Source organism: Abramis brama (genome assembly GCF_963993115.1).
Source record: "Abramis brama genome assembly, chromosome: 21".
In the NCBI taxonomy this organism is placed as follows: Eukaryota; Metazoa; Chordata; class Actinopteri; order Cypriniformes; family Leuciscidae; genus Abramis; species Abramis brama.
The window spans coordinates 10165288-10409080 of NC_139983.1; the positions used below are offsets into that span (position 1 = coordinate 10165288).

The 243793-nt window shown below is 37.7% G+C and overlaps 9 protein-coding genes across 25 annotated transcripts; 3 read left to right on the forward strand and 6 right to left on the reverse strand.

Annotated features, from left to right (window-relative positions):
- Positions 1–2327: 2327 nt before the first annotated feature.
- Positions 2328–9086, reverse strand: LOC311071755 (serine/threonine-protein kinase pim-2-like; the record flags this gene model as incomplete). The annotated part of the gene is made up of 7 exons (XM_084096295.1): positions 2328–2335; positions 4455–4634; positions 4735–5116; positions 6970–7020; positions 7131–7225; positions 8480–8716; positions 9062–9086. 7 exons carry the CDS (start codon positions 9084–9086, stop codon positions 2328–2330), a joined length of 978 nt encoding a protein of 325 aa, XP_083952421.1.
- Positions 9087–20969: 11883 nt separating this feature from the next.
- Positions 20970–36489, forward strand: tulp4b (TUB like protein 4b). 2 transcript variants are annotated; one of them, XM_084097601.1, is made up of 15 exons: positions 20970–21110; positions 22200–22469; positions 23436–23564; positions 24582–24743; positions 24884–25064; positions 26238–26345; positions 26745–26911; positions 27735–27959; positions 28042–28276; positions 29738–29900; positions 30109–30250; positions 31891–31984; positions 32090–32233; positions 32547–36037; positions 36234–36489. In XM_084097601.1, the coding sequence occupies exons 1-15, from the start codon at positions 21090–21092 to the stop codon at positions 36348–36350; spliced, it is 5649 nt and encodes a 1882-aa protein (XP_083953727.1). In that variant the 5' UTR covers positions 20970–21089; the 3' UTR covers positions 36351–36489. The 2 variants fall into 2 exon arrangements, with proteins under 2 accessions (XP_083953727.1, XP_083953728.1); XM_084097602.1 differs by lacking the exon at positions 36234–36489 and having other exon boundaries at positions 32527–32654.
- A 2383-nt stretch (positions 36490–38872) lies between these two features.
- On the forward strand, positions 38873–44891 carry slc18b1 (solute carrier family 18 member B1). Its single transcript, XM_084097644.1, has 14 exons — positions 38873–38979; positions 39111–39250; positions 39399–39494; positions 39576–39649; positions 39830–39977; positions 40247–40403; positions 40585–40721; positions 40949–41050; positions 41329–41420; positions 41903–41998; positions 43358–43432; positions 43523–43616; positions 43764–43810; positions 43973–44891. The coding sequence occupies exons 1-14, from the start codon at positions 38955–38957 to the stop codon at positions 44064–44066; spliced, it is 1377 nt and encodes a 458-aa protein (XP_083953770.1). The 5' UTR covers positions 38873–38954; the 3' UTR covers positions 44067–44891.
- Positions 44553–59780, reverse strand: ahi1 (Abelson helper integration site 1). Its single transcript, XM_084097616.1, has 27 exons — positions 59669–59780; positions 59113–59162; positions 58899–59023; positions 58239–58780; positions 57865–57980; positions 57344–57518; positions 56715–56907; positions 56532–56627; positions 56199–56384; positions 55954–56106; positions 55222–55354; positions 53439–53562; positions 53096–53325; positions 52902–53008; positions 52291–52409; positions 51825–51955; positions 50278–50418; positions 49475–49665; positions 49330–49372; positions 48594–48625; positions 48164–48278; positions 47907–47965; positions 47221–47283; positions 46961–47123; positions 46787–46875; positions 46610–46689; positions 44553–45257 (listed from the first exon to the last, which is right to left on the reverse strand). Exons 2-27 carry the CDS (start codon positions 59120–59122, stop codon positions 45095–45097), a joined length of 3579 nt encoding a protein of 1192 aa, XP_083953742.1. The 5' UTR covers positions 59123–59162; positions 59669–59780; the 3' UTR covers positions 44553–45094.
- Positions 59781–63434: 3654 nt separating this feature from the next.
- On the reverse strand, positions 63435–65267 carry lft2 (lefty2; the record flags this gene model as incomplete). Its single annotated transcript, XM_084097649.1, has 4 exons — positions 63435–63762; positions 63866–64117; positions 64221–64464; positions 65003–65267. 4 exons carry the CDS (start codon positions 65265–65267, stop codon positions 63435–63437), a joined length of 1089 nt encoding a protein of 362 aa, XP_083953775.1.
- A 4747-nt stretch (positions 65268–70014) lies between these two features.
- Positions 70015–149484, forward strand: cdc42bpaa (CDC42 binding protein kinase alpha (DMPK-like) a). Of its 11 annotated transcripts, none has more exons than XM_084097603.1 (39): positions 70015–70846; positions 86376–86467; positions 91373–91456; positions 91564–91659; positions 93035–93183; positions 110312–110405; positions 113524–113565; positions 114712–114912; positions 115572–115823; positions 115954–116033; positions 116930–117090; positions 117181–117303; positions 117551–117684; positions 119643–119885; positions 119963–120073; positions 121881–122131; positions 122416–122521; positions 126414–126538; positions 128039–128144; positions 128332–128480; positions 128962–129053; positions 129157–129233; positions 129537–129575; positions 130187–130309; positions 130633–130710; positions 130826–130931; positions 131012–131148; positions 132058–132197; positions 132281–132362; positions 132506–132725; positions 134468–134530; positions 134664–135260; positions 135921–136018; positions 136173–136257; positions 136658–136781; positions 138382–138499; positions 140139–140256; positions 142493–142653; positions 146232–149484. In XM_084097603.1, exons 1-39 carry the CDS (start codon positions 70669–70671, stop codon positions 146361–146363), a joined length of 5367 nt encoding a protein of 1788 aa, XP_083953729.1. In that variant the 5' UTR covers positions 70015–70668; the 3' UTR covers positions 146364–149484. The 11 variants fall into 11 exon arrangements, with proteins under 11 accessions (XP_083953729.1, XP_083953733.1, XP_083953732.1 ...); XM_084097607.1 differs by having other exon boundaries at positions 130636–130710; XM_084097606.1 differs by having other exon boundaries at positions 121884–122131.
- fzd3b (frizzled class receptor 3b) lies at positions 149476–180562 on the reverse strand. Of its 2 annotated transcripts, XM_084097633.1 has the most exons (7): positions 180270–180562; positions 178004–178543; positions 159609–159805; positions 157462–158479; positions 153304–153452; positions 151941–152165; positions 149476–150804 (listed from the first exon to the last, which is right to left on the reverse strand). In XM_084097633.1, the coding sequence occupies exons 2-7, from the start codon at positions 178304–178306 to the stop codon at positions 150588–150590; spliced, it is 2109 nt and encodes a 702-aa protein (XP_083953759.1). In that variant the 5' UTR covers positions 178307–178543; positions 180270–180562; the 3' UTR covers positions 149476–150587. The 2 variants fall into 2 exon arrangements, with proteins under 2 accessions (XP_083953759.1, XP_083953760.1); XM_084097634.1 differs by lacking the exons at positions 178004–178543; positions 180270–180562 and adding an exon at positions 166662–166738.
- Positions 180563–181617: 1055 nt separating this feature from the next.
- Positions 181618–189724, reverse strand: krtcap3 (keratinocyte associated protein 3). The gene is made up of 6 exons (XM_084097306.1): positions 189613–189724; positions 188802–188986; positions 186731–186790; positions 185782–185970; positions 184288–184422; positions 181618–183149 (listed from the first exon to the last, which is right to left on the reverse strand). The coding sequence occupies exons 1-6, from the start codon at positions 189623–189625 to the stop codon at positions 183054–183056; spliced, it is 678 nt and encodes a 225-aa protein (XP_083953432.1). The 5' UTR covers positions 189626–189724; the 3' UTR covers positions 181618–183053.
- A 1549-nt stretch (positions 189725–191273) lies between these two features.
- On the reverse strand, positions 191274–243195 carry ctbp2a (C-terminal binding protein 2a). 5 transcript variants are annotated; one of them, XM_084096973.1, is made up of 10 exons: positions 242999–243195; positions 229056–229208; positions 203885–204039; positions 201851–201995; positions 200480–200686; positions 199510–199724; positions 199261–199391; positions 198167–198294; positions 197670–197784; positions 191274–192830 (listed from the first exon to the last, which is right to left on the reverse strand). In XM_084096973.1, the coding sequence occupies exons 2-10, from the start codon at positions 229111–229113 to the stop codon at positions 192650–192652; spliced, it is 1335 nt and encodes a 444-aa protein (XP_083953099.1). In that variant the 5' UTR covers positions 229114–229208; positions 242999–243195; the 3' UTR covers positions 191274–192649. The 5 variants fall into 5 exon arrangements, with proteins under 5 accessions (XP_083953099.1, XP_083953095.1, XP_083953096.1 ...); XM_084096972.1 differs by lacking the exons at positions 229056–229208; positions 242999–243195 and adding exons at positions 196054–196124; positions 219042–221652 and having other exon boundaries at positions 192697–192830; XM_084096971.1 differs by lacking the exons at positions 229056–229208; positions 242999–243195 and adding exons at positions 196054–196127; positions 219042–221652 and having other exon boundaries at positions 192697–192830.
- Positions 243196–243793: the final 598 nt, after the last annotated feature.

Consider the following 243793-nt stretch of genomic DNA (forward strand, 5'->3'; position numbering starts at 1 on the left):
ATTCGGACCGGCTAACTCTCACGTGATCCTGAGACCCCGGCCTGGATATGTGCCCAAGGTTCCCACCACACCCTTTCGCCAGGTGGTGAACCTGCAAGCGCTGCCCTTGGAGGAGGCAGACCCAGCCTTGGCACTGCTCTGTCCAGTACGCGCCCTCCGTGCTTACGTTGACAGAACGCAGTGTTTCAGGACCTCAGTCCAGCTCTTTGTCTGTCATGGTGGGAAGCTGAAGGGAAAGGCTCTCTCCAAGCAAAGGTTGTCTCACTGGATAGTGGACGCCATTGCTTTGGCTTACCAGCAGCAAGGTCGACCATGCCCCCTTGGTGTGACGGCCCACTCCACTCGGAGTGTGGCATCCTCTTGGGCTCTAGCGCATGGCACCTCGCTAACAGACATCTGCAGAGCTGCAGGCTGGGCGACACCTAACACATTCGTGAGATTCTACAATCTCCGAGTGGAGCCAGTTTCTTCTCATGTACTCGCTTCAACTAGCCGGTGCTAGATTATGCTCAGGTGTCTTCGCTTGCTCGCCATTCCTCTCCACGGACGGGATACGTGCGATATTTTCCTCAGGTGAGCCTAATAAGCCCTGAGTCTCCTCCAGCACTGACGACGTCAACGCCAGAGTTATGCCACCGGCAGCTTTCGCGCTTGGCTAGGTGCCTCCATGTGCATGGTTCCCCCTCTGGGAGACCCCCACATGTGTATTTCCACTGTAAGCCTCTCTGAGCATGTGTCTTTCCCTCGGCAAGCCACCTTGCCACCCCTGGGGTTGAAATATTCCACCTGCAGCTGGACACCCCAGTGATTCTCCATATGCAGCCCCCCGGGGTCATATGTGTATTCCAAGTCCCCCCCTTCGGGCTGGGCATAATTGCATATTTCCACTGAGATATGCTTCCCAGTGTACCTTGGTATTCCTGTGTTAAGTAGGACTCCTTCGTCCGTGCTAGTCTCACGACAGGGAGCTCAGACTTACGCAGGGCACTGGAAGACAGTCGAGAGGTGGCGTGATTACACTGGGAACCCCATTCGTCGTCATCCGACGTAACTCGGGGTGACTACGAAAGGGAACGTCTCGGTTACGTATGTAACCCTCGTTCCCTGAGTAGGGAACGGAGACGTTACGTCTCCCTGCCACTTCCGCTGTACCGCTGGAACGCCTGAGTTCAGTCTCGGCTCCTCAGCGAAGAAACATATCTGCATGTTGCTCGCGCACTTCCTTATATACCACCTGCGTGGGGCGGAGATACGCTATGCAAATTCCGCAGACCCATGGCATTTCATTGCCATTGGCTCGTTTTATATACTCGAAGGTGAGAGGCTTTCTAAGCGAAACCCCATTCGTCGTCATCCGACGTAACGTCTCCGTTCCCTACTCAGGGAACGAGGGTTACATACGTAACCGAGACGTTACATACGTAACCGAGACGTTCTGCTTCGCCCTCGTCCTGTGAGCCTGACCTGTGGACACAGAAACAGAAAACTCAGCAGACAGAGATGTTAAAGATCCGGGAAGATCCTGGCTCTGTGTCTGGGTCGGGTGCAGATCCTGATCACGGTCATCAAAACTGGGTCTTGAAACCTCCACCACCGTCTGAGAGAAAGCAGCTCTCCTGGATCTGGAGCGGTCTGAGGATGAAAAATTTCACACAGTGAATAACAATAGCTTTAAAAGCATGTTAGTGGGCAGTAGCATAAATTATTTGTCAAGCAGATAACAGATTCTTAAACATGAGAATGAGGATAAATGTTGAAATGAATGATCCACACTACAAAATGGAAATGCAGAATGTTTCTGCTTATTGTTGACAATACACAATCACATATTCCAAACAGATTATATTAGCATTAAAGATTGGTTTCAGCAACTTGTTTCTTTCTTGAATTAATCAATGTTTTTGACACTAATCAGTTCATTTAGTGCATTTTACCTGAGACCCTAATTGCCTCCACACTCAGATGGGATATCGAATCGAAGGTCTTGTCTGCCTTAGAAGGGGTAACACCTCCGCCCGATTGCCCACCGAATCGTTTGTTTGTGCCAGAGGAGTATCCAGCATCTGTTCCTTTCCTTAATAAAGCATTTTACTTGCATTTGCATCCAGCCTCGTGATTGTCACAGTCTTGAGCTCAGAGCTCTCAGCAAGTATGTTATTTCCTATCCAATACAAAGATGATATGAACAAGTCAACTCATGAATGATTTTTTAGAGCTAGAACAAAACTGAATTCTGCTTGGTTCACTGATTCTGTTATTTTCCTGTTTACTACAGTGAAGCCGCTTTAAAACAATCTGTATAGTATCAAGCGCTATATAAATGAAGGTCACTTGACTATAACAAGAACATTACAATGAACACAAATTTAAAAATCTCACTACAAATAATCCAGAATTTAAGACAACAGATAATATCCTACTCTGCCTGTTACACTTCCTCACACCTGAAACTGATCGAGTGAATCTCCTGAACTTCTCCAATCTACACTAGACCATGGATCCATGGTTCTTCATTAATCCATGGATCTTGTAATATCTGATCTAACGTTGGGCGTTTAGTTGGATCCCGGGCTAGACACTGGCTAATCAGATCCCTGCATCCTGTACACATTTTAATAAGGAGAGAGCTGGTTAGGCATGACCATGTGACCTGGCATTTTTGAAAACAGCATCTAAAACATGATTAATATACTGTAAAATTATCCTTATCGTTAGTTTAAAAGTGAAGTATGTCGTTTCTGCGACACTAGTGGCAGCGAGTGGAATAAATGACAAAATAAAGCATATTTTCAAAAATATATATATTTTTTACATATATTACATATTTTCTTGCAAAGGCCCTTTCTTCCGTGCATCCCGTCTTCCCCGATTTAAACATCGCAAGCGCAGCTCTTACTGGTTCATGTGAAGGCATGTTTCAGGTCCAACATATTAGTAATCATTTCAGCTGCGTTGCGTTTGTTTTTATGAAAATGTGCCTTGTTTTTATGAAAATGTCACAATGCTCTGTTCACTTTGACGTGTTCATGAGCTGTTTAATCTTTGAAGGTAAATGCAGTGAATTTTGGCTTTCACTTCTGTAACTAAAGCTGCATTTCTTTTCCCATGGCTCTCGCGCCAAACTCTCGCTATACACTGAGCTATATACTGTATAAAACATCTTACATACTAGGGTTGTTCCGATTCCGATACTAGTATCGGAAATGCCGCCGATACCAATAAAAATTCTGGCATCGGTATCGGCGAGTACATCTACCCATGTACCGATCCGATACCATTTTATTAAACAATACCTAGCTATGCATGCTAGCTTTGCTTAACGCTGCAAATCGGAGACCAATTCTTCTTCGCTGCTCTAAACAGTGGTTGCTTGTGGAAACACAGGAAGTTGTGCTGTTGCCACAAGCAACCACTGTTTAGAGCAGCGAAGAAGAAATGAAAACGCAAATTTTCAGATGCAGGCGCGCAGCAAGCGCATAATGTAAGAGACGCTGGCGCCCAACATCAAATGGCAAACGTAATGAAAACGGAACAAAACTGCGCTACTCGTTATTTTGTGCTTCACGGACCATTAAACAGTTTGGAACAATGCAGCGCGAGCCGATCTTGATCAAGCTACACTGTTACTACACAGCGCTAAGAGATCCAGTAAAGAAAGCATTTGAATTCGCCACTGAAGTAATAACATCGCTGCGAGATCTAGTGAGAAACATTCACATTTCTCTGTTATTAACGGATCAAACTGCGCTGACGTGGAAACCAGGAACATTGTGCTTTCAAGTAACGTTACGTTGGTTTTATTTTGACATTATGAATACAATTGCTGCCCTCAAATGTTAATCTGAAATAAAATAAACCTTTGTTTATAACTACTACAATATTACATTTTTTTTTTATAAGGAGCTGTTTTTGTTTTATATGTCAATTATAGCTCCATCATTGCTCAAAGTAAAAAATTATCATACTTTATGATGTTAGTTTTAATAAAAAATCAATAAATAAAAAATGTAAATCAAGGAAATTTCTCTGGCATTTCTTTTTTTTTTGCTGTATTGAAAACGTACCGAACCGTGACACCAGTGTATGGTATCGAACCAAACCGTGAATTTTGTGGACTGTTACACCCCATTATTCATATATAATTTTTTAGATTCCTAGATTTATTTGTTGCACTTTTTTATACAGTTATATTGTAAAACTAAAATACCTTTTATAAAATAATTCTATCAATTCATACAGGGCTAGTATGAATTGCAGCTGTATAGATATACACCCAGGTATCGGATTAGTACTCGGTATCGGCCGATACCCTGAGTCCAGGTATCGGAATCGGTATCGGGAAGGAAAAAAGGGTATCGGAACATCTCTATTACATACTTCACCTTTAACTCTTTCTGTACATAGCCTTTGCTTTATGTGTGTGTTTATCAATGTTATCAATATTATTCACTCACCTTTGGATAAATATGGGTTCTGAAATTTAACTTTGGCTTGTGTGACTTCCGTTACATTGTAAAAAGGAGTGCTTCCGTTCACCATCTCGTACAGCAACACTCCTAGAGACCAGACATTTGCTGGGACGGCGTGGAATCGAGGCTCTATAAAGGTTTCAGGTGGGCGGTAATCCATAAGTCCTGGAAGAAAGACATTTGCACATTGTTGAGCTTTTTTTTTAAAGCATCAAATAATTAGTAAGTCACTACAATCGGGTTTCCACACTCCCAGAATGCTCACCAATGTATATTTTGCTGTCGTAGCCATCGCTACTAAAAAGCTGACCGCAGCCAAAGTCTATCAGCTTGATATGTATCGGGCATTTCTTCAACAGGATATTCTGCGGATGAATGTCATTATGAAAAACACCATTATGGATGCATTGTTGCACTCCCAGCACAGCCTGTCTCATGATGACCTGTGCTGCTGCTTCAGACAAATATTCAACACGAATGATGAAGTCCAGCAAGTTCTCGCAGCGTTCGGGATACTCCATAACCAGAGTGAAATCTCTAGGATCTTCAAACCACTCGTATAGTCGTATGATGAAGGGGCTTATGGGTTCTCGCCTCATCATCATCATCAGCGCCACTTCTGTAACGAGAGGTTCGGGATTCCCAGGCTAGAGAGAAGTAGCAGATGGAAGGTTAGCTCGGTAAAAATCTGAAGAAAACATATCATTTTGAAATGTACTTTTCTTTGATCTTTTTAGATGCTGAACGTACTGTATTACTGCCTGATGAACGTTACTGTGAACCCGTTCATTCTGGTGTCTGTGAACACCATGCTCTCTCAGTTTAACTTCGTTCAATAGAGTGCCAGATTTCTATAGAGCCTTCCAGGCAAAAACCCGGCTAAAACACACCGTAAACCGGCCTTAAAGGGTTAGTTCACCCAAAAATGAAAATTCTGTCAGTAATTACTCACCTTTATGTTGTTTCAACCCCGTAAGACTTTCGTTCATCTTCAGAACACAAATTAAGATATTTTTGATTAAATCTGAGAGCTGGATCACTTCTCCAAAGGCTTCTATGGGATTGAAACTTGCAAACCCAGAAAGTTAGTAAAGACATCGCGAAAATAGTCCAAGTGACTACAGTGGCTCAACCATAAGTTTATCAAGTGACGAGAATAATTGTGCGCAAAAAACAACAACAAAAATAACAACTTTATTCAAGTATTAATTTTCGTCTGTGTGGGCCTGAATGAATTCACGTAGTGTAACAGCGCAGGGCATCTGTGTTGTTCGTCACATGCATCACACACATGACCAGCATCGGCCAATAGTGAGCCTACGTGTGATGTACAACTCAGATGCGCTGCACTGTTACACTACGTGAATTCATCCAGGCCCACACAGACGGAAATTAATACTTGAATAAAGTCTTTATTTATGTTGGGGTTTTTTTGCGCGCAAGAAGTATTCTCGTCGCTTGATAAGCTTGTGGTTGAGCCACTGTAGTCATGTGGAATATTTTAACTTTTCTGGGCTGGCAAGTTTCGATCCTATAGAAGCCTATGGATGAGTGAGCCAGCTCTCAGATTTCATCAAAAATATCTTAATTTATGTTCCGAAGATGAACGAAAGTCTTACGGGGTTGGAACAACATGAGGGTGAGTGATTACTGACAGAATTTTAATTTTTGGGTGAACTAACCCTTTAATATGTAGTGGAAAAAACACCCAATCTGGCAACACCAGCAACCAGTGTCTACTGACTCTCTTGTTCGATCTCGTTCATCAAAATGAACAAATCTTTTTTCGAGTCATTTCATTTATTTAATGGGCTTTAAATGTTATACTATTAACTGGCAAATTCCCAGAACACATCCACCTACGCAATCTTGATCATATTCTGAATTAAGAAATCATTATAATGCAGTCAAAAATCGTTTACAGGGAACATAAATAATTACTTTACCTTCTGAGTCTTTCGTTCATTTGTCACGTGACAAACGCAATGAACGACTCATCACTTTTACGTTACAAGTCAAAACGAAAAGCAGCAAGGATGCGTCGTATGATCATTTAAACAAGTTTTATGACAAGGTCGGTGAGGATGGGAAAAATCTGACGCATAGCTTCAGTGTTAAAACTGATAAAATAATTGTCTGTGGTTCTATATGGGCTGTGGCAATCATTTTGAAAAATTATATCTCGCAGCAACATGGAAAAAAAGAACTATGAACTAGTTCATTTTTGGAACTGTGAACTAGTTCATAACATTTTAAATTTGAACACCCAATCTGGCAACACCAGCAACCAGTGTCTACTGACTCTCTTGTTCGATCTCGTTCATCAAAATGAACTAGTTCATTTAATATGAACTAGTTCAGTTCATATTAAAATTTGCGAACTGAACTTTGAACTAGTTCATGTAGAAAGTGAACTTTCCCAACACTGCCTACAGGTGTATTAGCTACAGTAATCTGCACTTAAACAACTCAATACACATTCAGATTTTGGCCAACTTACAATATTAAGATAACGATCTTTGTCTGTCTTGTGCATCCGCTTTATTGCAACCTGCAAAACAAAAAAAACGAGTTACAATAACAGTAACAGTATTCAAGCGCCTGTCCTTGCACTAAGTATCAAACCATCTGTACATTGTTCTATAATTAAGTAAGATTGACCTTTTTGCCATCAAATCTGCGTGTTCCCAGGTACACCCTGCCAAATCCACCGGATCCAATCATCTTTCCCACTTTATAGAAAGACTCAAAGGACTCTAAAAAACAAATATGAGAATTATTAGCTTGCTAGATCCATTGTTTGTTTGTTTGTTTTTAAATATCAGTGCTGGTCGAGAAAATAATAGTATAATAGGGGAAATAATTTTAATATTCTCTAAAAACAAGCCTTACTTTGAGTGGAAAACAAGATAATACTGTTTAAAATAATAAAATAATAAGAAATAATGATTTGAAAAGAATTGAAAAGAAAAAACAATTGAAAACAACTATTAGACACATCTCTGATGTCAAATTAAATTCTGTTAAATTCTTATCTGTAATGATACAAATCTAAAGTAATGGGATTTTTCACACTATCCCACTGACTTCTGCTTAATGCCTGCATAAATGTCCCAACATCTTATTTCACAATATTAATATTAATAGTCATTTTATTTCACAATTATCACGATTACGAGGGCGGAGCCTGGTGATTTCGTGTCAACGATAAAGTTATTTTTCTTATTTTATCTGATCTTTTATTAAAAAGAAAACATACATTTCCAGGCTTCATTTGGCCAACTCTGGCACATGTGGCTCAGTTCTGGTAATGGCAAAGATCATATGGGCCATATCTTAAAATATATTTATATTATATTAAGCATTAACTTTTATAAAATGCATAGCAATGTCTTATTTATGACATAACCGACCCTGTAATGCTCGGCACGACAGCCATTTTGACGATTTTGCGTGTATTTGACAATTCAAGAGAAATAAGTGGTGAAATTGAATTATTTTCTGGAACGTATGCTGTCTGAGAAGCGGCTTTCTGTCCGTGTTTCTGATGTGTGTCAGACAGCGCTAGTGCCATCAAGTTCATGCCTTATTGAGAGCGTTTCGCTAACCATTAACCATTAAATTAAGAAAACTTTGTTTCTAAATGTTCCCTAAACATTCAAAACGTCCAGTTTTTTCAACGTTTCAAAAATGTTTTTTCTTGGTTAAAGGAACATTATAATTTTGCATTATGGGAACGTTACTTTTTAACATGCTCGGTATGTTCTGAAAATTTTAGATGAACGTCCAATTAAAACATTTCTAAAAAAAAACAGGTTTCACTTTATTTTGATGGTCCCTATTAAGAGTCTACTAATGCTCTAATGAGAGTTATTTGACATGTAGTTGCAAAGTTACTTATAGTCGGCAGAATGTTCAAAAGGGACCATCAAAATAAAGTGTTACCGTTACTTTAGTTGGTTCAACTTAGAAACTAAGCCATTACTTCTTTATTAAAAGCCTATTCTGACCTCTGCAAGATGAAGTGGACGGACGTCCACAATCTGGGTTCTGCTTTACCCTCGTCCCGTGAGCCTGACCTGTGGACACAGAAACAGAAAACTCAGAAGACAGACATGTTAAAGATCCGGGAAGATCCTGGCTCTGTGTCTGTGTCAGGTGCAGATCCTGATCACGGTCATCAGAACTGGGTCTCGAAACCTCCACCACCGTCTGAGAGAAAGCAGCTCTCCTGGATCTGGAGCAATCTGAGGATGGAAAATTTCACACATTAAATAACAATAGCTTTAAAAGCATGTTAGTGGGCAGTAGCATAAATTATTTGTCAAGCAGATAACAGATTCTTAAACATGAGAATGAGGATAAATGTTGAAATGAATGATCCACACAACAGAATGGAAATGCAGAATGTTTCTGCTTATTGTTGACAATACACAATCACATATTCCAAACAGGAATGGCCTTAAATGAGAAATCTTTCAAGGATTATTTTGCATAGATGTTACATTTCAATCAAACACAAGTGCAATCTTTTTGTGTCCAGAGGCAAATGAGCAATTTATATATTAGCATTAAAGATTGGTTTCAGCAACTTGTTTCTTTCTTGAATTTATCCATGTTTTTGGCACTAATCAGTTCAATTGAATTTCAATTGTTCACTCATAAAGACAGTCACTTGTCGCCACCTACTGGCTTAATGATACAAGTTGCGCAAACACAGACAAGCAGAGTGATACAAACAGTGAAAAGTCTGATACTGCTGAAATATTCCAACACATTCAAGGACCATACAAATATATATATAGATACTGTATATATACATACACATGTGTATATATATATATATATAGATATAAAATTATACATTTTAAAAATATATATTTATACTAAAGAATTTTGCTTATAGTTTCTGTAATTAGCAAAGAACATCTGTGTAATATAGGGATACATTGTAATAATGTTAATCAAGCTAACTAAATCACACGACTGCGAAGCAGTTCACACTCACAATAAAAATATAAGATAATTGAAAACAAAGACAAGTTCATTATACAAAGGAAATAATATTACAGATCTAGACAAATTGAGTTGCTTATAGTTAAGAGAATCTCATGAACGATTATTTAGGCTAGATGTATTTTTCACATTTTTGGTCACAAAATTGTCATTTTTATGACATGAGTCAGTTTTGATGACTTTTCAATATTAATAAAATGTTAGAATATTAATAATGAAAAATAAGAAGGGCTACGGCAAAATCGGCTGACGCCGTGTCTGGGGGGGGGTTATGGTGTGGGGTTGTTTTGGACAATAAGTGTCAAACAATGAAGATAAATCTTTCTCATGCTATTTGTATATTATTAAGAGATTTTTTTCAGAATTTTTGTTATGTCACACCATAAGACACATTTACAGTACAGTTTAGTAAAAATGTAACAAAAAGAAAAACAGAAAGAATTCTCAACCATTAGACTTCACTACATAAATATATGGGTTTTTAAAATGGTGTTTAACAAAACAAACAAACAAAAGATTTAAATGCATATTAATCCAACAGGAGTAGAGAAGGAAAAATGAAGACTAACACCAGAAACATCAGGCTGAAATGGCCATGAATCAGGGTGGTAATAACTGGAGACTCACCATCTGTCGACTCGGACTCGACCGCATTTGTGCCGGCTAGCGGCTCTACGCTGGATTTGTATGGATGAACCTGTGATTCTTGCTCAGCCCCAAGACGAAACTCTCTGGTTTTGAAGAAACGTTTCGTAGCCTTGCATGATCTAATGAACACGTTCTTCCTTTTTGTCTTTTTTTCTGCAAACAACAAATATTGATTAGAAACATCTGTTTTATTAGCACAGATTACAGCTCAATGATTCACTAGTTCATGTTCCAAGAACACTAGAGATATGGGCTCGTTGCAAATGGCCGCCATGTTGGATTTCTGATCTAGCGAGTTTGTGCAGACGCCAGTGCAGAGAGCCAGAGAAACCAGAGAATGATCTTTAATAGTTGTTTATAGATTATGATACGTCACTTAAAATAATACTAAGATCTATATTACTATTCCATGAGTAAATGACATTTAAATGCACGCATGTTTAAATCAGGTGAATGAAATCCACTTTCATTAACAGGGTATCTGCACATTTTTTAAAGTCAAATTTAAGACTTTTTAAGACCTTTTTAAGACCCGAAGAAATCAAAATTAATACCATGCATTAGGGGGTGAGCAATATTGACAAAATATGTCTCGATCGATATTTTCAAAGTTTTGTTGGTAATAATTAGATATTTTACTGATTGTGTTTTTGTGCTTGGTGCCATGGCTGGTTTAGGCCTGTTGTTGACAGCTGACTGACGAAGATATTCATATTTTTCATACTCTATGCAGTGTTCAGTTCACAGCAGTGACAGAAATTAAAATGTTTTATTAAGGGGTAATATTTGCCATTTTAAATTGATTTCCAGGGGCATTTTCACCTATTTATTGACATTTGTAGATGTATGCATCACCTTTTATGTCAAATTCTAACATTCAAATTAAATTCTATTAGAATAATTACACAATACCAGTGTTACCAGTCAAATTAAATCATTAAATCAAAATCCATCTTTGCAGTGCAGAGGTGACAAAGTAGCGGCATCAGATCTGGCATTAATATATTTACACTGTATTTACAATTGCATAAATAAAGCTATGAGATTGTTAAATATGAACTGATTTCTAATTTTAACATTCTAATTAAAAAGTACTCTAAATATTAAACTAAAGCTGCCAGTAGGTGGCGGCAAGTCACTGTTTTAATCATAGATAATATCATATAATAAAGGCCTTTATTATATGATATCTATGGTTTTAATAAATGAGTTGAGGGAGTCATTCATTCAACCGATTCGTTCAAACGGCTGATTCATTCGGGAAGCAAGTGATTGTTCATTGAATCATTAAATTGATTCGTTCAAAACGCGGATTCCAGTCAAAAACTCATCGCTGTCTGTTGCATTGAGACTCTGCTATAGCTTCATTTTGAAATTCTCGTCAGCGAAATAAAGGGAAAACAAACAATAACAATATTGTTTATAAAATGTAACTCACAATGGTAATTTATTGTTAATTTAACAGTTATATAAATAAATAATCACATTTGCAATTGTGCACGGGAAAACGGAAGTCTTGCTGATGTGATATTGTAGGTCTATGAATATGATAACAACATAATGTATAAATATGAGACAAAAACTCATTTGGGAACATAGCCTACCTATAACTGCACACATCACGCAGTGAAAGCACGAGAGACAAAAGTGATGTCAGCTCACAGTGCCGCTCGTACATTGTTAAAACAATGATTACAATATCATAATAGACAATACACATCGCAAACCACTACACACATAAAGACTGAACTTAGAACTGAACTGACATTTACCAACTCGCTTCTTCTCTCCTCCTGTTTTGCGCGTGTAGGAGACGGACGTAATGCTGCCTCGAAATGCGCGAATGACGTGAAATGTCACGTGAACAAGCAAATCCACAAAGAAAGAATAATAAATAAAAAAAGTACGCTAATTAGATGGTTCTAATTTAGAAAACATTTAGATATGTTTAAGTCAAATTGCCATCGAAAATTTAAGACCTTTCATAGGTAAAAATACGACTTTTTAAGACTTTTAAAGGCCTTAAATTTTAAAAATCTAATTTAAGACTTTTAAAGACTTTTTAATGTGATATTTCATATGATTAGCTGAAAGTTCAAAAGGTAATGATTTTATCATTTTAGACTATATTTTTGCTTGCCTTGTGTTTTAACATGTCATTGACTGTTAATGACTTATCAGTTACTATGAGACAAAATAGTTTAGATTAGTGGAGATAGCTGGACAAAACAGGCCTAAACTATTTAAATGTACAGTAAGTAGTCAGTAAATTCCAACAGGACAAACTGGCAAGTGACAGTAGTGTTACTAGCCATAGGTAAAATCTACCTGTATTTGGATAGTAGGTTAGTCCTAATGTCCAGCCCTGATTGTGTTTGGGTATTTCCAAAGTATTTACTTTTTAGTAAAACATTACAAAGACTATCAAGAATTACTGCAGTTTACGATTCATGTTAGTAGTTAGATGGGCGATTATATTTTCCCTATTGATGCTTTTAAAACTTTAAAGTTAATAACTTTGTAATTACTCCACGTAAATCCATGCAGGAAAAAAAATGTTAGAAAGCATTTATATGAATATACTGGAGAATATACTGGACTTACCTCTTGTTTGCTGTTACCGATCTCACTGTTACCGATCTCAGTCCACTGATGATAGTAGTGTTGTTTACGCTTGTCACTCACATGATGCACTTGATCCGGTCCGGCCATCTGATTGGTGGGTTGAGGAAGCAGCCTGCTCAACAGAGCTCAGTGATTGGTTGATTGAGCTGCTCAACTTGCTCAACGGCGCTCAATGATTGGTCAATAATTGGTCAGTATAGGGACTTAGAGGAGAGTGCGCCTGCTTTTGCTTCATCTTCACTACGAAGATAATTCACTTCACCAACGCTTTTTCCTTTAAAATTAGATTTATTTTCTTACATTCATTTTCTTACATTTTGCATTCTGTCTGGCTTTTGTCTGCTATTAGTGCGGCTGCTGCGGTAAAGGAAAAGCACAGCTCAGCCTCGTCATTCTTCCTTTCTCCTCCAGGAGGCGATCGAGTTTCTTTCTTTCTCTCTCTCAGCAACACTAAGCGCTACACTTTCTTATGTTACCGCTCCTCTCCTCAACTTCAACTAGACCAGAGCTTCATAAACTCTTTGTTTGTCAGCCGAACCCCTTATGGGCCTTTCACACAGGACGCGGTATGCGCGGCGCTTGCCGCTGGGTTCAGCGTTGCCCTTCAGATACAACGCGAAAAAACTGTTTACACACATTGTCTACCTACAAGTTACCTGACTGTTAAAACACAACTATTTTTAATGTAAATCTGTTTGTCTATGAGACGATCGTTCATACCATACGATGTCTTAATATAATTTACTTTCATCCATTTTGATTTCCGTGCTTGTGTGGATCCCCCGATTCTATTGGCCGCGCTGGGAATCGTCACAGAGCGCAGCGGCAAAAGTTGAACTATTTTGAACTTTGACCGCGGCGTGCGCGTGAGCACGCCAATGATGCGCACCGCTGCGCTTGCGCTTTGGTCGACGCAGCAACAAAACGTCCTTGCGCGGCGCAAGCCATTGAGATGAATGGGTTTTATAGCGCAGCGCCGCGCATACCGCGTCCTGTGTGAAAGGCCCGTAAATGATTTACACGAAGCAGGCCTACTTGCGCTTTAAGTTCATATTTATACTTCTTACTATATTATAACTCAAATCAGTTTTTCTGAATTGCTAAAACACTAAACCCAATTCACTGAACCAAATTCTCAATAGCCTAAACCAATTTGTCAAATAAATCACTCTTTCTATAAAACATTAAACAAGCATGTAGTTAAAACACTGTTTCACATTTCGCACTGTGATGCACATGTTTCAAAGCGCTAAACACAGGCAGGCAAAAGTTAAACTACAACACAGTTGGTGATTACACATGTCTCAAAATTGTTTACACTTATTTAATGATGTGATCAAACTAACTGTAATAAATTTTATCTAAAATATACATAAAACAGTTCAGAGCCAAAATTGACTCAGAATGTTGCACTGAATGTTGATACTAACAATGGATTACAGTTTTTCTCAATTGTTTACACACAAATACTGGTACTTGAGACACTACAACATGTAACTCATTCACCAACCCCCTGAACCAATTCTGCTAAACTACAAGCACAATTCCTGCTTTAACGCTCAAATTGCAGTTCTAAAACACACTTTTTTCAAAACACTACACACAATTTTCTGCATTTGGCACAATTTTCATGCATAAAATCTCTTGCTTTCACAAGGAACACACTGCCATTCAATTATGCACACTGACTCATCACATGGGCAAACACCTGTCACTGCAGTTTTACAATTAGCAATCAGAGCTTTAGCATAAAAGGGCAACAGGTGAGCTCTTCAATGGAGCAATGGATGCCAACATTGGATTTTTTTTTTTTATTTTTTTTTACTGTATACAGTCAATTCTTCTGTTGTTTTGTATGTATAGATAGGTTTCCGATGACGTCACATTTCTCCCGCAACTCCTTACGGCGCCATCTTGTGTGTCAAGTGGGTCAAGCGTTTGTGTTACGGAGCATGATAATACCCTGAATCGGCATTATTCTGAACATAACAATCATACGATTATTCTCCGTTTGGCTTGAGTTAATGTTCAGTGCTGCTCTTGTGAACATTTAGAGGTTTTGTGCCCTGGAGATGTGACACTTTATCTAATCATTTCCAAGATGGGCTAGCTAAATGCGCTAGCTAGCTATAATCGGCTGTCAAATCGCTGTACCCAGGCGGCTACTATCGACACAGCCCTTGAGAGGTGTTGGCTGGGCAGAAGCACACTCTGACGATTGTCCACCTTCATCACTTTCTCTGTGGCCACATCAGCTGGTCGAGCACATCGCTCCGTGCCTCTGCTCTCCATCTCTCTCCTAAGTTACACTAAATTAGCTCGGAGCGTTGTGTTGTTGTTGTTGTTGTTGTTTTACCCAGGTGGTGTTGTCTTGACACTGAGTCTAAATGTACCATATAATAAGGGCTGTGCAGATATCAGCCGCCTGGCTACAGCGATGTGAACCGTCAATGCAGGGCTCCAGACTAACATTTCCACGAGGGAGAGAGAGCAAGACAGCGCTTAGTTTGGAGACGGTGAAGTCTTGTTTACATGTTCGCCTGGCTCCGAAGAGAGAGAGAGAGAGAGAGTGCGCGCGCGCGCGACCGGCTCTCTCTATCTGCTCGTTCTTTCAGTTAAACATGCACCCAGTTCATCTACATTACTCACCGATCAAATAAGACTTTGGCGGGACAAAAATTCACTTTGGCGGGCGCTAAAACAAGTTCAATGCAGGAGAATTCATGCGTGAATTTAACTGAGTAGTGTATGACCATGCACTCGCACAAATGCGACCACATAAAATTTTAACTCGGACATTCTAACAAAATAATTGTATGCTTCCAGAGACTTTCTTCTTCTTAATTTGTCATCGTTATCTCAACACAAAAGAGTCAAAAATACTTTATATTAACTGGCTTTCTATTAATGCAGCACAGTGAATGAGCCGTGTCTCCCAGTGGCTTACTGACAGCTTTGACACACAACATGGCGGCGCGCCGCAGAGGATAATGGGTAATTCGAGAAACGGAAACCCATCTATACCACTATATGTGCAGCTTTGTGTTGGTTGGGGATGTACACATGTGTACATTGTTTTTGTGGAAAAAATAAAATATATTTGTTACCGTGTATTTGTGTGTTCTGAGTATAAAAACAATACTCTCAAATACACTTATGTATGTACTGTCTGTAGTGAAGGGGATGGATTGGAATCCACTGCTGCTTCAATGTATATGTAATGAGTGATTATAATCAAGGTATTACAGTTTTTTTGGATTGCTTACACACTAAAATTAAAAGGAGGAGGAAGAGGAAGACAAGGAGGTGCTCAAAGAGGACCGAATCTGACAAATGAGATCCGCGCAACACTGGTTGACCACGTTGTCAACCACGGCCTGACGCTGAGGGAGGCTGGACTGCGAGTACAGCCAAATCTAAGCCGATACACAGTGGCAAGTGTGATAAGAACTTTTCGACTGGAAAATAGGTATTGTAAAAATATCATCATATCAAAAACATCTGCACGGTTTCAGTAACTGCTTACAGTACTGTATTCTATGCACTATCAGCACTTCTGTTACCTTTTTCTGTGAAATTACTGTACTATTGTAAACTGTTTTTTTTTTTTTTTTTTTTCTACATAGGATTGAGGGTCAGGAACGACAAGAGGGAAGGCCTCCTATGTTCACGGACATAACTGCCAGATTCAAACTGTGCGTTCGCGCGTTGTTTGGCGCTGAGCCAGAGACGGACGCGCTCAGCGCTGTCATATATCACAACTATGCAGTGTTTTCAACCTCACAATGTTTGTTTTAGGTTTCAGACATTTAAATACGCATAAGCACTAGTAAAACAATACATTTGGAGTTTATAAAATACACACCGATGTCTGTGGAAGCAGCAATAACAATCTATTCAAATATAATTTGCCGACGTGGGTTATATATCAGACAAACACAGTGGAAGTAACGTTAACTATAAAGTTTACTCTATTCTTCTCACAGTTCACCGGCCACTTTCTTGCATGTATTTCGGGAGAAACTGATGACTCACAGGATTCTCTGAACTGCGGCGCAAAGAAACAGCCATTTCAAGATTAAGTTAGATTAAATCAAGATTATTTATAAAGGTTTTTAAATGACAACACACTCACATACACATTTTTGAGAATCGGAATATCAGATAGTTGATGACATGGTAAGCAAGTTTGTGAATATTTTGAATAAAAAGTGAAAAGGAAATAAAAGCAATACATCTGTCAACAGTGTTATTGTGGCTGCGGTGTGTCACGTGACAAATATGATGACGCGTCGCCATGGAAATATTAAGGGGGAACGTTCTAAAATAACAGTCGCCTTGAAAAAACACATGGGGAGTCAGAATATTAAAATTAAGCGTGAAAGGGTTAATATATGCATAATAAATGACGCTGGCTTATCTTTTTTACTAAGCAAGTTATCAGTGTGTATTGTTCATTGATGGTATAAAGTTAAGCCCCCTTAACAATTTCACATGCCCCCTCAGCCGGGCCTGGGTTGTAGGGATTTATGCATGTTATTGCAAAAAATAAAACCTTTAAGTACACAGTCTTGTATTTGTAGGACACTTGTCTCGTAGAATGAGCTGGTTAGTTTGGTTCAACGCTTGGTGTTTTGAACGAATCGTTAAAGTGAACATATTATTCCCTTCACTGACTGAAGTCGCTCCCTTTGAAGTAGCCTACTGCGTTAGGGCCCTTAAGACTGACTGTAGTAGGAGTCAATAGCCTTTGACTGTGGGCAGTGAAGGAGAATTTCCTTGGTTGGGCAACTAAACCGATTCGCCTCTTTCACTGAACGAATTCTGTGTTTTGACATCAGTAGCCTACATTTCATTCGTGAACCAACTGAACATTATCTCATTTAGGCAGTTGTTGTGTTTTTACGTCTTGATGAAAGTCATGTCCAGAATTGGAGAATATTGATGGAGAAAGTCTATAGATCTGTTTACAGTTTTTTACGATTGTTTACACACTAAAATAAAAATGTCCACACAATTTGCAAAATTCTACTCCAATGAGCAAAATACCTCCACAGATTTGCACAACATTACACACAATGTCTGCTTCACCCTTTTTGCAAAACTTTACACACAGTGATTTGTAAAACTCTACACACATTTTCACACCTTAGACACAGATAAGGATTGTGAGGTTGCTTCCTTGTCATTACAAAGCCCCGGATTGCCAATGACCACACTAATGAACGAATTGGATAATCACATCCACCAGGAGTGGAAGCACACATGTGCTAATTTGAAAACGCAGCACTCAGGTGTGCTATAAAAGGCAGCAGGTGAGTTCACCTGTCTTCAACAATGATGGAAGGAGCTAGAAGAAGAAGAAGAAGAAGAAGAGTGAGAATGAGAATGAGAGGGGGAGCTCAAAGAGGAGATGAAGGAGGTAGAGGAAGAGGAGAAGGAGGTAGAGGAGGAGGCCCAGGTAGAGGAAGAGGAAAAGGAGATAGAGGAAGAGGCCTAGGTAGAGGAAGAGGAGAAGGAGAAGGAGATAACATCACCCTTTGCGCTGCTATTACACAAAATGGGGTCCTCCACCACCATGCAAATCTGGGACCCTATAATGCAAATCTAATACTTGCATTTCTTGACAGATTGCACGAGATTGTCACAGCATTAAACCAAGTGGACCAGATGTGGTACATTGTCGTTTGGGACAATGTCTCATTCCATCGGGCTGCTCTGGTCCAGAATTGGTTCCATGAGCACCCTGAATTTGAAGTCTTATACCTTCCCCCATACTCCCCCTTCCTGAATCCAATAGAAGAGTTTTTTTCAGCATGGCGGTGGAAGGTATACGACCTGCGGCCCTATGACCGTTTGCCCCTCATTCAGGCCATGGAGCAGGCCTGTGATCATATCGAAGCAGCTTCTGTGCAGGGGTGGATTCGTCACACAAGTTTTTCTTCAGAGTCAAAGTGTATGTACTTCATGCAGTAATTTTTATTTGCCTACAGATTTTATTTGTTTCATTGATTTCATTGTTGGTTGATTACTGTAACTGATGGTAAGAAATACTGTAAGTATTGAAATAAATACTTGAAATATTCAGTCTGCAGCATCAGTGTTGTGCAGTGCTTGGTAAGTTTATAGTAGGCCTATGTGTGTACATTCTCCCTATATCTCAAACTAATCATGAAGAATGTTGTGGGTTTGTCACTATTTTTATTTATTTTTTCATCTAAATTATCCCTTACATAACAATGTCTGGCCAAAAATCTAGCACATGCTATTTCCTAAAATTATTTTTTTTACAAATGTGTTTTTTATTTATCACAGCAGTGTGAAACTGGCTGCAATTGTCTGATCATTGAGGACTGTGTTGGTTAAATGAAAACTAATAGCATTTTCACAAATATGTGTATATGTTTTGACTGAAGTGTGTATGTTTTGACTGAAGTGTGTAATTTTGCAAACAATCTAGGAATTATGCAAACTGAGTGTGGTGTTTGGATAATTGTGATTATATTTTGAAAAAAAGAACCCGGTTTTCAAAATTGCGTGTAAACAATTGAAAAAAAACTGTAATGTAATTTGTGGGTAAATCGCGTGTTTTGGTCGTGAAAAAGGTCGGTGTTTTGACGAGTCGTTTGAGTGTTTGATTCAATGACTCCTTTAAAACACTTGTCTGTCTGTTGCCACCTTTTGGCATAAAACGAACAAAAAAACTGAACAAACCGTGGTGCACAGTATCCATAGAAACTTTATTAAAAAGTTTTTTAAAATAGGTTTTATAGAAAATGCGTGAGAAAACAGTAAATTGAGCAAAATAACTTGAAAAGAGATCGCATAATCACTGAAAGGAAAGACAGTCTTTGAAATCCGTGCTTTATTTTCTTAGTGAAGCTTAATATTATTCGCAAATTCCTGAATCTTAATACGTATGACAAAATAAGAATGAAGATTGGTGATTTATATCAGTCTGGTTTGCTCGTGCACCGCATTTGTTGTAAACTATCTGGATGGGGTTGTGGGCCATGTGATCAAAGCACCATTCCGTCAGAGCGCGGGTTGCCTTCGCACGCCGAAAAATCCCTCATTCAAGGGTTCTTTTGCGCCAATGCACTGCGTCTCACTGCATGAATTTAATGTGCTTTGGGGTAAAATCCAGCATGAGCATCTGGCAAGCATTTAGACGCATTGAGAGCGAGTTGGTAGAGGTGAGTTTGCTGGTAGAAATGAATGCAGAATTCTTATTTTATTACTCGAATGAATTGTTTTCTTTTTGGTTCTCATTGTTCACATTTGATTTATTTGGAATGTCACAATAATAGTCAATGTTGTTTCCTTGATCGTTGTGTAATTATATCACGAGTGTAGGTGGCAATTGGTTTATTTTAAACTGCATCCAGCTTAATTACCTGCCACAATTCTTATTTAATCAGATGTGGGAAACTGAGCCAGTTATGATCTGGAAGCCCTAAATGGTTATCTTCATATTGATTTTATAGCAATTAACATTGAGATTATGTTGTAAACGAAATTTCATATATCTTTATCAGCCTGGGAGAAACGCATTCTATAAATGAATATTTCTATTTGAAATGAGAATAAATGCAGTTATGAAGTCTTAGGCTGGGTGTCATTAGAATTCAGCCATCATCACATCCCTGTTGCCATGACGCCTGCGAGCTGCCTCATTCTTAGTTGTGCATGATTTTTCTGTATGTTTTTTGCGCGTTTGCTCGTTTTTTATGTACTGATGCTTCGATGCATAATTTCTGAAGCGTTATTCTTAGTATAAACCTGAATTGCAGGGGCTTTAAACATCCCGTGACGTAATGAGGGACCAATGTCAACTCAAGTGTGGGTGCAGACAGAGAAATGAAATGTCTTTAAATGATTCTGCATGCAGCGCTTGTCTCATAGGTGGCTTGTTCTTGCTCTTCAATCTGCAAATGCTATAATCTGTTTCTGTGTTAGTGTCATATGCTTTATTCTTTCTCAATACATGTGTGTGTGTGTGTGTGTGTGTGTGTGTGTGTGTGTGTGTGTTTTCTCTTTGCATAGAAATCCTGGAATACCAAAGGCTGAAAACTGGTTTTGTATAATGAAGATAAACTGCAGTAGGCCTTGATTTGATTTAGATCAAATTTACATCCCTTTATTGAACAGAAATAGAATGACTTGGATTCCTCATGATGTGCATTAGTCACAGACTATAATGGCCTGATTTCAGACACACTCTTTCTTAAGACACATCTGCAGTTAAGCATTCTCAGGTTGTACTGCACTTTTTTTTTGAATAAGCAAGCAAAATGGAGCACTCCTTCAAATACGGAATTCGGACTAATAATGTCCAGGGACTATGAAGAGGTGAGTATTTCCAGAAAAATAAGATTTTCATGCATTCCATGATAATATTTCATGTATAATGTTCTTTAATACAGTTGTAGTTTATTTTAGACACTTAATGTCAAATACAGTAGTCCGTTGTTACATTTTCAAGTCACATTCCACCTGAAACTATTGTACAACAACATTTTTCTAATTATTTTATACTTATTATGCATGTTTAGGCTTATTGTATTAATTGAGAAATTACAAGGAAAGTTTGTACCTTTAAAAACATTAATTAATTGTAATAATCCAGTGAAATTGTTTTATGCACAAGGAGTCTGACAGCAGCCGGTATGATCTGATCTCACCATCATTGAGTCCGTCTGTGATTACATGAAAAAACTGAGACAGACTAAATCCAGAAGAACTGCGACAATGTCTCCAAGACACTTGAAGAAAGCTGCCTTCAAAGCTACAGTACTGTGAAAGGTTTTAGACACTTGTGTAAAAATGCTCTAAAGTGAGGATGCTTTCAAAAATGATATCTATAAATAGATTTTATTGATTAATTAACTTCTATTAACTAAATCAAACCAATATTTGGTTTGACCATCCTTTGCGTTTAAAACAGCTTTCATCCAGGTACACTTGCAGATAGTCTTTCAAGTAGTTTTGCAGGAAGGTTTCTACAGGCGTCTTGGAGACGTTGTCGCAGACCTTCTGGATTTAGTCTGTCTCAGTTTTTCCTGTTTCTTCATGTAATCACAGACGGACTCAGTGATTATGAGATCAGATCATACCGACTGTTATCAGACTCCTTGTGCATACAAAAATCTCACTGGATTATTACAATTAATGGCAAAAGGAACATTTAGAAATGTAAACTGATATTTTCTACTGACACATTATAGCAAAAGATGTAAATAACTGGCTTAAAACTATTTTTGGGTGAAAAAAATACTGATGTGCCGAAAATTAAATAATCTTGTCTTGCCTAACAACTCATCTATGAATGCACGTTTTTTAATGTAGTTTAGTATTAGCAACCATAAAAAATGACATTGCAGATTATACAAGTGTTTTAAATAATGTAAATATTAACTGCCTCTCCCTCTACACATGTAGCCTGTTCAGTCTGTAGGGATGTTGGCTGCGGTGGAACATGGTCCGGTCCTCTGCAGTGACTCCAACATCCTCTGCCTCTCATGGAAAGGGCGAGTTCCCAAGAGTGAGAAGGAGAAGCCGGTGTGCAGGAGACGCTACTATGAGGAGGGCTGGCTGGCCACTGGGAACGCCAGGGGTGTTGTGGGCGTCACATTCACGTCCAGTCACTGTAGAAGGGACAGAAATACCCCACAAAGAATCAACTTCAATTTACGGGGTCATAACAGTGAGGTGGGAGTTCCCCTCTTCTTCAGATTTTTGTTTTTCCAACAACTGCTCTCTTTTGGTTTAAATGTTTGAATTGCGAGCTTTAAAGGTGTAATAAGTAATGTTTTATACTTTAAACCTAAGCAAATAAAGAAAAAAATTATCATAAATCTATATTTCATTAACTGAAATAATGTTAATATATATATATATATTATATATACTGTATATATAAAATCTGTTTTTACCCTTGACAACCACCTTAAAAGCCACATGATGAGTCAAAGTTCATCACAAGTAGCTTTTCCACAAGCTGAGGTAAATACTAATGTGTAGAAAGTGCACACAGTGTCATGCACACAAATACAAAACACTATCATGTTAACACTAAAATAATGCAATAAATATTAATTTAACAACATAAGATGTAAAAAACTAAGAAGAAAACTTATAACAAGAAAAAACATCAATGTGTGCTGTCACACAGATAATTCTGGGAATGTCAATTTATGTTTCTTTTTTTACTGTAAATTATAAGACGACTTGTTCTTTTTCACTTCCAAAAACTGTACACTTTACAGTATTTTACTGAAAAGTCCCATTAGATGTATTGTAGCTTTTCACTGCATAGAGTAAGGTAACCTACCGTTAACCAATTAATAGGTAGCTTTTTAGTCTTTTACCTTCAAAATTACAATAATTTACAGTGTATGTTTTAATAAATCTGTTTAAAATGATGTACACTCATATTAGATCCAGTAAAACCAGTGGACTAGAAACAGATTTTTTATTCTATGTAAACTGAGCTCACTTGACCATCCGAATACTACTTAATTTATCTCATTATCTCCTTACCTACCATGCACGTTTATTCAGAAAGAATTATTTTCATAAATCAAAAAAGGCTAGTTTTGAATTTTCCATCCTATGCAAGAGTATCATGCACTCTTTCTCCTAGAATTTCATTCCCATGGTGCTGTTCTTGTACAGGTTGTCCTTGTTAGGTGGAATGAACCGTTTCAGAAGCTTGCAACATGTGACATGGAGGGAGGGATATTTGTGTGGATCCAGTATGAAGGAAGATGGTCTGTAGAGCTGGTGAATGACAGAGGTGCTCAGGTATGTATATTTACTGCTTATTTTTCATCTGAGTGCATATTATGTATTTTTTATGATACATCAAGATTGATTAACTTACTAATATGTTTTGATTAAAAATGCATGATTATACATACACAAAAAGGCCAACTAAGTAAGACCTAAGATGTAAATAAATCGACAAAAAAATCGAGTTATTTAGTAAATGCATAAATATATGTTGGGCCCTATTTTAACTATCTAAGCGCATGGTCTAAAGCGCATGGCACAAGTGCACTTAGGGCGTGTCCGAAACCACTTTAGCTGGTTTAACAATGGGAGAAATGGTCTAAAAGGGTTGTCCCTATTCTCTTAATGAGTAATGGGTGTGTTTTGGGCGTAAAGTGCAATAAACCAGTCAGAGTCTCATCTCCCATTCCCTTTAAAAGCCAGCTGCGCTCGTGCCATGGTAGATTTGCTATTTACATGGCGGAATTTGCAAGCGGAAAAACGGAACGCTTCTCTAGGAAGGAAACGGATCTGCTCGTGCGCGAGGTTAACCATGGGACAAAGTGTACACGCGTGCTGTGGACCCGCCTATAGGCGCACATTACTAACGCGATCTTTAAATAACAAAAAAAATATTGCGCCATTGACTTTAGACCAGGTTTCAGTTGGTCAATGGCAAAGTCTATTTCAGTTGCCTCAAAATAGCAACACGCCAACAATGCGCCAGAACACACCTTGTTTTCAGACCAGAACACCCATGGGCGCACAAATGGGCACAAATGCATTTGCTATTTAAACAACGTGGCACAAGACGTGAAAATGATAACTGCGTCGGGCTGAAACTAGCAAAAAACACTTGAGCTGCGCCTGGCGCCGCATTGCACCGGGTGTAAGATAGGGCCCATTATGTTTCAAAATGGATGATTATATTTTGTATCTTTTATTGAAACTCCTGCTAATTAAAAATGCTAATTATTTAGCAATAAGAAGAAAAGAAATAGCTATTATTCTAACATGAACTGCTTAATGAACAAGTGGTTTGTTGTCTAGGTGAGTGACTTCACCTGGTCACATGATGGTACACAGGCCTTAATCGCCTACAGGGATGGTTTTGTCCTGGTGGGATCAGTCAGTGGTCAGAGACACTGGTCATCTGAGATCAATTTGGAGAGCCAGATCACATGTGGAATCTGGACACCTGATGACCAGCAGGTAACTTTTTGGTTTGGCATCATCGGATTGAAGGAAACGGTCTGAAAGGCATTTGTTGTCAACACATGACCTGGACCGATTCCCTTGGACTGATGCCCGATTTCCCTAATTTGGTGTTTGCATTCGTTTATTCTCCCTAGGTGCTTTTTGGAACAGCAGACGGGCAAGTCATAGTGATGGACTGCCACGGCCGTATGCTTGCCCATGTTCTGCTGCATGAGTCAGATGGCATAGTCAGCATGTCTTGGAACTGCCCGAACTTCCTGGTGGAGGACAGCACTGAAAGTGATACAGACTCTGATGACTCTACTCCAGCTCAAGGTACATTATACTCTTAAAAGGATAGTTCACCCAAAAATGAATATTCTGTCATTATTTACTCACCCTCATGTCGTTCCAAACCCCCTAAGACCTTCGTTGATCTTCGCAACACAAATTAAGATATTTTTGATGAAATCTGAGAGCTTTCTGATCCCTCTATAGACATCAACGTCATTGCAACTTTCAAGGCCCAGAAAGGTAGTAAAGACATCGTTAAAATTGTCCATGTGACTACAGTGGTTCAAATGTAATGTTATGAAGCGACGAGAACTATTTTTGTGCGCAAAAACAAAACAAAACAAAAATAACGACTTTATTCAACAATTTTTTCTCTTCTGTGTCAGATCTCCTACGCTATTCACGTAGTGTAAACAGTGCGTGCTTCCTGGTTCTACGCCAGAATGCCGCCTCACTATTGGCCGACGCTGGTCACGTGAGCACCACAACACATGCGTGTGATGCTGACGCAGGAGCTAGCAAATAATGAGCCGGCGTTAGCTGCACTGTTTAGTCTACGTCAACGGCGTAGGAGAATGACGTGGAAGAGAAGAGATTTGTTGAAAAAAGTCATTATTTGTTTGGGGGGGTGTTGCGCACAAAACATATTCTCGTCGCTTCATAACATTACATTTGAACCAGTTAGTCACATGGACTATTTCGACGATGTCTTTACTACCTTTCTTGGCCTTGAAAGTTGCAATGATGTTGCTGTCTACAGGGATCAGAAATCTCTCCGATTTCATAAAAAATATCTTAATTTGTGTTCTGAAGATGAACGAAGGTCTTACGGGATTGGACCGAAAAACCCTTTAAAGAAAGCTTATTCCATGGTTCTAAGATGGTAAAGCTTATTTCATGGTATCAAAAACCATTTTTCACTGTATAGGGTTCTTGAGTTTCTTGGAGATTACAAACTCTTTGAGATTACATTATAGGTTTTAAAGACATGTGTATTGCATACATCATCCATTAATGGAAGACCCTTCTTGGGTTTTTCCAAGCACCAGTACATAGACTGTTTTCTAAATGGCCACAAATTAAAAAAAAAAAACTACTTCAAACCTTTTAAAGATATAGAAAATTGTATATATGTTTAAGGATGATTGCAAGGCAGTAATGTGTATTTGACTTTTTTTCAATGTTATTAACTGTGCAACTATGTTTCCTTTCAAGTGCAAAATCTCAAACCACTGCTGACGGTCAGCTTCATATCAGGAGACATTAGTCTAATGAACAACTATGATGACCTTTCACCTAACATCATACGCTCAGGACTGAAAGGTAAAACCCTGCTGTTCTTGCAATAAATGAATTGCTAAGTACGTGTTTTATTACTGCCACTGGTTTATAATTAACAGAATAAGTTATTTTCAACATCTATGGCATGCTGTTGATTACCTAGACAATATTGTCTATTAACTTTTACAGTAAATTCACCTATAATGGAGGTTTAGCAGCAGGCTGGACATATATTAAATGCTTGCAATAATAAAAATGCGTAAATCGTCATTTTAAAGTATGGATACTTCTCTTGATTGAGGAACTTCTGTTTAGTGTAATTCAGTAAAAATAACCCAAAATGGTCCGTTCAACCATTTAATGACACATCATAAATGTTGATTCATTATGACAGAGCTATTTAACATGTTGTAATCTGACTGGACAGAATTTTTTTTTCAGATGTGGAGGTACAGTGGTGCTCTCAGGGAGACCTGCTGGCAGTGGCCGGGATGGAGAGACACGGTCTACCCGCTGACTCAGCTTGTGCCTCCTTAATGAGGAACGCCCTTGTCAAGTTTTACAATGTCCAAGGGGAACATATATACACTTTAGAGACTCCAGCCCAAGTGAGCTGTGACCAGTCATCAGACCAATCATCATTAATCAATCTGAACATATAATACACACAATATTTTTTAAAACTGTTTTTTAAAGAGGTCTCTTATGCTCACCAAGGCTGTATTTATGTGATCAAATATACAGTAAAAACAGTAATATTGTGAAATATTTCTATTTCTATTTTAATATTTAAAATGTAATTTATTCCCGTGATGGCAAAGCTGAATTTTCAGCATCATTACTCCAGTCTTCAGTGTCACATGATTCTTCAGAAATCATTCTAATAATCAAGTATTGTTGGTATTAAATTAACAAATTTTCTTATTATTATCAATGTTGAAAACTTATTTTTTTCTGAAATAAAAATATTTTGTTATACTATAAATGTCTTTAATGTCAGTCTTGTTTACCCCAAACTTTTGAAGGTAGTTCATCAAGGTTTTCACAAAAATATTAAGCAGCAAAACTGTTTTCAACATTGATATAAAACAAAATGTTTATTGAGCAGAATGATTTCTGAAGGATCATGTGACACTGAAGACTAAAGTAATGATGCTGAAAATTCAGCTTTACAATCACAGGAATAAATGATAACAATTATATTTTAAAAATTAAATGTTTTAATTAAACATACATATTTACTATATGTATAAACCTTTTTTATGTGTAAACTGTATGAATAAACAGTATGGCAATGCATGCATATACTGTAGACAATTGGTTATCAGCTGCTTTTGCTTCAAGTATATATAACACAATTTTTAATCTCATATTGATGTTTGCATTAATTATACATAAACTATGTATAATCTAAATATCTTTTGGTTTTAGAGGCCTATCACCACTATTTGCTGGGGTCACAGAGACTCACGGCTGTTTCTGGCCTGTGGACCAGCCCTGTATGTAGTGCGTGTGGAGCACCGTGTGGCCAGCCTGCAGCTTCTCTGTCAGCAGGGCATTGCCAGTGCTCTTAAAGAGGAGAGAGATGTGGGAAAACTCAACATGCCTTCACTCCTCTGTTCCTACGTTACCACGGCATTCATTCCAACGATCAAGGTACCGAAGCAGCAAGTGAAGTATTCACAGTTTGATGTATGCTAATATATGGATTAATGCATAATCTTTTTCATATCACAAGCCCCCAATCCCTGATCCGAACAACATTAGAGATTTTGTGAGCTATCCCACAGCAGGGAATGAACGGCTGCACTGCACTATGAAACGTTCAGAGGAGAACCCAGAGGCTGGAGGCCCCTGTTACACCCTCTATCTGGAACACCTGGGAGGCCTGGTGCCTATTCTCAAGGGCCGTCGCATTAGCAAACTGCGACCAGAGTTTGTCATTATGGACCCAAAAATGGATGGTAAAGCAGGTACTTATGCGCTATTGCCCATGAATCTTTAAAATGCTCATATTATGCTTATTTACAAGTTTATAATTTTATTTTTGGGGTCTGCTAGAATACATTTTCATGATTTAAAGTTAAAAAAATACATTCTATCTGTCCTAAATAGCATTCGAAATTAGAATTAGTGTGTCCCGAATCGTAGTATGTTGAAATAAGTATTCCAAAGATACCCAGATGGTCTAAGTGCAGATCCGTGCTCGCTCTAATTGCTAATATTGCCCACAAACCATTGAGCGTTGGACTAGAATTGAATTAGAACTACAAACACAAATAAAAAGTGTTAAAAACTACAAACATGGCGGGTGTGCAAGTCCTGCGTTTAAGTAGAGAGGTTTAGATATCTAACCTGATGAAAATATATTTATTCAATGTTATATCCACATAATGTTACATCTGCAACAGTATTGTGAATGTTTATAAAGATACATTTGATAATTTAGTAACTTTTAAATGCATCATTATGCAAACACACAAGGACAGTTCTCAACATGAAAGACCAACGACTGGCAGATCAACGTGCTACTACTCTCCGAAACGGTAGGAAATGAAATATTAAATTGAATGTTGGAGGATTTTAACTGTGACACGATGATTGACAGGGCAGTTTAAACGCTGACAGTATGCATATTACTAAACGGCAAAGCGATCCATTAAAGACACAGTTATGATGAAGTAGTATGTCCCAAAGTTTGTCTACTCTTCTGTTACACACACAAAAGTATGTACTTTTTCTTCATAAAAACATTAATCATTTTAAGGGCATAGTAGAAGTAGGCAAATTGGGACGCAGCATCTCTGTTTTAATGTCTGTCTCTTTAAAGCTCACCTTTCCGAAAAAGCACAGTGTCCTCTTGATTGGTCAGCTGACCCATTCTGCTTAGTGTGTGTTGGAAACATAACCCCCCTCACCATAATCGGGTTTCAGCTCCCCAGGCTTCATGAGCAGTTGTAAACAGTATCATATCTGTAGTAACTATGGCGTCAATATTTGAAGTCCATACAATGTTATTGTTTTTTTTGCCCTCGTCGCGAGAAAAAGAAAGTGGCTTCTGGTTATAGTGAAATCACTTACCCAGCTGTTCTTTGAGGGTAGGTCAAAGCAATCAGTAGGCGTGCATTATGCACGTGTAACATGGTGACGTAGCTAAATCGCAAAACTAATAGCAGGACTACATACAAGGTGTTTCAGGCAGGTTTTTTCTGTTGGAGAGATTAACTCCTTTGGCATGTACTTTGTGCATTGTACCTTTTTAGATTGTTTACATGCACAAACAGCTATACAAATTAAAGGAAAGGTAAAATAAAAAAGCCTAATAGGTGACCTTTAAACCCACATACTTGTTAAGCATAATGCTTAAATGCATTTTTTTTTTTTTTTTCTTGACAGCTGATTTCACACATCTTTAATTTAATTTTGTCTTTCAGATGAGGTCTGTGTAAATGGCATGATCTCCTATATGACTGACAGCTGTAACTGCTCAGATTCAAGCGATATTGAGTTGAGCGATGAGTGGGTTGGACGAAAGTCGCCAAAACTTTCCAGAGGAAACAGGTCTCCTAAGCTTCCTAGGTACTCTAAACATATAAGGTACTGTTGAATATAAAATTCACACAATATTACAGGGTGCCTGAAACTTAACAGAAATGTTTGTTCCATCACAACCTTTACAAAACGCATTACAGCACATTTCTGTCAAATATTTACTAAACAAATCAACAACTTTTGACTTGATAATAAATAAAAGAAAACATTTAATTTAATTGTCTTTTTTTTTCATATTTGTTTTTATGTCTAGAATTAATATGGAATCAAGAAAGTCTCCCAAACTTGCCCAAACATCTCAAGAAATGTCTAGGTCTCCTAGATTACCAAAGAAGCCTCCAGTTCGATCTCCGAGTCTTTCTCGAAGGGAATTTTCAGTTGATGGCTTTAGTGAGGTACTTAACATCTTATTTGCAAGTTCATTTTGCCAATTATTTTATATTAATCTACTTGCCTAGAATTAGCCAAGTTTCCATCCACTTTTTTGTTATCAACAAAGTGAAAATGCATTAAGTTTTTTTGCGAAATTTGCTGTCTCCAGCCTGTTTACATCCAATTGGCCTTTTATGATAAAATGGTGTGCGTAATGACGTCATCCCTAAAAAAAGCGTGTTGTCGCATAAGTTTTATTGTATTGCAAAAAAATCTGCCCCTGAGTCGTTTAGGTACATCATTTTGAGTATATCACAAATTATATTGTATCTTTCGCATCCCAATTTTTTGTAAAATGCAGAGAGTAATGAGACAATTGGAATTCGCCAGTTTACTGCTTACTATTTTCACGAATAATAAGCCTAAATTAGGAAATATTAGGAAGTGAGACTGCTGGTCTGACAGGACTGCATGTAACAGCCTTTATGTGACGAACCCCATGGGTTTGGAACTTTGGACACAGGACAGCATTTGTCCTGTAGCCTATGCAAAATTTTAGGGTCCATAAAAAGGGTTGGCAGTACAATGTTCGGTCATATCTTTAACGTAAGCCTTGAACATGCAGTCAGCCGCTGTTTGACATGGTGCATATTCAGATCATTCAAACTGGTTTCAGAGTTCAGAGTTCAGCTAATTTTTTTCAGAGACAGATGCAGCTTTTATTTGTGTAGACCTATATTTAACTTTTTTAAATGGTCTATTTGTTTAAAGCTGCAGTCTGTAACTTTTTTTGGGTTAAAAATGATCCAAAATAATTTTCTGAGCAAGTACATAACCAGCCAGTGTTCAAAACTTTCTGCTTAGCCTTTACTCGATTCAAAACGGTAAGCTTGTATTCATGTTTTTAATTCAAAACGGACGCAGAGACAGCTTTTTTTCTGCTGGACAGGTAAGACATAAGCGATCATTAGATTTAATCAGCGCAATTTACTGCAATGCTTTTTTTTCCTTAGTTGGTCAGAACAAAAGTGGATGTTACTTACTTGTTCAGATGACATTTTCTGGTTGAAAATTCTTATGTTGGTCCAAAAAGTAGAATCTGTGATTGCGATTGCCAGTATCCACACCGGCGCGGCGAATGACAGCCGCACATTCTCGTAAAGTTGATAATTCCGCGAATAATTGCAATTGCAGATTTCAAACAGAGATGGCGACAAAGAGGAAAAACTACGGACTGCAGTTTTAACTGATGTCTTAATAATTCTAAAATTTGTTTAGAGCTTTTTGGATTCAACCCACTTTATTTTCCTAATTTGTTTGAGATAAAATTATATTACATATTAATAAATTGTATTTATGAAATTGTTTTATTAAATTATCGATAACTGGCATTTCCATGAGCTATATTGGTAAATGTTTTGATGCGCTTAACCTTTTTTCACAAACAAAACCTTTGGATGGAAACCTAGCTATTGATAGGAAAAGTGTTTGTATTTCTTGCCAGTGTGTACTGGACACTGCTATGCATTTGCAACATATTCTGCACCATGACCTCAGCAGACAGCTTATTTTCTTTAATCTCATGCTTTGCTGAAAAGAAATTACAGTAAACCGACTTTGACCTTGAATATTTTCTATAACTATCACTCAATTTGCTTTGTAGCATAATTACTTAGCTCAGGTCACCTCTAACATCTGGGGAACAAAGTTTAAGATTGTGGGCCTAGCTTCCTTTTTGCCAGCTAACTTAGGAGCAGGTATGTCAGGTTTTGTATACAAATCAACACTTTCACATAATTATTTTAAAGAATAATCCTAATGTTTTTTAAATATGTTTTGACTAATGATGCATAATGTCACAGTTATTTATAAAACTAGTTTGCTGCACCTGCAACCTCGTCAGATGACCATCTATTTGCCTGAGGTGCGTAAAATTTCCTTGGACTTCATGAGTCTCCCAGTCTTCAATCCCAATGTGTTCAGTGAAGATGAAGATGATTTACCTGGTAAGAATCAGTGGAATTTTGTCAGTACATTTTGTCTCTGTATAGCAGGGATAGGCAACTTCGGTCCTGGAGGGCCGCTGTCCTGCAGAGTTTAGCTTCAGCCCTGATAAAAACTCACCTGCCTGTATCTATCTAGTAATCCTGAAGACATTGATTGCCTTGTTCAGGTGTGTTTAATTAGGGTTGGAGCTAAACTCTGCAGGACAGTGGCCCTCCAGGACCAGAGTTGCCTATCCCTGCTGTATAGCTTGACTTAGACAAGAAGTAAATAAAATGTAGAAATTTATCGCAAGATGTTCTTGCTTATTTCTAGTGATGGGACCTTCTGGAGTGTCAGCCGACAATCCTCCTTGCACAGTTAATATTCCCATTGCTCCAATTCACAGCCCTGCGCAAGCCATGTCACCTACACAGAGTATAGGCCTTGTCCAATCTCTCCTAGCCAATCAGAATATTCAGCTTGATGTCCTCACCAATCCCACAGCTACTGCAGCAGCGGCAGCTGCAGCCGCAGCAGCAACAGCAGCAGCAGCTAATGCAACTGTGTCAGAGCACAGTCAGGACACCGTGACCGCACAGTACACTGTGCCGACCAGGTACTCTAACCCTGGACAGGTGATATTCAGTGGACTGGAAATGAGTAATATCCTGAGTGGAACTCTTCCTCCTCCTCCAAATCATCTGCCACAACAACCCCACCAACAACGTCAGCAACAACAGCAACAACAAGACCATCAACAATCAAAGCATCAACAGCAATTACAACCACAGCAGCATCATCTGAAATTGCAACATCAGTCACAACAGCTGCATCAACAGTCGCTGCAGCAGCAACACATGCAGAATCAGCAGCAATTGCAAACACAGCAGCATCAACAACAACTTCAACAACAGCAGCATCAGCAACAGCTGCAACAGCAGCATCAGCAACATCTGCAACAGCAGCATCAACAACAGCATCAACAACAGCTGCAACAACAACTGCAACAGCAACATCAACAACTACAACAGCAGCATCAACAGCAGTTGCAACAACATCAGCAGCAATTGCATCAGCAACAAATACAACAACAGCAACTACAACAGCAGCAGCAACAAATTCAGCAGCAAGTGCAGCAGCATCAACAACAAATTCATCAACAGCATCAACAACAAATTCATCAACAGCATCAACAACAATTCCAACAGCAGCAGCACCAGTTGCAGCTGCAGCATGAGCAAATGCAGCAGCAGCAACAACAGATGCAACAACAGCAGCAGCAAATTCGACAGCAAATTCTGGAGATGAGGCAGCAGCAGCAACAGCTTCAACAGCAACATCAACAAATACAGCTGCAGCATCAACAAATGCAAAGACAGCATCAGCAAATGCAACAGCAACTCAAAATGCAAATGACCATCCAGCCTCCACCTTCAGGGTATGCTACTCTGTCCCTCCATCAGTTACAGCTGATGCCGCCAATTCCTCATCCAGACCATCCACCAGATAGAGCAGAACAAGTGCTTCCTCTGAAAATTCCCTCACGACCACAGTCATTCATTGAAACTGACACTCTTGAGATCCAGATGCGCAAGGTAAACCCTCCACCACCTTACCCAGGTACAGTGGTATCTGCTGCAGTTGCCACACCCACTACAGCGCCTCCAGGTCTTCTTGTTAGCAATGAGAATGGCACTACGCTGACAACAGATCCATGTTTAACTAAGGACGAATTCTCTCTTCATCCGATTGGGCTTCAGTATCCAACTCCATTAGGCTATGAAAGAATCACCACGTTTGACAGCAGCGGAAATGTCGAAGAGGTGTGTCGCCCAAGGAGGCGCCTGTTAAGGAACCAAAATTCCTATGGGATTCAAGGAATGGGCAGCTCCGCCACATTGAAAGTAACTTCGTCTGAGAACAAGAAAGTCCAGTTGCCGTACAGCTCAGCAACTCTGAGTCGCCTCTCCGTGCCTAGATATTCTATACCAAGCGGAGACCCACCACCATATCCAGACACATCCAACCAAATGAACACAATCAGAAGTCCTACACAGAGGATTGACAGCAGTTTGGTTCATACCACTTTGCGTAGAGATCGAAGGGAACTGACCCTGAAGGTTTCTCAAATGGTGGACACAGTGAGGACTCTACCAACAAAATCCAAAATGAACGGTTCCCTTACGCTCTCCTATCAGCCAAGGATACCCACGGCTTTGTATACGTGCACTCAGTGTAGCAGTAATAGCAGCAGCACTAGTGTAAGTGTCACCGGTGGTGGCACCAACAGCAGTGGAATTGCTGGAGGAACTGTGGTGAGGCAAGACTTCCCACCTGGCAAAGGGACCCAACACAGCACTATAATTGTGCACTCCAAAAGTTCATCGCCATTAGCCTCCCAGTCCTCCTATAACCTCCTCAGTCCCATTGACCACAGTAGAGACAGAACTGTCTATGTGAACTCTGCCTTTACGGAAGACGAGACACTAAGTCAGCATTGCCATCTTGAAAAATCAGTACGTCATTTAACACTAGGGGATGTCAATTTAACAGTCAAACGACCTCCACCTTATCAATGGGACTCTCCTGCAGCAGAACAACTCTGGATACCTCAAGAGCAAAATTTATTGCCTGGACCTCCAGGACCACCTCATAAGCCACCACCATTTATACTTAGCCAACCACAGCACTTAGACATGACCCGGCTACCTTTTGTCCTTTCAACAAAGCCTTCCCCCAGTCCCAATTCTATGACCCTCCCTTCAGCCTATCAGTTATCCCTTTCACCCTTCCCAACAATGGTAGGGCATGGTGGACCTCAACTACAGACTTTGCAGAGTCCTGCACAACCATGTGGCCCCAATGACATGGTTACATCTACCACTTTCAGCCAACCAGACCCAACATTAGTCCTACCCCCAGGTTATCCCGCTAATTTGACCAATCTAGGTTGTTGCACTCTGCCACCCATGTACCCAGGGACTAGCTCCTGCAACAACCTTCAGCTGCATCCAATGAGCTTGCATCCTTGGAGCACATATAGCACTTGCCCTCCCATGCCAGACCATTCCGCCACACTGCCCAGTAAGACCCATCAGGCCCTGGAGAAGCCTGTTCTCTCTCCGCCTCCACCACCTCCACCTCCCCCACCACCTCCTCCTCCACCTCCTCTCCCTCCCCCTCCGCCACCCGTTGAACACCTGAACCATCAGAGCACCTCCGAGGTGGTCGCAGAATCTGGGGATAGCTTTCAAGATCAGTCCTCTCTCAATGAGAGTCCACAAGGAGCAGAGAGGTTCAGCAAAAAGGGCCGTAAGAGGCTTGACAGTAGGGCAGAAGAGGCCAATATGTCCGGAGTCTCTGAAGGGAAATCCAAAAAAGAAAGTCGCACTCTCTCTGACTTCAATTCCCTGATCTCCAGCCCAAGACTTGGCAGCAGGGAAAAGAAGAAGCCTAAAGGACAGAAAGAGCCATTGAACAAGGCCAAGAAACTGAGTAGGACCTCAAATGAGTTCCAGGACAGCTCAGAGAGTGAGCCTGAGCTCTTCATTAGTGGTGACGAGTTGATGAACCAAAGCCAGAGCAGCAAGAAAGGATGGAAGAGCAAACGCAATCAGCGTATGGCAAATGAACTTGAGGAAATCAAGTGCCGCAAGGCTAACGAGAGAGAGGATCGTAGTCTTGGCAGCCAAGGCTTTGTTTATGTCATGGCCAACAAGCAGCCATTGTGGAACGAAGCCACCCAGGTTTACCAGCTTGACTTTGGAGGACGGGTTACACAGGAGTCAGCCAAAAACTTTCAGATTGAGCTTGATGGACGCCAGGTAAGCAATTTTATTTATTTATTTATGGATGGGAAACCAGTTTTAAAACAGTATTTTTGCTATTCTGTTTCGTGACACTTGGGGTAAAGAAATTACACACTTCACCTTTAAAAAACAAGCTCCATACATAATATCTTTTGAGTAACAAACATCTACCCTGCATTTAACCCGTAATTGTTCTTTTACACTGTTACAGGTAATGCAGTTTGGCAGAATCGATGGCAATGCATACATCCTGGATTTTCAGTATCCATTCTCAGCGGTACAGGCATTTGCTGTGGCCTTGGCCAATGTCACTCAGAGACTTAAATAGAAAACCTCTCCAGCAATCTTGTCCATGAGAACAGATGGACTTAAAAAGAGATTATTGTTGACTGCAGATTGTGAGAAATGTTACATTCTCTGCTGCCATGATGTCTGTGCAGTGCCGGTTAGTAACCGAGAGATCTGGTCACTCTCAGGCAGAACGTACACAAGACGTACACAGGTGGTCTGACAATAGATTTAGTGCTTTAAGGTACCTTTTTGTTATCAGAGGTACAAGCTGATTTAAGATTCCACCTGACTCCAAAGGTGGTACACATCTGAATTTTTTTTTAAGTATTCATGTATTGATGGAATATTATTTAATTCATTAATTCAATTTTATTGATTTTTTTTCCATGTATTTCATTAGTATATAATGGTGTGATTTAAATGTAAAGGTTATTTACTAAAATCTAAGATGGATGTTAGATTATGGGCTTTCTTTCTTTTATCCCTGATGTCCCCACCTCCTTTTTTTTATTCCTGAGATTTATTTGTGCCAAATTGATTTCCTATGTATACTCCTTGTAAAGTGATGGATTTGAACTATTGTTTACCACAAACTCAGTGTCAAGTAACTCAAGTAAAAACTGTTTGAATATTCATCCCATGACTCACTTCCATGAAGTGAAAACAGAGAATATATTCCAGTTATAATCATATTTTCCAAGTTGTGCCATAATGAATGCATTTTTATGGTTTAAAAATATCAATTTAACTTTGTTCTTCACAAAATGTCTTAGTTATATTGCATTATTTGCACACTGTGGGTTTGCAGTAATCTCAGTAATGTCCTTTTTGAACAAATCTTTGCTTTTAAATGTTAACTGTAAGTAACAGAAATCAAAGTTTGAACATTTTTTAAATTAGTTTCAAATATATTATATTATACTGTCATTATCATGTAAGTGACATGACAGAAAAGTGCTGTAGTTAGATATACTTAAAAAAATTACTTATATTGTTCATGACACTTTAGCACGAACTATATAGTATGCATTAATTTAGCCAAAAATGTCTTATATCAAAATATAAAACAAATTTAACACACTGTATATTATGCAATGAATGGAATCTAAATTGAAAGCTGAAATGTAGTTTTTGCATCCCTAAGTTACATAGTCAAACCCTATTGCTTAATTTGGTTTATGTGAAGGGACATCTTTTTATTGTATTTAGTATAATTGGTTTAATATTTATTTTTCTGTATTCATATTTAATATTCTGCATCATATTTAATATTTCTTACAGCAAATCAGCTAATTGATTTTTTTTCTGTTGTTGCTTAGTTTCTGATGTTTTCCAGTAATTTCATCAGTTTTAATCACATTTTTTTGTTGTAAGCCAAACAGTGGTTCAGAGTGGGGTAGTGTTGATATGGTTGACGTTTTAAGCACTTCTTGATTATTCTTGATGTTGTATGCTTTGATGATTTGCAGTTGCAGTTATTTCTGGCCACTTTGTACTGGGAGATTCAGGCTCAGTTTAAATAATGTGGAATGTGAGGCTTTAACTGTGCTTTATTGCTAAATTATTCTAATGTAATGTAATTCAAGGATGTCTTGAAAAAGCATTAGAATGTGTGTGCAGAGTAGGCTTTAAGTCACTAAATAAAATCAAACTAGTTTGATGAAAATTGTGTGGATTATTTATATTGTGAAATTATTGTCTCATTATGAACATATTTGTATTAACACTTTTAATAAGAATTATGATGCATGTTGCTGGACTTGTGCATATATAATTTACATCTGCTTCAGCTTTGATTAGCTGCCAACCAAATCAAAGTCAACACAGTCAGGTTTGGAACACAGTGTAAATGACTATTTTTTTTTTAGTTCAAAATGATAAAATTGAGATTATCCCTGATCTCCACTATAACAAACATGCAAGATTAATCAAACATAGCCTGAATTGAAATGAGTGAACTCATCAGATGAGAGTATGCGCCTTTATGCAAAGGATTTTACTGCACAGACCTCTAGATGGCGCAATGGCATTATGTTCGCAATGTGCTTAGTTTGATTCATATTGGCGAATCGGTTCCTGTCAATGATGAACCAGTTCAGCAACCGACTCACTTATTGTCCTCATTATGTGGGATTTTATTTTGTATTTATTTTTTTGCAGAAAAACTATTTAAATGATTTAATTCATCTTATTGCGTTTTTTGTTGTTGTTCAAACATTGTTTCTTTTTTATTGTTATTGATGCTACAAAGATGAGTCGACGAAAAACGTCAAATTGGGTATAGGATAATTCACCATAAAAATAAGATATTATCATTAAAACATTTCCTTTCTCGAGTGAACCCGGGACTCTAAAAGGATTTATAATGTTCCTTAACGAAAAATAATGTCAATAATTCCCCATTTTGTTACTCACCTCACAGTTCAGGCTGAGTGTTCCGCACTTGGCGAATCGGTTAGACCAAATCATTGAAAAGAATCAGTTCAAAATAATGATTCTTTTGAGAATCGGACATCACAACCGCCGTAAAATAGTAAGAAGAAGAATCGATTCGGACATCATTGGGAAATCACTGTTGAGTTTCCCAGCTGACAATTTGAAAAAAACGGAAGTAGAGTTACAAGATCTCAGAGACTTGACGATGGATATCGATGAAGCAGACAGAGGTATTTGCAGTTAATACATTTATTTGATTACTTGTGTTTGGGTGATCAACATTTAGCAACTTTTGGACCTTTAATGAATTTGCGCACTTGAGCAGTTTACTGATCAATGAATGCATGTACACTTTATATAGGTGATTCTTCACCACCACCACCAGAGACTCCGGCCACTAAAATGTCCAGAAAACAGATATTAACACTTATTGCAATGGCCTCCATAAACTTCTGTTCAATGATCTGCTATTCCATTCTAGGACCATTTTTCCCAAATGAGGTACATTGATTGTATTTTATATAACATGACTTGTATAATACACTATAACATGAAATTGTTTTATGTACTCTGCTCAGGGCATTTAAAGTTTTTAAAGCATAGGCTTCTGCTTCAGTATAATATAATGTTTTCATGATTCGTTTTCTAGGCAAAGAAGAAAGGTGTCAGTCAAGCTATGATTGGTTTAATATTCGGAATCTATGCATTATGCACTTTGGTGGGCTCTTTGATAATTGGTAAATATGTAAGTTAATATTCATTTCAGAAGATAATTTTCAACTGTTTAGATTACACATTATATCAGTGCATTTGACCTCTGTTTCAGATTGTCCAGATAGGAGCTAAGTTTATGATTGTGGCAGGGTTGTTCATATCGAGCGTATGTACTGTACTTTTCGGGTGAGTATATCTGTGTTTTGTGTCTTTTAGTCCAGGTCTATTAGCTTTTATGCCATCTATATAAGTGTTTCCACATTTTCTTTTTAGTAGATAAACATATTTAAAATACACAGTCCTTGTATTCATAGCATAGGTGTGTATCCATTTTTGTGTTTGCGAATAATATCATTTATTCTGCAGGTTTCTTGACCAAGTGTCTGATGGTACAGTTTTCATTGTGCTCTGTTTTATCACACGGAGCATGAATGCAATCGGCTTTTCTGCTGCTGTTACATCGTCTTTTGCGGTTTCAGCAAAAGTTTTCCCCGACAACATAGCAACTGTTTTGGTGAGCTGTGGTCAGTGCATGTTTTTCAGTGCAGTAATAGTGTTTTGGAGTAAACTGACAAAGGATGCACTATTGCTCATGTCACAAAGACATGCTGTTTCTCAAGAGAATCATCATTAGATTCTGTTATTCCGTCTGTCTGGTTGTTTAGTTTCTCACGGTCAGGGTATACACAGTGATGGAACCATTCTTATGGTTTTAATAGATGTATTAAAATGTGTCTTTACAGTGAAGCAGAAGGTGAAATCATTAATGTCTTGTTTTCACAGGGCTTCATGGAGATTTTTACAGGGCTTGGCCTGATATTGGGGCCTCCGTTGGGTGGTTGGCTGTATCAGTCATTCGGATATGAAATCCCATTTGTTTTCACGGGATGTCTTCTGCTTGCAACAGTACCCCTCAACATGTGGATTTTACCGAGCTTTGGTTAGTGCGGATTTCATACTGGTTAAATATCACATGATTTTAATAATTTAATTTAAAGTCTATTCCATTTATCATACTCCTACTTTTGTCACAAGGATGTGATTGCCATGTGACTGATTTTGTTATTGTTTACCCTCCAGCCATAGAGATAGACATGTCTGTTTATCTCATTCTTATATAGATGCTGTTCCTTCCCAGAATTCCTTCCTCAGATTGTGTACCAGAATAAAGATCCTTCTCATTTGCTTTGTGGTGTTCACAATGAGCTCAGGAATTGGCTTCCTGGATGCAACACTGTCCATATTTGCCATTGAAAAGGTTAATCTTTAGAAAGTACATTGATATCTGTCTATCTATTGATCTATCTATTATATTTTATGCATTAACAAATAGATTACATGTTTTTTAATGTAAAGTCGCCATAGTTTCAATCAGGGAAAATGTTTAAAACTCTTCATTTAAAAAAAAATGTTGTAAAAATGTTAATGTTAAAAGTTCTCCTGTAATAATACAAAAACATCTTTTTGAATGTTTTGTGTGAACAGCTTAATCTCAGCGCTGGTTCAGTGGGGCTGCTCATGATTGGACTTTCACTGCCGTATGGGGCGGCATCACCCATCTTTGGTGTGATCAGTGATAAATATCCTGTAAGTCAACATTTACAACAATTCTAAAATATGATTACAGTGATGACTGGATTTTCTCAAAAGAAAAAAGATTTGTTTGAAATTTCTTATATGACATTTGACGATTTACCTACCTTCCTACTTATTTGCTAATGTATTTAAATTAATTTTGTTTTTGAAGATATTTAGTATTTAATTTGTTTTGGTTTGTAATTGATTTTTAGGTAAATATAAGCATACATCAAATTTTATTCATTAAGAAATAATTTCATCTGGCTGTAAAATTATGCTCTGTGCAGTCAATTAGGAAGTGGATGATGGTGATTGGAGGAATGGCCACAGCGGTGAGCTTCTGTTTCCTTGGCCCACTTCCTGTTTTTCATATTAGGAGGTAAAACATTACTTTCACATTTTTTGAATGTTAATTTCTCAGCTTTTGCTTTATAGCATGTTAACTGTCTGTGTCCAGGTAGCAGGACACTTGGTGCGCTTTTTTATTGCCTTTTTTCCTTATCAAATATTTTAGTAAACACTCAAAATCCATCCTTTGAAAACTGTTTTGAAATTGGACACTGACACGGGACTTTAAAACCTTTTAGTATGCTCTATTTTTGGTTAGATAAATGGCTTTGATTTTGTGCAATTTTAGTTTAGCCTAAATTGTTTTGTAAAATATATAATTTGTATGAAATACAAAAAGTTTAGTTCAGGACATACTGCTTTTCTGTAAACTCAATCTTCTATAACTTTTTTACACCCATTTTTGAACTGCTTTCACTTCTGCAATAATCTGCTGAGTGTCTTCTTTAAAAAGAAACCAACTGTTATTGCACTGATCCATTACTAATAATTTAAATGTTTTTGTTTGTTCAGTCAGCTCTGGCTTACCGTCCTCATGCTGGTCGTGGTGGGCTTTTCTCTGTGTATGACCTGTATCCCCACCTTCGCTGAGATGATCGCTTGTGCACAGTGAGACTTTAATTCACCCAGTTATGTCAGACTAGATTCCTGGAATGGTTTGAATAAGTACAGTTAACCCTGAAACTAGTGCTGGCCAGTATGACCAAAAATCTCTATCACGGTATTTTTAAAGATTCTTGTTTCACACAAGGTGGCTGGCTGCTGGCTGGCTGCCGTATAAGCCATAAACCCTGCATTCCATAATCGAATGGGACACATGCCAAAATGAAAAAATCCAATTACACTTCAAATAATTTTTTTCCAAAGATGGTTTCTGTCATTTTAGATCATTCTTATCATGCAGACGTATGTTCAAGTGTTCTTTCTTCCAATATGTCTGGTTTTAGTTAGTTATTTGATGCTATAAAAACAGGGTGTAAATAACCGCAGAACTCATGGTATTATGGGCAGCAACATTGACCTTATAAAACCTGGCAAACGTGCACAGACATGTCCAGGTAGCAGCAGTGCAGATGTCAGGGCAATGGTTTCCCTGCTGCCTTTTAAGCCAGTGTGATCGTCTCTACTATCCAGTTAGCCAACCTCTGCTTCGACGCAGAAGCACCCTTCTCACCAAATGCTGGAAAAATTTATATTCCAAACCTGCTGAAAATGGCTTAGGAGCTCACTGACACAGCTTGTGAGGACGATATCTCGCTGCTGTATAAAGCAAGAATTTTTGGATGAATAAAACAAAAGAAGAGCTGTACAATGAATCAAATTTCAATATGGACTTGTGTCTGTGAATATTAAACATTAAAGAGACTGCTATTGAAATCTTAAGTCTGCATGTTCTGCGTCTGTGAATGAACATCTCAGTTCTGTTTCTTTCCTACTGACCGCCAGAGGCAGTGTAACACTAGTGGTTTATTGCAGAGCCAGCTAGATAGTTCAAGAGAATATACCAACAAAGTCATGTAGTGACATATGCTGAGCCACGGGGGTTATAAGGGGCTTTCACTTTCTTGCCTGGTTGAGATAGGCAAGTATTTTGTTAAGTAATATTGGCGCTGTCAAGTGCAGCTTACAAGAGTAAGTTCCATTTGTGATTGGATTACTTGTGGAAATCATAGGGCTCTACATGTTATTTTTTCAATATTAAAGAGAGTTAGTTGTGTGGATTTATTGTTGTTATAACCATTAGAAAGAAGGATATGCAGTTAATAGAAGTCTCCTCTCAATACACTCCACTTAGCGATCTTTGTGGCCATTGTTCGTTAGGCGCTGACATAGAGGTATTTGAAAAATGCATATCGTACACGAAATTGAAACCGGTATACTTCCCAGCACTACCTGAAACTAAACAAAATGCTACAATACAAACCTGTAATATACTCTGTTTTGATGCACACATTCCTGTTGTTGCAGTGAATATGGCTTTGAGGAGAGCTTGAGTACACTGGGATTGGTGTCAGGGTTGTTCTCTGCAGTGTGGTCTGCTGGGTATGTATTGAATTCAAGTTTACGTGTGTTACTCAAGTGTAGTTTTTATATTTCCGTCATTAAACCTGAATGATCATTTTCATGTTGAAGCATGTTCTTTGGGCCGACCTTCGGAGGATACATCACACAAACACTGAACTTCGAATGGAGCGCAGGAGTTCAAGGCGCACTTGCCTTTCTCGCTGTAAGAACAAAATATATGCAAATAAATGCGTAACAGACCATTTTTAAAATAGACCTATCTTTTCTTATCTGAAAAGTTTATCAGTTATGTATGCATTTTTATACATATTAATTTATTAGCTAATATGTGTACCCTAACTTTCTTTAGGCCTTCCTACAGTTAATATATTTCACAATAGAACGCATACAAAACAAGTAAGTATATTTTTAATTAACTTTATTCAGCAAATATTGTTAAAATATATATTTTTAATTCATTATTCATTCTTTAAAATATTCACATAACTTTTCCAGCTGGTAAAATGTGGTATACTCTGAAAACACTGATTATGCATAATCATATTTTATTTATTTCAGGTCACAAAAGGCCAAAAAGGTTGAAATGTCATCTCAAGGAGAAAAATCCCCTCTTCTCCCTAAGACAGATCATCTCAGGGTTGACATCACCTGAAATAAGCTGCTAAAATATTTTAAATGGGAGAACAAACTTAAATCATATTGCTGCTAAATACAGGTGATGTGGAATATGAGAGAATGGTGACAAATGAAGAACGCAGAGAAGGTCAATACATGTATTATTTTGAGATTGACGCACCATCCCACATCAATTGAAACTTTAAACAGGAGATCTGTGAACATTTACAAAGTAAATGTTAAAAGTCCTGTAAGAAGATTGACTTAAAAGAGGTATGTATTAAAGTTTAATGAATAATTGTAACGAGGTGATGTTTACACCAGACAGAGTTGAGACCAGTACAATGGATCATTTCTGAGATCTTGGTTTCATAAATCTTTTGGACGTAATGCAAGAATGTGGGATTTGTATGTTTATGTTACCCGTCTAACCGTAGTTTGCGTCTGTTCCCCATTTCAACTGTTTTTACAGATTTACATATTATTGCCATATTCCTGATGGAAACAACTTCAACACGTACAATTTTACAAAATACATTTTTATTACAGTATTTTTCATAGGAATGAGATCCTTGTGCTCTTTGAGCTGTAGTATAAATATAGATCCATCCAACACTGCAGAAGTTTACCCTTTTACTTCACAATTGCCTGGTGTATTGTAAAATCTTGCATTAATGTGTCATATAGAAGTGCATAAATATATTTAGTCAACTGTATTCATTAACTCTGGTGCTAAATAAATGGCATAGTTAATTTTGTGATGTGTGAAAAATACATTTATTTGAAAAAGATCATTATGATTATTATATTTGTTATTGTTACATTCAAGATTAATTTAAATAAAATGTTACGTTATGGCATGAACAATAAAATAAAAACTGAGTATTTACATAAACACAATACAAAACAATCCTGTAACTACATATAACAGTATCAAATTTACAAAATGTATATTTTAAAATAAGGCCAACTACAAAAGATAGATCCAAATAAACTCTTTTGGGAACACGTTGTTGTGTTCCTTCATAACAGAGGTAAGTCTTAGAAATCAGATCAGAGGTCACGTCAGTTCATTTCTTCAGCTTCAAATGCACCGTTGGCCTGGCCTAGTCTGGGGAGGGGTCTCCTTCTAGATGATGCGGAAGACGTTTCATGACCCGAGGACAGGACCTGAGGAGGAACAGAGGGAACCTCACTCCGCTTCACCTTTTTCTTCTTCTTTTTTGTTCTATAAAGAAAATGAGTGACGAAAATAAGATCAATATGCACATGCTATTGCCAATCGCAAAAAAAAAAAATTACGATTTTAAAAGTGTTTCATGCTGTTTGAGCATGAAAAAGGTCTGCAATGTTACAAAGCACAAAGTCACTCCAAAGGGAGTTATTCTCTATATCAGTTTCTGAACTCCCTGAAACGCTTCGGTTGGTAGTCTTGAATTTTCTTCCGGGAACGAGCACATCACAATCAATGTTGGGGGTAACGCAAGTTACATAATCAGATTACTTTTAGTAAAAAGTTCATAATTACTCAAGTAACTAGTAAAGTAACGCATTTACAACAAAATATCTGAGTAACTTTTTCAAATAAGAAATGCCAGTTACATTGTTTTCCCATTTATTGACTGACACCTGTCCTGTCCCCATGTTGAGAGAAATCAGGAGTAAGTGTAGAGGCGTTATATGCGCTTTTGAAACATGATGGTTATTGTAGTTCTAGACTACAGTAAATGTGAGCATGCATTTACTTGATTCAGTATTCCTCAAATAAATAAAAATAGTGAAATGCAAACTCTGAATATTACGCAAACCTGCAATAATTAAATATGTTGAGCACAAATATACTTTATGTATTTAATTTCACTTTATGAACCATTGTCTTTGTTACTGACCTTTGATGATCCAATTCAACCATACTAATAAGTAAAAATGACTTTAAACATTTACATTTAATCATTTAGCAGATGCTTTTATCCAAAGCAACTTACAAATGATATGTATTTGATACAAATACATTTGTTTCTTTTTTTTTTATCGCTGAAGTATGACTGTTGAACTTTCTTTTTCTGCCATCCAGAATAGTATCACAGCTGAAAGGTTTGTTTCATTTCATTCATTTTTCATTTACTTTATTTATAAAGCACAATTTAAACAACATGATGTTGACCAATGTGCTGTACAGTCACACAAAAAATTGTTTGAGCTGCGCCCTCTACTGTACAGCCATGAATTTGCATTTCCTTCAGACTAAAGCATATTCATTTCACTTTTGGCGTGAAAGGACCTTTTGCCAAAAATAGAACTTTTTGTTAAATAAAAATTTTTGTTATTAAAAACAAGCAAGCCCAGCCCAGGTGAGAAAAAGTAACGCAAAAGTAACGTAACACATTACTTACCATAAAAAGTAACTAACACAATTAGTTACTTTTTTAGGGAGTAATGCAATATTGTAACAGATTACTTTTAAAAGTAACTTTGCCCAAAGCAGCGATAACCCCCCTTAGGGTAAACCAAACAGAACCAACATGAATGTCAAAATCAAGACTTTGTAAAAGGGAATAATAGGTCCCCTTTAATTCATACATGGTTGAGGATGCTTCAGGGTCAGTATCCAGCTCTGAGATGATCTTCAGTTCTCCAGAGGCACTGATGGCTGCAGACAGCTGCAGGAGGAACATCAGGGACAAAGTATATCATAATTATAGATTTTAATTTTTTTCATCTGTTTGATGGGAGGGATTAATGATAATTTGTCATTACCTTGACTGGTGTTGCACGCTCAACTCCATGTTGATCTAACAGTGATGGTTGTGCATTTAAAGCTCTTGAAAGCTCCTCATCAAAATTCCCTATGGGAGATACATTTGGATTGGATTTAGACAAGATAATAATCGTACATGTGCTTTTGGTTATCAAACCCCCCCATTCGCGTACCTTCATCAGCCACATAGGATGCTGGGAAATATCCCTCTTGCCCACTGACCAGTCGCCCAAACCACCAGCTGTCGTTGTCTTTGTACAGCACATGGATCACGTCACCGCGGCGTATCGACAGCTCATCCGATCGATTGGCTCTGTACTCATACAATGACACAACCTAGAGACGATTTCATTCAAGAGATCATAAACAAACAAATTAGCAAAGTAACTCTACATATATAGTGATATAAATAATAAAACTAATTAAAGTTTACCGTCTGATAGATTTGCCCAAAGTCTGCCTCTTCTTGTTGAGAGAATTCATAATCCAGTAAACTCTGTGGACATTAACACAATCTTCATTTAATAGAGTAGGTTCTTCCATAGTTCATAAGCAAAATTGGATTATTCTTAAGTGCTATCACTTATATTATATCACTAATATCAAAAAACAAATATATATTCACTACCTTTCAAAGGTTTGGGGATGTTTTATGTTTCTGAAAGAAAGTCTATTATGCTAGCCAAAACTAAATTAATTTGAGAGTCTTAAATAACTGTTTTCTATGTGAATATATATATATATATATAAATGTATTCCTGTGATGGCAAAGCTGAATTTTTAGCATCATTACTCCAGTCTTCAGTGTCACATGATCCTTCAGAAATCATTCTAATATGATGATTTGCTGCACAAGAAACATTTCTTATTATCATTATCAATGTTGAAAACAGTTGTGCTGCTTAATATTTTTTGTGGAAACTTCTAAATTTTTTCAGGATTCTTTGATAAATAGAAAGTTCAAAAGAACAGCATTTATTTGAAATAGAAATATTTTGTAACATTACAAATGTCTTTACTGTAACTTCTGATCAATTTAATGCATCTTTCCTGAATCAAAGTATTCATTTCTTTAAAACTTGTGGTAGTGTAATACAAAAACTGATCACAGTGTCTTACTTTTTGTTGTTTGAGGGATGGAGTTCTTCTAATGGGCTGCCCAGCAGGACTGTAACCACCTGTGAAAGGAGAGGAATACTTAAAAGCCTAAAAACCTCATGACATGTCATTGAATGGGGTTTTTAAGTACCTTAGAAACAAACTAAAATGTTTTCTAAATACTCAAATTTGTATTCTTCTCTACAGTGTGTTGTGCTCTTCAAGAAGATGCATGTTTAAGTTATCCTATATATAATATGATAATGTAGAGAACGTACTGTTGTGTGAGCTGAGTGTTGCCTGTGGAATGAGTTGAGCGCCGAGAGACGTGGACATCTGTAGTTTGGAGTGAGGGGACAGTAGAGATGGAGGAGGAAGATATGAGGTCAGGCCCTGAAACAAACAACAAAAACAAGAGCCTATTATTGAGGATTAGTGTCACAGGGCTCAGGATGGTGCATGTTGTATGGTATGGTGTCAATTTTTATTAGTAAAATTTTCATTGTCAATAACATTGCAAATATTTTGTAATCATTGTATAATGAGTTCAAAAGCTCCAAAAGAAAAACATGCCCTCTGCAATAAATGTGCTTTGGCTCATGTTACTACAGCCAAAACTAGTACTGTTTATGTCTTAAAATGTAACTCTAAAAGCTATATTGCTAGTATAACTTTTATAGCCAAGTGCAAAAAATATCAAATATTTACCTCTAGGCTTCTTCCCAGGTGAGACATGCCACCTTTAAAAAAAATAAAAATAACATATTGTGTTAATTTACAACAGAATTCATTCCACATGGATTAAAAAAAAATGCAGCTCATTTTCAGACCCTTCAGACCCTGTGACCTTTGAGTACAGCCTGGTCACTGATTGGTCACTGATCAACCAATCACAATGAAAATATGAGCCATAACTTTATCTCATGAGACCGGCATGGCTACATTTTATTTGCTAATTTATGTTCATGGTAGCTTCATCAACTTGCACCTATTATAATCTTGATCATATCAAGGGACAATATTCCAAGTTAAGTTGTAGAACTTTAGAGTTTAATGTCTATCTCAATGTACAGCAACACACACAATCATATATTTATCAAAACCAGCAAGTACACACAAACACCCACAGACATATACACACATACTCAGATTCAACCAACAACAAGAATCTAACAAGTTTTTTTAAACTAACTTCTTACCATTCTTATTGCACTGCTCATTGTTACAGTGTGTGTTATTTTCAAAATTTGCAATGCTAGTTCACATACTGTGTTTAAAACTCTAGTTCATAAGTACTGTATGGTTAAAACATGATGAATTGTCTGTTGCTTCAGTCCTGGTGTCCATTGTAGTGGACATGAAAAAATCTAATAGAAAGAGTTGGCACAAATCTTGTTTCTTAGACTCATTTATACATTTATACATTATCATAAATATCACTTGCCTTGTTCATACATATCCACACCAGGGGAACTACGATGGGGCTCCTGCAAGAAAATGGAAGAAAAGTATTACTGACTGATTATTGACTAAATTATAATGCTTATAATAATCAATTATTTATTAAATATAATCAATGACATTTTTACCAGTACAGAGTCTAGTTTCTGTTTGACCCGCTGCATCTTTAGGGACACACGAGCTGTGCTGGCGAATCGGTCCATGCCGGTGGTAGAGGTGTTCTGAAAGGTCGTGACCTCTGATGAATTCCTGCCCATCTTACTGTCCAGATTCTCTGAACGACTCACCCCTCTCAAACTCTCCACCTCCATCTGAGCCACTGCGTATGAGCACAAAACACTCATCTTTACACAGTAAATGATAATGTGACTTTTGTGCTTCTAAACACAAGCCATCTTTTTGGCATTTTGGGATATCGCATTTAAAACACTGGATGGAAATGTCAAAACGCACATAAATTCTGAAAATGTGTATAAAAACGTGTGAGCTCAATTGAGGCGGATACATTTTTTATATGATAACAAAACATGAGCATAAACTACGATGGAAACACATTTACCAAAAAACGTCCTCGATGCGCATCAAAAAAGTCATGTGACTGCGCAATGGGATCTCATTGCACAACATGTGAAATGTTGCTTTGGTCATTCTGAAATGCCTTAAGCCAAAGTCTGTTATCAAACCGGTTCGATATAATTATCTCTTAAACATCAGCGTTTCCAAACAGCAGGCATCCGCCTCCGAACGCAAGATAACATGACCACGTTTATTGCGTTTTGTCCACGCGCTCTGAAGTGCAAGTCATTTATGATGTATACAAAAAAAAGACCCAAAGATTTTGAAAAAAGAAGTTAAATTCGCAACTTTGGATGGAAACATAGCTAGTGATGTATCTGAATCAGTGGTTTTCTGAGTTATTTGGAGGACTCACCCTTCTGGTCATACAGATAGAGATGGATGAGCTGGTTTTGGCCAAAGGAGCAGAAGGCCACCATGTTCTCATGAGGGTGGAAAGCAACAGCTCGAATTGCAGATGAATAACACAGCTCAGAGTAAACGGCGACCTGGTCACCTGAGCAAGAGAAATTCAAATTCAAACTTCACTTGGATTTTTTTTTTTGTATTCAAACTAATGTCACATGAACAAACACGAAAACAGGTCTCATCGCATCTACTTGTCGGCAAATGTTAAGAGCAGTATGAACTGACGGCGATATCTATGGACTTTCCAGGTAATCAGCTAACCTAGTGTAACCCCAACGGTTCTACTCGCACCACTCCGAGCGGGATTGAAACGTGTCCGGACGGGAGGCGGGTACGCTAACAAAGACTTGACTTAAGATTGCAGCCTCTAGCGTCCATCGCTAGTGCACCTCTTGAGGCCAGGGGAGTGAGGTTTACTCGCACAGCTCTTAGTAGAGCTGCGTTTAAGTTATTTTTTAATGTCTTTCCCTTGTTAACTTCCCTCCATCTCGTTCACTCTGATATACATCCCTGCTTATATTGCACACTTGCCCATTACTGGCGGAACCCTTGCAATGGGTTTAAATGGAACGCCTAAGCCCTTGATCACTTGGAATCCGCTATGGAGCTGATGTATTATTTACAGATTTATGAATTTTATGCACCATTCTATAGGCCTGCTTGGGCTGTTGGGAGAAAATTTGGAGGTTTACTCACACAGCTCTTACTAGCTGGCCATCGTTACACTAGCTAGGTAATTTTATTGTCAGCGTTTTATTCAATTTTGAAATCTGAATGTTAGAGAGAAGAAGAAAAATAAAAAAAACTTTTAGATATCAATCTGCATATGCATTGGACATTGGTTATGCTCATCTTTGGTAGCTCCTTTAAAGGCATCTAGAGTAAAACAGTTCTATATGAAACAAAGCACATACACAAGACCTTAAAGGGATATTTCACCGCTGGAAAGATGAATGTGTATTTAAATTGGGACATTTATGTAGTAGAAATGTGAAATTATTTTAGAAGTTGGTGCCTTCTAGACTCAGAAAATGTATTTTTGGCTCATGTGGATGAAAGACAACAACTCCCAGAATGCACTTGCTTCGCTGCCCTACGAGGCCACTCCCAAGCCACGCCTACCGGTTAGCAGTATCGGGCAGTATCGGAAGAAATGATACAACTAGGCTACTAGTTGACTCGAAACTGAAAAGACGCCGTTTTATCGTGAGATCCCCCTATGGGCGGGTTGAAAACATGCGGAACGAGCTCCTTCTGGCTGTAGTCTCTCGCCTCTGGCCAAAAAAGCCTCCGATGACGCTAAATGACGATTTTTGCGTCATCTGAGGTTTTTTTCCAGACACACAATACAGAAATCTCTCGTCTCAGGGGGACATGACGGAGGGAAGCACGGTCATTCGAAAATACTACCGGGTTTCTACTGATGTGACCTGTTTTACAGAATACAGAAGTTTGTTGCACATGATCCATATTGCCTCAAAACAATCTCCAAACCTGTTTCAGAGTTCCACACATACGCCAATCCATCTTCACTGCCGGAAAAGATGAAGCTTCCACAGGGAGTGAACGTGCTGTTGATTCTCTCCCTGTAGTTGGTGGCACCTATGTATTTCTTCACTCCGAAACTGTAACAGGTCAAACAATTGTTTGTTTCAATATATTTGCACTTTGTTTCTTTTATTACTTTCTGTCATGCTGGTACCATCAACATCATGAACTATTAGCATGTGCACTGACTTGGCTTTTTTTAAAGTCACATTTAAAGTCAACATGAAATTAAAATTGACCCCGTTTACTCTTAATACACATACATAGTCTTACTCTGTGCAATGCATCTGTGCACGTTATCAATTCTGAATTAAAAATTATTTAAATTAAATAGATTTTTTACAGAATTTAATAATATTACATTATATTATTAAATAAATATTCAAATATTAATAAACAGATAGATACTTACATTCTCAAATCCATGACCCTTAAAACACTGTCTTTGGCATGAATTAAAAGTCGTCTTCCATTTGGATGCACCTCTAACGAGTTGATGGATATTCCATTCAGATCTGCCTCTTTAATTTCCTGTAGAGAAATATTGAATTGGCATTCCCTTAAGGCTGGACAATAAACTACTCGACATTTGCCCAATTTAGAGTCTGAAGGAGTCTATGCTAGTAGTCGAAATTTACAGCCATTCTGCAGATATTTGGCATTTAGAGTTGCCAGATTTCACAGAAAATGGAATAGTCTATGATGGGCACACACTCTGATTTTTTCTTAACTTCAGATTATAAATCTGCCCATTAGAGGGTATCAAACATGTATGATATTTTGAGATGATTTTAGAACATATAATGTTTAACTTGTCATGTGTCAGTTTGTTGAGTTCGGAACGACTTGAAAGACTCTGTGAGTGTATGATTCCCAGTTTTTCTCCATCACCATTTACAAAGTCGAAAAAGCGCATCAGTTTTTAACAGTCCTATAGTGTATTTCAGCCTTTAGTAGTTCAAATCATGATTTCAAATTGGGATTTATATAGCTCTTCCAGGTAGTATTTCAGAACTCTGTTACCCTCTCAATGCTCCATTGACTGGTCAATGCACGGCGAGACCCAGGCACAACCTTCGTTCCCCACACAATAATGAGGCCGGAATTGTCTGCAGAAAACATTCTGCTACCTGTGAGAAGACCAACACATCACTAACATCTCAAATCCCAGCTTTAATGTCACATCCAGTGAGTTATGACGATAATTTCCTCTGTACCTTCTGGGTCAAAACACAGTGAATTGATGAAAGTCTTGTGTCCGTCAAACTCTTGCAGAAGTTGCCCATTCACGTCTTGTATGTCCACGTTCCACACCCGCAGCACCCCATCGTAACCCCCCGTCACCACCAAACTCTGGGCTTGCGGGTGGAACTGGGCGCAGTACACGAATGAAGGGTGAGGAAGAGTTTTATGTGCAAGACTCTGCAGTCGTTCAACATTCCACATTCTGAAAGACGAAAAACATACCATTTTGGTCCACACTTTCACTCATTTGCGGCAAAATTATGGGATGCTTAATATTATAGGATAACGCCGTATATGCAAAAAAGCTATATTTACCTTACTGTTCCATCAGAGGATGCAGTTAATAAATCTTTATCATCTCTGGACCAGCAGAGATCATACACCACACTCAGATGGCCATTAAAGGATGCCAGAACTTTCCCAGATGGAATATCATATACTAAAAATAAGACACAGAGATTAATTGTTAAATATTCAAATGTTAAATGATTATTTGAGGTATAACATAAGCATTTTTACGTTTTTTTTTTTTTTTAACATTACATTAAAATGTATATGAATGTGAAAGGGAAATTTGGGTTTTATTGTATACAAAAAAGCCATAGAAAAACAAAAAGCTCAATGGAAATAAAGCATACATCAACGACAATGCAAACACTTTCAATGGCTTCAAAGTCAGGAGACTGAGGAGGCCACTTTAAGATTTCAAAATGCTGAGCATGAACACTTTCATTGTGTGCAACTTTGCATGTGTTGCTTGGCTACATTGTGTTCAGCAGATATTGTGCCAGCAACTTTGCAGATCCTTCCAACACCTGCTGCAGACATGCGTCCCCAATACCATTACGTTTCCCTTTCCGTGCTTAATGGTGTCTCGCATGCATTTGATATTAAAACACGCCAATCGTCTCCTATGAACATACCTGACACCATCCAATGCTAAGTTGTTAAATTTTTACATGTCGGATTGCAGAACACGGCTCCAATCTTCCACACTTTAGTCCTTGTTCTTCAGCAAATGCAAGGTGTTTTTTGCAGTAGATAAAACTAATAAATGGTTTCTTTACTGGTACACAACCTCTCAATACAGCCTCTTATAGCCGCTGTCTTACAGTTCAAGGTGATATTGGAGGTTGGAGGCCTCATCCAGGTCTTTAGAAGCTGTTTTGAGGTTATAATTCTGTGGACATTGTGACCATTCATATCCAGCACACGAGCAATATCCAAAAGCGATTGACCAGATTTAGCCATTTCAACAGTATCCTCATTGGTTACAGAGGACAGCTTCTTCCATCTGGCCGTTTTCACTAAAACCCACAGAATAATATCTAATAATATAGCTAATACTTGCCACATAGTGATTTATTGAATTATAGGATGGGAATAATGAGTGCAAGATTGGTATGACCACTTGACCAAAAATTACATCTACACAATTAATTCTGTTTCATTGTGTCATGACAAATAATACAATTGAAACGTGGAACGTGCACTCTTTTTAAGCTACAGGCACAACTTTACAACATGCCTATAAAATATTTTTTGTTTAAATTTAATAAAGAAGCCAATTTTCCCAAGTCGGACATCACTTTTAACCTCTACTGTATATGCATGCATATATTTCTTGATTTTTCACCAAGCTTTTTGCCTTCACTAATTTATTTTTAATGGTAATGAACTATTTGGTGTGACACACATTTTTCAAATAGCCCATGTAGTCTCTAAATTAATATGAGATCAAAACTGAATTAATGTATAAATTAATCATGTCACAATTTCAACTTCACAAAACTATTTTATGTCAACTAACTACCCAAATTAGTGTAGAAAATAGTTTTTTTGTGAGAAAATGTAAGCAAAAATAAAAAAGACAGTACAGACAAAAGACAACATTTAATAACGAATGATCGTTGCAACGGAAGTGAATCAATCAAAACTAGAGCTGCTATAAAGCCAAAACAATCTCTGTTACTTTATTTTCCTATCATCAATGTAAAGCCGCTTTGGAACAATCTACATTGTTAAAAGCGCTATATAAATGAAGATGACTTGACTTGACTTGACAACATGTAAAGAAACTGAGTTACAAATTACTTACTAATGATAGGAAATGAATCTCTATCTGCACATGCAGCTGCTAGTGCACGTCCATCATGGGAGAAACGCAGAGTAAAACAGCCCATCTGACCTCCACGAAAGGACTGCATTGGCTTATTCGGGATGCGACACACCTGTTTAAACAACCAATAAGAAAAATAGACAAATTAAACGAATTACTGTCCGTGTTCGAAACCGCCCCCTATACAGTCTGAAACCATAGTGGACGTTATCGAATTGCCTCATTCAATCCAACAATGCACCGCAATAACAAGTGTACAACCATTGTATGCTCAACAGCTAGAGAATACCCATAATGCACTGCGGGGGTCGTGCCAAATTAATTCCTGTGTCTCAACAGAAGATGGCGTCCACAGCTGAATCATTCATCCATCCATTTTCAATCGACGTCCAATGTGGCTACAGCGTAATATCATAAAGGTATTCATTAATTTTTTTATTGTTTGAGGTTTATACATAGTTTCCATGACAGAGTTCAAGATAAATCTTTTCATTACTACTGGAAATACCATTAAATAGCATGCACAAACTATGCAAAAGCTACAGCCCTTATAGCGCACTCAGTGTTCGAATTCACTCACTCATTTTCATTCACTCCTTCAAGTGGACTATATAAGTGGGTTGATGTAGGGAATAGTGAATGTATAGGAGGTGATTTCAAACACAGCTACTGACTCCCAACATTAACGTCAATAAAGCAAATATCTAAAACCTGTCCAGGCATGCGGCTCCACTTCATGGTTTGTGATTTGCTCTCCAGTATTTGGGTGCTGGTTTTATTGGTCATCTCAGTATTGAGCTCACTGTAGGAGGTGCTGCCTCGCTCCTGCTGTAGAGCCATCATGGAGCGGATACTGGGGTCCACCTGCGCAACAAATCCAAACCAGAACAAACTTCATTGACCACCAATTTTTTGTATTTTCACTGTGTTTTTAAATTTAAAAAAAGTGAACCTACATGTTCTGGTGGTTTGAGGCCTTTCACTGTGACATAGAGGGTGGATGCGTATTTGTTCCTTGGGAACTTTGACCACCACTGAAACACTTCAACTGTTTGTGGCAGTTTCTTTGCCCGTGGAGGAGGGCAGTAAAGCTGTAGACGCAGTTTGGTGTCAACGTTCAAAACACCATTGGTTCCTACAAGCTTGGGGAAATAATTGAAGAGCTTGATTTCAGTGGAATGAAGGATACAGTTACATAAAATAAACAAAACAGATGGAGCTAACAAACCAAAATAACCAAACAAATACACCAAAGGTAATGGAGACTACAGTAAAATCAAAGCTGGTACCTTCAAAAAAGCCCACGCAATCTTCCGGAATCCCCGCTCATGATGGTCAACAGAGACGTTTGTTCGTGCTTCCTCCATACTGATGAAATCCAGAATCTGTAACATCATATAAAGTATTTTATTAATTCCTTTCTTTGCTCAGAAGATGACAATATACTTTTAAACTTATTCAAGGACACAAACCTCAAAAAACAGTATCACATGCGGACTCTCATCATCGTCTTGTAGGAAATATCCGAAGCGCTCATTGAAGATGATCTGTTCCTCCCACTCTGGAACTGTTATTTTGTGTTTCTTGAAGTCAAAGGGTTGAGTTATGATGGGTAGGATGTGCTCAATGCTTTCTTGCTCATAGAAGGATGAAACATGGCGATGGCTGTGAATTGAATAAATCACTGGGAATAAATTTGACTACATTTGGTATAAAGACTATGACTGCATCTGATATCGGATACTTCTACTATACAGTATGCAAAAACAGTACACCAACAGAGTAGTATGCCCGAATACATAGTATTCAAAAAACAGTAGGCAAAATCTACCCGGATGACCTACTACTTCCACCAAGATTCTGAATTGGCTCCACTGATGCCATAGGTGACATGACAGTGATAAAATGGCGGATGTAGTACGTCAGATATTCCTTCATACTATATAGAACATACTTTTTTAATGGTTACAAAGTAGGTTTCAAACCACATGTAGCACCTACTATACAGTATGTGATTTTGGATACAGCAAATTAGCATATTCATCCAAATGGCTTCTAGCAGGTTTTGGTTTTAGGCAATAAACATAAGTAAAATCCAAACCTGTCCTCCTTCTTGACATACTGTCCATTGACTTCATCAACCACGTGAACTTTGACCATGGGGTGAGACACCATCAGGTCTGTCTTCAGCTTGTCTGTCCTGTGGATATAAACTCCCAATACTAGACTGTCATCAAAGGCTTGTTTCTCTTCTGCCTGTTCCTCCTCAACAATCACTGCAACCAGAAATTAATAACCACAATCAACCCCACATATCACACATGTAAATAACAATGAAATTAACACAATATACACACATTTTTAAGAGTTACTGGGTTTCCATGGTGGTGACAAGCAAAATAATACATGGATATTGCAGCCGTATTAGACCGTGAATTCAGAAAAATTGTGGAAACTGTCACTTAAAGTAAATGACAGAATTTTCATTTTTTTATATTTTTTTCATGTTTTGGGTGAACTATCCATTTAAATTGAAGAGAGTAGATACTCTATGCAATATGATGTGTTTGAACAAAAAAAGTTAGTTGGTTCAATAGTGATGACAATGAGACAGCATATCACCTTCTTTTTGTTTCTTTTTCTTCTTCACTTTGGGTTTGACTGTGTCCTCCTTGAATTCCTCCACAGCATCATCTAGGATGTTTTCTGTCTGGTTTTCCACGGACACTTCAGTCTGACTACAGACAAAAAGGCAAACCAAATTAAGAAAAAAAAAATGGCATTATGCATATTACCTTAGAATTTTTTGGGGAAAAAAAAACATTTTACTATAAGAGGCATCTCACACTATGCTTAACCCCTGGTTAAGGCCACGTTAAAGCTGAAGTATTTTTATTTCTCCAGCTCTTGCATCTCCAAACAGAAATTGCAAAAAGAATAAATAATCTGGAACATAATTCTTCCAAGAATAGCTGGCAATAACTGTGATCTTTTACCTTCTATCACCATCATGTTTGCTTGATTTCACTTTCTTCTTTTTCTTCTCAAGCTCATTGTTTAGCACCTGGCTCTCCGTAAACTTCTCGACAGCTTTCTTCCGTGCCGTCTTTTTCCCAGAAGTCTCTTCCTCCTGTGAGATCTGATGTTGGTACGCCTGTAGATAATCATCTTCCGTCTCTGTCTCTTCTTTCTGTCGACTGACATCATTTCCACTTTTATCCTTCCCTTTCCTAAACTTCCTAGTATGTTTTCCGTTGATTTCTGAATCAGTCCTCCTGTCGTTGTTGTCTTCATCTTGAACAGGGGGTGGTGGTAGTTGTGGTAGCCTCCTTTTGCTTTTCTTTTTCCCGCTGGTCAGCGCAGGCTCCTCATCACTTACAGCATTGTTTATGTTGGTCTTTTCAGATGTCTCTCTCTCTCTTCGCCTGTTTTTGGTGTATCTAGGGCTGCCCTGAGCTGGATCATATGTGTTATGGAGGATAGCTTCATCATCTTCAGTGTCTTTACTCAAATCAAGGTTCTTCCTCAAGGTCTGAAGCTGCAAGAAAACAGAATGAAGTTCAAATAACAGATAATGGGGTAACCTACACAGTGAATTATCTTCTATCAATGACATTTTTCTTGATTAAATAAAGATTACTTTCACTATTACTAACCACAATAACTTCCTGGGACTGGTCATCGATCTGTTTGGCTTTCTTTTTCTCAGAGGGAGGGTTTGTGTATCTCTTTAACACCTCGTCAAAGCGAGCTTTCGTCTTTGCTCTCACATCACTTTGACCTGTCAAACAGAGATTTACAGACAAATCTGCATGTAAGAGCATCTATGATAATCAGTGACAGAGAAAATATTTTTAGATCTTTATTCACCTGCGGGCATTCTGATGAACTATAGACAACTTCATTATGGAACAACAATCCTGAAACATAAAATAGCATACATTACAATGGAATCAAAGAAAAACTGGTGTTTCAACCTTTACCGTTAGTCTTTATTCGCTTATGTAGGTACAATCACCAATAAAAGGTTTAACTTAGTTTAATTACTCTTAATAGAACTAACGTTACTGTTAAGCAGATTATGTAATATTTAACTTGACCGACAACACAGAACACCTCTTAATTCCCGCTATCATGAGCTACATAAACGACTACATTGCTGTTTTAAAAGCAAATAAAACAACTCTGATTTTATCTGATTTTAATCCGATTCTAAAAATAACATAAATGCCTAACTTAAATGAGTATGTTTGTATAAGTGATTGTTGATGTGGTAGCTTGGCTTACATCTCACGCGCTAGCTGAAAACAATGCACACAAATCACTGCTAGCGCACCACAGGATATTCTCGCGAGAAAATTCAGCGACTCTATTTCATTTTACATGTGCTACTGTTAAGTGTAGGGTGTCTGTGAAATAAACGCACATCATATGCCGTAAATGTAGCGACGCAGTCATGTCTACTGTAGAGGATCCATGAATGATTTCAGTGAGCAGCCATTGCTGGCTCGACCGTTTCCAACAGCAACAACAACAACAAGATTAGCCCCGCCTCCCTGGGTTACTGTTGCCACGTCAATCAAGACCCAACATGCGAGGATAACACGACACGAATCAGTAATTTATTACAGTTTTTCTGAATTGCTAAAACACTAAACCCCATTCTCTGAATCAAATTCTCAATAGCCTAAACAAATTTGTCGTATAAATCACTATTTCTGTAAAACATTGAACAAGTTCAGGCTCTTTTTGCAAAACTCTAACACATTCTCACTCACTAAAACACATTTCGCACTGTGATGCACTTATGTTTCAAAATGCTAAACACATGCAGGCAAAAGTTAAACACAACTACAACACAGTTCTCATCGTTTACACACAATGACTCAAAAGTTCACACTTATTTCTAATGATGTGATCAGACCAACTGTAGCCTACATAATACAAGTCAGTTCAGACTGCCAAAACTGACTCAAAATGTTGCACTGAATGTTGAAACCAATAATGTATGGAAACAATATAAGAGGGTGAGGAGGAAGAGTACATATAAGAGGTGGTGGACAAGGAGGAAGAGGAGGAGGACGAGGAAGAGCAAGTGTGGAGAATGCTGTCAAGGCTGGATCTGGCTTTAGGGTTTTTCCCTTTGCCGCAGAGATGACATTGTCTGAGATGTGGACAAAATCCTCAGTCCGGACCAACATGAAGACATGATGCTGAAGCAGAATAAAATCTCTCTCACTGACCTTGATTTTGCAGTTGCGCAACTCTTCTGAGTGTACTTAACTGCAACATGCTTTTCATTTAGACTTTTTTACTGTTACCTTTTTGGCTTTTGCAGTTGGATTCACAGTATGCAAGTGGTGAATATACAGACATTCAATAGGCCTACTATACAATATTCAGAACAATACTATACTTGCAGTGCATACAGTATACAATTTATTCATCTTACTACTGTACGTTGTCATTACTATACTTTTTTACGTAATTGCAAAATTTGTTTACTTTGGTACAATATACTTTTTTTCTGTAACTGCATGCTTTGGATTCTGTGTTCTCCATTTTTTGATGTAGTGTCTAACAAATGATCTGTAGTGTTTATAATATTGACTCGCTGTGTGTATGATCTGAATAATGCGTTAAGAGCTCGCTCAAGTACTGTGGAGCTAAACCATTAGTGCTTTGTAAGTAATCAGCAATATTTAAAAATGTATATGATGTTTAATAGGAAGCAAATGCAGTGTTTGCTTGCAGAACAGGGCTAATATGGTCATACTTCCTGGTTCTGGTAAGAACTCGAGCTGCTGCGTTTTGGACCAGCTGTAGTTTGTTTATTAAGCGTGCAGGGCAACCACCCAGTAGAGCATTACAATAATCTAGCCTTGATGTCATGAACACATGAACTAAATGTTCCGTATTTGTCCTTGAGAGTAATGACGTAATTTAGATATATTTTTAAGATGGAAGAATGCAGTTTTACAGATACTAGAAACGTGAATTTCTAATGAAAGATTATCAAAGAGCACACCCAGGTTCCTAGCCGACGACGAAGGTTTGACAGAGCAGCCATCAAGTGTTAGACAGTATTCTAGGTTATTACGTGAGGAAGATTTTGTCCAATAATTAGAATCTCTGTTTTTTCAGAGTTACTGTAAGTAGGAAATTACTAGTCATCCCGTTTTTATATCAGCTATGCATTCCGTTAATTTTGTGAATTGGTGCGTTTCATCAGGGCTTGAAGAGATATAGAGCTGAGTATCATCAGCATAACAGTGAAAACTAATGCCATGCTTCCTAATGATATCTCCCAAGGGTAGCATCACATACATAGGCACACACAGTTAATAGTTCCTGCATGTGCACCGCAATAAATTAGAAATTAGGTTTGTTGATGGACATACACTTGTTAATGCTGATGGTGAGAAATTACAGTTGCAACATCTCATAATGTTCCTCAAACTGATTAGCGTATCACTGAGAACTAGTTCTTCCAATGTTTCATCATCGGACTTGCACTCAGATTGATATGGTAAAATCAACGTCATCGTTACAGTCTTTACAGTGTGTACAATCGCTGAGGACTATAAAGCGAAGCCTCCGGTGCTGCTGAAGTTCAGTTGTGGTAATGGGCATTTAGAATTCCAACAAGTGCAGTAACCGGTAGACCAATTACAACAGACTGGGCCATTACTTCTTTTATTTTCTCTTTTTTTCTCTTTCTCTTTCTTTTTGTCATGATCACCTTCTGCTTGTCAGTTTGATCAGATTGGAGAGTTTAAACCAATCACATGCTTTTCCTGCTTTGGCATGTCTTTTTTTATTTGCATGCTTACGTGTTTTTAAAATACAATAATAATCTGTATATATGTATGCAGTGTTGGGGTAACGCATTACAAGTTACTTTTTCAATTTTTTTTTTAACTGCGCCCTCTACTGTACAGGTGCGAATTTGCATTTCTTTCAGCTTGAGGCTTATTCATGTTACTTTTGAAGGGCCTTTACATTTGCCAAAAATATAGGCTAACATTTTTTTTTTTGTCATTAAAAAACAAACAAGGAAGCCCAGCCTGGGTGAGAAAAGGTAACGCAAAAGTAATGTAACACATTATTTTTCATAAAATGTAACTAAGTAATGCACTTAGTTACTTTTTTAGAGAATTAAAAAAAAAATACTTCTTGTTTTAATGAAATCTCCTTGATTAAATAATGTGAAGTCATTCAAATTGGTAAATACTTTTTTTATCATCATGTAAAGTCAGGACCACATCAAAGATGATTGAAAAATTAGCATACAGTTTGGATTTGCGGTATATGATTCTGTTCTGGGCGAGAACTCCCTGTGCATCCGTGCAGCTTAGCATGGATAAGAGCAGGGAGAGCAGCAATAACCCCCCTTAGGGGAAACAGAACAGAACCAACATAAATAGCATTAAAGTTCTTAATAATAAATTAATGTAACAACATAATTAAAGAAACATGAGTCTGATTCGAAAAGAAATATCCTGACTGTGGATGAGAGGAGGAGCTGTCATGTGATCTGCTTGTCTTGAAAGCAACATTAATATATTTTATCCTTAAATTGTGTATTTTTTCCTGTTGCTTCCAAATCCTGAAAGCCATTTTAATATAAAGTTAAGAATGACCAATTGTATTTGCATTGTATTTTCTCACAAAAAATGTTTTTATTTACCTATACATTTGTTAAAAATCTTTTAAAAATGTTGTCATAAATACTGTCGTTGATTAAAAAGTAGGCTATAGGCCTAGTGTTTATTTACAGTAAATCATACATATGTATTTATATGTATATGTATATCTCATATGAAATGGTCAAAATCATTTATGTTAAGAACATTCTAGTGAATCTCTGATTAGAGGAAATGTTGTTACTATAAAATCTAATGGCAGGTGAAGTTGTGGCACTATAAATGTATAGCCCTATACTAATTCGAATCATGAAAAAAAGAGATGAAAACATGACTGATGGATATAAATTTACTTATTTAATTTTTTTAAGAAAACACATCACTCAACAGGCCATTTCTGATGCATCACATAAACTAATCATTCATAAATAATTTTATTTTCAAGTGCTCAGTGGGGATTGACAGCATGTGGATCTCAGTTCAGGAACTGAGACATTGAAATCGAAACACCATCACCTCTCATCTGAGAGCAAACCACAGACCGTCTCAGACCGGGGGGATTTTGTCCATGGAGCAGCCGCACTTCTCAACAATCATGTTTGGGAATTCTGCCACCTCGATTTCAGTGTAATCTCCTTTTTTGACCAGGTACATCATGGGCAGCGGCGCGCTCTCCATCACCGCACAGGTCCTCTGCCCGTATCCATAGTAACCGCGCTTGGGTTGCTTGCATCCTCCGGCGCATCTGAACGCCTGGTACCCGGCCGGCTCAATGATCCAGTACTGAGTCCAGGTCAGCTCTCGGAAGTTGATGAAGTGCTCCTCCCGGCAACATTTGCTGCTGTTTGGGCTGGAGTTACAGTTACCCTGGGATCTGTTGACATGGAAATGAATGATTTTAGCTCATGATAAACAGGTATGAAGTTCAATGCAAGTCATGCAATCTAAGTAAGCTCCAGTTTAATAACAGTACTCACCCGTATTCATCCAGGTTTAAGGTGTAGAACACAAGTTCAGGTGCACCCGTATCCTTCTCCAGGGTGTTCTCCTTCGGGTCCTGTGTGGAGAAGCGCACTCTTTTGGCCATCTCAGCCGCGTAGCTCCCAGGTCTCTCTCCCTCAGTCCACACCTCCAGATGCAGACGAGTCTTCTTCTGGGATTTAGACCAGTAATGAATGGCCTGAGTCACGTCAAAGCTCCTCCAGCCGGTCTCGTGTATAGGAACCAGTCTATTAAAAAAGCATAGACTAATGAGTTTCCATTCAGGCATTACAAAATGAAAGGTTGTGATTATTTATGTTATATTTTATTATATTCGGACATGTGACATACCTTGAGTCTATGAGTGATGTCCTGTTGGATCCGTCTCCCAGTACTTCCACCCAGTAGATGCTCACTCTGGCGTTGTTAATGGGTCTGTGGTTCCTCCGCTCGGGTTTTGCTGGATTCTGTGCCGCGGTTTGGAAAAGTTTCAGCTCGGCCATAGTGACCTCTGTGTTTTCTTGCAGCCTGGCCTCCATGTCAAACACGAGACGCTGACGGGTTGTGTCCGAGTACTTGATTTCTCCTGTGATATCTGTGGATAACAGAGGATACGTTAGATCACTGTTTATGAGAGATGCGCTGTAAAATGTTTATCTTTATGTTTCAGCAACTTTTTCCCATTCATTTCATTTGGTATGATCATTTATATTTGATATTTTCTTGATCAGTAAGTAAATTGAGAGTAGTCAAAAATAAATATCAAGGCATAAAGTATTAAGAATAATTTCAGTCGTAAGCAATAAAGTTAATCAGTTAATGCAATAGTTAATATAAACTCAATTAATACTTTAAAATCATTTATTCATTTTGGTTATTGTTAATTTTGACATAGTAATACATTTTTATCTCTAAAAGTTGTATACATTAATGCTGCGACAATAATATATTCATATTAACATTAATCAAGATCAGTTAATCCTGCTGTAAATAAGTTGTAAATGTAATTAGTGCATGGTCCAGTTATTTGTGGCATTTATTATGGTTTGTTATTTGTTCATGATACCGTACAAATACAGTAAAAATTTTAAAACGTTTTAGCAGCTCAATTTCATTTGTCAGATGTGACCCACCTGCACTCCCATGGATGCCTCTCAGAATGCCCGCCAGGCTTGGCACAGATCTCCTCTTACGCTTGTTATGAAGTTTCAGCATGGACAGATATTTGTTCTTGATGTGAGCCGGGACGACTAGGTTCTCCAAATCTCTCTTCTGAATCCTGGGAAGTTCCGTTAGTCCAAGTTTTTGGAGCATGGCCTGCTTCATATCCTCATGGTGGAATCCCTGAGTGAATGAAATCACTGCGGCACAAGTGAACAGCTGGATGAGCAAAGCCATGCTTGATCTAGTGATGCCAGTGTCGTTCTCCTGATTGACTGACTGACTGAGTCTCTCAGGGTTTATATACAGTTGATCCCCCCCCCACACCCCCCCCCCCCCCCCCCCACCCTGTCTGGCTTTTCGCACCTCCACAAAGGGGAGGCAACCTAAAAAAGACACCCTTCAAAGCCATGTCCCATTTAGACCACCTATTGTTGCTCATGACTTGTTTTTTTCAAATTCATCCTAAGTATGTTTAGGACATTATATATTTTTATATAAGTATTAATATATATATTTTTTATGTATTATATATTTAGTATATACTGTATCCATGTATTTGCATTATATTTATGTAGAATATCTAGAATAAATCACTTTTTACATTATTTATGATTGTTTTTAAGCAACAATTAATGTTTTTGTGAAGAACATTTTTCATCCTAAGTATGTTCAGTGCATTATATATATATATATATTTTTTTTGTATTCATAATTTTTTTTACAAAAATACACTTTTTATTTAATTATTATTTAGCATTGTATGTATATACATATATATATATATGATATATTTTTATGCATACATACTTTTTTAAATCAGTGACTTCATGTATTTATATGTACGTATACATTTATTTATCAGTTTAACCTATTTCAAAGCATTTTTACAATATGATTTCTTTTTTTATTACATTCATTTATTATTTCTTAAGCGTAATGAATGTGTTTTTGTGAAGAAAATGTAGCATTTATTTATTTATAATGCAACTAATACAACTTTTAAAATTGTGTCAATGTATTTAGTGCATGGCAATGCGTTCATTTCCATTCTTTCTGCCTGCATTTCAGTTCATTCCCTTCTCCTTTCCAGCTTTATCCATCTTTGGTAAAAGCAGCAGTGTATTTGGCAGGGCAGAGGCGAGAGGGAAGTGTATTGAGAAATGCCCACCCCTGCTGTCCATTATTCCCCAAACACAGGCAGTAAATCCAGGAGTGAGCTGAGGGGATGTGGATTGGAGGGAGTTTTCTCAAGGGGGTGATTATCCTGTTACTATTGCAGGACTGATCAGACCTCTTCTGTCCTGCCAACAGAAGGACTAAACTTACCCCAGTCTGTGTATTGTGTATTGGGCCCGCAGGTTGTCCTGGGATGTCAGACAATGACGGCACAGGAACGGCTGATGACGGATCACGTCACGTCAGACAGCTAAGCAAATTTACTTGCTACACAGCCATGTTTTCATGGTAATCGTGTTATTATCTGACGCTGTTTGTCAGGATGGGCAAGACAAGTACAATCCAATGTTTACAATCAACATGGCTATTATTATTCCAAATGAAGTCAATAGCACTACAGATAAGGCACATTTTCTCTAACATACATTTAAAGGGCTAAAATGAATACAGAACTGTTAAAATATATATATTTTATTCATTTTTGTGCATAGTATAAAAGTGCTGCATCCTGCATGGCAACTGAAAACTCCAGTTGACAGGTTGTAGTTTGAGATGATAAGGCACAATAATATAAAGGTATAATAATTTAAAAAGTAATAATCTGTAGAGCTCAGAAAGACTTGGGAAATGCTAAATTAATGTGTTTACACAAATGCATCTCTGTCAAATCTTTCACCTGCAAGTCATTAAAAAACTGTCCTCATTGATTAAAGAGAGAAGCAAATGAATAAAGACTAAAGGACTGAAGTTTTGTATTCATGTAGATAAATACTAATGTAATTTAATGCCATTCATTCAGAAAAATGTTCTTGTGAATTTGAAATGTTTTGAATGTCAAAAACTATTTTAAGAAAATAAAGGGTTTTTTTATTTCTGAAAAAACTTAATTTTCCCCAGTAGTTTGAGTAAATTTCATAACGTAGTTATGTATTAAATATTATTAAATGATATTTTAAAATACTTTGTTTCAGTGTACATTTTCAGTGGTAAACTCCAAACCTTCTGTCCCTGTAAGATATTTTATGAGACGTTGACAATGTTTTGAATACACAGCACATAACAAAAGATCTTAGACCTGAAACTTTCAATGACTCATTAAGCGAAACTATTATTTATACCTATATAGACGGTTGTTTTGGAGGGTGGGGTGTTACAACTGACTTTCTTTGATTTCTCCATGCTGCAAATTCTAGCACATCAATTAATTAGATGATCTAGACTGAAAGTGGTATTTCTCATTTTCTAATTGCATATGAAAAGGGATCAGAAGGATTAAACCAACAATAACACTGTCCTGTATTTTACCCCTTTTAATCAAGAGCCCCAATAAACACAAAAGGTGTTAATGATGATCATTATAGACCCTGTTCATAGAAACCAGCCCAGCTACACAGCTCAGATGTCCTTCATGTTTACTGCTATGATGGAGGGCTTTATTTGATCCACTATCAAGACTAATAGAAATGAAATTAAGCTATTCAGACAGACTAACTGTTAATAAACAGTCTGGTTCTGCTTTATTTGATTGAGAATGCCAAACCAGACGAGTTTATTCTTAATCACAGTTTGCCTACATTTCATAAATGATGTTCATTCTTTCACATCAAAACTGTAACCTTTTATTTCCACGCCATTAGAAAAGTAGTAGATTGATAATTGAAATGACCTGTAGGTGACGCTGCTTTACCGTGTTTTTGCGTGGTGGAACTATCGCCAAACTGTCTGGAGAATCGCAGTGGTTTGTTCCAGTCGCCAGAGGGAGCTCTGGCATTCGCAGACTTTGCAGACAGATCAAAATATAGCTAATAAATACTCCACATTTGCACACATTTGCACACATTGCATTGCGCCGGCGGTGAACCTTCAGCGTAGACTAGGCTACAGTGTAAACATATTTATGTCAATTTGCCACAGTAAAATAAATGTTATTCTGAGTCGTAATAACATGATCTGAGTCATCATTATACCGTTTTTAATTGCTTTGGCACAATTTTTTTTTACATTTTCCAAAACTCTTAGTAGCCTACTAATATCACAACAGATCGTCAAAAGTCTAACATTTCAGCATGTTTTCAATTGTGTTAGTACAATACACAAAATCACAAAGTATCAGTGTTTCATCTGTAAAAATGTTTCATTCACAGTAACTGCCTTTATAATGCTATTTCTGTCAAACTTTTGATATCTCTTTTCGTTCAGTTTAATAATTTTTTTCTATTATTTAATCCAGCTGATCTTGATCATTTGGTACATCTATAGATTTCTATAGATACAGATTCTATATAGTTTCTACTTTGTTTGCAATTTATGCGGATAACCAAATGTAATGAATTATTTTTACATTATAAGCGATTTAGATTATAACCACTATGTTCAGTGTGTGTGTGTGTGTGTGTGTGTATGTGTGACAGAGAGATTTGAAATTTGTGAACATATAACAGGATAAAGTACAAGGGAGAGGAATGACAGTGTCAGTGACTGTGTAACATCAGATTGATCAGAGATGCATCAGAAGAAGGGAGACAGACAGATGGCATCAAATACAGCATTTTACATTAGAGCATGATATTGTAAACAGATTACCGGTAGAGACCGCCACATTACTGTAACTCACCCTTCATCTGTAAAGGTCAACTATAGATTAATAGATAATTATAGCTATATATAGCTATAGATAATTTCTTATGGTACAGTGAGAGCATTTATTGCCAGCAAACTTAGTTTTAGAGCAGAACATCATGGCTGTTTCATACTGTGACGTCATTCTGTTTATTTAACTTGTCACAATGATTTCTGTCATTTCCTCAACTTCAACTTTAACTTTATTTTCTTCATTAGTAATTAAATTCAACGTGTTTGAAAAGTGCAATGAGCTTATCATCCATGCCAGCAATTAAAGTTTTTAATTTTAGTGGAATGTAGGCTATTTTGTTATATAGGCTATACACTTGGAAGTTCACAGTAAGAAAAAACTTCTCAGTATTTTCCATTTATAAGCATTTTAAAATTTTACATAAATGTACTATTTAATATTTTACCAAAAGAATGCTCTTACCTTTGACTGAGACACCTTATTAAAGTTTCTAGACATATAGGTTACAAAAAATAAATAAAAGATGGATAGATAGATAGATAGATAGATAGATAGATAGATAGATAGATAGATAGATAGATAGATAGATAGATAGATAGATAGATAGATAGATAGATTTCTCTCAGTGATATATAAACAGATGTATTGCACAATTATGGATTATTACAGCTAATATAAATAACACTAAGCTTAATATAAATTAGAAGAGTAAAGTAGCCTAATTCAACTAAACAACTAAACTACAGCAAATCGTCCCTATAAGCATATCTGATACCATCCAAGTTATCATGAAAAATGAAAGTGTGAACACGTGACCCCAACCCCTCCACCCCCCCTCCCTAAATTCTCTGCTTAAGCAAAACAGCTGTTATATGTGTATTTATGTATTATATGTAAACTTGTGTCTTTGTGTTTGTATACGCACCTGTGTTTATTTATGTATGTAAGTAAGTGTATTTATTTGTATTTATTTATTTTGTTTTTCTTTAGAGTGTCTATATATTCTGTATGTGTGTTCATCTAGGTATGTAGCTACATGTGTCCTTGTATGTGTACTGTTTATCTTTGTATGTTTATTTGTATTTGTGTGTCTGAATGTGATTGTGTGTGTGTGTGTCTGAATGTGATTGTGTGTGTGTGTGTGTGTGTGTGAGAGAGAGAGAGAGAGAGAGAGAGAGAGAGAGAGAGAGAGTCGCCATGTTTCTCCTCATCATTCCTGAAACACACTCAGCGTCGGCGGGCAGATGAGAGAGAATCACCCCGTCACCCCGCATCCACACAGCCACCTTCCTCCTCCTCATCTTCACCCCATCTTCACCACCACCATCACCACCATCATCATCTGACGGACTGATTTCATCCCGCTGGCAGGACTTACTTTTTCAGGAATTATTCATGGGAAAAGGAATGAGGAAAACTAAGTGACACTCAATCGGTGCCTTTGGAGAACTTCGCTAAACTCACTTTTTGCGGATATAAACACATTTTATCCATATTTTCCACACACGTAATGCCTGAACATAACATTTGGGGGGCGTGTCATGTTATTTCTGTTGGTTTTGAGGAGAATTCTCTTCGAGGACGAGCTAAAATCGGCTAGCCTGCTAGCCGAACGTCTTTATTAGCCGGATCATTAGCATCAGTTATTTTAACCCGTTAAAGTTGAACAAACTGGGAATTTTTTTAAGTTTATTTACTTGACATGGTTTGACACTAGTTTTTGTTATTATTAATACACGATTTTTTGTATTTATATTAGAAAAAAACAGTTAAGATACATTGTGTTGTGAGAATGTTGTTAGCTGGTTAGCTTGAGTAGCTACAGTAAAGGCACTTAAATATCTGTAAATTAAACAATTTTGAACCATGTCTGGAGAAGTGCGTTTGAAAAAGCTGGAGAAACTGATCCTGGATGGTCCTGTCCAGTCTAATGGACAGTGTTTTAGTGTGGAAACTCTTCTGGATGTTCTCATCTGCATTTATGATGAGTGCATCAACTCCCCACTCAGAAGAGAGAAGAACATTGCTGAGTTTTTGGAATGGGGTGAGTATGGTGCTTTTGAAGACATGTATGCTTCTTAAAATCAATGCATTTCATGTTCAAGCTATCTTAAACCAATGCATTTCATGTTTAACCCATATTAAATCAATGCATTTCATGTTCAATTCAACTTAAACCCATGCATTTTATGTTTAAAGCATCTTAAGTCATTGTATTTATTGATTAAATCATCTTATTGTAGCACCAAAGTTCACTAGATGTTTGGATTTTAGAGTCATCATAAATATGGACTGAAGTTTATGCAACAAATGTCTTTAAGCCACATTTGGCAGCACTGAATCATAGATGTGTGTGTGTGTGTACAGCCCTGGAAAAGTCAAGTAGCAACATGCTGTTAAATTCTGAGCCATCATACCAGCATGCTGAGCAGTATATCATAGGGAATGGATTGAAATTAATCTCAGAAAGGGAGTATAAGTTATTAGACTTTGATTAAACGGTTTCTATTTAAAAGAATGTGTGCTATTAAAAGTCTTAAAGGGCTAGTTGAAAAGTTATGAAAGAAACCTACTTTTGCTTGTGGCAAAGTGTTCTGACACTGAAGGATGTGCTATTCACTGTCATAGTGATTGATCAAACTGGTTCCCTATAGGAAAGACTACAGCTGGTCCTTGGATTGTGCATGAATAAGGTATAGAAAAAGTCCCCTGGGTCATATATGGTGTCATTCTCTTTTCGACTAACACATGAAATCTGCCTCTTTTGTGTTATACAAAGTATTTCTCCAAGCATGGAATATGACATGGGCTTTTGTGGTGGTGAAGTTGTAAATACATTAACTGAATTCCAGTAGACATTGCTGGGGAGTATTAAGTGGCCAGTCATGTCACTGAAATGCAGCTGAACATATAGTGTGATGGGAAAAGCAGTGTATTGTTTGAGTATGTTTAATCAGGCGCCTCCTGACCCAGCTTAACTAATGAATATGACTTTAAACTTGTTACATGTTTAAGTTGAGCAGGAAATGACTGGAGCGCTACATCACATTCCACCGCGAATGAACATAGTGTGCCGTTTGTTTGTTTGTTTTGTGGCGTGACTTGCAGCTACCCTGAATGACCTGAATGGTAAACATTCCTTCCATGGAAACAGAAGGCATGATGCACGCAGGATAGACCGAACGAGTGTGGCAGAGAATAATAAACACACACACTGTAACGCAATAATATTACGTGATCGATCTTATTGGTAGGGAACAGAAAACAATTGTGAATCTATTCTATGCACTTGTAGACCTCTTAAGCAGAGCGTATGCTATATTTTAGGCTAATGTTTTGGAAAAAGACACTTGATTTCATTTTGATTCATTTCTTGTCAACGTCTTGCAGATTTATTGATGCTTAGAGACTTTCCAATTTTTTTTGTATGTGCTACTTGGCTTGGCTAGTGCAGTGTTGCTGGAATTTGCTCTTCGGGTCATTTATTTGTACTCTAGTTTTAAAACTTTAGTTCAGCATTGTAAAAACTCTCTCCTTTGCATTAGGCTAAAATGATCCTTAAGCCACAGGTTGGTTAGAGGCGATGCCAGGACAAGTTGAACTCGTGCCCAGATCATCAGCCAGATTTGAGTTATCTCTTGTGTTATATTCCTGTGAAGACTGCATGCTTCAGATGGGATGCTTTCATTTTTATCTGACAGTTTTAGAGATGGTAAATGTAACATCCATCATAACTGATGTCATGGTTTGATTTATAAAGTCTGGAGGAGAAATACATTAAGTCATTCATGTTGAAATGCTGTTGTTGGGGTTGTGTGGTTTATTCTAGTAACTCAAAGTTTGTAGATTCAAATCCTATAAGCTGTAGGCTACCTATGAGCAAAATTGTAATTTCAGGTTTTATATATGAAGAGTTCAGATGCAAAAGCCTCTAAGTGCCATCTGAAATTTTCTTCTAGAATGATCATTTTTTATCAAGCTTGTATATTTAAGTTCAATAATTTCACTTAAATGGCAATGCAAATTACCTATTAATTGTCATTTAAGTGAAATTACTGAACTTAAATATACAAGCTTTATAAAAATGGTAATTCTAGAAGAAAATTTCACATGGCACTTAGAGGCTTTTGCATCTGAACTCTTCATATATATATATAAAATAAGTCTAGTTTTTCTATGTATATTTTGCATAGTAAAATAAAATCTGTAGCTGTGCTGCTGTAGTTTGCTTCTTTCGCCAAATAATTTTGTCAGACATAACCAAGTTCAGTATTTTGTTCTTCCCTCATAATTTAAAAAAAATAATAATTTATTGAAGCTTTTTGACATTTGCAGGGTTTAAACATTGTTGACACATCCGAGCTAATACAAATTGCCCAGGTGGCCATTCATTTGAATTCTCTACAAAATAAACATTAACATACATTATTACCTTCCCTCATATTTAAAATATTTAAAATACTATATAGTATTTTCCTCATATTTTCATGGTTTGTCGAAATTGTAGTGTCATTAAAAACAAGTATCCCTCCAGACATCAGTTTTGGCCACTACTGTATAAAATATTTTCTTACTTGAAGTGAAATCCAGCATCAGATTATATTGTGTAATGTCTAATACACTGTTAAAGCTGCCGTCGGCAACATTTTTTTGATCATATTCAGTGAAATCGACACTATAATCCGACAGAACAACATAAGGTGGTTTTAGAAAAAAACCCGAGCTTCTAACTCCACCTGGAGCGTGTTATTTGTTTTGCAAAAATCCACCGCTCCCAGATCATCGGGTCCAATCAGCGCAGGGGGGTGTGAGATCTGACTGTCAATCACAGGTCATGCACACGCACGCCACAGATCCCCTCTCCCTCGCGCTGACGTGCACGTTACAATATCACATGCACACGCCTGAAGTTCGCCTGAAGATTGTACGAAGCGTGATGGCGGAGAGAAAATCTACTAACAAGCTTCCAATTCCTCGGTTATTGCTATCTATGGATAGATTAGCCAGGGCAGCCTACCTCCGAGTCCATGGTGTTGATCGATGCTGAAGAGACGCGCGCGTTCACAGAAAATCAGGTGCACACGCACTGACGAACACGACCTCTATGGGAGGGTGCTCGTTGGTAGTGGGGGAGGGGCATGAGAGTTGTAAACATTCAAAATTTTGGCTAAGACGACCCAATCTGCCAGACTTGCCGACTGCAGCTTTAAATTAGAAAAAGTAGGCTTAATTGATTAGGGATGCACGATATATCGGTATCAGCCGATATGTTGATTTTTTATGTTGATAACATCGTTATCGTATCGATTAGGGCTGTCACTTTACGTTCGAAAATCGATTGGACAATCGATCGGACCAACCAACACAAGTTTCGAAAACGAAAATTGGGAATCGATTTTAATGGTCTTTTCTCGGAGCCGCAGCGAACGCGCGTCACACAGCAACTGCAGGCTCTGACAAACACACATAACAGCAAATTATACTTCTGCATAATGTGTCTATTTTTACTACAAAACTGTGAATTCTGCCGGTATTCAGACAGACTCATGCATACAGATACAGATTCGGGCTACGCGTCTACAATCGCCTAGGTAGGCGAAATTTGTTTGACATTTCTAATCGTAAACACAGCCATGTTGAATCCTGCAGTAATGTTTGTCATTTATGTTATGGCAATCCACTCAGCTTATTGTTTTTCGAGAATGTTGCACTCCTGTTTTGTCATTGTGCACGAAACTTCACGCCAATAAATCATCAGAAATATTGCTGACTTGTGCGCGTCTCAAGCGCCCTCTTTACGTTCGTCCTAATGCCTGTTAGTTGTCTGTGGATTTGCCTATATTTGGCGTTTAAAATGGAAACGTCTTTAGACATGGAAAATCGATTTTACAATCGTTTCAGTGAACAATTATGTCTCAAAAAACGAACAGGATTGTGACGGCCCTAATATCGATATATTAAAGCTGATAAATAATGGATTATTTCTTTCAGCTGAGACACTTCAGATGCTCACTGTTAATCATGATTAAGGGTGTCACGATTTCGATTTTAAATCGAAATCGATCGAAATTAATGCTCAATCTCGATTATCGAATCAAAAAATGGAATCGTTGATGCTGCCACGCCCCATATGTCACGTCACCTCGGCTTGCCTGTAATAGGTAAAACTCCTTTTCTTGAAAATATTGAAGCCTTTATTTTAAAACGCATTGCAGCTGCACAGCGAGAGCATCATAGCTCGTCTGAGCGAGCTGATTGTCTGTGCTGCGGCAACTGCACGAACCTATGGCGAGTTGGCGGTTCAATGAGAGCGCTTGGCGCCCTGCTAACCTCGAGCGCGCCAATTTGGACGCGGCTGAAGTGTATAAATTCAGAGAAAACTCGCCAAAGGACTTTAGGTTTAAATCGACTGAAGCGAAGTACCAGATATAAGCGAAATAGCACGGCAAGGCTTATCTCTAAGGGAACCGAGGTTCTGCACGTTCTCTCGTACTGCGTTGCAAACGCTGTGGGAACCCAATTTAAAACGCCGTGCTATTCGCCTGTGACTGCTCTGAGGAGTCCAGGGAGCCCCGGGACTATAATAGGTAATAGGTTATATTGTTTAAGTTTCCAATTGACTGAAGATATAAGTTATTGTTACATTATGTTGTGAATAAACGTTTTAAATTTGACAATGTAGTGTGTGGTACATTGCAAACAAAGGTCAGATATTATTATATTGCATAAAAGTCTAAAAATGGCATAGCTTGTGCTTTCAATTTTTTTTTTTAATCGAGAATCGAATCGAACCGTGACTTTAGAATCGAAAATGTAATCGAATTGAGGATTTGGAGAATCGTGACACCCTTAATCATGATGGTTTTAAATCACTTGAAATATGATTGAAATCACTTCAAAAAGGAAAATACGGTTAAGTGCGACGTGCAGTCATATGGGCTACATACATTTTTTATAAAAACATTATAACTGTGTGCTTTGGGACATGTCTTTTAATGGTGAGACTTTTGTTTTTGTAATCAGGCTCTCAAAAATGTTATATTTATCGGTTATCGCCTTTTAAATATGAAGAATTGTCGGTTATCAGTATAGGCCAAAATGTTCATATCGGTGCATCCCTAGCATTGATATTGTATGCTTCCAATATCTGCCCTTATCAGGTGATTAATTTTTAAAAAAACTGCTAATACTTTAGGCATATTCATATGGTCATTGAGTCTGTTTACATGCACAACCTTGCTAAAGCAAAATCTGATCAGTGGATCTAGATTTGCTTGCTTTCCAGCACGTGTTCTGCGCATGACTTTGACATTATGACATCAAAACACCTTTTTTTGCATTTTCTGTTCATTGATCTGCATGTTAACCCTCAAAACAGCCAATTTTTGACAGTTAAAAGCATTTCTTTATACTTTTAAATGCATTATTTGACTAGTAAATTAGTGTGTCAATTTCATGCTCTTTCTGCTTTCTGTGCTGATCTGAAAGAGGCCTGAAGACTTGAAGGCAAATGTAGGAATGTGTAAGTCACAGATGCCGTTCAGGCCCAACTGTTTGAAAGAAAAGGCTGACTCGGTGGACGGTGACTAACAACTACCCTCTGGTATTTGAAGAAGTCCCCCTGTATAGTGAGTTCCCCCGGACAGCTGGTTTAAATTGACAACCCAGGCAGTTTTATGTGACTATCCTGTCACAACCCCAACATCATCTGCTTTTCCAGTGTTCTAGCTTTCATATCATCTACGTTTATTTATGCAGGTTGGGTTCGCTGTCAGGTATAACCGGTCTCATATTTTGGGATTAGGTTTGTATTAACTTTGGGAGGTTTCTCGTATTCAAAGGTTGAATCCTCCTCGTCACAAGCAAGCTTTTCCTTTATATTTCGTCCTTATTTGTATTTTTAATATGGCAAGTCAACACTTGTTTAGTCACCGTGATTTGCAAGACCAGTATGCCTTTTAAGGATGCATAATCTTGTTGCCTGTTCTGAACGGATTGGGTTTAGGACCAGACTTGTTCCTCCATTGTTATTGGCTTTCTTACAGATGAAAACAAGGGCCAAAGCATAAACACTATCAGTTTTTTTTTTAACGGTTATAAAATCCATTTAAGGTTAATAACATGGCTAATCTTCAGAATAACAGACTATCTTATCCTTGCAGATCATGTTGTTTTTATCATTTTTGACATAATGTAATATGTTTGTGTATTTGAGATTTTTTAACATAAATAGATTAACACCCTTAAAGGGTTAGTTCACCTAAAAACTCTGTCATGAATTATTCATCCTCGTGTCTTTCCAAACCTGTAAGACTTTTGTTCATCTTCAGAACACAAATGAAGATCTTTTTAAGGAAATCTGAGCAATTTCTGTCCTTCCATTCACAGCTATGCAACTAGCACTTTGACACTTCAAAAAGTTCATAAAGAGATCGTAAAACTAATCCGTATGAATCAAGCGGTTTAGTTCAAAATTTTCTGAAGAGACACGAACACTTTATAGGATGAACAGATTGAATTTAGGCTTTTATTCACATATAAACATTGATCAACGAACATAAACAGAAGCTCAACCGATCCTGCGTAACACGAGAACACGTGCTTGAGCTTCCATTTACCATCACTGATGTGTGAGTTGATGAATTTTTATATGTGAAAAGCCTAAATTCAATCTGTTCATCATATAAAGCGATCAAATCTCTTTAGAAAATTTGGACTACTAAACCGATCAATTCATATGGATTAGTTTTACAATCTCTTTATGAACTTTTTAAGCGTCAAAGTGGTAGTTGCGTAGCTGTCAATGGAAAGACAGAAAGCTCTCACATTTCATCAAAAAGATATTAATTTGTGTATTGATGATGAACGAAAGTCCCACGGCTTTGGAACGACATGAGGGCGAGTAAATGATGACAGAGTTTTCGTTTTTGTGTGAACTAAGTCTTATGATTTTAAGGTTGTGTGTGTTACACATTATATCACCATTTACAGGTTCTCTTTATTTGAAATTGGTCTGAAATTAATCGGTTAAGTTTTTTTCCGTTTTAGTGTATGAAATAATAACCCTGTGACATTATTAAACGAAAGCTGACAATTTATTTTGCGCCCAGTGTTTATATTATGCTGACATTTCACAGTGAAAATGCTCTTGATGTTGGATTTGAACACGGCACGGCGTGTGAGTCTTTCTGCAGTCTGGCTTTAAGCGCTTCTTTCCCTCTATGGAAAGCGTGTTTTAATGATCCTGCCAGTGTCTTTGCCTTTATATGGTCTCCTAATGCGGGTATTGCAGGAGATAGATAGTGTGGTTCATTTGATTTGCAGCTCTGTGTCCCCTTGCTCTGGAGACTGTGACAGTGATGTACACAATGAGCTTTCTGCATTCAGATCTTTAATGAACACCGACCTGAGTGTGCTGCAGTTGTTTTGGACACTTTGGAAACAGTGTAGGATCTTCTAAGGAAGGCTTGACCTTTAAACTGTCCTTCATGAATAGACTTTATACACTTTCCCTGGTTTATGTATCAGAGAGCATGATGGCAGTTCCAGGTGGTCTGTTTTCCATCTGTTTCTAATGCCCTGTAAAAGGATGCCTGACACTCTGGTAACATTTGATATTCACAGCATTGTTTATGTGGAATCTCGCTCATATCCCACAAAGCTATGTGTGTAGATTTCATATCAACAAATCAGTCGCCTGACATTTTGGCTAATGGAACTCGCCCTTTGCAGCTTGAAATGTTTGGCCTTGTTTGCCAGAGGTGTGTTCACTGTGTGAAGCAAGAAGTGATATATCCCATATCTTCCATGCTTAGTAGTTGTGTGTTTATAGATCAATATAAAACTTGATATTCAGTTGGGGTGTGACGAGATCTTGCAATATTAAAACGTGACACTATTTCTTGTCGAGGTGATCTGAAAAGCTGTCTCGCTATATCAGCATGACAGAGCTGAGTTTGTGGCAAAACCATTTACTGTTCTTGTATTATATTGTTCAGTCTTTTACTGCATATGATAATTAAATAATAAATGCGCTGTTATCATGTACTCAGCAGCTCTGTAAAACAAACTCCATCTCTGCATATGCTGTCAGTTTCGGTTGCTTATAACGCTCATCTTTGAACGTATCGTGTGCCATTTCACTAGATTTGTAACGCAACTCATTTATAAACCTACTCTAACGCAGGAGAATACATCAATACATTTTTAAATATGCAAATTGTTGTTCATGGCGATTTCTAAATAAAAGTTTAAACCCTCGCTCTGAGTTTGCACGTTTTGATGTCCACATGTTCTATTTCTATCATAAAGAAGTGGCCAAATATTAAAGATTAATGGCGCGTTTCCACCGAGCGGTACGGTACGGTACGGTACGGGTCGGTACCCTTTTATTTGCGTTTCCACTGCCAAAAGTTGAGAATGGTACCAAAAAGCCGAACCGTACCGTACCACTTTTTGGGTACCCTTCCGTTGGGGTACCTAGCACAGTGGTACGGTACTAAAAGGTGGAGCTAGACTCACTGCAGGACGTTGATTGGTTGACAGAGAATCGTCACTTGCGCGTGCTACGAGGGGAATGACAACATAAGAAGCGCCATTTTTTTATATACAGTTTAATATAATATACTGTTACTGTGTCACGAAATGTAATTTTAAGAGTTTTTCAGGCGAGAATGTAGTTGTTTAAAGCTCTAATCTGTGGTTTATTTATAAAGATGATTTGTTTTTCCCCGGTTGTGAGATCCATGCGATCAGCGGGCGCTCGGCGCTCATGTTTCCCGGCTGGATGAGCCTTTCCTCGGCTAAGTTAGTTCTTCTGACGTTCGCCGATGACTCCGACGGTAGTGGTTAAACATGAGATATAATTCGTCTTGTGCAGACCTAACGGGCGATCTTTGGTCTCGTGAATATATAATTCATTCCCTGTCAATCGTTTTGACTGAGGGCTAAGTTTAGTTTCATATTATAGGCTATTTGTATTTAACTTTACTGTTGTAATGTTAGACTAGCGCAGCATTTGGACATTTGACTGAATTGTTTGCTTTATTTCTTATTGTATAGCTTCTTGTACCTTTTACTTAAACTTTTATATTGGCTATTATTTATAAAACTGAAATTTTACAAAAATAAATATGGTTTCTTGTCATTTTCTTATTACAAGATTATCACTGATGTTTATTGCAACATTTGTACAAATGCATATATTGCCTGTAATGTGTAATTTTTTTTATTATTTAAACGAAAAGAGGTAACGTTAGGGTTGTGTTTTAAATCGTTTTGTTATAAATAGAATAACGTATAACGTGCAGTGAATAATCAATATGCGTTGCGCATGAACCACATTTGTGTCCCTATAATGTTTAATTTATTTAAATGAAAACTAAAAGAGGCAGAGTAGTGTTTTATAACATATTTCGTTTTATTGTTGCTTAAATTTGTACATACAGAGTAACAGAGATAACCGGAGTAGCAGAGCGAGCTGAGTGACGCTTTTAAGAACGCGCTGTACCATGTGCATGTAGGAGTGAGTCGCACATGGCAAGTACAAACTTTGCGTACTTAATATTGAGAAAAGCCTAATGTCGGCGCTTGTCTTCTTGTGACAAACATGTCGAGGAGCAAGAACAAGATCTGCTGTATGTCATCCATTGTAGTTTACTATGTTCTTCTTCGCGCGAAAATTACGTCGATCGAAACACCACGCCTATCAAGTAAGGGTACTGTTGGCAGTGGAAACGCTAGCCAGATCATGGTTAACAGACCCGAACCGTACCGTACTGTACCGTACCGTACTGTACTGCTCAGTGGAAACGAGCCATAAGTGGACATTTGAATTTAATGCTGTTTGGCCAATATTAAAGGGGTGGTATAATGCCCTTTTCACAAACTGTAAAATAAGTCTCTGATGTCCCCAGAGTGTGTATGTGAAGTTTTAGCTCAAAATACCCCACAGATATTTTTTTATTGTTAAAAACTTAAAATTGTCACTTTTTAAGGGTGAGCAAAAATGCACCGTTTTTGTGTCTGTCCCTTTAAATGCAAATGAGCAGCTGCTCCCAGCACGGGGGGCGGAGCTACAACAGCTTGTGTCCTGAAAATCAAAAACTTTTTTGTTTGTTTAAATTTATGTAGCTGATGTGGAGTTAACTATCTTCTAATCATTCATTAGCATAATTATTCTGTCTTGATAATCTATAAATCGTGTTCCGGGGGCGGGGTTTATGTAAGTTTTAGGGTTAGTGATGTCACTAACCCGGGAGGAATGTGGTGGTGTTATAGTCCTTAAAAAGCAATTTCTTCAAAAGAAAATGTCTCCCTTTACTTTGAACTTTGAGCATTGTGACTTGGCAGATGTTGTTTATGCTCAAACAGCAACATTACACACTAACTAAAGATAAAAAAGTGAAATCATAATCAACCACCCCTTTAAACAAGGATTTGATCATGATGTAAAGCAGGGGTTCCCAATTCCAGTCCTCGCACCTCCCCGCTCTGCACAGTTTGTATGTCTCTGTTATCTAACACACCTGGTTCAGATTATCAGCTCGTTAGAAGAGAGCGCCATTAACTCGGGTGCGTCCCGATTGACAGGGTCCCTACGCAGCGTTCACTGCTCCCTACTCCCTGAGCACGAGATATCTGTTGATGTTCACTTCACTTAGCAAAATGCGTTCAAACGCAACAGAGGAAAGTCAAATCACGCATATTAGATAAATATAATATATATAATATAATAATTAAATAGAATATAAATTATTTTATTTGTATAGTATCCATGTACCGTACATATTAATTATATATACATTTCACTTAATCTAATCTGTCAAATTCAAAAGCCCTAAACTGAAGGATAAATGCATATTGGTATGTTTAATAAGAAAATAAACATATTTTGATAACATGTCTTTTTTATCTTATTTAACCCATAAATATGATAGTGAACTTGTAACTGTCACTTTACACCCACGAACAGCCGTGTACAAACTAACCAGCAACCTTCCGGTCTCTCTCTTGAAACCAACATCTATCATAAAGTCACTTTTCCATTTTCGTCGCTGTTCTAATAATATTTATTTTCGCCATTACCACATACAAGCCACGTAAGCTGATTAATTCTGAGTAGTTTCAATCTCTTGGTTACCACTGAATCGTAAGTGGTTTGCCATTGATTGCATTCATGACACTGGCGAGCAGCAGTGAACACGCACTTTTGCCGGTACAACTTGTTGTTATTCTAAACTTTTCATTAACGTAGGAAGGTCAACAAAGGAAATTTGTTGCTTTTTATGTAGAAAGCTGATCTCTAGTGACATGACTAATCTTTTATCGACCATTTATTGCTAAAGGGTGCGAAACCTGGCCAGGTGTGGCTTGCAAACCACCGCTGAGTTACAACAACAAACAATGAGGAACTAGACATTTTGATTGTCACTTGTTTTCTTTTTCTATTAGGATTTACTCTGTAGTCCCAGTGAAATATCATTGATCCAAATCCATATTAAACTTAAAACACATTCTGAATGGCTGTTTTTTGCCGTACTGTCGAGCTTTTTCACTTTAATTGTCACTAGTAAATTGTTGCATTGCAATTAGGATGTGATGTTAAATGACTTGCTCAAATGCATGATGGTGATAATTCATTGATCAGCCCTTGTGAGGTTAAACCAACAACCAACCCAGATTTTTAACCACTATAGGCCACACCAGCCATAAACTGTTGCTTCTGTCATTTTTGCTGTACAATAGTTATGTCTTTAGAATCTCTTGCTGTTTGTCAGTACATGAATTATACACTCTTGTGAAAGGTATGACAGTAAATACACATCCTAGTCAGGTGATTTCAACAGGGATGTGGAATCTGGATTTGCGTGTTCGACGAGAGGTCAGATTTACCATATATTCTTATCTTATTGTTGTTTCCATAGAAGTGAGCCCAGCACCATTAGTGAATCATTTACATTTACATTTACATTTAGTCATTTAGCAGACGCTTTTATCCAAAGCGACTTACAAACTAGGACTAGATTAAGCGAGTCATCATGAAGAGGCAAAAACAAAAACAACGCAAGAAGTGCTCAAGATACGAAGTTCAGGCATTATTCAGAGTAGCATAAGCCCGATAAGTGAGGTTTTAGAGGGAAAGGGGAGTTTTTTTTTTTTTTTTTTTTGGTTAAGTGCTCACGGAAGAGATGGGTTTTCAGCTGTCTTTTGAAGGTTGTCAGGGATTCTGCATTCCGGATGAGGGTGGGGAGAGCGTTCCACCAGCATGGAACTGTGAATGAGAATGTTCTGGAAAGTGATTTTGTGGCTCTCTGTGATGGAACCACGAGACGTCGCTCGTTGACCGATCGTAGGCTTCTGGTAGGGATGTAGGCTCGTAGTAGTGAGTGAAAGTAGGAGGGAGCTGAGCCTGTGATAGATCTGTAAGAAAGCGTCAATGCTTTGAACTTGATGCGAGCAGCGAGTGGTAGCCAGTGCAGAGAGATGAACAGAGGAGTGACGTGGGCCCTCTTGGGCTCGTTGAAGACAAGACGAGCTGCAGCGTTCTGAATCATCTGTAGAGGTTTGGTTGCACATGATGGAAGTCCAGCCAGAAGAGCATTGCAGTAGTCAAGCCTAGAGATGACCAGGGCCTGGACGAGAAGTTGTGTTGCATGCTCAGTTAGGAAAGGCCTGATCTTCCTGAAATTGTACAGTGCAAACCTGCATGATCGAGCTGTCTTTGAAATGTGATCTGTGAAGGTCAGCTGGTCATCAAACGTTACTCCAAGATTTCTGACCGACCTTGATGGGGTGATTGATGATGAATCTAGCTGGATAGTGAAGTCGTGCTGTAGAGACGGATTGGCAGGGAGGACGAGAAGCTCAGTCTTTGCCAGGTTGAGCTGCAGGTGATGTTCCTTCATCCATGCCGAGATGTCCGCCAGACAGCTTGAGACCCGTGCAGCCACTGTGGGATCATCTGGTTGAAATGAGAGGAAGAGCTGTGTGTCATCAGCATAGCAGTGGTAGGAGAAACCGTGTGCTTGTATGATGTGTCCCAGTGATGTGGTGTAGATGGACATTTCTCATGGAAGCAAATCACTTTTATTGAAAGTTACTTGACCTGCTTCTCTAACACCCATAGAATAAAAAAAGGTGCTTTAGGATAAAACTTATAAATGTGAATAACCACTGTTATGATTGGATAACCTCTTAAAGGGTTAGTTCACCCAAAAATGAAAACACTGATCAGTGCATATTAACAGAAGCTCACGTGTGAAAACAAATCTCATTGGTTCTTGCGGAAGCTCAAACGTAATGAGAATGCGTATATGAGAATGAACTTCATTGGTTCTTGCTTAATGTATATGTATATCAGTTCGCTAGATGGCCATCTGCCAAAACATTGAAAACAATTATATCATTAAAAATGTAACATTCTCATTTTCCAATGGGCGTCGGAACCATCGTATGTGGGTGGGACAAGACCCACCCACTTTTAAGACCAATAATATTGGACCCACTAACTTTTACCATCTCTTATTCACCGGTTACATCACTTGCCCACCCCGAGTTGGCGCTAATTCTAAAGTGAAAGTAAAATGCGGATGGCCGCACAGGCATTCATAACGGCGCGTGACCACTGGCGAGCAGCAGAGCGTTTCTATGGAAGCTTAACTTCCATAGGAATTAATTGAAAACGCTCGCTCTGCTCCGCACCGTTATGAATGGCAGTGCGCATTTTACTTTCGCTTTCTGGTCAGAAACCTTGATATTTAAACTTTTTTTTTTTCTAACCACTGTCTGACTCTGCCATGATAAAACCATGAAGAAGGCATATTTGATGTAGCCTATTTAATCTAATTTAGAATTTTGTTGCTGTTTTTGAATGCTTAGTTTATTTTGTTTAAAACATCCAGTAGCCTATAATTCGTTTGGCATTTTTTGCACAATAAAATCTGTTTAAATCAACTTTGTTTACATAAATGGTCTGGGTGTACTGTTTATATGGTATTGTGTGGTTATTTTAAATGTGAACAAGCAATATTTTTTTCCATTTTAGGGTGAACTGTTCCTTTATAAAGCCAAGCGTGCTAATACCAGAACTCTTTCAGTATCTTGGAGCCTGCTTTGGTTTCAGCTCTCTACATCAGTTTTTTTACTATGCAGGGTTAACTGAATAGCACAAGGCTCATTATCTGTATAAGAGACTGGACTTAATGCAGTCCAAGTGAAAAGATATCTGTCTTTGTGTCTGATCTCTAGTGATGGCAGTCTTGAGCTCAATGTGACTTTCATTTGCCAGTACAGAGTTCATTCATAAGCAGCGCTCAGCATTGCAGCTGTATGGGTTGTGCCGGGAGAGGCAACGATAGACAGTGGGAGTTGCGTCAGGCCTCAAAGAGCTTGTATGGAGGGAGCGTTCCATCACAGGTCTTCAATAGAAACTAGTTGCCATTCCCCTGTTTATCATACAATGATTTATAGTTTACCTGTCACAGATTGAGAACATTTATGGACTCAAATAAATGTCTACATTTTCATTGTGAGTGGTGTTTTTCCATTCAAAACTTGCTGCCACAATGCAAAGATGTTCTGGGTGGTTGCTAGGGTATTCTGGGATGTTCTGGATGATTGCTAGGTGATCGCTTACTGGTCCAAGTCAAAAAAGTGCACCCTAAATCTTTATGAAATTGTAGTCATGAATAGACTGGTTTGTGTTTAGAAAAACAATGAAATTATGATGAACCAGTGTTTATTTAACACATTTTAAAAGCTCATAATAATTGGGCTTAAATGTATCAAAAAGTGTTAATTGCCATTGGCCAATTGAGATTGTGATAACATGCTGCCTTGAGTGCATCCTCTTCACAGCTTTTAATAGAAACCCTTTGCACATCCTCTCAAACATAGTAAATCATATTTTGTGTGCTCCATAAAATGATACAAACGTGATAATTGATTCTCATTGCAGAAGGATGCAGCCTTGAAAACAGAAACAATTGTCTATAATGGTTGTCATTGTGCAATGGCCCAATACTTTTTGATGATGTGGCATTGTACACAATTATTATTTGCCACAAATGAGTCACAATAAAAGGGTTAATGGCAATTTGTGCCATTCATGATAGAAAACAAACACACTTGTATGCGAAGCTTTCTGCGTAAGTTCTAATTGGGTGTTTATTGTGTCAGGGTAAATTAAAATATATTATTGCAAAATAATCAGGGTCTCTGAACGGGTTTTTGTTGTTGTTGTTTTGATTATGACCAGATGATTATGCTATTCTGCTACTTGCCAAATAAATAAGTAAGTGGACATGAAATATTGATTGAGTTATGTGACCAGTTAGTGGCCAGTTTTTTTTGTTCAGTCCCTGCAAGAAAGACTTTACTGTGGTACACCATCAATCCGTCCTTCACACCTGCTCAGAGATGCCTCTGAACTTTTGACTTGTGTGAATGTGCTGTAACTGAAGCTGCTAGAAATCCCTTCGAGAAGATCGGGTCCTTATGGCACATCATAGTGAAGTGATGGATTTGAACGTCTTCAACAATAACTCCATGCTGTCGTCTCTCTCTCTCCACAGCCAAACCGTTCACCTCTAAAGTGAAACAGATGCGATTGCACAAGGAGGACTTCGAGATACTGAAGGTCATTGGTCGAGGAGCTTTCGGTGAGGTAAGCATCCGTCTTGTGTTGAGACTGCATTTGAATCCCCATACTATCCATAGTATATAGCAGTGGCTCTCAAGTGATGGTTTGTAACCCCAACAATTTTCTGATACGGTTGTTTTTATTTTTGTGCAATAAACAATTTTGGTATTATGTTGGTTTTAGTAGCATGTCAAACATTTGCTGGATCCGTGCATGCTAAATAAACCTAATTGTTAAATAATAATAATTTTGAAAGTAAATTGAACGAAATTAAAACAAACATGCTTGTGGTCTGTAGTCTGAAAGTCACAGACAAATGACTTACAAGCTGGATCTTGTACTGAATCAAGTCAAAAAGTGTTAAAGCTATGAAACCGTAAACTGTTTGTGAGCAGTTAGTGAATTAACATCTAACTAAAATAACAGTCACAAAAGAGCTAATGTTTTTTATTTAAATAATGTTATTAAAACAGTATGTAGTTTAGAACTTTCCAGTACTTTCACCAGTGAACTACATACTCTACAGAATGTCGAAGTGTGTGAATTGGGATGCAGCCACTCAGACATTTAAGCACCAGAGAAGTGGTTATGACCCTTGTTGGCGACATGGTTGTCTCTTGGGCCAAGAATTTTTTCATGACCCAAAGAAATGCCAAGATATTTTACGTGTCATAAACTAAGCAAAGTAGGCCTACAGTTTGCAAGCCCATGAAAAAGTGAAAGTGTTTCACTTAAACAGTTTAGCAGCCAAGCTATTTTCACTCTTGCATATTTTATGCTTGGAGTTCCGTTCAGGGACCATGACACCGTCACCATCTGCAGAATGAGAGCACACTGAGCAGATGCTGATGGGTGTCATGCTCTCTGAACGGAGGTCTTTGTAGTTGTCAAAGGGTCGTCTCTGTGTTAAGGTTGACCTGTCACCCCGACCGCCCTGTGCCGCCCGGATCCTGGTTTCTTAGACGCTGACAGGAGCGCACCGCTAAACTCTCTCATAACATCGCTGGCTCTTCTCTGATCAATTTGATGATTGACATTCATTTATTCATTGTGTGTATCGATTTTAGATTGATCAGTTTCGTAGCTGTGACACTGGTGTGCATGCACTTCTATCTAGTTTAAAGTTTAAAAGGTCAAATTTTATTTCAAAAGTTTTGTTTTTTATTGAATTTTCATGATGTGTTTAGAATCATTGTACTTTTTTCTGTTGATTCGCAGCCTGAACAAAACAAAGCATGCCTGCCATCCAGTAATCACAAAAAGCATTGTGCTTTGTTAATTTTAATATGAAGCAAAGTCTCAACTTCAAAATTCTGTCGATTTTATTACGAAATTCAAACAGTGTCGTCTTGGCGCTCTTTAATACGGCGTGACAGATCGCTAACACCTCAGTTCAAGCAGCATCATAGTTCAAGCGCATGTGAACCGATCATCTCATCTCCTCTTTTCTACTAGTTACAGCACAAAATAAACATGGTTGTTGAACAGTGAACACCAGAAGGTTTGTTGAAAGAGACTTATGGAAATTAATCCCGCCTCATGTAATCGCTTAATGTAAGACGTCAATAAAACAGCTTGTAGTCTAAACAATGTCACTTAAAGGGGTGGTATAATGCCCTTTTCACAAGATGTAAAATAAGTCTCTGATGTCCCCAGAGTGTGAATGTGAAGTTTTAGCTCAAAATACCCCACAGATATTTTTATATAGCATGTTAAATTTGTAAATGTTTGAGGGTGAGCAAAAACGCACCGTTTTGTGTCTGTTCCTTTAAAAGCAAATGAGCTGCTGCTCCCGGCACAGGGGGCGGAGCTTCAACAGCTTGCACTCACACAGACATGCACTGAAAATTTCTAAAACTTTTAGCCTTTTATGTTCAAACCGGATTCAGACAGTGATGGAGAGACTCGAGAAGTGACAACATGTAGAATGCAACAGGACGTTTCTGAATGGTTAGCTGATGAATTTATGTAGCTTATGTGTATCTTCTAGTCATTGATTAGCATATTCTGTCTTGATAATCTATAAATCGTGTTCCAGGGGTGGGTTTATGTAAATTTTAGGGTTGGTGATGCCCCTAACCCGGGAGAAATGTCGTGTAGTCCATACTATCCGTTTGTTGTAGTCCTGTAGTCAAATATCTCCCTTTGCTTTGAACTTTTGAGCATTGTAACTTTGCAGATGTTGTTTATTCTCAAACAGCAACATTACACACTAACTAAAGTTAAAAAAGTAAAATCATAATCAACCACCCCTTTAACATTAATCTCAAGAAAGCTTTTCAGTGTCCATAAACTCATTTGTTAGCTAGAAAAAAAAACTAGAGAAGAGCATTTTGCTAAATTTATGCACATTATTACATATTTTTACTTAACCTGTTAGTGATGTCTTTAATGTATTTTTGAATAAATCTGTCATGAAAACAAATTATTACAGTTTATATTTCAACAAACCATATTAAATAGTTTATATAAAACTGCATAATGTGCAATATAAATGTTTGTACAGCTCAGTTTTAGACAATTGAGTGTTGATTATTAAATAAGTTTGATTAATTCAGTTTTCGGCCTGAATTTTTGGTTTCGGCACAGAATTATTTTTTCGGTGCATCCCTACTATAAAGGAAAGTTGGTTAATGGTTAATTTGTACCACTTCAGCAGTGTTATTTTGTAGAGGACCAAAATAAGTTAAAGATGCCAAAAGCTCAATGATCTGTGTAAAGAACTAATGTACTAGCTGTTGTTATTTCCCCTGGTTTTCATTGCCTTTTTCATTTGAATTGCTCGCTCTTGTCCACCCGCACATATCTCGTGCTGTTGACCAAATTATGACAGAAGATACATTTTTGGAGTAATAATTAGATTTCCATAACTATATTTCAAAGGCTGCATTGTGGGAGTTAGGCCCATGTAAGGCTGTGTGTTTTGAGGGCACAATGCCAGGCAGCGCTCTGAACGCTGTTTGAAAAGTAACTTTCCAGTCTTTCGATCAGATATTTGCCTGATGATTTAGCTGATAGTCGTTAGCTTTTCTTAGCAATCGTAATCTAAATTTTAGGGTTCGTGCTTTTGGGATTTAGTTTATTTTAAATCCCCATCAGATGTGTGGAAGAGTGAAGAGCGTGATTTCTGTCTGGAATAATGTTCGGATCCTGGCTCGGGTTGGAATGTGTAGACCTCTCAATGCGTGCTTGTTTTGGCTTATTTAATCGCAGGGAGTGAATCACACCGTTGTTTCACTTGGACACCTTGAGTTCAAGACAAATACATGTCCATTCCACTTCCTTTTCCCATGATGCTCACACTTAAATGTGTGGACCAAACTTAATTTATTGGTCCATTATGTGCTGTTTAGGGGTGTGTGTTTGGACTAATGCTCCCTATAATTTGTTTTTTCTGCCAAGAAAAAACTAATATTGCTATTATTTTATAAAATATTAATATTAACTATAATTTTATATTATAAAATTTGATAATGCCATCGGTTATGGCATCTTTTTTTTTTTAAAGAAGGCCAGTATCACCGATACCAATGTCTCTATGAATTTTTTTTTTTTTCAGTGTTAGTCATTATAGCCATTCAGCATTTCCAGTATAATTAAAAGCTATACATTTTATTATGCTTTAATAAATACAACAACTTCTAATTTAAGTGACCTTGAAACAATCTTCCCATAAACCCATTATAATAAATGTTAAATTTACCTATGCCCTTCAATATATCAGGGCTCAATGTATCAATATATCAATCGGCCCCATCAGACCTGTTCAGATTTTTACTTGCCCTGTGAAAATGCACAAAAAGTTATTGTTTTCATAGTTTTTGACCTTGTGACCAACCATGCAACCTTGTAAACAGTGCTTTTAAGATTTTCAGGTTGGTCTAACAGGTAGGATATGTACAGAAATTGAATATAATAATCAAACACTACACAGTCTTCCCTGCTTAAATCAGAAATTGAAGATTATTGATTAATCCTTATTAAAAGCTACAAAAGTTATTCAGTCAAGAGCAGTGAGTGAGTCTTTTTCTTTGTTAACATTAATGACAAACAGCAGCAGGTTTATAGGCTGTTGTCATTTTAAGACCTGCCGCAGATCTGACGCGCAATTACGCATCCCGTTTTCTTACAACTCTTTACATTCATTTAAGACTGCTTACGAGGATACTCGACAAACAGACATTTTGCCATATTTTTTTGTGCTTTTGTCCGTTCAGTGTGTGTCACACAGACAGGAGATTCACAGATGCGTGCCAGTGCTGCACTGAGTTTGTTTCTTACCGCACTTGAATGGTTTAAAAGCACTTGCATGAATAAGAGTGATCATACAGTATAATGTAACGCTAGCCAAAGAATGACAGAAAAAAATGGATGTTGCATTAATTGGTAATTATATATGATATTAATACCAATAATAAGAAATTTTATAATTTGACATTATATGCGTGTATGTGTGTGTGTTACCACATAAAAAAGTGGCTTGGGTCAGATTTCAAAGTCATATTTCGCAGTTCAACTTCTGAGTTGCTATTTGAGTTATTAAAATTGGATTTGGGCTGTCAGTGAAATTGTCACTGACTTGAGATCGAATTGCTGTCAGCTGATTGTCTTTACTTGTCGAGTCCTGAGTGTGCTTCTTTGTGAAGAATGCTTTCTTCTCTCAGAATGAGTTATATCATGATTTCATGGCAGCGTGTGTATATGTATGTGTACACTACACCCGTAGTAACCCGACCTGCCCTGTAATTCAAGGTTTACACTCTGCTGTCACAAATAACCAACCACTTCCATGTGTGATCTGGTAATCTAGATGGAACAAAAGCAACACAAAGCGCTTATCATCTTATCAGGACCTCTAGAAATCCCCTCTTGCTTTCTTAATGGAGGAGCCATGTGTCAGATCTCTGTGTGCTCTCCGCTGTGTTACAGGTAGCAGTTGTAAAGGTGAAAAGTTCAGACAAGGTGTTTGCCATGAAGATCCTCAACAAGTGGGAGATGCTAAAAAGAGCAGAGGTACACAATTAAATCTTTCTAGTGCAAAATCAATTCATTTAGTTTGGAAAATTACATCGTTTGAGATCAACTAAATGCTAACCAATGTTTGTCTTTTTTTTCCCCAGACAGCGTGTTTCCGGGAGGAACGGGACGTGCTGGTGAATGGGGACAGTCAGTGGATCACCACACTGCACTACACCTTTCAGGATGACAACTTCCTGGTAGGCTTCTGCTCTCTGAGTGCTCCTGACTCCACATTAACAGGAGCTTTGATTAGATCAGACTTGATTAGTCAATCCCAGTAGTCCCTGAACAGTCTTGGTCTGTTTCGTGAGGATGCTGGGCAGGAGAGAACCACACCTCTGGCCGGTTCCCATGTGGGGGATTACTACGAGAATCCCAGTCAGCCAAGTGTGGTGGTCATGTGGTTTTTCTCATTAAGTAAACCGCTTATTCTAGAGGTCTGAGTGGTTACTGTTGTCATGCAGGTTGTCTTCTCGACCACCAAACCATAATACTACTACAGTAAACCTCAATGTATCCTAAATTTGTCACATCCATCCAGTCTATCTCTCTGTTGTTCTGTCTATCATTCTAATTCTATCGTTCTCTCTATTGTTCTATTTATCAATCTATCAGTCTATCTATCGTTCCATCCATCCATCTATCATCCATCTGTCTATCGTTCTATCTATAATTCCATCTATTAATCTTTTTATCTATCTGTTGTTCTGATTATCTGTCATTCCATCCATCCATCCATCCATCCATCCATCCATCCATCCATCGTTCTATCATTCTATAATTATATCTATAGTTCTATCTATTTATCTATCTGTTGTTCTATCTATCATTCTATTTATCTATCTTTCATTCCATCTATCGGTCCATCCATCCATCCATCCTTCAGTCTATCATTCTATCATTATATCTATTGTTCTATCTATCTATCAATTTATTTATTTATCTGTTTGTCGTTTTATCATTCTATTTACCTCCATCTTTCTATCTTTCTATCTCAGAAAGGTTTCTGTCTATCATTCTATCATTTATATCTAACATTTTATCTATCAATCTATTTATCTATATGTCGTTCCAACCGTCAATCCATCCATCCATCCTTCTGTCTATCATTCTATTATTATAGTATCTGTCTGTCTGTCTATCTGTCTATCTGTCTATCTATCTATCTGTCTGTCTATCTATCTATCTATCTATCTATCTATCTATCTATCTATCTGTCTATCTTTCTATCGATAAATCGTTCTATCTATCTATCTATCTATCTATCTATCTATCTATCTATCTATCTATCTTTCTATCGATAAATCGTTCTATCTATCTATCTATCTATCTATCTATCTATCTGTCTATCTTTCTATCGATAAATCTTTCTATCTATCTATCTATATATCTATATATCTGTCTATCTATCTATCTATCGTTCTATCGTTCTATCTATCGTTCTATCTATCTATCGATATCTATCATTCTGTGTATCTATTGTTTTATCTTCTATCAATCTGCACATTTCTACTGTATCTGGTGTATGTCTGCTTTCATGCCATTTAGTTCTGACGTGTCTGTCTTCTGCAGTACCTGGTGATGGATTACTACGTGGGTGGTGACCTCTTGACTCTTCTCAGCAAGTTTGAGGACCGTTTACCAGAGGACATGGCCCGATTCTACCTGGCGGAGATGGTTCTGGCGATCGATTCTGTGCATCAGCTGCACTATGTTCACAGGTGAGGCCATTTTGCTCACAGATTTGGCCTGGTTTTGCTTGTCTTTCTCTCTTTTTTGGTTTCTACTGCACGACACTGACATTTGGAACAAATTGCATGAAAATAATTTGTGTGTGCTGGTCTATGGGAATGTGAATTCTTATGGGAACACAGGAAGTGACCAAATTGTTCTGATTCCAGCAATCACAGAGGACATTTTAGTACTGCCTTTGGCTGCCCAGTTGCTATTGCGATGTATGCTGCGGGGCACTGTTCCAGGGATTACGCTCGGAGGCGCCCAGCCTCTCAGATGTGGCTCCAGTGGAATTGATTTATTCTGGTCTTACTAATTGCAGGCTGCTGCTACGGAGCGGAGCAGAGCAGAGGTCCGTGCGTACAGTTTGCGCTCTGGTAACTCAAATAAGGACTGTAATTACAGGTTTAGCCACCCCGGCCGTGAGAGATTTGTTTTGGACGATTTAAAAAGGGTGCGATGCTGTGGGCAACTCCCTTCCAAAAAAAGGAAAATAGATGAAGTTGCATTTTTACCCATGTTTAAGTGCATCGTCCAATTTTGGACAGATTTACTCGAGCTTGAAATGAATGGTTACATAACCGCTTCCATAGTATAACCCAAAGCTTAACTTTAGGTGCTGGCGAAGGGGCGGGGCTTCCATTGTTGTCATTTATGCGGGAACGCAATGCAGGAAGTTGCCTATTGGTGTGCCAGGCTGTGAATTTCCTGTTAGTCTGTCCCCCGTGCTGGAGGCTTTTCAGTTCACTAAGTCTGTTATGTATTGTTTGAGTTTCTTCGCTTACAGTGTTTTTAATTTCTTAGGTGCTTGTTATTCACTATTAGAGTATAAAGTGTATGTTTGTCCCTGCAGCAGTGTGCCTATGTTGATGCGCTACATCTTCCTGCTGTCCAGTTAAAGCTGTTTGCGTTTGAGTGGTAGTCAGAGCTCACACCATATGTTCAGTGATAAACTGTGACATGTTTTGGCCAAGACAGCTGTTCTTCTTACCTTACATCTCTCTTATGTGAATGCATGCGCATGGCTGCGCTGGCGTTTTCGTTGCATGAATAGGAAGAATTCCAGTGTTTCGGTTCTGTGTTTGGAGTGGTGTTGTTAAATATATTATCAACTGAAACGAAGTCTTAAAGTCCCCCTGTGGTGAAAATCACGTTTTTAATGTTGATTATATGTCTATGTGGTGTTTTTAATATGCTTTAAGACAAATCATGTGCAAATTCATAAGTCAACACCATTGCTGAGTATTTTCTCTTTAAAACGGCTGGCTTTAGCATATCATTAACGATGACCGCTCTGAAGCAGTGGAGTCTCAAGAGAAGCCAGGTTATCCTGGTATATTTTTCTGTTGATATGAAAAATCCGATACTCATAGTAATATATACATCATATATAAAATTTACCTGCTATATTGCTAAGTTATGATGATGAACTATATGCCTTTCTCCACTGACGTTCTGAGTTGTTCAAAGCGTTTCTAAGAGTACTGGACTGGTTTTTAGATGGCAGCTGTGAGCCTCTGAGATGGCGAATGGGAACATGGCTTGTGTAACATTACAACACATCATTAGCTGTTTGATAATGTTGTCAAGCAGAAGGCTAATCATATTAATTACCGTTATGTGTCCGACATTGTAAAGAGCGATACCTTTGTGCAGCATTACCTCAGTAACTTGACCAAAGTCTGCATAAAAATGAAATTGACCTCGTTTCTGGTCTTATTGTGTCATCTTTGCACATTTTTCCAAATACAAAATAACGCTTTTTCATAGCAGGTTTTTTATTTTTTTATAATAACTGGTTTGTCTCTGAAAGGATTTTCCTTTTCGACCAAGCGCCATGAATCCCTTTTACTTTTACCTTAAAATGTGTTGAGGAAATCAACAATGCTGATTTCCTCTGAAGTCCATTTAAAATGGTTTCACGCACTAATAGAATAATAATTAGGGCTGTCACGATTCCTCAATTTAATTTAAGTACTAAAAAAACCAGCAAAATACTGAAAGTGGCTTGTACCATGAACCGCATTATTAGACTGTTTTTAAAATCATAATATAGCATAGTGCTATTTTGAAATCACAAAGGCTGCGATTCAGTTAAATATTCAGTAAATATATGCACTGGGATTGATCATGCTGTAAAGTTTAACAATAACAACAATCAAATGGCTGTTGGTGCCTTGTGCATGTATTTTTTTATAATGCGCAATATACCTAAGTTGATTATGTTTATATTATGTATATTACATTATGTATTTTAACAGTGTTGTTCAATAAAACCATATGATTACTTGCTTTTGATACTACAATCTATATTCTTATCTATTATTCTTATTATATTTATGTAGGTCTATTTTAAGTAATTTCATTGGTTATTGTTCACTACTTAGGTCTATTTTTATAAAAAAAAAAAAAGATTACTCAATTAATCGTCAAAATAATCAACCGATTACTCGATTACCAAAATAATTGTTAGTGACAGCCCTAATAATAATTTCCTTTTTTATGATAATATTTTTCTAATTTTCTTTCTGATGATTTTTGCTGTTTGTGTTCCATAAATTGTCCATGTGGAGCATTATAAATGTCAGAGTATTTTTTTTATTTCAGAAGAAAAAGGAAAATGCTGTTTTCTAATACATTTTGATCTTTGATTAGATGCCCAGGTGGTGTTAGACTCTTTTACCTTTCCAATTAATAGCTGTTTATTTGAAACAAACAAAAAGTGAAAGTGTCTCCGTCCTGTTTCTTAATGAGGACAGCTGTGAATAGTTGCATGTTCGGGTCCAGTCGAGTGGACTCCATATGTGTAAGCGGAGCACAGCGTGGAGCTTGTGACCGCTGCACCGACCTGTTCACCAGAGGTCAGCAGTTCACCTCCCGCATTACTCTCATTCCACATGCAGACAGGTATGTGACTCGCCCAGGACCATCCCTCTGAACACCACCAGACCAGCAGCAACAATCTCCTGAATGCAGGCTATTTTCAGCGCCGCCCCTCAGCGTCTGGCTATGAGCGAGTCTGGCCAGCATTTAAAAGACATCTAACACTCGTATTCCTAGAAGAACCCAGTGGCGTGTCTGGGATTTTGACACCTCATTGTCACTTCTGAGGCTCTGACAGCCACACACCACTGCCATCTGCAGTCTGTCTCGGCTCCGGTCATATGAGCTGTCACTTTAAATGCTTGAGCTTGTTACAGCAGGATGGATTCTGATTGGCTCTGGTTGGATCTGATCGTTCATCAGCTGGATAAAAGTATATCGTTTCTCTGCGCCGTTATCATTATAGCTGTGGTGTGAACTCTGCTATTCTTTAATATTGAGAACGATTACTAGAACTTTATCTTTATCGTTATCTTTATCTTCCTTGGTGTGAACGGGCTTTACACATTTAGAAAAATACTAATAAAATATCGTGTTTGTGTCACATTTCTTTAGAAGGAATGAGTATTTCTATTAATTTTTCACGAAAGTATGCAATCTGAAGAAGTTTGAGCTATCTCTCCCGTCTCACTCACTATACTGTTATCCTTTCAGCCAGAGCAACAGAGGGATCTCACGGACAGAAGACAGGAGTTATATGAGTTTTATGAGTTAACGTCATCATTTATGACATATCCGGAAGCATTAGCCTGGTATCAACAAAGGTACAGGGAAGAGACAAATGAAACATGACACCAAATAAATACATGATTATAAGTTCTTCAAGCAGTCTCTGGTATTTTCCATAATAATATGAGTATTTATTATCGCAATGGTTAGCATAAGTAGCCTTTAGCATTGCATATAAATATATTTCTTCCTCATACAGTAATCGGACTCCCCATTGTATCGCAAAGCAAGTTATTTAAAACACTCGCTGGTGAGCTGAAAGTGAGTTTTGAGCTGAAAATTGTTTTAAATGTCTAGCTGGTAGCCTGATATAAAAACAAAGGAAATGACAGAAAGCTGCGCGTCTTAGACAGCATTCGAATAATTAAATGAATTCTATTTAACGTCTCCTTGCGCTTGAAAGGACAAATTCACACAAATGTATCTCAAAATGGCGAGTTTCCTAGTAAACATAGTCGGTTATGGCTTAAGTGAACGTAAACGGTAGAGAAAGACCATGCACTTTAGCATTAGTCTTACAGTGACAGCAGCCTAATAATCCTGCCGAGAATTGTTACATTTCACTGGTATCCTTTGGTGTCATCCCCCTTTTATTACAATACAAAGATACATAGGTCAAAAATAACACTAACTCTTTTAGCTGTACCCCGAGTGATCCGAGATGATACCTTGATAGATAAATGATTTTGAGACATATGCTTCCTTTAAGTTTGGGTTTATGAAACAGAAAACCCAAAGTGCTGGTTGAAACTTTGCTTAGCAAACCGTTATCTTTGTGTCTCTGCAACGTCTGTCAGCACAGCGTGTTTTCTCACTCGAGCATGTGGATATTATTGTTTTTCTCAACATGAACGTGAAACAATATAAACACGATAACCATATGCTGACTCGAGTGCATATGTACGTTCTGTACGATAACTGCGCAGTCTGCTTTATTAGCGTTTTTTTCCCCGTTCGCGCTGCTTGAGCTTATGCTTTTGTTCTTTACGTTTTTTTGTTTACACATATTGTTTGTTTTCAACTAAAAGAAAACCTTAAGATATAAGTAATAGTATAGTATAATAATAGTAGTATAAGATATAGTAAGCTTGTTGTGTATATTGCCTAATCGTAAGCTTGTTCAGAAATGGTGACAAAAACGTAAAAAAAAAAAAACGTCTTTCTCATTAAACATCATTTAAATAAACGAATATTTGAATATTCATTTTTTATAAGCCCGAATATTCGAATACAATATTTTTGAAAAATGCCCATCCCTAATCGATACCCAGCCCTAATATCAACCACAATTTCGAACATTTCCTTTTTAAAATTTAGAAATGTTTTCACACAATTGGATTAAATGTGCAAAATAACCATATTTCTGAGATGAAAAATTGGCACAACTCGCTAAATTAAACATGCGACATAGTGAGGTCATGTGACAAAATGTAGCATACTAAGTAGCATACTGCATACTATTTAAAAAAGTAGTGATTATACCATACTGCACAGTATACAGTATGCTAATGTTCCATTCTGAACATAACCAAAGTGTGTAGTGAGATCCTGTTGGTGCTTGATTCAGGGTGTGGTGTGGCACAGCTGCACAGCCTCTTGGGATCGCAAGGATCGTCCATCTTTGCCTGGAATCTCAGGAGCTTCCAGAGGAATGAACACCACTGCAGCTTCAGAGCGAGATCTCAACCCCAGATCCTCGACCACATCGCTGATCACCATCTGCAGAATCCTGGAGGCCGCAGAAGAAAGCCCCCTCGCATTCCTGCGGTCTCTTTTAGCAGGAAGCCGACACTGAAGTCAGCAGTAAACTACTCTGTGACCTTTGTATGGCAGTTCACAGCTTCCTGTTCTTACAGTGCAACTGTAAGGTTCGAGTTTATAAAGTACAGTAACTGTCCAGCTGGAGGAAGCCATTAGTAACAGTAGGTTATTGTGGTTTAAGTATGTTTTGTCTTCTCTTGTAAGATTCTTCTCAGGGCTGTTTTGGATGGGGAATTAACCTCTCCATCACAGCTCTGCTCCAAGCTATTGTGTAATCTGGGTTAATATTGATTCAGGTGTGCATGTTTTCTGCTCGAATGAGTTGCTGGCAGAGAAAATCCAGCCTGGAGCTAATTCGGATCATGAGGTCGGCCTCTGTCGCATTGACAAACACACTCCTCAGTTATTCTGGAGCTCCTGAGATCTTCACTCTAGTGGTTTAGCGAGGTCTGTTTGTGATAATCTGGTTATTGACCCTCCTCTGGACTGTGTGCAGATATTGATCTGAATTCCTGAATGTCCACCCCTTTTCCCTTTCTCTCGGGATGATAACCTGATGGGTCGGATAGATACGGCCCTCTCCTGACCGCAGGTCCTTGGTGTCTCTTACAGTCAGTTGCCAATAGCTGTCATCAGATGATTGGAACCGCCTTAGTCAGCGTCCTTACAGATAACATTCAATTGTTTTTCTCTGTTGTTCTATTTTCTTTTTACCGAGAATTAAACAAGCTATAATGAATCTGTAGATTTGTCTAAGACTGTAAATCTGGAAATTGGGATCTTCTTTTTTGGGGAGGTAAAAATTGTGATGCCTTGAAACTAAACTACATTTTTCAGAAGTGTGATTAAAGTTAAGCTTTTCAATTTAAACATTATTAATTTATATTAATATTATTATATATTTAAAATTAATATTATGAATATTATAAAAAAATGTTTTTGCATGTTTCACATGAACAATCAATAATTAGGTGCAATCATTATGCAAGTGTTTCCAGAAGTCCCTGTGCATCCTCTCATTTTGTTTACAAAATTTTTGTTTTGTTATATATATATATATATATATATATATATATATATATATATATATATATATATATATATATATATATATATATATATATATATGCAATGCAAAGAAACAGTTATATATTAGCTTATATTAACAGTAATATTAGCTTATCCAACTTAACTTGTCATGAAATAAATAAATAAATAACTTTTAGGACAGATCATAAAACAAAGTCCTTAGAACTATTTTATATTTAAAAAATCTGTAAATGTATAGGTAAAATTTGACATGACAAAATTTTGAAATGTATAGGTGACTGATTTAAAAAGTTAGTGATAAAATGACCAACAAAGTAACACATTACATGGAAAAAGTGGCAGGTCTATTATTTTGCATTTACACTCGAAGACTTAGGGCCCTTTCACACCTGAAAGTCCGCACCAAGGTCCGAACCAAAGTTCATGTTTTGATACATTGTATACATTTGGTTAGTTTTGGTTTGGTTTCACATTGCAATTATGCGAGCGCACTAAAGAACTTTTCATGACGTACTTGCGTCCTGTCGTCAACATCTACATGGATGCATATTGACATTGATTGGTTTGTAAACGGACGTGCGTCTGACGTCAGCGTGTTGTCAATTCGACGGGTAACTTTGACAAGAATGAATGAACAGACGCATATTATCGTTGCCACTATACTGTTATTATTACGGCATTACTCCCTCCAGCACCAACTATACTCGACGCTAGTTCAAATTCGCCAAATGAACGTACTCGTTGTGCGAACATTTTATCATCGCCGGCAGGACGCAGGACAAATGTGTGTGTGTGCGCGCGCGCGAATCAGCTGGAAGAAACTCTGTGGGCAGGACTGACAGATCTGCACATAAATATTCTTCTTCAGTTGTTTATGCTACGCGGGAACCACCGGAACTTCCTGTAAATGGTCCGAAAGTCCGAACCATACAGAAAATGCTTTCACACTAGAAACGAACCAAACCTTTGAACAGTTTGATCCGGACCGAGACCACCTCTTTTCGTCGGACCAAATTTCGTCTGTTTGGTTCGGACCGTGGTCCGGGGGAGGTTTCACACCTGTAATTTTGATTCGGACCAAACTGAAAAGTCCGAAAGTCCGGACCAAACAAGGTAGGTGTGAAAGGGCCCTTAAAGGGATACTTCACCGATTAGCATTAGGCTTTGTATCAGTAGAAACCCGGAAGTATTTTCGAATGACCGCGCTTCCCTCCCTCATGTCCCCCTGAGACGAGAGATTTCTTTATTGTGTGTCTGGAAAAAACCTCAGATGACGCAAAAATTATCATTTAGTGTCATCAGAGGCGAGAGACTACAGCCAGAAGTAGGAGCTCGTTCCGCATGTTTTCAACCCGCCCATAGGGGGATCTCACGATAAAACGGCGTCTTTTCAGTTTCGAGTCAACTAGTAGCCTAGTTGTATCATTTCTTCCGACACTGCCCTCTGTAACCGGTAGGCGTGGCTTGGGAGTGGCCTTGTAGGGCAGCGAAGCAAGTGCATTCTGGGAGTTGTTGTCTTTCATCCACATGATCGAAAAATACATTTTCTGGCTTTTCTCAGTCTAGAAGGCACCAACTTCTAAAATAATTTCACATTTCTACTACATAAATGTCCAAATTTAAATACACATTCATCTTTCCAGCGGTGAAATATCCATTTAACTCACAGATCATTTGACACAGTATCAGATTGTTTTGTTCCGTCCATTTACGGTTATCATTGTCAATCGGATTTAATCGCACATTTAAATACGGATGTCAATCCAGAAACTTTGCAATGTGTAGTTGGCAGGATGGAAAATATAGCAGAATATACAGAAAGCGGGCAAAGATCGCTGCCATTATAATCGCTGACGCTGTCATTTACAATGCGAGGTACACGAAGCTACACTCTTCTGAAAACTCTGGTAATAATCAATGAAGCTGCCTACGCTGTGCAATGAAGCTCTTATTGACATCGGGTTTATACTTTGTGGGTTATAATGAAAGGATTTGCGATTAGAGCTTGTAGAACTCGTGATTGGCGATTGGTTTCAAAGCTCAACACTGTGAAAACATGTTGCAAATAGAAACATTTGACGATCTTCAAAGCGATTTAAAAGTACTGGTACTGCAGTACGGCAGGTATCGTCACGTTAAATGATCAAACACATCTTTGATGGGACAAAGATTCATTTTGGCGGCCACCAAAATATCTTAAATGCAGGTCACGAAAATATATTATTCTAATTTTGTGTTTATCCAGAGATTGATGTAGTTAGAAACCTGTAGCACAGCTCCTCTAGTGAATATATCCTTTTGTTCTGAGATTTTAAGTCATTTTAGATGCATTTAAGAAAAACAGCACCTGTTGAGGAAGTTGAGGCCTGTTGTAAACCACTAAACAGGACGCGGTGTAAACCCTGAAGGAAGTGGTACACCACTGCTAGTTGTTCTGCTCCTCATAGGAAGTGATGCCTCATTTCCAGGAAATGAGACACCGTTCTTTGTGAAAGGCTCAGTGTGACTGCGATGAGGCTGTCTAACAGCACGACCGGACAGCTGACCATTGGAGACGTTAGTGGTCAGTAAGCCATGCCACTTCTCTCTCTCTGTCTGTCTGATGTCAGGGCAGATGGTGTCCATAGATCAACATGCTCTTTTAAAGCAGGATTACCTCCCTTCCTCTGATCACTTGTCCTCTCTTTCTATTGGTGTGTGTGTTGAGGCCTTGATGCACAACACTGACATCTTTGACTCTTTATTTGTTGATATGTAGCTAATTGGTTTATGTGAAGTGTCTGGGAAATGTGTGCTTTGTCTGGAATGCTCTTAACAAAGGGCGGGGTTACGCTAGCTGGATTTAAACCAATTAGACACCAGAAAGTACAATCTGATTATGGGCTAATTCACACTGAGCATGAATATTGAGCGTTTCATTTTTTTTTTTTTTTTTTTTCACTGACCAGTTAACAACAAGCTTTGTTCATATGTCCAGACCTGCATTTTTTTTTTTTAAAGCTCATAATGCCAAAAGTTTTTTGAACTGCAGGAAGCAGTCTTTCCCGTGTTTCTTTGTGGAAAGAGAAAATCAGGAAGAGAAAATAGCTGCTAGTAGAGTAAACATGGTCATCACTGTAAGTGGTCTATTTGCGGAAGGGCTGGGAGGGTTGTTTGCTGTTTTGACCACCCCCTTCCACTCGCGAGACTGACAAATAACAAATAGTTGCAAGAGAGAGGAATGCTGGGTCATGCTAAAGGCCATTGGTGTTTACTGTTTACGCATTTATAGGGAAAATTGCAGGGTTTTAAGTACAGCTCATGACTTTGGACCGCCTAGCCATGGGAAAGCGTTTCAGTTCATTGAGCACTCTCTGTTTCTGGCAATGCAATTTCAACAGTGCTTTATTGGCATGACAAAAAGTTCGGGAAAGTCTAGGCAATCAAAAAAATCTTCTGAAGAGATGACTTTATATGATAAAGCTTTTATTTGTTTTTATAATGGGGTAATTTTGTTGCAGTAGCTAACACACAGCATTGATTTCAAATAGTAAATTGAATTTAAAGACAATATTGATTGATATTGATAAATATTGATATTTTTGACAACACTAAGCTTGCCTTTGCAGACATCACTAATAGCAGTGCAGATCAAACTAAGGTCATGTGTCCAACAAAGCCTTTTTAGCCAGCCGAAAACACACCAGGAGCCCTTTTGAAAATGCCTTGCTTCGGGCTCTTGAGAGCACATGAGCGACGTAGCATAATTGTCCCGCCCCTCCTCCACTGTGATTGGACAGCTGGGTAAAAAGCGACAGTGATGAGCTTTGAAAATTAAATTTTACCCAAAAAAGGTCCGGAAAAAACGCCAAGCGCTCAGTGTGAAATAGACGCTCAGTGTCTCGTCACGCTGCTGCCTTTTTTAAATACACGACACTACCATTGAAAATATTTGGAAAAAAATATGCTGGCCTTAGGAAAAAACACTTTGGTGGACACAGCCAATCCTCTAGCACCATGTTAATATTAGGAATGTGTGGAATTCTGTCTCTCTCAGTATCTTGGCAGTACCAATCTCTTTTTCTGTAAACATAGCTCGTCTGATAAGAGTTTCCAGTGGTGAGGTTGGCATCAGCTTGCCTTTATTAGGACATTTTTATTTTTTCATCCAATTTCTATCAAACCCGATTAGGTGGCAAAAAGCACTCAGTTCAGTCCTCACGTGCTCTGAGCAGTGGCTTCATGTGCGTGCGTCTCTCAGACATCGCTCAGAAACCATCTCACAGCGCCCGCATATAGTGAAATGAGTTGTCTTTCGCTGCTTATTGCGCTTCAACGGTTTAAAATCACTTGTTTTTAAACAGCAATGCTTAAAAATGCATGCAAATGGTAAGTTTTTGTGATGGCGCAGCACAGCAACGTCACTTGAGCGTAACCGCGGTAGAGACAATAGTCCAAAAAAACTACCAGTTGACGAATTTCCACCAGTTAATTGTGTCTACCAGTATATCGCCCACCCCTAGTTTATTATTGGTTATTTTATTTGTTTCATGTTCTCACCAGGCAATATAATAAACACACAAAACCACGTTTATCCTTGTTGCAAGTAAACCCATATTTATACAGTGCTATAGTTTTCGTTTTGTTAGTGGTTTTCTAAGGATATTTTTTTTTTGTCTAGAATCTTTTGCAACATTATAAATGTCTAGACTGTCAGTTTCGGTCAGTTGAATGCATCCTTGCAGAATAGATCTGAACTACATCCGAACGATAGTTAAGTTTGTGTTCTGTGCGTGTATGTCGTATGTTAGTGATTATGGCAGAATAAACCCTTATAGGACGATCAGGACACTGATGTGAAATGGTTAATTTTGAAATAGTTACTGGTTGAATGTACATGTATCCTGCATGTATGACTTCTGAATCAGTAAATAAATGGTCATTATTCATAAGTTATTAAGAAATAATTGATTGCAGAATCCGAAACATGTCCTACAGAGAGCGACTAATAAGTGTGTTGGAATGCTCTGTGGGTCAGAGCGGTTTTTGGGCTGGCTGAGAAAGAAAGAGAGAGAAGTTATTTTTAACAACACGGCTCTGTTTCTCAGTGCCCACTGATCCTTTACTGTCTCTATCACTCACACACACACAGTCTTCCACCACCTGCCCATCTACTGACCAGCTGCTGCCCCTCCTGTCTCTCTCTCTCTCTCTGTGTATGTGTGTGTGTTAAAGAGACCCCGAGGACATGAAACGTCACACAATAAGGTCATTTATACCTAATTTTTAAAATCTCAATACATATCTAATCGGCACCCAAGAATCGTAATAGTATTGTATCATGAGATAAGTGTATCGTCCCAACCCTAATGGGAGGTGAATACAGTCTACAGGGACACATCTCTCTCTTTCTCGATTGTTTTCCTCAAACTCATCTTAATAATGTCCTCTGGGTCTTTGTTGACCACATACATCAGCAACAATTTTGACAGACACTGATAGCTTGTTCAATGGTTGATATATTATTTATTATATTTAAGACACTCTTTACCGCTCCTCAAATACATAAAACATTAGCCTTTCATATGAATTTGCATTTGTAGTCTCGCCGCAGCTGTGGTGACGTGCGTCGACTCGACAGAGCAGGAAACCAGCGCTAATCGCATTTTAATGTCCTCCTGCTTCCCAGCGTTGTGTTTCTGTCAGGGCCTGTGTGTAGCATCCTTCATGTGAGAGGAAGATAAGTTTTTCTTTCAACACTTTGACTGGCTGAGGGGATGATGTTAGCTCCGGTGTTGTCAGGACTGGGGTTTAGTTCACCTACTGGCAGGAGGGACGTCGACCTTGATCCTTAACCCGTCGAATGGATGATTATGTCATGTTGTTAGATGTATCTCACTGGGTTATATTCTTATATTTGACCTGCGAACTCATTAAAAATCAGAAAAAAACTAAATTGTGTCTGAATATTAGTTATTAGACCAGTGTTATTTTAGTATTGTTTACGTACTATTATAGTATTTATTATTATTTTTAATTCGCTTTTAAGATTTCTCATATTTCTATTTAATATTTCTATTTATTTCCATTTCAAATTTAGTGTTCGTAATTTTACTACTTAAACTTATTTTAGTTAGTTGCCAAGGCATCATTTTAATTTTTTTTTCTAAGTTTAAGTTTTTCATCTCGTATTTATATTTTATTTTATTTTATTTTATTTTATTTTATTTTATTTCCACTTTAATTTCAGGAATAATTTTTAGTTTAATAAAAGTTTTACAGGCCTCGACAAAAAGGACTGCCTGATGGCCCCAGCGGGGCGTGAAAGACACCAGGCCAGTTCACATCTTCACAGAAGTTGATCATTTGTGCATTTTTTAGCCTTGCCAATTTAAATATTCAAGTTTGGTATCCAGAGCACCGCGTCTCACATCGCGCGAATACTCTTTCACAACTTCCTGAGCTTGCACGTTTATATATTCACACACAATTGTCAAATTGCCTGTCGAGTATCATCGTAAACGTAGTTGGTTAAACATTAAACGTTAACATGAGATGCATGTGTGACAGTATATTGGGTCCGTGCAACTCTTAAAGTGACAGCAGCCTAATTATCCTGTTGCTGTCTGTTTTTATGTTAATCAAACAAAAGAAAAATCATACACTGCTCTTGACTGAATAAATGTAATCTATATTTTTACAGTAAAGAAGACAATGCAGTGATATTTTACATTTGATTACTATTTCTGTACCCTGCCTGAAAAGTTAGACCTACATGAAAAACCTGAAAATAACTGTTTATTTAAATGTTTGTTCTATTGTATTTATTTGTGCTATTGCTCGTTATTTGATTATTTGTTATTATTTTATTATTGTCATACCCTTATTTATTAAGGTTACATGGATCAAAAACAACTAAAACAATAATTAGGTCCATTTTATGTTCTTTATTAATTTCTTTCATTTTTTTTTGTGGTGGGGCCAGTGAAAATTTTGGCAGGGCAAGTTTCTTGTCTGCTTTTCCCGTTCTCAAACACTGTAGTTGGTTTGTGTTGTGTACATGTCGAGAAGACGGTTTTCTGCACTGCAAATCAAATTCTTTCATAGGATGAGGTTGTGAAGAGTCAGTGGTTAAAATAACCTCAGCAACACAACAGCAGTTTAACCTTTTGACGACTGCTTCTCAAATCACAGTGAGGTCAACGTGTTTTATATTTGTCTAAAGAAGAAACTAAGGTCTTTTAAGTCAGTTCTCCTTTTAAAGGAACATTCCACCGTTTTTTGAAATAGGGCTTATTCACCTTCTTTCCTACATTTAGATAGGTGGGCAAATGCATTTTTGTCTCAGTGCATGCATTGTTTTAGTTTGACAGGGTCGGCGCTAGCTTAGCTTAGCTTAATGAATGGAATCCTTTGTTGCCAGCTAGCATGTCCTGAGTAAAAGTGATAAAAAAACCCCCCCCACCTAATTACTTCTTGAGGCCTGCGTATTCACAACGAGTACAAATAGCGATGCAGATTAACACTATAGGCGATTTCCTAGGCAGATATTGACTTGGGACTTCATATTAGGGGGAAGCACAGGCGAAGCACTGCTACATAGGCGCAGAGATATCACGCAACACATGAAATGTGAATATGTAGTATAATATGTAAATGTGAATACAGGTATAATATGGGTGGATCTATACATGCGTCATGTTTAAAATAATCACTTAACTCTGTGGACAGCTGTCCATTTGGTCCATTCGGCGTGGGGCATTTTTTCCAGTTCACTTTATCACACCAGGGAAAAAAATCGAGTACTGCAGGATGGATCAACGCCTTTCGAAATGAGAAGTTGAGAAGTCACCCTCTTCGTCTCTTACAAAATTAGCCATGTTCATCGCCATTCATGTACTGTAGGAAAAATTGCCAGCTACTATTCACGCTGGTATGTTGACGGAAGTCGTGGGATTTCATGTGTTGCATGATATCTCTGCGCCCAAGTAGCAGTGCTTCGCCTGTGCTTCCCCTTAATATAGTCCCAAGTCAATATCTGCCTAGGAAATCGCCTAGTGTTAATCTGCATCGCTATTTGTACTTGTTGTGAATACGCAGGCCACAAGAAGTAATTAGGTGGGGGTTTTTTATTTATTTTTTTATCACTTTTACTCAGGACATGCTAGCTGGCAACAAAGGATTCCATTCATTAAGCTAAGCTAAGCTAGCGCCGACCCTGTCAAACTAAAACAATGCATGCACTGAGACAAAAATGCATTTGCCCACCTATCTAAATGTAGGAAAGAAGGTGAATAAGCCCTATTTCAAAAAACAGTGGAGTGTTCCTTTAAGAAAAGTGGTATTACACAAGCTTTGATTTGAAGGCGTGCATGAGTGTTTAAGATATGAAATGTTGATTGTTAGAAGGGAAACTGTATTTTTTGAGTGTCATCACCGTTTTCCTCTGATCCCAGAACAGACTCCAGGAGATCCTGATCTCGAGCACCAGCTGAGTCATGTTAATCGGTTGTATTGGTTTGCATGTGAACCGTTCCGCCTGTTCTCCTGAGGCTGCCTCCCTTCACAGTAGCTCTGCCTCTGTGGAAACATGGAGGGAAAGCAGCCGGAGAGGGGCGGAACAAATAAACACGGCCTCTAATGAGGCAATCCAAACCAGTGTCGTGCCCGTACCTACACACGGGCCAAATCCACACAGGTCCTCATCTGGGACAAAAGTGAAGTTTCCGCTGCCGTATAAAGGATAAAATCAGTGATCCGATTCACACGGCTTGTAGGGACTCTTTAATGTGCCCAGAGAAGTGTTCCCTGTGAGGAAGTCTCCATGACTGTCCAGGCTTCCCGTGCTGATTTTTTTTGGAAGAGTCCCCAGTTATGACTATAAATTGTAGTAGACCACGAAAGTACTCTTTGTTTTCATTCCTTAGCTCTCAAATGGAGTCGCAGCAGGAGTGTTTTGAAGGGGACATTCCATGAAAAACTTGTTTTTTTTATGTGAAATCCTCTATAGTTCACAACCCCGGTCTGCACTGAACATTTATTGAAACTAAACTGCAAAAATGAGTCATTCAGATATTGTCATGGCTATGATGTCACAACCATGAGCACAATAAGGCAATAGTTCACCAAAAAAAAAAATCCCAAACCCATATGACTCACTTTCTTCTGAATTTTTCATGCTGCTTTTTACATACAATAAAAGCATGATCAGGACTTCATTGACTTTAAACAAAGTCTTTGAGCGAGGAAGCATTTGATATTTAGCTCTCAAATCTCTTTTGCATGCAAAAAGATCATAATGTACTGTTTACAGTCTCTAATGCTCAGCGAGGTTCTATTTATTTGATAAAAAATACAGTAAAACAGTAATATTGTAGTGTAAAAGTGTTAATTTAATTTCTTTACTGACCCCAAACTTTTGAATGGTAATGAAGGCCATTTGCATATCATTATAACAGCCTAAAGATGTTGTAGGTAATTTCAAAATGTCTAAAAGATGGGGGATTAGGGCGAAACATTTACTAATATTATAGCCTTGTCTTAACCAGGCATGAGTTTTTGTTGTAACCAGTAAGCAGACCGCCACAAGCGACAGGAGGTTTTGTTGATTGCTTGGTTTCTATTTCAGTAGCAGTTTATATTCAGTTTGCACGACTCATTTCTTAAATTTCAGGAATATAAAAATGCTGCAAAAATTGTAGAATATGATATACCTCAGTATCAAGTTTCCATCAGCTCTTAGCACAACTGTGTTTTCATTATAAATCTCAATAGGGCTTTTTACTACGGTTATTTAAAAAAACAACGACTGCCCATTGAACATTGTTACAGGATTCAGGGCCGTTTGGGTGAGATATTGAAGGAAACTCACCTCACGAGTGTTGTAGTAATTCATGTCTATACAAGGCACATGCTAACATTCACTCCGTCTTTATTACTGCTCCACGTCAACCCTCCTGGATCAAATTTACGAGGGGCGAACAAGAGCGTGAGCGTGAAGAAGAATAAGAACAGTGTGTGTTTCGCTCTCGCCTCGAGCGTGTTCTCTCACACATAGGTTCATATAAGCTGTAATGGAGACATGAACTTGCGACACTTTGATGCCTGTTTGTTTATGCTTCTAGTGCCGGTTGCCCCATGGGCAGGTCACAGACGGGGCAGAGAACACCTCTCGTACCCTATTAAGACTAATCCTGCCCTGCAAATGACAGGTTCAAATCTCTGACCTCTGTTTGTTTTGACTTCCTCTCATAAGAGCTTGTGTTATGTGGAGTGGATGGAGGCTTTCTGTGTCACAGAGCCGTTTCCTCTGTGGCTCTCTCAGGAATAGAGGTGATTTACGGGGCGGACACAAGTCCCCACTGTGAAGCCCACTGTAGAATTACTGCTCCGTCTCATTAAGAAACTCTCTAAAGTCCTCGATGGCTCTAAGCCGTAGCATGCCTCAAAAATATTTTTGCTTCATGTAAACCAAATACAATAATAACAGCAATATTTACATTTACGTTAATGTATTTTTGCATGCACTCGTATCCGAAACGACTTGCTGTGCATTCAAAGAGTAAATGTGGTTAGTGTGTGTGTTTCCTGGGATTTGAATCCACAACCATGGCAGAACATGGCTCAGAGCAAATTCTTTCACATCAACATATAACATCTCAAATCTTTTATTGATTTTGTGTTAATGTGTCATTTCTGTTTTCTCTCTGACAGAGACATCAAGCCAGATAACATTCTCATGGATGTGAATGGACACATTCGGCTTGCAGATTTCGGCTCCTGTCTTAAACTCAGGGAGGATGGAACGGTATGTATGTTAGCTGTTTGAATATCAGTGGACATGCAGACATAAGAGCACACCAGAATATTAATCCTCATATTTCACAGGAGGAGGAAGTCATTAGGTTTGCTGTTTAGAGCTGATAATGCGTTTTAGTGTTTTTAGGGTTTTAATCTACACTGTAATGAGTCAGACAGATCCTACAACTTGAAAGCCTCACAACAGGAATGTGTAAATGCAGATGTTGGCAAAAACAAGACATATTTGTTTTAATGCAAAGCTTTATTTAAGCTCTCATCAGTGTTTCTCTAGCTCAAGTAATGGCGTTGATTCCAAGAAAACATCCTAATAAAATGTCACTTACATCATATGCCTCATGGGACTTAAAAAGTCTCCCGAGGCATTGCGAATTACATGATCTATTACTGAAGAGATATATTTTTAAAATCACTAGGGAGGAAGTGAACGAGAAAATACTTTTCGAATCAAGTCTGTCTTATGCAGTGACATTGAGGATTTTTTTTTAAGTGTGATGTAAGTGTGTAGCTATTTTTTGGGATCAGTTTCGGGTTGGTTTTCCCATATTATATTTTACTTCCTATCCTAACAATGTTTTGCCTCAGTTACACTACTGTTTAAAAGTTTGGGGTTAAAAAAGTTAAAAAAGAAATTACTAATTTTAGTCAGCAAGAATGCATTAAATTCATCCAAAAAAAAATCTATTTAAAATAAATTATGTTCTTTCTATTATATTCAAGAATCCTGAAAAAAAACACAAAAATTAAGTAGCATAACTGTTTTGAACATTGATAACAATAATAAATGTTTCTTGACCATCAAATCAGCATATTAGAATTATTTCTGAAGGATCATGTGACACTGAAGACTGGAGTAATTCAACTTTGCCATTACAGGAATCAATTACATTTGAAAATATATTAAAATAGAAAACAAGTTATTTTAAATTGTAATAATATTTCCACAATATTTATGTTTTACTGTATTTTGGATCAAATAAATACAGCCTCGGTGAGCAAGAGAGATTCATTTGTTTTAGTTTTTTTAATCTCACGACGACCCCAAACTTTTGAATGGTAGTGTATCGGCATTTAAGGTCCTTAAAAATAAAGTCAGTTTCAGTATATGTATATTATTACTACACAGCTGAAGGCTGGAATACACTACACGATTTTAAAAATCCGAACAGATGAAAAAAATAAAAAATAAAGTAGGCATTGTTCACTTGCCTACTTTGTCAATGGTTACAGAGAAAAACTGGGCATTATACACTTGCCACCTGAGGGTCATACACTACCAGACTTTTAAATCATTCCGAACACAACAAACTCAAAAAGAAACACGTGGCTCATTGCTAAAAGACTCGTGGCAGATGAAACAAACATGGATGTGCTGGGATGACTGCAGTAATATTTGTAGAGACTCTATGCGCTAAGTCGTCTAAGAAAAAACGAGCCAAGCGCATTTGAATGCAGTTTTGCGTGGGTAGACACAGCCAGTATGGACACTATAGATTATAATGGAAGTTAGAGGTGATTGGCGCAATCAGTTGTTTTATCTGTGTGAATCAGATAAAGAAATCAGAATCAGGACCATTTATGTTTCAGTAGCGATGCATCATACCCTCCTGAGACCCAGAAAAAATTTTTTTTTTGAATTTAGTTTTTTTTCATGTCATCACATTGTTTAGAGCGTAAGAAACAAATGGTAAAAAACATTTTTGAAAAATAATATTTTATTCATATGTTATGCTATGTCCTCTGTAGTGGACACCAGGACTCAGTTGTTTAAAAAAATAAAATGACATGAAATTATATGTATAGGCAAAAACAATGGGATTTTTTTTTCAATCACCAATAAATTTTGGGGTTTCAGGATTTTTTTTTAACCAAAATTTGTGTAAAGATGATTCTCAACTATGTTATGAAAGATAACGGAATGAATTGATACGCCATTTTATGTGGGTAAAATGGCCATAAATTAATATTCCCATTCAATGCAATGTATCTATACACTGTATCTCATTTGCACATTAATGTGTTCTTGGAGCAACATTTAATGAAAAAAGAAGTGTAATAATTGGAGTAATAATTGGCAACATTTTCATAATAATATCTAATATTTCATAGGAATATTGATGTATAATTTATTTCCATATTCTCTTGTTGTGTCTCCCAAAATGCCTGATAAACATGATTTAAGTCCTGGTGTCCTCTACAGTGGACACGTATGAAATCAACACTCTGTTCTGTAACAGAAAGTCATTTTTTGATTTGAAACCCCATAACATTTTCCTGAGATGTTGGTTTATGAAATACAATTTGAAAAGTAGTCTGATTTAAATTATAATTACAATATATTATCATATTTCCTACATTTGATCACTAAATTAATGTCAGACATTTTTAAAGACCAAGGAGAAGTTGTTTTCATGGTGAAACCTCCAAATATTTGGTGTCTCTGAAAAGTCCTGAATGTGCTCTTTACAGGACACCCAGGTTGTGACATGTGACATGTATGATGTCAGAGAAATTCACTAAAATATAATGTCCACTACAGTGGACAAAAGTCTATTCCTGGGTCCCAGGAGGATATATTACAATATGTTTTCTAAAATGGGCTCAAAATATCAAACATGTTTCTATATCCTCCGCCAGGATGGAATCATATTCTGATGCTAAAAATCAGAGTCTGCGTCCATCACACACTGTGAGATTTTCTGTGAAATCTGTCAACTCCGACTGGCGAAAAGACTTTCGGCAACTATTGTTGACTCCTCTAAAAAATCTGAGCAAAAGTTTTAGTGTATTCCAGCCTCAAAGAAAATGCTACAAAAAGAGTTTTATGTCATCTGACACATGCTCTTTCATCTAGTTTTCTGATGAGAAGGGCTTGGACAATAAATTGAGAGTTGTGCTTAACAAAAAAAACAATTCTGCTGAAGAAATTGGGCTCCAGCTCAATCATGTAAGCACACTGTTTTAATATAAAATAATGGGAGACCCAGAGGACACCCTCAGTTTGAAAGGCAGTTTCTGATCAGAGTTGTATTTCAGAGTTGTCTTTGAAGAAGGGGTGAGTATTTCACATGATCTGATATGTGCTGCTGTTTTCTGGCACGTCGCAGACAGCTCGGCTGGATATCCCCCCGACTTCTGACAAGAGCAGCGTGAGTGTGGTCTCTGCGTGTTCGCACGTGTGTGCCTAACTCTCTTCACATGTCCGTGTGTTTTCAAGTGTGTGTCACTGCCAGCGAGAGCAGCTAATTTACTGCCTCACTTCCACAAATTCTTCCAGCTGCACACATCTGCCACAGGCTGCATTACAGGCGGTTTCCGGCTGCTCAGCCCACTTAAACCCAGGCCAGGAAGCTCCAATCATCCCCCTTGTTCATTAATGATATCTCTATCTCTTTTTTTCTCTCTCAATGTGGTTTGTGCTCTAAGAGGTCTTTGTGTATCTGAATACTTGAGCGACATGTTCCCCTAGGCCACGCCCACCTCTGCTGGCTGCAACCAATGAAATGGCTTGAGTTATTCATTTGCATTTTACAGTGATGAGTGTTGTGCCAATAAAGACGCATTTTCAGGGATCAGTTTGCCTTTCAGCCTTGTTCACTGACAGGATGTGTTGTGATGTGATCTGCTCAGACAGACACTGAACCCCTCTCTGTTTCTGTTCTCAACATGCCAGGTCCTGAATTTTCCTGCTGTCGTAATAACAAGCACCACAGTAAATAGATGAATCTCATGATACCTGTCAAAAAGACTGGCTATACTTAACGACAAAGAAAAAATGAAAAAGGAAAGCCATGGTCTTGACAGGTTTTGTGAGAGATTCATGCAAATAATTTTATTCATGCAAAATCATTGCATTGTTTAAAAAAAAAAAAAAAAACTCTTTACCAGCCCTGCAGGTAGAGACCTGACATTGTGTCCTGAATTGACACCAGGATGCATTTCATATAATATAAAGTGTCTTTTTGATCCAAAAAATGTTAAAGTTTAGAAACCTCTAGACAGACTATTAAAAGGTAGCTAGACCCTTGACTAAATAGCAGTAAATGACTAGTACAGTTTAGTACAGACATGACTAAAACAACAAAGCAGAAAATTCTGTACGGCTGTCAACCAGTTCCCTGTAAACTCGACTTTGTTTCCAAAGCAGAATCGATATATGCTGCAAGTGTAAATTAAACCAGTCCAATTAAGCTTACTAAATTGAGAATATGTGTTCCAGTTTTGAGTGCAATATGCAGCCTTTTCTCCTGTTGATCTCTCCAGCATGCTCTTAAACTCGTTTTCTGTCATCACAGGTGCAGTCCTCTGTGGCTGTGGGCACTCCAGACTACATTTCTCCTGAGATCCTGCAAGCTATGGAGGACGGGAAAGGGAAATATGGCCCCGAATGTGACTGGTGGTCACTGGGCGTCTGCATGTACGAGATGCTGTACGGGGAAACTCCTTTCTATGCAGAGTCCCTGGTGGAAACGTATGGCAAGATTATGAACCACAAGGTATAGACTCATAGCAATGTTATTTTAAAACAATAATCCATGAAAGGCCATGCACTGCAATGATTTTACAATGCTTAATGCTTTTTAGGCATAACACAAAGCTTTTAAGAACACATTCAAAGAGGATCTATAAAGATTTTTTACATTTCCAGCTTTCTTTAGTGTGTAATGTTGCTGTTTGAGCATGAAAAAAGGTCTGCAAAGTTACAAAGCACAAAGTTACTCCAAAGGGAGTTATTCTCAATATCAGGAAGCATTGTTTCTGAACTCCCTGAATCACTTCCATTGTAGTCTTGAGTTTTCTTCCGGGAACAAACACATCACTATATTCCTCATTTAAATAATTCCCGCCCCAAGGTATACACAAAAAAAAGGGACGAGGCTTGGTGGAGTTGTGTTACTAGTGTGTTGAAACTTGCAGTTATGATAAAGGGCGTGATGTTTCTGAAACACGCTGGAAGCGGTTGACCAATCATCAAACATTCAAGCATGAAAACTTATTCTTGTAGACCCCAAAAACAAAATCAAGACTGTAAAAGGGCATAATAGGTCCTCTTTAACACTGTAATGCAGAACACTTTTATAAAAGCAACAGCAATTGTGTCTCCAATATTGTGTCTTTATTAAGTGGTTTTCTGTTCATACCCTGTTTCCCGCAGGAGCGGTTCCAGTTCCCTGCCCATGTGACGGAAGTCTCGGAAAATGCCAAAGACCTGATCCGCAGACTCATCTGCTGCAGAGAGCACAGGCTGGGTCAGAACGGCATTGTGGACTTCAAACAGCACCCCTTCTTTTCCGGCATTGACTGGCAGAACATCCGCAACTGTGACGCCCCCTACATCCCTGAAGTCAGCAGCCCATCTGACACATCAAACTTTGACGTGGATGACGACTGCCTCAAGAATACAGCAGTATATTGCACTTTTGTTTTTGACCTACCTTAATGAAAATCACACATTGTTGGGTTTGAACCCACAACCTTTGGGTTACCAACCCAGATCTTTTAGAGATGCTACAGCTTATGATCTCTGCTCTGTTTAGGAGACAATGCCACCTCCTTCCCACACCGCCTTCTCAGGACACCATCTCCCATTTGTGGGTTTCACCTACACCAGCAACTGGTAAGATATCACTGTAAAACTCATCTGAGCTGATCATGCTGGAGATGCAGGTTCAAATCCGTCCTGTTTAAAACAAAAATCAGCCCTAAAATTGATAACATCTTGACTCGTATAAGTCTCTAGTGCAGGCGTTCTCAACTCTGGCCCTCGAGGTCTACTTTCCTACACAGTTTAACTCAGACCATGATCAAACTCATGCTGCCTAGAGGTCTGCACAGGCTTTAAACTTAAGCCCGAACCCGGCCTGTACCCGAAATCATTTGACCCGACCCGAAAACAAAGTTTGCGCAGTTGCACAACTATTTACACAAATACATCCTTCTCAGTACGAGTTATGAAGGAAGAGAACAGCATCGACAGTTGATGGTTTCAGCGCCGTCCTCTGATTGCGGTGTTGTGACTGAAATAGCGCGCGTGGGAGAACATGCGCTAAACAGTTTTGTAAAATGGTATATGATCAAATAAAAATGATTTATATACTATTTGGGTCACAACACCGCAATCAGAGGACAACGGTGCTGAAACTGCACACGTAGGCTACTTGCTACTCGCGGGCTCATATAATTACGATCACAACACATCAAGCAGCCAAGCACACAGCACGCAAACTATAGATATGTATAGCCTATATAGTTTTTCTAAGTTACAAACCCGAACCCGACCTGAACCCGAGGCTACTCATTAAACATTAACCCGAACCCGACCCGGGTCGGGTAGCAGATCTCTAATGCTGCCTATATCTTTCTAGTAACCCTGAAGACCTCGATTAGCTTGTTCAGTTGTGTTTGATTAGGGTTGTATCTAACCTCTGCAGGAAAGTGGACCTTGAAGGCCAGAGTTTGAGAACCCCTGCTTTAGTGTGATCATTTGACCCCTGACCCCGTTTTCCCCTACAGTACGCTGTCTGACCGCGGTTGCCTGCGGGAGTCTGTGGCACCTACGCAGATGGACGTGGGCGTGCAGCGAGGCCTGGAGGACAGTCTGGCTACTGAGGCGTATGAACGGAGGATCCGCCGTCTGGAGCAGGAAAAACTGGAGCTCAGTCGCAAACTACAAGGTGTCTGCACTCATGTCCTATTTTCTGGTGAAATTATCCCAGAGTTGTTAGTCTTTCTAGCTGACAGTCGTAATGTCTTCTGGTCCTCAGAGTCCACAAAAGCAGTTCAGGCTCTGCAGTACTCCAGCGGGGACGGGCCCGTTTCCTCCAACAAAGAGTTTGAGATCCGTGGACTGAAGGAGGAGATAGAAATGCTAAGGAAACAGATCGCAGGTAATCTCATATAAACATGAATCACACAAATTTTGCTTGATGTGACTAAACTTTTTATGTTTATAGAGGTTTTACTAACAATTTTGATGCTTTTTCTCATACCAAGAAATGCATGTTTGTTTTGCACATGACATTTACAGTTGTGTCTCAACTGAATCTCATAAATACACAATGTATCACATTTAATGTCTCACTTTGTTGTTTGTGCCCCTTCCATGTATTCTTGTCTCTCTCCTCCCCCTTTCAGATACAGGACAGGTGGAGCAGAAGTTAGAACAGGCCAGTTTTGCCCACAGGGATCTGGAAGACTCCTCCAAACAGATCCGATCTCTAGAGAAACAGCTCAAGAGCATGAAGCAGGAAAGAGATGACCTGCAGAAGGTACACAGCTTAACACAAGCAATGTCTCTCACTACAGATTAGTTTAAAGCGCTGCATAATATCTCTTGAGAGGTATAATGATGTATTATGTTATGCTGTATGCATCTGTTTAATTTTCACTGATTAGAATAATTTAGTAGATGACAAAATTCACCTCAACTTTTGTTGAACTTCTAAAAATAGGCAACCACTGCAATATATAATAAATGACTCAAATGTTCAATAAATAAGTTTTATATTAATAAACAAGTTGGTATGAAAGTGTGTAAAATAATAATAATTCATTTAAATTGAATATTTAATTAAGTATTTAATCTTTATTTCTATTAATTGTAATAGATTATTTCATTATTATAATTAGGAATGCACCGATACCACTTTTTCCAGAACGAGGCCAATACCAATACTTTCATTTTTGGTACTCACTGATAATAATACCTGTATTTTCATTGCATTTATAATTTTTTTTAACATATAGGGAATCCAAAAGAATATGAATCATATTCATTGATTTAATTTGTTTAGCAAGTATATATTTCCTTCAGCTATTTTCTTGCTTAATTGTGCCTGTTAAAATGTATTGTACAAGCCTCTGTTACTTTCACTGTTCATTCTATTGCTCGATCATATTTTATCTTTCATTTAATAGCACGGCACATATGTAGAGCTGCTTCAGGTCTGGTTGGGTCAGTGGTTCAAATGTTTAGATACCAGTGAAATTTAGATTTTTTTAATTTTGAAATTTCAATTTTGATACTACAGCAAAAACTACTAGCCTAATTATTGTAAATTTAAAACAATCCAAAACAAGTAAACAGTCAGTAATAAAATAAGAGCAAATAATCCAATTACAGATAGTACAAATAAATACAATAAATAAATCAAAAACAGTAGTTTTCAGGTATAGAATTTGAATAAAGTAATCAAATGTAAAATAACACTGCATAGTCTTCACTGTATAAATTAAATATAGATTAAACTTATTAATGTTACAAAAGTCATTCAGTCAAGAGCAGTGTGTGATTTCTTTGTCCTTTGTTGATTGATTAATTTTAAAAACACTGCAGGTGGTTTATTAAGCTGCTGTCCCTTTAAGACCAAATGCACGGATCCAGTATACTGGTACACATGAGTTTTATTTATCAGCTGTTCACTTAAGACATAACCAAATATGTTTACTAGGATACTCGCAAAAACGGGTGTTTTTACATAATTTTGTGTGAATTCGTCGGTTCAACGCAAGAAGACGTGAAAGAGAATTCAGTGGCGTATTCAATCGTTGTCTGAGACGCGGCTTTCTGGGCACACGCTTCGGATGTTTGTGCACAGTAAACTTTTTGTCCTGTAAATGTCTTGTAATAATGTAGGGAACCACTTGTTATAAATAAATCATGTAACAGTTCAAGTTTTTACTTTTCATATATGATTTAATTTTAATAGAAATTGACTCGTGTGTGCTGATCGAGCAATCAGCAATCAAGAGTGCGCTCTCTCCTTTTACCATCAGTTAACGTTAGTAATATGTGCTTCGTTTTACCTTCTTTGCTTTTGCAAAGATTGCTTTCCAGAGATTCTGTGAAAAAGGGATGTGCGATCTACAAGTTCGCAAGACTGTTTCTGCTGCACGCTCAATCCACTGTGCGTTTCGTTTATCAGCTCACGCACAGCAGCTATATAGGCCTAAATATTTAATTTGTTTAACATGCCATTAATTCAATACATCTCAGATATCTCCATTCTGCTCTCTGTTTGCTCTGTTGTCGGTTTTTCTTTGTCACAAGCAGTAAGGCCTGAACACGCTGCGTGGTATTGGTTGTTGGTATCGGAGCATAACGAGTACACAAGCACAGTATCGCAGCATCATTATAATCCCTAATTATAATGTATAATTAATACAATTATTAATAGTAATGAATTAATTCATCTTTTATACTACTCCGTTTACTGTTTGGCTATAGGGCCTGCAGGACTCCTCAGAGAAGCTGAAAGCTCAGGGGAAGGAGCTGAAAGAGGCAGAAAGCCAGAGGAAAATGGCCATGCAGGAGTTTGCGGAGTTGAGTGAGAGGGTGACAGAGCTGCGGTCACAGAAACAACGACTCTCCCGACAGCTTCGGGACAAAGAGGAGGAGATGGATTCCCTCAATCAGAAGGTGGAAGCGCTTCGGCTGGATGTGCGCAAAGCTGAGCGGGCCAAGAAAGAGGTTAGTGTGGAGGAGAAGGGCTGATCAGAGGAGTCTTTTTTTTTTTTACATGTGTAAACGTGTGTCTGTGTGTGTAGATGGAGGCCCAGACTGAAGAGTGGTCTGCTGAAGCTCAGAAAGAGAAGAAGTTGAGGGAACGCAGTGAGCAGTACAGCAGACAACTGGAAGAAGAGCTGGATGGAATGAAGGTGTGTGCACACAAACACACCTTTTCTCTAAAAATAAAGCTGTTTCAGTGATTTTGCCACTGTTAAAGGGGGTTTTATGCACAATGTGACAAGCATGGAAAATTAAGAGTGCTGTGTGATGTCTGTTGGCTTGCTTTTATTAACTCTTTCCCTGCCATTGACGGAAATCAAAAGACACGTGAAGAAGAAGCAGAAGCAAGCGATATCATGTTAGCAAATGCATATGTAAAATAATGCAGTCATCAACATTAAACAGCATATAAGTCAAAACTGCCTAATATTACAGAATGAAATGTCACCCCAGGACGAGGTATATCTGCAACCTTAGATGGACTCGATCTACTCCATCTGTGTTTTGATCACAGAAACGTCCTTTTGATCTGGGCCCGTATCCCTAAAGAATTTTTGTGCAAAAAGTGGCTCCTAGCAGCCAAATTCTAAGAAAATTCTCAGAGTCATGACGTTTTCTTAGAATTTCCCCTAAAAGTGACACGAAAATCCCAGTTAATATAAAAGCTATTCCTCAAGATTCCTAGCGCTTAAAAGGGCTCCTAAGGCGAGATCTGCTAAGAGCAGGGAAGAGGACTTTTAGTGGCTTCCCCTAAGCAGCTGCACAAAATGGCCAACAGAGGAGGCAGGAGAGATGTCCTGCAAACACTGGATGACAGGGAATTATTGAGACACTACAGATTGGACTGAGCCGTGTTACCCTCGTTAAGACCACACTGAGTTGTAACGTTGCAATTTCTACTTCATTAAGGACAGCCCCTTGAGATAGGCCATCTTGTTTTCAATGGGGTCCATATGGGAGTGAAAGTACAAAATATGCCAGCTAGGATATTAATATGAGCAAATAAGACACGAATCATTATTTGAACAGGGTGTAATGAGCTTAAGTTTTCACATATTTTAGATTCTAATGTTAGGCTATAACCCCTACAGCTTACTATTCATTTTCCAGATATTTTCTTGAATGTGAAATATTATTTACAATTACAGTCTGCATAAGATTAGAGTGTATAATTATGTTTATTGATTTGAGGGTACATCCTTTGCTCATTATCACCAAAAGTTCATTTTCATCAAACTTGTAGGATCAACCAATCACAGCTTTTGAAATGATGACTCATACCTAGCAACGGGGTCAACCACACCTCCTCACTAAGATAGGATTTTCCATCCATTCCTTGCTCAGAGTTCACTGAAAATGTTCTGGAATCACTTCTAAGCTAAAACTCCTGGCAAGGAATTTTTAGGTTAAGTTAGGAGCTCTCTGAGAGGATTCTCAGAATCTTTAGGGATACGGGCCCTGATCTGGATGTAGTCTTTGACAAAAATGCATTTGTTTTATGAAACCTATTCAGTTTTTCTCAGCTTAAATTCTAAATAAATAATTAAATTGATTATTAGTAAAAATATCAAGTCAGTTGGAAAGTGTGCAAAATATTAATTAATTAATTAATTAATTAATTAATTAATTAATTATAAAGAAAATTAATATAGTGTTTTGTTAATTACTTGTTATAAATCATTTAATTAGTATTTTTTCCATTAATTTTAATACATTATTGTATTGTAGTTAATAAATTATTTAATAAATTGTTTTATTAATTTTTTTATTTAATTTTTTTATTATAATTTATGAATGATTCCATTGATTTAATTAGTAAATTATTTTACGTTGTGAGAAGGTTTTTATGCATATACATCACAAAACATTCATTTGTCACATTTATTCATTTAATCTATCTTAAAATGATCTGTATACATGTTTCTGATCATCTCCTTTTTTCCCTGTGTCGTGAAGCAGCAGAAGCAGGTGGGCCGTTCTCCAAGCGTTGGGTCCTCTGAGCAGCACCAGGAGCTCAGTAAATTACGAGCAGACCTGGAGAAGAAGAGTCTGTTCTATGAGGAAGAGCTGTCACGCAGGGAACTACAACATGGCAACGAACTGAAGAACCTGAAGAAGGAGCTGCGGGAAGCAGAGGGACAGCAGCTCACCTTGAAGAAAGAGATCATGATGCTCAAAGACAAGCTTGAGAAGACCCGCAGAGAGGGGTACTGTTCTTACTACATGTATTATTCAATGTATTATTCTACTTGATAAGTCTAAGGGCCAGAGAGGGTGGAAAATGGTGATTGTAAAACTAAATTACAATAATTTGTGGTGCAACGAACCTTGACTAACATTGTAAGTGGTCTTAAGGAAAAAAAAATGAAATATAGTGTAGATCATGGCCTCTTTAAAATAAGCTATGGAGTTTGGCTTGTGTTAGTATGTTGGCAGTTTGTGTTGGATGCTGAGTAACCCTGATGCTCAATAAATCATTTCACCCTCACAGTCAGAGCGAACGAGAGGAGTTTGAGACCGAGTACAAACAGAAGTACGAGAGAGAGCGAGTGCTGCTGTCAGAGGAGAACAAGAAACTTTCCAGTGAACTTGACAAGGTGAACATTCACACACTCCTAGGGCTGTCACGATAACTGAGTGTCAACATGAAATGGGAGTTCAGCCTATTTACTTAATGCACCGATGCAGGTTATTTCAAAGAACAAATGTTTTTATAATCGTTCTTAAAAATGAAATGACTTGCTTTTAACTCTGAAATGACTTCGCTTTTCCATTGATGTCCCTTTGGCACCGCGGGCAATTGCATAATGTTAACCAATATCCAAATATCTATTTAGGCATTGTTTTAGGAAAGTCATATTGAGTGCTGCAGGGATGACTTTTTTTTTTGTCTTCCTGGAAGTTAGCATCGCCCTGATTCCCTTGATGAAAAGACAATACGTTTTTTCCATTGGCTTTTGGATTATTGCAGAAAATAAGCTCTGTGACCAACAAAAGTTTATGATTTTACATGTGTTGTTCATCAAGATAATTAGCACAAATGAACACTACTTTTATGAAATGTTAAGCCTAAAACAATCGTCAGAAGTAAAAAGCTAAAGCTAGGCTATAAACAAACTACACCACGATCACATGACTTTAACGTCACCACCCATCTTTATTTCAGATCTACAACTTGGAAAGTTTGAGTTAGATTAGTTTGCAAGAGTGTGAGTATAAACAACGATGCTGTAAAAGCTAACTAAATGGGTTTTCCTGGTCGACGTGACGACGTTTAATGTTCCCGACTGTCCCATTTAGCCACATTTAAGCAACCACCTTTTCAATACAAATAAAAGCTTAAAAACTCATGAGCAGGGCATTACCGATGTATTTAATGTCGTAGAATAAAACGTGAACAAATCTTGAACTTGTGTTAACCACAGACCTCATTTCAGGCATTTAACCGAACACCCATTCAAAGAAACCATTGACTTCAGGATGATAGAGCCAGAAGTGCAAATAGAAGTGCGATACAATCAGGCCTTGACACCTAATCATTTTCTCACAAAAACGTCACGTAATAGATGTAAAATCGATCGCAAACAGCATTTTTACATTGGCTTAAATTATATCTCACAATATTACACCAACTGAATTATCTCAGTGCCACTCATGTTTTGTTTTTTTAGAGGGCGGTGAATATTGTCATCTTAAAAAGGTTGTTCACCCAAAATGAGAATTCTGTCATTAATTGCTCAACCTCATGTCGCTCCAAACCTGTAAGACTTTTGTTGATCTTCGGAACACAAATGAAGATATTTTTGATGAAATCTGAGAGCTTCTGTCTTTCCATTGACTCAACTACCTTTTTGACGCTTCAAAAAGTTCATAAAGAGATCGTAAAACTAATCCATATGAATTGAGTGGTTTAGTCCAAATTTTCTGAAGAGACTCGAACACTTTATATGATAAACAGATTGAATTTAGGCTTTTATTCACATATAAACATTCATCAACTCACACATCAATGATGCTAAATGGAAGCTCAAGCATGTTTACTTGCCATGTGAGAAGCAATGAGGTTCATTCTCGTGTTACGCAGGACGTTTGAGCTTCATCAAGAACCAGTGAGGTTTGTTGTCTCACGTCAAGCAGGTTCGGTTCTGTTTATGTCCGCTGATCAATTTTTAGATATGAATAAAATCTATTCATCATATAAAGTGATTGTGTCTCTTCAGAAAATTTTGACTAAATCACTCAATTCATATGGATTAGTTTTACGATCTCTTTATGAACCTTTTAAAGCGTCAAAGTGATAGTTATGTAGCTGTCAATGGAGGGACAGAAGCTCTCAGATTTCATCAAAAATATCTTCATTTGTGTATTGAAGATGAACGAAAGTTTTACAGGTTTGGAGCGACATGAGGGTGAGTAACTAATGACAGAGTTTTAATTTTTGTGAGAACTAACCCTTTAAGCCTTCTCGAATGACAGTCGACTGTGTTTGTCATGTTTACTGTTTTACAGTATTTTAGACATGCCCTAGATTCAAGTTAAACTGTTGGCGTGCAAACAATTTTAGCTACTGCATAAACTGTTGCATATAGTAAAACTACTACGATTTGAAAAATTTGTGGCATACCAGTATTTTTAGGCTTGGATACTATGACACTACTGTGGCTCCAGGATGCTGTGCAACACTAACACATCAGCCCACAATCCTAAAACCACAACCTCCAACTCTCATATTACTGAAGTCAAAGATTCCACTTCACTTTTGATGTGGTCTTTACGCTGAAGATGACAGGAGGCTTCGCTTCTTAGTGGTCAGAGTTGATGCTTTTTGTTAAAACCATTGATTAATTCTTGGTACCGTTTCTGAGCGCTTCAAATGGAGTGTAAAGCACACAGAGTGGTGCAAAAAAACACACGCAAGAGATGTTTAGAGAAGAACCCTTGGAGGGCAGCACTCAGTTGTGAAAGAAAGAAAACATGCCGTTGCCATTTGCGGACTGAGTCTTTCCATGAGTGTGTTGAGCTGAAGATATGGTCCACCATGCCAATGTTTTACTGGGAAGTCAGTCAGCATCCTCCCCCCCCTGTGTAAGCACAGGGAAATATGCTGATCAACAGACAGGAATCTGGAACGGTTATCCCGAGGACCACTGCGAGGGTTCAGCACTCCGGTCAGAGCGTGGTGTTAAATGAAAATGTTGAATAATGCAAGTGTAATTATGGGGTGGTCAACCTCACCAGCTCTTGCTTAAGATAGAGAGCGCATCTAAATCAGAGTTGACTGGATAAATGTGTACTAGCAGACATGTTTACTGCGAAGTCAACTGAGGCATTGCAGACGGAGGGGGTCATGTTTATTCATGAGCGTTTGGTGGTTCTTAGTGGTTTAGGGGTGGAAATGTAGAGGGTATTAGAGGGACGTGGGTGGCTTTGCATGGTGGTCCATCCTGCAGGCTCTGATTCTCTGGTCCGTTTAATTACATCTGCCCCCTCAAATTTCCGTATTGGTTTGTGATTTTCTGAAATGATGATGGCATGTTTTCGAGCCTGTTGTGTTAATTGGGTTGTGCAGGAGTAAAACCCTCAAATGAGGATTATTTTCTGTTTACTGAAATTAAATGTATAGCTGGGTTAGGGATGTGCTAAACTACATTTTCAGAATCAAGTCTGTGGGTTGACTGAATTGACAGTAAGAAAGTACTGTATAATCTTATCCGTTTTTGCATTCAAAAACAAAATTGGGGTCGGTAAAGGTTTATGCTTTTGAAAGATCTATTTTATGCTCACCAAAGCTGCATTAATTTGATCAAAAAGAGAAAAACAATATTATTGTGAAATATTATTGCAATGTACATTTCTATTTTTGCAATTTAATGGCCCGGTTTCACAGACAGGGCTTAGACTAAGCCAGGATTAGACCATAGATCAATTAGGACATTTAAGTAATTTTTATAAACATGCTTAGAAAAAAACATTACCGATGTGCATCTTAAAACTAAAAAGGCACTGATATATTTTTAAGATCAGTCAGTGCAAGTTTATTTCAGTGGAAACAGCTCAGACTTACATTTTAGTCTAGGACTAGTCTTAAGCCCTGTCTGTGAAACCAGGGGTATAACTTTCTGTTTTGATATATTTAATTTATTCCTGTGTTGCAAAGCTGAATTTTCAGTATCATTACTCCAGTCTTCAATCACATGATCCTTCAGAAATCATTCTTCTTATGATCATTGTTAAAAACAGTTGTGCTGCTTAATATTTTTGTATAAACCGTGATGCATTTTTATCAAGAATTCTTTTACAAATAGAAATTGCAAAAGAAAAAAACAGCATTTATTTGAAATAGAAATCTTTTGTAACATTATACATGTCTTTACTGTCACTTTTGATCAATGTAATGTGTCCTTGCTAAATAAAAGTATTAATTTAAAAAAAAAAACTCTAAACTTTTTAATCTGTAGTGTTTTTAATAACATCTTTTATTGTGTGTAGACGATGTCCTCGTTTGAGAAGTTGAGCAGCAGTAACAAACAGCTGGAGGAGGAAATGAGAGAACTGGCTGATAAGAAAGAGAGTGTGGCCCACTGGGAGGCCCAGATCACAGAAATCATTCAATGGTGAGAAACGCACACATGCTTTTTAATCTGGAATCACTGCTCTTAGACTTTATTCTGATGTATCTGATCATGCTTAGATTCAGAGAAAACTGATTTATTATCAAATAAAAAATAATAGCCATTTTTCATTCCCATTGTTAGTGTAATTACTTCAAGTTGTCTTTGCTGTGCGTTACAGGTCACTATGTAGTCTGCTGAGGTGCTAAACACACAAACTCATTACTAGAATGGCCTAGTGTGCTATATAATGATATTTATCAAATGTTAATTTAACAATAAAAATCAGAGGAATTCTCCACAAGACGTGGGTGTTTTTTTGCCCTCAAACGATGGTACATTTTTGACCCTGTTGTAGGACAACCAAACCCTGAACTTTAAGGAGCAAATATACACTGCCGGGCCTACAAAAAAAGTCACTTTTTGGAATTTAAGAGTCTATGGTTGGATCATTATTGCAGTGATTATTATGTTTCTATCATGTTATATTTTTGGCAACAGTTCTTCTAACTCTGATTGATGGAGTTTGTAGCTTTTCATTTCTTAAACAACCATGTAGGAAGACACATCATGGCCATATTCCAGGAGGACAATGTCAAGATTCATCAGGCTCTTGATGGAAATAAATGTTGAGATGTTATTTCTATCAAGAGATGCATCCGTTTTTGGTCAAGATCTTGTAAATGGTTGTTTCAGAAATGAAAAGCTACACACTCCATAAATTAGGGTTAGAAGATCTGTTGCCAAACATATAACATGCTAGAAACATAATAATCACTGCAATAATGATCCAATCATAGACTCTTAAGCATTTGCCTTTTTAAATCCAAACAGTAACTTATTTTTTGGCTGGGCAGTGTATATTATAATTTCTTTATAACAAGCTTTTTTTCTTTTAATTAGCTTTTATTAGCTATTTCCCAGAAATTTTATCCCCAAGAGTAGCTATTTCAAACATACACAATCAGTTTGCATTTCCAAAACAAATTGACTTGTGTTTTTAGAAAAATTATAAAAAATGCACTAATGCATCAGTTTATTTGGCAGTATATACAAATCTAGACCTTGGACCCAAAGTGATGGAGTGTAGGAATGATCTGAAAAGAGTGAATGGGGACAAATTATTAACCTTAGCAGCTTGACTAATGAATATGAATTATGCGACATAACATTTGCCCAGTAGTCCTAGCTGAAAGGCAGATTAGTAGGAACTAGCCATAAAAGATCACCACTTTCCTGTTCGTTCAGTCCATTGCTTGAAACCTCTGCTTGAAAAGCTTCTTCTTGGTTTTAAAATCACGGCTGCAAGGCTGAAAATTCTAAAATGTAATAAAAAAGTGAAATAATGGTTATTAAGCTTGCTACTCCTCTGCATAATTGTAATTCAATGTTTGTTCACTTCTGCTGCTTTGGCACCAAACCTTTGGTATTTGCGTGGCCATGGGGCCACCTTGTGGTCATGTTTGGTAAGGGTGGTTCTGAACATCTGCTTTTCTCTCTCAGGGTCAGTGATGAAAAAGATGCTCGAGGATATCTGCAGGCTTTGGCTACTAAGATGACAGAAGAACTGGAAGGCCTGAGGAACACCAGTCTGGGTGCACGTGCTACTGTAAGAGAACTAAACTTTGATCTTGACTGTTAACTCAGTGCTTAGTTTTAGGAATGCATTTTAGCATGAGTTAAAGGTTTATTCTAAACATTGATCTTTTTTTAAATTTAAAGGATTTCAATGGCACCAAATCTTACTGCATTGAGACCCAGTAGATGTTTAATTCTCTTTTCTTTTGGTTTTCCAGGACATGCCATGGAAGATTAGACGTTTTGCTAAGCTGGACATGTCTGCCCGTCTGGAGCTGCAGTCTGCACTGGATGCTGAGATTAGAGCCAAACAAACCATCCAGGATGAGCTCAACAAAGTCAAGACGTCCCATATGGCCACTGAGTGGTAAAACACACATCTCTCCTTTAAAGCTTGCAGTAGGACGTACCTGTCGGTACATCAGGAAATGAGTTGATGGGTATTAACAAAGACTTCAGATATACAAAGATGGTGCACTTGTATTACTATGAATGGGAGAAAGTTCAACGCGCAATATGGCGGAATAAATCTCGCCTTCTAAGTAAAAGAGGCAATTGCCAATTGGTAAAGTCATTGCGTCACTGCAGCTGCTGTTAGAAGCTCCGGTTGCTATAAAAACAGTCATGTTCTGAGACGTGTGCTTATGACTGCATTGGCTGCTCCAGCATGAAAAATTAAGTTTTTTGTCATGATTTGAGCATTTAGAAACAAAATTTATGAGACAGTTGTTGTCAGATTTCATTGGTGATTTCAAATATGAAATATAAAAATGATCTAAAAATGGCCATATATTGGTGAATTAATCAGGTTATGGTCATTACATTGTGTCTGATTCTGTTCTGCACAGTAAGCTGGATGACTTGGAAAAGAAGAACCAGGACCTGCAGGCAGAGATCCAGAGGCTGAAACAGGAAACTGAGAATCTGCGATTGTCTAAAGGTAAAAGCCTGAACATTTGAAATCAATCAGGCAAAATTTCTTGATATTTTAGATGGTGTATATGTTTGTATGGGAAATTTAAGTCATGTTATGTGTTACATAGGGGTCAAGCATCAAGACTCCCAGAATTCCTTCCTGGCCTTCCTCAATGCTCCAACCTCCGCCCTGGATCAGTTTGATGTAGGTGTTTTGAAACAGTGGCATGTGGCTTCATTAATTCATTCTGTCTGCTTTTTCATTTGTAAATCAGAAAATAATGATTTATTGATATTTATGTTTCCTCTTATATTCTCTGTCTTTACATGGTTTACTGTAGATTAAATAACTGGCTGAAATACGTTCTCGATTATTACCTCTGGGCTTTTGAGTCCGTAATTTTAAAATCGAGTAAATGTGCAAATCCTTTTCTCCGTGTTCATATATTGTTTGCTCTCTTTTTATTTATTTCTCTCGTTCTATCTGTCTGTTTTGTCTGTGATGAAGCACTCCACTGCCTGTGGGCCATCCGGCAAAGGCAGACGTGTAAGCTCCTTTTGTTGTGCTTGGTGCAGTGGTTCATCTCTGTTGGTTTGACTTTGATGCATGTCTGCGGTCTGCTACTGCATGGCAGAAGCGACATATCACACATATCCCAGAGGGTCTTTCATGTGCACATGCTTATTTGTCACATTCAGGGTCAATTCCACCTCAGTTCTTCTTCATCATGAGCATTTGGACTGCAAACTGACACTTTCTGTAGCTAATACATATGCAAACATTTTATTCCATTCATCTTGCATTACCAATTGAGGTTTGGATGACTCAACTTCTAACTCACTTTTGCATATAATTGCTGTTGCTAAACTACTGTGAAGCTTGTTGTGAAACAGACATGAGTTGTTTGCGTTTCAGATTTCTCTACATTCTCGGTTCTTGTTCCTGTCGAGCATCATTGACGTGTTGTTTGGGTCTTGTTTGAGTCTGTCCTGTCAAAATGCTGCTAATGTGCATGATGTCTTTTCAAAGAGTCAGTTGTTATGTTTAGCAGGCATGTCTTGGGTCTAAATGCATTATGCTTTCCATCTGCTGCTCATAGTTCATAGTACAGCTGGATCGGTTCTCTAAATGTTTCCTTTCTCTAACCTTCTCAATAGATTGATTCCATCGATAACTTCAGCCTGTCCAACACTCCATCCCGGGAGGAAGATGGAAGATCCCAGGTCACGTCACACTCTCGCTCGCCCTCAACTACCAGCGATTTGCAGGAGTCTCAAGAGGTGACTTCACAATGTCTGACCCCTTTAGCAACACTAAAACTCAGAAACTTAGTCCATTTAACTGCCATTTTGGATGAAACTTAACACAGAGCTTGTTGCAGTGTATTCAGGGATTGCCTTATCCAGTGCAGACACATAAGATGCCACCTTAGAATGTGGTCAGAAGCATGTGGTTAGATGCCTTATAGGGCTGTTGTCTAGGTAGGGAGCTCAGCAGGTTTTGTAACAAAGCTTTACTCATTTAGAAAAAGAGACGGTGCAGATGATGCATTTCTGATAGGATGTTAGCATGTTGTGACTAATAGCCGTGACTATGTTTCCAGCAGGTAGATCAGCCACAACGAGGCGCTCAAACACCCGTTCGATCAGGATACAGTAGCTCTGGTCAAAGCACACCTAAAGTAATTCATTTTCCTCACATTCTACAACTACTTTCATATCAGCCGGTCAAACGCATCTTATGTTTTGTAATATGTTGTAATTTATTATTTTCTAAATTGCTCTTTTTTTTTTTAGCCAAAGGCCCATCAGTTTGTGGTGAAAACCTTCAATACGGCCACTAAGTGTAACCAGTGTACTTCTCTAATGGTGGGAATCATTCGGCAGGGCTGTACGTGTGAAGGTAAGGGCTCAGCTGAGGTTGTCATGGAAATAGTAAATGACTTTAAGATTGGCATTCACCTTGTTCTCCTCCTCCTGCAGTCTGTAATTTCTCCTGTCATGTGACGTGTGCGGACAAAGCTCCTGCCGTGTGCCCGATCCCACCGGATCAAACCAAAGGACCGCTGGGTATCGACCCCCAGAAGGGCATCGGCACAGCTTATGAGGGCCACGTCAAGGTTAGATGCTTTAGTTTAAATCCTCATAAAATTTTTGTAATCAAAACTATTACTGTTAATATTACTATTAGCAGATAAACATAATTTTTTTATCTTCCTGAAAAATGGACTAGGATTAATTTATAATTTCAACCTATAATGTTTTAGCTTTTAAAAATAATCTGTCACCAAAGGCAATATTGCTCTACTTATAATATAAATAATATATATAAATAAAATACTTTCATTGATCTTCGGAACACAAATGAAGATATTTTTTATGAAATCTGAGAACTTTCTGTCCCTCCATTGACAGCTACGCAACTACCACAGATGCTTCAAAAAGTTAATCGTAAAATAAATGAATTGAACAGTCTAGTCCAAATTTTCTGAAGAGACATGATCGCTTTATATAATGAACAGATTGAATTTAAGCTTTTATTCACATATACATATTGATTAGCGAACATAAACAGAAGCTCAACCGAACCTGCTTGACGTGAGAGAACAAACCTCATTGGTTCTTGTGGAAGCTCAAACATGCTTGCGTAACATGAGAATGAACCTCATTGGTTCTCGCATGTCAAGTTTATATATAAAAGACAAAATTCTTTTCATCATATAAGCGATCGTGTCTCTTCAGAAAATTTGGACTAAACCTCTCAATTCATATTTAGTTTTGCTATCTCTTCATGAACTTTTTAAAGCGTCAAAGTGGTAGTTGTGTAGCTGTCAACGGAGGGACAGAAAGCTCTTACATTTCATAAAAAATATATTCATTTGTGTTCCGGAGAACGGGTTTGGAACGACATGAGGGTGAGTAATTAATGACAGAATTCTCATTTTGGTTGAACTAACCTGTTAACCCACTATTTTGGACAGTTTTGTTTTCAGTTATTTGAGAACTAATTCTGAGATCTTTTCTTTTAGGTGCCGAAACCATTAGGTGTGAAGAAGGGGTGGCAGAGGTCCATCGCTGTGGTCTGTGACTTCAAACTCTTCTTATATGATCTCCCAGAGGGCAAAGCTGCTCAGCCTGGTGTCACGGTGAACCAGGTTATTGACATGAGGTCAGTGAGAACTTCAAAACAAACATCTGGTCCTGTCTTTGACTGTGTTTGCATGACATCTAAATCGTTCTCTTTGTTCGCAGGGACGAGGAATTTTCAGTTAGCGCAGTTTTGGCATCGGATGTCATTCATGCAAACAGGAAGGACATTCCCTGTATCTTCAGGGTGAGTTGAACATAATTGTACAATATTTTATTTACATAAGTTCATATTGGTAACATTAGTATTGTACTGCAATTTTAGAAAATTCTTTTGTGCCTGTGTTCAGTGATAAAATTTGAAGTTGTTGTCCTCTTCCTCTCCTGCAGGTGACAGCGTCACAGCTCTCCTCATCCAGCAATAAGAAATGCTCCATCTTGATCCTGGCCGACAGCGATCAGGAAAGAACCAAGTGGGTCGGCCTGCTGAACGAGCTGCACCGCCTCTTGAAGAAGAGCAAACTTAAAGAACGCTTTGTTTACGTCCCTAAAGAAGCGTATGACAGCACACTGCCTCTCATCAAAACCACACAAGCTGCTGCTATTATAGGTACAATCCACCACATCCCAATAATCTTAGGTTTATAATGTTAATGTCAAGGTTTTTTATTACATAACAATCATTAAGACTTCCATATTTATATAATCTCTGATGTGATTGGCTAACCTCTTCACATATGAAATGAGTAGATATCTGCACGCCTTGTGTATGTGAGCGATCATATGTTAAAGGGATAGTTCACCTAAAAATTATAATTATATTTACTTTATATATAAATTCTGTTATTAATTACTCACCCTCATGTCGTTCCAAACCCTAAAGACATTTGTTCAGCTTCGGAACACAAATGAAGATCTTTTTAATGAAATCTGAGAGCTCCAGTGGTTTAACCTCAATTTTATGAAGCAACGCGAGTACTTTGTTTGTACAAAAAAAAACATAATTTTTTATGCGTCGTGAGGCTCTAATGAATTATGGTACTAATCCACGAGATGGAAGAAAATATTACATTTCTGTTGTCAAACAGGAAGCACAAGACGAGTCTTATATATTATATATTATACTGTAAATATATATATATATATATATATATAAATACAGTACCAGTCAAAAGTTTGGAAACAGTACTATTTTTAATGTTTTTGAAAGAAGTCTCTTATGCTCATCAAGCCTGCAGTTAAAAAAAAACAAAACAAAAAAAAAACAGTAATATTATGAAATATTATTACAATTTAAAATAATGGTTCTCTTTTTTAATATACTTTAAAATGCAATTTATTTTTGTGACGCAAAGCTGAATTTTCATCAGCAAGTACTCCAGTCTTTGGTGTCTTATGATCCTTCAGAAATCATTCTAATATGCTGATTTATGATCAATGTTGGAAACAGTTGTGCTGCTTAATATTTTTTTTATAACCTGAGATACTTTTTTCAGGATTATTTGATGAATAAAAAGTTAAAAAGAACTGTATTTATTTAGAATAGAAATCTTTTGTAACAATATACACTACCGTTCAAAAGTTTGGGAACAATAACTATTTTTTTTTAAAGAAATTAGTACTTTAATTCAACAAGGATGCGTTAAATTGATAAAAGGTGATGGTAATGATTTATATTGTTAGAAATGTTTTTATTTTGAATAAATGCTGTTTTTATGAATAAATGCTGTTAACGTTTTACTCATCAATGAATCCTGAAAAAAGTATTCCAAAAAAATATATTAAACAGCACAACTGTTTCCATCATTGATAATAACTGACTATCAAATCATCATATTAGAATGATTTCTGAAGGATCATAAGACACCAAAGACTGGAGTACTTGCTGATGAAAATTCAGCTTTGCATCACAAAAATAAATTACATTTTAAAGTATATAAAAAAGAGAACCATTATTTTAAATTGTAATAATATTTCATAATATTACTGTTTTTTTTAGTTTTTTGTTTTTTTAACTGCAGGCTTGATGAGCATAAGAGACTTCTTTCAAAAACATTAAAAATAGTACTGTTTCCAAACTTTTGACTGGTACTGTATATATATATAATATTTAAAAATATAATTATAATGTGTGTGTAAAATAATATTATATAATAATATATAAAGATATACTGCTGAATTTTTATATAACATTTATTAATTCTTTGAATTCCCGTACTTCAAAAGAGCAAGAAAAATCCTCTTTAATATAACAACAATTTAAGAACTGGTCCGCACAAGTCCAACTCAATCCAGCGTAGCTTTATCAAACTGCTTTCTGTTTATTTTAACTACACTTCTATTTATCCACAGATCATGAGAGGATAGCCCTGGGCAATGAGGAAGGGCTGTACGTTATTCATGTAACCAAAGACGGTAAGCATAATTAAAAGCTTTATCTGCGTTTACTGTACTTATCTGTTGCGTTTACACTGTATTTTTAGACATCTTACTGCATTCTTTGATGTTAATACAAAGCCTCTTATTGTTTATATATTTCTATTCACAGAGATTATCAAGGTAGGAGATAAAAAGGTCCATCAGATTGAGCTAATCCCATCAGAACAGTTGATTGCCGTGATATCCGGTCGAAACGGCCACGTTCGACTCTACCCAATGGCGGCCCTAGATGACCGAGATGCCGAATTCTGTAAGATAGCGGAGACCAAAGGCTGCCAAACTCTGGTTTCGGGTACAATCAGACACGGATCTCTCACATGCCTTTTTGTGGCCATGAAAAAAACTGACAAGGTGATCATCTACGAGCTCAACAAGAGCAAAACACGCCATCGGAAGCTGCGGGATATCATCGTCCCAGGATCAGTGCAGTGGATGGGTCTCCAGGGCGACAAGCTTTGCGTGGGCTTCCAGTCCGGGTTCCTGCGCTACAATCTTCAGGGGGATGGAGTGGTCAATAGCCTCCTTCACCCTGACGATCACACCCTGGCCTTCATCGAGCATCTGAGCCTGGACGCTCTCTGCCTCGTGGAGATCTCCAGTAAAGAGCTGCTCTTGTGCTTTAACAGTATCGGTGTGTATGTGGACTGCCAGGGCAGACGTTCACGACAACAGGAACTGATGTGGCCGGCTAAGCCCACCTCATGCCGTGAGTGACGACTGGTCTTTCTGTTCTGATTATCATGGCTTGTGTTTACTTGTTTACAGTGTGATAGTACCAATCAACAGAATTGGATGAAATTACTGCACTTGAAATGTATCTTACAATATTGTAGCTTTTCTAAAAAAAGGCAAAGATATTATTGCTGAAATGGTTTTATAATATAATTTACATATGTACAGTATAATCTAGTGGTTTAAAAACAAGTGATTTTAGATCATTGAAGTGCAATAAGCTGTGAAATAGAACTCATTTCGCTATATTCTTATGTAGCCTAGTATTTCTTATTTCTAATGCTTTACGTTTTTCAGGGAGGTCTATTTCATTTATGTCTTTGTTCTATTGTAGTTAGTTTTCCTTTATGCTTGTATATAGTTTCTTTGTTTTTATTACTCATATCGTGATTTTGGACACATCGCCCATTATATTTAAAATATAATACATATTATATTTTATTTTATGTAAATATTATGACCTTATTTTACACTAGATATTTTGTGTACTCGAGTTGAGAGTGTGCATTGTTGTAGTTATGTGCTCATATATTATAATAGTTGCGGATGTTGTGCTCATAATTTGCACAAAATGTCCTGGGACGTAGGCATGCTGAGGATAACTTGTTTGTTTTCTGTGACTTTTGTCTTGCAGGTTATAATGCACCTTATCTGTCAGTGTATAGCGAGAATGCAGTGGATGTATTCGACGTCAACACTATGGATTGGATTCAAACGATGCCTTTGAAAAACGTACACTTTTCATTATATCTTCAATAATACCACATCATAAAAAAAGACACACTTCCAGAGAGCTTCTCATCTCTTTTTGGAATAAAATATAGTGGAAGCAGGTGGTAAATGAAAGTTCAGTGTGTTAATGAGCTGTGTGTCTCCTGCATTGCAGGTTCATCCTCTGAACGCTGATGGCTCTCTAAACCTGCTGGGGCTGGAGACCGTACGGCTCATCTACTTTAAAAACAAGACAGCGGGTGAGATTCTCCCTCCTGCTGCTCCTCCAGGATTCTCAATATTCCTGCCCCACGTACTTATGCATATTCAGCAGGAAATAAAAGATAAGAAAGGGAAAAGTTGTTTCAGAGGCAGAGAAAGCTAATACATTTTCACACAAACATTGTTTTCTTAATAATTTGCACTGATAATTATTTCACACGGTTTTTAATAGAATGGGGTCGATTTTGATTTCATATTGTTAAAATGTAAATAATCGGCTTAATATGTAGCATCTTGTGAATAGGAAGCTTAAACTCATGCGTATGTGATTTAACAAATCTTTACATCCTAATAGACGTTTGTTGTTCTATCGTTTCATAGCGTTAAATGTGTTGTGTAATTTGTTTAATGTTTTGTGTACTGTGTAATGATGTGCAGAGGGAGATGAGCTGGTGGTGCCAGAGACATCTGACAACAGCCGTAAACAGATGGTGCGCAGTGTGACGAGCAAACGCCGCTTTTCTTTCCGCGTGCCGGAGGAGGAGAGAGTTCTGCAGAGGAGGTGATGTTCAAGTCTAGCAACACTAACCAGCATGACTTCTAAAGGAAACTCTTATGGCCTTTTCACACTTTTTGAAATTGTTCATTTTTAGACCATTCTAAATCCTAGGAAAAAATTAAGTTTCATGTTTCATGCTGTTCATGATTATTTTATCCCTGGTTTAAAATTCTTCTTTACATATTTATGAGGTCAGCAGCAAGTCTATTAGGGATGCACCAATGTATCGGCCAGTAATCGGTATTATTTTCACTATCCGTCATCTGCCAATTGTTTAAAAACAGCCAATGATCAGGCCAAATATATTGTGTCAGTCAGGGGGTGGAAAAACTTTTCAGACTGCAACTGTGTGTGAAGAAAACGTTTCTTGTGTTAAATTTTGCGATATTCTCGATATGAACTATAAGTCAACTCTACAATGCGACTAAGTCTTCACTCTAGGCGACTAAATAATGTCTATCATTAGCCATTGGATAATACATTTCTAGATTTTACACGCCTGTGTGTGTGTGTTAGAGGTTAAGTATAAGTTTAGCATAGATATATTTTCACTTGCTGAACACTCTGACTGAGCGCTTGAGAGTTTTGCTCTCTGTCAAGCGATCTGTACTATTTCAACGCAGCTCCGTGGATGTGCAGCGTACTGTAAACTCTAGTGTGAAGGCACACAACTCGCCGTCGCATTGCTGAGAGCGCTGTGTTTCTCACACACACACAAAGACAATGAGGGAACGAACGAGGGAGCCTTACATACCACGCGGAATCGACCCACTACATGCAAACGATATTTTTTGTCGCATTTTGTGTGCGTGGAGGGTTGATATTTGTAGCGCCTCCCATCCAGTAATCACAAAAAACATGAATGAACATCAAAAGGTTTGTTGAAAGTTACAGTCCAACTTAACGAAATGTATCCTACTGTATCTCTCATCAGTGTTTCAATCGCAGAAAGACGTCTATAAAAAAGCTTGTAAACATGTCACTTAATGTTGCCATTTACCAGTTATCCAGTGTTCACAGTTCATTAGTTAGCAATAATAAAACACTAGAGAGGAGCTTATTTACTGTTACTTATATATGTATGTTTAAATAAATTTACCATGAAGATGAGTGTTTTTTGAAAACTACACTGTAATTATTAAGTTACAAATAGGAGTTGAAAATAGTAGTTGGGGCTCTGTTGTTAATTTTAACCTCTAATAGTGTACCAAATGAGAAGGTTCCCTGTATAGTTTACAGCATTAGTTGGGAGGTTTTTTTCCTTAAGAAAATTAAACTATCGTATCAGCAGATATCATTCTAAATAATCAGTATCGACTAAATTTAGTATCGGTGCATCTTTAAAGTTTATCTGTGAAAATGTCATGTAAAATAAAAATAAATAGAATAATTCATTACAGTTTCAGCATTGTAATTCTTTGCTACTAAACAGCAAGTGAAAGTTTCTGTAAAAAATATATGAATTTATTGAGAAGCATGAGGTAAGTCGGTGGAAAGCCCTTAATTGAAATCCAAGTTTCATGTTTGCAATTTGTTGAATTATTCTAGTCTTGAGAATGTATTTGTGTACTCTGAGTCTCACTGCATTGTTTGTGCTCTTCAGGGAGATGCTGAGAGACCCAGAAATGAGGAACAAGTTAATTTCAAACCCAACAAACTTCAACCATGTGGTTCATATGGGCCCGGGAGATGGGATCCAGATCCTGAAAGATCTGCCAATGGTAGGAGCGGCTGACAGCAGGGAGAACGTCACCTCTCAGATTCTACGCCTCCATCCATCTGTTTCTAAGAGCTGTTTTGATGAGCATGAGCTGTTAATTATTTCCACTGTTATTATTTCAGTTTTATAGATGAGCTTGATTAAAAGATGGCATAAAACCACATTTGACTTTCGTAATGTCACATTACATGGCCATTTTATATAACCAGCATTTAGGAAGTAAATGGACCAATTTTCTCTTATGTTGTCTTTTAAATGACTTTATCTCATTGACTTGTCACCAACTTATTCTTCTTATTTATGCCATTATTGAGCAGTAAACTGTTGCATGCATCTATATTTTTTCTTTCTTTTTCCTCCATTTCACCCCTCTATATCTGCCTCTCTTGGGTTCCTTCTGTAGCCCGGTTCTCCTCTCCCCTCTCCTCATCTGCGCCTCATCTCCACCCCTACCCGCTTTGAGCATGTCTATCACATGACACTCACCTCTGCTGACAACTTCCTGTCCCAGGACTCCTCCCCTCTCTCCTCCCACTCCCTGTCTCTCAGCTCCGCCCCTGGGACCCCTGCTTCCATCTGCTCTCTGGTAGGACCAGAGAGAGAGAGACAGACTCACTCCATCTGTTTTCTGAATGTATTCCCACATGCATTAGCTCACTTTCACCCTCAGTCTGTTTTCAGACTGTCTGCCTGTGTCACAAATTGACAATCTGTTTGTTGCTCTGCATGCCAAATCATCCTCCTCCTTAGTTTTTTTTTTTTTTTTTTTAAAGGTGCAGTAAACAAAACACTGTTGAAAGTGGTTTGGACGAGAACCACAACACACTTGTAGCCAATCAGCAATTGGGGGCGTGTCCACTTATAATGGGGGAGGAGAGAGAGTGAGCAAGAGGGAGATTTGAAGAAAGGCTGTAGAAAGAGAGATGGCTGAGAGACATTACAAAAGAGAAAAGTTAAGAGGAATATCACTGAAAAAGAAGGGTTATGATCAGGCAAGAGCTTTAGGATCAGCGTTTATATTAGAAAAGCTTTCCAGCGCTGGAGAGTAAGCGGGAAGGCCTGTAAACGGATGCTGATGTTGCATTATTTCTGCTCTGTATGTGAGTAACACTGGTTTTGATTCATTTCACAGAACCAAGATATGCTGTTGTTGTAATTGGCTATAGTGACAGGACAGTTTTGAGTGTCATTAAAGCATTATTTTGCTTCACTTCAGCAATGATAAAGAGACATCTACTGTTTGCGTGTTTGTGCATTTTGGGGGCGGAGCAATGAAGGGAAGGGTGTGTTTGTTTGGGTTGATTTCAAATATCAACAGTGTTTCTCAGAAATCGCTTACTGCACCTTTAAGGGTTAAAACCAGGTATGACCTCAATGCTAACAGACATGGATTAAAAACCACAAATTTAAGTGTACATTTAATGGGTTTTGTTAAATGACAAAATATTGTGTGTACTGCTGGTTTTATGAATCTTATTGAAAAACTTAAGTGAGAAAATGATTTAATTTTCCCCTTGCTTTATAATTTTAGATAATTTACAGAGACATTGGTGTATTTTTAGCTTTTGTGAATTTATTTATTGTTTGATTTCAGTAATAATAATGTTTTTCTCTGCCCACTGTGTGTTTGGGGTGTTCAGAATGTGCGCGCTCAGGAGAGTCGTGGTGTCCTGGGAGCATCCGTCAGTATCCCCTCCATCAGCAAGGCCAGGCCTGAACCGGGCCGATCTATGAGCGCCAGCAGTGGTCTCGGCACACGTGAGTACTGAAATATGTTCATAGATATATGGATAAGAGTGACTCAAGAAACTATTGCTAGTTTCAATTATTGGTGGAAAATCTATTGGTTTTAGAGGAAATATCCATAAAACAAATTTTTTGGCACATATATATATTTTTTTTAAGGGTAATTGGTCTTTTGAATTCAAACTCTCTTATAAACTGTAAAACTGTCTTTTGAATTATCAAACTGTACTTTGAATTTTTCACATTGTCTTTTGAATGTTCAAACTGTCTTGAAAATGTGAACGTTTTTTGAATGTTTGAGTTTTCTTTTCTTCTTTTTTCATTTTCTCTTTTTGAACTTTCGGATGTTCTTTTGAGTTTATAAACTTCATCATCAATTGATGTTGCGTCGGACATAATGTAATTTGAACTTTTCAGGTTCTCATGGTAAATGAGTCAATGACTGCTTCCCAATTCGCATACTATCCGTCGTAAATAGTATTCGAAATAAGAATTAGTCCCAAATTGTAGTATGCTGAAATGAGTATTCCAAAGATACCCGGATGGTTTACTTTTCCCAGTTAGAATCTAAAGTGCAGATCCGTGCACACTCCAACAAGCTAATATTGCCCACAACCCATTGAGTGTTGGATGAGGATTCGATTAGAACTACAAACACGAATAAAAAATAATAATAAAAAACTACAAACTGTGAATGTGCGAGACAACAGTTAAGTAGAGAGGTTTAAATAAAGGGTTTGAGTGATTAATAATCAGCATCTAACCTGACGAAAATATATTTGTTCAATGGTATCCACATTGTTTAAAGGGATACTTCACCTCTGGGAAGATGAATGTGTATTTAAAATAGGTCATTTATGTAGAAGAAATGTGAAGAAATTTTTTAATTTGGAGCTTTCTAGACTGAGAAAAGCCAGAAAATGTATTTTTGGCTTATGTGGATAAAAGACAACAACTCCCAGAATGCACTTGCTTCACTGCCCTAGGAGGCCACGCCTACCGGTAAGACAGCGCAGTTGAAAACAAGGTTAGGCTACCCTATGAGGCTACCAGTGAGTCTCCGTGACGAGTCTGCCTGGGATTTCGGGATCGCCCAAAATGTCCGGGATTCGGCTTTTGCGTTCTACAGTCGCCATTCATTCATCATGTTTACTGTGGCGAGCAGGACGAGGCTGACGGCCGCGGGAGAACGGCGCGAGGCCGGTGGCGTCATTACTGAGACGCGCCGGTCTCGCAACGGAGGTGCAGGAATTTTCTTAGCAATGTTTAAAACGCACATCAACCGATCACTTGATTAGCGTTCATGTAAACACTACATTCAGACTCACCGGTCGGAATGAATTCAGTTAGATTGAAACAAGAGGTGTGCATGTAAACAATGAATGGCAACCGCAGAAAGCAAAAGCCGAATCCCGGACATTTTGAACGATCTCGCCCGCCGGACAAGTCCGGGAAAAGGAGGATATAACCCCTACTTACTCAGCTTTCTCCAACTATTCAGCTTTCTCCACAGAACAAGAGCCTGCTAGCTTAGCTTCCAAAGAAAGACGGCTGACTGTGTGTACATTCTGTGAGTGAGATCCCTCCCTCTATGGGCGGGCTGAAAACATGCGGAACAACGCCTCCTACTGGCTGTAGTCTTTAGCCTCTGGCCAGAAAATCCTCCGATGACGCAAAATGACGATTTTTGCGTCATCGGAGGATTTTTTCCAGACAAAAAATACATAAATCTCTTGTCTCAGAGGGATATGAGGGTGGAAAGCATGGTAATTCGAAAATACTACAGGTTTTCTACTAATACAAAGCTTAATGCTAAATCCTGAAGTAACCCTTTAATTTGTAACAGCATTGTAAACATTTATAAAGATATATTTAGTCATTAACTTTTAAATGCATCATTATGCAAACACACAAGGAGAGTTCTCCACATGACAGACCCACGACTGGCAGATCAACGTGCTACTACATTTCTCTCCGAAACGGTGGAGGATTTTAACTGGTACAGGATGATTGACAGGGCAGTTTAAACGCTGACAGGATGCGTGTAACTAAGCGACAGAGCTGTCCGTTAAAGATGCAATTATGATGAAGATGTCCCAAAGCTAGCCTACTCCTCTGCTACACACTCAAAAGTGTGTACTTTTCCTTCACAAAAACAATACATACTTTTAGGGCATAGTAGAAGTAGGTGAATTGGGACACGGCAAATGTCTTAATGATCTGTTCATGTCTGTGTCCCATATCCCAGGCTCCACCGCTCAAAATGGCAGCGCAATGAGACGGGACTTTTCGGTTGGCAACTACGGTTCCACCAAACGTCAGATGACATCACCCTCTGAAGGCTCGCTCTCATCCGGAGGGGGCGTGGACTGCGGGAGTGACGCCCCTCTCTCCCAGTTTGACAGAGAGGTCCGTGCCTTTTTTCCCAGATGCCTTGGTTTCTAAAAGTGTTTTACATATTCATTTTTAACTTTGGCATTTAAAGAAAGAAAAAAAAAACAGCAAGCAAATAATAATAAATAAAAAAAACTAAACGAATTTGAAAAAAAGACTTTAAAGGTTTTTATTGCTAAAAATAAGGTTATTTATGAATAAAATATAGATTTTCTGCAACCCCACTGCTGAGATAGTCATGTGGAAATGTCTGAATGATAAGACTGATGGGATTGTAAAGGGGTATTTGCCCCTTAATGTTGTGTTCTTCTTGTGGATGTTGATTTAACATGTTGATTCGACCTCCAGACTGATCAAAACAGGTAAAAGTTTCACTCCTGGAGGTTTTTGTGCGATGCTGATCACAGCTAAAACTATAGAGAGCACTAGAAGTGTGTTATATAATCCCTAAAAACCAATATACAGGCATTTTTTGCATTTCACATACCAAAATGTGTTTGGAGGGTCTCCATCCTCTCTTTCTCACGCTAGATGCATGTGTTGAGTGTGTGAAGTGGCACCATATCCACAGATTGAGGTGTTGACCTGCTAACACTCCACCTGCACACACACAGTTTGCGCCTCGGCTCCACGTTTGACTTTGTGCACATCGACTGTATAATGATGTGTGGGTGCTGTGTGTGACTCTTTAGTGTCCGGGAGAGAAGACCCCTGATCTGAAAAGGGCTTTAAGGACCCTGCTTAGTAAGATAAAGGTAACACACATGATCCTGAACCCTGTAGCTCCCACCTCATATGGAGAAATGGGATAGTTGAGCTGTCTCCACATTGAAAGCGTGTTTGATCTGTGTAGGTGGTGGAAATGTACAGCGTTTGCTAGCATTAATGTGTTGCATAGCACCTTTTATACATCCACTTATATTGTGTAGAGGAGGAGTTGTTGTCGTGGTTGTTCTAGCTAGTGATAAACTCTTTAATCGGCTGATGTTTGTCTATTTTTAAACGATTACATCAGCCAATACATGTTTCTGCATGGCAGATGAAGATTTACATCAGACCCAAAATCTACCAACAGCCGAGTAAATGGACAAATATTTTCAGGTCTTTTTAGTGAATTTTGAGTAAATGTTGTGCAAAGTGTCTTATTTACAACAATTTCGATATGCAGTTTGTTCTCTAATTCTAACTTTTATATATTTATACAGTAGTTACAGCATTTGTCCTTGAGCATTGGAGATGGGTTAAAATGGTAATGGCTGTTATTTTGCCTTAAAGGGTACACTATGTAACTTTTGGCCCTCTAGCGGTTAAAAAACATAACTGCATGGATTTTGTGGAAGAACATTGTTTTGGTTGTGCTTCAGCTCTGTGTGACTGTGTGGATGAATATGGTTATTCTACTGCTCATAAAACATTCACTATTAGTCTGAAGAGATATAACCAGCTCAGATGGAAAGGATCTCAAGCGGTCTGGCTGAAGATGTCACTGTAAGCTTTACCTGTTAATAGATGCGGTAATTCCTGCACAGCTATAACAACCATAATGAAATGAGCCTTCACAATAGATAATACTTTACAATGAACTCTGTTAGAGAGCTATATATGGCAATTTATCTGTTCAATTAAATACCTTACTCACCAGCTGAGTAAAAACACCATCTCCGCGTTGCTTTTACAACATTTCAAATCTCTCGGTTCTCACTGTCTCTGAAAAGCCAAGCCAATGTTGATTCTTGTTTTATTACGAGCTCTGTCGAGTTCTCTTTTTGCCAGCAGAAGCTCCTCTATATAGTCCTCTGATTCACTGGAGGTTGGAGATTTATCTGCTCCATGTCAACCTTTCTCTCTCATTGTAACAACTGACCTATGCCACTCCCACACCTATAGTCCAGTCATTTTATGAAAAAAGGTTGAACAAATTGCAACAGAAGCAAACTCAACTGATTTTGTATCCTCAATATGTCCTGAGTAAGGAAAAAAAAGTCCCGAAGAATCCCATTAGGGGAAAGTTTCGAAAAAGACCCAAATATACCCCATTCATACGCCTATTCATTCTTTTTCTTACGTGAATAGGGTAAAAATTTAACCTTTAGATATCACCATGAAAAGCTGATTACTTACATCAAGACAAACAAAAAATGTATTACAAGTTTTTTTAAATTGTTTGTTAACATGGACAAACGGTGCATAATCTAATTACGTATCTTGCATAAATACCACAACAGATCTAAACATTGGGTCTAGCCAGGCGAAAATGTCTTGTTGAATCTTGTTGACACATAACAGTAAAAACTTAATGTTAAGGTCTGAATGGGACCCATTTAGGCTACCCATGAGCATTAATACATAGAGGCAGGAAGAAGTACTTTAAACCAGCCTTTATTAATTTTTAAGAGATGGGGTTTGGGTCTGGGTCCGTGGGACTGTTTCTGGGGGGCGAGTCTGAGGGAAGAACAGGAGACAGTGGTAAGGAGAATGCAGAATGCAAAATAAAAAGTGAACCCCCAGAAACAGTCCCACGGACCCAGCCCCAAACCCCATCTCTGCAATAATAATTAATAAAGGCTGGTTTAAAGTACTTCTTCCTGCCTCTATGTATTAATGCTCATGGGTAGCCTAAATGGGTCCCATTCAGAACTTAACATTAAGTTTTTACTGTTATGTGTCAAGAAGATTCAACAAGACATTTTCACCTGGCTTTACCCAATGTTTAGATCTGTTGTGGTATTTATGCAAGATACGTAATTAGATTATGCACCGTTTGTCCATGTTAACAAACAATAAAAAAAAACTTGTAATACAATTTTTGTTTGTCTTGATGTAAGTAATCAACTCAGTAATTTTCATGGTGATATCTAAAGGTTAAAATTTTTATCCTATTCACGTAAGAAAAAGAATGAATAGGCGTATGAATGGGGTATATTTGGGTCTTTTTCGAAACTTTCCCCTAATGGGATTCTTCGGGACTTTTTTTTCCTTACTCAGGACATATTGAGGATACAAAATCAGTTGAGTTTGCTTCTGTTGCAATTTGTTCAAAGTTGACCCCCATTTTGGCTTAAAATGACTGGACTAATACACACGTCAAAGTAGCAGAGCAGCTTTCCTCTATTTACGCATATGACAAGACACGCACAGGCAAGTGACACATGTACTTAATTTCCCGGAAAAAACAAAAATATAAAACAATTGTAACAGGCTTACCATAGTGAATCAGGGACAAAAACACATTTTGGAAGAAGGATTAATGATGTATTGACTATTTGATGTATTTATTATTTGAATGTTTTTAACAAAAAACATTACATAGTGTATCTTTAAATATATTTAAAAATGTAATTTATTCCTGTGTTGCAAAGCTGAATTTACTCCAGTCTTCAGTGTCACATGATCCTTCAGAAATCAGTCTAATATGATGATTTGGTGCTTAATTATCAACATTAATGTTTTATAACATTATAAATGTATTTTACTGTCATTTATGATCAATTTATTGCATCCTTGCTGAAGAATTTTATTTTTATTTTTTTATATGTAATGCATCCTTGCTGTATTTAGTCTGTTTATTCATCATCTCCATGTCCTGCTTTTAGGATTCAGATTCGCCCCGTCACTCCACGGCCTCCAACAGCTCCAACCTGAGCAGCCCACCGAGCCCTTCACCCCCGCACAAGAGCAAGACTCAGTCTCTGGAGCGCGGCCAGCACCTGGGCTGGGAGACATGAGCTCAGTCACGCATTTAACCAAGACCAAGAGCCCACTCCTTATACGTCATATTCCCAAACACCCGCTGGGGCCAGGTGTGTGTTTGTGTGCATATGCATTACACATGTGATTGTTTGACACGCACATTACCCTGCACCTTACATCCCTTTTGAGTGGACCCATCACCAGTTTCTGTTCCTCTGTTGGATGGGGAACAGTCCACTGAGAGTAGCTCATCTCTCACCGCCACAGGTGTGGAGGGGGGGGGGGCAAAAAGACAAACACACAGCTTTAACGTGAATTTATCAGTGTTTGTTGTCAAGTGTGCCTCATCTAACGCAAGGGAAAAAATATGCATTCAAAAGTCTTAATGGACAGGGTGGGATGTTACTTTAAAACACATAACACTAACACGGAAAACTGTTCCTGGCATTCCAATCAGTGTGATAAAACAAGCCCCGATAGATAGAGCGCCCCCAGCTGTGGCACTACTGTATAACTCAGCCTCTACCCTCCAGTGCCATGCCGACCTTCAGAGGTCAGAGTTCAACATAGATTCTGAGTTCAATAATGTAAATAGAGTTTAAGTAGAGTATAATATATAATGAAATCATAACACTATTCTGTTGTTAAATAAGTGTGAATTGGCTTCGAGAGAGTCTTCTTTCCTTTTTATTTTCCGCGTCAGTTCTTTTTATGTAAATCGAAGCATTATTTTGTCAAGAAACGCTAGTTTTTCGTAATTCCACTAATTCCATTGTCGAGATGAATAGATTTGCAAGGGAACACTACAAAAAAGTATTGGGCCTCATTCATGAAACACAAGGAGAACAATATTTTTGTGCAAATCGTTCGTAAAGCCATTCTTATGTATATTTTATCCATGGAATATAACATTAACAAGCTTGCAGTGAAATCATTCGTGTGGACAGTCATGCACAAATTTAGTTGAATGCGAGATTCACAAGTGTGCAGTGAATTTGTGCATACAACAATTGATGTGTAAACTGTCGCATTAAACACTCACAAGGCCACTTCATAAGACCATTGTGTGAATTGTTGCATTGAATGCAAGGTTCTTTTGAATTGAAAACATTGATGTATGAATGTTTTCTAAGAACTGCTTTTGTTTCATGAATGTTGTTGCATTGCGTGCAAGATCCAGCGTTAAGAGAACTCAAGACATAAACACATAAACTCTCAAAACACACACAATCATACGCGATCATAAATAATCTGTTGTGCTGAATGTAACCGATTCACTGCAGCCTTGTTCATCTGTGCTTCACGCTTCTGTTACAGAAGCAATAATGCTGTTTCCAAAGAGGTTTTATTCATTTAGTAATTTGTTTTTATTTTCAGTGTTTTGAGTTTTTTTTTTTTTACTCGCGAGAACCAAATTTTGCCTAAAGTGTACATGTGAATATAACATGTAGTGTAAGCTGTACCAGAGCATTTAATGTTGGTGTGACATGGAGAAAGCATTGAAAGGGCTTCGACGCTTTGCCTCTAACACTTCCTGCAGCTCATAATGACAGATTAGGTCATCACGTACGTACAGTAAAGCTGCTGTGGTGATCTATCAAACATCCCTGAACCTCAGAATAGCTCCGATTAGAGAGCCAAGCCATTACGACTCCAACAGAACCTCATCGGTCCGGTTCCATACACTAATGGTCATGTGACGTGTTCACATCCACTACTGCTCGCTTTTGCTAAATTGAGAAATGGATTTCAGCCATTCCTTTAAAACTAATTTTGCAGATGATTGTACATCTGTACGCTGTTCAGAATTCCCAAATATTCCAGGTTGTTCCTTGGAAAAGCTCACTCGAATATAAAAATGTATATCATTCACTCGCCCGCATGTTGTTCTAAAGCTTTGATTGAACTTCTCCTGGGAAAGTGATGTTGGGTAGAATGTTGACGCAGTTCTTTTCCATGCAATGCAAGAATACAGAATTATATATGTATGTATGTATGTATACATATTTACACTTGCATTGTCAATGTCTGACGTTAAGATTGCTGACGTTACAGAACTGCACACATTGCAGTTCACAGTTTCTCAATATAATGCTAAAAATCATATAGGTAAATGTTTTGAGTGAGCTTTTGTTTGCTGAAAAAACGAATGAGCTTTCAGTATTGAAGCACACCCAAGTACAGAAATAGTGAAAGTTTGTGCATATGTACCTGTGGTTTTATTAATTCTACTATTGCCAGCATTTTGTATGTTCCATTATATGCAAGCACTGTTGAAACCTTCACTGTGGACCAGTCCAGCAAACTCGGCACATGTTGTATTTTTAATTCAAGCGCTCGCTCTGTGGTATTGCTCGGGACCTTAGTTATGCATTCGCTCTATTCCACGATCATGTTCATTTCTAAACAGAAACTAATATTCAGAATACAGGTTGTTTTTTTGTTTTTCTCTAAAAAGGCTATAACGGGTTAGAAACAATTTGCCAGGGTTATGGTATTAACATGAACAGGAAACCTGTTTGAAATGATCTCAGGTATGTCAGAACCAATGATTATATGTTTGCATGATGGAGGATTAAGATTGTAGAAATGACACATCCAGATTTATGGGCCGTTTGATATTTAGGACTGTTACTTAGCAATGAATAGATCAATATTAGAGCGGGAGGTGCCTTAGTTTTCTTAGATCGGTGTGAACTGGTCAACGTAGGTAGAACGGACTAGAATGAGTGGAGACGGCTGGAGATTTTTAAGACACATTCACATGCATTTCACGTGAGGATTTTGTTTGCCTTGTTAGTGAATTGCTCCTTCATATCATATAGTTTCTTCTTCTTGATTTTGACTTTTGTAAGACTATGTACAGATTTGCATGTCATAGGTGTAATCACTTGTTTTAAGGACTGTACGGCTGGATTGTTTTTGTTCTGTTTTATTTTTATTGTATTTTATTGACCTGTGTGGCGTGAATGGTTGGGATGTGAAAATGAATTACCCCATACTGCAATGTAGACCTTTTTCCTATTTCTTTTCTTCTTTTTTTGCACAAATGTATTTAAGGTGGAATACTGTTATTTGTATTGGTTTGGACACCACTTTTCACATGGAAAGCTCATTATCTGACTATTTCAATAAAATGGGGAACTACAAAACACACCTCAAGCTTTTTTTTCATTTTTACAAAAGCTTTATTTGAAATCTTGAACGACGCTATGAGTGGATTTACTGTCTCTACACATTCAACAGATAGCCGCGGTTAAAGTGCTGTATTGTTCCTCATTAGTAAAGTGGACAGACGAACGGAGCGTGAAGATCAAATGTAATCGGGAAACCGAAGGCAAAGCTACAGCAGAAGCAGTAATAGCGGCTTTTACAAAGCTCAGGTCCAAAGTCACGTTTAGGCACCGTGTACCACTGTAATCTCATCCAACACGTAAACAGAAACACTCAGAACTTCACTTTTAAAGCGTGTCGTGAAACGGCCTACAGTTTAACATCATGGAATTTTTTTTATGTTCCATAAAACATGTGCATTTCAACCAGTCTTAGTACACCAGCGCATGAGGAAATGGCCTGCTGAAATATTCATGAAGCAACATCAGAAAGAAGCACCATTTACAAAGCTTAAGACTCTTGTACACGGTCGGAAAAACAACTCGCCGTTTTCGATCCATTTTAACTGCGTAATGTGACGAGTGAAGCGATATCAAGTGTAATGAGCGATCCGGTGTGATGAGGTAGAGCGGCTGGGACAAAGCACATCAGGTGTTGGTGAGGATTCTGGTACGTCGTTTCTCCATGCGATCCTTCTCAACCAAACACAGCTCGCCAGAGGCACAAAACCACTGATACTCCCTCTCTTTGAACCGTCAAGGGTCTGAAACCTGATATCATCGGTCTTGAAGCGTCGATGATCCATTAACTCTTTAAACGGGGTGCGATGGATGTAATGGGAAATGTCCCCTCGGTCCTGCTTCATCCTGACGCTGCGAAACATGCAGTAAACTTCATCCAACAGAACTTCACAGTATCAAAGAAAACATATCTTGTTACTCAGGTGCGCCGCCGACGGGCCAGATCCTGAGGACGGGCCTGTCAACACGCATGCATCAAGTTTCGGATTTCCCTGCTGCTGCCAAAGCACATGTCTGTCCGTCAACGGTTTCCCAGGCTCCTACAGGACAAGGGACTCTCCCGCGCCAACAGATATACGCCTCTCCTTTCAGTTGGAGGCTCAAATCTGAGGACAGGTCTCTGGGTTACGCACTTGCCCCGTCCTCCTCCGCCACGCGGTTCACACTGGATCCGTGCGTTATGCTAGTGGCCGGCGCGTCGCTCAGGTCCCGCAGGCTGCCGTGTCTGGGTTGGCTGTCGAGGCGATGAAGGCTTCCGTGATGGGACAGCTGCTCGTTGAGTCGTGGCATGCTCCCGTACGCCGGGCGTTCCTCCGTGCCTCTGTGGCTGGAGGGGGTGAACCTGTGTTCAGAAGGAAAATCGGCAGGTTAATTAAGTTCAGGCTTCTTTGAACGCGTATCTTCAACACGTCTGCACACGCACAACTATATTAAACTCTTAGAGGAAGCTCAACTGATACACTTGCATGAGATCAGAGGTTTCAAATTCGGGAGCGAGGAGACCCGAGGAAAGGTTCATAAAAAAAAGTGTGTGTGTGTATATATATATATATATATATATATATATATATATATATATATATATGTATGTATGTGTATGTGTATGTGTATATGTATGTATATATATATATATATATGCACACACATTCTTTTTACTTAAGGAGTGAAATATATAAAATACTATTACATATATTTTAATTGTTATTTTTACATTTTATAATATATACTTTTCAATACATATTTATATACATAACTTAATTTACAGTATAGGTAGACTAACGATAGATAGGAAAAAATAGTAATTTATAGGTAGTAAATAGTAACTTAATAGAACTGAAATATTTTCCACATTTATATATATTTTTTCACAGTAGAATTTTCCTTTATACATGAAAATATATATCAGCCATTCTTTTTTAGGGAGGGGATCTTTTGTCAAATCAAGTTAATTTTATTTGTGTATCACTTTTTGCAATACACACTGTTTCTAAGCAGCTTCACAGAAAATCATGATGTTTATAATATCTTAACATCTTCATGGCTTATAGCTGGATTTAGCAGATTAGAGCTGGGCAATAATATATTTTACATATTTCGATGATACAAGCAATCAAGCAGTTGAGATTTGCTATCCTGTATGGGTACTTATGAGTACTTATGTATGCGATTAAACTTGGACGTACTTATATATCCAATTTTTTATAAAGATAATATAAATAGACTTTGCAATGAAATAAAAAATCAGGCAGTTGAGATTTGCTATATGGTATTTGTCACTTTACGGTGAGTGTACTGTATGAATACGAATAAAGTTGGACATAGATATCCAACTTTATATAAAGATCAGGGTCATAATATAGTTATATTTTGAGACAATATAAACAATCAAGCAGTTGATATTTGTTATATAGCATATCTCTCTCCATATATAAGCACAAGTGGATCATCATAGCTCATCCGGGATGCTGCAGATCTCACCTGGCGTCTCTGTCATGGTAGCTACTGATCTTGCTGTGGACGCTGCTGGCTTTGCTCCGCACGTCGTCCAACATGGCCAGGTGTGTGGAGGAGGCGTGGGTGGACGTGCCCTGTGTGGAGGTCCCGCGGGACTTGCGGATGACGGGTGTGTTGGGGTCACGCAGCAGAGACTGAGCAAAGTCGGGCTCCTGCAGAACCTGCCGGCTCTCATTCACTGCGCCGCTGCTGGATACCAGGACAAACAAATGGACTTTTATGCTATTTTCATGGCAACAACAGGGTAAAACCAGCTCAAATATAGGCAAATAAACAGAAAAATTAAACGGAGATAAAGGATAGACAAGCAGAATAAATTATTTACATACAGAAAGATAAAAATCTATATATAACACAGTTTTCAGAGAAGTGATTGTTGTTGTTTGATTAACATTGAAAACACAGCAGGAACATCAGGCTGCTGTCACTTTAAGACCTGCACGATTCTAATATACTGATACACATGCGTTTTCTTTCTCAACTGTTTACATTCACTTAAGACACAACTGACTGTGTTTACGAGGATACTTGCCAAGACTGGCATTTTGACAATGTCTATTCAAGTGCAAGAAGACGGGACTCGATTCAGGACTGAGACGTGGATTTCTGGGCGCACGCTTCGGTAATGAGTAACGAATTGAGTTCCCTTTCGCGTCTTGATTATTTCAATTGTCAAGGCTTAAACTTTCTTGAGGATGCAGCACTGGCATGTCAACTGTCCCGAGTGTTGTTCACATTTGTTCACATTCATGTTCTCACACAACACTGCATTGTTAAAATTAATAAAAATGTTACCAGCCAACTGGCGATTCACAGTTTCATATACTCACCAACACCGATTTTTACTCACATTTGGTGCTTGGCAAGTTCATTTTAGGCCTATATAAAATCAAAAATACCAATATAATACAATATATACCAATATATACATTAGCAATCTGAGTTCTTAAATCAAAAAAATGTAGAATGACTTAAATGTTAGTTATAAAAGCAAAAAAAAAGAAAACCTGTCTTATTATTATTTTCTCCAAATAATATTTCACACATATATTGATATATTTTTACAGTATTAATGCTTCTTTATTCATGAAAATATTTAGCTGTGTTTATATTTTAGAAATGGGGGTCGGTGGCATGAAAACCCCTGCTTTAGAGAGCTTTCTGAATGAAACTATTGATGCCATTGAAAGCATTACAGTTGTTTATTGTTCTCTGTCCATCATCAACACCCTCTTGCATATATACACCACTAGATCATGTCTAGTTTTAAATGAATACCCGAGTTGTTTCTCCGGTAAACTAAAGCCGAATGAGGAAGGTAACTCACTCTTTACGCCTACGCCCGTGGAAGAAGCCGGCCCACTCGAAACAGGTCTTCTTACTGCCCACCCAGAACACCGACGGGATGCCCACCACCAGCACCATCAGGTACTTCATCAGGAACAGGACGAGGTCAGGCCTGCTGGTTTCCTCCACCTACACACACACACACACACAGAGAGAGAGATGTTCAGACATTAGTCCGTCTCTGATACTCCACACGTTCACTGCATCCTTTACTTTACCACAACACTTTCAGGAACATTCCACTATTAGTTTTAGTCATTTACGGATCTGCCATCTCATCTAACCGCTTCATCTTCGCTCTCAAAACTTTGCAGTGTGTGCATGGACACACTTTCTTCCTGTACCAGTGTGTGTTTAAACGTGTATCCGTTCACTCCTTCAGGCTGCACAGCTCGCTGCTCACGGACAATCCTGCTTTATCCTGCGAGCACAAGCCACAACAACAGCCTGTTCTCCTCCTCTTCCTCTGTCAAAGCGCCTGGATGCTGCATTCACGCATGTCACATCACAACACACACACACACAGCGCCAACTGCCACCGCAAAGGAAGTGAATATGTAAAAACTCTGGAGGGTGTTTTCAGATGATTACATGGGATGAAATTTTACGTCTTTAAAGCACACGTTAACATACAAGGATACATATTCATAGAAAAATACTGATGTATACTACCTTCAAGATATATTTACAAGAAAGGAAGGATAAGACCGTCTGTCAAGTTTATAAAGGGATAGTTCACCCAAAAATGAACATTCTGTCATCATTTACTAACCATGTTGTGTTATTTTGGTTTAATGCTGTGAAGCTGCTTTGATGCAATCTGTATTGTGAAAAGCGCTATATAAATATACTTGACTTGACTTGACTTGAATTTCTTTCTTCTGCTGAACACAAAAAATATATATTTTGAAGAATATGAATAACCAGACAGTTGATGGACCCCACTGACTTCCATAGTAGGAAAAATATATACTATGGAAGTCAAAGGGGTCCATCGACTGTTTGGTTACCGACATTCTTCAGAATATCTTATTTTGTGTTCAACTTGAGTAAATGATGACAGAATTTTCCTTTTTAGGTGAACTATCCATTTAATTCTGCTCAGTGAGACACTTTTAAAATAACTAAACATTCGTTAGTACAAGACTTAATTGGCATAAACTAAGACGTCTTCACATCGACAGGTGAACGGGTATTTCCACACACATCCTCAATCCTTCGAGTGCATTACTTCCACATACTCGAGAACCCTCCCTAATGAGCGAATAACACACGTGTCATCAGATTCAGAGCGTTAGACCTCACATACTGAGCTAGAGTGTGTCTCGTGTAGAGCCAATCACGGCCCTGCTCAGCCCCTGAGCTTCAGTGAGTCAGTATCTGTGGTCTTTGTTAGAGCGGCTGAGGTAATGACAGGCTTGAGCACCTTTAAACACAGCGGGACGGGGAGGGGGTCTGTCCTTCACTACGGGACGCAGCGCTACAGGGGCTGAGCACAATACAGGCAGAACAAGCCCAATGATGAAACACGCCAAAGCAAGAAAGAAAGAAGAAAGAAAGAGAAAAATAATCCTGCAAAAGTATATCTGCACAGGGCAATATATATATATCAAGTGCACAGATTAAATTAAATGATTTTACTGACGATAAAAATGAGACAACGCTTAAGAATATTAAAATATTACAAATATAGCATATTAAAATATTTTATTAATACGTTTAATAACTTAAATTATCATATGACCATGTGGCAATTTATTATTATTATATGTTTTTTATTAATTGGATACAAATACAAGTACAGAATTTGGTACAAAATGTTATTATGCATATAAATAAAAATGATTGAATATTGGGTCTTGTCCTGAAAAACTGTAGAAAAAGTGAACTTAATTTTTTGCTTGATTATTTTTTAGCCTTTTAGATTTTTATATACATAGAAAATATCTATAAACTAATTACATTATTTTAGATACACACACACACATATAAATATTTATTATAGCCTTTTGATATTTTTTTAAAATATATTTGTAAAATGTTTTATATAAAACAAATAATTACAACAACTAAATTAATTTATTTGTAAATACTACTTTACAATAAATACATATTTTTACTTTAATTTAATATTATATTTAATACATAAATGATAAATATAAATAATACTAATTTAAATAATATATTTACTTTAAAATATTTTGAAATATTTTTATTTTAATCAATTAATTTTCATTACTTACAACTAATTAATCAAATATTTTTTAAACTATAATTTTAAAACATGCCTTGATCTTTTATGCTTGATTATTTTTTAGCCTTTAAATTATTATTTATTGTATAGATATACACACACACATATATAATTACTATATATAAATAAATAAATACATTATATATATATATATTAGCCTTTTTACATTTTTTTAAATATATTTTTAAATAACCTTTTATTTAAAAAATATATATATTTTGCAAATATAAATTTTTCAGTACATCAAGACAACAAATAATATGTAATTACAAACATACATATAATCTCAATAAAACCTTACAACTAATCAAGATTTTTTTTTTTATGTATATCACCTAGTCCTAACCAATCATACGCTGGACTGTTGCTGTGCCAAATGGCTTCCATTAGTTGAGCCTCTAACTAAACGTACTCAACGGTTAAATGTGTGAGATGAATGTAGGCATTCTTCTTCCAAGCCAAAGCGAGAGAGCCAGTGATGGCGAACACAGAGATATATGCCGGAGGGGAGGGGAGAGAATTACTACACCACGTGATGCTCGGATCCGTTTATTATTGTGTGGAGGGAGAGGCCGAGCGTCTACGGTTACACTGTAATAAAAATGCCTCATGCATCACTGCACTGGATCGTATCTCACCATCCATTCAACCCCCAACACAAAAGAACCATTACGATGGATATTTTCAACAAATGTGGCTCTTGCAGATTATTACAATCATCTTTATTCAGTCAGTCAAATCAAACCAGTTGTATAGTAAATCAGTCAAACACTTATGATGGCTCTATCTTAAAGAAAGCAACTAGAAATACTGGTGTAACACTTGGAGGAGGATAATAGCTACGATCAGGGGACAAGAAATAATTGGAAAGGTGGGAGGAACATATTCTGAATGTCTTTAGCCTCTCTGCACAAGTAGGACAGTTTTATAGGCTATTCCTTGTTGCTAGAAACACTAAAAACACACCATCTGAGGGCTTAAACACTAAACTTTCCAGAAAAACCAGTAGTAATTTTGTTATAAAGTCAAAGCATTGTTGCCACAACTCTGAATATAAAAAAACAATATCTCTTATAGTAATACAGTAGTGGGCAAAAGTGACGTATGGAGGAGATGTTTGGTTTTAATGGCCCTTTAAGTTTGATTAAACCATCAAAATACAAGTAAAATATTTGATTTTTATATATATTTTAAATATGAGTGAAGAACAAAACACTAAACTTGGTTAAGGTATTTATCTTTAAAAAAAAAAAAAAAGCAAACTAGAGCTACAGGTTTTATTTTTATGCAAAAGATGCATAGAAAAACAAATATTGGCATCATGACATTATAAAATGTACAGTATGAAAACCGGATATTAATTTTGAGATTTACCAGATTACATTTAATAGGGTTAAATTATTAATGTTTTTAAGGATTCATTTAAGTGAGCATTAGATTATGTCAAATGGAAAAATAAGGAAAATGAGTATGAACAATTAAATATCCATTATGTATTTATCTGGGGTGAGTACGATTTTATTTAGAATTTAATACTTCTAAGTATTAATTCTGGTGCAGGAATGACATCAGAACACGGGAGACTAATTCGCTGCTGGTTCCCTGAAGATTTTCCTATGGGGTTTTATAATGGGGTTTTTCAATTTATGAGTAAAATAAAGCCTGTGGTAAACATAACTTGACGATATTTTGACGTTTTGTTCTACAACGTTAACTGCACACACTCACACCCCAAACTGTCTTATCTAGTTATTTATTAAAAACATAAGTTTTCAAAAATAAACATACCCGCTTCAAAATTCACGTTTTTGACATGGGTGTGTGTAATTTACAAAACGTCAAAGTAAAACATTAAAATAGACAGACAGATAGACAGATATTTACCTGGAAAGGGCAGGGTATGTGGTACTCTCTGCAGCGCTCCTGCACCCATGTGAGCTCCCAAACTGAGCGGTACGTCTGCTCGTACAGGTAACACCCCACCACAGTCAGCAGCGGCACCAGATACAGCACGGAGAACACGCCGATCCGGATCATAAACTTCACCAGCTTGTCCTGATTCTCCTTCTCCAGGGGAATTTCCATCCGGACTCTGTTGAGCGCCACGATCCCGGCCAGCAGCAGCGACACTCCCACCAGGACATCCAGACACAGCGGCGCCAGCACAAACCAGCGGAGAGTGTGAACGTCGTACAGGCCCACGAAACACACGCCGCTGATGTTGTCACCCTCGATTTTATTCAGAGCCAGCAGGGTTATGGTGAGCATGCCAGGTATTCCCCACGCGCTGGCGTGGAAGAGCAAGGCCTTCTTCTCGATGGCTTCGCTGCCCCATTTGGGCACAGCGGCCAAGAACCAGGTTATGGTGAGAATGACCCACCACACGCTGCCTGCCATGGTAAAGAAGTACAACACCATAAAAAGCAGTGTGCAGGCCTTGTTATGCGAGCCTTGAGTCACGGTGGACGTTTTAAACTGGGCAGGATTGGCCGTGTTACACGCCACGCGGTCCTCCAACAGGAAGCCTATGAAAAACACCAACGACACCATCATGTAGCAGACGGCGTAGAAGATAATGGGCCGCTCCGGGTAGCGGAAGCGTGTGACGTCGATGAGGAAGGTGAGGAAGGTGAAGAGCGTAGCGGAGAGGCAGACGATGGAGACGACGCCGATGAAGTAGCGGGCGAAGGTGAGCTCTTCGCGCCGGAAATACATGTTGGGACAGGGAGGGGAGCAGTCGCGCACACCTAGAAACGTGTAGCCGAGCTCGGGTTCCACTTTGAGCTCGCGGGGGCACCAGAAACCATAGTCACGCTTCACCGACATGGGCGACTGGTCAGTGGGGTCCTCGTCCACCAGCAGATCCACAGCGCGAGGGTAAGACTCGTCACAGTCCGGGAACCTGCAGTTAACAGACAAAGATATATATACACAAAACTACTGCTTTCTATGGAAGCTTGTTTCCGACACAGAATAAAACATTTTAAAAGATAATTCCGACTTTTTATCTCACAATTGCGAGAAATAAAGTCAGAATTGCGAGATATAAAGTCAGAATGCGTGATATAAACTAACAATTGCGAGAAATTAACTCGCAATTCGCAATTTTGAGTTTATATCTCGCAATTCTAACTTTATAACACGCAATTGCGAGTTTATATCTTGCCATTCTTACATCTTTTCTCAGAATTGTGAGATATAAACACGCAATTGTGACTTTATATCATGCAATTGTCGAGTCAAGTCATCTTCATTTATATAGCGCTTTTAACAATGTAGATTGTTCCAAAGCAGCTTTACATTGATAATAGGAAATTAAAGTAAAGTGTTTTGGCTTTATAGCAGCTCTAGAATAAAGTTATTGTCCAGCTAAAGTTAGTTTGATTGATTCACTTCCGTCGCAACGATCATTAGTTATTAACTATGGGGCCGCTAACGACACTGTTTTAACAGAAAACTCTTAAGTTCTTTAATTGTGACTTTATATCTCCCAGTTGCGTGTTATAAAGAGATATAAACATGCAATTCTGAGATTTAAACTCGCAATTGTGAGAAAAAAAGACAGAATTGTGAGATAAAAAGTCGCAATTACCTTTTTTTATTTTTTATTCTGTGTGCGGAAACAAGCTTCCATAGCTTTCAAAAGTGTTTCCTTATTACCACTGTTTTTTTGTTTTTTCTACTGCTGCTACCATTAAATTGAAATATGTTGCAGACTTATTTCAAGCTGGTTTGAATTGTGAGCATATTTTCCCTTATCAGATATAGTTATTTTTCATTGGAGATTAAAGGTTTCCCTGGAACATCTGCGTTTGGTTAAACCACCGTTTTAGTCAGAAAATATTTTTCCATAAAAAAAAAAAAAGATGTCCAAGAAGAAACATGTTCAACCATTACAGCACAATTTACCTCAGAAATGCGGAGCAATTATTTGGCAATTATATCTGAAACAGGGAAAAGTACACTTCGCTCCTTTTCTCAAAAATTATCTACAATTTCTATTAAAAAAACTCAAGCTGTTGAATCGGTACCTGCTGCAGTCCATCTCTTCCGGCCAGGTGACTCCAAACATATCCATGAGCTTCTGGCAGTCTCTCTTGGCATGGTCACACAGGCTGCGGCAGGGTAAAGACACCCGTCCGTACTCCATACACACGGGGGCATACAGGGCGCACAGGAACGGCCGGAGGTCTGGAGAGCACTGCAGGTTCACCATGGGGTGGAAGGGCTGGTGGGGAGGGAGAACAGAGAGTTAGTTCATGCCAAGAGCCCTGAGAATTTAAGACAGATCTCGTAAAAAGACACAGCTTGGCTCTGGAAGCAGTTTGGCAGGAAAATTAACCCCCCTGGACCTTTGGCAAGTGTTATGCTAACGAATAAGGATTAAAGTCGAAGTGCAATAGTGCAAGAAAACTCCTCAGGCAGAAGTCAACATGAAATCAAAACTGACACCTTCAAAATTCACTTTGAAAATGTGAGTGATTCACTGAACACAGATGTTTGTCTGTGGAATCAAAATACTACTTGCTCTGCTTTTGAAATGACTTTCAAACAAAATGTTGATGACATTTTAGATGATGTCATCAAGACCTCTTATTTTCAACATCCAATCAATTTCCGATGGATAAAGTGAAGTCCCAGCCCACATTTTTCCCAATAAATAAATGTGTCACATTATGGAAGTAAAGGGGGTTGCGAACATTTCATGCCGACCATTGCAAACATTTAATAAAAATAGCCTAAACTTCAAGATTCATTAAGAAAACACTGACTCGGGGTCGTATTCACAATAGCCTACATTCTTAAAAATTCTACTTCTTTTTCATTTTCCAACATATATAAAGTTTGTTTTATAATCTTCCTTTGATTCGATACGTGATTACGACTTGACACTCAAGTTAACCAATCGCATTTTACTAATGCAAAAGACGCGCGCGTGCACACGCACTGAGAGGGAGCGCGGTGTGTCGGTGTTCACCGGGCTATGGTAAAATAATGACGCAGTTACAAGGTGTGTATCATTAAACTACTTAGTCAACACTAACAGTAGCTGCTGTTCGGTTTTCATACTGCTGTTCTCCTTCTAGTCACTTCTGAACTTGATGAACTTGACACTTCTGAACTTCTCTTGATTAAAGCTCCAGGTGACGCGTTGCCAGATATCACAAAAAGAGCAAAACAAGCCCCTTAAAAACGCAGTATAAGCAGACATGGCAAAAATGTACCGGGGAACACATTTAAATATAGCTAGTAGTATTACTAATATCCTACACAATTAAAAGGAAGTAACTAATTTATTATGAATAGAATAGTTCATAAACTGATTGATGAAGTAAAGCAATAACATGAGATTGAAACTTTATTTAAAGTTTAATTGCACCTATTAGTTGTATTTAATATCAATCAGTTGGGGGCAGTTCATCTAAAAGTTAATTAGTGTGTTTTGTTTACTATATTTAGCTATCAAAATAGTTTACCAAAGAAATCATTTACCAAATAAAAGAAAAATCTAAATCAAACAAGGTGAAGTACTTTTCATTTCTAAAGTATTTGGGTTTATTTATTATACAAAGCCCTTTTTGTACATTTTTCGAGAATAACTACATATATAAATAACTATATCTTGAAATACACTCACCTAAAGGATTATTAGGAACACCATACTAATACTGTGTTTGACCCCCTTTCGCCTTCAGAACTGCTACGTGAACAGAACAGAATACAGAATTCTATGTGGCATTGATTCAACAAGGTGCTGAAAGCATTCTTTAGAAATGTTGGCCCATATTGATAGGATAGCATCTTGCAGTTGATGGAGATTTGTGGGATGCACAACCAGGGCACGAAGCTCCCGTTCCACCACATCCCAAAGATGCTCTGTTGGGTTGAGATCTGGTGACTGTGGGGGCCATTTTAGTACAGTGAACTCATTGTCATGTTCAAGAAACCAATTTGAAATGATTCTAGCTTTGTGACATGGTGCATTATCCTGCTGGAAGTAGCCATCAGAGGATGGGTACATGGTGGTCATAAAGGGATGGACATGGTCAGAAACAATGCTCAGGTAGGCCGTGGCATTTAAACGATGCCCAATTGGCACTAAGGGGCCTAAAGTGTGCCAAGAAAACATCCCCCACACCATTACACCACCACCACCAGCCTGCACAGTGGTAACAAGGCATGATGGATCCATGTTCTCATTCTGTTTACGCCAAATTCTGACTCTACCATCTGAATGTCTCAACAGAAATCGAGCCTCATCAGACCAGGCAACATTTTTCCAGTCTTCAACTGTCCAATTTTGGTGAGCTCGTGCAAATTGTAGCCTCTTTTTCCTATTTGTAGTGGAGATGAGTGGTACCCGGTGGGGTCTTCTGCTGTTGTAGCCCATCCGCCTCAAGGTTGTGCGTGTTGTGGCTTCACAAATGCTTTGCTGCATACCTCGGTTGTAACGAGTGGTTATTTCAGTCAAAGTTGCTCTTCTATCAGCTTGAATCAGTCGGCCCATTCTCCTCTGACCTCTAGCATCAACAAGGCATTTTCGCCCACAGGACTGCCGCATACTGGATGTTTTTCCCTTTTCACACCATTCTTTGTAAACCCTAGAAATGGTTGTGCGTGAAAATCCCAGTAACTGAGCAGATTGTGAAATACTCAGACCGGCCCGTCTGGCACCAACAACTATGCCACGCTCAAGATTGCTTAAATCACCTTTCTTTCCCATTCTGACATTCAGTTTGGAGTTCAGGAGATTGTCTTGACCAGGACCACACCCCTAAATGCATTGAAGCAACTGCCATGTGATTGGTTGATTAGATAATTGCATTAATGAGAAATTGAACAGGTGTTCCTAATAATCCTTTAGGTGAGTGTATATCATTACCTTGAAAGAAAATTAGTCATACTGTGAAACAGAATTTTGGTCATACCTCCCACCCTAAGCTTCACAATACTGGAAAAAACTGACATTGCAATATTTAGTTTTTCTGCTATATATATTGCGATATGAAAACAATTTCACCAGATGATTTGAATAGCTCTATTTGTAAAGAATTAATAATTCTAGAAAGATTGGGGTGATTTTGTAGGGGAGTGAATATGCATAGAAAAAAAAAAGAAGCAAATTACAAGCATTGATAAATACAGTAGAACAAAGATACAAATGAAATAAACAGTGCTTTATGTTTTTCAGGTAAGTCTAACAGTTTTCAAGTACAGAAATTGAATAGTCAAATGTAAAATAGCACTGCTTAGTCTTTACTGAATAAATGAAATAAAATTAATCTTTGTTAAAGCTACAAAAATTATTTTCTCTTTATCTTCTGTTGTTTGATTTATATTAAGCCTAATAACAGGTTTATTAGGCTGCTGTCACTTTAAGAGCACATGCACAGATCCAATATAATGATGCACATGATCCGTTTTCAATAAGACAAGACTGTTTATGAGGATATTCAATTCTGTGTGTATGTTGCCATGTTCATGTTCAAACTTCTTTTGTCTTCTTGCACTTGAATTTTTTTAAATCACTTGAATGTTTAAAATTACAGGACCTAAAACTTAAAAAAGATAAACTTTCACTCTATGCAACTACCTTGCAATTAATCAGAGAATCGCATGCGTTTCGAACCGCGGTGCCTGGTCCATACGGATCACAGATTAACTATGATCCCTTTACTTGACATAGCACATCCTGCGATTTGACTATCGCAAGTGAATGCAACAGACTGCTCCATCTTGAGACAGGCTCTTTAAAAAGAACTAGCCTACTTAAACCACTCAACAACACATTTAAAAAACATGACTCAGAGTGCTAAACTCCCATCAAGCCAGTTGCGACAGTAAGAGTATGAGCTTATTGTTAGAGAAAGTATGAGAACTTTTCAAGAACTGCACCCAAGAATATTCTTACGAACTTCTTAGAATGTATCTTTCTTAAGAAGATCTTCGTGAATCCGGCCCCTGCCTCCCAAAATCAAGGTGCAAAAAGACAGGCAGAAAGTTGTCTGGGTACAGTAACCTAAAGCCCCTTCAGCAGGATTACATGCCAGTTTGGCAGCTCCAAGGACGCTTTTGTGCCCTGAAGGGGCCCAGTGCATGCTGGGAGAGAGAGCAGCTGCAGAGCTGGGCATTTAAATTTAAATCTTCGAAGGAACAGACAATGAGCCTCCACCTGGGCTTAGCCAATACATATGCACTTCCTGCTGGGGACTGGCCCTTTGTGACCACCGCGCTTTTTGGAAGGAACTGGGAGATTGACACACCGCAGCATTTGCGCTTCATTCCTGCATGGATTGCTCGAGTGAACTTAATCCCTAAGTAGGACAATATTTACCGATAATTTGCATGAATTACGGGTTTCCCACCAAGAAAAAGACACCAGCTTAGTCCTGGGAACATCAGCGAGGAGCTCCAGCGTGCCTTAAAAAAGTTCCAAAATAAATTTCTCAAAATTCACATGAAGCAAATGAGCCGTGAATAAAAGCTTTATCAATATTTGAAGAAGGTTATGAAATATTTACCCTGCCTCAGGAGCGAGTGAATTAAAGCAACATCAAAAGAAACACGAGCAGCTTCTATTGGCCTCCCGTATGGAAACCACATCCGCTTCAGTAATTGAGCTGTACGAACAGAATTTGCATCGCTCTTGACATGTTTTCCCCCCCTGTAGACGCTGAACTGGACATTTTATTGATTTTGAGTGTCCTCCCCATAACTCCCCGCTCTACTGTTACACACACAGACACGTGCAGGAGGAGATAATAGAGTCGTCTTATGGGAGTCGGGTTCAGGTTCAACAGAGGAACTGAATTACACCAGCGGTCTTTATTATTTATGTGGATCAGACACGATAGTGCAGCCGTACGCGACAGGACGCCTTACTGCGGCACATGTACTACAAGCTGAAGAAAACACAACATTCAATACACAAACAGTGCAAATATACACAATGTGTTTATGAACTTTAATGCTGTTGCAAAGCCATATGATTTTCTTTCAAGTAGTCCATACAACTTGCTCTATATTCCACAAAGTAGGACACAAAACAGACAGAAAGTTAAGTTTATATTATACACTTAAAATATTCTCTATCAGCATAGTCTCAAGCTCATATTAAAAATATAGGGCTTTTCACACTGTTTAACCCCGGGTTATCGTCGTTCTAAACCTTGCTTTTAGTTTGAACCCCCGGGTAAGAAACGTTTCACACTTGTGAAAATTTCTAAATTGAAAATGGCAATTTTCACATGAGATTTGGAACCAAATTACAGGGAGGTAAAAATGACTTTAGAAAGATGCCAGCATCATTATTATTTTTTACACAGAGATTAGTTTAGTAGTCTATTAGTGAAATCTGTTGACTTTGGCAACCTTTGTTGTGTTATAATCCAACGGTAACAGTTCAAAAATGGGAAAAAGCACGACTTGTGTTTGCATGTTTGCATGCCTGTAACTCAAGTAGTAGTAAAGATCTCTAAATATCCTTAGATTCTGGTTCTCAAAATTTTCTGTGAGATCTTCAATTTTTAAGGCTCAAAATGGTGCATTTGCAGAGAGTGTAAAGAGTGTAAATAGTGTGTAAATTGTACACATTTTCAGTGGTCAAAAACCAATTGTGGGTCACTTTGCATACAACTGATGATGCTTTTTCATTTAAAGAGGAATATCTGAAGAACAAATAATTTTGAAACTAGAAATATATCTAATTTTTTCTATCAATGCAATTGCTTAGAAAATGCCTGTCTAAATGTCATAAATGTTATTTTTCCAAAGTTTACATGCCTGTAACTCTAAAAGTATTAAAGATATCTCAATATCCTATTAGATTTTCATTCCTACTAAACTTTATTTTGAAATCTTACATTTTAAGGCCATATATGGTTCAATCCCATAGATATGAGGATCCCAATGTGACTCCATTTCCAAATTGTTGTATTTTACCCATTTTCATTGTTCGAAAAATAAATATGGGTACCTTTTCAAACAGCTGATAGCCTACTAATTGTATTTAAATGTCTGAATAAATAAATAATGTTAAAACTAGAAATGGATCTTGTTTCCCGTCTATCAAAACAATTGCATCAACAACATAGAGAGAGTTTGAAAAGCCCTGCTTTGAAATGTCAAAACTTGTTTTTCATGAATCACCCCAAAAGCCCAAGTAATTCTAAAAGCATGTGAATGACAGGGGTGTAACATCAAACAGCAGCTCAGACCGTCTCCGTCTCTGAACACAACACAGAACAATCTCTGGATCTGTCGAGCAGATAGAGATGCCACAAGAACGCCATGAATCTTCTCCCTGTCAGAGCGTGAAATGCCGGTTTGCAGGCTTACTCTGAATCCAGAATGGAGATCACAGCCTTTTATTTTGTGAGCGTGAAAGAAGGTCCTAAAGAACGCACACTGACAAAAAAAAAAAAGAAGAAAAAAAAGAAAAGAGTGCTGCCAAATTTAGACAGACAGTCCTGAGGGTTGATGCCTTCTGAAGAGGAGAAGAGCGCCGCACATCCATCAAGCAACAGACATTTGGGAAATGATGAACTACTTTAAAATGAAGAAAGCTGGATTAAAATGACACGGATCTATAAAGGGAATTTTTTGCTGTCTAATAGGGCTGGGCTGTACACCATATACTAAGTGACGACAGAAATGTGTCAAGCTTTAAAGATTCTGCTATGCTGTTCATACCACAGCAGACTCAAAGTAGAAAAAAGCCGTCTTTTCAAAGTCTCACAGATTGTTCCAGCGTTGACAGCTTTATTTATAATAATGCAGACGCAGTGTAACCATAAGTTTCTTAGGTTTGCCAAGCAATATTCTGTCTGAAATGAATGGTATTAATATGGTACATGTCCAAAAACATGCTAATGCCATATGTATCAAGATACTTCAAATATGGTTTTACCATGGTACCATGTTTAAAAAACCATGTCAAACAGTCCAAGTATTAATTCACAGAATATTCATTCACAGGCTAACATATAAAAACGCTTTTGGGTTATATTTATAGCAAAAATATCTATTCTGTGACATGAAGTCATTTACAATGAAATAAAACAACTGTAAGATTTAGTTCCTACCGCCCACCGCTAGCATCTAAGCGTCCCACCAGGAGAAACTCCACTGAAGCGTGTTCACCCTCCATTACTCACATGCTTTTAACAGGCACAATTGCTCTCAATATTTCAGCACGCAGCCATACTGTATGTATGGTAACACGCACGTGTTGTAAACACTCAAATATAGCGTGTCTTCAAGCGTGTGCACTTAGATGTTCAGCACAAACTTCCCAGCGGGAAGAGCATTCGGATAGCTCTCTCTCCATCTCTCCCCGAGGGTTTCGCCCCCACTGACCCCACTCTCAGAGACGATTCCTCCTCTAACAGCCTCTCGTTGGTCTCCATCACCTTACAAGTTCTGCTGAACAAATCACCACCCATTTCACATCGCTGACTTAAAAGCATATATCTCATTCTGCATGAACAGCCTAAAAATTCAGCTCATCAGAGTATATGCCTGATCCTATGTGACAGTGTTTTGAAATATGTAACTCATGCTGCATACTTACATTAACTCATATATCTCTCTCTACTTGACTGTACACAGAGCTGGTGACACACCTGCTACTGGCTGAGGACTAGCACTTTAGGCTATTTGAAGCCTGTATATTTGATTCATTTAATTATAAGGCTTACATATTCATGGTTGTACCTTTAAAGGGCATATAATTCATTAAGCATTGAATGTAGATATCAAGTAATTATTCATTATAACATTATGATGAATGTAATACATCTTGAAGGTGTAACAAGGAATAAAAAATGAAATAAAATTATTTATTTTATTAAATATTTATAATTATTTAGCTATTAAAATGATTTCTAAACAGATAAAATACATTACAATGTGTAATCTGATGTATCAAAGTTATTATAATGTTTTAAGAAAACGAAAAAATTTGAAGGTTTGCAGTCCCAATAATATAAACTTAAATACACACACACACACACACACACACACACACACTGCCCAGCCAAAAAAAAAATAAAAAAAAATCGCTGCTTGGATTTAAATAGGCAATGATTGGATCATTATTGCAGAGGTTATTATGTTTCTAGCATGTTATTTGTTTTTATATGTTTATAGTCTTTGGGATGTGCTGGAGGAGACTTTACAGAGTACTGGACGCTTGCATTGTCAATACAAGATCTTGACCAAAAATGTATGTACCTCTTAATGGAAATTGATGTTATTTCCAATCGTATTGAGAATGCAAGAGTCCAGCACTCTGTAAAGTCTCCTCCAGCACATCCCAAAGACTTTATTGAATTTGAGGTCTGGATTCATCTGTGAAAATGATTCTTCATGCTCTCTCCCAACCATTCTTTCACAATTTGAACCTGATGAATCTTGATATTGTCATCCTACAAACTCCATCAATAAGGGTTAGAATAACTCTTGCCAAACATATATGCTAGAAGCATAAGTATAACAATGCAATAATGATCCAATAATAGACTCTTAAGTATTTGCCTATTCAAATCCAAACAGCGAGTTTTTTTTGGCCAGGCAGTGTATAGGCCAATTAATTTATATTCCTGGGCTACTGGAACACTGCATTGATCAATCAGCATCCAGGACAATAATAAAAAAATTGCACTGGCTTTAAGTATAACGTTTCTACAGATTTCACTTTACACCTTTCACACTGTGACCAGCAAAAAATAAAGCAAGACTAATGCACGCAAGAGTTTAATTTTCTGCGAAAAGATCTTTTTGTTCGTCTGTCATTGAGACGTGAAGGTGTAATTAATCAAGACCGCTCACACATTCCCGAAAGAGAGATTCATACATATTATTTAGCCTAATCTCCATGTCTAAGACGGTAATGGTAATTAAAACATTGCGGGGTTGATGTGAATGCCGCGCCGTCGTGCCAGCGAGCGAGCCCAGACTGTGTAGGAGGAGCAGCCCGAGGAACCAGAGGGGTTTCTGGCAGCGGTGCAAAACAGCACATTTGTCTCTCACAGTCGCCAACCGCCACTCCTCTAACACTTCAATGGATGGATTAAGTTTCTTCCTGTTTTTCTTTTGTCAGGCTCATGATTCATTTAAAGAATCGATGAATAGAGGTTACCTTTGAAAGCCTTGAGCTTTCAGAGTACGACTGCATGCTTTTACGGCTTCCTGGGCTACTTGAGAACTTTGGTGAGAAAAATAACACATAAAGATGTCTATCTAGGCTACTGTATTTCAGTGTGGATTTGGTTGAAAAGGAGGCATGTATATCTGGACAAGGGTTGGCACCATTTTGAGTTTTGCAGAAAGAGACAAACAGAAAGAATTTCCTTTACAAAAAAGTCCTGAGGAAATATCATGGTTTGCTTGGCTCCCCATGGTAACTTTTTTAAAGAATATCACGCCATTAGCATGACACCTACCCCAAAACATGATGGGCTGTGTCCGAAATTGCCTTCTATACCCTTAAATGGGGCACTATTTAAGAGGACAGTCATTTGTAGTGGTGTTCGAAACCATAGTGGACGATATCGAGTGCATTAATTCAATCCCACAATGCACCGCAATAACGAGTGTAGAGAATACCCATAATGCACTGTGAGGGTCGTGCCGAATGAATTCCCGTGCTGAATCATCCATCCATCCATTTTCCAAACCACTGGTCCAATGTGGCTACAGCGTAATACATTTCTTTTTAATTGATTATTAAATTGTTTAATTAAGGTTTATGCATGCTAGTTTCCATGACAGAGTTCAAGATAAATCTTTTCATTACTACTGAGCTGCCAGTTTGCAAAGTTTCAAATGATTATTAAATGGATATCACAAACTATGCAAAATCCCTTCAGTGTCCGAAATTCACTCATTTAGGCTACTCCTTCAGGTGGACTATATTAGTGGAGTAACATATTCCCAATGAGGATATAGGGGGCGATTTCGAACACAGAGTTGGTGTTATCATGATTAAAAAACCCATCATGGTGACACCATGATATTTTGCCATGTACATGCCATGTAGTGGTACTACTAAAATTAGAAGACATTATCATGATACATGTCCAAAAAAACAAAAACAAAAACATGAATTGCCAGGGTGCTTTGGTACAGAGTACTATTGAATGATAACCATATTCATTTTTACACAATACATTATTTACAAGGTACTTTAAAAAAATAATAACATGGTATTTCCATGATACAGGAAAAAAAAACATGGTAGTACCATAGTACATTTAGCTTAGCAAAGCATTAAAGAAGACACACACCTTATGGAGGTGCAAGTTAGGGGAAAAGAAATTTGTAAAGAATAATATAACTGCACACTCACTTATAAGTTTATTTCTACCAATGTTTCGGCAACAAGCCTTTATCAAAGTAACATTGCCAAATTATTTGTAGAAATAAACTTATAAGCGAGTGTGCAGTGCAGTTATATACTTTTTTTTTGTACCAAGTAGTTGTCCATAAAAACAGTGATAGAGGTATAATAATGGATGACTGCAGGGTAATGCAGGTGTCTAGACTGGGATCCTGACTGACAGTGTTTTCTGGCAGATTTGAACACGGATGAAGAGTGAAATCAGATCCGAACAGGAAAAACCTCCCACTCCCCCCTTCGCTCACGGAGCAGGTGAAATCGGCCGAGCAAACAAGTGGAAAATCCAGTTTGCCAGCTTTCCAGAGAGTGTGTTTGAGGAGGAAACGGAGAGTTGCATTCTCTCAGGATTAGAAAGTCAAAGGATTTGAGTCTAATGCGAGAATCGGTCACCTTTTCCCTACTGGGTCGTTGTGTGTGCCATGCTGAGTTCTGAATGACTGCGTTTCTGCTCAAAACACTTCCTTAAGCTGTCATTAGTCATTTAATTACTGCAAATGACAGGTCAAATGACAGATCATCATCTTACATTCATTTAATCCTACATTTGACTGAAATCCCCAAGCCTCTGTGAAATTCTGGTCCCATGTAAATCGGTGGAAATTGTTTGCCTATTATTTTATCATGCAGAACATTATTGTGCAACATTGTTGTCCAATCACAAACCCCAGGTATAAGCAATAATAAGTGATGCTTGTCTTATCAAACCTTACTAATAAAAGCCAGTCAACACTGAAGTCTTGGAGGACACAGAACCCATTCAAACACAAATATCTAAGCTTGCTATACGCTCAAATCTCAAGTTAACAAGCTCTGACTAACTGCTGTGCACTAGATATTCTGAACTGAAGAGTTGTAGAGTCTTTACGTAACAGATTCTTCCCTCCAGCCCAGAATACTGTCAGATACTATCAGGACGTTTCCCATCAACAGTGACCTACCATCAGTCTGTCTGCAGCTCACATCAGCTCCACCATTCCTGCCAAAGATCAAGTGTTTTTGGCAGTAAATAGCAAACTTATGGTTTGAACACAGAAAAGGTGTGCTGTATTAATCAATCAAATCTGATTGATGATGAGTGACACTACACTACACCATCACTGTCAGCTAAGGAAATTAAAGTTCATTTTAAATATCTCAGACTTATAAGTTCCCTCCTTCAACACATCTAGACCAAAATATCACAGATAGAGTTACACAAAATTAGACATCAACTTCTTAGTATTCCTCAATCTATTCATTATAAACAATAAAAGAAAAAGAATATCTGTTTTATAATTCATTGTTGTAAAACAGTATAGGGTCACTAACGACCCCAGGTATGTAATAGTGCATATTTTCCTCTGCACAACAATTGAATCTCTGACTCAATAAGTGCTTACTCCTCAAGTTGGCAATGTCTGAGACACAACAATGACATGATGTTTCACATAAAACAAAAGAATACGTCATCAGCAAAACTTGGCTCAGTGATTTACTGCAGAGCAAGTACTGTATGCAATGAAATACTAGTGTCACACTGTCACTTGATGGTGGATCTGGTGAAGAAGCTTTCAGCAATCATAATATTGATTTTGAAGACTATGAAAATGATAGCTTTGAGAATATGCGATTGTGAATATGAGCCAGATGCTGAATGTACTGGGGAAATCAGCTCTGATGATGACGGTGATGATGGTAATAAGGATCTACTCAAATTTAACTAAGTTCCAAATTTCCAAGTTCCAAAAGGTAACGAAATATGCTTCATTTTATTCTTCTGTAATTGTTACTAAAATATCAGATATGTTTTATACTATAGCAGCAGTGAGAGATCCATTCATGTTAGATATAGATCCGGGTCGCTAAAGACCCAAATACGTAATAATGATTGGCGAAACATTCATGCATTTAAGGGTTGAATATATACACTATTTAATCAAACAAAGCTGCAATTATTTGATCAAAAATACAGAAAAACAGTCATTTAAATTTTACAACTTAAAATAATATCTGAATATATTTTAAAATGCAATTTATTCCTGTGATGCAAAGCTTAATTTTCAACATCATTACTCCAGTGTCACATGATCCTTCAAAAATCATTGTAATATGATGATTTGCTGCTCAAACAACATTGTCAATGATGAAAACAATTGTGCTGCTTAAAATATTTGTGAAAACCGAGATACGGTTTTTCAGGATTTTTTGATAAATCGAAAGTTTAAAAGAACAGCATTTATTTAACATAGAAATCTTTTTGTCACAATGTAAAAGTCTTTACTTTTGATCAATGTAATACAGCCGTGCAGGAAAACATATATTTATGAAAAGTAGACTTTGCAACATTTATGCATTATTCAAAATGCTGTAAAATATTCCAGGCCACACTCTGAATTTTGAGCTCACGGATATAAAGAGACGCTGATTGAGTGCTTATAAATGAGTACACAAAACAAGAAGTGAATCGCCCATGTGAGTGACACGGCAACACGCTGGCCGCTCTGAACGGGGTGAATAAATTGTGGTGTTCAGGGGCACACGGAGAATAAAACACATCCTGTCTCTCCTAGAACAACAACAAAGATAAACTCCTTCTGCAGTCACCAATTGGCTCTGGGCGGCCCTCCACTTTCACACAGACGTGAAAGACTCAAGGGCCTTGAATGGGAAAATTGGCCAAACGCGGAGTTATTTCCTTCATCTGAGCTCTGGAAGAAAAACAGAAGAAAGAAAGGACAGCTCGCTCCCACACTCCTTCTGTCCTGTCATTCATCCAGCCCTGAATCAATATCACTTCTCGCCCTGGCAGCGTCTTTCCTAGGTTTCACTCATCCAATCGTTCTTTCCCTACATTTTTAATATCCATACCATGGTAACCCTGAAGAAGGAACAGGCCCATCTGAAGTGGAGGGCTTTTGACAACTCTTCATCCTCAGGGGTCAAAGGTCAGCGCGAGAGACCGCCTCCTGGGAACACTAAAGCTTGTCCTTTTGAGGCCGTACAATTACGGTCCGTGGCCATGGTGACGCCTCTACCCTGTTAAGGAGGACGGAGAGAATTGGAGAGGGTGAAAGAGAGATTTGAGACCAACTCAAAAAGAGCAGTTCTGTAGAAACTACAGGGGGTCTTACAGGAAAACAACACACCACCATTACAATTATTTCAATCTGAATGCACACAAAAATGTGCAGAATTAGGGGCCGTTCACAACAAGATGCATTCTCGAAAAAAACAGCTAAACGTCTGAAGGACTCAAAACGTGTTTTTTCCGACCTTAGTTACTTTTAGTTCGATGCTCCCTCTGAAAAAAAAACACTAGAGATGCTAAAAACTTATCAGACAGCGAGTTCTTTGTATTTTCTATGCCTTATCTTTCATCCAGCAATGGAAAAACAAAGCTTATCAAAATAGCATTTCTATCCCAGATCCACGTTTTTCAGCTCTGCTGTGGAAAATGTTCCAGGCGATGTGCAGAATAGCACATTAACATACTACTTGTGCTATTGCTGCATATGAAGGTTGTGTGGCTTAGTATGCAAATGTTCTGCATGCCTGGATTACACAGATGACCTTTTACATTTGCCAAAACGTGCCATATTAAACAGAATGCGTGATTTAGTGTCGACTTGACTTGCATTTCCACAGTAACAAATGAAACCGGATATATTAACAAGTTATAATATCATTATTTGATCAAAATGTGAAACGTTTTTTATACATGCTTGGACGGACGTCCCTTGCCGAATGAAACATGCAATATACTCACAAGGTCATGTGACAACAATGTAGCATCACATACTACTGTATGCAAATTTCCTGCATGCAAAACTTTGCTTTTAGGCAGTGATACAGTAGTAGTTTACAGTACATTTTGAACAGTCTCATGCTGCGTCCCAATTCACATACTATCCGTCCTGAATAGCATTCGAATTTAGAAAAACTACAAACATGGCAATGTGTGACCCACGACTGGCAGATCAACGTGCGACTACATTTCTCTCCGAAACGGTGGGAAATTAAATATTAAACTGAATGTGGAGGATTTTAACTGTGACGAGATGATTGACAGGGCAGTTTAAACGCTGACTGTATGCGTGTAACCAAGCGACAGAGCTGTCCGTTACAGGCAGTTGTGATGAAGATGTCCCAAAGCTTGCTTAGTCTGCTACACACTCAAAAGTGTGTTTTTCTTCACAAAAACAGTACATATTTTAGGGCATTGTAGAAACAGACAAACTGGGATGCAGCATCAGTCTCTGATTTTAGCCAGTTACTGATGATCTCACACACAGGTCTGTCATTATCGCCCAGACTCCGCCCACTTACAGCATCACCGCTCGCATCACAATGAGGGCGTCTAGACCCCAAAACCAACCATTCCTCTGGAGATCTTTAATCAGCACAGGGCGGGAAGGGTGAGTGGTTTTGGTGAAACGTCAAGGAAACCCACAGTCACATCTTATTCTGGTTAATTTGTAATTATTACCCATTGGTTACCGCTGTTGAAAACCGGGTTAATCTCATGAAACCTGTCTAGAACATGAGTGGGGCAAATTTCACCCGAAAATTAAAAGTATGATTTTGAAATAAAATAAAAAATAAAAATAAATTGAGCCTGTTTAAATACTACCATTAAAATGTAGTATTTTTGCATTGTAAAGTTATTTCCATGTTTATTTTCCAATAAACATTTACTCCCAAATTCTAAGTAATTTAAAGTGAAAAAATAATTACATATTATTTTAACTGTAAAGTATTTATACATGGGCCTAATGGTAGTGTTTTTATACTGAATTTAATGCATTCTTAAATTTTTTTGAGATCAGTTAACAGGATGATTTTTCATTTCTGTATAAACATTTAAAATAACATTTTAGTTTACAGTAATTTGGGAGGGAAATATCTGTGCTTAAATAATGAAAATAATGTCACAATGCACACAAAAAAACCTAATAATTTCATATAGAAAAATAAGCAGTTTAATTTTTGGGTGAAATTACAAATATATATATATATATAGGCTAATTTTGTTTGACATTTTTAAAGAATTTTGTGACATTCATCAAACTTCTGTAAGTTCAAACTTAACATTTAGCTTTAACTGTAAAAAAAGCATAATATCCTTCTGCTTGGATTATATTCACGAGCACAGAATCCAGCTCAACATAAACACATAATACACGGATAACCTATATTTATGGTTTTTATCAGGGTCAGCGCTAATCGCCTGACCTCATTCACAACAGAGAAAACTTCAGTTAACATACACACCAGATTTCCACATAATCCCATCCGATCTCTAACAGAAAAGAAACATAAAGCCCTTGTGCAACAGTCACACGCCAGCCATGTCCGATCAGAGAACAAATTAGTTTGAACCGATTTTGTTTGAATAAATTCCAAATCACATAACATTTGTAAAATTGTACTGTAAGGGATGAATTTGTAAAGAAGTAAACAATTTGGGTAAAAATAATATTTTAGAAAATAAATTTGGAAACGATACTGACGTTGTTAAAGTTAAAATACTTTCAGTAATGTTGCAACAAATCACAATTCCATATCCCATTGATTCATCAACTCGTCCACCCTACAGTACATCATCGCGACACTGGGGCAAACAGGGAGGGGGGTAAGGCTTGTTTTTAAGGACTTTGGCTCTGGTTCACCAACAGGGCATCTCGGGGTGATGTAATACATATCCACAGGGGATACTGTACACCCCTGACACATCAGTGCCGCCCGGGTCACATGACCCCCCCAGACCTACAGCAGGCAACTGACACTGGCTGCCCTGTTGTGATCTCAGAACACAGATGGACGCTTATGCTCTTCATCGTGTTTAATTGACTGAAACAATGGGAGAAAGAGCATTATCCCACGCTTCAAATCAATCCAGCCTTTATGGGTCTCAGCAGAGACCATGAGGCCGTTAGAACTGGGAAAGAATGTAAGATGGCTCCATGTGTTCCTGCAACAAATGGAATAAAGCAGCATTCAACAAACATTCCATTCCTGGCTGTTTGACATTCCCTAGATATTTCTGTAACAGATGAGCTATTTCAGAAACAAATAATTTAGAGTTAACGGTTAATAATTTTTACTTATATCTATATAATCAATTTCTAAAAGTCTAATTATTTAGCAGGAAGAAATGCTTGAGTCAAAAGAAACAATATCCAACATCTCTCAAATGCGGTGAATGTTTAACCTATAATGTGATTATATCAATAGCGATAAATATATATTTTATTTATATTTAATTATTCTAGCCTTTTTATTAAAACGAGATTAAATCTACTATCTTTGATGAATGACATTACAGCACTTAAGTTTACTTTTATGATGAATAACAGATCCATTACGCAAAAACACCTCTGGGCAAAAATGATCTCTATTCATTGCATTTCATATGGATATGATTCATCAAAATGGCCGTGGCAGGCATTTAAAAAAAAAATCCTGAGCAAGCACAATCTGCATCACACAAATGGGGAAAAGAGAAAAAGAGAATGTTTGTAGAATAAAATGTCACTATAAACTGTTCAAAACAATCTAATTGTTTTTCATTAACAAATTTGGAGGGTTGTAATCAGTGTTTGGTGTAAGTAAGTAATTAATTACTGTAATTTAGTTACTTTTCCTTTAAAAAGGTAAAGTAAAGGATTACTCTCATTTGTCTGTGATTTAATTACTTTTCCCCTAAAAAGTAAAGTAAGGGATTACTCCTATTTTTTCTATAATAAAATGTTCCCTTAAACAGTAAAGTAAGGGATTACTCTTAATTTTTCTGTAATTTAATTTTCCCTTGAAAAAGTAAAGTAAGGGATTACTCTTAATTTTTTGTAATCTAATTACTTTTTTTTAAAGTAAGGGATTACTCTTATTTTTTCTGTAATCATTACTTTTTTCAATTAAAAAAGTAAAGTAAGGGATTACTCTTATTTTTTCTGTAATCTAATTACTTTTTTCAATTAAAAAAGTAAAGATTTTAAAAGAAAAGATACTCAGATTTTTCTGTAATTTAGTTTTCCCTTAAACTGTAAAGTAAGGCATTACTCATATTTTTTTCTGTAATCTAATTACTTTTCCCTTGAAAATGTGAAGTAAAGGATTACTCTTAATATTTCTGTAATTTAATTACAGTTACTTCTGATGTAATTGTATTAAATAATGTATAAACAATAGAAGAATTCTAAACAATAGTGGATTAAAACATCAACATTTTGCGTAAAATGTTAAAATGTCTGTTTTTAATGTAACCTCTCTTTAAATACTTTGGTCAGTTCAAGAATAATTTATGCGATTTTATATTATTTATTTGGAAGAATTAAAAGAGCAGTTTCATGACTATCCGTGTGCACTGTTCAACTGGTCGAGGTTGATATGGGATTTAGAAAGTAATTAGTAATGCAATAGTTTTTAGGGAGAAATCTAATTACACTAAAGTAATCTAATTAACACAGTACAGTAATCTACTTACACGGTTGATGTAATTAGTAGCTAGTAATGAATTACTTTTTTAGAGTAACTAACCCAACACTGGTTGTAATGACAATATGTTTTCAATATATTCAATAAATACAAAAATAGATTCCTATCCAAATGGATTAATATTTAGAAATCATGAAGTAATCAACTTAAAGGGTTCTCATATACAATGTCCATAAGAGAGCAGAATCACCCAGTGAAGAGTTAGGAAAAAGGGCAAAATGTATCTCAAAATCAAAATCTGGATGTCACAGACGAAAATTAGACGACATGTTCAGATCAAGCTGTAGTCACAATAACAGTACCTTACAACCCTTAAGATCAAAACAAGAACAACCCCCCCAAAATAGCACCTATAATCCTGCAGCTCTCACACTCAGGTTTAAAAATATGACATTAAGATTACTTCACTTGCAACAGTCTAAATTATTCAAGTTCATCAAAGCACAACCACAAACCACCAGCTTCCACTACAACAAGCTCCATGGCAACCCGGTTTCTGTGGCACCTTCTCTAAATCCCAGCAGAACAAGAGACAGAAGGAGCGGCTCGTACCTCCATGGCCAGCGCGGCCGTCTGCTGGTCGTAGTGGTTCAGGAGGTTGGGCATGAAGGTGCTGTTGTAGGGTAGATCCTGGCACATACGCAGACCGATCGACTCGCAGGTGAACATGCTGTGACTGCCCACCACCGAGTCCATGTGGATGCCCAGGCTGCTCGTGAACAGGGACAAGAGCAGCAGAGCCCCGAAGAGCCACATCCCTCGGGAAGGTAAATCCATGTTTGAATGGCAGAACTGAGACTGGCAGGAACGCGAGCACAAGGGTTTCTTCTCTACGCAGAGACCCGCCACACCCATAGTGTGTAAGGCATGCCGCTTCGATCAACTGCTTCCATGCCCTTCCTGCTCTGTCAGATGGTCCTCATGGATACCTGTCTGTTGACCGGCGTCTCGGGTCAGTGCACGCTTTGATCCGCAGTCTTATGTATCCTCTCACATGCATACAAGACTACAGAATGAATGAGAAACTGTCTTTGGTCAGGGTGGTCTTCAATGGATCCTTCAAACGGGGCCACGACAACTGATACTGAATACCTGGAACAACATTTAAAAATACATATAAAGACCATTTAAAATGCTACCAGACTCATTTGAAGCCAGTGTGTGTAAATAAGAAAATGATCCATTTTAACTGGTTAACTTCATTAGTTTAGTGTCTGGCAAAGCAAGCTTGTGTAAACCCCAGCTTGTAAACAGTTACTATACTAGGCAAGACCAGTTAAACAGCTGTTATAACAGCCGTAAACCAAAACCAACAATCCATTAACTAGGTGAACCTCACAAAACCGTTCAAGAACATGCATGGGTCATATTTCAGCTCCAAAATGGAGAAAATGGACACAATTATATTTTGCATTAAGAAATTCAAGCCTATTTTAGGACCCCTAAGCATTTCTTCATTATTTTCATGACAATTAAGCACATTTCTTTTACAAAAAAAAAATGCATTAGTGCATGAAAAAAATTAAAAATAAACTGTGCTTGCAAAAGAAAATATTTAAATTGTGTTGAAGTAATATATATATATATATATATATATATATATATATATATATATATATATATATATATATAAATTACTCATACATTACAGTAGTATTTGCTGTGGTGAATTTAATTATTTCGGTAACACTTTAGTTAAGGGTCCAATTCTCTCTATTAACTAGTTGCTGATTAGCATGCATATTACTGATACTGGCTGTTTATTAGTACAGATTAATGCCTTATTTTGCATGACCATATTCTACATACCCTTATCCATACTTAAATTAATAAACATTAATTAGGAGATTGTTGAGGCAAAAGTTGTAGTTAATAGTGAGAATTGGATGGTAAACTAAAGAATGACCACTATTTCTTATTATAATTTAAAAATCACTGTGTCCAGACATTCATTACTGTATTGAGAAGACGTACAGTATTGTGTATTTTGGGGAGAAATGTGCTTAATTGTCGTGAAAATATTATTAATTCTAGCCTAGTTCATTTCATTATATATTATATATTTAATTTAAAAACCTTGCTAAAAATTAGTTTGTTCATTATGCAAAATATAATTTCATATTTTATTATTTTAATATTCAGCTGAAGTTTTACTTTTCTTCACGAGTTAACACACATAGAATTCAACTGAGCATTTTAAACAGAAATGCATTTAATTCTAATCAATTTGTGAGAAAAGCGAGTAATATGGGCAGTGAGTAGTACGTAACACATTCTCATGCCATTTCATCAGTCCTTCTTAATCCCGATTGTGTTGAATCTGAATTAACAGGATCCAGTGTAAACATCCCATCCCCCTTACAACACGTTTGTGTGAGTCTACAAACACACAACCATCTACGAAACACAGAAACCAGACATTAAAAATCTGAAAAAAGTCTTCATGAATTCTCTAAAACACCACACATTACTAGACATGTCAAATTAATCAATATTCTTCAAATAGACAAACCTATGCACAACTTAGATTGCATTATACGTGTTATAAATATATAAATCATTTCCGATATTTCACACAGGTCTGCGGTGTCAGCAGTGTAACATATGATGGGAGATTACTCATGTCTGAAAATTAATCAACATGCATTTACAGACAGGAACAGTAGACTATATATATATATATATATATATATATATATATATATATATATATATATATATATATATATGATTATAGAAAATATATGCTAAAACCACATATTTATGTGGATTAAAACACTTGAACAGTGCGTGCAATATTATGCATATGAAACTTTACCTTTCCCTGGCAAAGATCATCTGGTTTTCTCCATATGACACTGTACAGCGTGTCTCTCGGTGTAGATATACGCTGCAGGTTTGATTTCAGCACCTACAATCATGTAACACACTGAAGTCCGTGCTGCAGTTTCACTCAGACACTCACACAGCATGAAAACACTCGCTCCGGCTGCTTATTTGCATTGAGACGCTGATGGACACAAAAATCGTAAACTACCCGAAACGAGCACATGAAGAGCGTCACGGACGGCTGCCCGGTGGCTTTGCATATTCACGATCGCAACGAAACTCCCGATTCGCCCCACCTTCAGCTGTTTCCAATGAGACATGCACCTTTATTCCTCCAGGGGGCGCTTGGAGGCTCAACGGCACAGACCGCTATTGAGCCGCATTCAAATCCCACGACGTTTTTTGTCTTGTCAGAAAATATTTTTTAATACTATGTATAATCGTTTAAGTACCTTAATTCGAAGGATTAATATCTGACAAACAAATAAAAAATCTACCATAGCTCTCTCAAATATAATACATCTAAAATCTATAACCACTAACGATTGTGATTAGTCCAAACTCACCAGCGCTGTGAAAAGTAACAAGCGCCTTGTGACCAAAACAGCTCTGCGTGCGGTCGACACAATCCCTAATAACAGTACTCAGAAACTTTAATAACCGCTTAATTTGAAAATACACAGTGAAAGCTTAAACTATGATTTTTAATGTTTAGACACAACCTACCTGGCAAGATATAAACAACCTCCCGGCAGATATACCCGCCCATTTTATGAAGTTTCATAGTAATTTCTTTTCTTTCAGCTTATTGTATTTCTATGCCCCCTCCTCAAGACAGCGAGAATCGACTTCAAGGAACTGCGCATGTCCATCTCTGGCACTAAGTAACGGTGCATTTTTAATTAAGTCGTTTCGAAACGAAAACTGAGTGATTTTTTTTTTATAACTTAATTATATTTTATATATTTTAAAGTTAAATTTTTTTTTTTTTTAGAAACAAATATTTTTAAATGGTATCTTTTGTAGCACTGTCAAATAGATTAATCGCATCTAACATACGTTTGAATTTACATGTGTTTATATATATGTAACATTAAATAAACTCAAACTTTTGTTAGATGCTATTAATCGATTTGACAGCACTAATATTTTGCCTTCAGTTACAGAGGAACTTGTTTTACATACAATATTGCACAGGAATCAAAGCAGTGACAAAAAAAAATAATGGGAAAAATATGTATATATGGTAAAAACGATAAATAACTGAATACATTATGCTATTCCTTGTTATGTAATAAAACTCTCTCAAACTAAATTTCACAATGACCTCAAAAACCAGGGGAACAGGTTATTTTATTATGCATTTTTCTCTTTATCTTGATTAAATGATAAAGTAATAACCATATAGTTGGGAGTCTGATAATCTAGATTGTAGAGGTTTTTGTCTCTGACACTCTTTTGTCTCTGATGCATTGAGTGAACAGCAGATGTCCAGCAATCCAACAGGTGCAGTGAAGTGAATGAGGTCAGCTTTACCATAACACTGAGAACACATCATCAACTTACATATGGAATTAAACCGGGCCAGTGTGAGATCACAGGAGGCACAAGGGCACAAAACAGGTCTTTGAGAACTATTTTTCCAATCTAACAAAGGATCAGTGAAAGTGGGTCTTCAGAAAATGTTGTTCATCCTTTTCAGGGCATCCTCTTCAACATACTTTTCATGCCACGTTAATTGCATTTTAGACAATTGTTCATAAAACTACTAAAACATTACAGCAAATGTGTAAAACTTATTTTAAAGTGTAGATATAAAAGAACAATGTTCACCATTTCAACTCTAGTTGTGGAATCTAAAATGAAATTATTATATCTGCATATCAAAAACATTTCACAGCCTAATGTAAAAAAAAACAAAAAAAAACAATCATTATGGAGCAGTTAGATTTCTGAAAACTCATTTTTATATTAAAATGTATTTATTCAAATATAATGCACATTGATAACACACCACAATGTTAAAAATAATAAAATGAAATGTAGAAAGCAAAGGTTCGCTTTTCTGCATCGAGATGAGGGATTTTGAGTAACGTGTCAGGAATGAAACTATATTACAGCTCTCTAAACAAACGCAGTCTTTTGAAATGAAACTGAATGTATCAAGCAGAGGGAAATCTCTGTGTTTTGACAGTTTCAGTCATGTCTCTGTCAATATTTAACTACTGTAATCACACTAGATTATCTGTGAGTGTGAGATTTTCTCTGCATCATTGAATCCACCCCAGATTAACGTCTCTGACGCACACTCTCTATACTGCATATTGGACTTTGTATGACAACTAGCTATAGAGAGCTCACTGTGTGGCACATTAGACGGTAAAGCAGTTGCTTTCCTTTAAAGTAAAATAAAACAGTATTTGGTATATTTGACATTGGGAACGCAATGACAAAACATAATATAAAAAAATTGAAATTAGGTTGGGCGTTTAGTTTCCATGTAAACGATAACTGCACAACATGTAATACAGTATACAGTTACAGAAAATGACAATGAATATGTTTTTGGTTTAATTACAATCTATATGAGTAGACTGAAAACATCCTCAACTGACTTGAGTTCAACCGGCATAAAATCTGTTTCACAACCTCAGTGCTTCAAATCATCTACAGAACAATTGACATTATTAATTAATACAAATGCAGAATGTAACTCCATATGAATGAAAACTTGCATTATGTCGTTTCGCCACAGTAAATGTCCCACCTCTCTCTAAGCGCTGGCGGACTGATGTGCAATGAGACGCTCTCCTTGAGTTGTGTGGTGTTGGGCCATCTTTGATCCTGACGCCAAGGCCTCCTCTTCCAGCTGTTATGAAAGACAATCACATTAATTAAAAAGAGCTCATATTATAGCTCTTTTTAATCCCTATGTTTTTTTATTACAGTTCTACATGACCTTTTTAGAATTAAAGTGCCCAAATTATGCTATTTTAAAGGTTTCTCAGGTAACACTTTATAATAACGTTCAGTTGCAAGTCATTTATAAATGGTTAGTTAATGATGAACTGATCATTTACATAACATTCATAAATGATTAGCAAGTGATATACTAATTTTATGTATGTTTTGTACATTTTGTCATTTACAAGTGATTAGTAAATGATTGACTAATTATTTACGAAACATGACTATGTGTTCATAAATGATTAATAAGTGATATGTTAATTATTGTTTGTGTTTTGTAGATTCAGTTCTAAGTCATTTACAACTGATTAGTAAATGATTAACTAATCATTTACAAAACATGAATATTCGTTTCATAAATGTTTAATAAATGATGTTACAACTGAACGTTATTATAAAGTGTTACCGTTTCTCATTTTGTTGTGGAGGTCTCAAACAATAGATTTATATGCATCAAAAGTGAAAAAATAAATAAATTCTCATAATAAACATTGCACATCACCTCATCTCAAAGAGTCTGAAACCAGTTTGTGTGAAGATTCAGGGTACGGTTACATGACAACTATGTACTATAAACAAAAAAGTTTTTCCTTTGCTTTTTCCACGATGACACTGTTGTTAAAACGATCTCCGTTCACACGGATCCGCGAAAATGACTAAAAATGCTGTATTCTGCTGCCAGGCCAGTAGTTGGCGATGTCACTTTGCAAAGAAACAAATAAACTGAACACATAATACACACGTGCATGATGTTTCTGTTTTCACAAATTCAAGTTTTTGTAGTTTACATGGAGATAATAACAGAATCGTTTTCAAAAACTAGCACTTTGAAAGGCTGACAAAAGGTATAAATGCATGCATTGTAAGAAGCTTTGAATAAAACCACCTGCTTTCTTCTGCCTTAAATGCATAAATGTAAAGAGCTCTGAACCCTGCAAAATCATTTCCATAATCAGTCCATAGAAAATCCCTAGGAAAATGATTTTACACACAGCAGGTTAATTCAGCGGAGTCTCCTGCATGAATATTCAGAGTTGTACCTGCTCTCTGATGTAGTTTTGAGCACAGGGTCCGATGCCTCTTAATTGGAGACCCACAATAAAGCACCACACAGACAGTCCAGCCTCCAGCACAGTAAACGCAGCACAGGTGAACCACAGAGCAAGGGTTGTGTCCTGGACGAGAAACAAGTTCAGTCTTCATACGCAAGATTCTCAATTCAAGCATTTACACTGGGGCTCAGACATTTGCAATAATTAACATTTTATAAATGTTTTTGAAAAAAAGTCTCAGATCTCTCAGTCTCAAAAATACAATAAAAAAGCAATATTGTGATGTATTATTACATTTTAAAATAAATGCTCTATATGAATATATTTTAAAGGGGTCATATAATGCCATTTTTGTACAAGCTAATATGATTCTTTAGGGTCTAAATTAAAAGTTTGTAATATACTTTAATTAAAAATTCTCATTAGTATTGTAAGAAAACACTCATTTTACCTGGTCAAAAACAGCTCTGTTTTCAGCACGCCGTTTAAGTGCATGTGTCTTTAAATGATAATGAGCTTTGCTCACCCCGCCCCTCTGTTCTGTGCATACACCGTAACACAATAACCATAACGCGTTGTTCATTATAAACGTGGGATTATGAATTATATTGAGAACGTTGCCGTAATGTACCCTGAGTGTAAACAGCTGCATTCATCGTGAAGCGTGCAGCTAGCGATTTGCAAAGATTAATATAAATATTAATATAAAGGTTAATAAAACGTTACACTCATTTCTTCTTCTGGAGGTGCAGCAGGAACACAAATAGTTGGTACCGATCCTTTTTTCAGGAGCAGCTTCTTAGCAAAACCAGCTTTATACTGACCCTCGTTTGTAAAGCAGTCTGGTGTGTGAAATGATTCGCGCAAACATGAAAGCATTGACATTGATCGTGGGGAATATTCCCTTCGAAAACAAAACTCCGCCACTGCGTCTTCAGCGGTTCGGATTTAGGAACATCAAAATGACTGCTGTGTTCGTTATTACACCCAAGAACAGAACACCACAATCGCTTAGACGCCATTCTGTTCATTAACAGTGATCCAGCGTATCAACAATGACCGCGCGGACTATGATTGACAGCTCGCTCACGAGCAAGGGCGGGTCTGTATTGAAACGCTGCTGTCCATCAACAATCGTGGGAGGGGCGTCGATTTTGTGACGTCACAAAATCGAACGGCTTGATTCGAGAGAGGGGAAAACATATAAGAAGATTTAAAAAAAAACCACTGGATGGATTTGATAATTTTATGATGGTTGTGTACAGGCACTGCCAACATACATTTCAGTACAATCAACTTGTAAAAGTGCATGTACCATTAAATGACCCCTTTAAAATGTAATTTTTTTCAAGCATCATTACTCCAGTTTTCAGTGTCACATGATCTTTCAGAAATCATTGTAATATGCTGATGTGTACACAGATGCATTTCTAATAATATTTTCACTGTAGTTTTAAGTAGTTTTCCAGTAGAAAGACTCACATAGATGCGAGTGGCATCAAAAGGGCAGTTGACGATAACCAGAGAACGTGCATTGTTGGTAGAATTGCATCCTTTCATGAGGCCGCTCCCGTCGGTTGAAATAGTCAGACTGATAGCCAAAATCAACCCCAATAAACATGCCAGCGTGAGCAGGGTGTTCAGAAAGGAACTCACTAACAGACCGATGTGCTGCAGGAAGCAGAAGAACAGAGCTGTGTTAATGACACCATAAAATAAAAATGGACAATTCTTGCTTTATTATGGAATATCGCTCTTTTTTTATTATTTTTTATCTGCCCTCGGAATCAAAATAACTTCCCCTTCCTCTTGCAGTGACATCTCTTCTGATGACGTCGTGTTTACTGGCATTAAAAAAGGTGTTTACATTTTTTCTTGTTAGAGAAGCCGTTTCACTCGGATATACAGTAACAGTACTGTGCAAAACTCTTAGGCACATTTGTATTTTTACTCTAAAAATCGGTTTCTTCAAGTGTCTTGGAGACGTTGTCGCAGTTCTTCTGGATTTAATCTCAGTCTCAGTTTTTTTCTGTTTCTTCATGTATTCACAGACAGACTCAGTGATTATGAGATCAGGTCATACCGACTGTTATCAGACTCCTTGTGCATATACAAATCTCACTGGATTATTACAATTAATGGCAAAATGAATGTTTGGAAATGTAAACTGATATTTCCCACTGACACATTATAGCAAAACAAATAAATAACTGGCTTAAAACCATTTTATTGGTGTGAAAATACTTCAAGGTATACGTGCCTAAGACTTTTGCACAGTACTGTATGTCACAATTAAGACTTATCGCAACTTCCGTTTCATGCTGACTATAAATAATACAGGGAAAGAACATAGTATTTTTTTAGTGGTATACAGAACAATCGTGATAAGGCCTTAGAAATATAACACTAAAACAGAGAAAAGGTTACTTACTAGTTTCGAGTAGGTAATATTCCTCGACACCAATATTGCAACAATTCCACTTGCGATGCTCTGAGAAAAACATAATTTTAAAACATTTGAGGACATAAGTGGAATTTTAGGGTGCTTTCACACTTGGTTTGATTACCTGGTTCGAACCAGAGTTCGATGGCTTTTTTATGTTAGGTGCGATTAATCGTGATCGATTCAACAGCACTAATTATATGATTTGGGTCCTAACCGTGGTAGGCTTGCGTCATCAAAGCAGCAGCTGTTCATCTCAGTTACATGGTAATGACAAAATGGCAAATCAGCCAAATGCATACTGTAGTAGCTCACCTCACTTTAATATCTTGAATTTGAACACTTGGTTTTGTTTTCAAAGCGTCAGCACATAATGGCACTTGCGTCTATCTGCCACGAAAGTACTGCAAATGTTCTAAAGAACGTGGGAGTCCAGCAGAATTGAGACATACAGGTGCTGGTCATAAAATTAGAATATCATCAAAAAGTGGATTTATTTCAAGAATTCAACTTAACAGGTGAAACTAATATATTATATAGACTCATTACATGCAAAGTGAGATATTTCAAGCCTTTATTTGTTATAATTTTGATGATTATGGCTTACAGCTTATGAAACCCACGAAATCAAAATCCCAGAAAATTAGAATATTACATGAAATCACACAGTAATTACATAGTGATACCATGGTCATTGAACCAGGTTTTGGTTCTTTTGGCAGTGTGGGCAGGTGCAAATCCTGCTGGAAAATGAAGGAAGCATGAAGTGCTCTGAAAATGTCCTGGTAGACGGCTGCGTTGAGTGGACAGCACAGTGGACCAACACCAGCCGATGACATGGCTCCCCAAACCAACCCAGACTGTGGAAACTTCACACTGGACTTCAAGCATCTTGGATTGTGTGCCTCTCCATTCTTCCTCCAGACTCTGGGACCTTGGTTTCCAAATGAGATGCAAAATTTGCTCTTATCAGAAAAGAGGACTTTGGTCCACTGTGCTTTATTAAATCCAGAGTCAACGCAGCCGTCTACCAGGACATTTTCAGAGCACTTCATGCTTCACACTTGTCAGGTTTGGTTCGATTCGATTCGATTAAAACGAACTCTGGTGCGATTGCTCTTTTAGTACGGTTCATTTGAATAAGTGTGAACGCTGCCATATGAACCCTGGTGCAAAACCAAACAAGTGGTGTTTGGTTTCAGCAAAACCACTGAAATATGAACGCAACATGGGCCAAAGACATGTAAACGAACCGAAAACAGGACATGATGTCACAAGATGCGACCCTAAAAAGGACAGAATGCTCAGGCATAGCTGTTTTTTCTCATCATAGTCATGATGTTGCCACTTTGATACAAGCATCAGAACCACATCTCCTCACAGCAGATCTTTATATTCGTGTGTGTGACAACGGAGGGATTCCTGTTGCTGTTTTGACTCCTTTACACATTTTATAAGCTCTTCACGAGTTCTCAGCTTCATCATATATGTGCTGACAAGGCATTGTTCTGGATGTTCGACAAGTTCCATCGCAAAATATAGGCTGTGTCATAAAAACAGCTTTTTTTTTTTTTTATCTTTAGGTTCGGTGTTAAAAAAATGACAGCGTAAATGCTAATCGAACCAGGACTAAATGTGTTATTTTCTTTTTTGGTCCACTCCAGACCAAAATAATCGAATTACAAGTGTGAACACATTCTGAAAGCAGCGTTCACATCATCAAACGAAGCGAACTGCGACATCAATCGAACCCGCGAGCGTACCAAAAGTGCTAGCGTGAAAGCACCCTTTCATTTTCTGGCTCTGTGGGAAAACGTAGAAATGTTAAAACTGCTCAGGAAGCCTAACAAATAGAATGTATTAAATATGTGTAAAAACAGCATATGCAGAGTTCATTTGGGTGAACAAGAAAACCACAACACACCCAAATTATAAGCAGTAGATGTGTCATGATGTGACTATGCCCTTTTTGAGGGAATATTCTCAGAATTCAGACTCACTGGGAGTTTAGGAGCTACAGATGGGACATAAGTGAACAAACATAAGCATACTCACTCACCAGCAGTCCTGAGGAGACGGAGATGATGTTTGATACGGTATACTCCGTTGAGATCTCATTGCTGGGTTTGGATACGTGGCGTAACACACTGCCATGAAGAATAGCGCTCAGGATGAAATTAACATGACCAATGACGATGAGCGTCAATCCTTTCTTCATCAGCCGGCCAGGACCCTTCTGCTTGTCTAGATTAATATAGTGTACTTTCACACAGTGCTCTCACACTTACAAATGTCATTGCATTAGATAGCCTACACAAATACTGCTACGTTTAGTAAACATTTTACCATGATTTTTAACTAGTTGACCAGTGCTTTTGTGCTTATTATTTAAAGGAAAGATACTAGTTTTGATATAGATACTAGTTTTGATTTTATATTCTAATGCACTAGCATACATTTTGCTTCAATAAATGTATATATATATATATATATAAAATATTTTTGCAATATATATTAACAGATTTTTTTATATAGTTCATAATGTTTATAGTTGTGTACATTTATAGCGTGACACAAATTACATTTGTGTCTACTACTATGAAACTACTATATGAAACTGCGCTGATTTAGGCCTACTTTCGCAGGATTAGTATGAAATAATGTGTCTAAGGGTTCATCCAGCTGCTGAATATTCTTTTTTACAGTGAATAAAAAACGAGAAAAATGTAAATATTACAACAGACGCGCATTTGGCGAGAACAAATAACTGATTGTCGGAGGCTTTCCTCTCTGGAAACCCTCTTTTTATGTCTTCAGTTCAACTATAAATCAACTATAATTCTCATACGTGCAATAAAAAAGTCACTTACCGAAATCACACATATCTATAACTGTGTATTTGAGCTCTTAGTTTAGAAAGAAAAACTTCATGGATATAAAACGCAGGTTCCTCCCTTCATGCTCGACGACGTCACGCGCGCCTCACCTGTGCAGCGGAAGTGGGAGGAGCCAGAATACAAAGGTCATTCAATGCAAATTCAGAAGAGCACAAATAAAACCTCAGACTTTATTGACCTATGTTTAGTTGTCAGATTTTTTTAATTTTTATTTTATTTAGTCTTCTCTTTAATCCTCTGTAACTCTCTTAATTTTAATTATTAAATTTTGCAAATCAAAAAATCAAATTGCTGGATTACTGCATTTGATATAAGCACTTGATAAACTTTTGAAATGGCTAATCAATATATAATACTATGTAACGTATGCTTTTTTTTTTTTTTTTTTTTTTTTGCATTGCTTTGCATTGCACTGCACACTGTCATCCGGGAATTTTCTAGCTTTTCCCTTATGTTGTTCACGTAGATTCTTCGATGCACCTCTTACGACTGTTACAGTCAGACTGTATTACCACTGTATTCCACGAATATCCAAATATATGCAGTATTTAGTTTCACGAGGTTCACTGTAGCACTCAAACACTGTCTGGCATCTGTCTGCCCATGCAAACTATTCAAACAATGACAGCGCTGATCTACTGAGACGCATAAAACAATAGCAGTGTCCAAAGTCCTGTCATATTCCAGCGACACACCCACATTATCAGATTCAGCACTAAGCAAATATTAGAGTGAAGACAAGTGAAAGCAATGCAACGGCATATCAGCAAAACAAGACAGAGATTAATATCAGAATACTGGAAAATGAAGAGAAAATTTACAAAAAACATAACATTTTATTGTCAGATGATATCAGAACGTCACATATTTTAATGGTCTTGCATTAAATTGATCAAAGCGTCGAAACCCTGACCAAACAGTTTACTCAGGAACTAATTCGCTAAAATGTACTTTTCACGATTAAGTCATTTGTCATGAAAAACGTATTTTTCAAGCTAAACATTTCACAACATTAAATGTATTAAGTTTTAAATGATAAAATAGATTTATTGTTCAAAGTTGAGAAAAAAAAAATCATAACACAATTCATAATGATGCCAGATGCCACTGGCTTTGATATTTTGTATCTAATGCAATGATATTTAATGTTTGTGGGGTCTCATTTTTTTGGTGAAGAAATAACAAGAGGGAAACTAGTCCTTCACAATTTCATTATACAATTATATTATATTATATATATATTATATATATTTAAAATAAACGATTTATATATATATATATATATATATATATATATATATATATATATATATATTTTTTTTTTTTTTTTTTTTTTTTTTTTTTGGTCAAATTAAGACCCCCAGAATTTAGTGTGATTTGTAAAGTTTGTTGTGGTTTTTTTTTTGTGCAAAAGTATAGTTTCCCTCTTATATCTTTCCCAAAAATAAGCATGCAAGTATTTCCATATGATCGCTGCATCAAGCAACATATCAACCCAGAGCCACAGCGACCCCTCGTGGCCTCCAGAATCACGCAGGGGCATCTGAAGGTCACAGCAGAGCAGATGCTGCCAATCCTTGTCTGACCTTCATCAACGCGTGTGTAAAGCGAGACAAACACACGAGCACAGTATAGAAAGTCAGAACGGTATTTTCTTTATTTGAACTGTACTGTATGCTAAATGTTCACCTCGGTACAATAAACAAATACAAATACTCACACTAAAAACCAAACCTACAGTTCTGGAACCAACCTGACTGGAGTTGGCCGAGGACCTCAGGATATTGCATATAAACAACACAATGAGCTCCGAACAGTGCGCTTCCACATAAAGAACCCAAAAGAAAAGGAACAGGGAGAGGATCACAGGAAAAGTATGGTTACAAAAACATTAAACTAGACAATACAAATCTAATTGAACTGCCATACATTCAACACCAAAAAACGCACTGGATGTCAGATCTATAAAAATACCTCGGGTAGGCGAAGAGGCTGATGGGAAGGAGCGAGTATTTAGACCACCGGTTTGTCGTGTGTTTTGGAGTAAATGTTCTTCCTGAGACAGGGGCGGTTTTTCACTCCAGTCCCTTTTCTGTGTGAGCTGCCATCTATTTTTGGAGTTTTACAGAACTCATAGCAAACACAAAATCAAAATGTTCCTCACGGTGACGTTCACTCAAATCCAAATTGCCGTTTTTGGGAACTGACATTTAAAAACCTGACACAGAATCGAACAAATCCTGAAAAAAAACAAAAACAAAAACATTTTTGATCTAAATTAATTTATATATATTTATATATATTAGTAAAATAGTGTGCTCTTGGGTCTTAAAGAGGGGTGGTTTCTGAGCTGGTGCTTGTTCAATTTGTGCAATTCTGTAAACAAGAGGTCAGCTACTCTAAATGTTCTGAAAAAAAAACAAAACAAAAAACGCTAATAATTTCTCTATCATCTTCATTTTTGCCCAAGAACAGCCTTTCCCTCTCTGTTCTCTTAATAGATACACTGTATATATATTTTTTTATCATCAAGCACTTTTAACACTGAAACAAAGACGAGCACTAAATTCCGTGGATGTAAAGATAGAAACGATGTTGAAACGTATTACTGCGTTGAGTTCTGTTACGTGCCCAAATAAGGTGAGGAGGAAGAAGAGAAGTGCATGACATGTGGGTATCAGTCAATGTTTCAAACTGGTGCACGAGGAAAGAGGCGTGGCCATCACGTAATGCCGCGCCTCCTGACAAGAAAGCACCGCCCACCTGCGTTCAAACAGGTGGAAATGATGTCCGCCCTTCGCAAAAACAACAGAAACGAAACCACCGAACTTCCTAGGTTAAAACGTAAATGAACAGTAAATGAAAAACACTCAAACTGAAAACAAGACAGTGGTAGATGTCCGTGAAGCATGTCTCTGGTGCAGCTGGCGCTGGCAGCTGATTGCTTGTTCACCCGTTCACTGTCTCTTAGTCTCTACGATTTGCAGTCGGTCAGCGGTCAGGTGTGTGGTTATGACTTGGCCAGGTGTTCTCTATGGTCGTTGTGTTTGAGGAGCTGGGTGGGGGAGGGGGCGAGGCTGGGCTGGGTGCCCGGCGGCAGGGGGTGGGCGCTGGGCACCCCGCCAGGCATCATGCCCTCTATTTGTCCACCCATGCCACCAGGAGACACACCCACTGCACCAGGGGGGAACCTGGAGAAAAGACAGAGAATATAGAGTTACGGTGAGGTCATTGGTTTAACGCTACACTCTTTGACTACAACAAATTGCTTGCAGACTCAAAGCTTAGTTTTGACTGAAAAATTGTTTTATACACTAGCAGTCAAAAGTTTAGGGCACGTGATATGATTGAAATTGTTTGACCTCAAGGCTTCTGCTTATATGCTTAAAATTAATTGGTAACACTTTACAATAAAGCTTCATTGGTTAACATTAGTTAACATTAGGCTGCATAGATTAGGTCAGCCAGAACCGGGGACACTTCCTATAACACCTGATGTACTCGTTACATCATAAGAAGAATGGCATCTACGCTAATGTTAGTCTTTCTGTTTATTCCAAGGTTTACTGAAGTCAGCCGGATCCGGGCCGTATCCAGATCAGATGGTGGACCTGCGCCTGGACCCATCCACAATGCATCCCTGAAGTGCCAGCCTCATCATCCCTGAACTCCTCATCGACACGACAGCCATCGGCACTGATCCTCAACAAACTCGTCTCCATACCGGCGTGACTCCGACTTCCAACCAGATGGAACTGGATAAATATTCTGAATGTTCTGATCCAATCTGACTTCTGACCTGCAATGCTGCCTGAATCATAATCATACACTGTTCGTTCGTTGCCCAGAGGAGAACTGGCCCCGACTGAGCCTGGTTTCTCCCAAGGTTTTTTTCTCCATTCTGTCACCTGATGGAGTTTTGGTTCCTTGCCACGGTTGCCTTGGCTTTTGGCTTGCTTAGTTGGGGACAATTAATATTCAACAATATTATTGATCTGCCTTACTTAAGGTGGACGATGGCGCAATTTTCTTCTAGAAACAAACTTTGTTGTATTATTTTCATGTTATCAATGTGAAGCTGCTTTGATACAATCTGTACTGTAAAAAGCGCTATATAAATAAAGGTGACTTGACTTGACTTAACTAACTACTTTAGTTAACATGAACTGAGAAAGAACAATACTTCTACAGCATTTATTATTTTTTATTGTTAATGTTCATTCCAACATTTACTAACACATGAACAAACAGCGAACGGTTGGATTTTTATTAACTAACATTAATAAAGATGAACAAATACCGTAACAAATGTGTTGCTCATTGTTAGTTCATGTTAGTTAATTCATGTTATTTTAGTTCATTTAATTATTATAGTTCATTTAACCTTATTGTAAAGTCTCACCAATTCACTTTGCAGCCAAAAAAGAAATTGTTGCTATGTATGAATTTTTGCTATGTATGAAAGTAAGTAAATATTTGACAACTGTTTTGTGCTAGAAATGTTAAACGACCAACAGTAATATCAGTGAAGCAAACTACTAAACTACTTTTATTCATAACGGAATGTGACGAGACGAGAAACGTTTTACGTTGAGACATACGAATAAGAATGAATGTGCGCAAATTTTAAAATAAAATATTATTTGCAAATAGTTTAAATTGATTACTTCATAACTACAATATACCTGTAACTCTTACTGTTCTTATTTCAGTGTGTTTAAAAATATTCATATTTAAAACTTTATAAAGTAAAATTCTAACTTCTGGCCAAACGAACATCCGGATTCGACTTAATGCGAGTAATGCGACGCACTGCTGATATTTACGCTACGCCATGACGCACTACTCTACTTCTGACGTCTCAAGTTGCACTTTAGGAGTAAGTAGACTGCGTATGACCGTTTGACCGGTAGCTAGAATTTTACTTTGCAACATGTTAAATATTAATGTTTTTCCTACACAAACTCATCGCTTTGCTTCAGAAGGCCTTTATTATAAATTCCCATAAATCCTGACGTTACATCATAAGAAGAATGGCATCTACGCTAATTTTAGTGTCTGTGTTTATCCCGAGGTTTTCCTGCAGCCTGCCGGATCCAGGCCGTATCCAGATCTGACGAAGGACCTTCGCCTGGACCTGATGACAACGCAGTGCTGAAGTGCCACCTAGTCTCTCCCTATGGAGAATCCCTTTACCACTCTACAGATAAAGCGTCGTCGGGAAAATCCGTTTCGCGTACCTACCCCGAAGTGACAAAATTATAAAATAAACATAATAAAATAAAATTCTGTATCAGAATTTATAAGGAAAGACCAGTACTTTGTTTAGGCTTGGTTTGTAGGAAATTACAAACCTGCGCACATATATTCAAACGCACATAACTATAGAACCAATTCTTAATGCGCATGTGAACGCCATCAGCGTTTCTCACAGGCTCGCGTTTAAAGTCTGTGTAGAGAGAATGGTGTCGTCTTAGCGGCCCCTAATTTAATAACTAATGATCATTGCGATGGAAGCGAATCAATCAAAACTAACTTTAGCTGGAAAATAACTTTATTAAAGAACCGCTATAAAGCCAAAACAATCTCTGCTACCATAAATTATACGTTTATCTCTGTAAAGCTGCTTTGAAACAATCTGCATTGTTAAAAGCGCTATATAAATGAAGATGACTTGACTTGACTTTATTAACCCCCCGGAGCAGTGTGGAGATCATTTATGACGGATGGATTCACTTTTTTGAGCTTCAAACTGTTGGTTGCAATTCACTGCCATTATCAAGCTTGGAAGAGCCAGGACATTTCTTAATATAACTCTGATTGTATTCGTCTGAAAGAAGAAAGTCATATACACCTAGGATGGCTTGAGGGCGAGTAAATCATGGGCTAATTTTCAATTTAAGTGAACTACTCCTTTAACATATTTTTTTATTGAGGTATTTATACACACATATATACATATATATACTTGTATTATATAAATAAAATATATAATTATTTTATTTATTTCTTACATTATTTTTTTATTCCTTAAAAAAAAAAAAAAAAACTTTCTGAGTGGCACAAATAGGCCTCCATACAAAATCACAGTCTAATTTAACAAATGCTCATACAACACAGCAAAATACATACAACAAATAATGTGTAATTAAAATAATTTTAAAAAACAATTAGTAAGTAAAATTGCTGTTCAGCCTTTATGTGACATTGCAGTAAATAGGAAGGTATCACATGATAGCATGTTCCATTGCACATGAGAATGAGAAATGTAAAAACAAAAGTTGTCAAATCAAAGTAAGGATATGCTTGATGTTTCAGACCTCACTGTTTTGTTCATCAATGTCTTTCAGAGCTATTTGGGCTGTATCTTGATACCTGGCGACAGCTGTGTTGCAGTACTCTGTGAATATTTACCTGTTATTGTTTAGGTATACATTTTGTCTTGCAGGCCACCAGGAGAAACAGCTGGTAGCGGTTGGGCCACTCTGCTGAGCGAGAGAAGCAATCAGACTGAGCAACACACATTGTGTGTGTGTGTGTGTGTGTTTATATGTGTGGGTTGGAGAGTTAAATGCATAACAATGAGGTGTTAGTTGAGGGAAACGTTCAGAGGGGTCATAGCGGGTAAAGCTAGAGTTGATGCTGTCGATGTAGAGCGAAGTTAATTTATGTGTGCCACAGGGACAGACGGCAATAACCTTTAAGTCTATTTGCATATTGCGATCTGGAGGGATTACACTCACTACACAGGGATGAACTAATGAAGATTGTTTGCATTGTTGAACACAGCCGCTGTGTTGGTTGGCTGCTCATACATCAGAATGAATGCATTTGTTGAGTATTTCATCTCACTGCGAGGAAGGAGTGATCTTGAGTAGAGTGGGGAAAAGAGCAGGGATGGCGATTAGAGGGAATTTAATGAATCTGGTTTTGATTCAGATTTGATTTGACAATATAGGTCCCTCAGCGATTTTATTAAGGATTTAGTACTTTTGTAAGTGAAATTTTCAGAAATGCTGTTAAAAGTGAATCAGACCGAGCACCAAAACACACTTGTAGCCAATCAGCAGTAAGGGGCGTATACAATCATGAGGGGGGAGGGGTTTGGGGAAGAGTTATCAAGATAGGGGTGTGATCATTTTGGGTAGGGGCACGTTTATTTTGGTGATTTCAAATATCAACAGCGTTTCTCAGAAATCGCTTACTGCACCTTTTTTTTTTTTTTTTTTTTACATATTTTGATGTTTTTAATACCATTTATAATTAATTAACAAATTATATTTATTATTTATTAAATTATTACTATTACCATTGCAATTTATTATTATACTATTTTTTAAATATTTTAGTAAATACTATAACTAAAATATTTTATTTAAAAAATAATATATATATATATATATATATATATATATATATATATATATATATATATATATATATATATATATATATATATATTAAACCATTTATTGCACCATTATTAACAAATAATATATATATATATATATATATATATATATATATATATATATATATATATATATATATATAAAATACATATATATAGATATAGATATATACATATATATATATTAAACTATTACTATTTATTATTATTATACTATTTATTAAACATTTTTCTGAATCTAGCTTATAAATATCACTAAATTATGCTAGATTTATACTGAAAACGAGAAGGAAACTATTTGCCAATGTGGTAAGAAAAATCAATTGAATTCATATTCTAGATATATTCAAGATGTTCAGTTTTACTTCTAAGTATATCTATAGTTTTAAGAATGTTTGTATATACACAGTATGTATATATATGTACAGAAGATTAATAGAACTGAATGGAATGAAAATCATTTGGGTCTCGTAAATGAGAACCGGTTCTCGATTCTCAATCCCAGAAACAAGGGTGTTTGAGATGTTAACAAACTCAAGGGTGGATGGAATAAAGGTTAGTATGATATGACAGGTAATGTATGTTAGGTTCTGTGCATGTTTAAAATCTCTTTTCTCACCTGTAAGCTCCTCCGTTGAGCTCCGGGTGTACTTGCTGCTCCATCATCCCCCACGGCGCCGTAGTAACAAAAAACTCTTTGTTGACGCAGTTTCTGAGACTGTCTGGAATACGACCTGAAAAACAGAACAAACCCCGAGACATGATGACTGATGTACAACAGAACGGATCCTTTGATGGAGACAGAGTTTATATAAAGAACTAGATTTACATTCCCTGAGGGAAATACAAGTGCTTGCTAGGCAGCACAAGAATGTTAAAATAACAGTTTGAAAAGTTATGTTATATATATATATATATATATATATATATATGAGTGAGAGAAAGAGAGGTAAATCAGGACCCCCTTCCCTTCACAGTTCACATACCATCCAATTTACTATGCAACCCTATGATAATCACAATTTCGTATGCTAATTCTACAATGACATCCTCAGAAGGGGCTACATTTTTGAACAGAAAACATTTTAAGAGAGAGGTCAATGGGAGCTTTCATACCAGTGATGGCCCTGCGGATCTCAGTGGCCGCGGCCTCTCTCATCTCTAGTGAGGCCTGCTCACTGTACCACGCCGTGTGAGGGGTGCAGATCAGATTGGGCGCATCCTTCAGAGGACCCTGAGTAAAACTGAGAGAAAACCATAGCATAGGGAGACAGAATGAGACTATATCCTGATTTGCATACTTTTACTACACATTGAAAGCATGTACTTCGCTGGTGATGTGAAAGTACATACACTACTATGTATTTACATTTAAAACTCTTTCCATTTGAATATATGTGACCCTGGATCACAAAACCACTCACAAGTCACACGGGTATATTTGTGACAATAGCCAACAATACATTGTATGGGTCAAAATTATAGATTTTTCTTTTATGCCAAATATCATTAGGATATTAAGTAAAGATCAAGTTCCATGAAGATATTTAGTCAATTTCCTACTGTAAATATATAAAACATTTATTTTTGTGATTGAATGCAGCACAATCGCAAAGATAAATTGATTTTTTCAGCATTTTTTGATGAATAGAAAGTAAAGCATTTATTTGAAACAGTAAACATTTTTTATAAATTATAATTAAAATGTTACAAAATCGTTTTTAATTTTTTATCAATTTAATGCACCTTGCTGAATAAAAGTGTTTGTTTCTTTTTTTTATAGTATTATTCCCAAATGCAAACTTTTGAAAATGTATTATTACTCAACGTTGGATACATTGCAATACATTGTGATAATAATCAAATGAGAATAACACAATAATACAAGTGAAAGAAATTAATCCAGGGGAAGAAATAATACATGTTGTGCTCCCATAACAAATTTCCATTATGTTCTAGAAAAGTAAAATGCCAGAGTAGAAAACTTTGCAGTCCTTGCTATGTTTGTACATCTGAAATAACACACCATTGTCAATGCACTATAATCTGGGATGCACTAATCCTAATATTGCATATTATATAGAAGTAATAGTATGCAAATTTAGGTGCAGCTGAAGAGATGTTTGGAGTTACATCTATTATCTTAAGACAAATTGTGGTGTACAGCAACATGGAGATTGTTCTAATTAGCATGTCATTACAAATGTTACCTGAAGGGTTCAGATTCGTGAACGTCCAGGGCGGCCCCTCGTATCCTGCCCTCTTTTAGAGCCTGAGCCAGGGCTTTTTCATCGACCAGACCCCCTCGGGCTGTGTTGACTAGAAACGCTCCCTGTCGCATCTACGAAAACATGATGCATGATATTTCACAAGTCCTCAAAGTCACGTTCAGGCCACAGCCACTAGATGGCGCTCATGATAACAGCATGCGATTAATGGACTGTTTGTGGGTAGTCTACCTGTTTGATGGTGAAGTCGTTAATGAGGTGGTGATTGTGTTCGTTTAGGTTGCAGTGGAGAGACACACAGTCGCTCTGGTACAGGAGGTCCTGTAAGGTGTAAACTCTCTGAACGCCCAGCGATCGCTCTAAACCGTCTTGCAAGTATGGGTCGTAAAAGATCACATTGAAGCCAAACGCTTTTGCTCGAACAGCCACTGCCTGTCCTGATCGGCCTATAACACAAATATACATAAATATATAGACACACAAACCCATCCAGCAGAAATGACTTTAGGATTGTTTATATAACTTGTATGACAACTATAATGCTTGTTTGTCCTTCTTGGAGCTTAACTAATAACTCTTGTCACCACTGACTTGAGTTATATGAAAACAACAATTATACATGGATGACAATACAGTGAATAGATGACATAATTCATTTGAACCATTCCTTTAAGGTTCCTGTGATTTTTAATATGTAAATATAATATTTTCATGTACACTACCAGTCTAAAGTCTGCAGTCACTTTAAATTTTATTATTTATAATATTTATTACTATATTATATTTTTAGTTAAATGCTTGAATTTAGTCTTATTAGGGTTAAGGTTAGATTGTGCTTACATAAGAATTTCAATACTAAAATTGTACTTTTTTTAATGATTTTTATTCACTTCATGTTTCAATCACTACATAATTCTCATACTTCAATTTATGATGACTGAAAATGTATGTAAAATGTTAAATAGTTCATACATATAGGTTGCTTTGGATAAAAGCATATATATGCATTTATATCTCAAATGTATATTTCAATGTATAATACAGAACAAACAACTAATGTAAATAAAATTTTAACTATAACTTAATTTTATAACTTTTATTAACAGCATTAACGAGCATTATTATGTTATGTAATGCTTAACACAATTGTGTAATGTTCTTATGTTTGTTGATGTATTGTTTCTCTGTTTCTGTCTCTCACCAAAGCCAATAAGTCCGAGTGTTTCCCCTCTGATGCGGGCGGCCCCTGACGCCACCTCTCGGATCTGCTCCACGCTCTGGACCCGTGTGCCCTCCCGCATGGCCTGGTACAGCCACGTGTTCCTCCTGTACAGGTTCAGGATGTGGCAAAGCGTCGAGTCTGCCGTCTCCTCCACAGCGGCTGATGGGATATTACACACTGCGATACCTGCAGACATGCACAAATGCTCAGTCTGATTCATAGAAAGATTGATATTTACATATCCGAACATTCAATAAACAAGACAAGGCCTCACATGGTCCATTCATACTGATAGTCAAGTAAACCCTGATCCTGTCTTCTATCCGTTTAAGTTTATCCAGCCATCATTAAAGGGGTGGTTAATTATGATTTCACTTTTTTAATTTAGTTAGTGTGTAATGTTGCTGTTTGAGCATAAACAAAATCTGCAAAGTTACAATGCTCAAAGTTCAAAGCAAAGGGAGATATTTGCTTTTAAACAAATCGTTTTTTAAGGACTACAACAAACGACATTCCTCCCGGGTTAGTGACAATCACTAACCCTAAAATTTACTGTTGAAAACTGCTGAAGCTCCGCCTTCTGTGCTGGGAGCAGCAGCTCATTTGCATTTAAAGGGACAGACACAAAAACGGTGCATAACAATTTTACACACGACATGCTATATAAAAATATCTGTGGGGTATTTTGAGCTAAAACTTCACATACACACTCTGGGGACACCAGAGACTTATTTTACATCTTGTGAAAAGGGCATTATACCATGCCCTGGCATTAAAAGGAGAAATGGAGATCGTTATCCAGCCAGAATACATTCTTTCTTTAACTCTAACCATATAAACTGTCTGTCCCAGAGGAACAATTAGTCCTCCTCTACCTTCTTCTGTCTCTGAAAGACTTCTCAAACTTTCAAGCTTCCAACTTTTCCTCACTACATGCAGAGTACTTTGTTTTTCTGAACAAAGATTGAACCTAGATTCTCAGCTGAGCAGTATTCAATGTCAGAAGTGTGTTCTCTGTGATCCCAAGTATCACACTATATAAACTCAAAATCTTTATACATTCTACATTTCATTTGCTCCAGCTTTTCACAATATTATCAATGTTTTAAGTTTCTCAGGTGTATATTATTGTCCAGAAACTGTTGAAACAACACAAAGACACTGTTGTCACATGGTGCATGTGATTTTTAGATAAGGTTTTTATTCTTATTATCTAGATAAAATAATAATAATGGGGCAAATTTACATTTGTATGTCAGGTATCAACTTCTTATTCTACAAATGTCTCTATTAAGACCAAAAGTCGTGAGCAGGAAACATGTCTTAGCGTTTATCACCCGGTGCTCTTACCCATCTCTCCAGCCGCTTTAATGTCGATATTGTCATATCCACTACCGATGCGGATTATGATTCGGAGGGCTTTAAATTTCTCCAGATCTTCTCTGGTCAGAGTAATGGTGTGGTACATCATCGCCCCCACCGCCTCGTTCAACACCTGCCAGAGACACATTTATAACACACTATAAACATCAGGGCACAAAACTGGGGGATGTTTATTAAGCACACATAAATCATTTCTTTGTAGCATCCTGGGCCTGGGAGGAGTATGTGGGTGTAATGCAATTCTCATGATGAGTTTGCCATGTTCGTGTACATGTCACTTAATGGATTTCCTCCCAGTTTGATAATTATTTGTTTTTTACTTTTTACAAAACCATAATCACGTATGGTAACCCATACTCTAATTTTGTACTCTGCATTTAACCGATCCAAGTTAGTGCATACACATTAGGGGCAGTGAGTAGTGAACACACACACACACACACACACTGCAAGCCATGGACACACACACCCGGAGCAGTGGGCAGCCATTTTGCTGTGGCGCCCGGGGAGTGATTTGGGGAAAGGTGCCTTGCTCAAGGGCACCTCAGTCATTTCCTGCCGGTATTGAGAATCGAACCTGTGACCTTCGGGTTACCAGTCTGACTCTAACCATTAGGCCACGACTGCCCCTATAAAACATAATATTAAACTTAACAGGGTAATTCAATTCAGTGCAATGAAATTCTACACCTTCGTAACTGGGTCTGATAATTGGGTCACTATAAAATGAATCACAGCCAGTGTGTTTTTAAATGAACTAGTGTTTCCGGCAGAATTCTGCTTTGGTTTACAATGCATGCATATTGTACATACTAAACAAATCTATTTTATGAAAATATTTGAATGTTCTTTTCATAAAAAACAAGCAAACAATTTATTACAACAAAATCTTTGACAGCACATTGTCATATAAACATCCAGTCAGTTAGTGAGTCAGTCAGTGACAGATTCACTAAGTAATTTGTTGACTGATTTAATAGCTTGTGCATTTGTGGGTCTTCAACCAATTCATTAAAATAACTGATTCATAGGAGTTTGTGAAAACAACTGACATGCAGTCAGTGAAAACAATGCAATAAAACATGTTATATATTTGTTATGTATTTATTGTCTGATTTAGATTTAGACTAGCTGCTGAAAAGCAGCACTTTTTCAGTGAACCAATTCAAAACAAGTTGCTTGTGTCATCACTCATAATTATTCATTTTTCATATAGAATTTTTAAGTTAAATGAAAGATAAAATTTATATTTATTGTTATATTTATGCACAAAGGACAATTAAAAAAAAAAAATATATATTGTGAAAAAAAAAAGCCTTCATTATTTGCAACAAGATTGATGTTTTGGGTACATAAAAGCAGCAAAATCTGTTTGGTTGAAATGATTTGGTTCCTCGAAAGCTTGGAAGGAAGGAAGGAAGGAAGGAAGGAAGGAAGGAAGGAAGGAAGGAAGGAAGGAAGGAAGGAAGGAAGGAAGGAAGGAAGGAAGGTTGGTTGAAAGGAGGGATGGATGGATGGAAGGAAGGAAGGAAGGAAGGAAGGAAGGAAGGAAGGAAGGAAGGAAGGAAGGAAGGAAGGAAGAAAGGAAAATAGGGAAGAACAGACTGAAGGTTAAAAGGAGGGAAGGAAGGAGGGAAGGAAGGAAGGAAGGAAGGAAGGAAGGTTGGTTGGTTGAAAGGAAGGAAGGAAGGAAGGAAGGAAGGAAGGAAGAAAAATAGGGAAGGAAGGAAGAAAAATAGGGAAGGAAGGAAGAAAAATAGGGAAGGAAGAACGGAAGGTTAAAATGAGGGAAGGAAGGAAGGTTGGTTGAAAGGAAGGTTGGTTGAAAGGAAGGAAGGAAGGAAGGAAGGAAAAATAGGGAAGGAAAGAAAAATAGGGAAGGAAGGAAGGAAGGAAAAATAGGGAAGCAAGGTTAAAAGGAGGGAAGGGAGGAAGGTTGGTTGGTTGGAAGAAAGATTGGAAGAAAGAAAGGAAGGTTGGAAGGAAATGGAGCAAACAGACCTTCTCATGGATCTCCTGCGTTGACTGCGCATCACAGAACGCCACCGTGGCCAAATCCTTCAGGATGGGCATCTCTACGGTACAGTCCCTCCCGTCCAGCAGAGCGACCAGCGGCCGAGGGTGCATCGGGCCGTTCATGATCTGAGGCCTTATACCTGCAAACACAGAGAGGAACGTCAACTTCCCAATCACCCTCCCGCCATGTGTCTTGTTGTCATGGAGATTGCAGCATTTGGGCAGAGTTATGAATACATTTCATTTAATAGCCTTTGGGGGAAACATCTTGTTCTCTTGTTTCTCTCTTTTCACTCTCCACCATCTATTTAAAAAGGACTTCAAATGAGAATTATTTACCATGGTATTATTAAAAAATAATTGTGTGGGAGATGTTAAGACAGCGCTGGGTCTCTCCGAGGGAAACGGAGATCAGGGGTTTGGCACGCTTTAAATAAGCAGTGGACACATCAAACAGAAACACAAATGACATGGTGGAGCCATCATCACTACATCAGAGCGGGAGAAATCAGAGGGGGAAGGACAGACTGATGGGGCTCTCACACACACACACACACACACACACACACACACACCCCTTCATGTAGGTGCTCGACCAATTCACGAAACCGTGCCGACTGTTCATTTTCCAACCCATAAACAATTTCAGAGCTCAGACAGCCTGCTCTAAAAGCTTTTTTGGACATGAACAGTGAAGGCAAACTTAAACTCAGTGATTTTAAACAAACAGAGTCTGAGCAGCACAGCAGCACACGGCCATTATCCAATCAGAGGCCAGAATGGGGAATTATCCAATCAGAGAGCAGGAGGGGAAAATCTCAGCCCTACCCTTCAGCCATTCTCCACATTTACTCTGATCATAGTGCACAAAAGATCCCGACAAAACATCGATTTCAGAGATGTGAGGCTTTTTATTTGAATTGCCATCACAATTTCTCTCTGTCTTTGCCGTTTTCTGCCAGCAGGGGATCGTTCACCTAAAAAAAAAATGAAAATCTTTTACATACCCCTCATGTTGTTTCAAAACCCATATGACTTTCTCTCTTTCTTGGAACACAGTAATATTTCTAAGAATTTTAACATTGTTTTTTATACAATGTAAACATATGGTGACCATCAAGCTGCAAATATGACAAACAAGAGCATCATGTAGTTCATATGGTTCATAAGTCATTTAAAATATATATTTTCTTCCGCCAAAGCTTTTGAATCTTAAATTTGCGATCACATACTTTCAAATATGGTGCATCGTACATTTAATATCAACAGTGCAAAGAATGATTTTCTTACTCTGTATTTTTGTCTTGTTTTCCATTACAAATATACATTTTTTTTTGTCTGCCTTTGAAATTAGTTTATTTTTATTACCTCACCAGCATATTTCTTGTTTTAAGAATAAACTCGCTTAATTAAACATTTTTCAGGAAACAAGACTTTAGCTTCTCAAGTAACCGTTTCTAGATTCAAGAATGCTCGAATATTTGTACTGGAAAACAAGACAGAAATATTAAGTAAGAACATATATTTTTTGGTTCTTGCATGTCATGTGACCAGTCATTGATGCGGAAAGTATAAAATTCATTTGAGATCTACAGAGGAAGGGAACAGAAGACGTTCAACAGAAGAAAGGAAATCAAAGTAACGTTGCGAAGGTGAATAAATAATGACATTTCTAGTTTTGGGTGAACTATTACTTTAATGTATGTGAAACTAATGAGAGAGAGAGAGAGAGAGAGAGAGAGAGAGAGAGAGAGAGAAAGAAAGAAAGAGAGAGAGAGAGAGAGAGAGAGAGAGAGAGAGAGAGAGAGAGAGAGAGAGAGAGAGAGAGAGAGAGAAAGAGAGAGAGAGGGAGAGGGAGAGGGAGAGAGAGAGAGAGAGAGAGAGAGAGAGAGAGAGAGAGAGAGAGAGAGAGAGAGAGAGAGAGAGAGAGAGAGAGAGAGAGAGAGAGAGAGAGAGAGAAATGTAATACTCTCTTTGAAATCCCATGAACAATAAAAGTCTGTAAAAACAAAAGGAAATGAGGAGATTTTTCCATGGAGTTGCGTTGACGTGGATCTGTGCATGTTTGTGTGTGTGTGTGTGTGTGTGTGTGTGTGTGTTAAACATGGCAGCGTGTATATCACACAGTATGTGTGAGTTTCCACACTTCTTGCTAGGTGTGCCGCTGTGATTTTAATAAGTGTGTGTGTGTGTGTGTGTGTACGTGTGTGTGCGATACAAGCAATCTTGGATAAAAAAAAAAGCTGGCAGCCAAGTGCCTCACCTCACTGTCAACTGCTGCTTATGGTTACCAAGCAACATCATCTCTCACTGTCACACACACACACACACACACACACACACACACACACACACACACAACTGAGACACAAATGACAAAAAACACTTTTTGCTCCAAAGCTAATAGACACTTGCAGGAAAAGGAGTTAAAATAGTCAGATCACTGAACGACCGTCCAGGTCCTGAAATAAACCAGGTGCATAAGTGTCTAATAAGAGTGTATCTGTGCTGCGTCACTTTTTCTTCTCTCTCCACCCCTCCTGATCTATTAGCCAGGGATTTGGCTGGCAAACACACACACACTCACTAATGATAAGGAGTCAGGAACACAATGCACTGTGCGTGTTTGCACACACATGCCGAACTAGTTTGCAGATGTGTCACAGACAGCAGCCAAGACATGCGCTTGTGACACCATCAAAAACCAAGTACCATGCACACACACACACACACACACACACACTCAACACACACTTTTGCTGTTGGCCAATTTCAGAAACATGCGTCTTGCCTGAAAAATGCTGCCTCCACATTCCTCCCATGAAGAGCAGCCCAAAAAACAGGGGAGAAATAAAAATGGAGGGAGGCGGCAGAGAAAAAGCGTTCTCCTGTGATTGTGTCCTGGGGGTATCCCTCCTCTCGCTGCCTGTCTGTCGCTCGCTCACTCGCTCACTCCCCCATATGTGGGTAAGCGGAGATATCTGCTCTTCTTCGGTCAGGAATGAAAGCGTTCAGAGACGGACAGAGGAGCCTGTTGTTTTCATCCCTCGTTCTAGCCTCTCACTCTCGGCTTGTCCATCTTGATTGCCGTTTTCATCCCCCCCTCTCGTCTCATTTTAGAACAGACCTCTCAAGGTTAAAAAGGAGAGGAATAATTACGCCTGGCCGAGTCGAGGAGAGTCACGGAAAGAGGGAGAGGGTCAAAAATTCCCACACGAGTGCCAGTGCAAACGAGTTGTGCCGTTCCACTCCTCACGCTTCCAATCACTCCCCCTTCTGTTGCTCTTTTTTTCGACCCACTCCTTTTTTTTTCTCTTCTCAACCGCACTCCCTTGCTCACAAATTTATGATTTGGAGACCACAGTGGTTAGAGACTGCCAGCCTCTCCCTTCCACTCAAATCTCTCCGCCTGCCTTTCTTTCTTTTATTTTCTCTTGCTCTTTCTACCTCTCTTTTATTCACCCTCCCTCTATGCTCAAAAATTACAGTCACTTCATTCTGTTAAAATGGTATTTATTTGGCTTATGTAATGTGAACACTAATGTGTGTGTGTGTGTGTGTGTGTGTGTGTGTGTGTGTGTGTGTGTGTGTGTGTGTGTGTGTGTGTGTGTGTGTGTGTGTGTGTGTGCGTGTGTGCGTGCGCTTTGTGAAAAGCAAAATGAAGGGTTGAAGAAAAACTGTCAAATAAACAAACAAACAGAAAAGAAAAATGATCAAACAAATGAAATAATTATCAAACTAACAAAAGAAAAACAAACAAAAGAACATCAAAGTAATAAAAGAAATGTACTAATTAAAGAAAAAAAACATAATACACATCAAGTAAATTAACAAACAAATAAATTAATGGGGGAAAAAACTGAAGGACCAAACAAATAAACAAGGAATGATTGAATGAAAGACTGAATGAATAAACAAAAATGTTTGAACAAACAAATGATTCAACAACCAAAGACAAAAAACAAACAACTAAACAAACCAAAGACCTCAACAAACAAACTAATAAATCAAAGAAATTGACACTGACAACAAACTAAATGAACAAAAAATGAATGAATGAATGAATGAATGTCAAATTAATGAAAGAAAAAAAACAGACATACATTTGAATAATATAATTAAAGAAAAACCTTCATTGCACAAAACAAATGAAAAAAAGGGAAAAAACATGAGCAAACTAATAACCAATTAATAATCTAATAACTAATAAAACAATGAATGAACGAACGAACGAAGACCTGAACAAACTAATGACCAAACAATGGATGAATGAATGAACTAAGACCCAAACAAAAGAACAAATTATAAAAAGAAAACATGAACAAACCACTGACCAAACAATTGATGAATGAATGAATGAATGAATGAATGAACTAATAATGAAAAACTATAAAAGAAAACAAGAACAAACTACTGACCAAACAATGGACGAATAAATGAATGAATGAATGAATGAACTAAGACTATAAAAAGAAAACAAGAACAAACTAATGACCAAACAATGAATGAATGAAGGAAAGAACTAAGATCCGAACAAACTATAAAAAGAAAACAACAAACTAATGACCAATGAATGAATGAATGAATGAATGAATGAATGAAAGAACTAAGACCCAAACAAAAGAACAAACTATAAAAAGAAAACATGAACAAACTATTAATCAAACAATGGATGAATGAGTGAATGAGTGAATGAGTGAATGAATGAATGAATGAATGAATGAATGAATGAATGAATGAATGAATGAATGAATGAATGAATGAATGAATGAATGAACGAACCAAGACCAAAACAATGAAAAGAATGAATATCAAATTAATGTTTTGAACAAACAAATGTACCAACAAATGAAAAAACAAAAAAAAACCAAAATGAACAAACAAATGAAAGGAAAAAGTAGAAAACAAACAAACTAGCAACCAAACAAATGAGCAAACTTATTAATGAACATCACCTCTAAATGAAGAAGAATGACTGAAAGGAAGGGTCATGTACACTGCAGAGTCAGACACAGACACAAAGATGTGTTCAAAGCTGCTCATGTTGTGTACAGTTGAGCTGAATGAGTGATTTTAAGCTACTTAAGTCCATATGAACACACTGTCACAGTGGCCAATACACACCGTCCCAAAGCACTTAACAGGATTTCCAGTGAAAGTCAAGACATTCGCTGCACTTTTCAGAAAATACACACAGAGAAAGGAATTAAACAGTCACCACGTGAGTAGAGGGTCATATAACACACAGCTGGCCAGAGGAACCAGATCAGCACAATTAGTTTGAGATAACACAATACCAGCCTTACAAGGGACATACCACAGAAAACAGGATTTTCCTTGCACATTTCAGATAAAACAGTGTACACAGACACACTGTATATTCTCAACACAAAGCTTCTTCCAGTTCAAACGGAACATTTATAAAAACGAATCTGTAAATAATGTTGCATTCAGAAATCCTTGTGGTTTTGATGAGCTCATTAACACGTGACCACCCTCATTTACATATCGTTACCGATTAGTATTCAGCAACTTGCCACACCTTGATGTATGAGAGTGTGAAGTACACCAATCATAACAGAGGTCATTTAAATAATGCTTTAAAGGCAAAGTAGCAAAAACAGCCTTTTTTTTAATGGGGTCCTTTAAAAGGATCCAATCGAGGGTGGCATGAAAAACTTAATTATCTCTGCTTTTGGGGCATGAAACCTTGACTGACCTCATAAGTGGACTTCAGGGAAAAATACAAAAGCATGAATATGGCAGGGCGGCACAATGAATCGAAATAAAACCGAAATTACAATATGGCTTAGGGCGATTATCAAATTCCAAAGGCTACAATTTAATTAAATAAACATAAGTGCTGTGAGTTGAAGCTTGGCACTTGACACTGTGGCACTCAACAAAGCTTGATGGTTTAACAGTTTAAAATGAAGAAACTGTACTGTAAAACAAAATTGTCACTACTTTTTCCTTAAATATATATTTTTTATTTTACAGTGAAATTCTCCAATAGTAACATTTCTTCTTTTCTTAAATATTTATGTACATAAAATATAAAATAATGATTTTTCTGATAACAATTGTATTTATTCATTTGATGTGCTTGTTTGAAGGGCTGCACAGTTTCATCAAAAATGTATATGTATATATGTATATATATATATATGTATATATGTATATGTATATATATATATATATATATATATATATATATATATATATATGTATATGTATATGTATATATATATATATATATATATATATATATATATATATATATATATATGTATGTATATGTATATATATATATATATGTATATATGTATATGTATATATGTATATATATATATATATATATATATATATATATATATATATATATATATATATATATATATATATATATATATTATATATTAATATATATAACAGTTTTGGTGAAACTGTGCAGCCCTTCCAACAAGCACATCAAATAAATTAATAAATAAATAAATAAATATAAAAATAAATAAATAAATAAATAAATAAATAAATAAATACAGTTGTTATCAGAAAAAAACATTATTTGATTTTTTCACCACAACATGCAGTGGCTTCATCAATATGGCTTCTTTAAATCCTTTCGAATACTTTTTTGATTTAAGAGTGAAATGCGTAATTTCTGTGCAAAAAAAAAAAACCCTGCAAAAATATGACCATTTTCAAACAAGTTGTGTACATTCTTCCAGCCTTAATTGTTCAGACAAACTTCTCCCAGCCAAAACTTAGAATGCAATTCCATTTGGTGCTGCGGAAACGACATCCTTCACCTTACATAGCCTGCATTATTAAACAATGACGTGAAATCTCTACTATTACTTCAGAGTGTGTAAGTAGACCTGGTGTGGCGACCAAACAAGAGAAAACAAACAACACATTAACACAGATAATTAGCACAGTGTTCAATCTTCATTCTTACACTCCTGAAGTGAACACACTCACAGCAGATGTGATCTCTCACTCCGTTTCATTCCCCAAAATACTTTTTTTCCCTCTATTCATTAGTTTCACATTCTCTCGCTCCCTCATTCTGTCAGTTCTCTATATGACAGAAGCCATCTGGCCTTCTGAACGAGAGATTGGACCAGGGAATGAGAGGTTTACAATGCACGCACACACACACACACACACAGCTGTGTTTTGTTACACTAGAGACAGAGGCTCTTTATGGAGGTGATAGTGCTTAACATTAGGGAAAGAGTTACAGCAAAAGCACACACACGTGCACAAACAAACACACTCACATGATTAAAGTGTAAAAAATCCCCCCCCAAAAAAAATCAAAAGGAAAGCATGATGCACGTGAATGATTCACTGATTCATGTTACTGTCACCAATCGCTCTTATTATCGCTCCTCCCCTTCAGTCACCAGACAGTCCTGATACGCAACGCCCACTTTTCACAATCCAATAATTTCACAAACCCACCCAACATTTCATTTCATTAGTTAAGACATCACATTACGGAAGCAAAACAGGTTGCAAACATCATTACACAATGACTTGAACAAGTTTCTCTGAGCAGATGTTCAATGTACAAATACAAGTCTGTCCTTGCAGGTATATAGACATTCATACAGCATACACAGCATCAGACGATTCTTTCATGTCTTTTTTCCTTCATAGTTTGCTTTGAATTGAAGAGCGAAACAATTTCTGGTCCTTCCAACATCTGCATCTGCTCACGCTGTCTGTGTTCATACAGAGATCTGCCTCTCCATCTACGAATGAAACTCAATCTCCGTGACCTTTTCATTTTCTCACAATGAATAATTCACCGGGACCTGTTTGCTATCTCACACTGTCTCTCTCTCTCTCTCGCTCTCTCTCTCTCTCTCTCTCTCTGAACAAGGGTTCTCTTCTGCAGTCATCCACGTGTTCTCTCATTCTTTACATAGTCTCTGTTTCTAAATTCTGTGATATTATGCAGGTTCTGTTCACATTTACAGAATACTTTGCCATCCCAATATTTTCAGACCACACCACAAAAATATATATTATTAACATAATATATAATTATAATATAATATAATAAATCTAATATAAATGTATTTAATTGATACTTTTTTTTTTTAAAATAATATCATTTTAAATAAAAATACATTATATAATTTAAAGCTGCAGTCCGTAGTTTTTCCTCTTTGTCGCCATCTCTGTTCGAAATCTGCAATTGCAGTTATTCGCGGAATTATCAACTTTACGTGGGTTGTGCCTCGGCACGGCACAGCGCGGATGAATCCAATGTTTTGAGGAGAATATGCGGCTGTCGGTCGCCGCGCCGGTGTGGAAACTGGCATTCGCAATCACAGATTCTACTTTCTGGAAGTATGACCAACATAAGAAAATGTCGTCTGAACAAGTAAGTAACATCCACTTTTGTTCTGACAAACTAAGGAAAAAAAAGCATTGCAGTAAATCGCGCTGATTAAATCTAACGATCGCTTATCACATCACGTCAAATCGTGCAAATTATACTTTGTTATCAAATTGTTAATGTTAACAACATCAGCACTGCATGACTAGATTTAATGCCCTTCTGATATCCTTGTTTTCACAAGGGCCGGTTGCAGTCTCTTTTTTTCTGTAGCCACTCCGAAGTCTTTTGCGTTTTACACCGGGTGAATGTCCAGTTGTCACTGGTGATTGTCGTTTGAACCTTTCTGGATCCGCCATCAAATTGATAAGTTTAATTATATCAAGTGCTGTGAGAAAAGGCTATAAATCTCCACCTCCAACATCCTCACACGCAATATAGCCTACTAACCGAGACTATTCTTTATGTGTGCAGATGTGATGTAATGACGCAAAGAAATGCTCGAATTTCCAGCGCAAATCCACCAGTACCACTGGAATTAAAAACATTATTACAAGCTTACCGTTTTGAATCGAGCTAAGGCAAGCAGAGAGTTTTGAACACTGGCTGGTTATGTACTTGCTCAAAAATATACATTTTAACCCAAAAAAGTTACGGACTGCAGCTTTAATTATAAAATTATGTGATTTAATTTACTTTTAATGCTTCAGAACATGTTTTTAAAGTATAATAAATGTATTAATGTAACATAACATATAAATAATTGTATTAATAATATAATAAATAATAATAATATATAGTAATATCATACAGCAATAATTTTAGATCACAATAATATACATTATAAATGTTATGCTTTAGAACATGATATTTCTATTTATTACATTTATAAATAGATCATAAATAAATGTATATACTATAATATATAAATCATTTCTTAAAAATAATAAAATAATACAATAATATTGGAAATTATTCAGCTATAGGAGCGATAGACAAAGAATAATAAGTCAATAAGAAAATAACTAATGCTTCAAAGACTATCAGGGAATCTTTCTTGCAATTTCAACACAACAATGCAAGCAATGTATGTAATGTATTGGCTAACCAAATGTTTAAATTTGCAATGCATAAAAACACATGCATATGTGAGACAGTGGCGACGCAGCACCGGCCAAATAGAGCAAGTGATCGTTCTGTTAACTGGCCTGAATCCCTTTCTCCATCAGCACATCTTTACTGCCGAACACTAGCATATCAACGTTTGGTCTCTGTGACTTTGTGCAAACATTTAGTATACGCACACCGAAATGGCCAGCCCAGATTGAACATGCGTTGACAAATTGCAACAAACTGCATTCATGCAATATGTGGTATACATTTACAAGTAGGCCTAGCAAATGCTGTTATCCAAAGTGATTTACACATGAAAAAGCAACAGCATAAGTGATTCACAAGTTGTTTAACATTTTATGAAGAAATATCAGACGCTAGTTGTTTACATACAGCTCTCGTCTACACACTGCTCCAGGGCAAATTGATTATTCATACGTTCAAACAAACCAATATCGCACCAATTTCTGATTCTTTAATGCTAATATGCCATGTGGGACAGATGTAAACGTCAGAGATAGGTCAGATGAGTTGTCCTACTGCAGACAGGGATTACAGTACACGCATTCATTCATTTCTGCAGGATTATGTTCTGATGGAGACCGCTAACCCCTAACCCCCCACCCCGTCCTTTCCCACTGGGCCCGTCCTGCACAGATGGCTAGTGGGATTTTACCTCTCTAATCTCTTTTCTTTTCATTCCCTCTCTCTGTCTTCTCTTTTCATTTCTAAAACGCTCATGAAATGAATATGCTGAGTTGGAGAAAAGGGCACTGAAATGACTTTTTTTGAGTGTCTTTTGCCCTCCATTCTCATTCATTATTTCCTCTCTTTGCCCAACTCCATGATGATTTTGTCTGATCAAATTCCTACAGATTAATGGTCACCGACTGCATACAAGCCATTTTTATGTTGAAAAAATCACCTTTATTCTCTTGGACAGTCTTGCCAAGACTAAATAAACCTGTAAAATGAATAAAACTTTACCAGACATCAAGATGTCAAAAATCCAGGTAAATCCAAATTTATTTCCAGCAACTATAAAAAAAAAGAATAATTGATATAATAAAAAAAAAAGGATGGAGCCTTACAATTTTTTTTACAGAAATGGTATCAGATAGCATGAGCAACAGGCCGATTCATAAACTGGTATTTGGCCACTTCAGATTATTGAATTTAACTGAATATAATACACACACACACACGCATGTTTTTGAAAGAAGTCTCTTATCATCACCAGGGCTGCATTTATTTAATCAAAAATTGTTTTCCATTTCTAATAAATATAAAAAAATAATTTATTCCTGTGTTGCAAAGCTGAAAAAGCTGAAATCAGCATCATTACTCCAGTCTTCAGTGTCACATGACCCTTCAGAAATCATTCTAATATGATGATTTGCTGCTCAAGAAACATTTCTGATTATTATCAATGTTGAAAATAGTTTTTGCTGCTTAACATTTTATACACCCCTACAAATCCATATGGTAAAATACCACAATTTGATAAATACCATGGTACTGAATAATTTCTGTATATCCGTCTGCTATAATATGCAATAGGCGCCTCCAAACAAACCTTCGAAGATTTTTTTTTTTTTTTTTAAATAAACCTTAGTAATACCATTATACATGTTCAAAAAAGCTTAAACAGTTAATTCACACTTTTGGTCCTTTTAGCCTTAAATGTGCCATCTATTTATCTAGTTATACCAAGCAAGACTCATGTTTCAAGACCATTTAAAATGTAAACAAAAACAAAAGTGATGACAGCACCACAATATTTGCATTCTGAATTGTGATTGGTCATGTCCTTCAATCTATTTAACCATATAGCCACCTTTACAGAAAAAAGAAAAAAAAAGATATGTTGATTCTCTTTCAGAGACTGAAAACAAATCACATGCTAATTGTCAAGCCGATGGCAAAGTGACTCTGATGCTAATTTTATTACACAGAATCTAGCATGCACTAGCATAAACACTAACTATGACTATAAAGAAACACTGTGTGGCCTATAATTAAATAGTTCAACTAAACAGCCTACACTAGAGTAAAGCGTACCATGAAGCGTCCTTTCAGCGTAACACTTCTGATCCATGACCAGGAGCGGCTTATCCCAGACTACAGGATGATCACTCAAAACGCCTCAGTCCTGAGAGCTCTCTTTTCAAAAGAATCAAAAATCAATATCAAATAATACACCAGATACAAAAAAGCACAAACAACAATACGCAAACATATGGACACACCTGACCTGGAACACTCTCATACGGTCTGACCGTGACACCCATCGCCATGGCTACATAATCCCTTCTTACTAGAAAGGAAGGTCTTTTGCCAGGGTTGCCCCAGCATGTCCATATATAGACGCAATTAGTCTTGGGGGCATTTGGAATGACTATATATGGTAAAGGAATAAGGATACAGGCTCTTTTCAGATCAGTTCATTGAGATGTATTAGACCGTAAGAAACGATACATTACGGTGTATGTGCATGCTTTCTAAAAGAGAGAGCACAATAATACTAATTATAATTAAAAAAATAATAATTCAGAGCAGTCGTGGCTATCAAAAACAGGTCACCTAGCAACACACAATTAAGGAATACCCTGCGAGCCCGCTGTCTACAGCCTGTCCATTAGCAGACGAAATTACTGGCTAAACAAACAACCATCACCCACATGCAAATGACTTTGTTGTGCATAAGAGAAGCGCTCATATTCTGCTCGAGACCGCTTGCCCACTGGGGGTTTTCACAGATGTTTAGGACATGAGCAATGTACTCTGACTCTATCCAACCTGAAACATCTGGAGTCAGAGATGACTAGGGCACTGGAGAAATGGTTTCATTACATGGAACGAAAGCCAGCTAAACCCATTAACTCAAGTGAGACGGCAGAGGTGTAACAGAAGCAAAGGGAGGCAAAAAGACACCGAGGGAAAATGGAAGCCTTTGAAAGAGAAACGAAACGAGAGGATGCATGAGATAGACAGGAAGCCGTGGATTAGAGACTGTCGTAAAAAGAAGAGTTAAAAAGATTATGATGCTATCTGTCCTCTATTCTAGGGATGGTCAACCAGTCCTCCAACAACTGACTTGCCCATGTACACAAAAAAACCCCACATTTGCACTATAATGTTGTAGATCAGCCAAGTTTTTATTTTACTGGATTATCCAAAAAAAAAAATAGCTTAATAATGGTTATCTAACATTTAACACCCGCCAACCCGCCAAATGTGGGTGTATTTCAGTGTACTCACTCGTTTCATTTGCTTCAGATGAATATTGTTGGTGTTACAGGGTTTGGATTTCGGCATTGGATTGCTCATAATTTTACTCATTCCCACAGATTTTGTGCTCACACCCAAAGTGCGCGCACATAAAGCCGCCTCTCAGTACTAAATTGAGTTATTTTTTGCTGCTTATTGCGCATAAACAGTCGAATACACACAAAATAATGTCTAAATGCTGGTCTTGTTGAGTATACACGTAAACACAGTGAGATATATTTACTTTTAAATGAACATAAACAGTTACACAAAAGTGCATGTGCAACAGTATAATGGATCTGTGAATCAGGTCTTAAAGGGACAGCAGTAAAAAAATCTATATGGCAGATTTTCCCCATGTTATCAATGTCGAAATTATGGCCAGTGAAAATGCTGAGTGGCTAGAAACTTTGGAAAACCACTAGCCACAGTGGCTGGTGAGCAAAAGCTGGTTAAAGTCAAGCCTTGAGTATAATAACTTCTACCGAGATTTTGGTCATACTGCCCAACCCTACTGAAGCCGCTCGCTAACCAGGCACTGAACCAGGCAGCCTTTAATAATGTTTATCACTGCTCATTTCTCTCCCACCCCAGAGGCTCTCCAATCATATCCATACACTCTGATTACCATCACCACAATGTGATTAGCCTGACTATGGTGATGTGTTGTTTAATTTCCTGGCGGGGTCTGACACTGCATCTCCATTTCGGCTCAAAGTAAAACTCCCTGCGCTGCCTCCCCTCCCCCTCAGTGCAGTCATTGGGCATCGTTCTGAAACAGCCAATGTGGGCTGGAAACTGTCTCTTACACCAGCTGCACCAGGTGGGATTCAAGAATACAGAAATTTGACACCATAACCCTTTACAGTCTTTAGCACTATCTGCAAAACATGCACGTGCATCAACATCAGTCCTGCAACAACATTTGAATGAATCCCACAAAATATACTGTATATTACTGCATAATGCAAAAATCCTAAATAGACTTAATTTTATTTTGTGACATTATTTTCTGTTTACATTCATTCTAATTAAGCAAATATCGCTTAATGTAATGCATCTGAGCCATTCAATTGTGAGATTTCTTTCTTATCAAATGTGCAATTGATTCTCATTAAATTACTGTTTTACAATGTTTTATTTAAATTAACATAAAAGCAGATTGACAAATACTATCAAGACATACAAATAATTTACAATTAAAACAATGGTTTTGCATTTCAATAATGAAAAGGCTATTTTTTGCATTATGATAATTGCTTTGCTTAAATGTCGTGTAAATAATGTCCCTCAACTGTAGATGAACTACATGTTCAGTTATTTCTCACATTGAAATTTCCCATTGAAGTTTGTGCTTGGCAAAGACCGTAAACTGTCACTCTCTCCCTTGTGCTGGTCCAGTCCATCATTCTGATCTTGCCTATATATGCCTCAAAGTGACAATTCACATCAAACATGTATCAAGTGGCTCTACCACTAACTGACAGGCTACACTTCACTCACAGTATCTTAGTCAAACAGATCAGCAGCGACGGGCAGATAGTGACAGAGGTTTAAACTAGCAAAGACAAACCATGAGAATAAAAAATAAGACATGTCACTCCAAATTAATTTTGAGACGCCTACAAGAGAACATAAATAATATTAAAGCAATGTAATATATAATTCCAAGCCATAAAAAAAACACAGTCTAACATTCAGTGACACCCTGAAGCTGATAATGGATAATACTGCATAAATGTGACTGACAAATAACATAACAGGCCACTGAACCACATGGCAACATAATGAAAACACATAATTACTATGTCACTCATTGTAAAAAAGAAAGTCCAAAGTAAGTTTACTTTTAAATGAGCTTGTGCTAGACAAAAAAAAACAATATTCAGTGGTATGCGGTTCTGCAATGATAAGGTATAAAGATGATGAGGGATGACACGCTAAATAATAACTTTTTTTTCTTTTTTTCTAATCCTTTATGTACAAAAAAAGCTGCATCTGATCTGGAACAAAACAAAGCCAAACTAGCTCCAAAAGCTTTGATCTGAAAGAATAATCTATAATAATATAAGATGAGTCTTGCTCAACATTAGACAAAGGAAGGAACAGGGATGATATCTCAGTACTGGATGGTCTGATAAAATCATTAGCAACTCAATTCACTACTTTTTCAGCAACAAAACAAAGAGCACTGTTTATTCTTCAAAGGAGGTGTATCTGTGTAGCACTTCTAAAAAGTGAAGTTCAAAGGGAAAAATGTAACTTGAATCAATGAACCTACAATCATATGATTCAGACACACTCAATCTGACACAGACAGTTAGGAGCTGAAGCACTAGAGAGGGTGGAGGAGGGGAAGATAGGAGAATGTGAAAAAGGTAATGGAAGAGGGCTTTGATTTACTTGTGTCCGGCGATGCCATAGTGGAGACAATGACCGGAGGTCCAGTACGCCGGCTGAGCTTCTGATTAGCCGGACTCACACTTTGACCTGGACCGGCACTACCAACAGGTACTAGGGCTCCGTCTGAGGACACTCCAGCCCTGCGCATTACTTGTGGGCTTACATGGGGACTGGGCATGGGAGACATCGTGGCCAAGCTTCGATCCCTCTTTAACAACTCCATTGGTACAGTATAGTTGGTTGTGTATGCCTTCGGAGCTTGCTGGGGTGCCAAAGCAGGCATGGTCATTGGTTGGGGAACTGCAGGCAGTGCTGGCAAAGGATGTGGCATTGCATGGATTGCCATTTGTGATGGCATTACTGGCAGATGTGATGGTATGCCTACGTGTTGGGACATTGCAGTCATATGTGACATGGACAAGCCAGTATGCGGATTGTAGCCTGACAATGGGCGAGGCTGGACTGGAACCACAGAACCACTGTATGCTCCTGCAGACCTGGCTCCAGGATACCCACTGGTCTGGTCTAGAAGCTGCTGGGAGGGAGCACTGCTGGGTCTCCGACTATAGCCCTCACCCATCCTTGCAGATACAGTCTGCATTGGGGTAGAGGGTGGCTGCATATACTGGGACTCCAAGCCCGGAGTCAAGGGCGGCGGCTGGTGCGCATAAATGTCACTCCGATGGCTAAAGCTGTTGGATCTGCCACGTACTGGGATACCACTGGGATGCGGGGGGGTAGCAGGAAGGATTTCAGGTGGTCGTTTGCAACTAAGCACAACACGAGACAGAACCCTGGCTTGGCCCAAGTTGGGGGCCACTGAACGCACATCATTTTCCTCCATAACAGCCAACATTGCAGTGGAGTCAAAGCCCTGTTGCAGCAGAGAAGTGATAGTGCTTTCCGAGAGGCCCTCTTTTTGCAGCAATGCCAGAAACTCAGGGTCTGCATTTTTTTTAGGGTCTACAGGAGCCACTGGGGTCTGAGGGACAGTGGGAGGAGGAGCAGGAGTAAAAGGCTGAGCAGGAAGTTGTGGTAACAGAGCAGGAGTGGTTACAGGGGCAAGGGCGGTAGAGGGAACTGGAGTGTAGACAGGATTTGGAGGTGCCATGGGTTGCACATGTGGACCTTGCTGCACTGGCTGAACCTGTGGTACCTGCTGAACTTGCTGCACTGGTTGCATTTGCTGCACTGGCTGAACTTGCTGCATTTGCTGCACTGGCTGAACCTGCTGCATTTGCTGCACTGGCTGAACTTGCTGCATTTGCTGCACTGGCTGAACCTGCTGCATTTGCTGCTGCTGTATTTGTTGTTGCATTTGCTGCTGCGCTTGCTGCTGAGCTTGCTGTTGCGCTTGCTGTTGAGCCTGTTGTTGGACTTGCTGTTGCTGCTGTATGGTGTATGGTGAGGGGTTTTCCAGATGCATGACCATACCTCGGGTAGTTCCATCCATTCCTTGAGCAGCTGGATCAACCACCAGGCAAGTGGGTGCTGGCTGATCAATCGGCCTTCCGTTAACGTCACTGTAATGGCTAGTGAGAGAGGCAGGTGGCTCAGTACCGTAACGGGGAGAATTTGGCTCCATTATATAACGAGCTGGAGATGGTGCTCGGCTTGGAATGCGCTGCCCATCCTGCATCATTTTTGTGCCAGGAGTAGCAGGTGGGGGTCCAGGCAGGGATGTTTCCCTATAAATACGACCCATGTCATGAGAACTTGGAGGTGGGGGAGGAGGCATGCCAGGTGTTGGGGCAGGCCGACCTCCTGAACTCTGTTCCCACAGTTGCCGAGGACCTGCCATCATTCCATAATGTGTTGATGACCTATTGAGAGAATGAGGTTGCTCTCCACGATAGAAACCGTCTGTTGGCCGAGGTGGCATGCCTGGGTCTTGCTGATAGTAGTCATGGTGTGGCAGGGAACCACGGTTAGCCATGGAATGTCGATCGTAATGGCTGTTCAACTCAGGAACGGAGCTTTTTCTTATGTTACGTGGGTCTGGACGATCCAAATAACCTTGGTTGTAAAGAGATTGCTGGTAGGAGTCTGGCTCCCTTTTCAAATCGAGGTCAGGAGGACGCACTCCAGGCGGTGGCTCGTACCATCCCCCTCCTGTATCTGCTCCATAGCTCAGCGAGTTGCGTCGACCAGCCATCCGGGCCTGCTGCTCGTAAACACTGTCACTGCGCTCCCAATGACCCTCATTCCCACCCAGCGTGTCCCAGCTCTGGGAGCGGCCGATCGGCAACTGCTTACTGGAGATCAACATGAGGAATAGATATACCTTACTCACAGGGAAGAAAAATGAGAGAGGTTTTCCTTTAAGATCCTAGTTGCAGGCTGATGTCAAGTGGTGAAAGGAAGGAGTATGGAAGAAAAAATTTAAACAGAAGATATTGCTTTTCACCTGAGGTCCAGTTGTAATTTCTGTCTCCCGTCTCTATCACAGTGGCAAGGTCTGGCTATCAAATGGCTCCTCTTGCTTGGCGACCGGTGAATAATTAATCTGGGGAATACTGCTGGTGGTGATGGAAGCAGGAAAGAGGACACCAAGCGCTCTCACAAACAACGTTGGTAGGTGAAGCCTGCCTGACTACTCCATTCTGGCAATGCAAAGCGACAAGCATGAACAGACAGAGGGAAAGAAAAAGAGAGAAAACGGAGAGACGGGAAGGAAAATTTTAACAAGGGGAGGGTTGGTGTGGGGGAGGCAGGGGCTTGTGATAATCCAGCGAAGCTGATCCGCTCCAACTCCAAACATTTTACTCATTCAGATTGCTATGAGGGATTACAGACCAAATAAAGCCAGCTTAAATCCACTCTTCACCCTTGTGACGTCACATTCAAACACACACAAAATGTGTCCCTGATGATAATGAACACAATGAAATCCCTTTGGACAGGAAGTCAGGAACACATGCTGCCGCAGACACACTTACCTGAAGCCAAAGGTCAAGGTGGTCTGTGTTTCTTTCAAAAGCCTAGCCAGCTGGCATTGAGCAGGAGGTCTTTGCTGGAGTCCAAGAGGTGGGCCAGTGAAACTAGTACAGATCTAATGCAGCAGGGCAATATCGTGTAGCACTGTCAGGAAACGTCAAATCCTGATTGAACAGTAATCCTATGATGGACCAGCAATGCCTGCAGAGCTATGCAAATGCAGAGATCCAGGATCACCACTCATCTATTACATTATGACCCCAGCTGACACCAGTGCAGCTATATGAACCACTGCCTCCAAATACCATGTACAGCACACCAAAAATGAGGTCATAAAACGTATGGATCACAATACTGATGCAAAAAAAAAACAAAAAAAAAACCTTCATTACTACAGATCTGATGCAAATTACGATACCGCTTTCCGTGAGCATTACATAAGCAGGGCTTTTGGTAGCCCAAAATGAATTTAACTAGACCAAATAAAAAAAGATAGAAATTTGGATAGGAATGGCGGTCTGCTTTTTTTGTGTTTTCCCTTTTTCATCCTGGTCTGTCTATTTTGGCTGAGTAGAACTGAAATACCAGCATAAATCCATGCGCCTATTAACATATTCACACACAGTCAGCAATTTTTGCAATTTTCTCTACTGCACATCCAATCTCTATCACTTAGCAAAAGTAAATTATATGAGAACAACACTCATTTACAGGGGATGGCAGTAACAATTGTCTATCCCAAATGTCAGAAGAAGAGAAGGCGAGGTGGATGCAGCCAGAAGAAGAGAAGTAAACACACACAAGCCAAGTAGCATTTGCACTGCAGACAAATCAGCATGATCATAAACTTTCGTGATCATATTTTTCCTTTAAATAAGTCAAGAGAGCAACAACACGAATCAAGGAAGGAATTTTACTTCACTATTTAAGATAGCCCGTTGGGAAGGGCGGTGATACATTTTGGTTGCCAGACGTCCCAGTGCTAATGCTACTTGGCTTGTGTGTGTGTGTGTGCGTGTGTGTGTGTGTGTACTTCTCTTCTACCGGCTGCATCCACCTCGCCTTCTCTTCTTCTGATTTTGCGAGCCATGGTAAGGATGCTATAATTTCTTAGAAACATCAGAAACATGTCAAAATTTACTCACTCTTATGCCGTTCCAAACCTGGATGACTTTCTTTTTCTGTGAAACACAAAAGAAGACATTTTTAAAAAAAATGAGAGTCAATGGGTCCTAATGTTGTTTGGACCCCAGTGTTCTTTTAAAATACCTTCTTTTGTGTTCTGCAAAAGAAAGAAATGCATACAGGTTTACAATGACATGAGGCTGTGGTAAACTATGACAGCATTTTCATTTTGGGTGAACTGTCCCTTTAATATAACAATGACCCTGTTTATGTTGAATAAATGTCTAAAAAAAACAAAGAAACCATCACCCCATGTTTTGCTATTCCCCACTGAGAAAGCATGGCTATGTTATTAAGATAAGCATTCTAAAACCCACAGGGGGTGAAGGGGGAAATCTGGGACATCAAATAATACTACAATATCAAAAGCCTTGCAAATATGTGTTTCATGGAAAACATTCCAACAATATGAACGCTAACAGTTGAATCTTGAGTTTTTGGTTTAGAAAGATCTTTTTTGTGAACAGATTTTGCCCACCTGCCACTGAAACACTCCACCCAAATCCTTCCTGATCCCCACAAACACCAGAGAAAGAGAGATGGAGAGAGAGGGCGAGAGGAAGACTTGAGAGGATAAAATTAATAGGGCATATTCTCCAACTATTCTTTGCCATTGTGATCCATCCTGCATTTTGATATCGTCTAAAGCAGTGCACAGTTTTAAAGTGACTTTCCAGCACTAAGCCTCGTTTTGATCATTTCACTATTATAAAACGGACTTTGATGCCTGTAATACAGCTAAGGCGGGAATTTCACTTTGGCTTTAAACCTGTTGTTTAGAATTAACAACACCAGTATACGTTACCATTTCCAGATTGCAAACAAGTCCCAAGACCAAATATAGCTTCCTTGTCATAAGTGACCCAATTGTATACTCTACAAAGACACGACACACAAAAAGTGCTAAACTTGGGAGATTCGACCCTAATAACTAATTTCAGAATTTATCATGTTGCTGAGATAATGGCACGAATACTCTAATAAGCATAAAAATACATAGACAAAGCTTTTTGCGTTGATGCCTTACAAGTTCACTTGTTTTTGGAACAGAGAGTATGTAATACAGCCAAATGAAATCAAATGAGTCTTTCCTTCTCTTTGTGACTTTTGCTTTAACACACGCAGAGAGAGGATTATATTTGGTTCTTAAATAACTGCAACAAATTGACCAAAAAGAAAAACATCATGGATCTGTACAGTTACATCACAACAGAAAAATCAAGGAGAGCAGTATCATGGCAACAGTGTCTTTTTAGTTATCCTTCTGCAGAACTTTAAGGAACAAAACAGAGAAAGACCGGGAGACAGAAACAAAGGAAAAGAGAGAGAATTTTCATAAATCCTTTGTGCCCGAGAGACTGCGACTAATCTAATACAAAACCCCGTGGGATGTTTGGCTTCAACAAGCGTCTCTGCCTATCTGGGAATACATGTGTAAGCAATTTTATACATGACTACTAATACAAGAGCTCTTTGAGGGTAACAAATTCATAAAAAAAAGGATATGAAGTGATTAAAAGCAGAATGCGGTGAAATGAAACATTACTTTGACTAATTTACTCTCTTTTTTGTTCAGATGGGAGTTCTTAATGTGGTATGTACTGTGTGCATATATTTTCAAGTTGCTTATAGACTGAATGTTCTAAGTATGCGCCTCAATTTGTTACACCAACAACTACTCACCCTGGATTAAAAGAAATGTTCAGTGAATTAGTTTTTATTTTTCAAGATTTTTTTATTAGCTGTAATTTATTTTTATTTCAATTTTATATTTATTACATTTTTTACGTAAAATAATGTATTTCAGCTAGTACGTTTTTTACGTTGAATATTTTATCTAATATTTATATTTTATTTTATTTCAAAATTATTTTAATTACAATTTTTTTTAATTAAATCCTCTGCGCTTCCACGTTCGTCGATACGTCATGCGTCGGGTCAGAGGTCACTCTTTCACTGGAACTAGACTCACGTACGGCCATTACCGGAAGACAGTGATTATAGTTTATAAAGGGATAAATATGGATAATTGTCTTACAAATTTCGCTTCAGAAGGCCTTTATTAACCCCTGGAGCCGTATGGATTACTTTTATGATGGATGGATGTGCTTTTTTAGGCTTCAAAAACTCAGGCTCTGTTCACTCCCATTATAAAGCTTGGAAGAGACAAGATATTTTTTTTTTAACATAACTCTGCCGTGTTCGGCTGAAAGAATAAAGTCAAATACACATAGGATTGCTTGAGGGCGAGTAAATTATGGGATCATTTTCATTTTTGGGTGAACTAACCCTTTAAGCATTTACTTGTCATCTATACTGTAATAATCTGATTGAATAACCTAATCTTCCATTATGATCACAAGAGCCGCAAAGAAAATCTACTTATTGAGATGACAATATCTTTTCTTCTCAGCAGCAAAGCAACCCTGGTACATGCACACATACAGAGCTACAACATTCAGTGCAGTGCAGTCCAATTTATAACCACTTCAGAGACCGTTTGTTCTACTATTGAACAGCTAGTGCAGAAAAGAGCAGCATTTTTCTTAGACAGCTGACAGCGCTCTATTCAGACATCTCACTAGAACATATTCACAACCTGACTTCCTCATTTCTCTCTTCCATTTCTTCTTTCTGCTGATTTCTCCTCTGCTAGCAGAATTCCCTCGGGGAATCCCATCGCAGTGCTGTAATAAGGCTCTTTTTTATGAAGTAGAGCGGGAGACTTGACATTTCTTCATTATAGGAGGTATACTTAAGAACTCGGCTTTTCCAACTCTGGGAAAACGAGTCGGCCGTTTAACGAGCCAGCGGCTGCAGATGTGATGACTGCAGTCTTTGTGCCGGAGCTGTAGGGAATATTACTACGACTCAAGTTTCTGACACCTGAACTTTCAGACTTGAGCTATCTCTTTGAAACTTTACCTGGTGGTTAATGTGTCACACACTTGCACTACTTGGAAGCACTATTTAACTTCTGTGATAGGGGACAACACAGCACAATAGCTAAAAGTCCTTCAATGAAACACTACCTAGAATGATTTACTGATCTTCAAACAACTCCCAGAAGAAACTCAAAATGGGATTTTATGAACATCATGCTCTTTTTAGATGTTTCAAGGGTCTACATGCATGTCGAGTCAAAATTACTGGAAATCTCTACTTCATCAATCTGTGAACTAGGGCTATATCAATCGAAATAAAACAAAAATCATGGCATTAATTGTGCAATTATCAAATCGCGAAAGTGGTTTAATTTAATAAATGTATGCGCTGTTTGTTTCAGAGTAAAGTACAGCACTGTTAAACAAAAAAAGCTTGATGGTTTAATGTATGAAAATGAATGAGTCAAGATAAATATTAGTATTGTCATTTTACAAAAGTAGAGTAAAATATTATTTTCTTAAATACTAAATGTTTCTAAATGTAAAAATAACAATAATATTTCTCATTTTATTTAATAAAATAAATAATAATACAAATTATTATTAAAAAAATCACTGATATATTAATCACAAAAAAAAAAAAAAGCATTTTAAAATCACAAATCACATTATTCATCAGAAATATCGCAATCGGTAGGGCTGTGAAGTGATTAATAATTTCCAAAATAGAAGTTTGTGTTTACATAATATATATTTGTGCGTACTGTGTATAATTATTTTGTATATATAAATACACACACATGTATGTATACATTTAAGAAAAAATTGTTATTTATATATAAAATATTTATATTCATATATATATATATATAGCAGTATATACATGCAAATATTTTTTTTTAATATATACTACATGCATGTGTGTGTGTGTATTTCTTTATACAAAACAATTATACACAGTACACACACATATATTATGTAAACACAAACTATTATTTTGGATGCCATTAATCATTTCACAGTCCTAAATTGGATCCCCCCAAAAAAAATCGTGCAGCCATACTGTGATCGTCTACATACAAACAAAATTACTTTATTGGCTGATGCAAGTATGCATGAGAACTTGTCTTTAAATGCAACAAGGTCAACTAGCATAGTATTAAAGGAATGTTCCAGATTCAATTGTGTGTTTCAATTTAAATTGTTCCCTAGCTTCTTTGAAAAAAGGCACAATGTGATGCATTTCCCACTGAAACAGGATTATTCAACAAGAAAAAAATGTGGGACGAGACGAATCAACTGTCAAAACTGGCCATTCCGTACCAGAATGGAGACAGATCGAATACACCGCCTAATTAGCTATTTGGCTATTGGTTAACATTATCCAATGACGTCAGTTGGAAAGGCATGTTTTCATTAAAGATTACAAAGGCAAACTACTTTTCTTTGAAATAATCCGCACAGATGAATCAGCAACAATAAAACCAGAAACATGCAAGGTATGGTGACTTTAAGACATCAGACTTGCTATACTATACACCGAGAACTACTAAAAATGACCATAACATAAAACAAATAAACATTTCAGCGGTCTGTAGAGCCAATCTCACATCTGAGAACTACACCCTTTCAGACCTAAAAACCAATGTCTCTCTGGCCCTTCCTCTTTGTACATAGTGTAGTTTACAACATCCCCGGAGGCACATTTTCCCTCCTCGGTTTCCTAACTGTGGGCCTAATTGATGTGCGAGGAAGAAAACGCACGCCTGCCAGATCAACCGCATTCAGGAGTCCCAGCGAGGGGGTCCGGGAGCCAAATGCAAACTTTTATACGCTTATAATATCAGGCAGCCGAGAGATGCCAAACCATGGAATGGATGGAAAACTTTCCCAGCGTTTGGGGATTATGGATTGATTGCATGTATGTGTGCGTCTGTGCATATGTGATACGGGGTTTAAACAGTAATTTAAGTTGCTGCTCTATTAGAGGAACATTGCATCATCATGACTGATGTCAACTTCATGTGTTTCGGAGTAAACGTACATTCGTTTCACCAGTTACTCTTTTGGTTTTTTAATCTGCCTCTGATGACTCTCAAATGGGACCAATAAGATCATTTTGGGAAGCTGGAAAAACTTTCTCAGGAAACCCGAGATGACATCATTTATCACACATGCCCACACGCAAACACACAGATTCTAACAGCGTTCGACAAACTAAAGTTCTTCAAGTTGAGTAGAGCTTAGAAACAACACACTTATAAAAAACAAAGTACAAATATAAACTACAATATTACCATAGTTTTTTAGACATGGGAGAATGTTAATATCATGGCTTTTGGACCAGAGTCATTTCTACCAGGTTTCTTGGAGTGCCATGTAAATACATGGTGTATTTATATACACAGACACACACTACCATTCAAAGGTTTTTTTAGTTGTTTTTTTTTTACTTTTATTCAACAAGGACGCATTAAATTGACCAAAAGTGACAGTATATAACGTTTTTATAATCAGCACAGCTGTTTTCAACATTGATAATAATAAGAAATGTTTATGGAGCAGAAAATCATCATATCAGAAGAATTTTTGAAGGATCATGTGACACTGAAGACTGGAGTAATGATGCTGAAAATTCAGCTTTGCATCACAGGAATAAATTCAAATAGAAAACTGCTGTTTTAAATTGTAATAATATTTAACAATATTGCTGTTTTAACTGCATTTCTGATGAAGAAAATTTTTTTAAAATTCAAGCCTTGGTGAGCATAAGAGAGTAAAGAGACTTAGAAAAACTCGTACCGACCCCAATCTTAAGCTGTTGTGTATAAAGAAAAATCATGGTATAATTCCCAGTACCTGGCAATACAATTTAACCATGGTAAAGTCAGTATTGGTTTTGTAAGTATATGTATGGTAATTAAGTTTCATGGCATATAGCGAAGCAGCATTATCACCACGGTACTGAGACAGTACTGTACTTCGGGGACACGTCAAGACTTCTTACCCTCACAGATTTTGTCCAGTCTTTGCCGTTTGACCTTGTGTTTGTCAATCAAAGCCATGCCAGTTCTGTTCTCCTCGTCTGCTGTTCACTGAGCTTAGCAACAGGAAACTACAGCCCCCAGAATCCTCCAGTGGGCATTACGCCACCGTACACCTGCACAGAAAGACACAGTCAAGATGAAACCAGTGGACAACTGGCAAAATGACATGTCAGACACTAGAGGGAGCCATGATACTACGGTATTCAAATTAGAATCAGTTTCAAGCTTTCATTTGGCTGGAGAAACAACAAATGAATAACTTAAATATTAAAGCAATATTCTGCAAAGAATTTTGCATTCTTTGCAAGCTTTAAAGACAACATAAAGCTGCATTGATAAATCCTTTAACTTAAATAATGTGAATATTCACAAAATTCAAAAACGTTGGACAATGATGTTACTAATGGTACTAAAGCAAGCAGGGACACATTTTTATGTATTAATACTACCTTTCAAAATTTGCTAATTTATTTGTATTTTATTTTTAAAGAAGTCTCTTATGCTCACCAATGCTGGAATTATTTGATTAAAAATACTGTAAAAACTTAAATACTGTGAAATATCATAATTTAACAGACAAGTTTTCTATTTGAATATATTGAATGTAATTTATTTCTATGATGGCAAAGCTGAATTTTCAGCTTCATTACTCCAGTCTTCAGTGTCACATGATCCTTCAGAAATCATTCTAATATGATGATTTTCAGACTTCATTAAAAAAAAAAAATATTCATTTGTGTTCCGAAGATGAACAAAACTCTCATAGATTTGGACAGACAGGAGTAACTTTTTTTTAAAACTTTCTGTAGTAAAAATAGGGTCAATTTCATGTATTATTTAATTCTGACTAGACTCTAAAAACTAGGTGACTGGAGTCTGTAACTTCAGTTCAAACCAGTACGATTTTACTGTTTTGTTGGCCCTTTGGGGTTTAAAAACAATTTCTTTTAAATCAGAAAGTGTCGGCGCAGGGCTGCAAGTCTCCCTCAATCAGAGCGGCAGCAGATTCAGAGCTGAGAAACAGACACAAACAGACTTCCAGTCCCACGCAGAGACAAACCCACCGAGACACATCTCGCTTCAGTGATTTAAGAACCGGTGCCCTCTCACTCAACCTGAAACTGATCAGAGCACGCGCCACATACATACACACACACACACACACACACACACACACAGCCATCCTACAAAAACATGACTCAATTTCAATCCTGCTGAAGGACAAATATCGACTCTCCAGACAGAAGAGGACCCCGAGAAAGATGTATGATGGATCTTTTCATAAAGGCTCTTTCATAACAGATCGTCCTCAATTAAAGAAAGGCTTCCTGCATTTCACAATCCTCATCTTTTTGAGCGCTCCCTCCCGTTCCATCTGTCTTTCAATGATCTCTGTAAATACACAAGCATGACTGTGGCATTCATTGCACTACCTTGGCCTTGGTTGTCTGTGATTTTTTTTCAAACAAACAGAAATCTAAACACATTCACACACACACACACACACACAATCTGTTCTGTGGATCACATAGGTCAGCAAAGTCTCGCCAGCTGAACGGGTAATCTGAAAGATCTGAACTGGTAAGGCAGCAACAATAGTGTGTGCATGAATACGCACACATTTCTTTGCCTTTGGTGTCACAGGAGGAGGTGAAAGCGAAACCACTGATGATAATGTGTTTCTTGAGCAGAAAATCGGCATATTAGAATGATTCCTGAAGGATCATGTGAAGACTGGAGTAAAGGTGTTAATGGTTAATAAATAATCATAAGTGCCATTTCATAAGCACAAAAAGATCATTATTCCATATTCTGTTAAAAAATGCTCTATTAATTAAGCAAGGTCATCGTGTCCCCAAGGCAACCGTCACTTCCTGTGACCAGTATTCAGGTCAGAGAGAAGGACGACGCAAACCTGCCATAGAAACACTGAGCAAGACTGTTTGCAGTACAATCCCACACAAAAGCAAACTCTGACAGTAGCCTATACATTTATGATTAGCAACAGATGAGTATTGAGCAGAAAGACTATTATATGTAATTCTATTTAATTAATTAACCAACAAAAACTCAACTAAAGAGCTGCACAAGTGGTTACAGTTCGAGTTGTAAATCTTGATACGAGAAAACACCTATCAGCGACACAAAGGCATCAGCTGTATCCACTTCAAAGTCCTGTGTTTCTAAAAGCACTCCTTCACACAAAGCATGAATTACATCTGCTCCATTCACAAACCTGCTGCTTTGATTCAGCTGCACCTGTGCGTGTGTGTGTGTGTGTGTGTGCGTGTTATGACAGCCGCATTACTCTCTAGTGATTGATGTTTGCGCATTTCGTCCCTCATGTTTATCCTGCACAATAGACACATTTACACTGACCTCACTTCATTTTAATATTCACTGAGCGTTATGCAAACCCGAGCTGTTATGGGAATGTACTAATTAAACGATGTTTTGATACTCCACTCTTTCAGTGTAAAACTCTCTCACTCACTTTTTCATTAGTGTGAATCACACAGAAAACTGCAATGCCAAGGTCATATTTCAAAAACTAAAAATAAAAGACTTTTTTTAGCCTATAAAATTGGAAAACTTTTTAAGCAATAAAGTTCCATTGCTTTGTGAAATTTGTATTTAAAAACAAGCATAAACAAAAAAAGAAAAAGGTGTATATCGCGATTAATCAATTTGACAGCATTATTATTTATATATACAATGCCCAGCCATTATTTTTTTAATTAATTAATTAATTAATTTATTGCTGTTTGGATTTAAAAAGGCAAATGCTTAAGAGTCTATGATTGGTTCATTATTGCAGTGATTATTATGTTTCTATCATGGCAACAGTTCTTCTAACCCTAATTGATGGAGTGTGTAGCTTTTCATTTCTTAAAGGAGAACTCCGGTCAATTTTAACATTGAGCTCATTTTTTTGTACATTTGGAGTGCTGTCAGTACAGAGAACAACGACAAAAATCGGTGTTGCCTACACCGTGTTATCCTCTTTTTAAAATTTGCACCCTGTTGACTTCAATGGGGCAAGTTTTAAACCTGCTTTTAGCCTCTTAACATCCTTGATGTGTCATTACAAGTGCACAGCCAATGTGAGTGATTCCTTCAGAGTGAACACGGGTGAATCTGACTGCAGTAGATGTGAAAGATATGAATAAAAATGAAGTTAATTTGGCCAGCGCTCATACCTGTATTTATTTCCTGTTTTCGGTCGAAGTCCACAGTAGTCGATTGTCGAGTTCTCCACTGTTGCTTAGTTACCTATGATCACGCGCGTGAACTCGACAATCGACTGTGGACTTCGACCGAAAACAGGAAATAAATACAGGTATAAGCGCTGGCCGAATTAACTTCATTTTTATTCATATCTTTCACATCTACTGCAGTCAGATTGACCCGTGTTCACTCTGAAGGAATCACTCACATTGGCTGTGCACTTGTAATGATACATCAAGGATGTTAAGAGGCTAAAAGCAGGTTTAAAACTTGCCCCATTGAAGTCAACAGGGTGCAAATTTTAAAAAGAGGATAACACGGTGTAGGCAACACCGATTTTTGTCGTTGTTCTCTGTACTGACAGCACTCCAAATTTACAAAAAAATGAGCTCAATGTTAAAATTGACCGGAGTTCTCCTTTAAACAACCATGTAGGAAGACACATCATGGCCATATTCCAGGATGACAATGTCAAGATTCATCAAGCTCAAATTGTGAAAGAATGAAGAATCATTTTCACACATGAATCGGCACCTCGGAGTCCAGACCTTAAATTCATTAAAAGTCTTTGGGATGTGCTGGAGGAGACTTTACAAAGTGCTGGACTCTTGCATTCTCAATACAAGATCTTGACGAAAAATGTATGCACCTCTTAATGGAAACAACATTTATTTCCATTTATTTCTCTATATTTGTCGCACTGAATTTTTTTTAAGATGAATTTCAATACAATGCAATAAGGAAAATGTGCGCAATTCATATGAAAATAATGTAACAAAAACCAACTAGTCCTGATTTTGATTTTGAACTAAACATCCTCTCCAAAACGAGCACTGAATTTCAAACTTCCGTGCGACTGCTCTCAAGATGTTTCGTTCTTTAAATGATCCGGACCACTTTGTTGAGGTGGCATTTTAAATATGCAGATCATTTCCTGCATGCTTATTTGTGGCATTGAATAATTTCAAGCAATCACAAATAGTTTTTTCCAGAGACCTTTAGAAATGTCAGTGCTCATCAAAGCAGCAGGACTGTCTCACTTCCTGTAACGCACACAAAGAGAAAAGACAGGTTTTAAATCAACTTCAGTAAAGTGTCGAAACACACAAGAAGGTTATCTGAGGAGGAGGTGCTGGAAGTGTTTAGAAGAACAGCGAGAATGCTCCCAATGTGTCACTGTTCAAGCGTGATAAAAGATAAACCACCATGTCTACCGTTTTAAACAAGGTTTTGCAGACCACACTTCAGAGTTTAGAAACCGTGTCATAAACGCTTGACCTCGCTCTCACACTGGTGAGAATCCATATCTCCCAACATATCGCTTTCTGCTTGAGTCATATCTTACTTTCTCCCCCCTTCCTCTCTTTATCTGTTTGAGAGCAAATAGAATTTTTCAGACAAATGTTCAGCTTCTCCTTAGAAAAAAACATGTCTCCTCTAGATTGTTGTAATATCTCAAACTGTTCTCATGTTTACAAAGATGCCAAAGTCTACCATCAAAAGTCAGAGATCTCTATATAAACAAACATTTCTCACTTAATTCTTCCAGTCTATGCTAACAACATTCCTCAACTATATATTCTTGTCAGAAAAAAAAAGTGATCTCAATGTCTCAAACTGTATTAAGACATGCCAGTCAGACATCCTAATATTCACTCAAAGATTTCTTATCCGTAGGAGAGAAGTATTCATTATGGTCATTATTTTTGCATTTATGTTTGTCACCGCAGCTTTAAATGAAACAAAAAAGAGCAACATCAACAACATTTTCCTCTGTATCTCTTATCTCTGGGACAGAAATCTCCTCATGCAATGTCTCGAACACTTGACCACACTCCCATGCATCTGTATCTCTTAACGCATCGCTTTCTTTCTTAGTCATATCTCTTGCTTTCTTCCTCTCGGTGTAGGACAGAAACCTCCTATAGGTCACAAAACAAAAACCACAATACATTGCAACAAGCAAAAATAAGTGAACTGGCATTTGTAATATAACTTCACAAACAGTATGTGAAAACCTCTGCGATGGCTGTATTGATCTGTGATAGTCTCAGCTATAATAAGCCAAGCGTTTTGCCACGACCCCTCTCAGTCTGAGCACAATAAAGGGGCCCCTTGCCTCTCTGACCCCTTCATAACACACTGAACTCAATGACCCTGCTTTGACTCTCACTCCTGGAGTCCTGAACTCTAACAACCTGCAGGAGAGGCCGATCACATCGCCTCCTACAACGCATCACGATTTCAGCTCAGGGAGCTCAGGGATTAATACTGAAAAATCATCAGCAATTTCAGACACGCAGGCCATTTTCCTCGTATCCGAACACTGACTAAAGGGACACCCTGTGAGGGTGAGGGGTTAAGGCGAGACACCCCAGGTGAATAGGGTAAAAAAAAAATAATAATAATAATAAATATCACCATACTTCACCAGTTGATTACATTAATAATAGCAAACAAGTATTACAAGTTTTCTGAAATGTTATGTTTAAATATGCAAATTAGGCTTTGTCTAATTAAATATGCACTAATTTGCATACATTTCTAGAACAGAAATCTGAACATTGGATGAAGTCAGGTTTAAAATTATTATTTCATGTATTTTATATATTAGAGCCAAAGGTTTTTACAGAGGGGATTTTGGATATCTCTATGTATCACTCTCATTAAGAGAGTGATACATAGGAATCACTTTTTAGGAAATTTTTTTTTAGGAATAAAATGTATAAAATCAGGAAATTATATATGAACAAACCCTTTTGTAAAAACCTTCATAATATAGATAGGAATACAACTGTAAAGTACAAGTGCTATACTGAAGTGGAGATTTCTGGCTCAGTGTAGGAGGAAAAACTCATTTTGAGAAAACGGCCTTTAAAGATATATACTGTAATTGAAATCTACAGATGCAAAAAGATAAAGTGCTCTAAAACATACAGTTAAAAGTGTATTTTGGATGTTTTCCGTCCACTAGTCTGAAAAAACACTTTATGGAAAGCCAAAAAGGCCAAAATCTCAAACTTGACAGATGCATGAAAAACCACTGTTTTTGCCTGTAGTGTCTCCCCTTAATATGTCCTTATCTGATAGAGATAGCCTGTGCCCCTCAAAGAAAAGATCCATAAAACAATTTAGGGAAACTCAGTTGCACAATGTATCAGTGATCATCAGTATTAACATTTTTCAAATGGAAAAATATTGGAAATATTGGAAACAGATATTCTTGTACTGTAAGGGGTGATTCAAACGCAACACATGGCAGTAGAATTAAAGTCACCATGAAATCGAAATTGACAATTCTTGTTGTTTTTTTATTGAATATTGAAGTATTTTTTATAAATTATTTATCTGTGCACATAGGGGTGGACAAATACCGTTACTAGACACGATTAACCGGTAGAAATTTATCAGCCGGTAGAAATTTTGGACTATCGCCTCTATCACGGTTATGCTCGCGTGATGTTGCTGTGCTGCAAATCATTTCGATGCATTTTTAAGCATTAGGTTTAAAATTTGATTTTTGATTTTAAGCCATTGAAGTGCAATAAGCAGTGGAAAAAGAACTATACTATATATATATATATATATATATATATATATATATATATATATATATATATATATATATATATATATATATATATATATATATATATATATATACACTGCTAACAGAAATCTATTCTTGATTGATTGCAAATCTGAACACCAGGCATCAAAACACTGCAATGGAGATCTAGACAATGTACGCAATGTCACAACAGTATGGATCTGCCACCATACCATCTTTATCAATATCCCTATGGTATGCATTATGTTCTAACCATGAAATATTTTTTTCAAATAAGTTTTTATTACATGAAATAGCTTCAGTCATACAAATCAAAAAATATTTTTGAAAACAAATGTTTGTTTTTTTTGGGGGGGGGGGGGGCTGTACCATAATGGAAAATGGTCAAAAAAGTAGTTTTTCTATAAAATTATGATTTTCTTTTCTATTGAATTGCACATTTCTTTTAGAAATTGATAGATTTAAATACTTTTCACTCATGAAAACCAAAAACAAGTAGATCCCTATCATTTAATACCTATCATTTGGCTAACTCATCCTCACTCTCATCACATGGAAGAGCTAACTCTGCACTCTTCCTCTTTCCGTAAAATATTGCTGTATTCATTTTCTGAACAGAAGAAATCAATTTGTTGTTTATACACAAATACAACTATACTACAATAAACGCTTCAAATAAATAAATAACTGCAATCATAAAAAATCCCAATGGGGAAATACATTACTACAATTCCACTGTGGTACAGCGTTGCCATATGGCAACATACCTATTTTTCCATAGTGGTATAGCGTTGCCATCTTTAAAAATTGATATTTTCAAAAAATAAAAATAAATATTTTAAACGCAATAAAAAAAAGATATTAAACTCAATAAAACTATGTTAAACAAAGTTGATTTGTGAATAAAAATATCTAATTTACTAATCAAAGATGCTGCAAAAAAATCCCCCTTGAGAAGAGATGTTTAGAAATGAGATTAAAGGCAGGGTAGGTAGGACTATATAAAAATAAAAGATCCAAATTTGTTAAAACTTTCTATATATATCAATACATAATTAAAATGTAAGTACTCTGAAAAAAAGAGTATAAAAATCAAGTGACTCTAGACCGTTTAATCTGTATTAAACACAGCTCATTATTTCGATTCGGGACGAATCAAAGGATTGGCTTAGGCGACTGTCACTCTCTCTCGCAACCATGGCAACCACCCTTTTGCCACGGGATCTGCCCACTTGCGCGCGCACGTTTGATTTGAGGAATTCGAGAGGCACGGAACCTAGGAATAGCAAAACAATGGCAGAGAAAGAGCAATCAAAATTCACATTACCGGCATGCAGTTAGTGAAGGCAAACAAGGCAAAAAAAGAAGACAGTACAAGAAAAGGTAATGAACAAAAAGTCTTTGGATAAACAAAGAAATAAAACGCGTGCCAATATCATCGTGGCTTTCCAGCGACCACCCCGTCCTCAGCCTCTACTTCCTCGGACCCTAGTTGCACGCCACGGCCTCTTGCACGACCTCCTCTGCTTCGCCCTAAAATTATTTTTATTTTACAAAAGGACATTTTACAAACCTACATTTTGCGCATGTGCTCCTGCATGCACTTTTCCAGTCACAACACAGCAATCAAAGGAGGACGCGCTGAAAACTGTAATGCTGTTCTCTTCCTTCATAACTCGTACTGAGAATGTTTGAGTTGCAGAGGAATTTGTGACTGTTTCAGCTGTTCAACCACATCAAAGTTTCGTAATTAGTAAGTCCGTGCTTTTTCTCTTTTTGTTCTTATGTGCTGAAGGGCTGCTGTGCCTTGGTGAAACGGTGTTTGTACGTACGTGAAGAGCTCTTTTCCAAAACGCCATAAACCTAAAAAGCTGCCTCAAAGAACCAGCAAAAGTAATGATTATGAATGTGTAAAATATTGCAATAAGACATTTTAATTGTTTATTAATTTCTGTGTCGGCTGCAAAGATGAAGTTGACGATATTTGACTCGCGATCTTCGCAGTAGGCTAGTGAACGCATGCACCGGAGAAATGCACATTTAGGCTACATAGTTTTATTTTGTTTTGGATGGTTTTGTTTAGAACCAGATTTCTGTAAATATATTCCACATTTTTTAGGCCTGTGAGGCGAGGCTACGGTTCGGTTCACGATGATATAATCTCCAGTTCAAGCACCTTATGTTGTGATTGATAGCCTATATTTACTTTATGTATTTAATCCAGGAATGAAAATATTAATGAATTAATGAAAAAAAAATATATTAAAATTAAGATACAATTAATACAAAACGAAATTCGTTTTAAAGAAAGGCTTTGTGCTTTCTGTTTTGAGGTCTCTGTGAAAGTTTGAAAGTCTTAGTGCAGCTTTCAGAGCGCTCGCGTCCATAATGGAGAACTGTCAAGTAATATTGTTTTTTCCTCATAAATGCAAACACGAAAAATAAAAGACAAAAACTTTTTTAAAAAGACAAACCATAAATTTAGAAAAAAAAAAAAAAAAAAAGATGGATTTATAGCGTTTTGGGGGAAAAATGAATGGATTTATACCGTTTTGAAAATGTTATTTTTTTTTTTACTTTGAATTGATCATCAACAATATTGTTGTTTGATTTAATAATCACTGTTGCAAGAAGTGCCTAGTTAAGTTTTTTTTTTTTTTTTTTTTTTTTTAGTGGAAAAAGTAGGGGCTGCCACAGATTATGTTTAGTTAGCTCCTTTATTGTTTTTTTCTATAGCCTAGAATAATATAGGTCAAATGCAGCAAGTCAAAAGACCAACTGGACCTTCTTTGCCAGTTTGCTCACATTTCTTTGAAGGATGGCAAAAATATCGCCTGAATATCGATATCTAGATATTGGAAAAAAATATCGAGATATTCATTTTTGTCAATATCTCCCACCCCTACATGCAGAACACCATATATGTTATGAATCTTACACGAAATTCATCTTCATCACAATATAACTGATGGTAATGTAAAAAAGTGTATCAATGCAACCTGTTTTTAGCTTATATAACTAGCTCGTTAGCGAATCAAAAAATATATATTTTAAATTTACCAATATCAATATGCAAGCTTGATAGTGAGTACTAAAATACATCTTATTTGTTTATATTCATAAGCAATTAGTGTTAGATTTTTTTATTACATGTGATTCTGACATGATGTCACTACATGCACTGTGCTCCTTCCTCTCTGCTTGTCTCAGGTAAATAATGCGTCTTCAGCTCAGCGGTTGGAGTCGCGCGTTCATGTGTTTTGGGGGCGTGGCTTTGGAAGGAGCCCAGAAGGGAGGGGGTGGAGTGAATGGAAATAATGAACTGTCTTTAAAACAGTCGTGAGAGGTCTACAGACACTCGATTTTTATACTTTCTTTTTCAGAGTACTTACATTTTAATTATGTATTGATATGTACATAAAGTTTAAACAAATTTGAAAAAGAAGTTTTTTAGACCATTCCTACCTACCCTGCCTTTAAGAGAGCAATTTCTGGAGCATTTCAACAGGTGATGAGGGTGACAGTGGGAAAGAGTGTTTTGGAGGGACATTCAAATATCATGTGACTTAAAAACAGCACATCATTGGCTACATTAAGGCCTGCCCTTTTAATTCCCATAGTGCAATATATTGTATTTTTTTCTGAATAACAAGGAAATGAGTAGAAATGAATTGTTGCCATATGGCAATGCTGTACCATAAAGGGATATTGGCCAAAATGTCTATACATGCGTCTATACATCACGAACAGAATTATCATTATCAATGAACTAAAAGCACCCTTATCAAATTTTACCTAATTTTATTTTGCGAGGGTAAATCTAACTCTGCAGGGGTAGATTTGAATTTAACACCAGGAATTACCCCCCTCGCCAAGCACATGGATGGTCTCATGTCTGTATGAGAGAAAACAGGAAGCAAAGCCTGTAGCATTTCCTCTACAACCGACTCTGGCAGGAGAAAGAGTGTGAGCTCATTTATGGCTGGGCAACAAAAAAAAACAGAAGAGGTTCACTGACACTAGCAGCAACAACACAGAAAACGGAACCAACTAAACCTTTACCTGCAATCACACATTATTCCGTTACTCTTTTCCACACCTCTTCATAAATTTGCTCTTTAATAGAAAAGAGGGGAATCTAATGAAATAAAGTGAATTGAGTGAATCTTTTCTTTTAGACATTTTGAGCCTGAATCTCATCACATTCTGATTGACAGCCAGACACGTCCCTGAGACTCTCACACGAGCGGCGAGTGGAAATAAAAGGTTGAATTCTGCGGCTCTAGGCTGATGCCATGTTCCAATTTCATAGCAATTACCTTCCTATCAGGCACCGTCAGACATCCTCTCAGTCTTCCTAACTCCTACTGTTGAGAAATCACCGGAATGCTACACTAGCATATATGCAGAAGAGGCCATAATGGTGTGTGTTAAACAAGGTATTAAAAATTCATTAATATTCATCTTCTCTGCGTACCGCTCAAGTGAACGTCTGTGTTTGAGATTCAAGCTACACTCAAACAAACACATTTCACTTCTGTGCTCCGCTCATGGAAGAATGTCAACATTCCCAGGCTCAACACAACTGTAAAAGCTTCATTGCCTCTGGGAATGAACGCATGCTCACATGTAAAAGACTAAAATGAAAGGCAGGAAAAAACACACAGCTCAGCATCAAGCAATGCAGTATGTCTAAGGCAATGAATGCAGCTCATATGAAAAATATGAATAAAACATGATTCACTTATGGTATGGTCTACCTGAAATGTAAAATACACTACCATTCAAAAGTTTAAAAAATAAAATAAATTAACATGTGTTACAGCAAGGATGCATTACACTGATCAAAAGTGAGAGTAAAAACTTTTAAATTGTTACAAAAAAGTCAATTTCAAATAAATGTTGTTATTTAGAATTTTTAACTTTCTATTAATCAAAGAATCCCAAAAAAATGTATCGCAATTTAACATTGTTTTTAACAATGATAATAATCAGAAATGTTTCCTGAGTATCAAATCAGCATATTAATGATTTCTGAAGGATCATGTGACACTGAAGACAAAATTCCAAATTCAGTTTTGGAATAAATTGTATTAAATTTATTCCAAATGTATTCCATGTTCACAATCTTTTGAACACGGTAATAAATGAATTCAAAGCGAACAAAAAATATTGTATGAATTTGTATGTGCTGAATTTACCCTTACATCACATGCTTTTTCTTAAAAGGTCATGTATGACTCATATCTTCAAACAGATTCATAGCATGAAACAGGCCTAATTGTTGTATGACACCTACAATAATTGTGAAATATTTGGTGTGACATAAAATCTACTGTACAAATCTACTGTTGTCAAACATATCCATCGCATAACTTTTTTCATAAGGGGTATTTCAATGAATTTACAAAATTATTTAGCCTCTAAAGGTCAAAGTTTAATGATGTTTACTAATCACGTATCTTTTATTACCTTATATATTAATACCATATGGACATTTATTTGACACACTCATCTCAGACTGATGACCGATAACAGAAAACTTCAGGTTGTAACACTGAAACATGCATTTACACGACCTGAGCAGAATAAATAGCCATTTTCTACTTTTTACAAGTGGGAATTCACAAGCCATATTCCTGTGCATAGTTAGGACAGCAAAATAAACAGACTTATCAAGGAAAGAGAAAATCATTTCCAAAGTTTCCATATCTTTTGTTGTTGATGTCAGAGGTTAGGCATCCAATCTAACTCTATAGTATTTTGGGGTGAATTCATCATAGTCAAATTAGATGGCATGACATGCAACCAAGTTTGATTTTTAGGACATTTCTGCACAATAAACACTTTTGATCCACTTGATATCCAATATAAAACCACTTGAGAAGCACTGATCCGAAGTACAAATGAACTGAAGAACAGGATGCCATAAATATTAAAGAAGCCCTTTGCATTTTCCTGTCTGACTCTAATAAATGTCTTCCTGCTTCATATGCTGCCATGTACACTATGATTCAGTGTGTGATGTGTGAGCGCTCCGGGGCGAGAGACGGAGAGAGACAGAGAGAGAGGGAGAATTCTCAGCGGGGAATGTAATGGACGTGTCAGAAATCAAGGTCTCTAGTCATCAAACCGAAACATGTAACCTACTGAGAATACACGAGTAACACTATGGATTATTTACACTTACATTGCATCATATTAACCAGCAAGGATTAAGCTTGGAAAAGTCTTTCGGGGCCCGAAGTCTTCTTGAAAGGGCCCTTGACAAAGCCCTTAGAAACAGCAGATGTCCTGGTAGTGAACATCTGTACACACCCCCTCTCCTCCAACACAGACAAAGGGGCATCTCCCTAAACACACACTACCTACACTTCTTAAGATCTTGTTTTAATTCTGTGATATTAAAAAGGGGATAATCAAAAAACACCACAAATGTATATGCAATAAGTTGAGTGACAAGACTAAACTTTTAAACTACATCAAAATAGTGGTTGACTTTGCCAAAACCATATTTAGGGGAGCCTTATCACACAGTTACCAACTGAATACATGAATATTACCTTCAATGTTGTCTCCAGGTGTATATTTCCTCATATAGTGCCCTTGAAAGACATTCAACATTAAGAAAATATGCTAAGATAGCACGCAACAACAGTTTTAATAAAGCTATTTCATACATGGTCAACATTGTTTTCACTTGATCTAACGAATACAATGTAACCAAATCCCGAAGAAACAGCTGATACAATGTAGCCAAAGATCAAAAACCGAAATATAACCAACCAAAGACGTTGCATTTGCAACTATTCCGGTCGCTGAGTGGCTCAAGATGTCCTCGGATATTAGAAACACAGAGAGAAAAGCCCACCCATCCCCTCCATGTCGCAGGCGAATAAACACACACATGGACGGACACACCGCGCAACACCAGCCGCGGCTCCTTAAACCAACAACCGGCGAGTGCATCTTATATCTTACCTGGATAAACGCCTATATATGTGTGTGTGTGTGTGTGTGTGTATGAAGATATCGTGTTCATATATCCAGTAAAAATCAATCCGCTGCTCAAATGCACGTAAGCGTTCATGATTAATGACTCACCTTTAAAATGCTACAAAACTTAATCCAGCGTGTCCCAAAACTGAATATCTGATAATGATGTTTGGCTTTAGGTGATTGAAATAACTTACAGATGTGGCTCAGTTTGGCTAAGAGCGACAGAAGGTGGTTTACTGGGTTTAAAAAAAAAAAAGAGGAGGTGATTCGGAGACTATGGTGCACTACGTTTCATCTTTTCCCCAGTTGCAAGGATTGAGATGTCTCTGTTTTCCTTTTCTTTTTTTTCTCTCGATCTTTTTTGAAAGAGGCGGGGCATTGGAGTGAGCCGACCAATAGCGTGGCGGTTGGCGCGAGGGCCACGCCCACATCGAGTGCGTTTGCACTGGTCAGTTTGACCACAGAAGGCCTGCAGAGTCAGACCACTAGCATTGATTGCTATCTCGGTAGTCAACATTCTCTCGTTTTGACCCTTGGTATTGATTTTCAGGGTTTTTTTTACTTGTATGACAGCAATGTGTGTCATGCTTTTCTGTCAAATAGGCCTAACGTTACTTGAATTTATTTTGAATTGAATTTGAAAAATTGGGTTGTTTCCTGTAAAATGACTTTAAATCAACCTTTTTTTAAAAAAACAAAACAAACAAACATATTTTTATTGAAAAACATGGAGCATAACAAGAACATTTCCAAAAAACAAAACATTTTATATATATTTTAGCTCTTCCCACCCCCACCCACCCTCAGCATCCAAAAAATCAGTTACACAGGTATAGAAGTTATTATACAAAGTCTAAGATAGACATGTCCACATATTTCCAAATACATAAGAACATCATA

Excerpts from the sequence above, each read along its gene's own strand:
- slc18b1 (XM_084097644.1), top strand. The coding sequence starts at position 38,955 with ATGGATATCGATGAAGCAGACAGAG. Across the intron at positions 40,404-40,584 it reads GTGGATTTTACCGAGCTTTG|ATGCTGTTCCTTCCCAGAAT; the intron begins GTTAGTGCGGAT and ends ATTCTTATATAG. Across the intron at positions 41,999-43,357 it reads GAGATGATCGCTTGTGCACA|TGAATATGGCTTTGAGGAGA; the intron begins GTGAGACTTTAA and ends CTGTTGTTGCAG.
- krtcap3 (XM_084097306.1), bottom strand. Across the intron at positions 184,423-185,781 it reads TTGATGCCACTCGCATCTAT|GACACAACCCTTGCTCTGTG; the intron begins GTGAGTCTTTCT and ends TTTCTCGTCCAG. Across the intron at positions 183,150-184,287 it reads AAAACTACATCAGAGAGCAG|CTGGAAGAGGAGGCCTTGGC; the intron begins GTACAACTCTGA and ends CTTTCATAACAG.
- fzd3b (XM_084097633.1), bottom strand. The coding sequence starts at position 178,306 with ATGGGTGTGGCGGGTCTCTGCGTAGAGAAGAAACCCTTGTGCTCGCGT. Across the intron at positions 158,480-159,608 it reads GAAGAGATGGACTGCAGCAG|GTTCCCGGACTGTGACGAGT; the intron begins GTACCGATTCAA and ends TGTTAACTGCAG. Across the intron at positions 150,805-151,940 it reads TACCATGACAGAGACGCCAG|GTTCACCCCCTCCAGCCACA; the intron begins GTGAGATCTGCA and ends TTCTGAACACAG.
- ctbp2a (XM_084096969.1), bottom strand. The coding sequence starts at position 221,310 with ATGTTGATCTCCAGTAAGCAGTTGCCGATCGGCCGCTCCCAGAGCTGG. Across the intron at positions 199,725-200,479 it reads ACTCGGACTTATTGGCTTTG|GCCGATCAGGACAGGCAGTG; the intron begins GTGAGAGACAGA and ends TTTGTGTTATAG. Across the intron at positions 198,295-199,260 it reads CACGAATCTGAACCCTTCAG|TTTTACTCAGGGTCCTCTGA; the intron begins GTAACATTTGTA and ends GTTTTCTCTCAG.
- cdc42bpaa (XM_084097604.1), top strand. The coding sequence starts at position 70,669 with ATGTCTGGAGAAGTGCGTTTGAAAAAGCTGGAGAAACTGATCCTGGAT. Across the intron at positions 128,145-128,331 it reads GTCTGGGTGCACGTGCTACT|GACATGCCATGGAAGATTAG; the intron begins GTAAGAGAACTA and ends TTGGTTTTCCAG. Across the intron at positions 134,531-134,663 it reads TATTCATGTAACCAAAGACG|AGATTATCAAGGTAGGAGAT; the intron begins GTAAGCATAATT and ends TTCTATTCACAG.
- ahi1 (XM_084097616.1), bottom strand. Across the intron at positions 57,981-58,238 it reads AAACATGATGGTGATAGAAG|TCAGACTGAAGTGTCCGTGG; the intron begins GTAAAAGATCAC and ends TTTTGTCTGTAG. Across the intron at positions 50,419-51,824 it reads TGTGTGGAACTCTGAAACAG|GTGACCAGGTCGCCGTTTAC; the intron begins GTTTGGAGATTG and ends TCTCTTGCTCAG.
- tulp4b (XM_084097601.1), top strand. The coding sequence starts at position 21,090 with ATGTCCAGGGACTATGAAGAG. Across the intron at positions 29,901-30,108 it reads AGGTACTCTAAACATATAAG|AATTAATATGGAATCAAGAA; the intron begins GTACTGTTGAAT and ends TTTTATGTCTAG. Across the intron at positions 36,038-36,233 it reads TTGAGCTTGATGGACGCCAG|GTAATGCAGTTTGGCAGAAT; the intron begins GTAAGCAATTTT and ends ACACTGTTACAG.